This window comes from Urocampus carinirostris, chromosome 10 (assembly GCF_059441175.1).
Source record: "Urocampus carinirostris isolate Australia breed hairy pipefish chromosome 10, RoL_Ucar_1.0, whole genome shotgun sequence".
Lineage (NCBI taxonomy): Eukaryota > Metazoa > Chordata > Actinopteri > Syngnathiformes > Syngnathidae > Urocampus > Urocampus carinirostris.
The window spans coordinates 5435465-5679257 of record NC_142358.1 but is presented as its reverse complement, the minus strand read 5'-3'; the positions used below and the strand labels follow the sequence as shown (position 1 = coordinate 5679257).

The window sequence follows — 243793 nt, the reverse complement described above, 5'->3', positions numbered from 1 at the left end:
CAGCAGTAACATCGATGAGGCACCAGAATCTATTGTTAAAAGGAGATCATTGAGAAAGTAAGGTCCAGTATGTATAGGGCACATTTTTACCTAGAGTTTACATTCAAGAGACCCTTTTTTGGCCGGACATCGCTAAGGAATTTTTTGAATGGAAGTTCATTAAATAATCCGTCTTCACAGTTCAGACACTTTTTGATGAAAGCCCAAACACCAGCAAACCACCCAGGGAAATTGAAATGATCTGCATTTATATAGCGCTTTTCAAGTCAATGAAGACTTCCCAAAGTGCTTTACAATGTGCTTCACATTTACCAATAGCGGCCATGCAGCCATGTAAGGCGCTAACTTGGTTATTGGGGGCATTAGGGGTTCAGTGTCTTACCCAAGGACACTTTGACATGTAACACGGATTTGAACCTGCAATCTCTTGATCCCCAGACGAGCGCTCTACCTCCTGAGTTAATACCGCCCCTATTGCCAACACACTTGGACTTCTCCGCATGCCATAGGAAGGTATAAACAGTATTCCATAACATCCACCCGATTGCAACAAAATATAGCCTTCAGTGAAGTAGCCCGCCTTGAAACGTTCAGAATTCCTCTCCATTTTTTGACACAGCATGCCGAACAAAACTGGATACAATATCATGATTATATAACATCAGACTAATAACAAAAGTGTATAACTCACTTTTCTGGACCAAATTGAGATTTTTGCTTTCATCAGATTACCATAGAAGGCTGCTTTATTTGACAAGTGGCCAAGTTGGTTAAGCAATCATATTTCAGATAACTAATTAATCGTCCAATATAGTAGCAATATTATTGTTCAAATGATATTTTGACATTACAGAAGATTAAAAAAAAAAACTTTCAAAAGAAAAGTACTTTTATTTGTTGTTTGAAATGTTTTTTTTCACAAAGCATTTTTGTCATCAACATTATTGCGACATAATATTAAAGTTAAATGGGTCATGCCCACAATCAATACAGTAGTGTGATAAAACAAAATGAGTATTTTAAAAATATAAATTGACAGTACGGAGGTTACTTGTAATTTAAGACAATTTTATAAACTATGATACTTTTATTTGTTGCTTGGAATGTTCTCTTTACACAGAATTTATGTCGTCCACATGATGGCGATCGTATTTTGAATATTATAATTTGACACTTGGTGCTGGTGCATCCCTTAACCAAGTGATTTTCTACCAATCACATTAGTGTGCCGTGAGAGATCGTCAGGTGTGCTGTGAGAAATTATCTAATGTCACTTTTTCAAATTTAAAATTTTATAAAACATTTATGAATAATTTTCTGCAAATATTATGTCATTCATGTCATTGTCAAGTGCCTGTGCTGTAAAAACTGGGGGCATTATACATTGTATTGTAATTAAACATACTGTTCAGTGTCATTTTATAACATTTTTAGTTAGTGGTGTGCCACAAAATATTTCCAATGTAAAAAACATGCCCTGGCTGAAAAATAGGTTAAAAAACACTGCCTTATCCACAAGAGTAGTAGGGGCACCATTTCCTGTGGTGTGTTTTGGGCATGTATGGCCTGTCCAACAAACGTTTCCACCTAGTCTTAAACTGGGGACCGTTATCGTGTTAGGCAAACGTGCAAACCACTAAACTACAGAAAATAGGAACAGAAGTTATCTGTAATGAAACAATTTTATAAAATATAATAATTTTATATGTTAAACATATTTGAGAATATAAATGGTGTTTAGGGCAGTACGGCGGCGCAGTTTCTGCGGTCTAGGGTTCAAATCCAGCCACCGGACTTCCTGTGCGGAGTATGCATGTTCTCCTCGTGCTTGCGTGGGTTTCCTCCGGGCGCTCGGGTTTCCTCCCACATTCCAAAAACATGCATGTTATGTTAATTGGCCGGTACAAATTGTCCCTAGATGTGAATGAGCGATCGAATTGTTTGTCCCTGTGTGCCCTGCGACTGGCTGGCAACCAGTTCAGGGTGTCCCCTGCCCACTGCCCGAAGATAGCTGGGATGGGCTCCAGCACCCCCGCTACCGTACTGAGGATAAGCAGTGCAGATGATGGATGGAAATGGGGTTTAAATGTACAATCAATAATTTGTTAAACAAATGATGAAAGGTGTCCACGTTGCAGGTTTTGACTTTCGCGGGACCCTTTGGAACGCAACCTAACGCGAAAAACGAGGGATTTAATTTATTGCTTTACAATTTGTGGTCATGAACCACCACCAGGAGTCTCACGACCACTGTGATTCAACAGATGATTCCCCCCTCGAAGCCCCCCCTAGCACCCGGAAGTAAGAATCAGAGCAGCCTAAAAGTTATTTTTTTCTCTCCTTACAGGTTTTTCTTTGGATGTTTTCTGTCGGAGGGCAAGCATGGGACTCCCCACGCTGGAGTTCAGTGACTCGTTCCTGGACGGTCCAGATTTCCGAGAACGCCTCAAGTGTCACGAAATCGAATTGGAGAGGACCAACAAGTTCATTAAGGAGCTCATCAAGGATGGAAACACACTCATAGGAGCACTCAGAAGTGAGTCACAACCACAAATAATTGTTGAAAATACAAACTTGGACGATTTGACGTGACCAATTGTGTTGTGGTTTGTGTTGCGTTTATTTATCCTCGTAATTTTCAAAGACAGGATTTATGAAGGGTTTAAATTCACGATAAAACACGCAGACTCGTTTGTTTGGCTGTCTCGTGGGTTACAAGATGTGACTTGTCTCACTGAGCACTTGCACAAAGGCCTGCGAAAGACTATGACACGCTTTGATTTCCTTCCCAAACAAACAATTTGGCTCAAAAGTGGTCTTTGAATTGTGTCCTCTCCTCAATAGATAAATGGAAGTTAGTATCCCAGTTTTGGGATTTAATCTGTTCCTGGTTGGAGGCTGAGTTCTGAGAAATGTTTTCCTGTAAAAAACAATGGTAAACTCATTAATCCGTTCAGACTCACATGGGTACCACTTTTGCGAAGAAAACGTATATCTAACCAGCAATGTAGTCCTAAACATGGAGAAGTACATAATACTAATATATATAAATGTTTTTTCTCCGTTAAAACGGGTTGGTATTCAACCATTTCCTGCCTTTTCTCTGTTCATCTTTTGTTCAGTTACCTGTCAACCTGTACGGTTTTGCCGTGAAGTACGTTTATTATGCATAATCAGACGTGTACGACCTACAAGAAAATATGTACGGAAAAACGCAAATTTGTCAATTTATGGGTACCATCCGGTATACACCGACTATCACGAAATGGCAAATCAATCAAGTCAAACGAGTTCGCCGCGAAAGCCTCTATCTCGGTATCGTTTTTTTCCGTTGCAAACGAAGCGAGCGGTTTGATTTAGTGAAAGGAAGTCCGTCTCTTTTTAGAGAACCGGCTTTTTCAGCTCAACTCATTAAAGCACACAATTACAGTTAAAACATAGAAGAAAATACATTGAAAATTTAAAATGTGTATTTTATAAATAACAATATATATGATATAACGAAACACATGTACAATATAACATGTTAAACTACATAAATAAACACGTTAAAAAAATATGGTGTAAGATTATTTTGTAAGGGAAAATACGACAGTTTGTAAGGGCGTGGAGCCTTGGAGGTTGACAGGTATGAGTTAGAGCTGGTTTGGAATATTGGAATATTATGTAGTATCCAGATGTATGTTACCTGTGACCATCTCATCTCATCTCATTAGCTGCACCGCTTATCCTCAGTAGGGTCGCGGGGGTGCTGGAGCCCATCCCAGCAATCATCGGGCAATAGGCAGGGGACACCCTGAACTGGTTGCCAGCCAATCACAGGGCATACCTGTGTCCAAAGCCTTTTAAATTAAAATCACTTGGTATTCCATCATCCTGCATTTTCTCCTTTATTTTCTTGAAACCAGTTGGTATTCAACAATATCCTGTGCTTTCTGTTTCATGTTTTGTTCAGTTAGAGCTTGTTGGTTTTGGAGCATGATGTAATTTTTTTGTCTGTCCACTTATTTTCGTGTTTTGGTTCAGTTCAAACCAGTTGGTATCACGCCCTATCTTGCGTTTCCGTTTTCATGTTTTGTTCAGTTTGAGCTTGCTGGTTTTGGAGCAAAATGTAATTTTTTTGGGTCTGTCCACTTTTTTCGTGTTTTGTTCAGTTCAAACCTGTGGGTAATATGCCTTATATTTCATATTCTCCTTTCATGCTTTTTCAGTTAGAGCTTGTCCCTTTGATTTTTTTTTTGTGGTTGGAGAAAAGGCCAAAACAAAATAAACGCACAAGCATGACCACCAACCTAGGGTTCTTTTCCTTTCGTTTTTTTTTTTTCAGTTATAGCTAATTACTGTGCCCGATTGTATTACAAAGTTTCATAGTCATGTCACTGTCGTTGTTATGTCTACAAGTGGTACTCATTTTTATGTTGTTTTCCTTTCATGCTTTGATTCCATTCGAACTTTTTTGTTCTATCCTTGCGTATGTTCCCTTCCTTTCGCGTTTTGTTCAATTAAAACCATTCTATATTCCAATACACCCTGCTTTTTACCTTTTCATGTTTTGTTCAGTTAAAGCTGGTTGGTGTTGGAATATTATGTAGTTGTTCTCACTATGCATAAGTTCCCTGCGTCTACTACTTTAGAGTTTTTTTTTGTTTTTTTTTTAAATTAAAACAGTCGGTATTCAACCGTATCTTACATTTTCTCCTTGCATGTTTTGCTGAGTTAGAGCTGGTTGCTATTGGAGCATTATGTCACTGTTCAAATCATGTCTCTGTTCCCTTTGTTCATCCCTTTTGTGTTTTGTTCCATTAAAACCAGTTGGTATTCCACCATATCTCGTGTTTTTTCCTTTTTCATGTTTTGTTCAGTTCAAGCTAGTTGGTATTGGTCGCATTAGTTATGTCTTATTAAATTGTTGCGGTTTGAGAAAAAAAGCCAAAATGAGATGAAATACACTCGCAACTGTCCTCATTTGTTGAAAAACTCGTCTTTTGCAGTTTAATTAATATCTGAACTAAATTGATATACCTTGGAGTTTTTTGCCTTGACCCTTAAAGTGAGTCAACAAAGAAACCCTAACATTCTTCCTTTATTGCTGCTTGTCTTTGTCCAAAATGGCGTCAAATTCCTCCAGTCATCTGATAACAGCCACTTCCTGTTGTCTCGTCCAAGCTGCACTTTTTTTTCTTTTTTGTGCAAATGGCCCCAAGTTGGACTTAACAGACACAATTTAGAAGGCGGTGAAAGTGCGCTGCTCGAAATGAAGGAAAGGTAGCAGTTAATCATCGACAGACTTTTACCTAAGTGCTGCAGACGCCGTTTTCAGAACTTGATTTAATTCTCCATCAAAAATGTTTTTTGTTATTGTATGATTTGCATAATGGCAGCACGGCGGCGTAGTAGTTGGCGCATGTGCGGCACAGTTCTGAGGTCATGAGATCGAACCTCCTGTGTGGAGTTTGCATGTTCTTCCCGTGCTTACGTGGGTTTCCTCCGGGCACTCCGGTTTCCTCCCACATTTCAAAAACATGCATGTCAGGTGAATTGGCTGGTCTAAATGTTCCTAGGTGTGAATGAGCGAGCGAATTGACTGTCCCTGTGTGCCCTGCGACTGGCTGGCAACCAGTTCAGGGTGTCCTCTGCCCAATGCCAGAAGATAGCTGGGATGGGCTCCAGCACCCCTGTGACCCTACTGAGGATAAGTGGTGCAGATAATGAATGAATGATTGTATGATTTGCATAATTGAGGCCTTGAAGACAAAATGGTGCTGCTGGTTTTCTTAGCAAACATGGTGCCTAATTAGAATGACACATGTAACATTATCTTAGCTCATTGGTCGAAAAACTTCATCACATTTTAAGGATATTTTCCTTTTTTTCCTCTTTTTAAATAACCTTTTAATTGATTTTTATCGTTTCTCTTTTTAAAATTTGACTTGTATATTCCATTCATTATCTGCACCGCTTATCCTCAGTGGGGTCGCGGGGGTGCTGGAGCCCATCCCAGCTATCTTCAGGCAGTGGGCAGGGGACACTCTGAACTGGTTGCCAGACAGTCGCAGGGCATAAAGAGACATACAACTCACTCGCTCATCCACACCTAAAGACATTTTTGGACGAAATGTCTTTAGGTGAAAGAAAAATCCAGAAATCACAATGTGTGATTTTTTTAAACAATTTATTTGTGTGATACAGAATTCTGATCAAGAATTCAGACCCTGAAAGACCTGTTAGTCCACCCATTAGAAGTCCACCTGCACTCCATGTATCATCCTGAATCAGATGCACCTGTTTGAGGTCGTTGCTGCATAGATACACTTGTCCACTATATACAATCAGTTAGACTTTCACTTGTAACATGGCGAAGACCAAAGGGCTGTCCGAGGAAACCAGAGACAAAATTGTACTCCTCCACAAGGCTGGAAAGGGCTACGGAGCAATTGCCAAGCAGCTTAGTAAAAAAAGGTCCACCGTTGGAGCAATCATTAGAAAATGGAAGAAGCTAAACATGTCAATCTCAATCGGAGTTTAGCCCCATGCAAGATATCACCTCGTGGGGTCTCAATTTTTCTAAGAAAGGTGAGGAATCAGCCAGCAACTACACGACAGGAGTTGGTTCAATGACCTGAAAAGAGCTGGGACCACCCTTTCCAAGGTTACTGTAGCTAATTACACTATGACGTCATGGTTTGGTTCCCCTGCTGTGTATTGTGAGATCTTGGGGAACAACCTCCTTCCCTCAGTCAGAGCATTGAAGATGGGTCATGGCTGGGTCTTCCAACACAACAATGACCTAAAGCACACAACCAGGAAAACCAAAGAACTGCTACGTAAGAAGTGTATCAAGGTTCTAGCATGGCTCAGCCAGTCTTCAGACCGGAACCCTATCGAAAATCTTTGGAGGGAGATCAAACTTTCTGTTTCTCAGCGTCAGCCCAGGAACTTGACTGATCTAGAAGATCTGTGTGGAGGAGTGGTCCAAGATCCCTCTTGCAGTGTGTGCAAACGAAGACGTTTGACCTCTGTCATAGCAAACAAAGGCTACTGTACCAAATATTTAAAATTCATTTTGTCAGGTGTTCAAATACTTATTTGCAGCTATATCACACAAATAAATCTTAAAAAAAAAATCATGCATTGTGATTTCTAGATTTTTCTTTTTAGTTTATCTCTCACTCGGTGGTTTTGCACCTACCATGAAAATTTCAGACCCCTCCATGGTTTCTAAGTGGGAGAAATGGCAAAATAGCAGGGTGTTCAAACACTTTATTTTCTTGACTGAATATTATATCCATATATAACGAATTGTTTTTTTGCAACTGTAATCATTTATAGGTAAATACAATTTTTGTTTAATCATTTATCTTACTTTTAAAGCTTAAAAAAACCCAAGTTATAAAGATTTAAAATACAAATTTGAAAATTAAGACAACAATTCAAAACACACACAAATGTACCATTATATAAAATAAATATAAAAGATGATAGGATTTTCTTCAATAAAGATTGATATATTTATTTGTATCATGTAAAAAAATCACTCTAAATCTACCAACCTAAATTTCCAAATTGGAGTGTAATAACTGAACAATACAATTATTTAGTCAGCACGGCGGATGAGTGGTTAGCACATCCTGAGGTCATGAGATCAAACCTTCCTGTGTTGAGTTTGCATGTTCTCCCCGTGCTCGCGTGGGTTTCCTCTGTCCACTCTGGTTTCCTCCCAAATTCCAAAAACAAAGGTTTATTGTCTGGTTTATATTGTGTGAATGAGTGAGTGAGTTGTCTGTCTCTGTGTGCCCTGCGACTGGCTGGCAACCAGTTCGTGGTGTCCTTACTGACCTTACTCAGGATAAGCGGTGCAGATGATGGATTGATGGATTGATTCAATTTTTTATATGAAAATTTTCAATATTCGCGAGAGCAAGGCACTGCTTATAGTTTTTTTTAATTAAAACAATAATAAGAAAAATCGCCATCTCTTAATACTTTCCTCTACGGCTTTGCATATAAGACTTTCTGGTGAAGATGCTAGCTGAGGTCGAACGTGTTTTTAGTTCTCATCAAGTTGCGATCCTTCAGAGCTGTCAAGCAATGTTGGGCTTATTTTCCGCGTCAGAGAAAGAACGTTATTGATTTGGGATGACACTTGTGTCAAGATCTTTGAGGCTGCTAGTTATCCGCCCACAAATCTTCCCCTAAAACGGAAAAGAATAGGCTAATAAGAAAAGTTGGCGGTGTCAAGAAGTATTTTGAAGACGTTAATGATCTTGGATAATGAAGAAACAGTATAACCCTGAAATACTTGAGACGTTTTCACTAAATGGTGTGGAATAAGATATTTTTTCAGCTTGATCCCCACTATACGATGTCAACAACAAATGATTTTCTGTTGTTTGTGCGTATGTCAAGTTAAATCTCTAAGATGCTTGTCTGCTGTCTGCAACGTCATATAAAATGCTGGTATGCTATTGGTTTGTATCATGGCATCATGGAAATACAGATATGCTATTGGCCGAACTACCTCCTACCTTCCCTTTCACTTAATTCATTTCAGAATCTTGTGAGCATAGTATAGACTTACTATTGTCATTTTTGTACCAAATTAATTCCTCGCTCATCATGGTTAATCAGGACCAGAATAACCCGAAGATAGCGTATTCAGCATGTTTCGCCTTGCAGTGCCTCTAGGTATTACATTGTTTGAAAACGACCACACAGTTGTTTCGTTGAAAAAAATATTCAAATGTCCTCTTGTCCTGGAAGCAGCTGCTCGCACAGTCAACTTTCCTTTTTTTATTTACAGTCTCCATGTGGGGAATGGGGTTGGCCAAAATTCTCATAGAAGCCAAACAGCAAGTTGGCCAAAGGGCCACAGTCATCATCCGGTTAAATGATGAATTTTGTTTTGTACAAATTAATTTTATTCTCTGGTGAACATTACTGGCAGGTCACATATGATCATTTTATGACAGAGGCCAGTAAAAATTTGATCACGGGCCGTAACTAGCCCCGGGGCCGGACTTTGGACATAGCTTCAGTAAACCATGGAAACTGAGCTTGCAGTTATTAAAAAATACGAAGAAGGCATACAAATGGGGACCTTTGCTAAACCTTATGGCCCTAATCAAAGATCGGGGCCATTATAAAAAAACGAGGAAGCGAATAAAGCAAAAACCTTTTCTCAGGGCATGACAATCCTCACAAGTGTAGGTATAAAATTCAGTTTTAATTTTAATCCGCTGTATTCTCCTCTTTTATTCATCTACCCTCTACTCCACTGTACCAGTTTAAGTTATGTCACATTAAAGGTCAGTTAAATTTTGCTTTAAATTTTATTTATTTACAATGTTTTTTCGATCATATGCACGAATGTTACATACAAGTTGGTCTTAGTTTATACTATTTTGTCATTTTAATGTTTTTTATACGGTGTTCAGAGGGTTTGGAGCTAATTACCATAGGTTTCTATAACCCGCTATGTGGCAAATTCACTTTGCAATCCACTCTTCAGAACAGATTAATGTTGTATTCTGAGGGGTCTACTGAATTTCTCTTTTTGATGGACCTAAGTGTGGTCTGGTTTAGTTTGCACATTATTCTGTTGTGTAACAGGGGTGAATCAAGTCCATTTGTGAGCTTGGCACAAAGGTTGTAGTTCCGCTTTAGACCAGAGGTGGCAGTCACGAGTAAAAGACTGCCAACCCCCTGCAATGCAAGTTTGAGCTCCAACCTTAAATCTGTGGTTTATACCCGAAACAAATTCTTTCTAACATTGAAGTTTAAAACTGTAAGACTGGGCTGGAGACGGTCTTCTTCGTAGGTGCAGCTGTTTCTCTTGCAGCTGTAATGAATGGCAGTCCAAAGCACGGTGAACTTATTGTGTCACAGATAATTGATTCCAGCTGCAAGGGACATCCATCTGCATCCAGCCCAGCTACTTGAAATTCACACCTACTCTCCATAACTGCCACCGACTCGGATTAATTCCCTCTCTGTGGCCGTGCTAATTGAATACACTAATTACGCCTTTGCGGGGCCAGAGTGTGCAGCCAATTCCAAAAGTGAGGCATCTTTGCATGTCAGGTCAGTTTGTCAGAAGTTTTTTGGATACGTTAAATTGAATTGTCATTGGTATCACCGTTGAGAAACATTGTATGCAACAAGATTTAGAGATGGCATTCCAGGATCAGCATGTAATAAACACGTAAAGACGTTCAGGTTAAATAGGCAACAATTTTAACAATATAGTGCTTAGAGCAGGGGTCTCCCACATGTTTAAACCTGAGAGCTACTTTGTGTTTCGAATAAGCGCATAGGGCACCCAGTTTGACATGTATTTCTAAAAATAACTTATCATGTTACTAATATGTTATTACCAAGTTACTTATTGGAAGTAGGGTTAAATAGACTCAGTCAACCACAAAAAAGTCACTCAACTAGAAAATCACAATGACCCAGCACTGGCGAGCTGTTTTCAGAACAGGTCCGCGGGCACTTCAGCTGTTCTCAGGGGGCACCATGTTGGAAATCCCAGAGATTGGCCTAAGTTATAATAATTGTGCAGTTAAAAAGAACGGTGCATTGTAACATTAGTGCTTTAACATTTAGCAGCAAGAAAGATTTCCAAATAAGTCGCAAGGTATATATTTTCTCAGTATTGTGCAATAATATTTAGCAGCAACAACAAAGTCGCAAGATATATGTCTTCAGTTTGGGTTGGTGATGGCCTTAAAGAATATAACTGTCTCCGAGATGGTTTATCCTTGTTTTAAGGGACCTGTAGCGCCTACCAGAAGGCAACAGTTCAAAGAGGTTGTGGCCGGGTTGGGAAGAAGTCCTTTACGATGTTGATGGGTCTGATGAATTATCCCAAGCTGGCAATGTCCTTACGATTGGGCAAAGAGAAGCCAATGATCTTCTGGACTGGTGCTGATTACTCTCTACATGTTTTTCCTGTCCGCTGCTGTAGTCACAGCATACTACACAATGACGCCGTGTGGCCAAATATTCTCGACTGTGGCTTTGTAGAAAGCCATCCGGGATTTATGTCTGGAAACATTTCAGACGCACTTTTGTGTGGTTAAATAAGTTGTTTGTTTTCTTGATATCATTTACAGTTTATTGTTACTTTTGAATCATGTTGCAACAAACATCACATTTCAAAATGAACAAATCGTCTGAAAAGAAAACGGGATGGCAGGTTAGATCCAGAGGCTTCTAAGAGACCCGTCCCCATAATAACTAGACAATTTTTTAATCAATAAATAATCATAACTTCTATCATTATAACCAATCATTTGTTAGTCCATTTAGAAAGGATCACATCGTTTGAACCAAAGTATATATATTACAGTTTCTGAGGGGTGTTTTCCTCATCCTTCTCTTCTTTAACTTTTAACAACAATACAATGTATAAAACTTGAGACGAATAGGCAATTTCTTGTGTAAATTTTGAATTGGGATTGCATGTGAACCAACAGAATGAGTTAAAAGGTCATGACAAGACCAATATTATCTATAACAGGGGCAAAACAGAAGATTTGGTACTTAAATAAATACAATATTTACTAATTACAATATTTACTAAGTACTGCACAATTGTGAAACATTTTCTCCTACAAATGAAGTCCTCAATTTATACATCCGAGTTGAACTATAGGGAGGGTTATACGCTACATTTCCTTTTTGGTACTGTCAAAGCCATTGTCCAGTTGCTGGAGTTCCCTTTAATCTTCAAGAAACAAATGTCAAGCGGATGCAATTTGTTCCTCTACCGTGGGAATCATCAATGACAACAGAAAAAGACTGCTTATTGTGTCTGTGTTGATCAAACCTCCGGTTCTCGGCTAATCATTGGAAGAAAGCAAATATACTAAACAATGACTAAGATACATTTGGTCAAATTTCCTGCGGCACATTGGACAAGGTCTCATGGCACACTATTGTGCCCCGGCACACTGGTTGAAAAACACTGACTAGACGAGTTGTAAAAGGCACGAATCGCGTCAAGTGTTGGTGGTGCCAAATATCCCAAGCTAATGGTTTTAAGTGTGCGCTTAGCTTTAATACTCCAAACTATCCGCCTTAGTTTAAGTCAAGTTAAGTCAAGTCACATATACAGTATTTATATAGCCCTTAATCACAAAATGTCTCAAAGAACTGTACAGGTTACAATTACACCTTACCCTGATCTTAAACCAACATGCGGACAGTAGAAAAACTCTAAAACCTCAACATGAGCGAAAAAAGATAACTTAAGTGGTAATCAAGTGGTAATCCCCCTTCCAGGATGATCAGGGTGCAATATATTTAGCATATTTATATTTTTATTTATATTAATTAATTAATTATCAATTTTTTATTTTAATTATTTAATTTTTATAATTTTAATTTTAATAATTTAATAATTTAATTTTAATTATTGATTTTAATTAATAATTAATTTTAATATTTGAGTAATTAATTAATTAATATTTATATTTAGCATTTGGTAACAATACACAATACACAAAACATAGTGAACACGGAGAAAAAAATAGGTAAGATGTACAAATTTGTCCAGAAAGTGCTTGACAACAATGACGCTTCTAGCATATAAACTTGTCCAAAAAGTCCATTACAGCCTCCCATCTCTGCCCGGTGGTCAATGCAGATGTTGACATGCCTCAGGTCATAAATGTAAATGTAAATTATATAGCACCTTTCAAGTCCCAAAGCGCTTCACAATTACCCATTCACACACACTCACACACTGATAGCAGGGTCAACCATGCAAGGCAACTACCTGCTCATCGGGGGCATTAGGGATTCTACCTCCTGAGCTACTGCTGCCCAGATCGGGGTTAAAGAATGGCACCCTGCTAGCCCAATGAAAAACGCTAAGTGTTAGCAGAAGTCACACCAGTGCCAACTGGGCTTACTTTTTTATGTCAAAATGCAGATTATTCTGGAGATTTGTGATTGGAAAAATATTAAGAAACAATAATTAGCTATGAATTAGATGATTGATTAACTGTCAGGAAAATGATTCATAATCTGTATCTCCATTGTCAACCTAAACATGCATCGAATATATTCTATTCAAAGCAATCGAACTTCGATTAAAGAATTTCACTTTTCCAGTGTAATAGTAAAATGTAATGAAAATGTAGCAAAGGCTAACGTCACCACAGTACCATCTGCTGTTGAAATTCTAAGCGTTAACTTCAATCTGTCAACATAAATCTGTTCCACAACAGGCAGACATTTTGTCTCGTATAATTTCACCTGATGTGTGTCGGTGCCTGCTCAGCATTTCTCAGTGATAACACCGACAAACGTCAGACGCTTCTCGCGATAATATTATGTCGCTCTGTACACAACGTTTTCACCATTTTGTATAGATCAGCCGTGCGGAGCGGTTATTAAAATAATAATAGGGATGCGTTATCAGTCAGCTTTTGGAGCTCTGGGACGTGATGTGAGGACAGAATGACGCTGGGGAGGACCGGCTACAGGAAATGTCGCGTAAACATGCTAGCTTGTGTAACTGTCCTGTGCTGTTTTCCTTTGCCTTGTATTTGGCCTGTGCTCACTCTGTTTGATTGCGGGAGGGGTGTATGGATAATTTGTGCCATGTTGCAAACTTGTTGTTATTTTTGTTTTTATTCTTATATTAGCAGGCTGCTAGTTCATGCAAAACAGCAGCTCAATTCCTGCAAATGCTGCAATTTTGTGTCCAATAGACCCTGGATAAAAAAGATAAGAGAACGGTAAGAAATAAAAAAAATAGCTGGAGACCATTAGTCAAGTCAAGTCAAGTCATGTTTATTTGTACAACCCTTTGTATTTTATCATTTTCCATTCATCCAGGCGAGTGAGGGGGTCTGGTGATGAGGGATTTTACTTGTGTGTCATTTATTCGAAGATGAAGTCGTGAAAATTAGAAAAGGACTGTTTCAAACACAGTCAAAATGCCAACCCAAACTCCCAAAAAGATGAAGAAAAAGACTATTCGAATTTGAATCTGGCATACCTTACCTATATCCACCCACTAACTCCACACCAAAGTTCAATAACATTTATAAAATTGTCAGGTTTAATTTGAAGATTTATTTTCTCTTTTCTAATGCAGTAAATATCTAATTGGTTTAATTATGTGAGTTAAAAACACTGCAGACATATTAGTGAAGCTGGAAATGTTTAATTCATCCTGCTGCAATGTGGAGAATGAAATCAGTCCACATGGCCCTGGGAAAACTTAGCTTGTCTTTTGGTCTCCGGCCCCCCCGTTGCGCATCTGAGGAGCTGGCGCAACAACACGTAGTGAAAAGATTCTTACCTGAAAAGAAAGCGTCCCTGTTTCTTTTTTAATCAAGGTAGTACAATGCCCCCCATGGTTTCTTCCCGCACTCCTGTTAAGCCGAGGGCAGCATAATAGAAGGAGGCGATCCCCTTTGGAAATGGTCTTCGCCCCCAATCAGCTGTGATGAAATGTTGTTCGGGAGTACAATGTGGCGGAGGGCAGGGCACCTCTGTTATTTGCGGGATGCTTTTGTGATTGTGTTTGCGATTGAAGATGGAGACTGACAGTAGAGTCTGTATGGGAATGAAGAATAACACTTTGAATTCTTTTTTGGATGTGGAGATAAAAGAATACAATGATTAACGACATAGATCCCTCAGTTTTCGCTATTAATGGGGACCAGAACCACCCGCGAAAAGTAAAAATCCACCAAGTAGCGTCACACCTTCATTAAAATCCTTCAGAGGTTAAACATACCTCAGGATAACATTATTACCGACTGAGAGTATACGACTCTTCCAAATAATAATTAAAGATCTATGAATAATAACACACAACACAAAATTGCCGTTGAATGAATGGTTTTATTGTCATTTTACAAAAGTAAAACGAAATTAGAGGGCTTCTTTTTTCAGCGTAAGAAAGCAATTTAGAGAGTGACTAGCTAGAAGCACGCCAGAATCAGATTTTTTCATATTGAACTAAAATATATTAAAACCATCTCGAATGTAGCGGTTTCACACGAGTTGTTGCTCCAGGTCATCTGTTTCATGGCTACTGGACATGGCGCTGGAAAATGACATGGTCCACAGCGGTCGCTTAGTAGAGTTGTTAGCTCCTCCCTGACCCTGCCCTAATCACTTTCGGAACCCGATGACGATCCAAGGAGCACCTGGCGGTGGTCACTACTTCGTTGTGCTATTTTAACTTTTCTCATAGTCCGATTTAATTGAGGAATTTATATTCAATGTTCTTTCCAATTTGTTTTGGTGGCCCTATTGACTTGAGCGCCTGCCCGGCTGGTTGACTGACAGCATACACCAGCCCATCACAGTGGCGCAAGCAGACAGTCACGCCCAACCCATACTGGCTGGCAACCATTTGAGGGTGTCCTCTGCCCACTGCCCGAAGATAGCTGGGATAAGCAGTGCAGATAATGGATAGATTGATATCTCCACAATAATACCATAAGGTCATACCTCACTTTTTGGGCCAAATTTCAAAGGGTAGGTAGAATATGAATTACAAAGAAAAATACTCTGGTTGCTGAAGACATTGATTAAAAACAGTTGGATATTGCTTTCTAATTCATATTTTACCAACACAAATAACATTCTACTCGTACATTTCAAGTCTCACCGTTTTTTTTTTTATCCTAGCGTCAGCCATTTTGAGAATTCTGTCCAGTAATGATGACATCACAAACACTCGACTGTGATCAATCGACAGCAAGTATGTGCCGACGTAAAATAGGTATGATATTTTTGGCTTGAAATTGGAATTCAGTTAGTCGGATAATGTATAACACTATTTTAGTGCAATAGATTCCAAAGTCCTTCTGGGACTAGATTAGCGTGACATGTTAGCATTAAATCTATCTTTCGCACCCCCTCTTTTGTAGAGTACTCCCTCGCCTCTTGAAAAAGGATTCCGAGTCAGGGTTGGACTTGTTCGCACAGGCGTGCCGTCGCCACAGAGACGGCGGTCCCCCGGGGCCGTCTGGCATGTCCTAGCGAACCGATGTGTTGGCGTTGTCCGAGTAGCATCTCTTTTGTGATTAATCCCGCGTGCAAGGACGCCCCGTGGCTAATAACGTACTGGCCCCGGCACCCCCCGCTGAGCCGGAGGATCATTTCAGCACAAAATCATCTCACGCTGGGCTGGATCAAATGCTTGTCGAGTGTAATAAAATTAGATGCGGCTATTTTAAGATCTTGAACGTTCTTCTAATACGTGCAAAATGTTTTGTTTTGCCGGCCTCGCTCGGCGACAGCGCTTTCATTTCATTACTCCTTTCATATTGTGATGTAGACTTTTTCTAGCTCGTGCTGTCCTCTTATTTAATTATTATTTTTCATATCGCTTTTTTTGTAAAAAGATATATTCTTCTGCATGTCTGTTTGAGTCTCTGAAGTGAGAAATTCGGTTATGAAAATAAAAGCCTGAGAGGTGAAAAGCTCATTCAAAGGTTTTATTTACAGAGCATTCTGTGCACAAATGAGTCGCAGACAATAACAGTAGACAATTTACGAAAGTAAAAAGAATACAGGCTGGAGATCTGGGCGGATCTTTCAAATGTTTTATTTACAGAATGTTTATGGCACAAATGAGTTACAGACAAGAGCTGTTGACAGTTCACAATTTCAAAGAGACTCCTTCCAAAGTTTTTTTTACAGAATATTCTGGACATTAATCACTCACAAACTATGGCTATACACAAGAGTGCTGAGAGGAAAATGGCTTACAATTTTTAACTGGGTGGTCCATAAGCCTAAGCTAAAACTAAACGTAAAGGGACAATACGTATTATATAATTATGTATTATACAAGATGTCGCTGTATGTTGCAACTGAAAACTACAAAGTACAGGGAAATATACAAACTATGGAGACCCAAAGTGACCAAACCACACCATTTTACTTCTCATTTTTCTGCCTTGCCTTTTAAGGTTTTTGGGTAGAAGCAAGTTGGTTCGCATCTGTTAGCTCTCGTTAGTTAAGGCTTGTGCTACGTCGAATAAATGCTAATTTATCGATCGACTAGTGTTTGGATGATAGCCCGTTTATTTTAACTTTTTTTCTTTCAAATCAATAGAACTGCACAATTTATGAAAAAAGCCTTATTTTTCAGACCAGCATTGCAATTTCGACGCGATTATTTTATTTTAAGATAAAAGTGCATTTCCTGTGCTAGATTTCTTTTTTGTAAATATTTTTGCAATCATGGTGAGCAATGTTTGCCATTGAGTTTTGTGAGACCCCGGCGGGTGGACAGTCTAGTCCAGGGGTCTCCAACATACTCCAGGGGAGCCAATTGCAGTCCGCGGGGTGACATTTGACGCCCACAAAGTAATATGAAAGTTTAAAGGGGCAGTTGTATTATTTGGTGCCGCCTATTGGTAGAAAACAATCTTTCATTAAAAAAAAATATTGATTTAAAAACAATCCAAAACACACAACCGATGATATAAACGCGCAATACTCGTTGCTTGAGAAATTTGCTTTTACTTTACATAACACGAGCTATTTGTCAGACATCTTGCTGCTAAGGGTAACTAAAAACCTCAAAATCGCAAGGCAAGAAAATGGCAGGGCAAATTGTGCATTTTGGTCACTTAAGTCTCTATAGTTTTTAGTCTTCCTTGCACTCATTTTTGGTTGCACTACACGAGACAGCATTGATTGGTCAAATAATACGCATTGTCCTTTTAATGTAAGTAAAGCCCATGCAAATTACGGATATATTTATATTCACTTAAAACAGGCTGGTTACGCCCATGGGTAAAAGTTCACTGTAGATTGAAAAATAACACTATGGGGATTAGATCATTCAACCACTCCTAAGACACCCCCGGGGAACATTGGAGCACAGCGGCGAGACAACCATGTTAATCATCCAATAAATGACACATTAACATGTTAATTAACCAATCAACCAATTACCCAAAAAAGCGAGCAAGAGTACAGGAAAAAGCTAGCAAGCATTGTATAGGCCTGTTCTAGTTGGCCAAACACTACATCAATCCAATAACAAAAAAAACCAAAATGTCTTACGATTACACAAAGTCTCATCGCGATATCGATTAGATTTCAGTTAATGGTGCAGCCCTACAAACCATTATTGTTTTGTTTAAATGAAGCAAGTTTTTTTCTACCATTAAGAGGTTCCAAATATAACGCAATGTCCCAAATGACTGCAAACGTGTCTTAGTCTTAATAAGTTACAACAAGTGCAGGAATAAATTTTTCCGTATCATGCTCCCATCAAAATTCACTCTTCTCTCAAGTGAAATTTGTCGATATGAAATAACTGAAAACCAATTATTCTGTTCCCGGCCTCCCAAAATTATTCAGTTTATGCTTGTGAAACAAATGCAAATCTCAAACAAGCTAATGTTGACTCGAGCATCTGAAAATTCTCGTAACCTGGAATTTCTCTCAAATGTCGGGCAAGATTTCTGTTTGAAAGACATCTCGTATCTCAAATATCTCGAGGCGCTTGTATGTAGAGGTATGACTGTATTGATGAAATACAACTAAAGTTACATAATTACGACTAATAATAAATACATTTTAAAAGACTAGAAACAGGAAGAGGTTATAAATAAAGAAGTTATACAATCATGGCTCAAAATACGATGTGACAGATGTCAATATTACAACAGCTCCCACACCAGCCACAGAGCCTCCTTGCCACATAAAATCAAAGTGTAGGTCAGAAAATTCCCTTTTCTGTCAGGGCCGATGAAGACAAGCTATCTGGGGAGCTGTGACATCTCTACTTGGCAGGGGCCCCTCTGAGTGGCCGCTTTGTTTGGGGCTTTTATCCCTTATTTCCCCGCTGTCTTGTAGAGTGGAAGCTAATAGGGTCTCTGGTGTTTGTCGCCAGTTGTCAGCGAGCCCTCTTCCCCTTTGTTTACTTTTTTGTCAGCTTGCTGAAAAATATATGTAAATAGAAGAAAGGACATGAAACATAGAAAGGGAGATATGGAAACCCTTGCCAACCAATGCACTTAACAGAATAACAGAAATAGCTAGGAAGCCTGATAAAGAGGAATTGAAAAACTCTGACTGGGCAAGCAGGCTAGCCACCACCGCTGATAATAACATTGCTAATGCTAAAACCAATCCCATGTTACCTGCAACCAGTATACCCTCTAAGCTGCGCGCGTGCGCAATTGCGCACTGCTCGCACATTCTCAGCGCACAAGAATAAGGCCTCAAAATTACTAATTAAGAAGCGACTTAAGTCAAAGTTACAGTGCATGAAGGTAAAAATACACGGGTTCCCCTGACGTTGTGTCCTAAATGCGGTATTTTGAAGTCGAGTCCAAGTAGAACGAAGTTGAGTAAAGTTAGTAGAGAACCGGCTTCTTCGGCTCGGCTTCTTTAATCCCAACATGACCAAATATTATGTAAAATTATGCACAAAATGACTTAAAGAAATGGGGGATAGAACAAAAAAGAAAAAAATACCAAAATGTCAAAGTAGTGAAAAGCTGAGAAAAAAAAGAAACAAAAGGAAGAGAAAAAAAGAAGAAAACATTTTTTTAAAAGCCAGAAAAAAAAGAAAGAAATGTAGGAAAAAAGTAAATAGAGAACAAAAAGAAAAAAGTAACAGCTCGGAAAAAATAAACACAATGAGATTTTTTTAAAGGAATTTACAAAAAAGTAGAAAAAAAACATGGAAAAAAGAAGAAAAAGTTTGTGTTGCATTCAAATAATTTCCAACTATATCAATGAATCTTGTTGCCAACATTGTACTTCCACTAAAAAATGTGATTAAGTACAGTTCTGTATCATACAACCGACTAAATAAGCCCCCAAAAATGTTAATATTATGCGACAAAATATATCAGGAAATAAAAAGAAATGGATATCTTGTGAAAGAATTGTAAGAACAAACGATGTTTGTAGGCTGTACAACCTTTGCAATAGTACATGAGTCAATTCATTCAAAAGTGAAAAACAATTTTGCATTGCCGGAAACTCAGCAAAATGTCAAGTTTTGGACATGTTTGATAATTAATTATATTGCCACACTTGGGATTATGGTTGCTCACTGTTGTCTTAAGCGTTGCTCACCGACTTTGTGTGAACGCTCACACCCGTGGAAAATTTGAGGGAACATTGCCTGCAACTGCCAATCCTTTGCTCTACCTTCTTTTCTTGAATCCTAGATTTGTTTGAAACATGATGACAAACTAAATTTCTCTTTACAGCATTTTTATATTACGCTATCAAATGGTAAATAGTCTAGATTCATATAGCGCTTTTCAAGTTACTGAACACCCCCCAAAATTCTTTACAATGTGCTTCACACTAACCCATTTACACACACAAAAGCTTTTATATTAAAAAAAGGGTGGGGCGACTACTTGAGCTGATTTGATGTTTTAGTTTTGTTTTTATTGTGGTCAACTTGTCATTCCTTAAATATTTGTTAATACAGAGAAATAACAAAGCATATTGATGTTGTTCACTGCCAAAGTTTAGTTTGATGAAAATTGAGTAGGATTAGTAAAATACTATTTTCAAAGAAAATATAGTTGTGTAGGCAGATATTTCTCCTTTTAAATATGAATTACTTCTTGGTGAAAAATAATCCTTAAAATAGGCTAATGTATTAGAACATTGAATGGAAAGTAACTACATTTCCTTTTTTATTTGTGCGCAACTTGAAATGTAGCAATGTACTGTAGGTTTAGAAACTCATGCTAGCCAAAGTGCTTAACAGAACTAGCTAGCTAGCCTGGTGAAAGAGCCATTGAAAAGCCCTGACTAGGCCATCAGGCTAAACCAAACCACTTCTTAGTTGACACTACGTTTTGGATAAATCCTGTTAAGAATTGTTAGTTCTTGGATGCCGAAGTATAATTATTCAGATTCAGATTCAGATTTACTTTATTGTCATTCGTGTACACGTTTATACAGAACGAAACGTCGATACATCTGACCCGCACAGTTTCCTTGAGCGTCAGCCGGGATAGATGAGATTAACCATGTCTTCGTCAGAATTTTAGCGCAGCAGTTCGTCATCTCGCGGTTCGATGTTACTTCCAGTTGTAAATGGTCCAGTTTATTGTCCAGAGAGCGAACGTTGGAGAGGAAAATGAATGGGAGGGGCGTTTTGAAGGGTTTAGCCTTTAGCCTAGCGGTTAGCCCGGCCCGACAACCTCGCTTCCTCCTCCGGTCACGCCGCTCTCTTGCCACTCTGCTTCGCTGCTTTGTAGGCCGCTGGGTCTTGTTGACATAGCAGACCGTGGCTAATAAACACTCCCGAGTGGTCGTAGCACCGAGCGCTTGATGTCTGGATGATCGCATATCCAGCAAAAAAAAACTGCGATCGTATATTCATCTGCAGTTTGAGTTGACTTTGTGCGCCGTCAAAACTGAGTCGAAGACTTGGTTTCATGGCCGAAGTGTAAAAAACTGTAGCGAGCCGATGTAGCCGCAGCCGAACAGGGGCGCCGCCATCTTTATTGCTTTTATGTGAAAAAAAAACCTTCCGAATTAGTTTCTGTTTTTGGCCCTTAAGGGTTTATCATTGTAATTGCTTTCCAATTTTGTCCATATTGAATAAAAGTACTAAACATAGCTAGCTGGTTAAAGTTACACAACGGCTTTTTCACAGGGATAACAGGCTATCTCTGACCGCTGCTGCTAATGTTGCTAATGCTTAAACCAAACTCGGGTTCTCTTCAGATGCTAATCCTTTCATTTTTTTCCCCTTTATTTGAATACTTGTTCAAAATATTCTTAAAAAAAAAAAAAAAAAAAAAATCCTCGTCTTACCATTTGTGTAGCACATTTGTGTAGCACAAAACAACTACATTTCCTTTTTTTTTTTTTTTTTTATACAAACTTTTTAGAATGTATTTCGAGCCAAAGTGCAAAATATTGTAGCTAGTTAGCCTGGCAAATGACACATGGAGAAGGCCTGACAGGGTGAGCAGCCTAACTCGGACACCTGCTGCTAACATTGCTAATGCTAAATCCAACCAAGACCACTTCTTAGTTAACATGGCGTTTTAGATTAATCATTTTAGAACCGGTATAATATCATTGCTGTCATGTGAAAAAAAAATAACTGCAGTAATGTTTTTCTACATATATCAATATTGAATGAAAGTGTGAAACAGATCTAGCCAGCCAACACGGCGAAAGGGCAATTTAGCAGCCCTGACTTGGCCGGAAAAACGCTTCTGCTAACGTTGTTTAAAACCAACAAGTTATCTTCAAATGTCAACCTTAGCTTTCAATTAAGCCCCCACTTCCCACCCCCTCCCCAAGCTAATTCTTTGTTTGAAGCATTGTAGCATACCAAATACCCCTTAATAGCATTTAGTACATTAGCAGGATTACTACATTTCCTGTTTATTTTTTTTCTTAATACGACTTTTTAGAACATAACACTCAGGAATGTATATATTTAAACGCATGCTAGAAAAAATGAACAAGCTAGTTATTTTTCATGCTAACCAGACCCTTTAATTAAAGTACAACAAACTTGCTTTTATGTATTTGCATTTTGAATCTTTCAAAAGTTTTACCTCTTCCTTTAGCAGAGTGTTGTCTGACTTGGTTTTTGTTCTCAAGAACTTTATCATTAAATCACAATGTGTTTCTAGGAATAGTTTTCATTCAAGCATTTTTTGTTTCGTCCCCAAATTTTTGTTGAGGTGCATCCTCAAATATATTTTTCCTTGTTTTTTACTTTTTTGTATTATTCTATTAATTGTGCTCTACCAGAAACAAGGCAAGCAACACACAACCTGTGACCTTGTGGCTTTTTTTTTCGGGAGAGTTACGGCTGTCTAAATGTCAAAGATCATTCATTATTGATGGCCCCGCTAACCACCGGGGAGATATTGATCCTCAAATCTGCAGCTGCACAGACAAAAGCCGAAGCGTAATACATCTCCTGGCAACGTAGCACTTCGGGCGGCCTCTGCAGCATTTACAAGCGCTCCCCGTTCGATATGATGTAGATGGCTTTCCGCCTTGCCTGAGCGTGATGTTGCGGTGCGTGAATCAAAATACGAAGCAATCAAATTTTGGTGCGTTTCACAAGGTGAAACCGAAAACACAAAGACACAGAGTGTTTTTGATCAAATCTTTTCTGGTTAACAAATAATAATGGTGTTTACCTTGCAGGTTGCGGAACAAAAGTCTGTGTCATGTTCCGCTCTTTCTGTACTATCATGTTCTGTGATTTTTGTGTTTTCTGTGGAATTTTGTTCTCCTGTGATCAACGGTTAGGCATATTTTCTGGGTTGTTTTCTTTTCATGATTTGTTCAATTAACTAAGCTAATGTTCAAAAATATCCTGCTCTGTCCTATTTTCGTGTTTTGTTCAGATATCAAAATTAGTGTTTGGTCTGTCTTTTCTAATTTATTGGTGATATTGGGAGACACTCAAAATAAGGAAAGAAGACGATAAGGGATTTTAAACTTGCAAAGAGAACAGGAAAGGACTTAAACCTTTTATAAGGAATTTCAACCTTTTCTGAAAGTCCTCAAATGAGTTCTTTCTTTGTATTAAATCTTCCGAGTTACAAAAACAAACCACCCTGAAAGGTGTTAGAAATCGAAGAACAGCAACATGTTTGGTCGATAGTGACAATGATGCAAACAGTGCGTAATAGTCAACATCGAACAACAGTCAGGTATGATGGTCGATATAACAAACTGGCATGCTATGCAGTCTCCTTTACAGGTGTCCAATAAAAACACTAATCGTATAAATTTGTGTTTCAACATAATCTGCTGCGTCTTTTTTTTTCTTTCTTGTTCATTTAGAGTTGGTTGTTCAAAATATTCTGCATTGTCTTCCGTTCATGTTTTGTTTTATTACAATCAAGTCAGTGCCCCAACATGTCCTAGATTGCCTTTTTTCTCTTTCATTTGGAGTTTTTGTTCCCAAATATCTGGCATTGTCCTACCATTTTGTTGTTGGAGTAAATATAGTGTCCCAATGTATCCTGCATTATCTCTTTCTTGTTTTGTTCGTTCAGAGTTAGTTATTGTTGAAAATATTTGGCATTGTCAACTGTTCATGTTTTATTCAGTTAGAGTTGGGTAAGTGTGCTAACACCCTCTTTCTTGTTCTTTTTTGGTTAATTAGTGTTCCAAAATATCCTGCATTGACCTTCCGTTCCAGTTTTGTTCAGTTAGTATCCTAACATATCCTTTGTTGTTTTCTTACTTGTTTTAGTGCAGTTAGTGTTTAATACATGTTCAAACTTGTCCTGTGATGGCCTCTTTCATGTTTTGTTTCAGTAATAACTGGTTATTACTGAGATTTTATCAGTTTTTGTACCATTAAAAGTTATCTTGCATCCCTAAAAAATATGTTTAACATGGGAAAAAAATCATCAAAAAAATAAAGGATTATTTCATTACTTTCATAATTTTGTAAGGAAAACAGTCATAATTAGTCTTAGCTACATCAATCTGTCACTTTTTAGCACATTTTTAAAAGTGTGAACTTCTGACACATCTTCGCACATCCGCTCCTTTATCACAAAAATATGTTCCAGCAAGCAAGAGATAATTGTCACCGTCTGCAACCAATTTTTCCGCTGTCACTTACGAATGAAGGCTGTGAATAAACAATCAGAGAGAGTTGACAGTTTCCTTTGACAAGTGTCTAATGTCGTGGAACAAACTTCACAGCAAGCCGAGATCAAATGCAAAATTTTAAGGGAACAAAATCATGACAGTTGTCAGTCATATTCGATGGGAAACAATTACAGTACACCCATGAATACAACTTGAATCCATACTAAGGTGGGGGTTGTAAAGTGAGGATGCCATATATGGGGGGATAGGAACCTATGATAATTGGTTAATGCGTTCCAAACTTTCGCTACCCCAAATGAACACAATTAAATAAAATTAAAAAATGGTATATATCAGTAACATATAGGTTTATGATTAGATACCAGAATACTTTTTCACAAAGGAAATATGACGTGTGTGACGTGACTTGAGCTCGTCCTACTGAGTAGAAGGTGGATGCAGGAGGGAGTAGACGGCAATGACGGATTAAAAAAGAAAAACAGATTTTAAACTTCTGCTTGCGAGGATTTTCAATCTTTTGTAAGGTTGTTTTGCTTAAGTGCCTACTTTTTAAAATGATAGTCTTAGTCGTCCATCAATTAGAGACATGCAACTTAGTCAGTGTAGCCATTCATATGCTTGTTCATACTTATTAATAATCTCATGATTTGTTTCCATGGTTATCATGTGGGGCAGCACGGCGGCGCAGTGGTTAGCACGTGTGCGGCACAGTTCTGAGGTCATGAGATCGAACCTCCTGTGTGAAGTTTGCATGCTCTCCACGTACTTGTGTGGGTTTCCTCCCATATTCCAAAAAAAATGCATGTTAGGTTAATTGGCCGGTCCAAATTGTCTTTAGGTGTGAATGAGCGAGCGAGTCGTCTGTCCCTGTGTGCCCTGCGACTGGCAACCGGTTCAGGGTGTCCCCTGACCACCGCCAGAAGATGACTAGGATGGGCTCCCGCACCCCCGCGACTCTATTGAGAATAAGCAGTGCAGATGATGGATGTATGGATGATTATCATGTGTTAGCTTCTCCCTTTAGCATCACTGCAAGTCTTAGGGCTCATAGCTACTAAATGTTGTACAAAAATAGATTGTATTGCCGACTCGCACTGCATACAAGATTCTAAACTGAATGAAGAAAGAGAAAGGCATTGTAGAAGGTAGCTCAACCAATAGCATATTGGCATTTTAAAAATGCCTTGACAAGAACCAACAGCAGGCCAACATTTTATGACACCGACAAATAGCAGACAGTTATCTTTGAAACGTAACTTATTATACACACAAACACTGCAAATTTTGAATTTAGCAAGTTTTTGGCATGCAAAATAGTTTGTTGTTGATGTTGGATAGTGGGAAAAATGCCAAAACGAGGGGTTGGGTAATTTTTTTTTATCTTATTGCATGTTGTAACGTGAAAACATCGTAAAGCGGGTCACCATATCCAGGGTCTACTGTATATGTAAACGAGATCGAGATTCATTTTATATACATATCATCTAATACGGATATTTTTATTACTTTCTCTGTCCTGGTCCAGATCTTTCTGTCGCCGTCCAGAAGTTCTCCCAGTCGCTACAGGAATTCCAGTTTGAGTGCCTCGGCGATGCTGAAACCGATGACGAGGTGAACATTGGTGGGTTGTTTTGTCTTGTCTTTCCTTGTAAATTTAAAGATCGGAACATTGAAAGAAAATGACATTGGGAGCTTTACAAGGGATGATGACCATTAAGGATGCACAATATTTTTTTGTCTATAAATAAAATATTGTTTCTGGAGACCTATACCGATAACTGACAGACACATGCAAAATCAAAGAGTTTGTCTTTATTTTTAACAATTACAACTCCACGGGTTTGGTAAACAAGTCTCCAAAAAGTAGTGTTGGAGCGACTCATTCTATTGATCAATACTTAAAGTGTTTGTAATAGCTATTATAAGGTATTGCTCTCAGCAATAGCCGTCTGGGGATAATGGATCGTGGTCAAAACACTGCAGTTCATTTTAGACTGGGCCACAATGGCATGCTTTAACGGTCAGAACTGAAAAAAAGTTATCTGCTGACCCCTGCCCACAGCAACAGTCAACTGGGGGCAATGGGTTGTGGGATCAGGAGTGCTATTCGTATTAGACGTGAAGAATAGGAAAAACAACTGCCATACGTGATACAAACATTTGCTTTCTCGGCCCTTATGCTCAGCAATAGTCTACTGGGGATATTAGATCACGGGCAACATGTTGCAGTTTATAGGAGGCTATGGCTACAATGTCACACTTCAGTGGCTGCAAACAGTGCTCTTTTGTCACTTGGCTTCAGCAAAAGTTGAATGGGGATATTGGATCAAGGCCTGAACTGCATGCTTCGTCGCAAAAGTACCTACTGACGGCCTATGCTAGCAGCCATATGGGATTTCGAATAATGGATCGGGGGCAAACGAGTGCAGTTACTTTTAAGTGGAAAAAATGGCAAAAAAGAGCTGGTCCAACCAAAGTACACTTTACTCGCAGCACCATGCAATTGCGGATAATGGATCGCGGCAACACGAGTGCAGTTCACTTTTTGGTAACGGCATTCAAGAGCCATGAGGCCTGACAACAATGTGCTAGGAGCAATAGGCTTTCAGAAATAGTGGATCGTGTAATCTTTTCCAAACCCCACTGCAGTGACACCAAGAAATAGGAGGCGGCAAGTAGCAAAAAGATTACAGTATTTGCTTCCGATCGTCCTTCCTTCGCAGATGGAAAAAGATTCCGCCGACCCGCAGAGCCAAGACGTCAAAACGGATGATAATGGATTACGCTATAAAGCCCGGAAAAAAAAGAAAAAAAAATCCCCGGAATGACAGCTTTTTTGCACAGATGCTTTCATTTTCCTGCTGGGGCTCGACGGTTCAGATCTTCATTAATCTCTGACACTGGTCAGACAATTAGTGGCCTTGATCTCCAACTGAGAAAGACGATCAATCACATCAATTATACATGTGAAAAAGACGATCTGCAGAATTGAGCAGGCCGCAAAACAATTCACGTTAATTATAGGCATTAAAAGAAAATCATTGATGTCATACAAATTTTCCCATGTTCAGACAATTATTGCCAATTCATCACGCAAGTGCGACAAGCGTTGGGAGGTCCTGTGCAACTAGAGTGATTCTGCAATAAAATTATATCCAAAAAATATATAATAATGGATTTTAAATAAGGATGTAAAGATTTCTTTTTTTTTTTCTTTTAAAACATTAAAAAATAATGAGTGAAAATAAGCAAATATAGTTTAGAAAAAGATAAATGTAAAAATAATAGGATCTTGGTGTTTTTATTTTTTAAATTTTATTTTAAAGTATGGATATGAACATAAATATAATAATGGTAAATTAAATGAAAATAAACAAAAGTATATTTAGAAATCCGTCTTTTTTATTTCTTATTTTGAAATCATTGTTTATTAAAAAAATAATGAATAAACACAATCAAATCAATTTGAGAAAAATATATGCTCTGTATATTTAAATATAAATGAAAACAAATATTATAGAATGAATAAATAAAAATTGATAAATACAAAAATGTGTTTAATTATAAGGATGAATTAATTTCATTTCATTATTATTTTATTGTTCATTTAAAAATAAACAAAAACATAAATAATTAATTTTTTACATTTTTATTCCATTGTTTGTATGGAAGGGCAGCACGGCAGCGCAGTGGTTAAAGCGTGTGCGGCACAGTTCTGAGATCATGATATCGAACCTTCCTGGGTGGAGTTTGCATGTTCTCCCCGTGCTTGCGTGCATTTCCTCCGGGCACTCTGGTTTTCTCCCACATTCCAAAAACATGCATGTCAGGTTAACTGGCCGGTCCAAATTGTCTCTAGGTGTGAATGAGCGAGTGAGTTGGCTGTCTCGGTGTGCCCTGTGATTGGCTGGCAACCAGTTCAGTTTTTCAGCAGGACAACGACCCAAAGCACACAGCCAAGATCTCAAATGATTGGCTTCAGAACCACTCCATGAATGTCCTGGAGTAGCCCAGCCAGAGTCCAGACTTGAATCCGATCGAGAGATCTGAAAATGGCTGTGAAACGTCTCCCATCCAACCTGATTGAGCTTGAGACTTATTGCAAAGAAGGATGGGCAAAACTGCCTACAGATCGGTGTGCTAAACTTGTGGGATCATATTCAAAAAGACTAGAGGGTGTATTTGCTGCCAAAGGTGGATCAACAAAGTATAAAGCAAAGGCTGTGAATACTTATGTAAATGTGATTTCTTAGTTTTCTATTTTTAATAAATTCAAAAAAAGTTAAAAAAAACTTTTTCACATTGTCATAATGGAGTATTTTGTGTAGAATTTTGAGATAAGAGATTAAATTAATACAATTTGGAATGAGGCTGTAACATAACAAAATGTGGAAAAAGTGAAGCGCTGTGAATACTTTCCGGATGCACTGTATATATACACATATATATATGGTATATAAAAGCTTTTTACTTTTCTGTTTGTTGTAAACAATTATGTTATAAAATGTTATATGTATATAATAGCTTTCCATTTTTGTCTTCATTTGTTAAAAACATTTTATAAAATGGAAACATGAAAAAAATAAGTGTATAAAATGAATTAAATGCGAAGAATGAGGATGTTGACTTTATTTGCATTTTTTAAATTATAAAACTAAAACAATTGTAAATAAATGAAAAAACTGAAAACAATTGATTAAACAAAATTGAAAGTATGTATAGATATATATATTTTTTATTTTATTTTATTCTTGTGTATTATTTCAAAAAATGAGGATGAAATATAGGTACTTAGCAGTAAATTAGTTGTCTTTACATGTATATAAATATAGATGAATCAGTGCAAAGTACTTGTTTAATTTTTCTTTTTAGCCATATTGTTTTCAGACAGCTGTTCCAAAGTGAAGTCTGTTCTAAATTGTGCAGACGTACGCAAGGAATAACACCGGCAGCCTGCAATAACGTTTGAACTCCGCCTGGCTGCCGCCAGACAGCCAAAACAAAGGCCGTGATTACTTTTTGCAACAGCCCTTGGAAATCAATCAAGTCATCAACGAGGATGAGGCAGACACAGGCGCCGCCTCTCTTTGATGGTCCTTACATCCAAGGCGTCACACTGGAAGTCCTCGTGACCTTCCATCGATCCTTTCCATGACATTCACGTTCCCTAACAAATCGATAACAACAAAAGAGTGATACCGTAACACATTTTTTAGGTGGGAATGTGAAAAGTTGGTGCCCTTTTCCTGTGAAGTCAAAACCAGAACTTTACGTTGCGAGGCTATCTCTACATCTCCATCAACCCGCTAACCTGTAATCTGTTTGATATTATCCACTCATTCTGTGGGAAAAGTTATAATTTGATTAACGTTTGGGTATAAATTCCTGAGTCGTTTTCTTTCACGTTTTCTTTCACGTTTGTTCAGCACTGCTTCTCAGTTCTCTTTTGTCACTTGAGGGCCTGGTACATTTGAAATGAATGAAATGAAATGAAATGATCTGCATTTATATAGCGCTTTTTGTGTCTACTCTTCATACTCAATGCCTATACTCTGTGCTTAATGCATTTGTGGAGGCTAAATGTAAACAAAATACTCTGCCACTGAGAACGCCACTGCCCCCGAGTGTAGTGGAGGTTCAATTGCACTTTATTCTGGGAAAGTTAAAAAGACAAAAGTTCCCCGAAATCAAACTCGCTCGCGCTCCGCTTGATGGAGCCTCGCACCACTTTTTGAGTTGTCCCAAAATATTCTGCGTTGTCATACTGTCATGTTTTGTTTAGTTAGACCTAACTTGCGTCCCGATAAGTCATGCTTTTTATGTTCTCTCTAAATCACAAACACGCACGCTTGATTGACAAACTAATGTTATGAAACGAGCTAGTATAATAGTCTCCACCTGAACCTGTTCCCTGAAACAAATAAACTACACTTTTTACGCTATCTCTTAATCACACATACACTTTTCTGCCAAGGTGCAGACTAAAATATCAGTCTTATCAATGGCTTGATTCTGGTCTGCAGCGTGTAAAACCCGGAAAGCTATTGTTTCAGTGGCTTCGCCCCCGGTTGCTTCTCCAATTAGAAGGTGCGGGGTAGGTAGAGATGAGGAGGGGAGGTGATAAAGCGTTAGATACTGGCTCTGCTTCAAAGCAAAGCTCCCTCCTGCTACTCTAACCCAGTTTAAAAAATATTGAACCATTCGAATAAATAAAAGTGCAGATACCGATATGAGTCAAATTCCCAAATATCGGTTACAATCATGGTCTACCTCTAGTTAGTTATTGTAGCCTTTCATGTTTTTTTCATGTTAGAGCTTGTGGGTGTGTGACCATCATGAAGTTGTTCTATCCACCTGCAAGCTGGTTCCCTCAGTGACTTTCTTCCACGCTTTTGTTCAGCCAGAATAAGGTGGTATTGCAACATATACGGCATTTTCTTACTTTTATGTTTTGTTTGTTTATATCTAAAACAGAAGTGTTCCCACACTTTTTACCTCGTCAGCTCTGTTGAAATGTCTATGCACTTTTTATTTTAACTTTATTTAGGTGATGTTGGTTGTATTGACGTTCTTATTCATTTATTGTAATAAATAACATCTGGGAGCTATTTAAGTTTCCATGAACTGTACCTTTAAATGATTTACTGATATCCTTCTTGTATCTATTGCACGGTGAAAGATTAGTCATGTTAGTTGTGTAAAAATTCAAATTTACTGTAAAAAAATAGTTTGAGTCAGCTACTTGAGTTTTTATGTACCTAGTTATGTTATGCTATGTCAGTTGTGTTGTAATTCTAATTTGCTTACTGTAAAAGGTTTCAAACCTCTGTTAGTTGTGTTTGAATTCCTAAGTATTTTGTTTTTTTTTTGTATTATCGAGGATTTTTTCCCCATTTTTTTTAGCTTTTACAGCAAATGAATATTGGCTCCAAATATATGTTTTCTGCCTCCTCTTGGTACTAATAATCTGTATCTGTATCGGCTCTGAAAAACCCATATCGGTTGACTTACGGACAGGAGCGCATCGTTAAAATCAGATAAACGTGATGCAATCAACTGTCTTAACTCAATTTCAAGTATTTCGCCACTTTTTTTTTTTTTATTGCCCATCTTCGGACATCTGCGCCATTTTATTGCGTTCTGAATTACGCTGCAGCAAAAGCTCATAGGCTTCACTTCCATAAAGTTTTTAAGGCTCGGACGCTCACGGCTAGCATCTGATGGTTAATGACTCCGCCGCCGCCTGGTCGACGTCTTTTTCTTTGAGTAACGTTGGCAAACTCCCGATGACGTCTGCGGTAAAACTTTCTTCTTTCTGTGATTTCAGCCCAATCCTTTAAAGAGTTCTCCAAGCTGCTCAACACTGTGGAGGAGGAAAGACGGCGCTTGGTAAGAATATGAAATACTGACTGAATTGAGAAAAATACCGTAAACCCCCCGGATACAACATTGATTTGTTCTGAAGTGTCGACTGCAAGTTTATATTGTCATATGGCAGGAGAAGTAAACTTTTGGTAATTAACTCATTCTTACCAACCCCCCATACCACAGATAAAAACATTAAAATTGCTTGTAGGTACAAAACAAAAGTATCAAAACGGTTTCTTTTAAGTCCTATATATACTGTATGTGATATAAGAGTATATGATTAAATAAAGTTATAAATAAATATAAATGTAAAATATAAATGAATTTGTATTCTCCTCTAGTGTGACTTGAGCTGGTATAGTGTAGTTGGTGAGTGGATGCAAAGGGGGAGGAGACGGTTGATTCAAATTAAAACTAATTTCAAAGCCTTACGAGGTTTGTCATGACCTTGGAATACGCCGCTGCTTTAGTCACACAAAGAATTTGTTGTTGAGTTTTTATCGTGAGGAAAAATGTTGTGACGATGGGCCGAAAAAACATTTTATTGCACATCTTAATATAAAAGCATTGTAAGGCAGGGATGCCTTATCCCAAATATCTACTGCCATACCTCCATATCAATTTGTATGAAATATAACTAACACTCGACTGGGGATAATACATCACAACCACAACCATGTGTTTCAGTAGTAATAGCTGCAGGGCCTGCCAAAGGTGCACTGTGCAGGGGTCTGCTCACAACAGTATGAGATCGGGAATAATGAAATGCGGCTGTACAAGTGTAGTCAACTTTTTGGTGAACAGAATGTCAAAAAATTCCGCCAGACTTGACAAAACTGCGCTCTTCTGGTCCCCACCCACAGCAATACGAGATTGGGGATAATTGATCGCAGCCACACGACTTCATTTTAATTTCTGATGAATAGAATGTCAAAAAGGGAGCTTCCGGGCTTGACAAAAATGCACTCATCCAGCAATTTTTGACTGGGGATAATGGACTATTTTTCAACCCCCCTATGCATTAGGGTCCAAAGCGTGAATTAGCAAAGGTTTAAAATACTGATGCCAAGTAAGAATACCATTTTCTAGGTTTAATAGGTAATTAGATATCTATATCCTTTAAAAGATAGGTCAAAATATGTCAACAAAACAAACAGTAAAATAATTCCAACCATATAAATGGCTGATTCTATTGGGTGGATAGTATAAAAACAACAATTTTATAGCTATTTTTCCTGGCTGAATTATTTTGACATGGTCAATAAATAGTTTATAGGGACCCGGTAATTGGCTTGCAAGCGTCGGGGGATGGTGAGGGGGCTCTGATTTGGGCCCAAAATCGAAAAACGGACGCCCTCAAATCCCCCAAACCACCCTCTTGGTTTACCAGCCATCACTCCTGCCACCTTGAAGCGGATTGAGTCATCATAAATAATTGAAGGCGCGTTTCATTTCATTTTATTTATTTATTTATTTTGGGGCGGGGGTTGTCTGTTGCGGGGCCCCATAAATACAATGCCGGCACGGGAAAGGCGTGCTATTAACTGATCCCATTCCGGCCCGAGTGATTTAAACGTCCATTAGGCGAGAGGTCAGAGCCGCTTATGAAGCAGTTGTAAATTCCAAACAAGACGAGCCAGCTTTTATGGAATCTACCGTTAGATTAGCCGCTCGCTGCCAATAATTTTCTACCTCGAGGAAATGTAATTCGCACTGTCGATTGCCTGGCAAATTTCAAGCCGTCGTTAAATTGTGCTGGGGCCGAAATTCGAATGCAACAAGTAATAGGCAGGATTTATACAGTTGCTTGAAATACTTAAAAATGCTTGAATATTAATGTTGTGTTTGTAAGGATTAAAAAGTGTGACGTGCTTGTAAATGTTTGAAACTGTTGCCATGTTTTTACAACAAGTGTGCTTAAAAATGACGCAGACACTGCTCTCTGGCTTCGCTTTGCCATTCTTCTTCCCTGTGATTAACTGCAGCTAGCATTAGTTTGTATGGAATTGACCTATGAAGCGCCATTGCCTCCTGCGGGTCGTGCTAAAGAGGACAGGTGCGTGATACAGCTGATAAATGTGTATTGGTACAAGGACTTGCTATCAACTATGGACATTTATTATGGGCCTTGCAAAAAATTAACGTAGCGTTTCCCCTTGGTAAATGTAATGAGGAGAACCTCCTGCAACTGCAAATGAAAGCTACATTTTTCTGTCATTTTACTTAAGACCTATTTGGGGAAGAAATATTGACAAATGTGTTCAGATCCAAAAATATATATTCCCTATTCACATAATTTTTAAAAATAAAATGATAAATGCGCACACTATATTAAAATTAGCAGATACATTTGTGGATCTGGAAAATACATTATTAACAACAGACTTCTTCTATTAATGGTACTGGATAAATTGTAAAATTGGCTTTGAGAGTCCTTAGAAAGTGCTTAAAATTATCCATAAATAAGTGTACGAACCCTTAATAGGTTAATCGACAATTACTAGAATTCATTGCCTGATATTTGTTCATTTTATCAAGTCAATCTTTTTACTACGGTTTTGATTAAACATTTTCCAAATCCTCAGAATTGAATATTATCCACTGTAAATATTGGCAAAAATGTATTAAGTTTTCTTCAATGTTAGTAAATAGATTACATTTGTGTCCATATGAAATCAAACACCTCACTGATGTTGAAAGTAGTGAAGGCAGCCAAATAATCTCGACCAATCATAGTTAATCGCGTAAAGAAAAAAGTCCCAATTTTTGGATGATCTTTTTGTTGATTCATAAATCAAACACTTCATTGATGTTAAAAGTAGTGATCCAAACTATTAATAAACTTAATACCGAATATCTAAAAAAAACAAATCCCTTTTTTTCTTTGTCCAATCATTTATTACATTTCAAAACCGTTAACATGAATAGTTGTGGTGATTGACATTACAAAAGTATGGTTATAACTTGACTTACATTATACAGTGGGACCTCGCTACTTTGCGGTTCCACGTTCGCGGGTCCAGAGCTTCGCGGGTCTAACAAATAATAATAATAAAATGAAATAATAAAAACAAAAAATTATTTATTTATTTTTTTTTATTTTTTTTAAGCATTTTTGAAGGGGCGTCGCTACTTCGTGGTTCCACGTTCGTGGGTTCAGAGCTTCGCAGGTCTAAAAAATAATAACCCTACTGAAGATAAGCGGTGCAGCTAATGAGATGAGATGAGATATATATATTATTTATTTTCATTTTTCCTACGCATTTTTGAAGGGGCCTCGCTACTTCGCGGATTTTCACTTTTCGCGGGTGGTTTCGAGAGATTACTGTACAATGTATATATCTTTTGCACTGGAAGAAACATATATATATATATATATATATATATATATATATATATATATATATATAAAACAGCAGTCAGTAACCACCAGGCAACAGACTGGTAACCAGTTGTGAAAGAAACCGGGCAAAGAAAGAAAAAAATAGCCTTAGTTTTCCCTTAAAATGCCTTAGTTTTTGCTTGTACCAAATTCTTCTGTGTATGTGCACGTTATTATTTTCTAGCAGAAAACAAAATCAAAGGCAGAAAGAAGATCAAAGTTTGGGTATGTGCTGCACCGAGGATTTACAGGAGTATGTCACCGTAATTGAGCAATGATTGGTCAGTCGTCAAATCTCGCTGATCTCATATGCACAACATTGGATGCAGCTGGAATTGAACCCAGTCACTGTGATGAGCCAAATTGAACAACGTTTTTTTGGCTGAACTCCCGTAACACGCCATTCCAATGTAGTGTAAACACGCACAATATTCTTAGTCTGACTGTGTTTTCCAAATGCTTTGTTTAGGTTAGTCCTTTTATTTTATTTTTGTTTACCCACTTGCATGCATGCATTCAGATTGCTTGATATTTTTTAGTTGCAAATGAATGTGTGATTTGGAAAAAATGTAATCAGAAAATTAAATAAAACTAATAATCGTTTTTCTAATATATTTTTTATTTACGTAAAATCTGTCTCAATTTTTACAGTTAATCCTTTCCATTACCAGATTCAGTAAGTATTAATTATTGGTATATTTATATTGCGGGCAGCACGGCGGCGCAGTGGTTAGCGCGTGTGCGGCACAGTTCTGAGGTCATGGGAACCTCCTGCGTGGGTTCAAATCCAGCTCCCGGCCTTACTGTGCGGAGTTTGTATGTTCTCCCCGTGCTTGCGTGGGTTTCCTCCGGGCACTCCGGTTTCGCACATTCCAAAGACATGCATTTCAGGTGAATTGGCCGGTCCAAATTGTCCCTAGGTGTGACTGAGCGAGTGAGTTGTCTGTCCCCGTGTGCCCTGCGATTGGCGGGCAACCAGTTCAGGGTGTCCCCTGCCCACTGCCCGATGATTGCTGGGATGGGCTCCAGCACCCCCGCGACCCTACTGAGGATAAGCGGTGCAGCTGATGAGATGAGATGAGATATTTATATTGCGAAAAGCACTTTGGGACGTTTGGGACGTTTCCATTTGATTTTCTCACCCATGGCGACAATACCACTGTTGTATACATTATACAAAGTGGATGTAACAGTTGCATCCATCAATATATAGTGCAAGCCTATGCTTTTGGCAAGCCTCATACAGGTAAAACTTGTAAAGAGGGGACACAGTAATGAGGCAAAAAAGCACTATACTTTGTTGTCTTTGGTGAGTGACTTAAATGATCTAATCCGTTATTTTAAAGTCAAACGTTAAATTCGTTTACAACATCCATTTTTGGATTGACAACGATTACACTTGTCCTGTAATTGTAATACGAGTAAATGCAATGTATACAAGGGTTGTCCCTAAATTTTGAGGTATGTAAACAATTCGTTCAGATTGCTTCAGGAATCCAATATTTTCTTTACCATCGGATTACTGTGCTTGCATGTAAACGTAGTCACATAAATATGTGTGTATATATATATATATATATATATATATATATATATTTTTTTTTTTTTTCCTATTTTAATAATGCAGCAAGTTATCAGAGCCAGTGAGACATTCAAAGGTGGACGTGTGGGTGGAAGCTTGGTCTTTGTAGTTTCTGTTCTGTCTTTTTTTTTTTTATTCCAGCAAAAAGAAATTCAGGTTGGCCCCAGCCCTGCTGCTCCCCTTCTACATCTGGACTCAAAAAGTGGCCTAAAAATAATCAAGAAAGACACTGATAAGGTTCCTCTCTGAAAGCCAAACATCTGACAGTGGATAGGGAAGAAAACCTCCGTTTTTTCTTTCTTTTTTGAGGAGCCTGTTTTTCTTCCTTCCCCATTTGGGGGAAATTCGGATTGACTTGTTCCACAAGTCCAATTTTCTCTGACTGCGTCAGTCGTGCACGACGTCGTTTATTGTCCACCAGTTGGCTGTGAGTTGGAGCTTAAAATTGAGAACGGTGTCTGAAATGCATGGTTTTTTTCAAAGACTTTTCTGAGTTACTGGAAAATTTGTTCATGGCAGAGCATAAAGTGTGGGGGGCTTCAATTTTGCAGAGGTTGCTGTTGTCAAGTCACTGAAAATGGCAAAAACCTATTAACAGTAGGGATGCTTGATAACTATCAGATTGAGTTTTCGAACCAAAATTGGAGGAATATGACGTCATCGTTTCCGACCCGTTTGCAAAAAAAGTCGATAAATAATCACCTGATCCCGCCCCATAGTATTCAATAAGAAACATTAAAAACATGTATGATCTCTCTCTCTATAGAATATAATTACATTTTTATAGAAGCATTAGCCCAACTTGGTCGTGCCTCTTTCATGATAAAAACACCCGACTTGATGCCACACTAAAATATTCAAACACCGAAATACTTGTTAGAAAAATTCAACGCATTTATGTTCCATATTAGAATATGTTTACATTGTTTTATAAAAGTAGTCGCACAACTTCGTCGTGTCTCCTCTTTATCTCTTTGTTGAAAGACCAGATTGACACCTGTTGTAATATGCAATCAGCCAATACTACTTGAAAGACACATTCTACACAATTATGTTCCTCATTCGAATATATTTGGATACTTTATAGAAGTAGTACTACAACTTGGCCGTGTCTCCTCTCTACCTCTTATTGGAAAGACCCGACTTGACGCCAAATCATAATATTCAGTCAAAACGACATGTAGAAAAATTTGGCGCATTGATCATGCTCATTAGAATGTATTCCGATTTTGTTTTTTATAGAAGGAGTTGCATAAGTCAGTCGTGTCTCCTCTCTACCTCTTTGTAGAAAAAATAGGGCGCAATGCCATAATATCTAATCAGCCGACAGTATTTGTTGGTGAGAGTCGAAGTACGTATGTTCCTCATTAGAATACATAGATGTTCTATTGACTTGCAGTAATAACACAATTTTGGTCTTGTCGCCACTCTACCAATTTGTTGAAAGACCAGACTGGAGGCCACGCCATAATATTCAATCAGCCACCACAACTTGTAAGAGATTTTAAGCATTCGTCTTCATTAGAAGACTTTTTTTTTCTTTAGAAATAGTAGCATGACTTGGTCGTGCCTCCTCTCTTTTTCTTTGTAGAAATACCTGACTTGATGCCACACTTTAATATTTCATATTATATTAATTGACACGACTTTAGAGACATATTCAAAGGACCTCTTAATAGAAAGATCCGACTTGAAGCCACAGTATAATATTTAAGGTTACACTTGACAGCTGTGATTTTCCTTGTATGCGTCAGCATTTGCATATTTATTTTAATTTATCATAGCTACTATTGTGTGCAGCTAGGATCATGCCACTTGAAAAGAACAATTTATATATATGTTTAAGCCAAGCCATATGTGTGCCATTTACTTGCACTTGTGTAGTGTTTACAGGTGCCAAGTTTTTCCATACTAAACATAATGAACCTTTTGCAAAATCTCCATGACAGTTTTATGTTGTTCGTAACAATATCTGTCGTTACAGCTATTAATGACAAACACATTAAGTATTGATCGATTGATTGATAAAGTAGCCCTCGTGCCTCCAACTACTTTTTGGAGACATATTCATCGAATCTGTAAAATGGTATTGTAATTGTAAACCAAATGAAATACACACATAAGAATAATTGGGGTTTGATGTGTTTATATTTTTGGGGTAAGTTTAGTCTCATGATTACCGATGTGATGCACCTGTGCCCGCTCCTTTGGCGCCAACTGCGTCGGACTCTGATTGGCTCCCTGTCACTATCCAAACCCACGTCTGTCTGTCACCTGTTGTCAGTCCGTCTGCGAAGTTTACTGTAGGCAAGCTTTTTTCGACCCTGACTCACTCCTGTTTTTGCTCCCGTCTGTTCCCCGGCTTCAACCCGTTTTTTGATCCTAACCACGTCTACTCTCCTCTCCGGGCTTTCGACTTGTTGCTGCTCCCGACCACGTTTTTTGCTCTCCTGTCGGCTACTGACCCGCTTTTTCCTTTCCCGACACCCCCATCGTTCGCCACGGAAGTCCCACTTGAGCGTTCAGAGCGACCTGCTTCCCGCGACCAGCGATCACTGGATCGTGGGTGCAATCCTTTCCTTTCTTCGCAATAAAACTGAGAGAAACTTAACGCAAGTTGGTTCTATCTCTGTTCTGGTCTTGACATTTAGCTTGCTATTAAAAACAAAGTTAGTGGTATCAGTCTACAGAACTATTTTCTGGGGTAGGAAAAAACAGTCATAGTGCAGCTGTAATATTTAAACATACATTCATTCCATTCTGCCTTTGCACCCTGCAATGTGGTCAATAGGAATTTGTGTTTGTTCCTACCCTAGAAAAAGACAATAGGAAATAATGACTTATAAACGCAAACCAATTTGGCAAACCCTCTCCAGGCGGAACCAGACTTTGTGTTTTCGTTGTTTTCTTTTTAAAAACAACTTGAGCAAGTCGATTTGGCTGCATTACGTTCTCCTATTCATTTATTTATCGTTGTACAAAAGGTCTTCTCCTCTCAGTAATAAGTGCCAGGTTTTAATTCACATTGTAATTCACGTCTTCTCCTGCTGCTTTTTCAAATGAACAACAAAAGGCTCGAGATCCCTTAAGTGCTGTTTGGTTGTGCAGCCTCCCATTTATTTCCCAGGTCGGTGCTTTTCTTGAGCTTTACATTTCCGTCAACGGCCTTTAAACACATTTTCCAATCGACCGCAAAGTCAAACGTTTGTGCCGTGACTCGGTAGTGGGCAGGAATGTGTCCGATGACCCTGAAAAGATGGCGACGAATAAAGGTGACCGTTGTATTCGGCAGACTCGGGGCCAGAGAGTGTTTGATTAACGTTGGGAAACTATTTGGCGTCTTAGATAAAAACTTGTGGGACTATACGTGGCCAGATGAGAATATCAGGACTCAATGTAATCATTACGAATGCACCGAAACAAAATTGGGGGCCAAAAAATGTAAATGAACAAAGAGAGAGCGAGAGAGAGAGAGAGGGATTTGTAGAGCGAAATAGTTAGAAAGAGAGAAATCTAAAAAAAAGAGTTCCAGAGAAGGATAAAGCTGGAGAGCAAGCGCGCTAGAGAGAAAGCAAAAAAAAGAGATGGGAACGGGGGGTCCAAGTGAGATTATATAATATACCTATTCTTATTTAAAAAAATCTCTTTTAAATTTGATCATGTCATTGTTTTCTATTTGTGAATTCAAATTCAGCCAGGTTAAAAAAAACAAGTTTAAGCATTTATTAATAATGTATAAACAACAGAAACTGGGTGAATGAATCTTATCAAAAACGAGGGCTGGCTTAGCTTTAAATGTTTTGTAACCCCAATACTATTTGATGCACTTTAATTTCCAACAATTATTTTTTTAACACCTACCAATGTTTCAAGGGGAAAAAGGTCAACCTGAGACAATCTGGCTTTATATGTGAAGAAGTGACAAGGCCTCGCTATGAATACTTCATGAACAAGGAGTAGTATCACCAAAAATTTAAAGTACTCCAGTGCAGTGTCGTTTTTGCGGGGTACAACGCGATAGATATTGCTTTGCTTCCCTGGCTTTCTTGCTGACGGTGCGAGTGCCAAAGCGAGCTGTTTTTATGGCTTTAATATGACAATATTGTCACGTTTATAGCGTCGCTGCAGTGTTTAAAGCAGCATTTATCATGCTTTTTCAACTGCACACCAACCGGAAATATCCCTACATAACGTTGTACATCAGTCACATTTAAAACTGTTTTTGTTTTCTATGTAAATGTATTTCAAACAATAAATGAAATCCCCGGATAAGGTAGACCCCGGAAATGCAGCGACCCCGCCTGACAAGGTATTCGGTTTATGGTGTGGAATAAGATATTTTTGGGGGGCCCATCTTTATGGCATTTTTTACTTTCCCCGCTATAAGACGGCAACAATAAACAATATCACACGCCCAAAAATGTATAACATTGCGTGACGGGAGTTATGTCTCTAATCTACCTGTTTGCAATTATTTGAGGCTTGGTGAAATGCTGGTCTGCTATTGGTTTGCATAATGACATCACAAAAAAGCAAATATGCTACTGTATTGGCTGAACTTCCTCCCACAATGTCTTTCTCTTTTTGTTTGGTTTAGAATCTCGTCTGCGTTGTTAAAGCATTACAATGCTGTATTTTTGTACCCTGCTCTTTCTTTTTTTTACCTCCGTCTCTTTTTTTCCAAAATCTCTCTAGCTCTTTCTCTTTCTAGCTCTCTAGCATTGTCTTTCTTTAGCTTTTTCTCTCTCACTCTCATTCTGGATTTCTCTCTCATTTTCTCTCTCTAGCTTTTAATTTCTCTATCTCTTTCTCTTTCACTCTCTCTGTAGGTGTTTCTATCTCACTGTCTCTCGCTTTTTCTCTCTCAAAGTCTCTCCCTACCCTTTTCTCTCTCACTGTCTTGTTCTCTTTCTCTTACTCTAACTCTTTTCTTACTCTCTCGCTTTGATCAGCTCTCTCTCTTTTCAGCTTGCTCTATTAAGTTTCCTCTCTCTAGCACTTCCCTTTCTCTCCCTATTCTACCCCCCCTGCCCCTTCTCTCTCTTTAACAACCCTTTAACATCCCTTGGAACTATTTGCCCAATTCTGCAGCCTTCGGAGCATGCCTATTATAAATGCTGATTCTTGTTTTCCGAGATTCTACTGCACCTACTGATAACTTGTTTGGCATGTAACAATAAAAAACATACTAAAACCTGAGATATTCGGATTAGTCGCATTGCACTGCTATTATTTTAAACAGCACTGTAAGCCGATGAACTTGATTTCGAAGCCCTTACTTTTTGGGCCGAAGTAAACCCGACGCCTAGCTTTGGCGCAGTGAATACTTTGGTGCCGGAGTGCGCGCTTTGGGTTTAATTAGGGCTGAGTCCCTCAACTCAAATGTGCACTTCCAAGTGCAGCGCCAAAATGAACACTTAGGTGCGAAAGTTTTCATTTCAGCAAAGTGCAGCGAAATGAAACTGAAAGAAATGGCACCAAAAGGAAAATCATATTCAGAAAATTACAAGATGCAAATAGTGAAGAATTTGTCCAAAAACCCGAAAAAAAAAGTTTATCTTGTAAGCAGAAAGGACGTCTGACAAGAGCCACAAAGAGGGGAAAAGAGGAAGCGGCGCATCTTCTACCGTGACACCAAGGATGAATATGTATTTAGATTTCATGATTTGGAGTAAAACTGATAGTTTGGTAAGCATGTTTTTAATGCAAGTTATGAATAATGTAACTTTAGTGCTGGACAGCACCACCGAGGTGTGTTACTTAAATAAAAGTACTGTTACTTCAGAAAAATAAAACCCAAGTACAAGTAAAAAACAGTCATTCAAACCATTACTTGAATAAAGTAAGTGCACGCCGTGCAAATCGTCCATGAAGGGAAAAAAAATGGCGGGATAGAAGCCTGGCCCAAGATTTTACCTCTAATATCTCTATATATATATATATATGGGCAGCGCAGTGGTTAGTGCGTGTGCGTCACAGTTCCGAGGTCATGAGATCAAACCTCCTGTGTAGAGTTTGCATGTTCTCCCCGTGCTTGCGTGGGTTTCCTCCGGGTACTCCAGTTTCCTCCCACATTCCAAAAACATGCCGGTCCAAATTGTCCCTAGGTGTGAATGAGCGAGTGGGTTGTCTGTCTCTGTGTCCAGCGACTGGCTGGCAACCCGTTCAGGGTGTCCCCTGCCCATTGCCCGAGGATGGCTGGGATGGGCTCCAGCACCCCAGCGACCCTACTTAGCATAAGCGGTGCAGATAACGGATGGATGGATGGATATATATATATATATATATATATATATATAAACTACCGTTAAAAATCTTCGTGATGCCAAAATTTTCCTTTTTTTGATTGATTGAATTAGTTGCAAAATATACAGAAAGTATAGTTAAGACATTGAAAAGGTTAGAAACACTTGTTTTTCTTTGAAAAAAAAAATCTCCAAAATTTGCTCCTGTCAATGAATTTTCAAAGCAACCTTTAAACATTTAAACGGTAATGTATATACAGTATATTTTAAATTCCAGTTCACGTACACCTTAACCGCTTGGGTTTTAGGCCCACGCTTCCTGTGGTGTGTCTTTTGGAAATCGAGCCTGGCAGCGCCCATCCCTCTCAAACTTGTTTTTTTTTGGGTATAATGTATATGTCATAATTTAATCAAAATAACTAATAACATCATAAAAACAACATTCTATTAAGCAATAATCCATAAAATAATACATTGAGCTATTATTACAATATCGTAGACAATTCATTACCTTGTTACCTTATCTCACACCAAAAATAAAAGAAAAGAAATCAAACTAGAAGTGAAGTGAAGTGAATCTTCGTGAAATTTTGTGACAGAATCTCTCTTGCCGAACTTGAGCAGCCTTGCCTCAGGTGCCGCTAGCACAATTGCTCAATATTTAGCCGCGCAATCGTATCTTGCGTTTCCACTGCCGAATCCAATCTACTTGCCTTGTTTTTTTTAATAAAGGTCATTTGGCACCCTAGGCATCAAACCTTGCATTCGATTCCGTCGGAGTGGTGAGGGCAGAATTTTTATTAGCCACTTGTTTAGCCGGCGAGGACTTAGCATTACTTTAACGAGCAAGGCTAATTTCTAGGGAGCGTGGCGTCTGTTGTTGTGATTATAAGGGCTACCGTTAGCATTTTTTGTTTTGTTTTTCTAATGGCGTGCTGCCGGCAACTGTTAGCGATACTCGAGACGAAGCGAAATTGCGCCGACATTAGCATGTAGCTCTGCTTGTCGTTGAGAATAATAAATGGAAAAGTGCTGGCGGTTTATGCTTCCACAAAAATTTTTAATACTTCAGATACAAATTAGATACCTTTTTCCGGTAAAAAATAAATGATTTGATTACTATCCCAATAGGTCTGTCCTTCCTTCCTTCCTTCCTTCCTCCCTATTGCATTTTCTCTTTCCTTAAACATTTTTAAAATTTGGCTTCGTCTGTTCCCTTTACCCTCTTTCCTTGTCTGACACGCTCCCTTTCTGTCCGACCTTCTTAATTTTTTTCCCATTTGTTCTTCCTTTAATCCTAGGTTTTGCTCTTCCTTACTTCCATCTTTTCCTCCTTCCTTCCTTTTTAATCGTCCTATCTCTCTGTCCAAATTTTAACATTTTTTTATCATGACCTTTATCGGTTCTATTTTTGATTCTTCTTTTCTATGTGTTTCATTCCCTTCCTTAACTTGAACCTAGTTCCCTGCCTCCCTTTCCTCCTTTGTTTGATTCCCAATTTTCTTGTCCTAGAAGAGCATATTATCATGCATCCTCACAATTTTTGTACTCTTTGTTTCACTCCCTCAGTTCAATTTTGAGTTGCTTATTGACCCATCAACCCTTACTGCCTGGCTTTCAATCTTTTATCTCCTTTCCTTAGCCATCCACTTGCAACACTTCCTTTTCTACCCATCTTTATGACATCCCTTCTTCCTTCCCTTCTCCAGCATCCCATGACACCAGAGAGTCGTTACTTTTTCGAATCGAAACTGAGTGGGAATATTTCGCTCCGCGTTATAGGATATTGACTTAGTTTGTCCCTGCTCGATGTTGTTTTGTCACCTCATGACTTGTAAACATTGCATTGGCTCTCCAGACTGACTGCTTTCAGCAACGGCACAAGCTTAAAACAGATCAATAACAGACGCTTGCACCTCGTTATTGATAATGAGTCAAAAAGTGAATTTGGGTGGAACTGTATGCGGTGTGCAATGAAATTTCCGTTTTAATCTTGTACGGTAGACCTCGGGTATACGACATGAATCCATTCTGGGGTGGTGATCGCAAGGTAAAATTGTCGCATGGCGGGAGATATAAACCTATGATCATTAGATAATGTATTCCGTACCCACAGATAGCAGGGGTTGGCGGAGCGCATTTTTGCCGGGAGGCTCTTGTTTGATGTTCTGTCCACCAGATAATAAACTGCACTCGTGCGGCTATGATTCATTATTCCTGAGAGCAGGGGCTGGCAGAGCGTTTTTTTTTTCTACTTAAGGTCACTAAGCGTCCCGTTGTGGCTCTCCTAAAGTGAACTGAACTGTTTTGGTTAGATCCGTTATCCATAGTCGACTGTTGCTTAGAGCAAATTTGTGTCATGCGTGGCAACTCTTTTTATCATTCTTTCCGCCTCAAATAAACAGCGACCTGTGCGGCCATGATCCGTTATCCCCTTTTGACTATTGCTGCGAGCTAAAGCTTTTTTGTGGTGGAGAGCTCAGAAAATAGCAACTCGAGATCTATTTTTTTTTGGTTGTTTTGTCTTTGCAAATTATCCATTTTGTTCCTATGGTGTTACACACTACGGCAAAAATAAAGCCCCTGAAGTTAGTCCCATGGTCATGTTAAAATTGGCATTGAAAAAAGTTGTTTTGGGCATGAAAAACAAGAATCAATTCTTGATGATTGCAAGCTTCGTATCCATGGTTAGCATGTTTTTACTTTTCTCTTTAGCATCACTGCAAGCCTAATGAATACTTGCAAAGTCTTTCTGAAACACTACGTATTATGAAGTGAATGTACAGAAATAAATTGTGGGAGGTAGTTCAACCCATAGCTTATCGGCATCTTGATGATGCCATGATGCAAACCAATCACAAATTAGCATGTTTTTCTGACTTCCCCCAAAAGCAAACAGGCATCTTAGAGATTTGACTTTACATTCACACACATACAGCAATTTTTGAACTTTGTTCATTTAGAGCACTCGAAAAATGTGTTACTGATGTCAATTGCTGGGAAAAATTCCATAACGAGAGGCTGAAAAAACGTTGTTACGTGGAAAAAAAACTAAAATAGGGACACAGTAATCTGGTGGTCAACTCTATTTTTTGGTTTATTGGAACATATGTCAACTATGAAGATTTCATAATCGAGACAGGACAATATTTCCAAACGTGAGTGGATCCCAACAGAACTGTTTATAAGAAGAATTCCATTTTGTAATGGGCGTTTTTCCTACACATCATTCCTAAAGCTCTCAGTGAAGCTTTTGAAGACTAAACGCAACACTTATAGCTCCTTTTGTGCACTCTGCGGTGTTGAATGCGCTGTTGGTGGTCTGAGAAAAAAACCTGTTTAAGTGGGAGCGCGGTGGGATTTATCCGCACCTTCTGTAATGAAAATTCTTCGCCGCTGCATCCTTTGGAGCGTCGCAGATTTAATCCTGTAGAGGGAGGCGGTTTTTGAAAGCACCCCAGCACACTGCCGACTTATGTTCCAACTTGAATAAGGTTGGCTGGCATTCAGTCAAAATATTTAAATGGAATCAATTGGCATTTTTTGTTTGTTTTTTGGGTGATGACTTGACTTATTTTATACAATATTTTAAAGATTAAAACTGGGGTCCTTTAGAAAACGTGTTAAACAATGCACTGCAGTAGGAGTCAAAAAATTGCATAATTGGATTTGAAACACTTTCACTTAATGGAAAAAAAACAACTAAAACTAACTATCTATCTATCTGTCTACCCTGGTCATATCCCTCAAGCAGAGTGACCGACTGCAAGACACACATACAAAAACAAAGAAAATTAAAAAAATAATAATAATAAAAAAGGGAAAAATTAGCAAAAAACACTTTTTGGGACCATGGCCAGCCCAAACAAGTTAAGCACCTCAGCACCCAAGTTGATAATGCTTTTGTACCTCCAGATGAAACGGGACACAAGAAAGCAGGGTGACACAACACACTCTTCTGTTCACCAGCAGGGCCCGACACCTTTACTGGTTTACCTCTGCCACATCATACAGGTGCCCTGCCCATCCCTTAGAACACGTCTAAACATCCCACTATCCTTTTACAACAGCTCTCCACTCATTCCTATCACCAACAAGAGCTCTAGCTTTCACTAGATTTAGACCTCTTTTCTGCAGTGCACTCATAATACCATCCATCCACATAAATTGCGGCCTTGGTCTCCTTCCATTTACTTCTGCTCTGTAGAACTAATTACTCCGGCTTAATTTATTCTGAGTCAAAGATGATTATCTCTTAGATGCATCGTGTTGATGAGCACTGCCATATAAAGCAATCCAATGATAAAAACTCGTGTTTCTGGCAAAAAACTTGATAGACTTGGGCTGGATAAATTCGATTAAAAATATGACAATTGGATTCAAACTCCTTCAATTAAAAAAAAATCTGCGGAAATAAGCGTTTTGTATGAGTTCTATCCTAAACCAGGCTTAACCTACTCTTATTTAAATATATTTTGATTTTTTTTAGGAGCATCTGTTTTGAGTACTTACTTGTTAATAATTTATTAAAATGTATTTTTTAAAAATTAAAACAGAAACACACACACAAAGCTGCAGATACTTCTGCTTGAATTCAGCCCAACAAAGGTAAAAAAAAGAAAGATAAAATAGTATATATATATATATATATATATATATATATATATATATATATATGTAACCGCGGTGTACCCGTCCCACCAAAGATCCACATTCACACTGGACTGGATGATGAGATTTTTATTACAGTTGCTGCAAATGAATGAGTAACACACAACACGTGGTTAGCTCCTCTGCTGGCTTTCAACACGTTAGCAGCGCGCTGTAGACTGCCCAATACATTTTCTTTACAGTTGAGATACAATACAAGTTCAGAAAATCAACCATGACAATTATTTTTACATTAATTTTAACAAGATACTTTTAACAAGAGATTGTATAGTGGTTTTTTTTTACGTTTACAATGAATTCAACATATTTTTCTTTAATCTGAATTTTAACTGACATCATCCTTTTTATATAAATGAGAAAATAGAAATAATAACAATAACGAGTATAAAAACGGGTATTAGTATTATAATTTACCTGCAAATGAACGAGTCACACACAACACGTGGTTAGCTCCTCTGCTGGCTTTCAACACTATAAGGGGTAATTAGCATTTTAGCACAACATGCAACGTCCGGCAAAACTAACATAAATGGCGACAGAACAAAACGAAAATAACTCCAAACAGCTTGACAACCTCAATCACATTACTGTGCATGTTGAGAGATTTGTCAGCTGTGGTTTTAATGTTTAAAATTAACTTTTTGCGGAGCACCAAAATATCGTGCCTTACCGTTAGCAGCGCGCTGTAGACTGCCAACGGCATCCGCCTTCCGGTCACAAGATCAAAAGCCAAACCAAACTTTACCCCATACCAGCAGGTGGCACTGTGGGACTCATTATTGCAGGACACTTACACAAAAACTATACAACATATTCCAGCAGGAATTTCAACAAAACAAAAGTTATTATTACACCCGTTACATATATATATATATATATATATATATATATATATATATATATATATATATATATATATATATATATATATATAGATAGATAAATACGACAAAAAATAAGTTATTTAAATATAAATTGTGAAAAAAATGCATGATAATTGCAAAAGCAAGGGCTGGCACGGTGCTTTTTTCCAATTTGGTGCACCAAAACGTGCCATTGTCTCATCTCATCTCTCATTAGCCGTACCGCTTATCCTCAGTAGGGTCGCGGGGGGCTGGAGCCCATCCCAGCAATCATCGGGCAGTGGGCAGGGGACACCCTGAACTGGTTGCCAGCCAATCGCAGGGCACATAGGGACAGACAACTCATTCGCTCATTCACACCTAGGGACAATTTGGACCGGCCAATTCACCTGAAATGCATGTCTTTGGAATGTGGGAGGAAACCGGAGTGCCCGGAGGAAACCCACGCAAGCACGGGGAGAACATACAAACTCCGCACAGAAAGTCTGGAGCTGGATTTGAACCCACGACAGGTTCCCATGACATGAACTGTGCCTCACAAGGGCTAACCACTGCGCTGCCGTGCCATTGTGGCCCCCCTAAAATAAGTTAAACTGTTTTAGCTGGGATTTTTTATCTGTAGGCAACTATTGCTCAGAGCTGGGGCCAAGAAAGTAAATTTAAGTGTGGTGGCTCTTTTTTTTACGTTCTTACTGCCTGAAATACACTCCACTGTTTTGGCTGTGATCCATTATCCCTTGTCGTCTATTGCTAAGAAGAGGTGCTGGGAGTTAATATGTTTTTATTTCATGTGTGGCAGCTATTTTTACCGTTTGTTTTGCCTAAAACGTTTTACATTAAACACTAAACACATTAAACACTCAGTGACTTATGTCACTCACCGTACTGTGCTTTTTTGCTGTATGTGGTAGGATACAACTGTGGCATTTTTGCCGTAGCGCTTAGCTTCGAAACCCCTGGGATAATGTGTACCTCACTGCCCATAGGTTCAAGGTTTGAATCCCTGCGTGCTTTATGCAAGATAAACAGAGTACAGTAAACATTCGGTTATCACAGTAGGACTAGAACCTCCTCGCGAAAAGTAAAAATCCACAAAATAGTGGTGTTACTTCAAAAAAGGCCCCAAGAGTTAAACTTACCTCGAGATGACGTCCCAACCGACTGAAAAGTTAGGACTGTATCAAAATAACAACTGTTGATCCACAAATGAAAACACAAACAAAAATTTAAGTCGAATAAATGGTCTTTATTGTCATACAAAATAACAACGCAATTGGAAAGAAAGTGATTTCAGAGAGTGGTTGGCTAGCTAAATTCTAGCATTGGGTATCAATTTGAGCCAGGTCACCGTGACGATTGAATTTGAAACGTCCCTAATGAGGGAGTTTTCCATGAGTTGAAACTCCAGGTCATCCGTTTCATGGGTAATGGCTCTGGCATTACAGGCTCAGCAGGGAGGCTTGAGAGGGTTGTTAACTGGTATTAGCTTCTCTCCTGTGTCTCTTCCTGAACCCGCTGGTGATCACCAATTCTTTGCACTCTTCGGACTTTCATCAGAGTCCGGTTTAAGTGATGATTTTTGCCGCATTTTTTTTTTAATTGGTGGTGGGTAAGCATTGTCTTGTGCACCCCACCCACTGTTCAACTGACAGCATAAACCAGCCAATCGCAGTCGCACACACAGTCACGCGCACCCAACACAACCTGCTCATTGTGATAGCATTTGCAGAACACAATGCAGCATACTTTGATATATATGACAATAAATATAAATCAGTTCAAAATCCACTAAACAGTAAACTAGCGATCACCGAAGTGCAAAGTAGCGAGGGGTCTCTGTATTCGCCTTTAGACTCATCAATTTAAATGACGAGTAACAATCGCAAACATTCGTACGTGAAAGGTAAAGACAAGCAGGCCTTCCTTCATTCACCCTAACTTTTTGGGCTTTAATCCCTGCGGCTTATCAAGCCGTGTATTTAACTGTCACGTCTGTTGGAGTGGAAATGAACAAGCGAGCGCAATTAGACGTCACCGTGGAAAAGCGCCACCAACCACACACGCTGCCACCTCAATGAGACCGACGAGCGCACAAGAGATAAAGCTTAGGAAATGACATTACCGCACCAGGCAGATTACTCCCGGCACACATAGATAACACTGTTATGGGGGGTGTTACAGCCCGGGCACCGTTTCCGACCGCCAAACATCCTCAGACGCCCTGTGATAAAGCATGAACAAGTGCTTTTGTGCTCTTTTTGCCATTTTGTGATATTTTCCGGCATTTCGATTAAGGATGCAATTGATACTGATAACCGCTAACATTGATCATTTTTTTAATGTAAGCTATATTTGGAAAAAGGTAAAAACAGGCTAAATCAAATTATTATCATTTGCTTACAATTACAAAAACATTAGTCAGCTTTTCATTATAGGTGAGAAAACGAAAAGAACGTAAAAAAGAGCTCCCAAGTATGACAAATTTGCTTTCTCAGCAGTAGTCCACTATGGATAAAGGGCAAAACAATATATTTAATTTTAGGTGGATTCCAATGTATGCTTCTGCAACCCAACCTGACCCGAAAAAAGCAACAACACAAAAGCACTTTTTTGTCTCTGCACGCAGCAATATGGAATTGGGCATAATGTATCACTGCCACTTGAATGCAGTTATTTAGGCGGAAATATAGTAACAGCAAAAATGAAAGAACCGCCAGGCCTGAAAAAAGTCCCCTCCCGCATCAATATGTGATCGGGGATAATGGATTGCAACTACACTAGAGCAAGTCCCTTTTTGGTGAAGAGAACGGCAAAAAAGAACTGCCAGACCAGTAAAAAATGCGCTGTGGTGGCCCCCTCTAACTGCAATAAGTGACCGAAGGTGACGGATCACAGCGGCATGTGTGTTGTTCAATTTTGGGGAAAAGAAAAGGGGGAAAAAGCTGTCATGCATGAAACAAAATGCTGAAACAACAGCAAAAGAAGAGCCGACAGGCCAGACAAAAGTGCTCTCTGCTGGTCCCCGCTCACAGCTCTATGTGATCAAGGGTAATGGATCGCAGCCACACAAGTGCAGTTTACTTCTTGGACGACAGAAAAGCAAAACAACAGCCACCAGGGCCGGTGAAAAAGTGCTCTCCTGGCATCTTCTCGCAGCAATATGCAATTGGGGATAACTGATTCCAGTAGCACAAGTGCTGTCTATTTTTTGGTGGCCATAAACTCAGCAGCCAAGAGCGACAAAAATGCACTCTGCCAGCTCATGCTTGCAGAAATATGCATGTGGGATAATGGATTGCAGATTATGTTTAAACATCTTGGGCCACAAAGGAGGGATTAGAGTACTTCTATTGAAAATCAAAATATATTCTAATAAGGAACATAAATACTTCGAACCTTTCTATCAAGTAGTGTCAGCTGAATATCACAGCGTAGCATCAAGTGGCCGATTATTTGTAATTTTTAATATACAAGCATGGAGAGGTAAAGTAATGAAAAAAGCGCCATCCTTATCTCCAGTTGTGCACATGCATTGCAAGTTACGCTAATAAGTGCTAGGCGGATATTCCGGCAAGAATGTAAAGAAAACAACAATTTGTCACAGAAAGCCCGTAGTGTGCACATTTAATAGCAACACACATTTTAATGAGCATTGCAGTGACAAAAAAAAATACTGTAACTCGTTGGCTCAAATGTTAATCACCGGAAAGCAAATGAAGCAGCCTGAATGTCATGAAATATTTTCTTTCTGCTTTTTGGGAATTGTAATTGGAGGCAAGGACCTTAAGCTTACTGTACATGGAAGAAAAAAAAATCATCTTTTGCATAATACAGTCTGTAGTTAGGTCAAATTTTAGGTCAAAGCAAGTTTGTTTATGTCATATGTGCCTTGGTTAAAAAAATTGTGTTAGACGGGCTCACAACTTCTGAAGTAATGGTGTGTTTTTTACGGGAAAGCAATAGAAAAACTTTGGGAGAGAAGTGGCAGTTAATCAGGGATGTGGTGGTTATTTGCATATTAGGTTGAATTTTATCAATAAGAAACAGTTGGACATTGATATTCAGTAGATCCCCGGGATACGATAAATTATCATATAGTGGGGGATAAAAACCTTTGGCATTTAGCTAATGAACTACCGGAACCTCAAATAAAACAATTTAATTAAAAATTAGAGTTTAAAAAGTTTTACTCATGTTTAATCTATGAGCATCTGATTAAATCCTGTTACTAAATATACATGTTTGGGAAAAATAACATTTTATTCACTCTTGGTGTGACGAGACTTGAGATGGTGCAGTAGAGTAGCGGATGGATGCAGAAGGGGGAAAAATATGAAAACTGATTTCAAAACTTCCACCTCCGAGAATACTTTCTAGTATTAATTGCCTCATTATTTTTATTTATCATAGTCCAGATTGTCGAGGAAAACATAAATAATTAATAATGAAAGTATTACTTTACTTATTTTACTATACTTTTAAAACTCTTTCTGTGTTAAACCATAGGAAGAGACCATCTAAAATACCAAAAAGAGAAAAATATTAAAAATGACTTTATTTAGAATGAATAATATTTCATTATTTAAAAAACAACCAAAATTTTATTTTTTTCTTTTAATTATTTTATTCAAATAAAGAATAAAAAACATATTAAAATTTTAGAAATTATTGTTTTTCCCCTAGTGAAGAACCCATTTTATTTTGAAGTGAAAATTTGTTCAGGATCATTTAATGTTTTCTGTGGGCCAATTCGTTGTTTTTGTTTGTTTGTTTTACTGTTCTTCAGTTTGCATAACAGATAGTTCCAATAAACATATCTTGGGTAAAAAAAACATTACTTGAAATAGGCATAACATAATTGTTTGCCTGTTTTTTCTGCAGCATGGGAAACAAGGCAACCAGTTTCCATGGTTATCAAAGTTTTTCTCCCTTTAGCATGACTACAAGTCTAACTAAAAAAATTAACGTTTATTACACGCGACTCTGAACTGAACAAATAGTTATTGCGGGAGGGAGTTTCACCAAAATTTGTATGATGCCGTGAAACAGACCAGCATTTAATATGACATTGCAGAGTTTATGGGTGCAGAAAATAATTCGTTATTGATGTCGTATAGTGGTGAAAACGCCATAAAGAGGTGCTGCCAACTGTCTAATTCCACACCATGAAGTGCAAATGTCTTAAAGGGATATGATATTTTTGCCGTGCAAGGAAAGCAGTTGTTTATTTAGGTTTTGACCTCACAGTAGCTGCAGTTTCACTAACACTTACTTGCACATATCTGCTATTCTAAATATGCTAAATGCTAAATTCTACTTGTAATTGAGCTTTGCTCTCTTCCTCCTCGTCTGATTTTGGATAAATGACTTCCTGTGGGATTCGGCCTCTTAAAAAACATGCTTCTGTAACATTCACCACAGAACATCCGGATCCAAATTACATTTTCCCGCATTGCTTCGAACGGCACTTAAGTGGCCGGGTGCAATTTTTCCGAGGACATCCCCGCAAGGTGTGCCCCAGGGGTTCGTCTCGGTCCCGTTCCTCTTTTGCATGTATATGAATGTGACCTACCTGCCAGACGTCCCGGGGTTAGCTAGCAGACGCATGCAGATGAAAGGATGATTTATACATACTGCAAAAGGTCTGCCAAGGACATTTGTAGCCCTTTTCGCCTGCCGCAATTGGAAAGTGCATTTGTGGTGATTATAGTAAAGAATGGCACAATCAACAAGGACCAAAGCTCCTCCCGGAGTGTTTGTGTGGGCCCCAACAGATGTTTGGGGTGTTAAAACTGTGCTCTGATTAATGAGGCGAAACAAAGAAAAGTCTGAATTTAGTCATGTAGCATATCAGCAGAACTTTAGCTACTGAAAATTACTTTTGAAATTATATCATTTATATTTTCACACTGTTTCCCTAAAAAAAGTATTTTTTTGTTATTCTGTCTCATAACCACCCATATAAAGTGAATTTCTGCTAAGTAAGAACCATTCATTGATTTGCATTCAGGGATCAGAATGGAGATTTTCATTTTCAGCTGAAATAGCCAGGGCCCAAGGGCCGCAGGCCCCGGCCAGGTCCAGGGCGGAGCCCGTTGGGGGGCTCAGGGGGGCGAAGCCAACAGCATTTATCTTATTTGCTATGTGAAAATTGCACTAGAATGAATTAAATCCAACAAAACAGAAACCATGTATTATATATATATATATATATATATATATATATATATATATAAATTAAAAAAATAATAACATATTGATTGAAGCATTTGTAATATTGAACATGATCATGATGATACAAAATAATTTATTTTAGTCATGTTTATAACAAATTTTGAATTTTGTTTATCCTGTTCTAAATATTGTATAAACACAAAAGATAAAATCATTTCATAAATAAATAGATTTATAAATACCTCAGATTGGGATTTTCTGTCACACAGGGGAACCAGTGGTTGACTGCTGCTAGTATTTGAAGTGGAAGGATTTGGAACGGCCAATAATGTTGAACCGGTAATGTTACTGTTAGTTTCACTGCCGATTTTAAATGCGGATCCGAGTGCATAATTTGATCGCCGGCAAGCTATTTTTGCTTTGTGCTTGTTCATTTTAGCATGATCGATCAGTGCCACACAACCTCGCGTACCATAATTGATCAGATTGACACAGTATAGACACTTTGCTTTCCCTGGAACGTCACACTTTGCGATGAACTGGCTCAAAGTTTCTGTAACTTCCTCGATCTTTGCGCCGATTTTAACGTTTACTGTGACAGTCTTCTCCAGCCATGACCACTTAAATTTATTCTCGATTCCTTTATCAATCTCGGAGACAAAAGCCTCGTCTTCTTTTCTTAGTATTTTCATTATTACTTTTTCAAACACTCATTTCACCGTTTGAAAAGACCGGAAGGAGCGCCATGTTTGAGAAAGCCAATGCTCTGAACAAAAGCTCCGCTGATTGGTTATCAGCGAACCTATCGACCAATGGTCTAAATCAGGGGTCGGGAACCTTTTTGACTCAAAGAGCCATAAAAGCAAAAAATATTAATTTTATTTTGGGAAAGAGCCACACCATATATTATGAGACAAATTTACTAAATTGCTAAACCGGCGCCCCAGACAAAAGCTTAACAAGCTTATTTTTGATGATTTGATAAAAATTATGAAAAGAGAATAATGAATGATCTAATGATCTGCATTTATATAGCGCTTTTCAAGTCAATGACTTCCCAAAGCGCTTTACAGTGTGCTTCACATTTCCCAATAGCGGTCGTGATCTGTGCAGCCATGTAAGGCGCTAACCTGCTTATTGGGGGTAATTGGGGGTTCAATGTCTTACCCAAGGACACTTCGACATGTAACACGGACAAGCCGGGATTCGAACTGGGATCCCTTAATCCTAAAACGATCGCTCTACCTCCTGAGCTACTGCCAGAGCCCCTGTCCCAAATTCAACAAACAGACCACTTTAAACTTGTCTCTTTCTTGCAATTACTCAAGATCGGTTAAACTCCTTTTGACCTTTTTTTCATACATATTGGTTTCAAAACCAGATGCAAGCATTTATTTTGTAAAAAAGTCACAACATTCTGAGAATAGGGAGCCTTATGTGCTTACCTTTGGCGAGAGATGGCAGGGAATGCTTGTACTTTTTGCATAGCTCCACCCATCCCTCCCACTCACCCAATCAAATGACTAAGTTCTCTTCCGGTGTTTTGGCGTATTTACAGTTCTGTGGATTCATCATAAAGTATCTGAACACTGAACACAGATTATATAGTGAACTTTTAAATAAAGGATTCTTTAGCGTTGTACAGCCAAAACGAGTTTTTTTCCCCCTTTTTTTGTGTGACACCTTGACTGTAAATTGTAGTGAAAAACGTGCCCTATATATACTGCGAAGTGTTGCCTTTGAATTTAGCTTTGGTTTGGCTTTACGTGTACCTGGTTAGGATAGACATCTCCGGTTTTGAACAAGATGGAGAAATTTTGCATGCAATCAAATTGGTCTCTGAGCCACAGATACTCATAAAAAGAGCCATATATGGCTCGCGAGCCATAGGTTCCCGACCCCTGGTCTAAATGCTAAGTAGGGGTGATGAAACAGTCACGTATCATACCTCCCCCCCCCCCAAAATATTTTCTCATCGAATTTAGACGATTTACGGGAATGACCTTTGGTGTTCAAAAACAGCAGAAATCCGCGGATCTGCGGAAAATTCTGATCCCTGTGCATTTCAATTGTGCCTTGTGTTCTGCATTGCAATTGGCTAAACAATCCTCGCTTATGTTCATGTTGATGATTACAATTATTGTTTGAGAGTAAGGTAGTTATTTGTAAAAACAAAAATGAAAATGTTTATTCATTACTTTTAAATGTGGAACACATGCCTGAACAAGGTTATATATATATATATATATATATATATATATATTTGCATTGTAAATTTAAATTTAACGCGTGAAAATATATTAACGTAACCATTAGAATTCCGACCTGGGCACGCCCCCGGGTGTCAGGCCGCGCTGCTCCAACAAAGGAGGAAGATTCACTTCAGTTTCCTGAGGCTAATGTGGCGTAGCATGCTAGCGATGGAAAAAAGTAAAGAAACACTTTTAGGCGGACAGTTTTGCTTTAAAACATTGGCCGATGGGAGTTTGACAAGGCAAAAGTGATATGTATGCTTTGCAAAGCTGAAATGAATTACCATCGGAGCACTTCTTCCCTGATGTATCACTCGAAAGCTAAGCACGCCGGTGCGGTGGTACAGTCAGACAGCAGACCTCGATAAACAAACTTAGATCAGTTTGGTGGAAGAGATCGGTGTTCTACAATGTTTACATAAGGAACTTGACTATTTTGTTCATGGAAGATAAGTCTTTGACACCACAAGCTTTATGCACTTTTCCTTTACTTGGTATGCATTTTTTGTTAAAATATTTACGACAGCTATACAGGAAATTTACAGTTCAACAGTGTTGACATAAAGTACTTGAATATATTTGTTATGAAAGCTATCTTTGGCATTACATTCTGTATGAACGTTTAATGTACTTGGTGTAGGCCTATACCATGTGACATAATAAATGTAATCTTATTTTTCTATGCATATTTTCTTTATTTTTACTGCCATTTGTAAAATCTGAATTGAATACATTAATCGCGATTAATTTATTTCAAAACTGAGATTGGTCACTTAATTTATTTTAATCGATTCCCAGCCTTAATATATATAAATATATATATTTGCGCGTGTGCGGCACAGTTCTGAGGTCATCTTCCTGTGTGGAGTTTGCATGTTCTCCCAATGCTTGCGTTGGTTTTCCTCCGGGCACTCCGGTTTCCTCACACATTCCAAAAACATGCATGTCAGGTTAATTGGCCGATCCAAATTATCCCCAGGTGTGAATGAGCAAGTAAGTTGTCTGTCTCTGTGTGCCCTGCGACTGGCTGGCAAACCCGTTCAGGGTGTCCCCTGCCCTCTGCCCAGGGATTGGGATGGGCTCCAGCACCCCCGCGACCCTACTGAGGATAAGTGGTGCTGATAATGGATGGATGGATGGATGGATGATTGGAACATAATCTGTTAACTTGTGTGCATTATTTACATAATTATTTTCCCTGCTCCCAGGTTTTTTTTTAATTTTGCTTAGCACTTTGTGACCTGTAAAACAGAGATAGATAATGCACGCAAACTGCTTACTCGCTAAAAAAGACTTGTATTAATTAAAATCTCCATGAAATTTCCACCATAGTCTCTATCCCCATTGCGAAAATTCCACAGTTGTATATACTGTGTAATGAAAGTCACAGGTGTATAAATCCATTTACTGTGTAAGTCTATGTTTATGGCTAGCCACATATGAGGAAATAAAAGTACTCCAAGTTACTATTTGTTGCTTATTTTACTAAAACGGTTTCTTCATTTAACTGAATATAAAATAATACTCACCATGCCCCGGACATCTTTTATATGTTGCATTTCTGGCTTAACTGTTTTGGTACATTTTAGACATAATTTAAACCAAAATTAGACGTCTAAAATTGTCTAATATCTTCCAAATTTAGAATATAATAGAATTGACTTTATTGTCATGGATATCAACATTGTGAAACATTGTATGCAAGGAGATTAGACTCTGCAATCCAGGGTGAAATCCAGGCAGACTTAGAAAAGCAAAAAAATACAAGATAATCAGGTTGAATGGCAGACAAATATGTAAAACTTAAGTGCTTGGAGTTATAATAATAGTGTAATATAACCACCACAGTGTAATATAACAATAGTGTAATAAGAAAAAAGCAATAACTAATAAGCAGCAGTGATTTAAAATATATATATATATATATATATATATAATTCTCAAAGTATATTTTTTTAGTTATGTGCAATAATATATATCTTTTTAAAGTTTCATTTTTGTGCAACGGTATGCATTTTTTTTACAGTTTAATTTAGAAACAACAAAAGATATGTTTTCACAGTTTTGTGCTTTTGTTTAGGATGGTGAGGGCTCTGGGGAAGAAACGGTTTCCAAGCCTGTTTGTCCTTGTTTTAAGTTGCGCCTACCTGGGGCAACTGTTCTAAAATGTCATGGCCGGGTGGGAATTGTCTTTTAAAATGTTAGAGGCTCTACTATGGTATTGCAAGCCGGCAATGTCTTCTAGACTGGGCAGAGAATAGCTAATGATCTTTTTGGCTTTGATTACTCTACTCTCCTAAAAAGTTGTCTTTTCAACGCTCGAAAAGGAAGATTTTTCAACTCTTACTTTTCAAGTTAATAAAGACTTGGCATCTTATTAACGTTGTTTCAACGTCTATTTAACACATTTTCGCCAGGTAAAATAAAGGAACAAATGTATCTAACCGTGAAATAAGATATTTAATTCTTTTTCATTTATCATTTACAGTAATTTACATTGTAAAACCTTTACTCATACTTTGAAATGTTGATTCAAAAACACCATTAGATTTCCCTTTGTAATCATTATTTTTTTGTTTTGTCAGGTGTGCACTAAAACAACAATGAACTTATAAAGGAAAAAAAAGGGAAAAAAAACGAGAGGCGCCTTCTCTCACCTCACTCCCCTGCCGCCTTGAATTATTTTATTTTCTTGCGTGTTCTAACAGCACAGAATAACACCTTCCATCAACCTGTTTCGTCACTCCCCTTCCCCCCCACCACAGACCCCCAAACCCCTTAAAAGCTAGGAGCTAGGCTTTTTCTAGAAACCTTAACAACACCTTCAACTGGCGCACTCAACCGAGCAGCCAACACGGCTCGTAATTGGTGCAATTTATCTTCGGCTTATCTGTTTCCGAGCCCAACGAGTCGCCCAAGCTCTTTTCGATCTGGTTGTGTGGAGGTAAAAATACATTCAAAATAAAAGCTCATGTTGGAGAATAAATTCTTTAAACCAGCATTGGGACAGCACAAAAATAATACATTTGCTGGAATTGTCATATGGCAGGGTAATTAGCTAATGTTTTCCAAATCCCCCATATATATATATATATATATATATATATATATATATATATTTATACAGTTTATTCTGTATATACTTATTTTTACTGTATTATATACAATGTATGTATATATATATACATATATATATATATTTATACAGTTTATTCTGTATATACTTATTTTTACTGTATTATATACAATGTATGTATATATATACATATATATATATATATATATATATATATATATATATATATCATCTCATCTCATTAGCTGCACCGCTTATCCGCAGTAGGGTCGCGAGGGTGCTGGAGCCAATCCCAGCCATCTTCGGGGATTGGGCATGGGACAACCTGAACTGGTTGCCAGCCAGTCACAGAGACAAGTCACTCAATTATTCACACCTAGGGACAGACAATTAACCTGACATGCATGTTTTTGGAATGTGGGAGGAAACAGGCGTGCCCAGAGGAAACCCACGCTAACATACTAACTCCACACAGAAAGGTTCGATCCCATGACGTCAGAATTGTACCGCGTACTCGCTAACCACTCATCTGCCTCAGCAGTAGTATTTTAATTAAAAAAATATATATTTTTAAAAATGTTCACTCTCATTTGATACCTTAATTTACAAATCATAGCAGCATTATCTTTCTTGTGACCCAATTGTTTTAAATCTAACCCTAATCCGATCTTAAAACCATGTTTTGAAACCTCTATTCCCGTCTCGAAATGGTAATTTTAAACCCTAACCTGGCCAAAGAACCTCCACTGAACAATATAGGATTCGTACGGGTGCTTGAAATCCTTGAAAATACTTGAATTCTAATGTTGTTTTTTTCAAAGTTTATAAGTGTTTGCATTTTGGCTGAAGTGCTTATAAATGCTTGAAATTGTTGCCTTGTTTCCCTGCAGTCTTACTAATGAGACCATGCATTGAAAAAAAAAAAATCAATTCTTCTTAAATAGGACACCGAACAGCCTGCTTTGATGCCTTCACTAATTACCGCAGCTCAGGAGGTATAGTGCTCGTTTTGGGATCAAGAGGTCGCAGGTTCATTTCCCGGCCACTCTGCATTATGTCCAGGTGTCTTTGGGCAAGACACTGAATGCCCTTGATAAGCAGGTAGTTGCCTTGCATGGGTGAATGGGTTGTAAAGCGCTTTGGGAGGTCTTCATTGACTTGAAAAGTGCTATATAAATGCAGACCATTTACATTTCACATCCATTATATATTTCTTCTTTCCCTCGTTACTAATTGCAGCTTGCATTATTTTGTATGGCGGTGTCATGTGAAGTGGCATGGCCCCAAATGTGTCACGTCCAAAAGGACCCAAGAAGAGACCAAAATTCCGGGGAAATTGGAGAAATTAGAAAATTGACTTTGAAAGTGCTTAAAAAGAGCTTCATTTTGGCCATGAAAAAGATTTACGAAACTTGACTATCTTTTCCTATACCTTGATACTACTACCAAAACCTTAGTTTTTGATAAGTCGTGACTTAATAATCTAATTTTACCGGCCACGTTGGCTAACGTGTAAGACAACATCAAGCATTTTAATCAGGTTTTTGTTTTCCGTTCGAAAAAGGAGCCTGACATTTTTCTGCTTTGATTCTAAAACAGATTCAGAACGCGGATGACGTCTTGATCACACCGTTGGAAAAGTTTCGAAAGGAGCAGATCGGCGCTGCCAAGGTAAGCGAAAGCATATTAGCCAAGATGCTGGTTGACAGAATCTTGCTAATGAACCTCGCGAATGTCATTTGCACAATGAGTGTCATTTGCACAATGCGGAAACACGGAAACCCGACATCATGTCAACAATGATAGGTTACTGTGAGTGTTTTATGGTATTTTGTTGTTTTGTTTTTGCAACCTCTCTCTTTTACTTTCAATGGTTATACACACTAAGATGTAAACAAAGCTCTGAAGATAGCCACTAAGTCATTTTGGCTTAGAAATAGAATTAAAAAAAGGATTGCTGGCCTAAAACTCAATTATGAATTATTGATGATTGCATCTCTCCTTTCAATAGTTATCATGTTTTTGCTTCTCCTTTTAGCATCACTGCAAGCATAATAAATACAGTATTGTTTATCCAACCTGTATAGTATTTAGTAAGCACACCCTAGTCATAACCAAATGAAGACAAAGGCAGGGCAGTAGATAGTTCAGACAATATCATATCTGCATTTTAATGATGCCGTGACTCAAAGTCCCTACTATTGAGTAGACCAGCTATTTCTATGACGTTGAGCAATAGCAGGCCGGCAACTTAGCGACATATCATATGCACTAATACCTCAAAATGTTGGTGTTCAGAATAATTTGTTTTTGTTGTTGTATAGTGGGAGAAACGTTGTCGAAAGCGGCTATATTTTTCAAAACTTTAAAGTGAAATCGTTGTAACGTGGAGCCACCGTATCGTGAGCGTCTACTGTATAAGCATCTTCCATGCAAACGTTCTATAGTGTTGCCCCCTTTGATGTTTTTGTTTATTTAGAAATACTTCCACAACTACGTAAGGTGAGGGCGCTGTATCCCAGGGGTCTACTATATAAGCATTTTTTATGCACTCGTTCTGCAGTTCTACCCCCTTCAATTTATTTTATCTGTTGAGACATACTTCCAAATCAAAAGGTGTAAACACCATAAGGTGAGGGCGTGCATCCCGGGGGTCTACTGTTTAAATATTTGTCAAGCAATCGATCAGCACTTGTACTTCCTTCTATTTTTATATCCATTAAGAAATACTTCAACATTGGAAGGTGAAAAAGTCGTATGGTGGCGGTACTGTAGCCCTGGGGTCTACTGTATATATAATTTTTCACGCACTCAATCTGCAGTGCTACCCACTTCAATTTGTATATGTATAAATAAATACTTTCAAATCATAAGGTGAAAACATCATAAGGTAGGGGTGATGTATCCTGGGGGTCTACCTTTATAAGCATTTTTACACACTCGATGTGCATTATACCCCCCTTCAATTTTTGTATCCATTTATGAACACTTGCATACTGTGGGTGAAGACATTGTAAATTGGGGGTGCTGTATCCTGAGGTGTAATGTATAACCATTTTTTACCACTCGATCTGCAGGACTACCACCTTTCAATTTTTTTATCTATTTATAAATACTTAAGCCGAGCCTGTCATACAGCTGCCCCACAGTCCTGCAAACCAGCATCTTTTTTAATAGACTTTGCTAATCTTATTGTACTAAGCTGACAGTATCTAATTTTAAGTATTGGCCATTTTTTTCTAATCAGATTATCGTAATCCGGTTACATGCTCCACAGCCAAGTGGACACACTGAGGTTGATAAGAGCGAAGATGGCGACCGATGGGCATCTGCCGGCACATGTTTCTTTTTTTGCTTTTATCCCCGGAGCCGTCAAATCAAAGCTTGGCGGCTTGTTTGCTAGCGTTCCCACATCGTTCCGTTTGCTAACGTTCCCACGGCGTCCCGCCGCGTCTCCTGAGCTCACTTCAGCCTCTAGGTGTCCTCACGCCGTCTTTGAGTCTGTCTTGGATCTCGCCTTGGACGGTTTTTCATCATTCGGTGCAGAGATGTGGTTTTCATTATTTACTTCATGGCCCTTTGGTATTGAAGTTTAAAACCCGAAGGTTGTCTAGAACATAGGGCTGCAACTAATGATTATTTTCACAATCGATGGATTGGTTGATCATTTTTTTCCATTGATTGATGAATTGAATTTTTAAAACATTTTAATCTCCAAGTCTTTTGGGGATTTTTTTTTAAATAGTGCACAAAACAACAGAATATTCACAAATATAAAACAATTTGAAAACCTGAATGTTTGTCAATTAACTTGACAATAAACAAAAATACATACAAATATATGCTATACACCTGTAAATATGTAAAATACTCTTTTCCTACCACTTTATCCAAAGATAATATAATATTTGAACTTATCATACAAAACAAAAAAGAAAGAGCAAAACATTTAATTTTATGTGTAGCAAATCTTTTATCCACAAAAAATGTATCAAAACTAAAAACCCACTTTTCAAAATTTTGTCAACAGGTTTGTTTTTTGTGTTAGAATTTTTGAATATGATAAACATTTCGAATATGAAAATGATATGCATTATTGCCCACCATCCTTCTCCTTGAGTAGAGTTAAATATGTCATCATTATTATTCATATTTTCATTTTATATATTTTATGTACTTCATTTCAGATTTTTTTCTCTGTACTTCGGCAACATATTCCCCATTCCTGTATTGCTGCAAGTGGGCACCACTTTTCTCAAGAGGCATGCCGTTCTGACCCGCCTAAAATTAAATGCATGGTTATAGAGGGAATCCATTATTGCCATTCGAGTATTGCTGAAAGCGGGGGCCAAGAGAGCAAATTTGTGTCATGTCGAAAATGATGATTACCCATTGGATCCGTTATCCCCACTATGACTAACAAGGCTTGCAGTAATGCTAAAGAGAGCAGCTAATACAGGATAACCATAGATACGAAGCTCCCAGTGATCAAGAAATACGAAGAAGGCACATGCCTGCAGGAATATTAATAATCGGGACTATTATCAAAAATAAGAAGCTGATCAAAGCAAGTTAATTTTCGAAGACCCAAAAAGTGGAAGTTTTAAAATCCGTTTCATTTTTAATCCCCTTGCTCTTCCCCCTTTGCATCCACCCACTACTTTAAGTTACGTCACATAAAAGGTAAATAAAATTGAATGTGATGTATTTTTTAATTATCCAGCCACACACCTGTATATTACATATAAGTAGTACTTACCATATACTACTTTGTCATGTTATTATTTATTGCTGGTTCGGAAGGCATTAGCTAATCAGCATACGCCATACGACAATTTCACCTTACAATCCCCACCTGTGTGGAGTGGAGTAATAATAATAATGAAAGTCTCTGATAGTGGTGGTGCCATATAAAAAATAAAGTATAATTATCACATTTCAAACCTAACATGGAAAAAGCTAAGTGTCGCGTACATCCCTGGAGACTCAAACCAGCCAAGAACTTTATGATCTTTTAAATAGCAGCGGTCATGTATCAGGAGTGTGTTTTTCGTCGTGTATATTCATTTTTTCACACACGGACCGTCACGGTCACCCTGTTGACGCAATCCACCGACCGGAACATAGCAATGCGGGGGGGTTCCCTCTCCTTTAGCAGGAGCTAAAAATGCTCGCCACTGGTTGAAAGCCTGAAAGAAGACAAAGGCAATTTAATGCTGAAAAAAAAGTGAGGGAACTGTTAAACTGTTTCATGCAGTTTTACACAGTTACATCTTAGGCTGCGTGAAAAAAAGTCCCTGTAAATGAAAATACAAATAAAATGACACAAAGAATTCAATAGAAAGCTGACCAAAAGAATTTTCTAACAATATATGTTGTATGAGTCCCTAATAGTCTAATGACGATAATACTATTAATATTTTCTTTGTACAATTTGCATAAATACGTATTAGCCACCTGTTCTTTCCTGTCTCTGAATGGCGGCCATTTGGAGACTCATTGTCGAGTAAAGATGAGGTTAAGTGTACATGGCTCTGCATTAAAAAGCTGCTGAGCTGTGATTGGCTGTTGGGCAACTTGACGTTATTTGGAGTGGACAGCTATTATCAAAATGGCCACCCCCTGATATGGATAAAAACAGGTGGATTTTGCTTTGTTTCACAGAAGGTACATCTATCTAGATCTATATATCGAAGCTCTGCCCCCCTAGTGGGAGTTGGCTAATCAGGTCACTCCACATACTGCACAGACAACTTTTTTCAAAATTATTCAACCCATTACGCTTATTTACTCTCAAACCCCACATATCTGATCCATAAATCACTGTTGGTACCACCACTCATCGATTTGCATCCGTTCACAGAAATCTACATTTTAACCATTCGTTCAGCACACCAATTGCCCTGCCCCCTTCACTTACCCTCATCTTCACCCCCAACCCCCAAAACCACCACCTGTTGTCAAATACAAATCTAAATACCTAAAACCATATCTACCTACTGCAACTTCACACCACTCAACAAAATGCACCTACTTTGCCACCTTACTATGAAAACCAGCTTGTTTCAAATAAATCAATATCCTTTAAGATTTTACAGATGATACAGGATTAAGGCAAATTAAATGAAAAAGTATTACTGTTAAAGATTAACTCTTCCAAATCGGAACAAGTAATTAAAATCATGTGGATGATTTGATAATGCTCACCACCTGAAACACAGCATACATACATCAAGTTGGTCATCCAGCTCCTGCCAAACACGTTGAAGCATATCATGGGTACAGTCTCTAGCAGAAAACTGTTTTTCTTTCTTTTTATGTATAAATTATCTGCTCGTGAGTTTGTCCATACGTTTATAATAACAATTATTAATTACAAAAGGATATCATTTTTTAACTCCCTGTATATTCTAATGTGGTGCAAGGCAAATGCCTGGAGAAACAATTTTTTAAAATAAAGAGATAAAAAACAAGAATACGAGTCCAGTACATTTCCAAGTTGTTCATGGAACAAAATAAACTCATTCACTGCCTTTGACTGTAATAGACGTCAATGATTAATTTTAACCGACCTGGCTGTGAATGGCTTAACCTAGGCATATCAAACCTAGTTTGGCTCTGGGGCCGGATCCAGATTTTCTATTCTCAGGCGGGCCGGAACAAGAAAAGAATGTCAACGTAACATTTTTAGCTTACCGCAGTTTTTCAGTACAGTGAAACCTCGGTTCTCGACCATAATCCGTTCCAGAACCCTGTTCGAAAACCGATTTGTTCGATCACCGAAATCATTTTTCCCACTAAAAATAATGAAAATCGTTTTAATCCGTTCCAACACCCTGAATGTTTACATTGAATGTTTAACAGAAACATAAAGCTAACCCAGGCTAATCGTACGTTTGCGTTATTGTAATCTTCCGTAAGAAAGATTACGCTAACATGAACGTGTAAAAATAAAAAAATCAGGTCGTTTACAAGTCATTTAGCACCCGGGTCTCCAAAACAAGTGGTGAGGGGTTCATTGGAAAGGTGGCTGCGTTCCAACACCCTGAATGTTGGGCTCTGTTCCAACACCTTGAATGTTTACCTTAAATGTTTAACGGAAATATAAAGCTAACCCAGGCTAATCATACGTTCGCGTTATCGTAATCTTCCGTACGAAAGATTACGCTAACATGAACGTGTAAACATTTTTTAAAAAGGATAAAGAAAAGAATGATGCATAGGATTTCTATGCTTTGTGGTGGTCAGCAGAAGGCGCAGGCAAGATCAGACAATCGCACACCTCCTTCATATTTTGCTTTTATTTCTTTCTTAAATGCAATAGTTGTACGCACTACTTTTCTTTTTTCACCTGTAGCAACTTTTCTGCTTGTACTGACTTTCTTCGGAGGCATAATTAGGGGCTAAAACACTTCGTACACCTATATTAAAAGCAAAAGAAAAACGAAGCACGTCCGCACGCAATAACAGTTGGTCACGAAAAGAGCGATCTACACCCGTACGCCGCTCAGCATTGCACCCTAGCGTACGCACTCACGCAATACCGGCGTTCGGACTCCGATTTGTTCGAACTACGAGGCGTTCGAAAACCGAGGTTCCACTGTATTATGCTTTACCATTCAGCCCACTTTAGTAGCCTACCCTACATATTGTAATCATGGATGAGAAGGAATCTTTTCTAAGCATACTACATTCATTCACAAACATTGGGAAAAAATATTTTCATGATTGCCATTGAATGTTTTTATTTAAATATTTGAGTGAATGCAGTGTTACACCTGAACCAACCCACCACGCTATACAAACTCAAGTGAGAGCTACGAAATATAATGTTTACCTGCGTTTTAATACCAGTTTGAAATGAATCAAAAAGAAACACAAGATAAACGTTTTTGCAGTTCATGTACTACATCAGATCAAACTACTAGGCTGGGCCTTCAAAAGTTGAGAGTATATCCTTTACTGCCCTCTAGCGGCCAGAGGGAGCACTTGGTTTCCATGTATTTATTGAATCATAACTTTTGATAGGAGTTACCTTTTTTACATACTTGTATGTTTCTCATATGTGACTTCAGCAATCTGAGGTAATAACAAATCAATTTACTGTACATGGGTTTTTTTTGTACATATATGTTTTAAAGCCGTCGTTTAACGGCAGGCATGCGTTTTTTTTTCGGAGCGGCTCGTGCCGATACCAACTGAACAGATGCATCCGATCATGACCTGGAGAAGGATCGCCAAATAAGGCGCTAACTGGAAATGGGGCCAAGCAGAGGTTGGGCGGACGCAAAACGGAACACTTGTGATCGCCTCCTTTTATCTCGCTCCAGCACGGCCTCATGTTTGAAGATAAGGAACGGAGAAAGCCATTAAGAGGAAGTGGACTGAGTACGCTCTATAAACATGTGAGATAAAACACTGAAAAGTAAAGAGGGAGTTAGGAGAAGGGAGATAACTACAAAGATTTAAATCAATTCATGTAACAAAATGTAAGTTGACTGGAAATGAAAAATAGAACTTGTTAGTGCTTGAGTGATATTCTTAAAATTATCGCGATCATCGACTGCACATTAGCAAGGGTAATGATGCGTTTCCTTTACTTATTTTTCTTTAGAATCGAAAGCTTTGTTTCCATAGTGATCATCTTCCTGCTTCTCCCTTTAGCATCACTGCAAGCCTTGGGACTCTGTATTGTTAATTCGCAAAGTATTTACAAAGCACATGGGAGTCTGAACTGAACAAATAGAAATGCATTGTGGGAGGTAGATCAGCAAATAGGATATCCATAGTTTCACGATACTGTGACATCGACCAATAGCAGACAGGGAACTCAGAGACGTAGCTTGTCAATCGCACAAATGCAAAAGCATTTGGTGTTAATGTCATATGGTGGGGAAAATGCTGTGTAAACATCATAATGTTAGAGTAAGCAATATAGCAAAAATATTACAAATTTTTCCAAAATAAATCATGACCTCTATTTTAGCAAAATTGTTTCCTTCCTAAACATTCTTCCGTATTTTCTGAAAAATGAGGCTCACCCCCAAAAAAAGTGTTTTGTGATAGTAGATATTATCCGTACTGGACTACAAAAACGCTTGGAATTAAAACTACAAAAAGATCTAGACTTACATGAAGAATAATAAGTTAAGATGAAAATAAATTAACATGACATCTGGTTTCACCACTAAAATTAATTTTAGCAACATAAATTAACATAACAACACAAAAGCGCACTAAAAGACCAGTTTGTTTCTAGAAGGCAGAAGTTACCGTGTGTACCATCATTTAGTAACAATATAAACAAGAATACGTCGTTTTGTACAAAACTTTACCATAAACTTATGTTTTTATTCAACTACGGTCTGCACTACAAGGCACACTGGATTATAAGGCGCACCCCCTAAAAATAATCTTTTGTCTATTTTCAATACATAAGGCGCACCTGACCATAAGACGCTACTGCAGGAACGTCAGCAAAACGGTCAGATAGGTCAGTCTAACTTGATTAACCCCAACATTCCGACGCACTGTTAATAAGCAAATACGTGTCTCAGACACGTACAGACATGATTCTGTAGGATGTCACCAGTCACTGAAATACGTAATGACACATATCATTGGAAAGCTTAAACTCTTGGTATTTTATATGCTGACCATTTAAAACTATATTAATCACAGAAACATCACGATCAGTCTGAAACAAGATACCCGAAAACTATAAAGATGGGGGAGCGTACCATAGACGTCATCTTGCAGCCATCACATTCGCTCATAATATGTAACCATGGTCTCCTTACATCCATGAGTTTAGTGAATCCAACCGTGTAAAATATTTACTTACAGATGCTGCCCGACCTACAAACGAATTAGGTGCCGGACGATCGTTCGTAAGTTGAATTTGTTTGTAAGTTTCTTCAGTTCTATATTTTGTATGTTTATGGTTTATGTAAGTATGTTGAGGCTTGTATAAGTAACCTGTATTGTTTTGTACTAAAAAATAAACTTTTAATGAAATAATATGCTCTATAAAGTTAAATAAAGTTAGTTTTTACTTACTTTTGGGACTTGCGCTTAAAGAGGTCCTCCTCTGTGGTAAAAAGTGGCCAAAAAATAGCATTCATCATTCATTTTCTCAAATGCATCAAGCGTTCTCATTACACTTTCGTTTCAAAAGAAACTGCTCGCCTCTTCCTTAGACTTTACACCAACCATATTGAATGGATGCACGAGATATTAAACAATAAAAACATCAAAGTTCTTAGCGCGCCAGCGATAAAGTACACGTTGTTATGATTACACATGAACTAGGAAGTAGAAGCCAGATTTCTTCTTCGGTGTGGATACTGGGTGACCTCTCACAGCGCCACGCGGCAGGAAGAACCACTACAGTACTGTCCTCTACTCGAATAAAGGTGCACACAATACAAAATCTCACTGCGATGTCCAGATATTTTTTGACCTCTCGAAAAAAATGATCGTATCTACCGTTTTGCGTTAAGTCGAATGTTCATAAGTAGGGGAGCGTCTGTATCCAAAACACTCGATCATGCCGACAAATAAAACATTTTTAAAAATCAGCCCAAGAACATCTCATTGCTCGTTGCTAGCCGTCTGTTTAGCCCCATAATTCCCGTTAAAAATGGATGGACTAGTACAATTATTTTCTCTAGGGCGTAGACAGACCTAACTTGTGATTGACATCTTTTTCAGCCAATTGCAGGCTTTTTTTTTACCCCACTTTAGCCTTTACGAGCCTGTAAATGCTAAAAAGGACCTGCGTCCTTTACCTCCATATAACTTCAGCCAATAGTGACCGATTCAAACGATGTTTGACACAATGGCTAGAGACAAAACCAGGTTGTTTCAAATAGATCAATATCCTTTAAGATTTTACAGATGGTACAGGATTAAGGCAAATTAAATGAAAAAGTATTACTGTTAGAATAGAAGAATAGAATTTACTTTTATTGTCATTCTATGTAACCATGCACACAGAACGAAATGTTGATACACCTGACCCGTACAGTTAAACTGTAGCGAGCCGATGCAGCCGCAGCCAAACAGGGCGCAACCATTCTAGTCATTAGGTGACCAAACCCCCCAATTCCAACCCTTAATGCCGAGCGCCAAGCAGGGAGGCAATGAGTACCAATGTTGTATGACTTGGCCGAGGCTTGAACCAGCGACCTCCCAGTCTCGGAGCGGGCGCCTTACCATCTAGGCTACCGAGCTGTTAAAGATTAACTCTTCCAAATCCAAACGAGTATATATATATATATATATATATATATATATCGTATCGTAAATTACTGTAAATTCCGGACTATAAGCCGTTACTTTTTTCCCAAACGTTCAACCCTGCGGCTTATTCAATGATGCGGCCAATTTATGTAATTTTTCTAACAGCCGCCAGCGGCGCTCGAGTTCAAGGCACATGACGCAGCTTACAAGCTAAACGCAATCGAGCAGTCCGATAAAGAAGGAAACAGAGCTACTGCACGCAAACTTTACCTTGCAAGCGTGTTGCTAGTGTGTTTTTGAATAAGGGAGCGTGGGACGAAGTCTATATGACAAAGTCTCTTTCCCATACCAAAGGAGGTCAACTTTGATGATGTCAGTTATAGGGAGGAAGATGAGAACGGTTTACCGTGATTTCTATATGTAAGTTATGTTTATTTTAGCAGACCCGTTAGCTGTAAAGTACACGTTGTTATGAATACATAATAACCACCACTGGTAGGAGTTCACATTGCTTTTGGTTTCTTTCTTTATAAACACTTGGAATTGCACAAGCCCATCAGAGCGTCTTTCGCAGTGACAGTGAAAAAAATATCATAATTGCGTGTTGTTAGTAGCGTTTTGCTACCCTTCACAGGCACGGTTTGGGATGAAATTTATAATATTATTATTAAAGCTTTGAAAAGTCTCTCGGTGTACCGTCTTTCTTTGTAAATATGTGTAACCATGTATAATATGTATTTGCTACTGTATATTTTTGTAATGTATTTATTTGTATTTATTTTGGATACTTATTCTGATATGTCTTGCACTGACCAATTAAGAAGGGGCGTAACAGACGCGGGGGATGACGGGAAGTCGGACCGGTATAGGTGAGTGTTTGTGGACACAGCAGACAATAGTGGATATATATTTTTCCCATCCTTACCTTTGGAAATATACACTTTTTTCCTTGGATTACTTTTAACGGGACCCGGACTCTGCAGGTCTGCATCAAATTTTAACTACCGGTATCATTTTCCGTTATTTTGCTGGCTGTGGTTTTTAAACTGTGTACTTTGATTTTTGCAATCGGGAGATGGAATAAGAGCTTGCTCTGTCCACTCCACGCATCGGCCCGGTATTGCAGTACCTCCGGGAACGGTGCATTCGCACTGATCGCTGCTTGGCTCTGAGGCAAGGACCTTGACTCAGCCTCTTGGCTGAGAGCAAGTGTCTCGGCCCCTTGGCTTTGTAGCGTATTATGATTTGACCGATAACGGATAATGGATAATTGATAAAGAATATAGAACAATAAACCTTACAAAATTCCCCCCAGTTAATCTCGCGGGACTCAAAGTAGTGTTCGGGTTAATTTTATGAATGTGATACATGTTTTAATGTGGGCGCATGCGGCTTATATAAAGGTGCGGCTTGTGTATGTACAAAAGCGATTATACTCTCAAAATGTGCTGGGTGCGGCTTATAATCAGGTGCGCTCTATAGTCCGGAATTTATGGTATATAAGACCAGGGAGACTTATATGTAAAATTTCTAACACATTATTATATCATTGAGTTTAGAAAATTTATTACCGGTACTGTATATGTTATTTTCACAATAAACCACAAGACGTTGCTCCAGGCCTGTGTTGATCATTTCAACCTTGCCCTGTTGTGGAATGAAATTTTTTTAACCATAAGAAGGAAGCAGTTTATCGTCCTAAATTGGTGGAGTTGTTTACCGATAAAAGTGATACAGAGAATAATTATTTCTTTGGATTCAGTGATTTACAGTAAGGCTGATATTATGGTAAGCATGTTTTTTATGCCAGAATTATATGTCACATCGTTATATATAATTAACAGGCATGTCAATCATGTAACGTTCGTTTACCGTACAAACTTATTCAGCATGTTGTTCTTTTTCATTTTAAATTGCCTTTCAAGAAGACATGTGTGTATTTGGTGTTGGGTTTTATCAAATAAGTTTCCCATCAAAAACGCAACTTGTACTCAGAGTGCGACTTATACATGTTTTTTCCTTCTGTATTTTGCCTTTTTTGACTTGAAGTCTGGAAAATACGGTAAATAATAGTATGTCACCATCTAGTGGTCAACCTTTGAATTACCCAAAAAGTAGAGCAACTAATGAATATTTTAGCGCTCTGGAAACATTGCCACCATTTAGATCGTGTTGGTTACACAGATCTTGCTGTTATATTTCTTGATAGCTTCCTGTAATGAGCTCTCTGAGCCCTTCTTCACTTTCATATCAACATCCCAACTGTTTGAAGAATTGATGTCTGCTTTCTTTTTGAAATGTTACACCGCCCGTCGTTTCGATATTTCTTTATTTGCCGTAAAGGCATAAAGTCACACACGCGAACGTCGGACCTCCTATCGTGTGCGTGTGTTGCCATGGTGACTGGAGGCGAGAGTAGTATCAGCCGTGTGGCTCATTAGAGCTTCTGTCAAGGAAAGACTGCGCTGAAATGCACCAATCCTAACAGGCATTCTTTTCGCTACCTTGTTTCCTGTGAATTTACTGTAAATGCTCACTAGACAAAATATTAGGACAGCTGCGTGGTTCACTTTTCAAAATACCAAATTTTTTCATGTAAAACGAGCATTTGTTTTTTTAACTAAAAAATAACTTAAAGTTTGGGTGCCTGTTTTACACAAGAGCTTATGGTAGTATAGTACCATATTTGTGCAATGATTTATCAGTCAAAAATATCGCTGAGAGCATTATGGACCGTGGACAGAGACAGAAAAGGCAGGACTCCCACTGACGGTGTTAAAGACAGACCAGAAAATTCCAGGGATAAAATTCAATGCGAATGGAGGAGGCGAGACCAACTGGGACGATGTGACAAGGAAAGTTAAGCAAAAACTTGGTTTTTGGACACTAAGAAAACTGACAATAGAGGGGGAGGTCCTAATCATCAAAGCGATCACCCTCCCATTGCTTTTATCAATCAGTTTAGTTTTTATGCCCAAAAGAAACGTGCTTTTACAACTGACCGAGCCATCTTTCACTTTATCTGCGGCTCAAAGTGGGAAAGGATAAAAAGAGATACAATGAAAAAGAAAAAGGGGGGAAAGGGGTGCCTGACCTCCAGCTCTTCCTGGGGAGCAAATATGCCTCCCTCCACTTCCAAAACGCTATGAGCCAACCCAACAATCTGAAAAGTCAAGCGATGACCCGGTTCTGGATGGGCTCGTACTTGCAGAAGCTAAAGCTTGTACCAAACAATCATTTGATACCAGTGTCCTTTAACTTGCCACCAACACATCTCTTTATTCGCGACTTTTTAAAGAAATTTGATTTAGAAACACAAGAATATCACACTTTACAAAACCACAGGGCCCTTATTGCTATTGTGCAGGAGCGAGCAACAGTGAGTCCTGTGCGGGGGCCTGCGTTTGGCGAGCCTACAACGGTTTGGAGCAATGTGAATCATCTTGCCCTCCCATACAGACTACGGGACCTGTCATGGATGGTGGCTCATGAGGTTCTCTCAGTAAGAGCCGTAATGCACCACCGAGGAATGTCAGCGATTTCGACCTGCCCTCGACCTGGCTGTAGCGCCAGGAGTCGGTGAGGTTCCTTTTTTGTGAGTGCAGCGCTGCCGAGGACCTGGGGGCAATGGCCGGCCACCTAGGAAAATTCCCGGACTTGCCAGCAGGGGAGGTCCCTGACGCACTGTACATGCTTTACGGAGTGAGTCGGTCAAAAAGATCCCAGAACGACTTTGTCAAGGACTGGCTCACTCTCGCTGCCATCAAAGACACCATCTGGACCTCCAGAAACCTGCTGGTAAGGAGGTGCAGGCAGATCCCCCCCCGTGGCTGTGCTCCGAATGGCTGCAGATACCATACAATCTGCGAGCGGCAAGCCTAGGACGCAGCCATAAAGAAGAATCGCCTGCACCCGCCCGGAGGAGGGAACCAGAGCTCCACTGTGGGGGTCCCGGCAGCAACGGCCTGGTTATTTGGGTGGTTATGGAAGGTAGAAGCATGAAGGTAGAGGACCAATCTGAGCGTCCCGGGCAGAGGAGTGGAGGATGCTGTTTGGGAGGGTGGGATGGAATCCCACTTGAGAAGACAGAGCTATGCCCTTGCACAATAGTATTGCCCTTTACACAATGGTTAACTGCTGTTAAAAGTGTCGATAAAAATTGTTCAAACCTCATATTGTTAGAATATGATATAATGAAATTGTGTGTTTAATTGCTGTTAAAAATGTCGGAAAAAATTGTTAAGACATTATATTGTCAGATATAACGAAATTGTGAATATGCTTAATTGCTGTTAAAATTGTTGAGAAAAATTGTTTGAACCTCACATTGTTTATTTGCTGTTAATAGTGTCAATAAAATTGTTCAAACCAAAAAATTTACGAATGATTGGGGGCAACGGTAATCAAACCCAGGTTGCAGCGGTGAGAGTGCCTGAATTCTAACCGCTATACCAAAAGTGATGTAGATGGCATATGAAAAAGCATTTCTAATTTTATCAACTGTATTTCACGATGTATAAGGTACACCTGATTATAAGGCACACTATAGAATTTCTGGCCAATTTATAGTTTTTGGACGTGCCTTCTATTCCTTAAACTATGGTAATTTCCATCCAGCCTTAATTTATGTACCGTATTTTCCGGAGTATTTTTTCGTCAGCACAGAACTTTTTTATCCGCTGTACCAGAGAGGAAAATGTTAGAGAAAGGAGAAAAAGTTTCCTCCAAGATATATTTGAGCTGGACTTCAGCTCTGCGTTCCACACAATTGTCCCGGAGATCCTGGTGAGGAAACTTTTTCAACTGGGGTTCTCCTCGTCCATCTAGAGCTGGATTATGCACTTCCTCTCCTGCCACCTGCAGGTTGTGAAACTTGGCCGCCACCTTTCTTCCACCCTGACGCTGAGCACTAGATCCCCGCAAGAATGTGGGGTGAGCCCTCTTTTGTTCACCCTGTATACCTCTGACTCTTCACGAACCCACCCCACACAATTGTGAAGTTCACTGACGACACGTCTCTGATGGGGATGAGAAGGCATGCAGGAAGGAGGATGAGACGCTGACGACGTGGTGTTCGAAAAATAAACTAATACTCAATACCACAAAATCCAATGAAGTCATACTTGACTTCAGGAGGACATGCACAAACCCAGCCCCACTCCTCATAAATGGAGACTGGTAAGGAAAGTCCGCTCCTTCAAACTCCTAGTCATGCTCATCTCCGACGACCTCTCCTGGTCTGCCAACACTAGGGCTGTAGTGGGAAAGGCCGAAGCAGTGACTTCACATCCTGAGAGTCCTCAGAAGGAATTACCTGAAACAGACATTGCTGGTGTCCTTTTACAAAGTCTCAGTGAAAACCATTCTGGCATGTGGCATCACCGTGCATAGCAGCAGGCAAAACAAACATACAGAGAGTAATCAACAGAGTCTAAAGGATCATTGGCTACTCTCTGCCCGGTCTAAGAGACATTGCCGGCTTGTGATACCGTCGCAGAGCCATTAACATTATAAAAGATAATTTCGACCCCGGCACCCCATCTTTCTGACCTCTTTCCCTTTGTTAGTCACTACAGGTCCCTCAAACCTAGGACGAAAAGGCTCAGAAGAGACAGATTCTTCCCCAAGGCCATCACAACCCTAAACAAACGCATAAACTGTTAAAAAAAACATATCTTTCTCAATTTGTGGTTTCTCTTCTTTTTGTTGTTGCCAAATGAAATTGTCAAGTCAAGTCAAGTCAAATTTATTTATATAGCCCTTAATCACAAAAATGTCTCAAAGGACTGCACAGGATTACAGTTACAAAATTACACAATTACCTGATCTTAAACTAGCAAACCAGCATGCGGGCAAGGAAAAACTCAAAAACCTCAGTAAATTGTGAAAAAATATATAGTATTGCACGAAACTGTGAAAAACCTATATGCTGTTATATAATTTGTGAATTATATTTTTGTTTTTTAATTGCTGCTGCCCAATGTTTTTGCACTTATTTTCTTTGAAGTATTTTTACAATGTTATTATGATTCTTCATTGCATTATTATTATAACTTTTGCCAGTTTTTCTAAGTACTTTGTTGTTAATAGTCCTTTTATTCGCCTAATCATCATGATAGTCGTCTATCTTTTTTTCTTTTCAAAGTCTCTATATTACGTTTTACCCTGGAGTGCCATGTCTAATCTCATAACATACAATGTGTCACAACGTTGATTTCAAAGACAATACGGACAATTCTAAAAAATAAATGCAAAAAAGCACAAAGAGGTAAACAACTCTTTGGTGTTTCTGATAATGATTTGGTCTCCGAAAGACACTTAATCAATACATTATTAATTTTATGTTGGTAATCTGTTGGTAATCGTAGGTTATGTTGTCAATAAATTATTCTAATAATACCCACATACAGTGCATCCGGAAAGTATTTACAGCGCTTCACTTTTTCCACATTTTGTTATGTTACAGCCTCATTCCAAATTGTATTAATTTAATCTCTTATCTCAAAATTCTACACAAAATACTCCATTATGACAATGTGAAAACGTTTTTTTTAACTTTTTTTTTAATCTATTAAAAATAGAAAACTAAGGAATCACATTTACATAAGTATTCACAGCCTTTGCCATAAAGCTCAAAATTGAGCTCAGGTGCATCTTTTTTCCACTGATCATCCTTGAGATCTTTCTACAGCTTAATTGGAGTCCACCTGCAGTAAATTCAGTTGATTGGACATGATTTGGAAAGGCACACACCTGTCTATATAAGGTCCCACAGTTGAGTGTGCATGTCAGAGCACAAACACCAAGCATGAAGTCAAAAGAACTGTCTGTAGACCTGCGAGACAGGATTGTCTTGAGGCACAAATCAGGGGAATGATACAGAAAAATGTCTGCTGCTTTGAAGGTCCCAATGAGCAAAGTGGCCTCCATTATTCGTAAATGGAAGACATTTGGAACCACCAGGACTCTTCCTAGAGCTGGCCGGCCTTCTAAACTGAGCGATCGGGGAAGAAGGGCCTTAGTCAGGGAGGTGACCAAGAACCCGTTGGTCACTCTGTCAGAGCTCCAGCGTTCCTCTGTGGAGAGAGGAGAGCCTTCCAGAAGGACAACCATCTCTGCAGCAATCCACCAATCAGGCCTGTATGGTAGAGTGGCCAGACGAAAGCCACTCCTTAGTAAAAGGAACATGGAAGCCCGTCTGGAATTTGCCAAAAAGCACCTGAATGACTCTCAGACCATGAGAAACAAAATTCTCTGGTCTGATGAGACAAAGATTGAACTCTTAGGTGTGAATGCCAGGCGCCATGTTTGGAGGAAACCAGGCACCGCTCATCACCAGGCCAATACCATCCCTACAGTGAAGCATGGTGGTGGCAGCATCATGCTGTGGGGATGTTTTTCAGCAGCAGGAACTGGAAGACTAGTCAGGATAGAAGGAAAAATGAATGCAGCAATATATAGAGATATCCTGGATGAAAACCTGCTCCAGAGCGCTTTTCACCTCAGGCTGGGGCGAAGGTTAATTTTTCAGCAGGACAACGACTCAAAGCACACAGCCAAGATCTCAAAAGATTGGCTTCTGAACCACTCCGTGAATGTCCTGGAGTGGCCCAGCCAGAGTCCAGACTTGAATCCGATCGAACATCTCTGGAGAGATCTGAAAAGGGCTGTGCACAAACGTCTCCCATCCAACCTGATTGAGCTTGAGACTTATTGCAAAGAAGAATGGGCAAAACTGCCTAAAGATAGGTGTGCTAAACTTGTGGGATAATATTCAAAAAGACTTGAGGCTGTATTCGCTGCCAAAGGTGGATCAAAAAAGTATTAAGCAAAGGCCGTAAATACTTATGTAAATGTGATTTCTTAGTTTTCTATTTTTAATAAATTCAAAAAAAGTAAAAAAAAAAAAAATCACATTGTCATAATGGAGTATTTTGTGTAGAATTTTGAGTTAAGAGATTAAATTAATACAATTTGGAATGAGGCTGTCAAGTCAAGTCAAGTCATTTTTATTTGTATAGCCCTAAATCACGAAGAGTCTCAAAGGGCTTCACAGATTATTACACTATATTACACAGACTATTTTTCAGCTGAGAGTAGGTTATTCATATGCTATGGAGTAGAGGTGAGCTTTAAGTTTAGATTTAAACATTTCCACTGAGGTTGCAGATCGGATCTCAGGGGGAAGAGCATTCCACAGCACCGGTGCCCGGATGGAGAACGCTTCTTTGCTCTTGGGATCACCAGAAGACCGGTACTCTCAGATCGTAGGCTTCGGACCGGACATAGGGGCAAATCAGATCTGAAAGATAAGAGGGAGCAAGTCCATGTATGATTTTATATAATACTAAGAGAACCTTGAAATCACATCTATGGCTAACTGGGAGCCAATGCAGGTTAGCCAAAATCTGTGTTATGTGATCGTACTTTTTTGTCCTAGTTAAAAGCCTAGCTGCGGCATTTTGTACCAGCTGAAGAGACTTGATTCAAGACTTCGGGAGACCAGAGAGTAGTGCATTACAGTAATCAAGACGGGAGGTAACAGATGCATGAATTATAATTTCCGCATCAGACTGACACAGTATCGAACAGATTTTAGCAATGTTACGAAGATGGAAGAAAGTGGTTCTAGTAATTTTCTTTACATGCATTTCAAAGGATAGATCAGGGTCAAATATGACACCTAAATGTTTAACTGAGTCACTTTGTGTGGTAGGATCTGAACCACGAGAGGACGGTTCCTGAGAGACCAATCCATTTTTCCAACCGTTCTAGTAGGAAATTGTGGTGCACTGTGTCAAAAGCAGCACTAAGATCCAGCAGCAGCAAAAGTGATGAAGCGCCAGAATCCATTGCCAGTAGGAGATCATTTGTTACCTTGATCAGAGCTGTCTCAGTAGAGTGGTTAGCCCTGAATCCTGATTGCATGGATTCAAAAAGGTTGTTCTCGGATATGGAAACATTCAGCTGCTGTGGCACTACTTTTTCAAGTACTTTAGAGAGGAAAGGTAGGTTTGACACAGGTCTATAATTACTTAAGATTTCTGGATCAAGGTTGGGTCGTTTCAGTGTGGGTTTAATAACGGCGGACTTAAAAGCTGCTGGAACTACACCTGAGGAGTGTGATATGTTTATAATATTTAGAACTGAAGGTCCAAGGACGCCAAAAATACTTTTAATAAGTGAACCTGGGAGCGGGTTGAACTGGCAAGTTGTCGGTTCGGCCGCATTCACCACCTGTTTGAGATCATCAAGTGACAGTTCACTAAAACCGGACAATTTCCCGGGACAGCCACCCTGTCGTGCATCTGTAGATTTCAGCCCTTTAATTTGTGTGGTATTAATAATTTCTTTAGCAATTTCTTCCTGTATGCATTGAATCTTCTTAGTAAAGAAGACCATTAAGTCATGAGCAGAGTGCGTCGAACTATCTGCGATAGTCTGTTGCCTTGTAAGCGATGCTACAGTGTCAAAAAGGGCTTTGGGATTGTTCTTTTCAGACGCAATCACCTTCGAAAGGTAGGCTGATTTTGCAGAGGCAAGGGCCGCTTTATACTTAAACAAGCTGTCACACCAGGTTTGATGGAAAACCTCAAGCTTGGTAGCGCGCCATTTTCTTTCCAATTTCCTGCATTCTTGTTTAAGGGTTCTAGTTTCATCAGTAAACCAAGGCGTGCATCTTTTAGGACGTGATTTTAGCTTTATGGGCGCTATTGAATCCAGGACACTAGTCAGGGTGGTATTGAACTCATTCATGAGTGAGTTAATCGAGCCATTGTATGCTCCAGGAAGGAGTTCAAAGAGCTCAGAAACTGTGCCAGTGCTTATATTGCGTCCGCTAAATCCTTCATCTTTTTTAACACTACATTTAGCTAGCACCTCAAATGTAACTAAATAATGATCCGAGATAACGGTAGTACACGGTAACACCATAATGTTTGAGGTTAAAACTCCTCGAGTCAGAATCAAGTCTAGCGTGTTCCCGTCTTTATGGGTTGGCAAATCAACCAGTTGATTAAAACCAAATGCATCAATTAGAGACCTAAACGCAATAGTAAGTGAACTGAGTGGGGAGTTCATATGAATGTTAAAGTCCCCCATAATTATAATTTTGTCTGCATAGGTTACTAGTTCAGACAAAAGTTCAGCAAATTCGTCTAAGAAAGTTGTGTATGGCCCAGGTGCGCGATAGATAGTTATTACATAAATTGACAAGAGAGGACCGCACCACAAGAGCCTCAAACGCCTTGTAATTATTAGAGGTACGAGGATTAAATTTGAACGATTTTTCAGAAATGAGCGCGACACCGCCACCCTTTTTCAACGTGCGTGCTACATGGCTACTCACGTAGTGAGGGGGTGAAGCATAATTTAGCGCTAAATACTTATCCGGGCGTAACCAAGTTTCACAAAGACCCATACAGTTAAGTTTATAATCACGAATAATGTTATCAACAAGTAAAGCTTTAGGAGCAAGCGATCTAATATTTAAAAGACCAAATTTTAGCTTTGCTGAATCATTTGACTTAGCTGAAGTCTTTGTAGTCTTTGTAGAGATCTTCAAAAGATGCCGCCGCTGTGGCTGTTCGTGTGCGCTGAGTGTAAAGCTTCGGTTGTCCGGCGAGGAATGAATGGTGGAATTAGTTACATCCTCGCGTCCTCCTTGCTCCTTAGATTTCGCACACTTCACACATCTACCTGCACGGCAACCACGCTTCTGTTTTCTCTCCTTACGGCGCCGTTGTCGTCGTTTATGAGGAGGAATAGCTGTCCACAAGGATGCCGGATCTCTTTGAAGTTCGCTCGGTATATCATAGGCGGTATAAAAAGTGCCCGAAAAGTCGAAATTTAGACGCCCACCCAACCGAATAAGTTCGTCCCTACTGTAAGTATTTTTGGCCACACATGTGTCCAAAAGTGAAAGCAAAAAAGACAAGAGAACGGCAATAAATAGAAGATTAGCTGGAGAGGAACTAGCCGCATGCATGCATCCATGCGCCGCCATGTTGAATCAAAATGTGGAAAATGTGAAGCGCTGTGAATACTTTCCGGATGCACTGTATATTCAACATTTACCACCTACAAAGCTTAGATTGAGCTGAAAAAAGTGAGACCAATTTTAGTTTTTAATTAAAAAAAATTAGGGGTGCACGTTGTACACTAGTGCGGATTTTACACGAAAAAATACATTGTGACAGAAAAAAAAATACTATTCATGGTTTATCCTGGTACTTAGACACCTTTTATTAAGTTGCTATTCATAATAAATCAATAATCCTCATATTCGTCCATAATAAAGCAATGATATTGTAATTAAATCTTCCTAAATATGAAAGTAATACACCAAGAAATGTTTTTTTTTTCTGAAAAAAAAATTCTTCTTAAAAAGCATGTTTTCTTTGGGGTAAACTAATTTAATGTTTTCAAATTATTGTATCGATTTTTTGTCAATGCATTTAATGTAATTAATGTGTAAGTACCGTGATATTAATTTACCAGTAAGACTTTGAATTGAGCATATAGTTTGCATTTACTTTTATTGCCTTGGTTTTTTTCTGTATATCTAATCCTTCTAATCTTTGTGTGAATTAATCAGAGACAGAACACATATTTTTAATGACTTAAACTCATGACTCAAATGTATTTGCAATGCTAGTTTATATTTTATAGCATAATAGATATTGTGTTCTTAATCTTTACTAACCTATCCTAAACTTTATTAAACAGTTTTTTTTTCATTCATTTCATTTTCAGTGCTAGAAACTCTATATTAAAATTGTCATAAATTTATGTTTAACCCTAAAGGCATGGTCACACAGCCTTTCATGGGCGTATTGCAGCTGAATCACGGCCAGAAGTTTCTGCCCGTGAAGCAGACGCGGTGGAAAATGTGCAAAATTGGCTAAACCCGCTGTTTACCCGTGGTATGCCCGCGAAACAGACGCCGGCGACTGTTCCGCGTCCTTATCGCGGGTAACCGCGGCTACATTGCATTTGACTGTGCTTACACGCGGTACACACGCTAATGCACGTGATAACACTGCGATACAGGCTCAGAACAAATGTGCTATGACCGTGCTCCACCCGCGATTATCGCTAAAATTTCGCGTCCTACCCGCGTGTAACCATGTCTTGGCTGCGGCCGTAGCACGTTCGTACCGCGTCTTTACCTCATGTGTACCACGTGTGCCGCCCGCGGTTACCCGTGGTCTAAAGTTTTGAGCAGCGCAAAAGTTTTGAGCAGCGCAAAACTTTTTCGCGCGGCCATCCGCGTGTGAATTTCTTACCGCGTGTAAAGCACGGCTGTATCTCGTCTGTATCGCGATCTCAAAGCGTTCAACAGCGTCTGCTTCACGGGCAGAAATTTCTGGCCGTGATTCAGCCTCGATGCGCCCGTGAAAGGCTGTGTGACCATGCCTTAAGGCGAAAAGGAAGGATATAGAAATACCCCTGTTATATACATGTTTAGATTTTCAGTACAGATATTCACAAAAAAGCCTCAGATGTATGTGTTCATTCATTTGGGAAATTTCCATTTTATTTTCTGCCTCTGAAAGAAAATCACGCAGTTTTATCCATCGACATATAGTGCAAGTCTATGCTTTTGGCAGGCCACAAACCAGCACAACTTGTAGACAGGACGCAGCAATAGAGCACACCTTCTGTCACTTGGTAAGTGACTTAAAAAAAGTTAACTTAAGTATATGGTTCACTGCTCTGTGACTGGCTAGAAACCGGTTCAGGGTGTCCCCTGCCCACTGCCCGAAGATAGCTTGGATGGGCTCCAGCACCCCCGAGACCGTACTAAGGATAAGCGGTGCAGACAATGGATGAATGGATTAATGGTTTATTTTTACTAGAGATGTTACTTTCTGTCAGAACCCGAACCGATGACCCAATCGCGTGATGTTCTCACACAAGCTTTTTATTTCATGGGAAAAGGGGAGTCGTGCATGTTAGGAAGCCGGTCATGCGTGGAAGGACAGGACGCCAGAGACCGACGATATCGATAACGAATCAGGGTAACGAAAACCAAAACTGGAGAAACTAACCAACAGGACAAGAATAGACAGAAAACAAAACTGGAACCCAAAATTAAACAGTACAAAAATAAACTGGAACAATACCGGACTGCAGATATCACGGGGAAACAGGACAGAACCCACATCTTGTGGGGCAGAAGTTTGTTGACGGGCTGCCACTGAAGCAAGAGAGTGCTGGGCCTTATATACACAGAAAGTCAATCTGTAAAAGAACAGCAGCTGCGCCACACAGGCGGGGCCAATTGGGCACCATGGTAACCATGACACTTTCGCCATATAAAGTTTCACTTCCTTGCATCAGTATTTGTGTATACATTTTTATTCCTTATAGCTACTAATGAGTATGGCTATAATAATGCAACTTCATAAGAAGCCAAAGTTTACGATTGATGTATTTTCAGAAAATGAACAAACACACTTATTACATTGTTTTGCACTTTCTGCAATAGCTGTGCGTCAGTTTATGGGGCTCATGAGTTTTAGTTTTCTTGACTAAGGCATGTGTAACTATTAAAAAAAACTGGAAAGATATGGCATCAGGGAAGTGGCTTTGCAATGGATTCAAAGTTATTTGACGGGGAGGAAGCAATATGTAAAAATGGGAGAGTTTTCATCTGAATATTTGGACATCTGTTGTGGAGTACCACAGGGTTTTATCCTGGGACCAAAGCTATTTAATTTATATATTAACAATATTTTTAATGTTTCAAAACTATTGAAAATAGTAATATTTGCAGACGACACTAACATTTTCTATTCAAATGATAACTATATTGATTTGGTAACCTGTATTAATCGTGAACTAATTAACCTAAAAGTATGGATGGATATAAATAAATTATCTTTAAATCTAAATAAAACCAAAGTAATATTCTTTGGTAATCGTAAGGCAAATCAAGATTTAGAAGTAAAAATGGATGGTGTCTCAATAGACATTGTATCAGAAATTAAGTTTTTAGGGGTCATAATAGACAATAAATTAAGTTGGAAAACACACATCAGACACATACAAACTAAGGTATCTAAAAGCATTTCAATAATTAATAAAACCAAATTTCTTATAAATTATAATGCATTGTATTTATTATATTGTTCTCTCGTTCTGCCATATTTAACATATTGTGCAGAAGTCTGGGGCAATAATTACAAAAGTTCACTAAAGCCGCTTTTTATCCTTCAAAAACGTGCAATAAGAACCATACACAGGGTAGGATATCGGGATCATACCAATATTTTATACATGCAGTCCAAATTATTGAAATTGGATGATTTAATACAATTTTTCACTTCACAACTGTTATTTAAGGTCAACAAAAACATAGTGCCAGAAAACATACAAAAATTATTCACTCGGAAAGAGGGAAAATATAACTTGAGGGGCTGTAGTGAATTCAAAATCCCAAAGGTGAGAACCACCAGGAAAAGTATGTGTGTGTCTGTGTGTGGAGTCAGACTTTGGAATAATTTGCAAAATGAGATCAAACAATGTCCAACTATCCATGTGTTCAAATTTAAATACAAAAAAGCATTACTGGCGAAATACAGGGATGAAGAAAATGGGATATGAGGGAAATTGGAAATACTGCATTTCAAACTATGGTTAACTTGTTGTTATTGTTGCTATTATTACATCAGAACTGTTATAAGTATTGTGTTTATTTTTATTGTTATTATCACTGGTGCCGCAGTGACATTATGCGCATTATGATGTTGAGGGATGGGTATTGCGAAGATTAGTGTATAAAATATGTGATTATTGTAACTATTATAATTATTGATATCTGACCTATGTAATAAGTATATCCATGTGATTTTGTTGTATTGGACACAACAGGAGCTATCTATAAAATGTATTTAATAGGGAAGATAAAGGGGTAGGAAAAATAAGCATCTGCTTCTGACTACCCCTTTTCGAACATGTTATGTGACATTATTTTGTTGTTGACTCATTGTTTTTGTCCTGTTTTTATTTTTATGTTCGAAATAAAAGTTTTCATTCATTCATTCATTCATTCATTCATTCATTCATTGGAGTACGTAAATAATGTAAAATCATGAGCACATGCAATATATTGTTCTCATAACTAGATTGTTTAATTATACTTATCACTGACATAGTAAAAACATGTTTAATTAATTAATAAAGTTGAGCTTTAGTCCCTCCAATACCCTCTTTTTTTATGCTGTTTTATGTTATTGTGGCTGTGAACAAAATAAAGACACACATTAAAATCAATTGGATTGGATTGGATTTGTGTTTTTACTGTTTTAGATACATGATTCAGTAAAATAACAACAATTTATTGGTTGTCACTATCAGTGTCCAAGAGCAGGATTTTGTTTCGTCAGTATCCCTAAAGAAAAAATTATTCATGTATCCCTAGTTAGCGAAGTCTATTAGCATTGGAATCGTCCCATTCAGCATCCGAGTTAGCAGCAATTCCAGTGAAGCCCTGCTAGCTACCCACGTTTAAATGATTCAACATAATAATTTATTTATTTATAACTCCAGCTCGCAAACCCTCAGGAAACTCCTCGATTTTTTTTTTGTTTGCCTACTCTCTACTCACGTATGAAAACATTCGGCATCATCTGCATGTCCGTTGATATTCGCTGATAACGTATTTTTGGCCTGCGGCTCTTGAATCAGATCTAGTTAATGCACATTTTCCACGAAAGATGCTTAGAAAATACACAACGTGCATTCCGACATCGGAATATTATTTTCCTGCGTGTGATTTATTCATGAGGGACTACAAAGCCATCAGATGAGGAAATCTCCCAGGTGGACTGGAAAAGCCGAGAGTGTACGTTTGCGCTTTGTTTCCGTTCTTTTTCCCGAGCATCTGATTACTCTCGTGCACTCTGGAGCATTTCAGGTCAAAGATTACTTCTCCTGGGCTTTAAACGTTGGTGCAACACATCTAATTCATCAATAACAGCTCAGTGCGCCGTGTTTCTTATAAACGAGGCCAAAGTGTCAAATAGGTTTATATACACTTGCTCAGAGGGATATCCTTTTTATTCAATTAGTTTATTGTGGTCAAAGTTTAAATGGAGACTTAGGGCTTTTTCGAATAAGTTGGCGCTCAAGATGATCTAGACAAATACAATTTTCAAGCGTGCATCTTCTACTTTAACTCTACAATTAGTAGCATATTTTTCTTACCTGGAATAGACTTCTTCTCAGCTAAAAATTATCTTCTACACTGAAAACTAGCATAGTCTCCCTCAAATCTGATGACTATTACCTATTTTGACACTGAAAACGGGCATGTTCTCCCCTGACAAAAACTTGTGGCATCTTCTTAACCGAAAAAAAAATCTTCTTTTCTTCTGAAAAGTAACTTTTTCTTCTCGACTGAAACACCACAAAGCAGCGGCATCTTTCTGCACCACAAACTAGCTTCTTCTATGCTGAAAACTAAAAATTGTGGCTTATTCCAAAAACTAGCATAGTCCTCTCCCGGGCTAAAAACCAATTTCCTTAGTCTTCTAAGCTGAAAGCTAGCTTCTTCACCTACATCAAAAACTATTGGTTTTCTTTTAGTCTTAAAGCTGCCATCTTTTTTTGAGAAAAAAACAAATTGCATCTTCTATGCTGAAAACTTGCACAGTCTGTTGCTACACTGAAAACTATCTTCTAATTCTACACCGAAAACAAGCATGTTCTTCCACACCAAAAACTAATAAAATCTTCTTCACCGAAACTAGAATTATTTCCTTTTCTGAAAACTAGTGTCTTCTTCTACACCAGAAATCTAGAATAGTCTTCTCCTACGCTTAAAATTTCTGTCTTCTTCCATGAAAAAAACGTGTGGCATCGTCTACGATACAGAACACTAGCATAGTCTTCTTCTGCGCTTAAAAACGAGCTTCTTCTCATTAACTAAAAGTTACCATGTTCTTCCACGACATACACTAGTGGCATCTTTTTCTTCATATATATATATATATATATATATATATATATATATATACTGGACTGTCTCAGAAAATTAGAATATTGTGATAAAGTTCTTTATTTTCTGTAATGCAATTAAAAAAACTAAAATGTCATACATTCTGGATTCATTACACATCAACTGAACTATTTCAAGCCTTTTATTATTTGAATATTGCTGATTTTGGCTTACAGCTGAAAAAAACTCAAAAATCCTATCTCAAAATATTAGAATACTTCCTCAGACCAAGTAAAAAAATAATTTTATAACAGCAAAACTAAATCAAACATTTGAAAATGTCCATTGATGCACTCAGTACTTGGTTGGGAATCCTTTTGCACGGATTACTGCATCAATCCGGCGTGGCATGGAGGCAATCAGCCTGTGGCATTGCTGAGGTGTTATTGATGCCCAGGATGCTTCGATAGCGGCCTTCAGCTCATTTGCATTTGTAGGTCTGGTGTCTTTCATCTCCTTCTTAACTATACCCCACAAATTCTCGATGGGGTTCAGGTCAGGGGAATTAGCAGGCCAATCAAGGACAGTGATGCCATGGTCAGTGCACCAGTTACTGGTGGTTTTGGCACTGTGGGCAGGTGCCAGATCATGCTGGAAAATGAAATCCTCATCTCCATAGAGCTTTTCAGCAGATGGAAGCATGTAGTGCTCTAAAATTTCTTGGTACACAGTTGCATTTACTCTGGACTTGATGAAACACAGTGGACCAACACCAGCAGCTGACATGGCTCCCCAAACCATTGCTGACTGTGGGAACTTCACACTGGATTTCAAGCAACTTGGATTTTGCTCCTCTCCAGCCTTTCTTCAGACTCTGGCGCCTTGACTCCCAAATGAAATTCAAAACTTGCTTTCGTCTGAAAAGAGGACTTTGGACCACTCTGCAACTGTCCAGTGCTTCTTCTCCATAGCCCAAGTCAGACGCTTCTTCCGTTGTCTTGAGTTCAGAAGCTATTGTAGCCCATTTCCCGGACACGTCTGTGAACTGTGGCTTTTGATACCTGGACTCCAGCTTCAGCCCACTGTCTTTGAAGCTCCCCCAAATTCTGGAAGCGGCTCTTCTTCACAATTTTGTTAAGGCGGCGGTCATCTCTCTTGGTTGTGCAGCGTTTCCGGCCACATTTTTCCCTTCCAACAGACTTTTTGTGGATATGCTTTGAAACTGCACTCTGTGAACAGCCTGCTCTTTGAGAATTTTCCTTTTGTGTCTTACCCTCCTGATGGAGGGTATCAATGATGGTCCTATGGACAGCAGTCTTCCCCATACTTGTGATTTAGTTTACTGAACCAAGCTGAGTGTTTTTAAGGCTCAGGAAACCCTCGCAAGGTGTTTCGAGTTAATTAGATGATTCAGGTGATTAGTTGAATAGCCTACTTGTATACTTTTTCATGATATTCTAATATTTTGAGATAGGATTTTTGAGTTTTCTTAAGCTGTAAGCCAAATTCAGCAATATTCAAATAATAAAAGGCTTGAAATAGTTCAGTTGATGTGTAATGAATCCAGAATGTATGACATTTTTGTTTTTTTAATTGCATTACAGAAAATAAAGAACTTTATCACAATATTCTAATTTTCTGAGACAGTCCAGTATATATATAGGGGTTTTCATTTCATAACCAGGAAAATGCAAATGCAGATCATTTAACCAACGTGTCAATTATTATTTGAATTGGTCACTATTGGCCCAAGTTATTCAGAGGTTTAGAAGTCCTTTTTAGAATTTACAGGGCCGTACAGGCTAAAGAAGGGTAAAACAAAGCCTGCAATTGGCCCAACAAGATGTAAATCACAAGTAAGGTTGTTCTACGGACTAGAGAAAATAATTTCATGAAGCTAAGAAGACAACCAGCAACAAGAGACGTCTATCAATGCAGAAATGTTTTTGGGCGGATTTATTTTATTTTTTGGCATTATTGTGTATTTTGGAGTACGTAAATATTTCACACTGTTGGATTCACTACACTCACGCATGTAATGGGACCATGGTTGTGTATTATCATCGAGTCTTTGGTGAGCTATAGTTTTCGAATATCTTGTCTCAGACTGATCGTAATGCTTCTGTGATGAGAATATTTTTAATTGATCATCATATCTTGAATCCCAAGAGTTTAAGCCTTCCAATGATATGTGGCATGACATATTTTAGTGACATCTTACAGACACCATGTCTGTATGTGTCTTAGACACTTACTTGCTTCTCAACGGCCGGGCTGTTTGACTGACTTATCTGACTGTTTTGTTGACTTTCCTACTGTAGCGCCTCATAGTCCGGTGCACTTTATGCATGCAAATTTATGACAAAAGACTATTTTTGAGGGGTGCGCCTTATAATGCAGAAAATAAGGTACTTAACAGAGTAAGTAGTTGCAAAACTAAATGAATTATTTGACAAAGTAAAAGTACTTTTATACTTAATTAGTTTGTCAACAGAACATAAATATTTGAAAACTTAACTAGTTACTTGACGGGGTAAAACTACTTCAATACTAACAGAATACAAGCATTTTAATACTTAACAGATTACTTGATTGAGTAAAAGTACTTTAATAATGAATGAGTTGTTTAACATAATAAAATTAGTGAAATGCTTAAGAACAGACTTGATTTGACGGAATTGTCATGATTACTGATTCGGGTCACCTGCGGCTGCCCCGGTGGCGCCAACAGCCCTGGTCGCTGATTGGCTCCTTGCCACTTTTTAAAACCCCCAACTCCCTGTTTCGGGCGTCCGATCATTGCGAACCTTCAGCTCCCGCTAAGGCAAGCCTTCCGAACCTGACTCCCTGTTTTTGACTCCCGTACGATTCCCGTTTTTCGACCCGTTTATGAACCTAACTACGCCTGTTCTGCCCGACGCCTGCCTACGACCTCTATTACGAACTTGACATCACCTCTGATCTCCAGCCCTGGTCAAACGACTTGCCATTCCCGCCTGTCTTCTTCCGACACGGAAGTGTCACTCCCACCTTGCTCGCTCCCGCTCTCCGTCAGTCCTCGGATCAAGCGATCCTTACTCTCACTCTCTTTCAATAAAACTAAGAAACTAACGCAATTGGGTTCCCGTCTCCGTTCCTGGTCCCTGACAGAAATATAAGTTCTTGAATACTTGATGAATCACTTGACAGAGTAAAAACACTTTAATACCTTACAGGTTACATGAAAGAATACAAGTATTTCAATACTTCACAAATTACTTGACGGAGAAAAAGTATTTCAATACTTAATGACATGACAAGGTAAAAGTACTTCAATGCATAACCAATTACTTTACAGAGTAAAATTACTAAACGGGTTACATGAAAGAATAGAAATAAGTATCGGAATTTCAATAACAAATTACTCGACAGACGAAAGGTACATCACCACTTAATCAGTTACTTAACATAATCAAAGTATTTTAATTCTTAGCACATAACTTGACAGAATAAAAGCACTTTCAATACTTAATGACTGACTTGACAAAGTAAAATTACTTCAATACTTAGTTACGCAACATAAACAATGTATTTCAATACTTTTCGAATTACTTAACAGTGGAAAATTATTTCAAAAACAAGTTATTCAAAACAGTAAAAGAAATTCAATACTTATGTATATACTTGAGTAAAAGTACCTCAGTACTTAATGAGTTCCTTGACAGTACTTCAAAACTCAATGCATTACTTTCTACCATTTTTCAACTTGTCGAAAATCGCTGAGCAGGCATGCGCTGGTCCGAATTCCAAATGTTACATGTTAGGAATTAAAGTGCATTTACTGTGTCTGGTACTTCAGTATTTGACCACTTTAAGAATAGATCAATGAATATATTTAATGAGGGGAGCGGGCGCAGACAAAACTCAATTTCTTATTTTATTGATATTCCTGTCGTGAGCGTGACTGTGTTTTCTTTGTCACCAGTATGCCTGATTCAAAAATAATCTCACCTCAACAACACTTTCCCAACCGAAGCATTTTTTTCCCCATGGAGAAAAAGTTCTTGTGGGAAATGTATATTCTGTCACATTACACTTAATCGTATTTATTTTTTTGGACTTTTGCTCATCTCTCTCGACAACAGCGCCGCCTTTATCCCGGCAGAAAAAAAAATCAATGGCGGCAGCTACAGTGGAAATGAGAAGCCACGTGAAATTATCTATTGATTTTCTCTTTTTAACGTCTCTTTTCTTTCTCTCTAGCGATGAGATTGTTTTGCGGGGAGTTTTAAGTCGCTGAGGTGGAACGCCGTTGTGGGTCCGGTCAACGGGGGATTTTGGGGGCATGGGAATGAAAACAAATGGGAGGGCTCTGGTTTCAAGACCCTCTCCCCATCCTTTCCTTTCCCTGTTTCTGTTAAAGTGGCTCATACGTCATTAAGAGTCACTTCTAAATTTATTTTGCCATGTTTGGGAGGGATTACTGTAAACCCTCCCCTACACTCCGTAATCATTCACTCTTTCGCCGTTGTGGAATTTTTATGTCGTGGCCCAAGAAGTTCATGAAGGAGTCAAGTGAAATATATGTGTATATATATATATACATATATATATATATATATATATATATATATATTTTACACATACATAAAACAAGGTAAAAGTAAGGTAAAACCTCAATACTCAATACTTAGAGATGGATGAATTTAATCGTCTTTATTGTAATTGATAACACCGTAGTGAACACTGTATGCAACGGGATTAGACATGGCTCTCCAGGGGAAGCATGTAATAAAGACTTTAAAAGAAAAAAAGAGAAAACACTAAAGCACAGGTGCAAACATGACCGCTAAGGGATTGAATCCGGCCCACGAGACAACACTCAGAGAAGCGCAAGAGAAAAACAAGCTTCAGGTTGAAATATGTCAACTTGATATTGCCAAAGCCAGGTGCCTCTCACTAAAACACTGTACTTGTATTTATTTTTCTCTCTCTCTCTGTCTCTCTTTCTTTCTTTTCCACCCCTTTTCTCCCACCCTGCCTCTGTCTCTTTCACTCTCTGTCTCTCTTTTTCCCTTCTTTTGTTGCTCTTTGTCTTTTTCTCTCTCTGTGTCTTTTAACCTCTTTTGCCCTAACTACCTTTTTTCCTTTTCTGTCTTTTATCTTTCTCTCTTCATACCCTTTGCGCTTTATTTTCTCTTTTCTCTCCTTCTGTCTTTGTATTTCTCTTTGGATTTATTTCTTCCTCTCCCTTTCTTTTACCCCTCTCTCACGACTTTTTATCTTTTGTTTCTCACACTCTCTCCCTCTCTCCCTTTTTCTTTCTTTGTCCCGCCCTCTCTCCTTTTCCCTCCCTCTTTCTTTTATTTCTTTATCTCTCTTTTTCTTTCTCTTTAATCTACTAGTCCGGCCCCCGACAGAATGTTTGGTCTTTCGTGTGGCCCCCGAGTTAAAATGAGTTTGACGCCCCTGCACTAAAGACTGAGACTACAAAAGGTAGAAAAGTTACAAGGGTAAAAGTACTTCAATACTTAACAAGTTAACAGATACATACCGTGCCGTTAAGTATTTTCCCCCTTCCTGATTACTATTTTTTTTTTGCATATTTATCCCTCATTAAGGTTTCAGATCATGAAACCAATTTTAATATGACACAGAGAAACTCTAAGGAAAATCAAGATTTGATTTTGAAATGTTGTTTCCATTTACCAAAGCACAATACAAATTTAGGCCTATGTGGCCCATTGGAAAAAGTAATTGCTTGTAATTTTTCCAAGGCTGTAGGGTTCCAGCGAACCACTGTCAGAGCCATAATCTACAAATAGAGAAAAATGGGAACAGTGGCAAACCTTCCCAGGATTGGTCCATCAATTAAGATTACTCCAAAAGTGCCACCACAGCTCATCCAGGAGGTTTCAAGAGAACCTCGAAAACATCTAAAAAAACTGCAGGCTTTGCTAGCCTCAGTTAAGGTCATGACTCCACTATGAAAGGGGAAAGACACTGGCCAGAAATGGCATCCATCGGATAGTTCCCGATAACCACTGCTGTCACAAAATAACACAAAGTTGTCTCACATGTGCCATAAAGCATCTTTGGAGAAGCATTCTGGCGATTGATGAGTAAAAAATGGAACTTTTTGGATGGTGTGCAGCCCGTTACATTTGCCGTAAAAATGGCAAAGCATTTGACAAATATTAATGATGCCAACAGTAAAGCATGGTGGTAGCAGTGTGAGGGTCTAGGGCTGCTTTGCTGCCTCGGGACCAGGAAGGTGGTGATCTATGGTTGAAGTATTAATGAATTCAGGTGTTTACTAAAATATTCTGAAGGAGAACGTATGGCCATAAGTTCTTGCCCTCAAACACAAGTGCTCTTGGGTCATACAGCAGGACAATGATCCGAAACACACCAGCGAGCCCAACTATGAATGGCTAAAAAAAATGTTCTGGAATGGCCAAGTCAAAGTTTAAATCCATTTCAGATGCTGGGGTGTGGCCTCAAACAGGTAGTTCATGCTAGAAAACTCAGTATAGCAGATTTGAAAAACGTTTTCCCAAAAAAGTGAGCCAACATTCCTCCACAGCGTTGTGAAAGACTCATTCCTCAATTATCGTAGTTTAATTTCTGTTATTGCTGCCCAGGGCTTTTAGGTTCAGGGGAAAATTGCTTTTACACATATTGCCAGATAGGTTATGATTTTTTTGTGTGTGTCTTAATGAATGGAATCAACATTTCAAAACTGCATTTTGTATTTTCTTGGGTTGTCCCTTTGTGATATTAAACTTGGTTTGATGACCTGAAATATTTGTGAGCGATGAATATGTAAAAAACAGAGTCAATGACGTCTGCTATTGCCGGTTTTTGACAATCCGTCCGAAATCTGCAAGGCGGACGTAGCGTTAGCCCGACTAGTCAAGTCAAGTCATGTTTATTTGTATAGCCCTTAATCACAAGGAGTCTCAAATGGCTGCACAGACCATAGATTATTCCAAACTACAGACTATTATTACACCATCCCCTGATCTAAAACCTACATGAGGGCAAGGAAAAATTCATAAACCTCAACATGAGGAAAGTGAAGAAACCTTGAGAATGGAACGCACATGAGGTAATGCCACTTCCAGGATGACCAGGCTGCAATGGATGTTGTAATAACAATACATTTTCGACTTAACTAGAGGCAATTTTTGTAACTGGAGGCAATATTTTCCCGTTCAGGTACTTCATAACCTGAAACTTTTGTCCGTAGAGACAATTGTAAGTGGAGGTTCCACTGTACTTCACAATTTACTTAACAGAGTAAAAGTTATTCAATACATAACAAGTTACTTGACAAAGTAAAAGTACTTAAACCCTTAACGTGTTACTTTACAGGGTAAAAGTTATTCACTACTTGATAAGTTAGTCACGGGGTAAAATTAATTCAATACTAAACAATTTACTTAACATAATATAAAATTATTTAAATACTTGGATAATTACTTAACAATGTATAATTACGTCAATACTTAATTATTTTTTTTTTTATTATTTTAAGTAATAAGTTGAAAATTACTTGACAGCTTTTTTTTTCCAGTTATATGTGTATGTATATAAACATAACTGTGTATTTGTTTTTGTATTTTTGTTTTTTCTTCTGGTCTTTTTTCCTTTAATGGCTCCGGTTTGACTTCACGTATCAAGTGTAAATGTGGTTTGACTGCCTCCTAGTGGCAGCTTCCTTTTACAAAAAAGAAAAACGCATCATTTAAGCTCTTCTTTTTTGTAACTGTTCCTGTTTATTTCAGGACGGCAAGAAGAAATTCGATAAAGAGACCGAAAAATATTACTCTACACTTGAAAGGCACCTCAACCTGTCGTCTAAAAAGAAAGAAGCTTATCTCCAGGAGGTAAAATCCAAACTAAAAAAAAAACGATGCAGCTTTGCCATTTCGAGACGAGTAAAGCTCAAATTTCTGACTGGACTTTTTTTTTTTTTTTCTTGTGCTCAGGCCGACACGCACATTGATAAAGAGAGGCAACTCTTTTACGATGCGTCCCTTGAGTATGTCTTCAAAATACAAGAAGTGCAAGAAAAGAAGAAGTTTGAGTTTGTGGAGCCGGTGGGTTCAAAGTTTTGATTTTGCCATACAAGTTACTTGAAAGAGTAGAAGCAGTTAAATACCTCATGAGTTGCTTACCAAGGTACAAAATAATTCAATACTTTACATGGTACAAGAGTGTAGGAACTTTAAGACTTAAAGAATTACTTGACACAGTAAAAGTCATTCAAAAGGAATATATTCTTAATGAATATATTCTTAATAACTTATTTGATTGAGTAAAATTACCTCAATAGGTAATGAGATATTTGTCAGAATAAAATTGTTTCAATACTTAACAAGGTACATAATGAGTTACTTGACAGGGTAGTTTTACTTCAATCCTTAACTTGTTACTTTACAGGGTAAAAGTTATTCAATACTTAAAAACCCCGTTGGGTGATTTATTATCAAATTTCTTAAATGAGTAAGCACTTCAATACTAAATAATTGACTGAGTAAAAGTTCTTCAATACTTAACAAGTTACTTGATAAAATCACTCAATACTCAACAACTTGACACAGTGAAAGTACTTGAATACTTAACGTATTACTTAGAATAAATGTTATTCAAAAATTGATGGGATACTTTAGAGGGTCCCACTACAGGCTAACAAATGTTTCCAAACGGTCTCCAACCGGGAACCTTTCGCATGTCAGGCGAATGTGCTGCACTACGAAAAGGGCATATTTACTCAACTAATTAATTAATAGTAATAATTCGATTAAAAGTAATTCAATATTTTTGGACAGAGTAAAAGTACTTGAATAATTACGAGTTACTTTACAGAGTAATAACACCTCCTTATTTTTTAGCTTCTTAACATGGTAGTAGTACTTTATTACTTAGGGAGTTACTTCACAGAGTAAAAGTATTTAATACTTAATGAGTTACTAGGCACAGAAATATTATTTCAATATTTAACCAGTTAACAGGGTAAAAGTACCTAACAAATTACTAAACAGAGTAACATTAATTCAATACGTATAGAGTTACACAAAGCAGTATAAGTAATTTAATTCTTTATGATGACTACAATAACTTAATTAATCAACGAGTCACTTGACAGAATATAGTACTTCAATACTTAGAGTTACTTAACTGGGTACAAGTGTTTCCATACTAACCAGTTACCTCACAGGATTAAAGTACATTTATACTTATCAAGTTTTTAACATAGTCAAAGTACCTCAATACATAACAAGTGACTTGACAGGGTAAGTGGACTTCAATAATTAATGAGTTGCTTAACAGAATATAAGTACTTAACTACTTACTGAGTTATTTAAAACATTATACTATAATTCAAAACTTTATAAGTCACCTGAGGTAGTGTATAATAACTTGATTAATCAACGAGTTGCTTAGCAGAATACCAGTACTGAAATACTTAAAGAGTTACTTAACTGTATTTCAATATTCAAACAGTTACATAACAGGCTAAAAATGCATTAATACTTAACAAGTTTATTAACAGAGGGAAAGTACCTCAATACTGAACGAGTTAGTTGAGTAAGGTATTTCAACATTAAACGAATTGTGATTTCAATTTATTGTCTAATTTCTCAATGTCTACTCTCATAATTATCAGAGCGCACACTTCACCACAAAATGAAGTGATTTTTCGAAAAGATACGAGTGCTACAATCCGTGCTGGAACAACAACTACTACTCAACCCTGGAGGGGTTTGGAGCAAGAGGGTCACTGGAAAGTGAAGCTCACCGTTAACTTTTTGTGTTACCCATCCACAGCTGCTGGCCTTCCTGCAGGGCTTGTTTACGTTCTACCATGAAGGATACGAGTTGGCTCACGAGTTCGAGCCCTACAAGCAGCAGCTCCAGTTCAACCTGCAGAACGTAAGTGCCTACCCGCATCCTCGCATTTCTCCGCTGCCGCTTGTAAATGAGATGCTGGCTGCAATTTTTTCTGACCTTATGAGTTAAAGATTTCCCTGGCGTCTTAATAAAAGTACCGATGCTTGTTTTTTGAGAGGACAAGAAAAAAAATTCCCTAGAGTCTTAAGTAAAGCCATATTTTTATTTAAGATAGTATATAATATATATTTCCTTCATAAATCACATTACCCACTAAGTTTGGATTGATTGAGATTGTGTTATTTCCCCACTGGTTATCATATACATGTAACCATATATACATATATATGGTAACCAGTAAGTTAATAACAGCTTTGATAAACAATTGTCAAAAAAATAATGGCGCTTATCTTGGTCCTGTCTCCTTGACAACCAAAATGCTTTTCATTTTATTTTTGTCATGTAATCAGATTTTTTACCAGTCTCTTGATTTTGGACTTCGGGAGACCGGAGAGTAGTGCATTACAGTAATTAATGAATTATAATCTCCGCAACGGACTGAGACAGATGGAAAAAAGCTTTTCTGGTAATATTCATAACGTGTGTTTGAAAGGACAGATTGGTGTCAAATGTGACACCTAAATTTTTGACTGAGTCACTCTGGGTGATATTACATTTTTCAATGTTCAGAGCAGTTTTTAAGAACAAGTCACGGCATTTAGATGGACCAATAACTAACATTTCGGTCTTCTCAGAGTAGAGGCGCAAGAAGTTGAGTGAGATCTATTCTTTTATCTCAGTGAGGCAGGCCTCCAAATTTCCACAATTTAGTGTGGCAGAATTCTCCATCGGAAGATATAGTTTAGTGCAGGGGTCGGGAACCTTTTGGACTCAAAGAGCCATAAAAGCAAAAAATATTAATTTTATTTTGGGAAAGAGCCACACCATATATTATGAGACAAATTTACTAAATTGCTAAACCCGCGCCCCAGACAAAAGCTTAGTCTTCAGCACATTTATTTTTGATGATTTGATAAAAATTATGAAAAGAGAATAATGCCAGAGCCCCTGTCCCAAAATCAACAAACATACCACTTTAAACTTGTCTCTTTCTTGCAATTACTCAAGATCGGTTAAACTCATTTTGACCCTTTTTTTTCATGTATTTAATATTGTTTTGGCTTTGCGTGTACCTGAGTAGAATAGATTTCTCAAGTTTTGAACAGGATGGAGAACTTTTGCACGCAAATTTGTCTCTGAGCCACAGATACTCATAGAAAGAGCCATATATGGCTCGCGAGCCATAGGTTCCCGACCCCTGGTTTAGTGTCATCTGCGTAGCAATGGAAATTGATATTATACTTGCGAATTATATCCCCCAATGGAAGCATGTACAGTGATTTGCCAAACTATTTGCCCCCCTTGAACTTTGTGACCTTTTGCCACATTTCAGACTACAAACACAAAGATATAAAACTGTAATTTCTTGTGAAGCATCAACAATAAGTGGGACACAATCATAAAGTGGAACACACTTTATTGGATATTCTAAACTTCTTTAACAAATAAGAAACGAAAAAGTGGGTGTGCAAAAATATTCATCCCCATTGAGTTAATACTTTATAGCGCCACCTTTTGCTGTGATTACAGTCGCTTGGGGTATGTGTTAAAGTCAATCATTATTATGACTTTTTCGTGGCCATATTTGCACAGATAAAATACATGTATATAGTTTAATTCTACATGATGGTGGGAGCAAAAAACTCACGCTCCTTCTTGGCTGAGGTCCCGGACAGAGAGAGAGCGGGAGTGTTTATTAATGACAGAGGAATCAGTACAGAGCCAGAACACGACTTCAAAATAAAAGAATACAAGATTGATAAAAGTACAAGAGATATAATTACACTCATTGTTGAAACGTTACTTTATGTGTGTGTTTGTATGAGAAACATTGTTTTTATATTTAGTAATATAAAAACAAGCTAATTACCTTGAGACAGAAAATCAAGAGATTTACATTGAAAACCTGACAGTATGTCTCTATCAGTTTTGCACAACGAGAAACTGATATTTCTTCCCATTTCTCCTTGCAAAACAGCTCAAGCTCAACGTCTTGCAAACATACCGTCTTGCATTGTTGCCAAAAAGTTCGATTTTGGTCTCATCTGACCAGAGCACCTTCTTCCACATGTTTTTTGTGTCTCCCAGGTGGCTTGTGGCAAACTTTAAACAACACTTTTTACAAAATGGCTTCCTTCTTGCCACTCTTCCATAAAGGCCAGAATTGTGCAGTATACGACTGATTGTTGTCCTCTGGACAGATTCTCCCACCTCAGCTGTAGCCCTCTGCAGTTCATCCAGAGTGACCTTGGGCCTCTTGGCTGCATCTCTGATAATTTTTCTCCGTGTATGAGCTAAAAGTTTAGGGGGACGGCCCGATCTTGGTAGATTTGCAGTGGTCTGATACTCCTTCCATTTAATAGTATGGCTTGCACAGTGCTCCTTGGGATGTTTAAAGCTTGAGAAATCTGTTCATATCCAAATCCAGGTTTAAACTTCTCCACAACAGTATCTCGACCTGCCTGGTGTGTTCCTCATTCTTCTGAGACTATCACAGTGCAGGTGCATTTATACAGAGACCTGATTCCAGACAGCTGGATTCCATTTATCATTGTTAGTTATTTAGATCAACATTGAATGGTTCAGAGATCCTCACTGAACTTCTGGACAGAGTTTGCTGCACTGAAAGTAAAGGAGCTGAATAATTTTGCATACCCACTTTTTCGTTTTTTTGTTTGTTAAAAAAGTTTAAAATATCTAATAAAGTGTGTTCCACGTCAATATTGTGTCCTACTTATTGTTGATTCTTCACAAGAAATTACAGTTTTATATCTTTCTGTTTGAAGTCTGTAATGTGGCAAACGGTCACAAAGTTCAAGGGGGCTGAATAGTTTCGCAAGCCACTGTAAGAGACCAAATTTTAATTGTGCTGAACCTTTGAACTTAGCTGAAGTCTTTGTAGAAATCGCCACAAGATGTCGCCGTTCGGCCGTGTTGAGTCTCAGGCGTCGGTTGACAGGTGAGATCGATGAAAAAATATTGGTGGAATTAGGCACAATTCCATCATCATCGTGTCCTTCTCTGCCATTTCCAAAATCAGCTTTGCAGTCCCGCCGATGTAACTCCCTTAGCTTAGCACCATGGCCCGAGCGACCTCCCCGCTTTTGTTTGCGATCTCTACGCCGTCTCCGCCGCTTCGTAACTTGGTTGGCCACCCACGAACATGCCGCAACCCTTTGAATTTCTTGCGGGTTATCAAAGGTGGCATAAAAAGTGCCAAAAAAGTCGTAATTTAGATTAAGACCCACATACCCACAGAATTTCCTCGCGACTATAGGTATTTTTGGCCAAGCATGTGTCCAGAAAAGATAGCAAAATAGACAAGAGATCTGCAAAAAATAGAAAATTAGCTCAAGAGCTGTGAGCCGGTGCGTCCATGCGCGCCGCCGTCATCGTCCAGAAACCTACATTTGTTTTGTTCCAATTAAAAACATTGGAGAATGTAGCAGTTATTGAACTCCACAATCCAAGCCATTCTATTGTAAATTACTGAGTGTGGATGCATTTGTATTGATGGCATTTGCACCACTAAATATCATTGGTGTTTCATTTTGGGCAATGGTTATACAAAAGATTATTTTGCTTTTCCCATTTAGATAATTTGAAGTATGAAGAAATGTGTTTGCTATGAGATGACGTTGGTGTTTCATTTTGGTCAAAGCTGACAAAAACTGTAAATCTTTTCTTTATAACAAATGTGGTATCACTGTCACGTGAAAAAAGGTATCTTAATTTTTTTATTTTGTTTGCTTTTACGAAATGTTTACATGTTAATGGAGTCACATTGTCCAAAACACTTGCTAAAAATGGATTCATTTTAAGGACAACTCCCAAAATATATTTATTATCTAGCCCCAAAAACATAAACATTGTTTAAAGGTTAAAATTGCTATTTTATTTTCACAATAGTGACAATATACAAGGTATTCCAAGATGTTTGACCCCATTGTGTAGGCCAATAATTATGACATTTTTCGTTGGACCTCAAATGTTCACACCTTGTGTAGAAACATTTCAAGTTTTCTTGTGTAACATTTGGCGTTTGGCAACTTGTCGTTGGCTGCAATGATGCCTTAAGCCAGAAGATGGCGTCAGCAAATTTCAGACAGCACATTCAAGCTCTATCGAGTAATTCATGAGATATGGGCATTTAGAGTGAGTTCAACCATTTTGGAACACTGGAAAATGTAATTTATTGTATTGATAAATTGTAGGAATGTATCAAGCACTGTTTACTGGACTATTGAATTTAAAAAATGCTTATCCTACTTAAACATCCATAAAAAAATGTTAAAGCAGTTATTGTATTTTCACTCATGGATTCAACACTTCAAAATCAACTGTTCACCTGAGCAAGCGTTTTTCAAAAGTCAATTTTTCCATAAAATGTCCCCTTTGATATATTCTGCCCTTAATTAAACAAAATAAGAGAAAGGTTAAGAGTCAAAGAACAGCGAGTTGCTTTCTACAGCAGTAGTAGCTCGGCTTCTGGAAATGAGCCTGACGCAGCATCCGTGGCGTTGACATTTCACACTGGCTGTGAATGCCCCGTCGGGCTTGGGGGGTTGAAGTGGAGGAACGATAACTCTGCAAGGCTGCATCAGCACCACTGCTCCACACTATGACACAATGCAGTCGGTGGCGCTGAGCGAGTTCTACAAATACTCTTTTCGCTTGTATGATGAACCTCCTTCACGTTCATTTGAATTGTGTTTTTAAGTGTATCATTTTGAGTCTTTAAATTCTCACACAAAAACAAGTTTAGGCTTATCCTAAAACCGTACCGGTGCTAATAGAAATGCATTTTGCGACTAATAATAGTTGTATACAATTTTTCGCCATGTGGAAATCAATGACAATAAATGCGGGGCGGTAATTCACCAAAATGATTGTGCAAACCGCCTCAAACTCTTTTAATTTTTTTTTTTTTTTGCGATTAGGGGTTTATCCAATAAAATAAAATTACACCGATGCTTATGCGTCGCTAATACCTTCTGAACCCCTGGTACACCAGATAAAAACACAAAAATAACAAATGTATTAAACTGCCTGTGTGTAACATACGTGTTTAGAAATAACTATACATCTAATGGAAATGAAATTGTATTTACGTTTGATTTGACTTAACCTAGTACAGTAGTGTTGTTGGGTTGATGCGGAGGGGAGAAGAGACGGCGGCTTAAAATAAAAACCGATTCGAATACTTCCACTCGTGAGGATTGTGTTGCCCGGAGAAGTCTATGCCTCCTTATTTATAACAATAGTCTTGATCATTGATTGGTTACTTCCATGCAACTTAGCGAGGGTAGACATTTGTGTGTCTTCTCCGTATTTATTAATATTTCTTTGTATTTCTTGATGATCACAAACTATGCTTTCATAGTTATCGGGTTTTTGCTTCTTTCTTAGTATCACTGCAAGCCTTGGAATATATAGTGAATAAATACACGACAAAAATGCAGAATTATATCACACACAACTTTTTGATCTGCATCAATGGAAATGCATCATGGGAAGTAGTTTACCCAAAAGCATATCAGATTTTTTTATGATGCGCAAACCAATACCAAACTAACATTTTTTTATGAAAGACATTTCAGAGACGTAACCTATAATACGTACAAACTCCGCAAAATTTGAGTTTTGATGTGCCCACACAATAATTTGCAATTGATGTTGTATAGTGAGGAAAATGACCTAAAGATGGGCTGAAAAAAACCGTCATACTTCACTGAAAGTGGAAAATGTCATAGGGTGGGGTTGCCGTATCTTGGGGTCCTTGTGTATTTTTTCTGTTCTAATTCGTCCAGAAATATATATCTACATTTAAAATTACATTAACTTTTACTTCAGTCACAGTAATGTTCTCCATGGCAGACGCGCAACAACTTTCTAAGCACCAAGCAGGAAGTGGAAAAACTGATGCAGAGGATCCGATCTGCTGACCAAGACTACAAAGCTCCGGGACGCTGGAGCATGGAGGGGTTCCTCTACGTGCAGGAGAAACGTGAGTTTTTACATCATAACAGTCAGTCAAAGAGAGCAAATTGTTTTATAACAGAATATTCCGGGCACAAATAAGTTATACAGAGCTGATTGTAAATCTATGACAAAAGTAAACTTGAATGGTGTGCCACTGTTGAATAAAGCCGTGTCCTTATGATGATAGCCTCAACATTCTTGGAGAAATCTTAGTCAAGCCGCTAAACGTTTGCCTGAGAAAATCAGTAGTATACTATTTTGTTTAACAGGGATGGGAGTTTGAGTTTGCTTGATGATATCTTCCACCTATGCCCTGGCACTCAGCAATGGGCTTGTTAACGCACCTCATTTATGATTTATTTCCCTTGAAGTGTTAGAGACCTTATCCCCCGAATGTTTAGAAATAACTGAAATAATGAAAAAGTTATAAATAAAGGAATTAGACAATCATGAATAATTGTAGGAGGTAACATATCTCAAAATAAACTATTTATACTGTTTTTTCCTGAAATGACAGCAGCTTAGCTAACCAGGAAATGTAAGATAATGTGTGTTATAATTTATTTTGGTTGGAAATGTGTGAAGATGATTTTGTTGTTGTGTTTTAGGTCCCCTGGGCTGCACATGGGCGAGACATTACTGCACGTATGAAAAAAGCAGCAAAACTTTAACCATGAGAAATACCGACAAGTCGGCTAATAAACAGGTACACTAAATTATAGGGACGCACAATAATTATTGGGCCAATAACCGCCACACATTTGGTCACAGTTACAGCTTAGACAATGCTACTTGAGAGAAATGAGTGATATATTTGTTTCTTGGCCAATGAATTTAAGTATTGGAGGCACTTGTAGAATGTTTAGAAGTATTGGTCTAGTTTGTTAGGGAAAACGTAATAAAAACAGTAATAATATAATTTAAATAATATAAAACTGACACCCTCTCTTGTTATTTTTTACCCAGATAAAGGATTAAAATGAGCAAAATGATCTCAGAGGTTTTTATTAATTTTACTTGGAACTGAATAGAAATAATCAGTTCAAAGATAATCCTTAAAATTTCCAAAGGAAAACTGCTAATTGCTCAAGATTTATGTTTTCATTTTTTTTTTTTTTCTTATTCATTCACATATTTATTTGTTTCTTTATTGAATTTTTAGAAGAACTTAATTTATAGTATACAATTGTCTTTAGCTTATTCGACTTAGCTACGTGTTTTTTATGTACCGGTGATTATTTTAATGTTTGTACAGTACTACAATCGTTTTATTGCCACTAGATGGCACTAGTCTCTTATGTTTTGGTGTTCTAGAACTGTTTGGTTTTGTTCTTTTAGCTAATTATTAAATTTCAATATAACCGATTTTTTTTGTGTTTCTTTACCAGATACTTCTCCTTTTTTAAAATGCATTTGTTTTTGCATTCCTTTTTTTTCAGAACGGTTTGGTGCCAAACCAGCCCGAGATGTTTAAACTGAAGTCCTGCATCCGGAGGAAGACGGACTCCATTGACAAGCGCTTCTGCTTCGACGTGGAGGTGGTGGAAAGGTCTGTGATAGGGCAGGAAAAAAATGAAAATCCTTCTAACTTCTTTTCTGAAGACATAACTCCGAATATGTGGTTCCGATTTACTCGATTAACTGGTCGTGTCCCAGCAGAGACTAGAGTTAACATCCTCCAAGGTTTCCATGTTTTCATCTTTCTTTGAGTCTGGCATGAATCCCCCTTACCTTTTCTTTTAAACAATAATCCTTGACAATATTGGTAATTCTCTTGCCACTAGATGGCAATAAGTGTTTCGTGTATTGGTCTTTCAGAAATATCTGTTGGACACACAGCAGCATTACTATTATCCTGAATGTGGATGCAGTTTTCTTAAGGTCATTTTTAGCCACAAGAGGGCAATACTATTTCATGATTTAGTGTTTCAGAACGGTTAGGTGCCGAACCAAGGAAGTTCCCGGTGTGAGTTGTGGCCCACAACAGAGCTATTATTGTCCTGACTCCCGATTGTGGATGGATTTGTATTAAGATCATTTTTTTGCCAATAAATGACAATAGTACTTCATGTTTTGGTGGTGACAGTTTGGTGATGAAGCTGCCAAATTACGAGTCTGAGATGTGGCCTTCTGCAGCTCCCTGGATTTTGTAGATCTGAGTTTATCCTCTTTACCAAACGGTTTTGTTGATTGTGACTGTTGCTTTCCTTGCCCTAGACAAATAAACATGATTTTACCTTGACCTGACTTGACTTGACCACACGTTAGGGCATTGAAGTGCCAGTTTGTGTTTTAGTGTATCAGATTGAACTCTTCCGACTGCAATTTTTATTTTTATTTTTTTTTAGTAAAAACTCAATAATGCATCTTTCTTAACTTAACTTTATTTATAAAGCCCTTTAAAACTGAAGACAAAGTGATCTACACATATAAAACATAGGTGACAAAAAAAACTTAAATAACCGTGAAATCGTGAAGACACTTAAAAAGTATAAAAAAAAATAATCAAATAATAAAAAAGGAACAAAGTCTCGTGTTGAGTCAAAAGCCCCCCCAAAAAATTAAGGCTAGTTTTAAAAATGTCTGATGTGCAAGGGCAATCTCTTCCAAAGTTTGGAAGCAGTAACAGAAAAGGATGTGTCCCCTCTAAGCTTCCTCTTAGACCTCGGTACCTCCAGCAGCAGCTGATCGGCTGACAGGAGGCACCAAGCAGGAACATGACAGTGAAAAGGTCACTGAGGTAAGCAGGGGCAAAGCAAATTAAACATTTAGGAACAAATAAAATAATCTTAAAATGAACTCTGTAATGCATGGGCAGCCAGTGAAGCCAGAACCAGTGTAATATGCTCTACTTCGGTGTGCCGGTTAAAAGTCTAGCAGCAGCGTTTTAATACAGTGCATTGCAGTGGTCCAGCCGAGATGTGATTATGGCATGAATCACAATCTCACAAATATTTTTGGAAAGAAGTGAGGGATTACTCTAACCTGGTTGTTTTAAACCTGTTCCCAGCTTGTTTTTCCTGTCCTTTTTTTCTGTCCTGATGTCGAGGTAGAAACTGCGTCTGCCGCGGAACTCTTTTCAGGCCGCTTCGGTTGTACTATAAAGTCCGGTACGTGAGTTGCATGTGCATTGTGTTTGCGTGTAACCATTAACTTATGATTTGCATATCTTTTCTCTGCAACTATGTGCATGTGCTTTTGTTCTACAGCATTTTGGTGTACTTGTTAAAATCAAATATTTCAATAAGTGCAGTTTTATTATGATTATTATTTAGTCTTTATTTTAATTTTTATTTCATGTGTATTTCATTTTATTTGGGATTTCATTGTTTTCAGGCTAATACTGATTTCAACACTGTTTATAATCAGACATACAAAAAAACAAGGATTCATAATATGTATAAATAATAATAATTATTATTATTATGTCATTATTATATGACATTATTATATATTGCATTTATTACATTCTTATAAAAATATTTTTGATTGTTTTTATTGATTATTGTATTATTTATTTTATTTTTATTGAAGCTAACAAGTCAATCTTACAAGCATAAAATCACCTTTTTGAAAGTCTTATTTTTTATTAGTTTATCATTTTATCATCCTTATCATATGATACTATCATATTGTTTTTTTTATATTTTTTATTTTTATTGTATCAATTCACTACAGTTGTCGTCTTGAACTGTTATATTAATTAAATCTATATATTATTTTATTTTATTTTTTCTTATTATTTACTTCAGATGAGAAAAAGTGGTGTAATGTTGCAGAAAAACATTTTAAAAAGTGGATGACATTTTATTTAAAAGGTAATTAAATCTTACTGATATTACTTTTAAAATTCTACTATTAAATATCATTAAAATAATGTAGTTCTCTTATTTAATTATTTTGAATTTGACTCACCTATGAATCAATTAATCACCGTGCTTTTTTTAATAACAAAAAAAAAACGGCGATGCATGGCGGGTGTGCGCTGGTGAATAGGTTTTGCAGCTTTGAATCAAGAGTGGGAATGGGAAGCACTGGCAAGCTCCATTTGCTCACATTTCAACATCCATTCGTGACCATGACGTCATACTTAATTTTATTTTCTTATTTTTTTTTCATGCAGGCATGGCATCATGACGCTGCAGGCGCTGTCTGAGTCCAACAGGAGGTTGTGGCTAGAGGCCATGGATGGAAAAGAACCGGTAGGGGGATTCCATTGTTATCTTAACATTATTTTTTCTCATATTTTTATTTTATTTAACGTGTTTATCTTGGAGGGCCACGAATTATTTCGTTGAAAACAATCTTCACTTGGTCGTTATAATTGACAATGAAAGCAATTTAAATTATATCATGGTCCACTGGCACTCTCTTGTGTTTCTTTTGTAAATGACAGCTTGCTTGCCTCGTAGTTATTCAATTTCTAAACGTTACAATTTTAAAGCTCATTAAATGACCCCGTGAGTTGTAAATGCTGTGTAAAAAATACATGGAAATATCTAAATAGATAATTGAGGATTAAATTGTTATGGGATTTTGCATTCGTTTTCCATCCGTTTTCAAATTTTTCTGTATTTGTATTCTGCAAAATTTAAATAAAATAATAAGGTTTCTTGTTCCAATAGCAAATCATTTTGCTCATTTTTTTTATCCAATTTTTAAATCATTTTGCAAATGCCTTTTTCCCTCTTCTTTTACCAAATTTTTATTTTGTTTTTCTAAAAGTTTTTCTTAATCTTAAAAGAGGAACAATATTCTGGAATGTAAAATGAATATTCTCATATTTTTAATAAGTAAAGATAACACTTACAATGAATCATAAGAAAAAACAAATTCAAACTGAGCAAAATTATCTTTAAGTTAAGCAATTTTGCTCGTTTTACATTATTTTTCTTTTTTTTACTCCATACGTACCTAAAGTAAAATAATAAAAGATCATCTGATTTGTTCTCATGTTTTCTTGAACTAAAATAGTTGTTTTCAAAATATATGTGAAATCTTAAAAGGAAATCATGTTTTTACATTTGTAATGACTTAAAATATTTCACTAAAATAAATTATAAAATGAGGAAAATAATCTGAAATTGAAAAAAATGTTCTCATATTAATAATACACGTAAAACAATACCGTAAAAAAATTTAACAGAACAATTTACTAGTTGAGCAAAAATGTGATTGAAAAGTTTGTTATTTTTGCATTTTGAATTACATTTCTCCCAATTTTTACATTGGACATTTCATTATAATGAATGAATCCCATTTGTATATTTATAATTGTATAAAATATTTAAAGTGAAATACGTTTTAAATGTCAGTTGTTTTGTATAGCCCTTATTCACAAAAATTCTAAAGGGACTGGATCATTACAAAAAAGTCTGTTTATTCATTTTTTTAATTACTAACACATATAAGGTTAATTAATTAATAACTATTAGAATGAGAAATAAAATAGTTATTAGCAACTTACAAGAATGGGTAACTCAATTGTATGCAAAAGAAAATAGTACAATAAATCTAAGCATTCAGTAGGCGGCGTTCAAATAAATAATCAAACCCTTTTTTTAACGATAGGTCCCACTACTAATTTTACATTAGTTTCTTTGCTTTTCCTTCTTGTCTAGATTTACAACCTGCCTGCAATCCTGAGCAAGAAAGAAGAGAGTAAGTGTGACTTTAAATCCTTCCCATGGCTCGCACTGCTAATTTATTCAGTGTCCGTATTCAAAGTGTTTTATGTAAATAAATCAAGCGTGGTATACTTTCCCAGCTTTTCTTAACGAGGCCGGATTCAACTTTGTGAGGAAGTGTATTGAGCTGGTGGAGAGCAGAGGTCAGTCGAGTTGAGTGGAGTCGTGATCGATATGGAATCATTTTTCCTGACTTTGACCGTCTTGCAGGTTTAAATACGATGGGGCTGTACCGGATCGGAGGCGTGAACTCCAAAGTGCAAAGGCTGATGTCCACCGCTTTTTGTAAGTAGAAACGGGAAGCCGTCTTTATACAGTCGCAACATCAAGTCGTGCTGTACGTAAGTCAAGTCAAGTCATGTTTATTTGTATAGCCCTAATCACAAAGAGTCTCAAAGGGCTGCACAGATCAAAGACTATTGCAAACTACAGACTATTATGACACCATCCCCTCATCTAAAACCTACATGAGGGCAAATAATACACATATTGTCAACATAAAATATAGGTTATTCATATGTGATAGAATAGAAGTGTGTTTTAAGCTTAGATTTAAACATTTCCACCGAGGTTGCAGATCGAATCTCAGAGGGATGAACTTTCCACAACATCTGGGCCCGAATGGAGAATGCTCTCGAACCCGCGGATCTCTTCTTGGCTCTTGGGATCACTAGTAGACCAGCGTTTTCAGAGCGAAGGCTCCGGACCGGAACATAGATTTTGTATAACACCAACAGAACCTTAAAATCACATGTTAAGCTAACAGGGAGCCAATGCAAGTTAGCTGAAATCGGGGTGATGTGATCAAACTTAAAAGCCTCACTGCAGCATTTTGTACGTGAGTGTGTGTATACGTATATATATATGTATGTGTGTGTGTGTGTGTGTGTGTGTGTGTGTGCGTGTGTGTGTATATGTATATACTGTATATGTATGTGTGTCTGTGTGTGCATGTGTGTGTACGTATATATACATACGTGTGTGTGTGTGTGTGTGTGTGTGTGTGTGTGTGTGTGTGTGTGTGTGTGTGTATATATGGATGTGTGTGTGTATACGTAAATATACGTATGTGTGTGTACGTATAAATACGTCTGTGTGTGTGTGTGTGTGTGCGTGTACCTATATATACATGTGTGTGTGTGTGTTTGTGTGTGCGTGCTTGTGTTTGTGTGCTTGTGTGTGTGTGTTTGTGTGTGTGTGTGTGTGTACGCGTACATGTGTGTGTGTGTGTGTGTTTGTGTGTGTGTGTGTTTGTGTGTGTGTGTGTGTGTGTGTGTGTGTGTGTGTGTGTGTGTATATATATATATATATACGTACAGTGAAGAAAATAAGTTTTTTAACACCTAGCTTATTTGCTAATCCCACTTAGAAATCATGGAGTGGTCTGAAATTTTCATCTTTGGTGCATGCCCACTGTGAGAGAGAATAACTAAAAAGAAAAATCCATAAATCACAATGCATTTTTTTAACGATTTATTTGTGTGATACAGCTGCAAATACGTATTTGAACACTTGTGTATCATCTAGAATTCTCCATGTGTCATCCTGAATCAGATGCACCTGTATGAGGTCGTGAGCTGCGTAAAGACACCTGTCCTCTATGCAATCAGTTAGACTTTCACTTGTAACATGGCAAAGAGCTGTCCAAAAACACCAGAGACAAAATTTTACACCTCCACAAGGCGGGAAAGGGCTACGGAGCTATTGCCAAGCAGCTTGGTGAAAAAAGGTCCACTGTTGGAGCAATCATTAGAAAATGGAACAAGCTAAACATGGCAGACAATCTCAATCGGAGTGGAGCCCCATGCAAGATATCACCCGTGGGGTCTCAATCATTCTAAGAAAGATGAGGAATCAGCCCGGAACTACACGACAGGAGTTGGTCAATGACCTGAAAAGAGCTGGGACCAAGGTTCCAAGGTTACTGTAGGTAATACACTAAGACATCATGATTTGAAATCATGCATGGCACAAAAGATTCCCCTGCATAAACCAGCGCATGCCGTCTTGAGTTTGCATATGACCATTTGGATGATACAGAGGAGTCATAGAAGAAAGTTTCGTTGTCAAATGAGGCCAAAATAGAACTTTTTGGTCATAATTCCACTATGCGTGTTTGGAGGAAGAAGGCTGAAGAGTACAATCCGAAGAACAACATCCCTACTGTGAAGCATGGGGGTGGTAGAAACATTCTTTGGGGATGTTTTTCTGCACATGGTACGGAACGAGTGCACTGCATTAAAGAGAGGATGAATGGGGCCATGTATTGCAAGATTTTGGGGAACCAACACAACAACAACCCAAAGCACGCAGCCAGTAAAACCAAGGAGTGGCTCTGAAGGAAGCATATCAAGGTTTTAGCATGGCCCAGCCAGTCTCCAGACCTGAACCCAATCAAAAATCTTTGGAGTGAGCTCAAACTCTGTGTTTCTCAGCGACAGCCCAGAAACCTGACTGAAGCTTTGTGAGGAGAAGTGGGCTAAGATCCCTCCTGCAGTATATGCAAACCCGGTAAAAGACTACAGGAAACGTTTGACATCTGTAATAGCAAACAAAGGCTAATGTACCAAATATTAACATGATTTTTCTCAGGTGTTCATATACTTATTTGCAGCTATATCACACAAATAAATCGTTAAGAAATCATGCATTGTGATTGCTCGATTTTTCATTTTAGTTTATCCCTCTCACAGTGGACATGCACCTACGATGAAAATTTCAGACCCCTCCATGATTTCTAAGTGAGACGAATAGCAAAATAGCAGGGTGTTCAAATACTTATTTTCTCCACTGAATATATTTATTTTCATATCTATATCTATATACATAGAGAGAGAGAGGGAGAGAGAGAGAGATTTGCATGTATGTGTTCTATTGTATTATTCCAAAAGTCCATAAGGTATAGGTAATCAATTTATCTAAATTGACTTAGTTTTTGTGGACACTCTTTTTGAGGACCTTAATTCCATACATATTTTTGGTCTACTTACAATATTTTGGAGGATCTATTTAATTCTTCAGTTGTCATTACCAGAGGCATGACATCCTGTAAATTTTATTTTCGGAAGCTTCCAAGGCCCCCCCAGACCTGGAACTGGATCCTGAGACGTGGGACAATAAGACCATCACCAGCGGCCTGAAGAATTTCCTCCGGTCAGCCCCGTCCCCCTTCCCCTCCCATCTCTTTTGCATTTGCAAATAAATGACAAACATTGTTTTTCTTTTAAATTAATTTTCAGATGTCTCTCTGAGCCGCTAATGACCTTTAAGTTGCATAAAGAATTCATCATGGCTGCCAGTAAGTTCAAGAAAGCGGCAATCCAGCAACACAAATGTTAAATTGATGACATTTTCACTCATGGAGCCAGTGCCTTATCATAAAATTACGTCGTCTTTTAAAGCTCTAGTGTGTATTACAGTATATAGTGAGCCCTATTTGTGTAAAATACTTTATTTGGCTGCTACTGTTATTGTTAGCTGCCCCTGTTTCATCCTTCAGTGTCAGTCTCCTTTCACAACTCGTTATGCAACTGAACATTGCCAATTTCCGTGATTCCGGCATCCATCACATTTTTTTCCACTATTTTCTTCTCCAATCACTCTTGATAGTCACTGAATTCTTTTTGCTTTATTATTGTATTGTTCTCAGCTCAGGGATGCTGCTGGAAATGTGAATTTCCCTTCGGGGATGAATAAAGTATCTATCTATCTATCTATCTATCTATCTATCTATCTATCTATCTATCTATCTATCTATCTATCTATCTATCTATCTATCTATCTATCTATCTATCTATCTATCTATCTATCTATCTATCTATCTATCTATCTATCTATCCAAACTGCATGTTATGGCTCGCCACTAGATGCTATTGATATTGTTAGCTGCTCCTGCTTTGTCCTTCAGTGTCACTCGCTTCCTCAAGCTAGTAATGCATTAAAAGCATTGCTCTGACCAACTCTAGCTAATTGGTCTTTTCAGCCGCTCTGTATGTATCCAGCTGGCTGGGTCTTTTGTTGTTGCTCGCGCAGATTTACACCAACTTTCATGTCGTGTCGCTCGGTGGAATTCATCCTTGCTTACGCAAGAAAATACAGAAGTTTGGTTAGGTGGTGTCCTTTAAGCTTTTTTAGTGTGTCTTCTTCTAGTGCGCACACTCAAGCTCCATTTTAAGATATTGTGACTTCTATCTTAATGTTAGGAGTATTTTTTTTCCTTCCCAGAATCAGATGACCAAAACTACAGAGTGTGCGCCGTTCATTCTTTGGTCCACAAGCTCCCTGAGCGAAACAAACAGATGCTGGAGATGCTCATCACACACCTCGTCACGTATGATGCTGACCTCTTTTATTGATAAATCCAGCTAGTTTTCAGTATAGAAGTAAATTTTCAGCCTATAAAAATGATGGCACTCTGTTTATGTAGAAGCTAGTTTTCTTCATAGAATTAAATTTGCAGTTTAGAAAAAGGATGATGCTAGTTTTTGATGTTAAAACTAATTTTCTATATAGAGAAAGACAATTTTGTGCTTAGAAAAAAAAGTTGATGTAGAAGCAAATTATTTATACAAAAGGAGTTCATTTTCAAGTTTAATAAATGTTTACGCTAGTTTTTGACTAAGAAGCAAGTCTTTGACTAAGAAGCTAGTTTTCTACATTGAAGAAGTCAATTTTCAGCTTGTAAAAAGATTGTGCCAATTTTACACTTTGAATGTATCGCCAGCTTCACAGGGTTCCCCCAAGGTCTTAAAATTGAAAAGTTCTTAAATTTGATATCTGCAAATGAAGGCATTAAAAAGGTTTTATATTTTTAATCCTTAAATTTAACTCTTTAATGTCTTAATTTTCCATTGTCTTATCCGTCTGTAATAATGTATGATAAGTAAACTAACAAAATTTAACGTTGTGTCGATCGCTGACTGATAAATGCAATGTGTCAATCGGGAAATATAGATCTCCCCCTTTTTGGAAATGCAGCATTACGTTGAAGTGGGGAAAGTTTAAGTTTAAACCATTGTGATTGAATGATTAAAAGTAGAATTGGGTTGAGGCTGTAACTGAGAATGAATAGGAGAGGTCACCCAGCTAATGCCCTAACCAACCCTCGCGTGGGCACGGCCGCCTCAGTCTCTACCTTAGTCCAGGCCTCAACTTAACGTCCCCATCGTGAGCAGGTGGGTGGCATCGAGCGCCCAGTCCTGCCATAACTCGGCGCCTGCCTCCTGCATCTGTGTGCCAGGATCGATGCGAGACTGGTCTCAAATTTCACTAGATGTGGTCTTGTGTCAAAAAAGTTTCAAAAAGTCTTACATTTGAATGGAAAAATCTTGGGGAAACCCTGGCTTTAGCACAGAAAACAACATAGAATAATAATCAGATGCAAAATATTTTCCAGTTATTAAGTAATAATACTAAGTTGTTTCTGGCTACTTACTTTTAGCGTGTCCAAGCAAAGTCAGTCAAACATGATGACGGTATCCAACCTGGGCGTCATTTTTGGGCCCACGCTAATGCGTTCGCAAGAGGAGACGGTGGCGGCTATGATGAACATCAAGTTCCAGAATATCGTTATGGAAATTCTTATTGAGAATTTCAACAAAGTAAGACCAAAAAAAAATGGAAAACTACAGTACACCCTGGGATATGGCATGGCTTTCTGAGGTGGGGATCGGGTAGTGAAATTGGTGTACAGAGGCGGATGAAAACCGATGGTAATGTGTTCCAAACCCTTTGGTACTCCAGATAGACGCATTAAAATAAGAATGTTATATTATATGTACTCCTTATGTCTATAATGCGTGTCGAGGATTCAACGTTATAAACGAATATACCGTATTTTCCGGCCTTTAAGGCGCACCTAAAAAAACAAATTAGCCAGAGATTTGAAAGCACGCTTTATAATCCAATGCAATTTATATACAGGAAAATATGGGAAAAAATTGAAACGCAGAGTTACTCCATATGGTAACTGCTCTGCCAAATAACTTATTGTTGATGTTGTATTGTTTGGAAAGAAATCACGTCAAGCGGGGCAGAAAAAAACAGTATAAGGTGGGGGCGCTGTATCCCAGGGGTCTACTGTATTTCACAAAGACTCAGTTTAAATAATTGCACAATCTGCAGATCTTCCAGAACCCTCCAGACCCCAACGTGGTGCAGCCTCCCAGCCGACCTGGTTCCCGAAGAAGCAGAGCCGTCTGTTTGTCCAATGGTCCTCGAAAGCATCGCGGCCTTTACAAGCCCGCCCTCTGCCTGGCTGATGCGGAAAGTGAGTACTAATATTTGTTTGTTTTGGCCCATAGTGATCAATTATATTTGCTCCACCCCCCCAAAAATGTAATAATCCTGCACATCACTGTTATTTTTTAGATTTTATTTCTCATATATTTAGTTATTTTTAATATATTTATTATTATTAGGTATTATCTCTCTTTTTTGCTTATTTTAATAGGTAACAAATCACAGGTGAAAAATATTTTCTACAAATTGATCATTTCATTTTTCAGCATGTATTACATTATTTAATGTGTTATTAAATAGTGAAGGTAAGAGAAAGACTGTTTCAAACACAGTCCAAATGCCAAGCCAAACACCCAAAATCAGAATTTTTTTTTACCGCATCTAAGAATTTCACATAGTTTTGACATGCAACAAAATGAGCTGCAATGATTATTTCAGCCAGTAGATGGTGTCAGCAAGTAGAATATTTTGAACCTGCACACACCAGTTTTAATGATTTTAGTTCTTCTTATTAAGTGATAATAAATCTTACAGACACAACGCAACACCCACTTACTCTCTGCGAAACAGACTATGTATAATAAAAACAAACATAATTGGTGTAAGCAATTTGTATTATGTTTTATTTTCTAAATAAATTATTTCAGCAGTTTCTTAGTTCTTTCCCCATTGCAGTATATTTTGTGTTTGAAATTATAAGAAAGTGTAAAATATAGGTAAACCATAAAAGTTGACAGGTATGAAGTCATGAGCATGCGTCATACTTCCTTGGAGATATCAGCCATCCTTAATTGAAAGAGTCTGATTTTAAGGAAAACTGTGTTTGCCCCCTCCTGGTCCCTGCACAGGCGATGGGGGCAGCAGCAGTCTGGCTAGCACGCCAACAGGCAGCACAGATTCGCTGTCCTCGCATTCCTCAGAACACGAAGGCGCCACCCTTCCAGACATCCCTGCATCAGACAAATCCGAGGACACCCTGGTATCTGGCCCAGCCCCCATGAAGGCCCCCCGCCCAACTCGGCTACCTCACGATCTCACGGGTGTGACCCCGCTTAAGTCGCTGAATTCCAACGAAGGTAAAAATATTCAATGTTTAGGTTGTTTTTGCCTAAAGTTTATTATTTAGTGCCTTCGGGTGTTAAAAACTGAATTAAACAAAAAAACAATATTCATTTGAATAAAAAACAGGAATACAAGAATTACAATATCCATCCATCCATCCATCATCTGCACCGCTTATCCTCAGTAGGGTCGCGGGGGTACTGGAGCCCATCCCAGCTATCTTCGGGCAGTGGGCAGGGAACACCCTGAACTGGTTGCCAGCCAGTCGCAGGGCACACTATGACAGACAAATTACCTGCTCATTCACACCCAGGGATAATTTGGAGCGGCCAATTAACCTGGCATGCAAGTTTTTGGATTGTGAGAGGAAACCGGAATGCCCGGAGGAAACCCACGCAAGCACGGGGAGAACATGCAAACTCCACACAGGAAGGTTCGATCTCATGACCTCAGAACTGTGCCGCTCACATGCTAACCAATGCGCCGCTGTGCTGCCCTGAATTCCACTATCAATATGCGTTTTTCGAAATACTTATAGGCTGAGAAATGTGTTTTTATTTGAAATAACATGAGTCTAAACTAGAGGGAGCTGACAAGAGGTACCCCAGAAAGCCCCAAAATTTATTTCCCTTTTTATTGTATTGTATTGTGCCTTTTCTCTTTTTTTCCTCTCTTCTTTCCTTTTTTTATTTACTTTTATTTCCCTATTTCTTTTCTCTTGTACTTTTCTTTCTTTTTTTATGTTATACTTTTTAATTTTTTTCTGTCTTCTCCCATTCTTTTCCTTTTTTATTCCTTTTTTTCTTGTCTTCATTTTTTTTCTTTTTTTTCTTTTTCCTTCCTTTTTTCTTTCTTTTTGAACATAAATGTGAAGAAATTTGGTGTAGTTTTGTCACTTCGAGTCTCTTAAATATAAAAAAAGGCTACATTAAATAATGTGGCTGGAATAACTCGTCGTCATAGTTGAATAATCTGATAAAGATTTACAGCACTCTTCAAGTTAATTACTAATAATAATAATAATAATTGTAATTGAATTCTTAAAAATGTAAATGAAAAACCTAATTTGTCTTCAAGAGATCGCAGTTCGAATCCCGGCTCCTCTGTGTTACATGTCGAAGTGTCCTTGGGTAAGACACTGAACCCCTAATGCCCCCAATAAGCAGGTTAGTGCCTTACATGGCTGCACGGCCGCTATTGGGAAATGTGAAGCACGCTTTAAAGCGCTTTGGGAAGTCTCGACATGAAAAGCGCTATATAAATGTAGATCTTTTCATTTTTGGGGCAGCAGTAGCTCAGGAGTTAGAGAGCTCGTCTTGGGATCAAGAGATCGCAGGTTCGATTCCCGGCTCCTCAGTGTTTCATGTCGAAGTGTCCTTGGGTAAGACACTGAACCCCTAATACCCCAAATAAGCAGGTTAGCGCCTTACATCGCTGCACGGCCGCTATTGGGAAATGTGAAGCACACTGTAAAACGCTTTGGGAAGTCTTGACTTGAAAAGTGCTATATAAATGCAGATCATTTCATTTCATTTACATGACAACTAATTTTACTTTTATATGCCACTGGGTAACTACTGATTGGGTGAGTATCAGTATCAGGTTTGAATCGGTATTAGTCTGAAAAAAGTAATACTGCATATTAATAGGACTCAGTGCAGCTATCGATACTTGTATCACCCAAGGACCTTTGCATTAGGAAGAGTTCAATCCTTGGTCTGAAAAAAATGAAATTGTTTTCTACGGTGAACAATAAATAAAATTGGCTCGTCATTTATACTGTATATATTTTCCACTCTGTTTTGCAACAAGGCCAAAAGATTTACTCCAAGTCAGTCCAAAATCTCTCCACACTGGACCTCATTGATCACCTGAAGCCAGGCAACAACCCTCAACTTCCTCCTAAGCTGCTGATCCGGCGACGAGGCGCCGCCTGGGCCGGCGAAGGATACCAGAGACCCAACTCTGTGTGAGTACTCCGTTTGAAAAAAATAATCACCAGATATTACAGTAGTTCAAGGGATACAAGATAATTATCAGGCTGATCGTTGTCGGGGCGATAACGGCCGGATCTCACGTTACAGTTGTCGGACCAATACAAAAATGTATACAGTATATAATACACGATGACCCATCACTGGTCATCTATTGTCAGAACCTGTCTGCAAGCTACTCTGTTGTTCCTAAGTCATTCAGGGCCATCATGTATCACGTTTTCAGAAGCGTTGACCTTGAGTGCCTTTTTAATTTTAACTATTCTAACGGCTCTGATGTTGCTGATCCAGTGTCAAGTCTCTGAAAACTATTTCAGTATGATAAATCACCACTAGATGGCAGGAGTGGCTTTGATCAGATCTCTGTAAACACAATTTGTGCCTTGTTTTGTTTCCGGTGTTCACTGGTGTTGCAGTGTATCAGCGGTCCGTATGCCATGTACTTGCAGTGTTTTCAGAAAAAACGAAGATATAAGTCCTGACAGTTTAACAAATAAAAGCATTATTCTTTCTAAAAAAAGATGACAAAGTCCCCTGTCACTGATAGGCATAACTGTCAACCTCCACGGCTCCATGCCCGTACAAACTGTCGTATTTTCCCGTACAAAATACAAAATAATCGTACACCATATTTTTTTTTAATGATGCATGATGGGAAATCCCCAGGCGGCAGACGCATCCGCACAGTAGCATCAAACCGCTCGCTTCGTTTGCAACGAAAAAAAAAAAAACGATACAGAGATAGAGGCTTCTGCGGCGAACTCCTTTGACTTGATTGATTTTCCGTTTCGTGATAGTCGGTGTATACCGGATGGTAGCTATCATTGACAAATTTGCGTTTTTCCGTACAGATTTCCTTGTACGTCGTACTCATATTAAAATGCATACAAAATATACTTTGTACAGCAAAACCGTACAGGTTGACAGGTATGGATAGGGCAGAGAGGGAAGACGTTTTGCGCACGGCCGCCATGGCCATGAAAACCCGAATCGGGTGCTGAAAAGTGCTTTTCAAAGTTCAGGCATCCTTCATGCATAAGTTCAGTGTTCTTGCAATGCTAGCAAAGTGCCCTTGAGTTTATGGAAAGCATTTTTTTTTTCATATCAGAGGCATCACAAATATAAACTAAAAAATCATCTAAGGGAAAGTTCTGCTTGAAATGTATTATTTTACAAAAATATGTTTTTGTGACGTATTCTTGGAAACGAGTATTTTCACGAAACTATGCCGTTTTCAACTGTTGTTTACTACACAATGGTAAAAGCTAGAAACACATTTTTTTACAATTGAAGGTGAGGGTTCAGGTCTTTCTTTTGATGCGTCCTATGCCTATATATATAGAGGTAAAAAGAATTATAGCCCTTCAAAAATGAGTCAAAATGGAAAATATTGTCTGGCACTGGCATTCAAGAGAAATGTCTAGCACTGAATGAGTTTATGAGCTACCTTGGTGCCCCCTGATTTAGAAAGTAAAGAAACAAAAATAAATTTCATATAATTAGTTTTTCACCTGACAAAGATGATATGGAAAAACAGAAAAGTCTCCTCTGCCATCAAGTGCTCAATGGTGTCATTACAACTCAAAATATAGCAGTACTCTGTGCATGACACAGAGTAGTATAGACATAATTAAGAACCGGGGAAGGTTTTTCGAGGGAATTGCAAAAATGTAAATTAAAATGTTTTTACAAGCCATATAGGATTTTAGGCGGCAGGCTTGAATTGCTGTAAAAGTCGAATCGGTCCATTTTTTACAGTAAATAAAATCTGCTGGGAAATGAGAAAAAGTAACAAATTGTGTCGCGATTAAGACACACAGCTGTCGACATTGCACAGGGGTCAATATGAATTAAATTGGCATAAACATATACGCAGGAGTGTGAGAAAAACATTTTAAAAACAAAACTCAATGTACTGCACTGAGTAAAATTCAGAAGCCTGTACAATCACAACAGACTGTACATTTGCTGTGGCCTGGTACTGATCTTAAGATCTCCCATCCCTTGTGCACACAGCGAAGTGTTAGAGAGGAGACAAAGTTTTGCTACTTCTATTACGTTTAAATAAATTATTATACATGCCAACACTAGTTACTAAGTAAGAAGGGGTACACAATAATTACTGGGCTGATAATTATCGGAATGATAACAGCATGATATGACGTCAAGGGAAAAATATACTTGATAAATAGTCACCTTCATTTTTTTTCTTTGCCTTTTATCCTGATGGTCTTTCATCTTTTGTTTTTTTAAGAGACAGTGTGTAATATTTAGTGCCTTCCTAGTGGTACCAAATACTTTTATTCACTAAAAAATATATATATCTGAATAGTAGGCACAAATATATCATGCTAATGTACATTTTTAGAAAAAGAATCATAAGTTAAGAAATCCGTATTTCTTTTACACAGTGGAATCGATACTTAAGTCGCGTCCATGTTTTTCAGGCATTCAGCCGCCATGCTTTGTGTGGTCTGCGGCACTGGTCTTTGCTCGCACCAGACAACTCATCAACCATCTACTTGTCAGATATTACACACAGGGGTTATAGTCTTTTTTACACGGCGTGCGTGCCTAATCTCATTGCATACAATGTTAACTACGTTGTTATCAATGACAATAAAGAAAATTCAATTCAGTTGATTAAGATTAACAGTGCGGACTCAATTGTCCTAATCACTGCACAATTTGTTACTTTTTTGTACTATACATTTCCCCATTAAAATGTAAGAAATGGTCGTGAATTACTTTGTCCTTGTGGCTTAAAATCAGCTTAAAATCCAGTACGGCTCGTACAAAAACAAAGTTGAATTTCTTCCTTAAATGTGTGCCTGCCACTTTTCAACTGGTTCTCTTTTAGGCTGGAATTTATGATAATTAAAATGACCTATGTTAATTTTCCAAATCCAACATTTGATTCCTTAAAGCAGACTAATGACATCTTGTACTCCCATTTTGTCATCCTCCACCCTGTTTTTTTTTCTTCTGCAACAATTTGTTCATGCACACTCACGAGTAGGAGGAGGAGCAGAGTCTGCCTGCCGCTAGGTCACAACAACCTCAAGAATTAAAAGCAGCTCTCCCACCACATAAATTGTCTCGGCAACGGCAGCAAAAGAGAAAATGTGGCGTTAAGAAAATACTCGGGTTTCATTTAAGATATTTTGTGTCACATGTTGTCATGTCCTTAATGTTTTTAAACTTTCCTGAAAGTGAGTCTTGGACAAATATATGTTGAATTATGAAGTGTTTTAGGTGGTCCCGAGGCAGCCATTTTGTCTTTGTTTTGATGACCGGAAAATTCCAGACTTCTGAAGTCAATGTACTGCACTTGAGAGCCTCACACTCATTTGCCAAATTGTGAGACAACACATTTTTAGATCTTACGGGTCATTTTCATATGAGCTACTTCCTCACCAACAAGCTGAAGTCGCACCAGCCAAAATATACATAGTTAAGAAAAAAAACATATATAACTCGCACCTAAAGTATAGGTTGCATTTTTGGATAAATTTATTGGATGCAATTCAACATCAAGGTATTCAGATAACTCTAGCATAAAGAACATGCTTCACTCCAAAACACTAAATCCAATGACATTTTCATCCACAGTGTCATGGTGGACCATGTTTTTTTAACCAGTGTGCAGCGGCACTCTAGTGTGCTGTAAGACCTTGTCAAGTGCTCTGCTGGAAATTCTCCAATTTTATCTTTTGCCAAAAAGAACGCCATTGTTCAGTATCTGCTTTTTTCCTGTGATCAGCCAAGTACAAAATTATATATAATATAATTATAATTATTAACTTATTTAGTTTAATGAAGCTAATTAAGATTGTACTGAAAAAGAATATAATACATCAAATAAAGTAATAATCTAGCTCATGATTTTGCAAATTGTAGTAAAAAAATATTTTGTTCCGCTGCGTGATAATTTTTGCTCAGTTTGATTATCATTTTTCTTCTTTCGTTTAAAAAAAAGAAGATGAAAATTGAATTGAAGACAAAAGACTGTCAGAATAGGCAAAAATATTTACAACCTAGTGCTTAGAGACAGTTCAAATATAGTTAAATCTCAAATTGCAGCAATTATCAGCCAAAATAAATAACCTTTATCCCTTTTGAACAAGATGAAAATATTTACTTTGGCGAAATGACACCTTATCTTGTGAACTTTCGTGTTCCGAAAGAAAAGGGCGTCATTTTTCAGAGCAACACGGCAAAGTTGACACAGGCCTAGTCCGCCTTCTTGTGGTTAAGTGTTAAGTATAATGTGAAATGATATACCTTGCATTCACGTTTTTAAAATCTTACAGATAAATCTGAACGGGGTAAGAGTCACAACCCTGGCCAAACTATGAAAAAAACTGTGACTTATATCCCAGAAAATACTGTAGAATTTCTTTTTTCTGAGTTTTGTTTTTTAATGGCATCGAAAACCATTACCTCAACTTTGAGATCACACTGGCACATGTGGGGTCAAGTGCAGACAATAATGGTACCTGGCATTCAACAAAGAAAAGAAAAAATGATTTCATAACGACTCGCGAAGGAAGGAATCACCTTGATTCATGTCGTTCTGCTTTTTACTGGCAAGCCAAACAATCGGGAAAGCTTTCAGACGGAGGTCAAAACAAGGTCAAGGAGATGCTCGACTTTCCCAAGTCATTCCCAAATGAGGTCACGGCATAATCTGAGGAAAATGATCCAATTTTGTTTGCTAAAATGGACCCAAAATGTCTGTAACTACAAATGATGTCATAATTCCTCTCCCCCGCCCCCGGGGGGTGAGATAAACATCTTTCTCTTAATCGTTCTGCTTCGTCTTTTTTCACATAACAGGGTGGCAGCCAGAACGCAGCTTTTTGAAAACTCCGCAGTCCAGCAGGCCAACGCGCTTGGGAGGTAAACTAAATGTTAATTCAAAGCCTCAGTGTGTATTAGAGCAACCCCTAGTGATGCATGTATAGTACAAATATCTATATAAAACGTTATTGATTCAAATAATATGCAAAAACACATGTACAATATGATTTTAGGTTTGGATATTTTTAATGATATCACACAACTAGAAGAAGTTTGGTCTGGTGGCTATTTTTCTTCTACAGAAGCCCAAATGACCATTTCGTAAAGTTAGCTTGTCCCGAATTTAGCACTCATTCAGTGCCAGACATTTCTCTCAAATGGGTAGTGCTGGTGCCAGGCAATTTTTACCATTGTGACTCATTTTAAGGCCTACAGATAATTTAGCTCCATAGCTATATAGGCATTGGACACATCAAAAGGAAGATTGAACCCTCATCTTTTATTAGAAAATAAAGTATGCTTTTAGCTTTTACTACTGTGTAGGAAACAACAGTTGAATATTGCTAAGTTTCTTGAAAATACTCATTTCGAAGAAAACCTCTGAGAAAATCATCTTTTGATGAAAGGATGCATTTCAAGCAGAGGTTTAACTTTGGTTCTTTTTTTATATAGGCAAGAATTGTTGAAAAGAGCTGATCAAGGCCAGTCTGGCCTCTCGTGGGGATATACCATACTGAAATCGTTCCAGGAGCCTTGATACTGAGAGGAGGACTGCGCCAAAGCCTTCAAAATAGTTAAAAAAAATAAAATTTATTTTTTCATTTTGGCCTTTAGGACAATACTTGAGAAAACGTATTTATAGGTTATGGCTCTGTCCTTTGTTGTTACTCGTGGGGATTAGCATACAAGAAAAAATTTAATTGGGCCTTTGACTTTTGTGAAGTGTTATCCTTCGAGTTTCTGTAGTGTGACTTCTTCAAATCGATTTGTTCCATTCTAAGCTACAACAACCTCTAGTGATGAAATATTACACATGTTTACGTTAATAGCATTACTATTTTCCCATTAGCCCAAACTTTTGGTCCCATCTCCTAGCATATTTAGGTATTACACTAAGCAATTGGAAAAGCAAATTGTGTTTTGTAGTGTTGCCAAGGTAGTATACACGTTTGCATGACGGCCAAAATTTAAATTAAAGTGAAAATAAGCATTAAAAAGGAGATTATATATCCACTTGTACAATAAATTGTTATTAACATGGCGACCCAAAAAATATCTTGCGATGAATAGCACAGAGAAACTCGAAAAATGTACAAAATGTTTTTCCATAATGTGCTTCTGACAGGGATGCCCAAGCCATCTACTCATGCCAGGCTGAACACAGCCATGAACTCAGCTTCCCCCAGGGAGCGCACTTCTCAAATGGTGAGCGCTACCGAATGCTCGTTTTTCTTCTACAAAAAAAACAAGTGTTATCCAACTTTCAGTGACTGTTCTCTATAGAACACAAGCGTTGTCTAAACTGTACACTATTTGTATTATTTTCTTCCACAAAGAAATGTAGCGCAGGTAATAAGTGTGTTGTCTTTTTTTCTATGCTAAAATTTGGCATTGTCTTTTTTTGTCCCAAGACTATAATCTTGTCTTCATAATAATAGTAATAATTAGAATACAATTCAAAGCACTTTTCAGCACACGCAGTAATAATAGTAATAATACATTCTATTTTTAAGTGCTTTTCAGGACACCCAAAACCCCCGAAAACCAGCATTGGCTTTTTTATGCTGAATATGTGTTGTGTTTTTTTACACCCAAAATGTCCACGATTTTCTGCACCAAATTCAAAAAATGTCGTCTTATACGCAAAAAAATGCTACTGTCCTCTTTTCCTCTTATGAAAAATAGCATAGTGTTTTTCTATGCTGAATAACTCTTGTTGTCTTTTCATACCCAGAATGATTATCTTTTTTTTTTTTTTCTACGTCGAAAATTGCCGTCGTTTTCTTCTGCCCTGAAAATTAGCATAGTGTTTTTCTGCACTGAAAGGTAGCGTACCATTTTTCCACGCTGAAAATTTCTTTTTCTTTTTTACACTCAAAATTAATTTTTTTCTGCACCAAATACTCGCATCATCAAACTTTCTGCACTGAAAAGTAGTGTTTTTATATGCTGACATTTTCTGTTAAGTTTGTTTATTCAATGATATAGTTTTACCATATTGTAAGAAACAATACAATACACGTGTATGTATGTGTGTATATATATATATATATATATATATATATATATATATATATATATATACATACATACACTCCTCTACTTACAACCATTCGACTTACGCAAAACGGTAGATACGAAAAAAAATTCAGGATGTCGAATAATATCCAGACATTGCTTTTGTTTAGATTTTGTATTGTGTGCACCTTTCTCTGAGTAGAGGACATTACTGTAGTGATTCTTTCCACCACATGGTGTGACTTATACTCTGGAGATCATAGTCCGGAAAATACGGTACTCAAGTAATCAAGTACCCATGTTCATTGTTCTAACTTCATGACGTGTTTTGTGTTAGTTTGAACGTATTTTTCTGGGTCTTTGCCAGCTTTCAACGTGATCTTTGCGAAAACACGAGCGTTTTATTGGCTTTCCGTGCTAGGCCCGCTTGGCCCGCCAGCAGCATGGAGGCAGGTCACAGTAACCTAGTGATGGAGGGGATGGAGGCGGGGCCCGGTAACCCCCCCGTTGAGCCTGCAGCCAGATACAAAAAAAAAAAACGGCGCTCGCTATTTAGCAGAAGGCTTTTTATGGCCAAGCTGCAGCACTTCATCATTTTAAGAGCAGCTCTGATCAAGCTGCAAAACGTTTGCTTATTTATGCTTGACTTCTTACTGGTACCAGGAAACACGACTAATGGATCGGGAAAGGTCCAGTTAATTTTCTCAAGGTTCCAGTAAATTTCCGTGGGGAGTTTGTAAAACAGTCTGTGTCATAAACTTATGGTGGGATTTATTTCGGGAATAGTGACTTGGCTTTGGGAGTTGTTTGTGATTCTGTGTGCCTTTAATTTTTACATTAAATAAAGTTGCCTCCTTAACCAATCGGAGAGGGAATGATTTAAATCACTTGTTTTCAGATCCAATCTGATACAAGTGCTAGTATAATTAAGTGCTTATGATATGATATAGTTTATACATAATTGTGCAGAAGCAGCTCGGGAGGTAGAGCACTTGTCTTGGAACCAAGACAATACACTGAACCCGGTAATGACCTCAATAAGCAAGTAGATGCTTTGCATGGCTGACTCAGCTATTGGTGTGTGAGTGTGTGAATGGGTAAGTGTCAATTACATTGTAAAGCGCTGTGGGATGTATTTAGTGAGTGGTTAAAAGATCTATAAAAATGCAGTTCCTTTTACCATAATACACTATATAATACATATATTATATATTACCGAACAGAATATACTATATACCGTATTTTCACACCCATAAGGCACACATAAAAGTTTCATATTTTATTTAAAATGTAGGGTGCGCCCTATTGGGCAGTGCGCCCTGTCTCTCATGCAGAACAGCGGACGGAGACCAACTCGCTGGCCTTTGGTTAGGCTGCTCGCTCCCGAGAATCGGAGGTCAAGCCTTTCAGTAAAATCAGTGTTAGCGGAAGTGCTCATGGGGGCTAGCACCGTAGCGTACCTAGCAATTTAAAAGTTATTGTGCTACCGGAGGCTGAAGAGAGTTGTCCACCCGAATATGAATTAAATCCAAAACCTCACTTTCCCTCCATTGAATGGTTTCCATGTTTTTGTCCACCGTGGTGTGTTGATTTCTACGCTACGTGGAAAAACATTAAAACGTGACAGCCGTGAGAAAATTCAAAAATAAAGAATCGAAGGTTTCTAAGTCGGATAAGGTTCAAGAATGAACTCATGAACTCAATCTTTATCCACGTTTTTAACTTTATGATCAATACTTAAATTATCCATCCATCCATTATCTGCACCGCTTATCCTCAATAGGGTCGCGGGAGTGCTGGAGCCCATCCCAGCCATCTTCGGGCAGTGAGCAGGGGACACCCTGAACTGAAACAGACAACTCACTCGTTCATTCACACCTAGGGTCAATTTGGACAAGCCAATTAACCTGACATGCATTTTTTTGGAATGTGGGAGTAAACCAAAGTGCCCGGAGGAAACACACGCAAGCATGGTGAGAACATGCAAACTCCACACAGGAAGGTTCGATCTCATGACCACAGAACTGCACTAAATACTGTGCCGTCGTCCTGCCAATACTTGAATTAATCACAACCAAACTCAGTTTTGCTACTGCTGCTTTTTTAAATACGCACACTTGTATGCTTGTCTGCGTGATTGTAAGGCCGTCACGTGGCACTCCCGCCCAATGAGCTGGTGCGTCGTATGAGTCGATAAATTAAGAAAAATAACCAGCTATGGAAAACTTGCCTTTTAACGCGGTGCTTATGGGCATGAAACTATGGTCATCCAAAATAATAAATTAGTTACACAGTTATCTAGTGTTCTCATTATTTAAATTAATATTGGTTGTACGGAATTAAAAACAAAAAAATGTCTCTGTAAAAAAACTTGAGGCAAAAATAACTCCAATTGGCACGGAATTTTTCTAATCTGCTTTTTTGTATAAACCTGTTTTTTTCAGGGGCTTTAGGGGTTTAAACAATATTTTTGGGCTTATTCAACTCATTCAGTGCCAAAGATTTATTAGTATGTCATTTACAACAAACATATAATTTTAAAAGGTTTGAGGTTTATTTATGTATTTTTCAAATTCCAAAGTAACTGAGCTTAAAGGTGGTGTATGTAACTTTATAAATATCTTACTTCCTGATGCCATTTTCTGGCTGAAATCATCATTGCAGCTCCATTTTTTTGTGCTTTCAAGTATGTGAAATTCTTGGACGCGTGCAAATAAACTCTTCCCTTTTCATCTTTTTTGGGAGGTTGGGTTGGCATATAGACTGTATTGTTCCTTTTCTTACTTTCATCATTTTCATCTTACATTTAAAGAAAACAATGACCATGTGCATGATATCTCTGCCACCAAACACCCTCCTTCCCTTCAGTGTCATGCGCCTTTTGTCCGGAACACAGATGATAAAATTAAGATAAAAGCTGATTGACTCAGTGAATAACATAAATAATAAGGCTATTTGAACTCTTTTGGGATTTGTTAACACATACAATAACATCCAATAACTTTTTAGGCACACCTCAAATTACGCACCCCACTTTTAAGGACGTCTTTTCACATAATTTCCAGAACACACAACTTGAAATAACAAACCCAAATTAGGACCAAATTTGACTTATCTGCTCCCTGGATGGATTCAACATATCTTTGATCCATTATCCATCCATTATCTGCACCGCTTATCCTCAGAGGGATCGCGGGGGTGCTGTAACCCATCCCAGCTATCTTTGGGCAGTGGGCAGGGGACACCCTGAACTGGTTGCCAGCCAATCGCATGGCACACAGGGACAGACAATTCGCTCGCTCATTCACACATAGGGACAATTTGGACCGTCCAATGAACCTGACATGCATGTTTTTGGGATGTGGGGGGAAACCGGAGTGCCCAGAAGAAACCCACGCAAGCACGGGGAGAACATGCAAATTCCACACAGGAGGTTCGATCTCATGACCTCAGAACTGTGCCACACACGCGCTAATCACTGCATCGCCATGCTGCCCATCTTTTAGTTTAGTTTTTTATTTAATTTTTACTATTATTATTATTTAGGCTCAAATCTTTTTTTATCATTGTTTTACCTTCTTGTTTTCAGAGAGGGATTCTTCTTCATGGGGCACTTGGAAACGATGCAAAAGGGTTTACTCCAAATGTTTTTTTTGATAATTTCAAATTTTCAAAATCCTTGATGACTAGTACTACATGTTATATGTAACTTCTTTCAAAGAACACTGTGACCCACAATTTTTTTACTTCTTTTTCTGGCAGTGTACCCGTCAGTGGAACCAGGATGGCTGCAAGCGACGTACCAGGGGAAAACTGGTTTGATCCCCGAAAACTATGTTGTGTACCTTTAATTGTTTTCCCTCCATGGTATCCATGGAAACACAATACTGGTAAATGTAACAGCTATATATAGTTACAAATATTCGTCCTTTTTCCTTAAGAGTGAAACAAAACCTGCCCTAAATGTGTTTTGAATAAGACGCAGACACCATTTGTCTTCTTTAGACACATTATTACGAGCTCAAATGTCAGACGAGAACAACTTGTCTGGTTTTATTTCCCCTAAAATGTCTTCCACAATGTTTGATAGAAGTTCTTTTTTTATTATTATAAAAAAGATTGGCAGAAGAAGCAGGCCCTTTATAATGGCAAATGTAGGCAAAGTTTACCGCCAGGCTCTGCCCACAATGACAAAAACTCAAATTACTGGAAATTTAACTCCGCCCATTTTTTCCAGGTGTGTGAAGTTCAAATTTGATTGTTGTAGAAACCAAAATATCTGTTTATCTTTGGGTCCTTCACAAGCTCCTGAGGCTGATTAACTTAGACAATTTAATGTTCTTATGTGAAATTATTACCAAGAGCAGATTCGTTTAATAAATTCCACGAGAAGCATAAATAAAACCATATTGTAATTAGGGACGCACAGTAATTATCGGGTCGAGTTATTGAACCAATAACAGCCCGAATATGACTTCACAGTAATCAGTATACTTAAAAATGTATAGTTATATAAGTAGTTATATATCAGTGTTTGAAATAACGTCTGCCTGGACGCCCGGGGCGTGCATCTTTTACGTCGGGCGTACAACTTACACAACAATGTCTGCCCGGGTGGGCGACAACTTTTCTTTTTTTTTCATATCAAACGTTTGCCTTAATCCAATTTCGAAATCTTCCTTCAGTTTGGAAATTTCGGAATTTCGGTTCGTTTAGCAATTTGCATACTCTGCAGCCGATCAGAAGCCTGCGTCGAATAACTTCCGCACTTTCCCAAGCGTTATAAGGTCATTTGCATATCATTTTCCAGAGTAGACACACAGAGAACACAAGAAAATGGATAAGTGGTTAGGAATCAAGCCAAAACCTCAGCCCCAGAAGAAATATTCAAAAGAAGCTAACAAAATTGACGCTCCAAAACGTAAACGTACATTAAAAGCATCGTGGAAAGTGGAGTTCACGTGGCTTGTAGTAGACGTCGCAACGCAAACATTGCATGGATGAAGATGAGTAAATACTGGTACATACTGATGGCAGATGGAAAACAGCAATGTTATATACATGCAATGAATGTTTTAAGTAGATTTATAATAAACTTAATTTTAAAGTGTTGTTTTGTTATATATTCTGATTATCAATCCTTAATACTTTGCAATAATCTCTTTCGGGTTTATTTTTGCGATTAGTCGTCTTATTATGTTTCAAGTTGTGAAAAATGGGACATGCAACTTTATGGCTGACAAGTCAGAAAAGTGGCCTGCCCTGGTGTCCGGTAACTGTTTGTCATGAGTTTAAGACACTGTATATATGTATATATAGTTATATATGTATATGTGGTTATATATGTATATGTAGTCATATATCGGGTATCGGTCTCCAGAAGCAGGGTTTTATCCTTTTTTCTGTAGGAAAAAATCTATACCGTTCATCCCAAATTGTAACAATACTTTAATATAAGATTGTAATATTATAATATTAATAATGTACCGGCATATTTTTATTATAAATACCGTTACCATCTGAGGCTTTGCAGTCATTTTAAGGTTTTGAGAAGCAAAAACCTTAAAAGTGAAATTATACTGTAACTTATGTCCTACTAAAACTGTATTTAGGGAATGTCAGGTGGCCTTAGTTACTCTTGACTGATGTGGGAAGAACGATGAGAAAAACGGATTAAGCTAAGAGTCGCCAGGTCAAGATATCTCAACCATGTCCTGTATTGTGTATTATTTCCACATGAAGCAGGGTGGGGTCTGTTTCCTCTGCCAACAACAACCATCTGCACATGGTATTTACACCTTTATAAATAAACACCACGATTAATGAAGGCTGCATCGGAGTTTTTGTTCCCACGCGTTTTATAATGTCTTGTCGCTAAGCTAGAAAATCGTACAGTATTTTTATTGTTTAGGTCAGTGTCTCATAAATTTTTTGGGAGCCATGGCACTTTTTTTTTTAATCAAGGAAATCTTGTGGCACACCGTCCATCAAATTTTAAGAAAATAATTACTGCCAATGAAATGAGCAAAAGGTATCTGACAGTGAAACCCAAAATGTTCTACTTGGTTCTAACTTTTTTTTTTTTTTTTTTGTAAAATAGAAAATAAAATTTAGGAAATCTTCCATATCGGAAAAAATATGTGCTACATTTTTTTTTATGGTAAACAGATTCATCTGAAAAAATAATTTATTGGATATATTACCCTGCACTACTTTATAGCAAACATCCATCCATCCATCCATTATCTGCACCGCTTATCCTCAGTAGGGTCGTGGGGGTGCCGGAGCCCATCCCATCTTCGGGCAGTAGGCAGGGGACACCCTGAACTGGTTGCCGGCCAGTCGCAGGGCACACAGAGACAGACAACTCACTCGCTCATTCACACCCAGGGACAATTTGGACCGGCCAATTAACCTTACATGCATGTTTTTGGAATGTGGGAGGAAACCGGAGTGCCGGCAGGAAACCCACGCAAGCACGGGGAGAACATGCAAAAAGGTTCGATCTCATGACCACAGAACTGTGCCGCACACGCACTAACCACTGCGCCGCCGTACTTCCCTATAACAAACAATAACTATATATAAAAGAAAAAAATCTACTGCCACCTACTGATACAGATGAGTGTAAGTTATTCAGCTGATCACTGAAAGGAAGCAAAAACACTCAATTACGGCATGATTTATATCAAAGATAATTGCAAAAAATTCCTGTTGCACTCAAGACAAGGTCTCACGGCACACTAGGGTGCCCTGGCACTCTGGTTAAAAAACACTGGTTTAGGTACACGTTTTACTCATATTTTAGGCATTCATGGTTATTTGGTACATGTTTTATTTATATTTTAGGTATTCTGGAATGTTTAAAAATAAACAGCATTACTTGGTATGGGAAAAAATGTTTTGGTACTCAACCGATTTGGTGGTTTCCTGAAGCATAAAAAAAAGAATATAATGTATGAAACAGGATTTATGGTGTTGATTCTGCCATAATTCAAGCACAATCACATCTTTACTTGTTTGCAGATTTATTGATTGATAGTTACAATTGATCCCAAGCAGTTATAGAGTAAAATGCCAGGAAGTGGGGTCGCGTTTGGGGGCTCACTTTTTCCTTGAAGGAGACAAAAAAGACTGAAGATATGCAAATAGATGTGATTTCCTCACTTGGGGTGAAAGAGGAGCGGCCTGACCATTCCTGCCAGGACTTTGGGGAGCTGCGAGGCGATCACTTCCGTCATCATCTCGGGGAACTCCACCTTCATTGCGTCCGCCTGGATGAAAGTGCTCAGGCAGAACAGGTTCACCTTTTTCACAATCTGTCCGGGCGGAAAATGTTACTTAATATCACTTGGTAGTGTTTCCTCTCTACATCTTCATATGTGCACAAGACATTGGAGGACATAATCATTCAATTCTACTTATTAATAAAATAGTAAACATGTATGTTCATCATTAGAATATAATTTGATTTTCTGCATAAGCGATAGCACAACTTGGTTGTTTCTACTCTTTACCTCCTTAGTGAAAGACCCGATTTGATGCTACACTATAATATTCAATTGGCGTACACAACTTGTTAGAAGGGTTCTGAGCCTTTTTTCCTCATTATAATAGATTTTGATTTTTAATGGAATGGAAGCACAACTTGGTTGTGTCTCCTCTACATTGGAGATCTCGGCCATAATCATTCATCTACTTATTGGAGAGATTATACATACTTATATTCCTCATTAGAATATAACTTGGATTTTTTTATAGAAGTATTTGCACACCTTGTTCGTGTCTCCTCTCTAACTCTACTTAATGTACATGAGGCATTTACTGCCATAATCAGTCAAAACTACTTATTAGAATGATTACAAGCATTTTTGTTCCTCATTAAAATAGATTTTTTTTTTTTTAAGTAGTAGCACAACTTGGTTTTGTCTCCTCTCTACCTCTTCATATTTTGCGCAAGACACTGGAGAGCTCCGCCATAGTTAGTCAACCCTAATTAATATAAAGATTATATGCATTTATGTTCCTCTTTAAAATACATTTTGATATTCTATAGAAGTAGTAGCACAGCTCGGTTGTGTCCCTGCTCTCTAACTGGCACTTAAGAGCACTGCCATAATCCGTCAACACTATCTATTAAAAAAAAAAAAATTCTAAGCATTTTGTTCCTCATTAGAATAACTAGCGCAGAAGAAATTCTGCTTCCTTAGTGACCTAGCATTGTAATACTACAACATCCTCATAAGACTTATTAAAACATATTTTTGTAAACACTGGTCTGTTGGATGATTTAATCTGGTGTGCCATACATTTCTCAGTATGTCAAAAAGGAGTGAGTCCCTACATCATTTATATTGAAATTTATGATTTTTTTAAATAAATGCAAATCAAATCCTTCTTCTGGTCACCAGAAGGTGATAAAGTTAAAACTTATATAAACTCTATGTTGGCAAAATTATTCAAATTAAAACAAGCATTAAGGTAAATAAAATTCCCAAGCGGGAGAGCACTGTCGGGTAGCCCATTCCGGCCAGGACCTCGGCAGCACTGACTTCTCCCGTGTGTGAAGCTAACTTTATTCACACTGGAAACAGAAAAATACATCGGAAATGCGACTTCAAAATAAAAGAGTACAAGACTGATAAACGTACAAGAGATGCAATTAGACTGATTATTGAAACGTTACTTCATGTGTGTGTGTGTGTGAAACATTGTTTTTATATTTAGGAATATAAAAACAAGTTATATTCACACAGGTAATTCTGAGAAATATTACAACCAAAACGACCAACCTATCAGAAGGCAGTAAAGAATATTCTCTCCGCTTTAGTAGGCCCAGCCTAGTCGTTTTTTCTGATGTAGTCCTATCTTATTACACTGCATTCACTACTACAACCCCTAGCAGAAAGTATGGAATCATCAATCTTGAACAAGTAGTTTCACTCTGACATTTTATTCTGTAGGGATAAAAAGCATGAAAAAAAATAATATAGTGTTTAAAAAGTGCAACTCCTTGGTATTCAGAAACACTAAAATAATTGAATTTTTAAAAAACTTTGTGGCGGTCAGTAAATGCTACCTTTATAGACCAAGCACAGGGAAAAAGTATGGAATCAGTCTGTTCTGAGGATGAATATATAGAATCGTGAAAAACAAAGAAATGACAATCAAAACATATCACTATTATTTAGTTTCACCACCTTTGGATTTTATTACAGCTTGCAGTCTCTGGGGTATGGACTTTATGAGTGAAAAACAGTATTTGTCATCATTCTGGTGCCAACTCTCTTGATTGCAGTTGCCAGATCATCTTTGCATGTCAGAGCCTTGCTGCGGACAATTTTTTTCAATTTTCATCACAGGTTTTCAATTGGGTTGAGATCTGGGCTATTTGCATGCCATTAAATTGACTGGATGCCTCCTTCTCCAAGGAATGCTTTCACAGTTTTTGCTCCGTGGAGTGATGCATTGTCATCTTGGAAAACGAGTTCATCATTCCCAAACATTTTTTCAATTGAAGGAATAGGAAAGCTGTCCAAAGTGTCAATGTAAACTTGTGAATGTATTGCAGATTTGACTACAGCCATCTCCCCAGTGCCTTTGCCTCACATACAGCGCCATATCATTAAGGACTGTGGGGAATTTTGGTGTTTTCTTTAGGTGGTTCTCTTTGTAAATCTCACTGGAACGGCACCAAACAAAAGTTCCAGCATCATCACCTTGTCCAATGCAGATATCTGACTCATCACTGAAGATAACCTTCATCCAGTCATGATTGCCTCTCCTTAGCCCATTGTAGTCTTGTTCTTTTGTGTTTAAGCGACAATAATGGTTTCCTTTTAGCTTTCCTATATGGAAATCTAATTTCCTTCAGGGAATTTTGCTCAGTTTCTTTCCCCTACATTAACTCAAACTTCCTCCCATTTCCTCTTCAGTTGTCTTGTGCATTTTCTGTTTTCAAGACGCTTGGTCTTTAATTGTTTGTCTTGACGCCTACATGTCTTCCTTGACCGACCAATACGTTAGACTTTACCAACCTTCCCATGCTGTTTGTACTTGGTCCAAATCTTTGATACAACTGACTGTGAACAGCTCACATCTTTGGCAACTTAACAAGTAGAGGTACCTTCTTCAAGAAGTTTGACCATCCTGTCTTTGCTCTCAAGGGACATCTCTGTTTGTTTCTTGCCAAATCACTGATAACTGCACTGTTTTTAACTGCTGACTATCGTGTAGACTTTATCTAAGCCAGGTGCCTAATTAAGGAAAGGAAATGAACTGGTTGGGTCCTTATTCCACATTTTTTTCCTCAGAATTGAGTGATTCCATATTTGTTTCCCTGCACTTTCTCTATAAAAGTAACATTTACTGACCATTGCAATGTTTTTTCTTCATTCCTTTCAGTGTTTCTGAATGCCAATCTGTTGCACTTGGAAATTACCCTACAATTGTTTCATGTTTTGATCTGAGTTTTTTTTTCTACAGAATAAAATGTCTGAATGAGGGCTTGCCCAAGACTGGTGATTCCATACTTTTTTTGCCAGGGGTTGTTGAGCTGTTATTTTGTGTGTATTTTTATTTACTTAAAACAAGTACAAAAATTAAGAGAAAAATTATGTATATTTTTTATAGCTCCCTCTTGAGTTTTTATTGTGTGGTGTGTTGGTTCAGGTGTAAAACTGCATTCACTCAACTGTTAAAGCAGTTACCGCATTCAATGCCAAACATGACAATCATTTTTTTCCATATTGTTTGTGATTAAATGTGTAATGCTTCGATAAAATTCCTTGTCTCCTATGATTATGAAATGTAGGTTAGGCTACTAGAGTAGGCTGAGGGATAATATTGAAAAACTGCGGTTAACTAAAGGTTTGATCAATTTTACATTCTTTTACTGATCCGGCCCACCTGAGAACAGAAAGTCTGGATGCAGCACCAAAACTAAACTGAGTTTGACATCACTGATATAAGTGGTTAGAAATGTTTCTTTTGTTTTTTTCTATATTTGTGTCTTACAGGCTTAATATCATACATGTACATTACACACAAGTAGTACTTACTATATACTATTTTAAAGTTTTTATCTGGGGTGCCAGGGGTTCAGATGGCTTAACCTCTTGCCATAGATTTGTATCCCCTGCTATACGGAAATATGACTTTACAATCCCCCACCCTTAACAGGATCCATGCCGTATCCTGTTTGTCCATTTGATTTTTCTTTTTAGATGTTATTTTGTGTCTGTACCTCGTGCATGGCATCCATGAGCTTAGTGAGGTGGTAAAAGCGTTGTGAACTGGCTACCACGCCTCTCTCCTTGCCGTGGATAGCCTTGGTCAGCTCGCGGATGTAATTCTGTCGCATCTCCTCGAAAGCCCCCTGGCTTTTCAAACCCTCCAGAGGCACTGGGGGGGCAACACAAGGGCACATTTTCCCACCTTTGAGAGAGTTCAAGCATGTTTTTCTTTCAACCGGACAAGAAGGTTGTTGTCACATGTACCCTGCCTAAATTCTATTCCTGGCCCATTTTCTATGGTCTCATCGGGTTTGAAAAACAAAAATGAAAATGACTTTTACAAGCATGTAATTTTGACTCCATAAAAGAAGTTTTAGGAGCAGTCATTCAAGATTATGTCACTACATTTGAGAACATACGGTCAGTGGTTTCGATATCAATAAGTAAATGAGCAGATGATCTTTAATTTCAAAATGTGATTTTAATAAATATTTTAAAGGATGAATAACAATCATGATTTGGAGTCATTTTGAATATATACGGTAGTATTTATGATGAATTCCATTTTTGTTTTGTTTTCAAGGAAATGTCATTTTTGTTAAGTATTGTCTGATGAGGTTATTACAACGTTTACTGTCCAGAATTGACATCCCTTGTACACGCGGTGGAGGTATGTGGGGTTTATTTGTTGATATTTCAAAGTTTTTGTTGTTTAAGACACAGATTGCTTTGGAATGGCACTCATTAATTTCTTACATTCAGATTTGAGATGATTCAAGTCCAATTTAATTTCAAAATATTCATAACTTAATATCCCGTCATTATAGTCCATCAGATGTGATAATGACCATATGTTACCTATTTAATACCTATTTATTTATCTATCTATCTACCTTGGTCATATCCCTCAAGAGGGGTGACCGACAGCAAGACAAACACATACAATATGAAAATAACAGGGGAAAAAAATAGCAAAAAAAACACACATAAAAAATGTTTGGACCATGGCCAACCCAATTGCCCAAACACCCAAACAAGTTAGTCAAGTCAAGTCATTTTTATTTGTATAGCCCTTAATCACAATTAGTCTCTAAGGGCTTCACAAGTTATTACATATACGAAGTTTAGGTTACCCGTATGCTATAGAGTAGAAGTGAGTTTTAAGCCTAGATTTAAACATTTCCACCGAGGTTGCAGATCGGATCTCAGGGGGAAGAGCATTCCACAAGGCACCTCGGCACCTAAGTTGGTCATGTTTTCGGCCCTCCAGATGAAATGTGACACCAGAAAGCGGCCATATCACTCGGGTCAGGGTGACACAACACACTCTTTTGTTCAACAGCAGGGCCCGACAGCTTTCACTGGTTTACCCCTGCCGCATCATACGGGTGCCCAGCCGATCCTTAAGAACGCGTCCACAATCCCACTATCATTTCACAACACCTCTCCACTCCTTTCTATCACCAACAAGAGCTCTAGCTTCCATTATATTTAGACCTCTTTCCTGCAGTGCACTCATAACACCATCCATCCACGTCAATCGCGGCCTTCCTCTTGGTCTCCCTCCATTGACTTCTGCTCTGTAGATCCTCTTTAACATTCGCTCCTCATCCATCCTCTCCATGTGTCCAAACCAACCGAGTACTCTCTTATCAACACGCTTGCTCAGTTCCATGACTACTCCAGTTCTGTCTCTCACAATTTAATTTCTCAATCTATCCAATCTTGTCACTCCTAACATAGTCCTCAAACACTTCATCTCAAAAACATTCGATTTCCTTTTTAAATCTGCGTTCAGGTTCCACGTCTCTGCACCATACAACACAGTCGGCACAATCACACTCTCATACAGTCCCTTCTTAACATCCATACTCATATTCTTGTTGTTCATCACTCTCCTCAGGGCACCCAAAACCTTGCTTCCTTGATTCACTCTGTGCAATACCTCACATTCCATTCCACCAACTGCAGCCACATCACAACCCAAGTACATAAAGCTTTCAACTTCTTCCAGCACCTGTCCATGCAACCTGATTTCTAACGTCACTCCACTCCATCACGTCAACCTGTTTTTATACCAATACTCGAAAAAAAATCATACGTAATACATAGCTGTTATTCAGACCTCAATTGGGTGTGGTGGATAGTTGTGCACATCAAGTAATTTCCTATATAGCAGAATTTGTTTTTGAAAAATTTGTTTTGGAAAATTGTTAGTATTCCAGTATTTAGATCGTATTTAAGAGGATAATCAAGTCTTTTAAATATATAGTTTATGTATAGTATACCCATTTCATTTTAAGGGTTCCATCAAAGCAGTCGAAATCTAATGCTTTCAAGCCACCTTCTACTATTTCTTTGACCTTGTGACTCCTTTCTTGTAATTCAGTTTCATTTTCCAAACAAAGTTCAAGTACTTTTGGTTTATTTGATTATCGGCATGGAATAGTCTAACAACAAATTTCACAATTTTTAAGAGAACATAAGGTGCTTTAGAAATACAGAGAAAAGGTAAATAAATACATAAATAAAGTAAAGATAAAAATTGACATGTTGGATTCAATGCAAGGGTGAGATTCTTGAGTATATTATACACTCGCCGGCCACTTTATTAACTACAACTGTCCAACTACTAGTAACACTTCATTTCTAAACAACCAATCGTATGGCGGCCACTCAGTGCATTTAGGCATGTAGGCATGATCAAGACAATCTCCTGAAGTTTAAACCGAGCATCAGTATGGGGAAGAAAGGTCATTTGAGTGATTTTGAACGTGGCATGGTTGTTGGTGCCAGAAGAGCTGGTTTGAATATCTCAGTAACTGATCTACTGGGATTTTCACACACATAATCTTTTCTAGGGTTTACAGAGAATGGTCTGACAAAGAATAAATATCTAACAAGTGGCAGTTCTGTGGGTGGAAATGCCTTGTTGATGCTAGAGGTCAAAGAATAATGGCCAGACTGGTTCGAGCAGATAGAAAGGCAACAGTGATTCAAATAACCACCGTGACAACTAAGGTAGACAGAAGAGGATCTCTGAATGCACAGTACGTCAAACTTTGAAGCAGATGGGCTACGGCAGCAGAAGACCACGCCGGGTGCCACTCCTTTCAGCTAAGAACAGGAAACTGAGGCTACAATTTGCACAAGCTCATCAAAATTGGACAATAGAAGATTGGAAAAATGTTGCTGATCTGATGAATCTCGATTTCTGCTGCAACATTCACATGGTAGGATCACAATTTGGTGTCAACATCATGAACGCTTGGAGCCATCTTGCCTTGTATCAATGGTTCAGGCTGGTGGAGGAGGTGTAATATTGTAGAGAATATTTTCTTGGCACTCTTTGGGCCCCTTGGTACCAATTGAGCATCCGTGCAACGCCACATCCTACCTGAGTATTGTTTCTGACCATGTCCATCCCTTTATGACCACAATGTACCCAACTTCTGATGGCTACTTTCAGCAGGATAATGCCCCATGTCATAAAACTTCAATAATCTCAGATTGGTTTCTTGAACATGACAATGAGTTCCATGTACTCAAATGGCCTACACAGTCACCAGATCTCAATCAAATAGAGCATCTTTGGGATGTGGTGGAACAGGAAATTCGCATCATGGATGTGCAGCTGTGCCAACTGTGTTGGCATCACACAGTTATGTCAATATGGACCAATCTCTTAGGAATGTTTCCAGCACCTTGCCACGAAGAATTGAGTCAGTTCTGAAGGCAAAGGAGGGTCCAACCCGTTACTAGCATGGTGTACCTAATAAAGTGACCGGTGAGTGTACTGTATATCCCTTGGACGCTGGCAGTGTTTATCAAACTCAAAGATTCAACCCAAAATAAAATTCACAAAATTTCAAAAATAAGGTTTACACTGTTTGTATTTGCAATGTTAAATTAAAATAATTATTAAAAAGAATTTGGCCCGTGTCATTCGATGACATAATCGTAGCTACCGAGTTAAAACATTTAGTCATGACGCCAGAGTTGAGGGAGTCACCCGTCCTCCCTCGCTTATCTGATTTCTCGTAAATGTATCCTAAGCGCTAAGCTAGCTTGCGCTCAGAAGTTTATGCCAAGGTTGGCAAGCTGGCACGGACTGTTCTAATAGGGCCATTGGCAAAAAGATGAAAATGAAACAATCCATGCCAGGAAAATTGCACAAAAATTATTTTAAAAAAGGGTCGAGTTAACTTGCGACGTGTTGAGGCTGGCAAGCTACCTTGGACTGTGGAAATATGGTCATCGGCGAATCAATGAGAATGAGACACGGCACACCACGAAAATGGCAAAAGATTGATGAAATAGTGCTAAGCTTGTACAGTATGTGACGTGCTGAGGCTGGGAACTTGGCACAAACTTCTAATATGGTAATCAGCAAATCGAATAGAATGAGACATGATTTGCTAGGAAAATACCACAACATCGAGAGAAATGTATGCTCAGTGCTAAGCTTGTGACATGCCGAGGCTGACAAGCTGGCACTGTTTAAATATGGTCAATGGCAAATAGGTGAGTATGAGACAGGCCAAGCCAAGAAAATAGCAAAACACCTAGCAAAACATGCTAAGCCTGCTTGCGACATGCTGGATTTGTCAAGCTATGATAGTTTAAATATGATCATCGGCGAATGGATGAGAATCAGACACACCACTCTAATGGCCACTTAACTTCCCTAGCTAACTCCTGCATTTCATGGTTGCAAAATGCTGTGATTCAGGGCCCCATTCTTGCTAACTGCTATCGCTATTATAAGCTTTGTCTGTTTTGTCCTTCAGTATCACTTGCCTTACAAAGCTGCTCATCCAAGGGGCCGAGTTCCGTGATTTAAGCATATTTCACTGGCATTTTGAGAATGATATCTTCCACATTTTCCACTATTTTCTTCCCTAGCCACACATGTTGTTGACTTCAGGTTCCCGACGCTTGACTAATTCAATCATTTACTGGCCTTTTTAGTTGCTTCCCCCATCAGCTGCCAAAGGTAGCCCCTTAGTGCAAGCCTGACCAACTTCAGCTATTCACTCTTTTCAGACGCTTCGGGTTGTATACAGCTTGGTTTTTATTGTTGCTGGTGGGGATTAACAGCAGCTTTCATTCCCTGAAATGTGTTCTTTATCACAAGAAAATATGGAATTAGACTCTGGATTTTATGAAATTGTATCCTTTGGGCTTCTGTAGTTCTTCATCTTCCAATACACGTGCTTCATCTTCATTCTAAGCTACAACAAACTATATTGGAGAATTATTACACACTGTAACTTTAAAACAATATTTGTAATCTTGAAAGAAGGTTCTTGAATAATCTATCGAGGGCTAGAGAAAATATTTTTTCTTATTTAAAGGATAATTTTTGTATTTTATCACAGGAACAAGATGGGTATATTATAAGTACATACCTTAGTATATTGTAATATTATCTGGCAATAGAATTTATGTTTTGCAGTGTATCAAATGTCCTTTTTCTTAATAGACATGTTTGTTTCCGTTTCTAAGTACCCGTGTTGAGTAAGATGATGGCCTTCATGCACAGGAACTCCTCGCGGGTCACTTGAAGGTTGGCGAACTCCTGCGGGATGAACTGGATTGCCACGCACAGGTCATAGATAGGAGATCTTCTCATTTGTTCCCTGGGGAAGTTAAAACAAATATATATACAGTAATACCTCAATGAAAACAATTAAAATATCATGAATCACCATGACAACCTGTAAATTCCTCACTACAAGCAGCTTATTTATTGCTACATTTTAAATACCGCAGATTTAAATATAGTTGGAAAATTCATCCCTAAAAACGGGGAGCTGCTCTTTTACACAACGCATGCACTCTAAAAACACCACATTAATGTCTGGAAACACGACGCCTTTGAGAAAAACGTTTAGTCCATGTAAAACGGGAGATGGCATTAGCTCAGGAGGTAGAACACTCGTCAGGGGATCAAGAGATGGCAGGTTCGAACCCTGGCTCCTCCGTGTTACATGTCGAAGTGTCCTTGGGTAAGACACTGAACCCCTAATGCCCCCAATAAGCAGGTTGGCGCCTTGCATGGCTGCATGGCCGCTATTGGTGTGTGAGTGTGTGTGAATGGGTAAATATGAAGCACATTGTGAAGCGCTTTGGGAAGTCTTCATTGACTTGAAAAGCGCTAAATAAATGCAGATCATTACATTTCATTTACTTTATTCAATATTAACAATGTACTGGCGATATTTTAACATTTTTACTCATAAATCAAGTCGTCAATTCATACATCTGAATTAAACAACAGTGGAAGTTATAATGTCATCGTCAGGTCGTTGAAGTTTCCTTTAATCCTCAAGGAATGATAACAAGTAACTGCAGTTTGGTCCATTAGCGTGGCAACCACCAATCACAACAACACTACAATACATGTCTGTGTTGCAATCAGGCATTATTTCTCACAGTATGGTTGCCCGGGGGCTTACATTTTATGCATGTTTTTATCACTGCAGCAATAAATATGTATTTGTCTTTGTAATCGCCATCTTGAATAGTCACATGATCTCAAACTACGTGACATAAACAACTCAAACCAAAAACTCAGATGTGCGGCAACCTTGAAATTTAAGAAATGGACACGTACGAGTTCTTTAAATCTGGTTCGGCTCATAAAAAGGCAAAATTTAGTTTTGTTTTCAAATTTGCGCATTGAGCTTTTAATACGCTGAGTTTTGTAGTCCATAATTTACGCTATCTTGAATTATCATACTTATAATATTGTTTATTTTTCATGAACTCATTAGCCAGTCAGGCATGAGCAGTAAAACACAGAGGTCAAAATACATGTATTTATCTTTTGGTGTATTAATACTCACAAGCTTAGAATGAGGTCAGGTGCAAAATACAAATATTCCCTGGTGACATTCTGAAAGGAGCGCCAGCCCAGAGAAAAGACCATCAGGTTCATCCAAGAGTACTGGATGAGAGTCATCTGGTCGCTTATGTGAAGATTGCGAAATCCTGGATAAAAAAGTAGGAGAAATGCCACTTCAAAGTTTAATGATCGGTCATGAAAAATTGCACTTTTGTTTTAAGTTCACCTCAACCCAAAACTTAAATTACTTCTATGAATTGATGCTAGTTTCAAATTAGCCTGTTCCAGGACTTTCCTACTGACTCGTAGTTGTATCACTGTCAGTTTTTAAAAGTATGTCTGTGTAATCTGGTTTTGTGTTTTGCTTGGATTTCCTGATAGAGGTTCTTTTTTCCCATTTCTGCAATTAAATGTTTCTAAAACAAAATAATGATTATGTTTCAATTAACTGCACAGCCCTGATTGCTTTTGCACATTTCTGCAGTGTGTAAAACCAATTAGTCGTTTTCTGGCCTCCATGGCAACAGCAGGCCTTTACCTGGGAATGACTTGGACCACTTGACAAAAATGATTCATTTAAAGAGATTACAAAATAACATTTTTTTTCAATTAGGCACAGAACATATAATGTGCCTCCCCACAATGATTCAGATATGTTCCATAATTTTCCACGTGCCCAGGATTTTGAGAAATTAATTCTCAAAGTTGACAGTTTGACCTCATATCCCCTAGAGCTGTGATGTCACCGGAAGACAACAAGGACTTAAAACAATGGCGGGTCCCGTTTAAAATTCAGACGGCGATTTGCTTAAAACACTCTTCTATTCTAATGTTGACAATACCTGTGTATTATTTGTTATTGCGAAACCCATTACAGCTTGGTCATCTTGGAAGGGGGATAACCTCATGTGCGGTCCCTTCTCAAGGTTTCTTCATATTTCTCATGTTGAGGTTAGGGTTAGGGTTAGGGTTAGGGTTAGAGTTTTTCCTTGCCCTCATGTAGGTTTTAGATCAGGGGATGGTGTAATAATAGTCTGTGGTTTGGAATAATTTGTGGTCTGTGCAGCCCTTTGAGACTCTTTGTGATTAAGGACTATACAAATAAACATGACTTGACTTGACTTGGAGGTGCACTGCTCATTTTTGCTTGGAGTAATTGTAACTATGTTTACCGTGTCGCTGGGGGACTTTTGACTGTTTTGTCCAAGTTGTGTGCTTTGATCATCAAAAGCTGCGTGGGGTAAGTTTACCTGCCGTTCTTTACAGTTGTGCGTTCCTAATTTGCCAACGCCTCTCTTTAGGTATGTGATTGTAACTTTTTCTTTTGTATTTATCACTGCGTGTCTAGCAATTAATATATTATTGTCCAGATAGCTCCCCTGTTAGCATGCGGGCTCTCCAAGGTTTCCAGGTTAGCCCTGCTAGCAGTCAGCTAGCTGACAAGCCTGCCATGCTAATTAATTTTTTACCAGCTGCGTTCGTGTTTGTTGCCGTAATTGTTTTTTTAGTCGGTGGCTTTCAGTTATCCTGACCGTTTACTAAATGTTTTTGTTTAGCCAGCCTCCCGATTTTTTTAACGACCGCCTCTGTTAGCCATCTTTTACAGCGAGCTAGCCTGCCGTGTCCCAGCTGGTTTAGCCCTGTTAGCTCTCTGTGTGTTAATTTTGTCAGTTCGCCCCATTTTGGCTGCTACCCATTTGTTGTACCATTGCTGCACCCACCTGTGACACAACGTCTCGGCAATCTGCACAAAACTACCATATCTTTGCTTAAAACACTCAAAACTTTTTTCACTAGTTAACATGTGAAGCAATAGGGTGACTGGCTTGCTAGGGCACTGGTGTTCTTCGCATTACGTCAGAGCTCAAGAAGTCAAAATGCATTATATCGGAAAATAATTGGAATATACCAATGACGATATTATGCAAATTACATGAACTATTATCTCAAATGTTGTGTGTTTTAGAATTTTGGTATCCCTTTAAGCCTTTTTCTCCTGCCGACCAAAATGACCTGCTAGCTAAGCAAAAATATATACTGTATACAGTATAAACATTTTTAGAACTTTTTTTTAAATTTAATATATGTAAAATCCCCCCAAAAATTAAACTGAAGAAAAACTTAAACATTTTTAGAGAAGGGGCCAAATAATAAAAATATATTATAAAATAATAAAGACAAAAATACAAATATTTTACATTAAATATCAAAATTGAAAAAATTCATACAGCACATGCCGCTATCCGTCAATCCAAATATCTGGCTCATCTATGAAGAGCAGGACGATGCTTTACACCGAAAAACAACGGTGACCAGATGCTGAAGGGTTTGTATCTGAGTCGGATCAAAAAGCTTACCCTGCTAATGGTAACCATGCAAACCAGTACTATCTGTTCAATCTGGGGGAGCAAACCCTCTACTCAAAAAAACGGCCTGGAAACAAATGGGCGCCGCCAAGCTGTACTTGCCCAAGACACTTCACAGGAAGTGGTGCCCCTACAACCCAGGAGGTTGAGGGATCTGAACTGTGATAATATTTATTTAAATATTATTGATTCTTTTGTAAAATCTGAATTATAATATTTTTTGTTGGCTTTTCTGTCTGCAGTGTCTCACACCAATGGACTGTTTCTCATCCCCACGGCAACATAAGACCAATAAAGTTTACCTGGCAACGATTTTGACCATTTGACGATCCAAAGCAGCTGCTTCTCACAAAGCTTGTTGAGGCTGTTGAGCAAGGCATGCGGGATGTCGGCCTGTGTGCTGTCATAGCCCGAAAACACATCCTCGGGTTCGATGTTTTCCAAGATGGCGGCCATCTGCTGGGAAAACTGGATCTCCTGAATGCTCTGCATGCCTGCCACAGCGCCACCTATAGCCTGCCCGTCACCCGACACCGATAAGTGGGAGGGGAACATGACGGAAGGCGCCAAGCCAAGAGCTTTAAGGGCTCCAAAGCGCTTCAGCTTTCTGCCTGAGGGGCGGGGAAAAAGGTTTGATCAGAAATCAACTTCAGCCCAAAATTTAACAGCGTAGTAAAAATATATATATATATATATATATATATACTCATGTTTTCCAGACATTGGTTTGGCCTTCGTTTTATTTTTTCCAACTTAAGAAAAAGTAAGAGACCACTCTTGAAAAGTCAAGTTTATCTATCTATCTATCTACCTCGGCCATATTCCTCAAGAGGGGTGACCGACAGCAAGACAAACACATACAATAACAAAGAAAAGAAAAGGGGGAAAAAAAAGCAAAAAAACACACACAACATTTTTGGACCATGGCCAACCCAATTGCCCAAACACCCAAACAAGTTATGCACCTCGGCACCTAAGTTGGTCATGCTTTCGTCCCTCCAGATGAAACGGGACACAAGAAAGCGGCCATGTCACTCGGGTCAGGGTGACACAACACACTCTTCTGTTCAACAGCAGGGCCCGACAGCTTTCACTGGTTTACCCCTGCCGCATCATACGGGTGCCCAGCCCATCCTTAAGAACGCGTCCACAATCCCACTATCCTATTACAACACCTCTCCACTCCTTCCTATCACCAACAAGAGCTCTAGCTTCTATTATATTTAGACCTCTTTCGTGCAGTGCACTCATAACACCATCCATCCACGTCAATCGCGGCCTTCCTCTTGGTGTCCTTCCATTTACCTCTGCTCTGTAGATCCTCTTCAACATTCGCGGCCTTCCTCTTGGTCTCCTTCCATTTACTTCTGCTCTGTAGATCGTCTTCAACATTCGCTCCACATCCATCCTCTCCATGTGTCCAAACCAACCGAGAACTCTCTTATCAACACGCTTGCTCAGTTCCACGACTACTCCAGTTCTGTCTCTCACAATTTCATTTCTCAATCTATCCAATCTTGTCACTCCTAACATACTCCTCAAACACTTCATCTCAAAAACATTCAATTTTCTTGTTAAACCTGCATTCAGGCTCCAAGTCTCTGCACCATACAACACAGTTGGCACAATCACACTCTCATACAGTCCCCTCTTAACATCCATACTCATACTCTTGTTACTCATCACACTCCTCAAAGCACCAAAAACCTTGCTTCCTTGATTCACTCTGTGCAATACCTCGAACTCCATTCCACCAACTGCAGCCACATCACAACCCAAGTACCCAAAGCGTTCGACTTCTTCCAGCACCTGTCCATGCAACCTTATTTCTAACGTCATGCCCACTCCATCACGTGAACATTTCATCACCTTACTCTTCCCAACATTGAGACATAACTTACACCTATCACATACTCTTCCAAACTCTGTTACCAACCTTCTCAATGTTTCCTCAGAATCAGCCACAAGCGCTGTGTCAAAAGTCAAGTCAATAATAAAAAAAAAACTGCATACTTTTTAAAAGTGACAAAAATCACCACAAGAGGTTGATGTAGATTGAAATAGTGCTGAAGCCTGTGCATTAGAAGATGACGCCTCATGTAAACCTTAAATAAATCATTTAGCAAAATTCAAAAGCTGTTTTCTATATTTTCTTGCATTACCAAGGATGAATTTCAGCCAGAGGCAGGACATGAAAGCGAGTGTTAATCCCAGCAACAACAACAAAAAACCGTGAGCTGGATACACTTGAGGCGGCTGAAAAGAGCTGATAGCTAAAGTTGGTCAGAGCTTGTGTAAACGGATAACTTCAGCAGCTAATAGGAGAAGCTACTCAAAAGACTTAAAATTGCAAGACTGACGCTTAAGGACGGAGCAAGCTGTACATGGAGCAGCTAACAATAGTGGTTAGCGTGCAAGTCAGCCTTTAGCCAAGTGGCTAAGCATAAGCAAACAATGAGAAAAAAAGCCAAGGATGCCTGAATCACAGAACTCATTTGTTTGCATGACTTTGGAAGGCAAGAGACACTGAAAGATGAAGCATGAGCAGCTATTAACAACAAGCTAGAGAAGAAAAAAGTGGGAAAAAGATTAGATGTCTGAATCACTGATTTCAATGACGTTTGCCTGCATGGCCAGCTTTGGGAGGCAAGTGACACTGAAAAAAAAGTGGCAAACAGCGAGCTGTAGTCTGCAGCCAGGCAAATAATGAATGGTTAAAGAAGGTAACAGTGTCAGATGCCTAAATCACAAAACTCTTTGACTTGAGCTTGCATGACGAGTTGTGGAAGGCACGTTACACCGAAAGATAATGCAGTAATGGCTAACCATAACAATTGTGGAAAGTCATAGCCTGCAGCCAAGTGGCTCACATGAGTGGCTAGAGATGGATATAGTGGGGGCGGGAAGACAAATATACATCCATCCATCCATTATCTGCGCCGCTTATCCTCAGTAGGCTCGCCGGGGTGGTGGAGCCCATCCCAGCCATCTTCGGGCAGTGGGCAGGGGACACCCTGAACTGGTAGTCAGCCAGTTGCAGGGCACGCATAGACAGACAACTCACTCGCTCATTCACACTTAGGGACAATTTTGACCGGACAATTAACCCTTCATGGGGGAATGTAGGAGGAAACCGCAGTGCCTGAAGGAAACCCACGCAGGCACGAGGAGAACATGGAAACTCCACATGGGGAGGCTGCGGTCGCTGGACTTGAACCCTGAGCCTGTGGGGCTGCAAAATAACCACCCATCCGCCGTACCGCCCAGAATATACCCCGATCATATAGTTTTCTTGCATGGCCAGCTTTGTAAGGCGTCTGACACATAAAGGACAAAGCAGGAGTGGATATCAATAACAATACAAGCCAAAGCCTTCAGCCGAGTAACCTAACATACGAGGCTAGGGAAGCAAGCAGTTGGGAAAAAGGGAATCACGGAACTCTGTGTTGTTTACTTGCATGAGCAGCTTTAGAAGGCGAGTGACACTAAAGCAGCTAATAATAACAATAGTGGCAAGCCCAGAGCCTGTGTCCAACGTGAGGGGCTAGAGAAGGATACAGTAGGACAAAAATCCACCAGCTGCTTAGAGTTTGCATCATAAGCTTTGAAAGGCGAGTGACACTGAAAAAAAAAAGAAGCAGACCAGCTTTCGACGGAGCTGCTGACAAAAACAACACTGGTGAGTGATAGCCTGTAGCCAAATGTCATGAGCGCCTGGATAAGGAAACAGTTGGAAAAAAATATCTAAATTTAGTGACGTTAGATTGCATTACAAGTTGTGGACAGCAACTAAAGTTGAAAGATGAAGCAGGATAAGCTAGACATAACAATACCATTTGTCTAAAGTGAGTGGTTAGAGAAAGAAACAGTGGAAAAATAAGGATGTAGATGCCTGGATCAAAGAACTCTCTAACATCCGCTTGCATGAGCAGGTTTGGAATGCGAGTGACATTGAAAGACGGAGCACCATGGCAATAGCTGTGTCTAATGTGACTGGCTAGAAAAGAAAACAGTGAAAAAAAGAACCATGCCTTTTCAAAATGTTTTGTAAACATTTGTATGAACTGAACGTTACCTCCGAGCATCATCCCCGCTTGATAGCACTTCCTTAGTCGACACGCCGGGCAGTTTTTCCTGCGGATCTTATCCACGATGCAATCATTGCGTCCGGCGCACAGATAGCTGTGATGACCTCCAGCAAACACAACAAACAAAATTATTTTAATTGGAAACGGGAGCGTGCCGAGGACGAAAAACGAAAAAAAAATGCTTCGAACGGCTCCTGAGTGTTCCGAGGAGAGCCGTGAAGGAGAAAAAAAGGGAGATAACGGCGAGGACGCGGTGACACGGCCGTGGTGAGACACGGCGCCTCTCGCGTATCCGTTGTTGAGTGATAACGACTTTGACTAATCCCGAAAAATGCAGACCAAGACGCCAAATGAGACTCACCAAAGAAGGTTAATAAAGGATAATGTTTGGTCTAAACTCCCCTCCCCTTATTTTTTGTTTTTACATTTTGTCCACATGCTGTACTTGCCCCCTTACTTACTGTGTTTTTTGCATATTGATCACTCTCAAAGGTTTCAGATCATCAAACCAATTTGAATATCACTCGGAAACAACCCCAAGAAATACAAAATGCAGTTTTGAAATGAGGATTCTATTTATTAAGATACAAATCAAAACCGATATGAAAAATTGCCTTCCCCCTACTGTGATAATGCTAACTTAGTATTGCTAGCGGAACTCTTTTTTTTTTAAGTCATCCCCCTATCATTCCAAAAATGTAATTGTGTGATTTTATTGACCCTTTCATGCTCAAGGCTCAATTCATTTTTATTTTTCTCTTCGTCATTGACCTACTGAGTTAGCTAATAAACTACCCATTCATCTAAGGCGTGTTATTGCTCTTTAATGTGGTATGGTTGTATCCCATAACCAGTAGGGTCGTAGAGGCATTATTTCTTGTGGTGTGTCTTGGGCAAGTACAGCCTGGGGGCACCCATTCCTCTCAAGGCCAACAAATGTTTCCACCTGTCACGATCAGGGGACGGTAAACCTTCAGAGATTATAAAAGTTTATTTACAGTAAAACAAAAAAAAAGTTAAGTAATCACACTTTACGAGTTATGCTATAAATGTAGCACATAAAGCTAACGTCTGCTTCTTTCCAGCGCCTATGCTAACTCAGTATTGCTAGCAGTGCTATTTTTTCAGATGGTCGATGTCTGTCAGAAAATAACATTCTAAAAAAGTAATGGTGTGATATTTTCTTTTTTACCTTCGCTCCCTTGAGTCTCAATTCATTTTGACTTTTCTCTTTGTCAATGACCAATTGAGTTGGCTCATTGGCTAGCTGTTTGGCTATAGTGTGTCATTGCTCTAGCATAAATTGTCCTGAATATTGAAAGTTTTTTTGAGGTAAGAAAACTTTTGAATACCACCTATTGGGTGTGTAATCTAACATAAAAAAATATTTAATTTTTCACAAAATGTATCATAATCATTGTATGCTTTTTATGCTTTTAAAAGTTTCTTTACAACCCTAACCCTAAAACTAGCTTAGCATTGCTAACATTTCTGTTTTGTTTAAAAAGTCGATAGCTGTGCGAATAAAAACATATTCTCAACAAAATATTTCTCTTTGACTTTAATTGAACTTTGCTTAATCCTATCAAAACGTGTTGTAATAATCACTCTGTATGAGTAATGCTATCAATATAGTAAGTCTCAAATTTTCAATGGCTGTGAGATTGATATGGTTTCCAAATATTAAATTTGTGTTATTTTAATTGACCCTTGATTAATTCTATCAAAAAGTGTTAATAATCACTCTATATGAGCCGTGCAATTATGTAGCAAGAATGGCTAACGTCTGCTCCTTTACATTGCAAATAGCTTAGTATTGCAAGCAGTGTTATCTTTTAAGATAACCAGTGGCTGTGAGTTAGCTAATTAGCAAAATATTTAGCTAAAGTATGTTGTTCTTCTAAACGAAGGCCTAGATATTAAAGTTATCTCATCTCATCTCATTAGCCGTACCGCTTATCCTCAGTAGGGTCGCGGGGGGCTGGAGCCCATCCCAGCAATCATCGGGCAGTGGGCAGGGGACACCCTGAACTGGTTGCCAGCCAATCGCAGGGCACACAGGGACAGACAACTCATTCGCTCATTCACACCTAGGGACAATTTGGACCGGCCAATTCACCTGAAATGCATGTCTTTGGAATGTGGGAGGAAACCGGAGTGCCCGGAGGAAACCCACGCAAGCACGGGGAGAACATACAAACTCCGCACAGAAAGTCTGGAGCTGGATTTGAACCCACGACAGGTTCCCATGACATGAACTGTGCCGCACAAGCGCTAACCACTGCGCCGCCGTGCTGCCTATTAAAGTTATTTTTACAGTTAAAAAAAAGAGAAACTCTTTTTTGATGTGCAATTGTTAAGAATAAAATAACGGTATTTCTTTCAAAAAAGTGTTTACTTTATTTTGCTCTTGCTATCAATATAGCAAGCGGAGCTCAGCTAGTATTTCCAGCAGTGCTATTTTTTTAAATGGTCCCAGGCTGAGGAATACTTTTTTCAAAAACATTTTTGTGTGATTTTAAATTGACCATTGCATCATCCTATCAAAAAGTATTAAACAGTGACTCTATATAAGCCATGCTATTATTTTGATTGTAGCCAACATCTGCTTTTCTACAGTGCTATGCTAGTTTAGCAGGATTGGGTAGGGTTACTTTAACTGGATTACTTTCAATTACCTTTGGACTACTCCAATACCAAATATGCTAATAAAAGACAAAAGAAACTAAATATGAATACAATTATGACTCACAACACGTGGTAAGCTTTGTCTCCTGGCTTTGATCTCTGTGATCTCCGGCAAAACTAACATAAAATGCGACAGAAACAAAATGAAAATATATCCAAACAGCTTGCCAACATCATTTTTGCCGTTCCATGTATTCCGTTACTCCCCAAGCCTGCACAAAATTTAGTAATTTTATTCATATTTAGTTTCTTTTGTCTTTTATTAGCATAGATAGATAGATAGATAGATACTTTATTCATCCCCGCAGGGAAATTCACATATTTGGTATTGGAGTACGTGCGTGTTTACATATGTTTTTGTGCGTGCGTGTTTACATATGATTTTGTACATGCATTTTTACGTCCAATTTTGTCCATGCATTTTTATGTACGATTTTGTGCATGAGTTTTTACGTACAATTTTGTGCATACGTTTTTACGTACATTTATGTGAGTGTACGTACGTTTTTGTGAGTGCACAATTACATACTATTTTGTGCATCCATTTTTACGTACGATTTTGTGCATGCGTTTTTACATACGTCTTAGAGGTTGCATGTTCACGTACGTTTTTGTGGTTGTGTGTTTACGTATGTTTTTGTGCGTGTTTACATACGATTTTCTGCATGCATTTTTTACGTACGTCTTTGAGCGTGAGTGTTTACGTAAGTATTTGTGCTTGCGTGTTTATGTACGTCTTTGTGCATTTGTTTATGTTATGTTGTTATGCTGATTGTTATTCTATTGTATTGTTTACTGTTTGTTTTTATTGCACTTCAAGCGTAGGATAAATCTATTGCTGTTGAGCTGTAATAAATATTACAAGGTTCTATAAAAAACTACCTGTCTGATCTCTACTCAACTGACTCGAATACTGCTCAGAAAATTTCAAATTCTTTGACCAACACCACCTTTTTTTTTTAGAAGTAATGGAAGTTTTCCTGGTGACTAGTTACTTTGACTACATAATTCAGTTACTAACTCTTTTACTAACAGTTTTGGAAGTTTGTGAGTAACTACTAATTACTTTTTCAATTAACGCACCCAACACTGTTGCATATTATTGCTAGTGGTGCTGTTTTTTTTAGAGGACAGTGAGTTATATATTTAGCTGTCTATTTAGCTAAAGTGTGTAATTTCTCCTACATATGTCGGTTGGTTGGATCCCTTAACCACTAGGTTTGGGCAAGTGCAGCCTGATGGCACCCATCCCTCACCAGGCCAACACATGCTTGCACTTGGTCTCGAACCGGGGACCTTTAGCGCGTTAGCGGAATGTGCTAACCACTGCACTACAGAAAGAGAAAATGTCGGTGTCCTCACCTTCGACTGCTCTCTTGAAAAAAACTTTGCAGCTTCCGCAGGTTAGAACTCCGTAATGGCATCCGGAAGCCTCGTCTCCGCAGATCACACAGGACCTCTGGGGAGGCAGGCTGTAAAAATCACAAAAACAAAATTTACTAAAACTCCAAAATTACAAAAAATATTTTGTGTTTTAGGAAATATTTTTTGGCTTTTTTAAAAGTAATGAATATCTAATTTAACTTAACCATTTGAATATCTTTTAATTGTAATCCATGAGTACAGAAGGACGCCGTCACAAAGTTAGTGTTTATTATTAATATCATTGTTATTATAGTAATTTGACCTTTACATATTTTTCTCCTACCAGCAAGTGTAAACATTGGGGATACACTCAACTTTTAAAAGGTATAACGTTATATAATGTGATGTAATTTTGGTAATTCTTCCTATCATATAATTTTATATCTTATTTTGTTGGAATAAGAAAATTTAATATTTGAATTGAGAAAAATTGTGCAACTTTTTTTTCCAATGAGGAAATTACTTTTACAATGTCATTTTAATTGACAGGTTTTTTTACTCTTTAAAATAACTGAGAAATGAAAAACATTTTTTAAGAAAAAATAATAAAAATACTTAATAATTATTTGTTGTTTCCGTATAAGGTAAATGTGTGATTCTAGTTTTTTTCCAAAGGTTAGATTATTGTGAATAAATCATGAAAAAATATTTTAAATGATTCTTATTTCAATAAATATTACTATTTAACTAAAAAGGGTAGAAAATAATATAGAAAAAAAATAATGAAAATTAGCATAATTATGTGCCAGCTCCCTGACTACATGCATTCTTAAAATAAATTGTAAAATAGGAGATTTTTTGGGGGAAAAACTATTCAAACAAGTAAAGTAATCTGCCGCTTGCCGTTTTGCCATGTCAAATTTTTTTATTTTATGATTTTAAGTACTTTTAATTCTAGACAAAAACAAGTTGAAAGTATTTTTTTTAAATTATAATAATTAAGGTATAACCTAAAATTCCCTAAAACGCATCCTAGATAATCATGCTTGTTTTAGTATATATATATGTATATCTCATCTCATCTCATTAGCTACACCGCTTATCCTCAGTAGGGTCGCGGGGGTGCTGGGGCCCATCCCAGCAATCATCGGGCAGGGGACACCCTAAACTGGTTGCCAGCCAATCGCAGGGCACACGGGGACAGACAGCTCGCTCGCTCATTCACACCTAGGGACAATATGGACCGTCCAATCCACCTGAAATGCATGTTTTTTGAATGTGGGAGGAAACCGGAGAGCCCGGAGGAAACCCTCGCAAGCGCACGGGGAGAACATACAAACTCCGCACAGGAAGTCTGGAGCTGGATTTGAACCCACGCAGGAGGATTCCAAACATGAACTGTGCCGCACATGCGATAACCACTGCGCCGCCGTGCTGCCCATATATGTGTATATATATATATATATATATATATATATAAAACAATGCAAATAAGATAAAATATAATCAATAAAAGACCAAAAAATTGGCAAAATATTTTGCCAGTAGAATCATAATTAATATAAAATTAATATTAGACCATTATTGTCATTAAAGTTGTGTTTGGAGCTAATAATTTAATGATAACGATTCCCCCTTTTTTTCTTTTTATGTACCTAATACGAGGCCGTAACTCATATGATAATATAATTTTTTTGGGTACTGTGACATAATTTTCGTGCGACCACAAAGAACAAAATTGACGTCGCTGGGATGTATAAAACTTGAAGGATTTTGGTATATTAAAGCGAATAAATAAAATAAATATTGATCGAATTGTTATGTTTGGGGTATTGTGAACATGCGTTAGTGAAGATAACATTTTGGGTTAACCCTTTTGATTGTGAATGTAACCCAACGAATGCGATGAGAAACGACGACCTTATAATTTCACTTGGCCAGTGTTGGAACTAACGTGTTACAGAGGAACTTTTCTCAGTAACAAGTACTGTAGCCCTTCATTAATACGATTTTGTAGATCGAATGTTTATTATGACACGGTGCATTACTAAGGTACTTTAAAAAAGCCAATGCAAAGTTTTTAGGTAAAAAAGCATGAATGCTTTATTCACGATGTCACATCCAACCCTCCAGCCACCAAAATGACTTAAACAGGTTGGGCGTGTTTATAGCTCCATTAAAAGTTTAATAGGATACAGTAATAGTGGCGCCATCTCAAAAACAGAGTACGAGAACAAATATACTCCCTACAAGTGTATAACTTCACCTAAGCTGAATTTACAACACTAAAATAAGATACTGAAATCGGGGGTCAGTCTATTGCGCATATTTGGTTGTGTGTCACTAGTAGAGAATGGTAGACAGTGCGGGGGAGGGGGTGTTGCCCGTACAAAAAACAACAAATCAATGGTAAATGAATTGGGCAAACGTGAGCACAAGATTTACAGTAAAAGTGTGCTGAATTTTGTTCCATTTTTGTAAAATTATATTGCAATACACCATGACTGTAAAAAAGAGAAGACAGTACCTAAAAATAGAGTAGAAGACATTCGAGTGGTTTGAAGCCCAACGACAAAATGTATATGGGGTGTCTTGGGTAAATGTTTTGTTTGCAACCCCCCCCCAAACCACAGAAGCCAAGAAATATAAACACTTCTTTCCTTTACAGGTTTGTTTTTTGTAGTTACTTTCAGAGTAACTTTTTGGTATCAGTAATTGGTGGGTATCTGAATTACTTTTCAAATTAAGTAACCAGTGACTGTAACTCATACCTGTCAACCCCCATGGCTCCATGCCCTAACAAACTTTCGTATTTTCCCTTACAAAATACAAAATAATCTTACACCATATTTTTTTCCAAACGTGTTTATTTATGTAGTTTAACATGGTATATCGTACATGTGTTTCGTTATATCATATATATTGTTAATTAACATTTTGTTGTGAGATACTGAGTTGCTCGACATGAATGAAGTTTATTATAAAAAAAAAAACAAGTAGCTTGGACGTTCACTGTAGAAGGAAAAAATACATGCAAACATAATTAAGTAAAATAATACATTTTCTTATTCAAATTATGAATTCATTTTCTGCATTAAACTATTATTGGTAATATACTGATTAAAGGGATAACCACAAACCGGTCTTTTTTCATTTTCTCCTTTTATACTTCCTTTTTTTCTTAACTTCTTTATACAACATAATAATTCGTAATATAATGCATCAAAGCAAGTGAGCCGTTTGAGAGACGGCTCTCTTTAATGAGTTGAGCCGAAAAAGCCGGTTCTCTAAAAAGAGACGGACTTCCTTTCACTACATCAAACCGCTCGCTTCGTTTGCAACGAAAAAAAACGATACCGAGATAGAGGCTTCTGCTGCGAACTCGTTTGACTTGATTGATTTGCCATTTCGTATTAGTCGTGTATACCGGATGGTAGCCATAACTGACAAATTTGCGTTTTTGCGTACAGATTTTCTTGTACGTCGTACACGTCTTAAAATGCATAATAAACGTACTTTGTACGGCAAAAACGTACAGGTTGACAGGTATGGTAACTAATTACTGTTTTTCAGTAACAACACGACAGTGTTGGAAGAAAGAGATTCCAATTTACCCGGCGAATGCGTTAAAAGGCGTCTGGTTCCTCTGGACCACAGCCTGGCTGTGCATCCCGCTGTACCCAAACGGATCTGCCGTTTGGCACCAGAACTGCGCCTCAGCAGGCCCCACAGCGGGCACCTGCCAGCGGGCCACCTCGCTCTTGTACGCGGCCACGTGAGCCGGCGAGGGCGCACTGGAGTCAGCCCTGGCCCGCTGAACCTGCTGGTCCGTGTGCTCCAGGAAGTTCGGCGAGGCCTCCTGCGCCGGCCGCGGGCCCACCGGGACGAAGCGCGCACACTCAGGCTCCCCGAAGCCGGCCTGAGGGCAGGCGTCCAGTGCGTCGTAGGGCGCAGCCATGATAACGGAGGTGTCCTGTTCGTCTTTGATGAACTTGGATGAGTTTTCCCACTTTAAAAAGTCTCCCCCACGATCGAAAGGACTTTGATCGTGCGGTTCCTCGCGCGACAGGTTGTCGCAGTCCCTGAAGACCAAACCTTCGCCTTGGCTGGTTTGTGCACCGGCGACGGGTGCGTAACTGTCGTCGTTCTCCACGTTGAAGTCCATCATGTCCCCGACGGATTCGAGCATCGTGCCGTGGACTTTCTCCATCGCAGTGTGCGTAAAAAGTCCGTTAAGGCGCGGAGAGTACCGTGCACCTAAGAGCGGGACGCGGAATGAGGAAGAAACAGTGGCGGTTCCTTTGGACGCCCCCTCCCTTTCCCTTGTCTCCTGGTTCGTCCAGCCCTCCCCTTTCCCATCCAGGTTTTATTGGCAATCGTCTTTGAAAATTATGTCTCATGTGTTAAAGTGTTAAAATAATACTGCAAAAATGTGGCCCAAAATTACTTTGCCAGCTTTAGGTATTATATACTGGACTGTCTCAGAAAATTAGAATATTGTGATAAAGTTCTTTATTTTCTGTAATGCAATTAAAAAAACAAAAATGTCATACATTCTGGATTCATTACACATCAACTGAACTATTTCAAGCCTTTTATTATTTGAATATTGCTGAATTTGGCTTACAGCTTAAGAAAACTCAAAAATCATATCTCAAAATATTAGAATATCATGAAAAAGTATACAAGTAGGCTATTCAACTAATCACCTGAATCATCTAATTAACTCGAAACACCTTGCGAGGGTTTCCTGAGCCTTAAAAACACTCAGCTTGGTTCAGTAAACTAAATCACTGCTGATCTGACTGCTGTCCAGAGGACCATCATTGATACCCTCCATCAGGAGGGTAAGACACAAAAAGAAATTTCTCAAAGAGCGGGCTGTTCACAGAGTGCAGTTTCAAAGCATATCCACAAAAAGTCTGTTGGAAGGGAAAAATGTGGCCGGAAACGCTGCACAACCAAGAGAGATGACCGCAGCCTTAACAAAGTTGTGAAGAAGAGCCGCTTCCAGAATTTGAGGGAGCTTCAAAGACAGTGGGCTGAAGCTGGAGTCCAGGTATCAAAAGCCACAGTTCACAGACGTGTCCGGGAAATGGGCTACAATAGCCGTATTCCCATGGTCAAGCCACTTCTGAACTCAAGACAACGGAAGAAGCGTCTGACTTGGGCTATGGAGAAGAAGCACTGGACAGTTGCAGAGTGGTCCAAAGTCCTCTTTTCATACGAAAGCAAGTTTTGCATTTCATTTGGAAGTCAAGGCGCCAGAGTCTGGAGAAAGGCTGGAGAAGAGCAAATTCCAAGTTGCTTGAAATCCAGTGTGAAGTTCCCACAGTCAGCAATGGTTTGGGGAGCCTTGTCAGCTGCTGGTGTTGGTCCACTGTGTTTCATCAAGTCCAGAGTAAATGCAACTGTGTACCAAGAGATTTTAGAGCACTACATGCTTCCATCTGCTGAAAAGCTCTATGGAGATGAGTATTTCATTTTCCAGCATGATCTGGCACCTGCCCACAGTGCCAAAACCACCAGTAACTGGTGCACTGACCATGGCATCACTGTCCTTGATTGGCCTACTAATTCCCCTGACCTGAACCCCATCGAGAATTTGTGGGGTATAGTTAAGAAGAAGATGAAAGACACCAGACCTACAAATGCAAATGAGCTGAAGGCCGCTATCGAAGCATACTGGGCATCAATAACACCTCAGCAATGCCACAGGCTGATTGCCTCCATGCCACGCCGGATTGATGCAGTAATCCGTGCAAAAGGATTCCCAACCAAGTACTGAGTGCATCAATGGACATTTTTAAATGTTTGATTTAGTTTTGCTGTTATAAAATTATTTTTTTTACTTGGTCTGAGGAAGTATTCTAATATTTTGAGATAGGATTTTTGAGTTTTTTTCAGCTGTAAGCCAAAATCAGCAATATTCAAATAATAAAAGGCTTGAAATAGTTCAGTTCATGTGTAATGAATCCAGAATGTATGACATTTTTGTTTTTTTAATTGCATTACAGAAAATAAAGAACTTTATCACAATATTCTAATTTTCTGAGACAGTCCAGTATATATATATATATATATATATATATATATATATATATATATATATATATATATATATATATATATTTATATATATATATATATATATATATAAATATGTTTTTATTTTACTCGGGAAAAAAGGCATATTTGTTTGCATGTAACCATATTTGTTTCATTTGTTGACTATAATAAAATGTATTAATATGTGTTAACAAGCAAATGTCCCGTTGTTGCAGGGCATTCTACTTGTGATTGTTATGAGCGTGGTTTATTGAAATGTGTGCATAAGAAACGATTGAATCAATCAAAGTGTTCCTTTAGAAGATTGGATTTGGATCCTTGGAGTGGTTGGGAGCTGCAGTACCCAAATTGGACGCCAGGGGGGGGGGCGTTAGAGGCCCTACAAAAGCAGATGTTTATCAATTCTATTGGTATTTTTGGGAGATACCTTGATACCCAAGCTTCTTAAATACACTCGCGTAAGTGTAAAATACAACAGTGTACATTGTCACCAAAATCAGTTCAGCCGTTTCGGAGCCTATTATTCACATACAAACACACACACACACACACGCACACACACACACACACATTAAGTTTGGATTTAGATTGATTTTTTTGTTTTTTTGGACAAAAAAAAGTTAATAGGAACTGCCAAATAATAAGTCTAGTAAAACACAAAGAAAATTGTGAAAAATAATACTATTAAAATAAAAATCACAGCAAAATTGGTTATTCACACCAGGAAGTGGGATGATCTGCTGAGCGTTCTGCACTTGACTTGCATTGTGCACAAACACCATTCACATTAGCCAAACCTTTATTAAGAAAACATATATTAAGAAAAAACTCTGATTTCAAATGGACAAATAAAGGGTTTATATATTTGGGGGTGACTATTACACCACATTCCACCACATGCCCTTAAGCCTTATCAGAAGGGCAGAAACAATTAGAATGAACATATTACCAAGACTATTATTTCTGTTTCAGCCTCTTCCTTTTCTGATTCCGGAATCCACATTTAAAGTGTTAAATCAATTGATATCAAAACTCCTTTGGCAAAATAAGAAACCTAGAATAAATGCAAAACCATTCTAGCTTCCAAAGAAAAAGGGGGCCTGGACCTACCCAATATTAGATATCATTATTGGGCAGTTCAAATTAAAGCTCTTATTCTGTGGATTAATAGAGACAAAGATACAATATGGATGGACATGGAGCAGCGGTCTTGTCCAACTGTGCCTGTAGAATCGTTACCATTCATATCAGTAGTGATGCGGAAGACGTTAAAACTCCAGAATGAATGGATTAAGGGAACTATTCAAACATGGTCAACGATACAAAAAACAATATATCAAGGTCTGTGAATAGGGCTACAAAAACAGCGAAAAACACAGATTTTAAACCTGGAGTTATGGATGTAGGATTTGAAAAATGGGCCCAAAAAGGATGAATGTTTATTACCCAAGTGTTCGAAGGACAGGCATTGAAATTGTTTGAACAACTCCAACAAGAATTTGACCTTTCCTAGAAATTATTTTTACCAATATTTGCAACTAAGGCATTACCTCTAGAAACATGAATGGGGGAAAATATGTGAGGAGCCAACTAAAGTTGAGGAATTATTGATATCATACTCAAAAGGACAATTAATAAAGGGGGTTATCTCAAAGTTGTATGAAGCTCTGCAAATGGATCTCAGTAATAATGAGATGGTGGTTAAGGAAAAATGGGAACAAGAAGCTTATGTAATGATAAAAGATGACGAATGAGAGAAAACTTTGAAAGAGGGACAAAAAATAACCAGCAGTCTGACATAGAGGGATTTTGAATAGAAAGTAAAAATGTGATACTTCTATACACCCTCTATTACTTCAAAATATAAAAATACATCCAATTTATGTTGGCATAACTGTGGGAGGGTTGGAGATTTCACACATTTTTTCTGGGATTGCCCTTTGATATTGAATTTCTGGAGAAGTATTCAGTCAGAGATAATATTAAGTATTGGTTGGGAGTTGCGTTTGGACCCAGTGACCTATGTATTGGAATTTTGCCAGATGAATTATTGACTGGTCAACATAAATATGTACTAAGGGTTATGCTTCTGGTAGCAAAGAAAATAATCACAGCTTCCTGGCTGAAACCAACGCCAACTGACATAAAACAATGGAGAGACAAATTAAAGCAAATGTACATTATGGAAAAAAAAATCACCGCAAGACTTCTACTGAAACTAGATCAATTCTGGAAAAGGTGGGAGCTTATCACACAATTTTTACTTGATGTCTCAACACCTCACCTTTTATTTTATTTATTTTATTAACATTTATAAAGGAATGGATGTCACTCAACTTCTTGCGCCTTAACTCTGATTCTATATAGATTCTAAATGCTGTGACTTGTCCTCAAAAACAGCTCTGAACATTGACAAATGTAATATCACCCAGAGTGAATCAGTCAAAAATTTTGGTGGCATATTTGACCCCGATCTGTCCTTTCAAACACACGTTAAGAATATCACTAGAACAGCTTTTTTCCATCTTCGCAATACTGCTAAAATTCGCCCTATGCTGTCTCAGTCCGATGCGGAGATTATAATTAATGCGTTTGTTACCTCCCGTCCCGATTACTGTAATGCTCTACTCTCTGGTCTCCTGAAGTCCAAAATCAAGAGCCATCAGCTAGTACAAAATCCTGCAGCGAGGCTTTTAACTAAGAAAAGAAAGTTTGATCACATTACCCCGATTTTAGCTAACTTGCATTGTCTCCCTGTTAGCTTAAGATGTGATTTTAAGGTTCTGTTGGTAGTATACAAAATCATGCATGGACCTGCTCCCTCATATCTTTCAGTTTTAATTTCGCCCTATGTAGCCTTCGCTCTGAAAATGCTGGTCTACTAGTGATCCCAAGAGCCAAAAAGAGATCCGCAGGTTCGAGAGCGTTCTTTATTCGGGCCCCGGTGCTGTGGAATGCTCTTCCCCCTGTGATGTGATCTGCAACCTCAGTGGAAATGTTCAAATCTAAGCTTAAAACACACTTCTATTCTATAGCATATGAATAACCTATATTTTATCTTGACAATATCCGGGATGGTGTCATAATAGTCTGTAATAATAGTTTGCAATAGTCTTTGTAGCGAGTCTGTGCAGCCCTTTGAGACTCTTTGTGATTAAGGGCTATACAAATAAACATGACTTGACTTGACTTTGTTATTTATGGGAATGTCAATTGTATATATTTTTTCTTCGTGTTGCTGTATGTGTCAGGAAACGGACCGGGAAGCAGGAAGTCGGAACTCATATGCGTAAACGATCTGTCACTTTAATTAGGAAATAAAAGTTGTCCAACACACAAACGGACCAAAGACAAAACAAAACAGGTTTAAAGGCAATCAAAATTACAAACTAGGTATGACTCAGATCAAACAGGCATGAACAGGTCTTCAACAAGGTAAAGCAATGGTCTGGCAGTGGGCAGTCCCAAAAGGAGCGTTTAAGTACTCCACAAGCAATCAGTTCAATGCGTCTCAGCCGATAGAACCCCCCCTTCAAGGGACAGCTCAAAAGGAAACAAATACCTCGCCCCCCAGAATGGGTCGACGCTCCGATGAGGGCAACCCCACTCCTTCTTCCGAAAACGCAGGAATGGGGAGAGGCAGGAGCGGAAGGCGGACGAGTCGGACCGGCGGTCGTCGGAGTCGGACCGGCGGTCGTCGGAGTCGGGCCGGCGGTCGTCGGAGTCGGACCGGCGATCTTCGGAGTGGTGATCGTCGGAGTCGGACCGGCGATCGACAAAGTCGGACTGGCAAGCACCGGAGTCGGACTGGCAAGCAGGGGAGTCGGACAGGGAAGCAGGGGAGTCGGACAGTCAAGCAGGGGAGTCGGACAGGCAAGCAGGGGGGTCAGACAGGCAAGCAGAGGAGTCAGACAGGCAAGTGGAGCAGTCAGAGAGGCAAGCAGGGGGGTCGGACAGGCAAGCAGGGGAGTCGGACAGGCAAGTAGGGGAGTCAGACAGGCAAGCAGGGGAGTCAGACAGGCAAGCAGGGGAGTCAGACAGGCAAGCAGGGGAGTCAGACAGGCAAGCAGGAGAGTCAGACAGGCAAGCAGGAGAGTCAGAAAGGCAAGCAGGAGAGTCAGACCGACAGATGGGTACGGAAGGTCGGCCGACAGGCACGGCGTTGAGGCCGACAGGCGCGGCGTTGAGGCTGACAGGAACCTCGGACAGCTCGGCGCCAAATCTTCCCGGGAACCCCATTTGAGGCACAGCAATGGCCCGACCGGCGGGGCCGTGGCTGAGTGGGCAGGGAAGGTGATGTCGCAGCCAGAGAAGGAGCCGCGGAAGGCTGGGCCGTTGCTGATAGGAGCTCATTCAGCAGACGAGACAGGGACTCAGTCCGCTGAGCTAATTGCTCCATCTGGCGTTGCATGCGTTTGGCTTGCTCGGCCTGCAGCTGAAGGGCGGCGACCTCACTGGGCGATCCCCAAACGGCGTCCTCCAGCTTTCCCCAAATTGTGTTGGGATCGTTCGCTGAGTTCACATCGTTTGGCCAGACCATTCTGTCAGGAAACAGACTGGGAAGCAGGAAGTCAGAACTCATATGCGTAGACGATCCGTCACTTTAATTAGGAAATAAAAGTTGTCCAACACACAAACGGACCAAAGACAAAACAAAACAGGTTTAAAGGCAATCAAAGTTACAAACTAGGTATTACTCAGATCAAACAGGCATGAACAGGTCTTCAAAAAGGTAAAGCAATGGTCTGGCAACGGGCAGTCCCAAAAGGAACGTTTAAGTACTCCACAAGCAATCAGTTCAATGCGTCTCAGCCTGTGTCAAGGGGCGGGGCCAGATGGGCGCCATGACAACCGTGCAGGACATGACAGTATGATGGGTGACCCAATCCTCTGTCAAATTGTGTGTGAGAAATAAAAAGCTTAAAAAAAAGAAAAACACTTCTGATTTTCTTTTTCAGTTCTTTTTTCTAATTTTAGTTTTTTTTTTCGTATGAGTTGTTTATATTGCAATAACTTGCTGGCAATGGAGCAATACATCACATTCACTGTGTTTTTAGTGAGGAATTTGCATTTGAAAAATGACCAAAATCTCCCGAAAAGTCCAGCGTATATTATTTTCTGGTAGATATTTCTAAACAAGTTCAAGTGTCACTGTTGCGGTTGTTGGTGATGCACAAGGAGGCCTTGGCCCAATCTCCTGCGTCATTACCATGCCGTTATCAATGTTGTGCCGTTTTTTTTTCTTTTCTATTCGTGTGGCCTACATTTCGACTGTAGGATAACACCACCATGTTTCTATCAGCCTTATGTGTTGATTACAAAAACATTGGCTTAGTACAGGCTGTGTGAACTATGGTTTGTGGGCCATAAATGACCATCAGGCATTTTAATCTGGCCCACTAAAGAAAACGTACCACCCTTTAAAAGATGTTGCTGTTTTGGTACCAGTCTCTAGTTTCCCCTTTATGACCATAAAAGTATATTTTCAGAAAGCAGACAGACCTACAATTTTTTTCACAACTTAACGAGCAGTTTCCTTTAATGGCAGATACAGTTGAGTGTCATCTGTATTTCAATAGCAACTAATATTATACTTTTGAATAATATCACCTAATAGAAGCATATAAATCATGAAAAAGAGGGGACCGGGTACTGAGCCCTGAAGAACACCACTGGTAACATGAGTTTTCCTCCTGCTGTGGTTTTTGAGTTTTTCTTTGCCCTTATGTAGGTTTTAGATCAGGGGATGTTATAATGGTGGTCTGTGCAGCTCTTTGAGACTTTTTGTGGTTAAGGGCTATACAGATAAAATTGAATCAACATTGCGTACATTCAGATAATGTAACTGTCATTTAAAATATCTCATCTCATCTCTCATCTCATCAGCCACACCGCTTATCCTCAGTAGGGTCGCGGGGGTGCTGGAGCCCATCCCAGCAATCATCGGGCAGTGGGCAGGGGACACCCTGAACTGGTTGCCAGCCAATCGCAGGGCACACGGGGACAGACAACTAGCTCGCTCATTTACACCTAGGGACAATTTTGGACCGGCCAATTCACCTGAAATGCATGTTTTTGGAATGTGGGAGGAAACCGGAGTGCCCGGAGGAAACCCACGCAAGCACGGGGAGAACATACAAACTCCGCACAGGAAGTCTGGAGCTGGATTTGAACCCACGCAGGGGGTTCCCATGACATGAACTGTGCCGCACATGCGCTAACCACTGCCCCGCCGTGCTGCATTTAAAATATCATTATTTTAAAATAGCATTTTTAATAGGCAATTTTATGCATTTATTGTAATGTTTATCAAATGTGATTCAAACAAAACTACTTATATTTACAAAGCATTGGATCTAAAAAAATAAAAATAAAAATAAACATTTACGCATTTCAAGAGGATATTTACATTTATACAGGTTGCTGAAAAATGGGGAATCTTTTTTTCCTCATGCATTGCCAAGGTATCAAGTGAAGACTCAAAATAGGCAGATACCAACAAAATAAAAACATTTTTTTTTTTCCAAGCCTAACTTGTTCAACCCAATGCAACCTTGGACTCAAATAGTTCGCCGCCCCGGTCAGCTCAAGTTAGCAGCGTCCACTTGTGTAAGCAGAACTAATACAAGAACAAACATATATTAAAATATATGAATGTGTAGTAATAAGGCTGTAAAATGATTATTCTTTAATCAATTGGCAGAATATGACTGAAAATCAATAGTAGTTAATAATAGTAGTTTGGTATCACGCACATCCTTTAAAGCTCAGTGGAGCAGTGAGGGAAAATAACTTTTTGTTTGCACCAGAATCACTGATTTTCTCTCTCTCTCTCTCTCTCTCTCTCTCTCTCTCTCTCTCTCTCTCTCTCTCTCTCTCTCTCTCTCTCTCTCTCTCTCTCTCTCTCTCTCTCTCTCTCTCTATGTATATGTAGGGCAGCACGGCGGCGCAATGGTTAGCGCATGTGCTGCACAGTTCATGTCTTGGGAACCTCCTGCGTGGGTTCAAATCCAGCTCCAGACTTCCTGTGCGGAGTTTGTATGTTCTCCCCATGCTTGCGCGGGTTTCCTCCGGGCACTCCGGTTTCCTCCCACATTCCAAAAACATGCATGTCAGGTGAATTGGCCGGTCCAAATTGTCCCTAGGTGTGAATGAGCGAGCGAGTTGTCTGTCCCTGTGTGCCCTGCAATTGGCTGGCAACCAGTTCAGGGTGTCCCCTGCCCACTGCCCGATGATTGCTGGGATGGGCTCCAGCACCCCCGCGACCCTACTGAGAATAAGCGGTGTGGCTGATGAGATGAGATATATATATGTATATCAAAAGTAGATAACGCTTTTTTACCCAAATCCTCAATGGAAAGAAAATACAGAACTGTAATCTGGGAGAAAAAACGTGGAGGCCTTGCAGCGAAAGAATGAGAGCTCAGCAGCACCACTATGTGGTTGATTTTCATATTGTCACAACGTGGGGGCAAAGATTAAGGATGATAAAAGTGGACAAAGAGTTTCAGTTTTTATTCTTTATGCTTTTTTATAAATAGTCGTTTGATGCACAAATAAATCTTCACTATTTATGGAACACAGCATTGGCTTAACCAGCCCGTTTTGAGGGGGGATTCAAGTACCCCCAAATTCAACCCAACCACCTGCAAAACTTGATTGCATTTCAAAACTCTCTTTTCCTTAAAAAAGGACATGATAGGCTTGAATATGGTGAAAAACACTGGATAAAAATAAAACAAAGTAAAAAGTCAAACACTGCGACTGGCTGGCAACCAGTTGAGGGTGCCCCCTGCCCAAAGATGGCTGGGATGGGCTCCAGCATCCCCGCGACCCTACTGAGGACAAGCGGTGCAGATAAATGGATGGATGGAAAAAGTCAGACAAAAACAAATGCAAGCAACGCAGCGTCGGAAATACTCCACTGCCTTGAAATGGCTCTTTCCATTTGATTCCTAGCACCGAACCTGCGTTCTTATCTTCTTTGTAAAAAAAAACAGCTTGTGCTTGAGAATACGGAGGTTGATTCTTTATTCATAATTCTATGATTTATTAGTTATTTAGATTATTTAAAATGGTTAAAGATTACAATATTTTTGTATGTGTTAGCTGGGGAAAAGAAAGAGATGAGACACTCTGGGTGCTCAGCACCCACAAAGCACCAATGTTAGAGAAATGAACATTGGAAAGTAATAATTTGCTGTACAAATATTGTGTTGGATAGTTCACAAAACAGACAACTTTAATCAATGTCTTCACGTTGATAGATATAATTATTGTAACAGCAATTGAGCACACTTAGCTCTTACAAATTTTGTAAAAACAATACCAAAAAAAACATTGGCAACTACACATCAGGGGTTTTCTTTGTTTGCAATAAATTATACCATTAGTGACTTGTAATCAGAGGGTCAAAATATTAGGAACAGAAGGGGTTATTTTACACAGTATAATCTATATTTACCAGACTATAAGGTGCACCTAAAAATCAGAAATTTGCCAGAACTTTGAAAGTGCGCATTATAAACCGAAAAATACGGTAAACAAAATAAGCAATGCATAATTACAATGAAACACAATTACATACGGTAACCATTCAAGAATTTTTTCTTATTTGAAGTGAAATATTCAAATTCTATGATATTTGTTTATTTTCTGCTGTATATTTCCATTCTCCGCTTTTAAAGTAGTTTTAATTTCATGTGTCTTGACTGCCCATTTTGCACATCTGGTTAGCTACTCTTCTTGCACTATCGGCACTATGGTAAAATACTATACGTAGCCAAAATACAATACAACTTTATTTATATCTGTACATTCAAGGAAACTGTGGGGGTCAGATGCATCGACATTTCGTTCTGTATACACGTGTACTAGAATGACAATAAAGTAGATCTGAATCTGAATCTGAATCTGAATCTGAATCTTATAGTCCAGTATGCCTTCTATGTGACAACTGTTTAATAAAAGACCGTTTTAAGGCTCTTAAAAGTCATAAATCAAGAGCGACAAATGAAAAATGTGGTGCCCATATTTGGGATTTTCTAGGATATCTGATTTATAACTGTTATGACGTTTTTGTGGTTGTACGAGCTAATTTTAAGCTTATCTCTAATAATAACATAGTAATAACATGGCAATTTGTTATTACAGGTAGTACATATAAAAACCCGAGGCACTTTAAACTGATCAGTAACAAAAAGTAACTCTCAGCTTCAAAATGGTTTGTGACCATTGCCATGAATTACACAATAAAAACTGGCCTATGTACATCCGATTGAACTACTCTAAGTGTTTTTCAACCTTTTTTGAACAAGGCAAACTCTTTATTTACTAAAGAATCTCATTTGAAAATGTTTGAAAATTAATCCATGTTGTTGGGTTTTTTTCAGCTCTAATTATCATATTGCTTAAATTGACAGTATATTTTTTTTAATTATATTTTGTGGTTACCATGGCTCAGGTTATACAGGTTATTATTTATTTTGGTGTTGTAATTTTGCTGTTATTTTGGATTTTTTTTCCAGAATCAACAAAAATCATAACAAAAATAAAACTGAACAAAGTATGAGACAGAGGATTTCTTTTTACTACTATCTATATGATTCCTTTGCTTTTTTAATATAAAATAATAAAGTAAAATAATTTAGCAAAATCTCATTCAAGGTCTTTAAATATTTTGATGTATTATTGTTATTTTTTTGTTCAAACTTAAACATTTGATTAAAAAAGGGCTGGAAGGCCCTTAGAGCAGGTTGGACATGGGGGAAAATATGTGTGGACTTATTTGCAGGCTTCTCGCCCAGTTTTCCTTGCAAGTTCAAAATCCATTGATGTCTTCTCCTTATTTTGAGTGTTTACTAAAGTTAAAACTTATCATTTTTATTTCTGAATAAATACAGTTTCAAATATATTTCCCTGTACCGCCTCATGAGAATATGATTAGATTATAAAAGAAATGAAAAAAATAGCAATCTGCTACCACTTACTGATAATAAATGTTACAGTTACTCGGCTGATGCCTGGAAGAAATCAAAGATACTGAACAATGGTATCTTTTTTTTAAGATAAAATTGGGCAATTTCTCACAGCACACTAGTGTGCCCTGGCACACTAGTCGAAAAACACTGCTCTACCTAATACAAACTAGTGAGACTCGGGTTGTCCTTGTGTGACTTCTGTAAGCTTCTTGACGAGCTCGGTGAGCGTTCTCACTTCCCGTTTCCCCGTTCCCAACAACTCGAAACGGAGGCTGGCTATGTCCCGCTTGATCTCGTTGAGTTCGCCTGCAGGACACGATGTTTGCCAATCGAGATGTCGAGAACATGGCGTGCAAGTGGATAATTTTTTTTATGTGTGCTGCAATCACCTTCTTTCACCTCGTGGTTTTCTTTGTCCCGCTGCGCTTTCAGGATGTGTCTCTTGACAAGGCGGTTCACGATCTTCTGCAAATTGGAAACAGAAGCAGCTTGTTTCAAGACGACAAGATGATTCCTAACAAGATGTCACAATGTTCAAGGTAAGCGTTGGAAATTAACGAATGAGTCATTTGAAATCGGGCATAAGAAACACATAAACTCAGGCTCAACAACCTTTTTGAAGCTGAGAGCTCTATTTTTGTAGCACAAAAAAGCTACGAGTTTGATATGCACCGTGAATATAACAACATATCAGTCTTTAACTTTATTGTTACTATGTTATTACTATGTGATTAGTATTAATAGTTGTGTTAACCACTAATACATCCTGCCAGTTACAAATTAATTAAAATCGCAATGACCAGTCCTTGCTTTTCTGTCCTGTGGTGAGAAGGTTGGTAACGGACTTTGAAAGAGTATTTGATAGGCGTAAGTTATGTGTGAATGTTAGGAAGAGTAAGGTGATGAAGTGTGGCATGGCGTTAGAAATAAGTTTGCATGGACAGGCGTTGGAAGAAGTTGAAAGCTTTAGGTACTTGGGTTGTCATGTGGCTGCAGTTGGTGGAATGGAGTGCGAGGTATTACACAGAGTGAATCAAGGAAGTAAGGTTTTGGGTGCTCTGACGAGAGTGATGAGCAGCAAGAGTATGAGTATGGATGTTAAGAGGGGACTGAATGAGAGTGTGATTGTGCCGACTGTGTTGTATGGTGTAGAGACATGGAGCCTGACTGCAGATTTAAGAAGAGTTTAATGTTTTTGAGATGAAGTGTTTGAGGAGTATGTTAGGAGAGACAAGATTGGATAGATTGAGAAATGAAATTGTGAGAGACAGAACCGGAGTAGTCATGGAACTGAGCAAGCGTGTTGATAAAAGAGTACTCGGTTGGTTTGGACACATGGAGAGGATGGATGAGGAGCAAATGTTAAAGAGGATCTACAGAGCAGAAGCCAATGGAAGGAGACCAAGAGGAAGGCCGCGATTGACGTGGATGGATGGTGTTATGAGTGCACTGGCGGAAAGAGGTCTAAATCTAGTGAAAGCTAGAGCTATTGTTGGTGACAGGAATGACTGGAGAGATGTTTGGGCGCATTCTAAGGGATGGGCAGGGCACCTGTATGATGCAGCAGGGGTAAACCAGTGAAAGCTGTCGGGCCCTGCTGTTGAACAAAAGAGTGTTGTGTGTAGGCAGGCAGGCAGGCAGGCAGGCTGGCAGGCAGGTAGGTAGGTAGGTAGGTAGGTAGGTAGGTAGGTAGGTAGGTAGGTAGTTAGGTAGGTAGGTAGGTAGGTAGGTAGGTAGGTAGGTAGGTAATGACCAGTCACCGAGTTTTACACATGACAGTGGCGGTCTGTAAAAACATCAATGTCTCCCCTGCCATCTTGTGGTCAATGGTAATATTACAACTTAAAACTATACAGCAGGATGCAAAAATATGGACATGATTTACAGAATTTCTTCATTGACAACTTCTTATCTATATTGTTTTTGGGTAATAAGGTGTGAGAATGGTAAGAATGTATATTTTTCTAGCTAGCTAGCTAAGTAAAATTTATTCATTTATACAGTCATAATATACAGATTTTCCTGTTATTTCAGATTGTTTTTCATTTTGTTGTCTGAAGTGGCCTTGAATGTCATCATATCAGTACTTGTTAGCACAACTTATTACTGGTCAGCTATTTTCAGAACTGTTCCCCGGGCTATTTGGGTGTTCTTAGACAATGAATGATTAAAAATAATTTTAGAAATTTTTCTCATGACAGCAACAATATGCAAACACATCAAAGTCTCCCCTGCCATCTAGTGGTTGATGGTCATTTTACAACATAAAACTATGCAGCGGGGATGCAATAAATGGACATGATTGAAGTATTTTTTTCATTTCTAATTTCTGATTTATGATGTTTTTGGGAATGAAGTGGAAAAACGTGTAGAATGTATGGTATAAACTCTTCATTAAGTGAGCCATAATTATACAGCTTCTCCATTTCAGTTTTTTTAATTTTATAGCCAGAAGTGGACAAAAATGTCATCATATAAATTCTTGTTAAAATGATGATTATGTTCCTTTATTTTTATTTTTAATCTTAGATTTTTTTTAATTAAATACTATTACCGTTAACCTATTGAACCATGGTATATTACTGTAAATTATCTTGCTTCATCAAATAGTACTTTTTGACATGTAATAATAATAAATAATAAAGTGTATTCTACTCTGTTCTACTCTAGTACCAGGTTTGAACAAAGGCTTGGTCCTTGTTTTAATTGTGTTTGATTTTGTGGCCACAAGTGGCCTTGAATGTCATCATATTAGCACCGGTTCTGATATAGGCTTGTTGTTCTGTGGAAATGTACATTCTATCTTTAAGTTTCAGTTTGGATTCAGCCTCTGGACCACCATTTTAATATAGCAACAATGATAAGCCATTTTGCCGGCACATTTGTTAATCTCTACAAGCATTGTCTGTAGCTCATTAATAATGCCCTGAATATTCTGTCAATAAAGATTTTGAAAGAACTGTTCATCCTTTTTTAGGCTTTATTTTGACAACCTACCTTCTTGCTACCTGGCATCAAACAAAGGGACACAAAAACAGAGGAATATAAGTTGTTTTCTCAATAGTACAAACGAAATTATAAAGGGTTCTGATGATCGGTAGGGTTACTGGTTTAGGACGCAAGTTGTGTAGTTGGTAATCAAAGGTTAGCAAGATGATAGATTGTTCACCTGATAACGTGTTGGACAGGCTGATGCTTCCATTTGAGAGTCTTCTTGTTGACTTAACTGAAGGTCCAAAACAAGTGGAAAAAAACGTAAAACTGAGAAAAAAAATTACTTGAGTTGATAGAAACTTTGATTCACATTTTCAGATCTACCTTGTTTCGTTCCATTTCATCATCCTGTATTCTTTCTTGATCTTTTCCTTGAACTGCCTGCCAGAAACGTTTCTTGAGGCCCAACAAGAGTGAAGAGACCGGGCCAAGATTTGGGAGCAGGTTGAAAGGGATCGGTAGTGAAACGCTCCGTTCGAAGTGTGAGAACCATAATTTAGCTCGGGCAAACTTCCACTCCACATCAGCATCACCCTGATCAAGATAAAAAAACTCAGTTTTAGCTGGTGAAGCCCAATTATTGGGGTCAATCCCCTGGACCAAACAATTTCAGTGATATACCGCAGACCACAAGGATATGACAATAGGCCATTTTGAGGTGGCGATTACAAAGTGAAATAGATAGAAATTTATGGATATTGGTGAACATCTTCCAAACCCCGAATTAAAACATTAAAATACAAAATGGTATATTGTAAGTATAACAAATTTTTATATATGTGCATATGATTAAATAACATTGGAAATTAAAATAAATTTCAAGTAAAAATTATATTTAATTTACATTTGGTTTGATTGAAGAGTGAACAGTCCATGATGGGGGTGAGAGGGGTCCCTAATGGTGTCTTGGCTCGGGATAGGCAGCGCTTCTGGCCATTGTCCTGAATGGAGGGGAGAGAAGTCCCGATGATTTTCCCTGCTTTCCTCATCACCCTCCTCACACTACCCCAGTCGGAGGCACTGCATCCTCCACACCACACAGAGATACAGCTAGTCAGGATGCTCTCTATGGTGCCCCTGTAGAATGTGATGAGGGTGGGTAGGGGCAGGTGGGCTCTCGTCATCCTCCGCAGGAAGTACAGGCGCTGCTGTGCCCTCTTCACCAGTGATGCAGTGTTCACGGACCAGGTGAGTTTGTCTGTGATGTGCACCCCTAGGAACTTGGTGCTGCTGACAACCTCCACAGCCTTGTTGTTGATGAGAAGTGGGGCATGGTTGGGCTGGTTTTTCCTGAAGTCGATAATGACCTCTTTAGTTTTGTCAACACTCAGGACCAGGCTGTTGACTCTGCACCAGCCCACCAACTGCTCCACCTCCTCTCTGTAGGCCAGGTCGTTGTCGTCCCTGATGAGGCCCACCACTGTTGTGTCGTCAGCAAACTTCACGGTGTGGTTTGTGGCTGACCTAGGGACGCAGTCGTGTGTCATCAGGGTGAACAGCAGGGGGCTAAGGACACAGCCTTGGGGGGAGCCCGTGCTGAGGGTGATGACATCTGAGATGTTCTGATCAAGCCGCACTGACTGGGGTTTGTCAGAGAGGAAGTCCAGCAGCCAGTTCCGCAGCGGGGTGTTGAAGCCCAGGAGTTTGAGTTTGTCTACCAGGTGTTGTGGGATGATGGTGTTGAATGCTGAACTGAAGTCCAGGAACAGCATCCGCACATGGGTGTTCTTCTCCTCTAGGTTTGTCAGGCTCAGGTGAAGAGCAGAGGAGATGGCATCCCCGGTGGAGCGGTTTGTCCGGTAGGCAAACTGAAAGGGGTCGAGTGAGGAGGGGAGACTGGAGGTGATGTGCTCTTTAACCAGTCTCTCAAAGCACTTCATTATGATAGGAGTCAGTGCAACGGGCCGGTAGTCGTTCAATGATGAGATCTGGGGATTTTGAGGTTTTCCGATCAAGTAACAGGTGGATGCAGAAGTGGAAGAAGAATGCATTTTGAAAATAAAACAGATTTTACATCTTGCACCTGCACAAATGGTCATGCCCATCAAAGATTTCCTTGCTTTAATGAGCTGCTTATTCTTAATTATAGTCCCGATTGCCGATTGGTTACAGCAATGCGACTTAGTGAGGGTAGTGCCTTTTCCGTTTTGCAATCTTTGTTTTGATCGTTAACATGTTTTTTCTTCTCCCTTTAGCATCAACACAAGCCTTGAATCCATAGCAAATTAATAAGGTACAAAAACAGTATTGTATCCCACTAATTTGGGAACTAGAAGATGCTGAATTGAGCAAAAAGAGAGAATGGTAGCATTGTGAAAGAAGGTTTAGCCAATTGCATATCAGCGTCTTTAATAACGTCGACCAATAGCGGGCAAGTATCTTAAAGATGTACAAGGCCCATAACTGGCACAGTTAAACGTGCAAACACCGTTAAGTTTGAATTTTGTATGTTTTTTGGCTCATAAAATCCATTGTTGACGTCATAAAATGGAGAAAATTCTTTGAAACATCCTAAGACAGGATTGACGCATCCCAAAAGTCTACTGTATACATCTTTTTTGAATACTGAAGGAAAGCAGAGAATCTGACGGCAACAGAACATACCTCAATCTCCTGAAAGGAGCTATTGAACATGGCAATGAGCATGTTGAGCAAGACAATCACCATGATGACGTTGTAGACACCGTACAGGACATAGCCGATGTTCTCAATGAATTTGTGATCGATGTCAATCACCACCGACTTTACTTCCGAAAGACCAAAAATGGCCCAGAAGAGTGTTTTGAAACTTTCTTCCAGCCTGAGGTAGGAAAAGGTTGAGTCAATGGCAATTCATAACTTGAATGATTGCGGTCTGGGGACCCATAAGACCAAAAAACAACAACCCCTTCCATATATGTGAACTCAAGTGTTTTAAAAAGGTTTGAAAAAAATAAACGGTCCATATTGTTTTGCAAGGTATCAACCAAAAGTCAAACTAGAGCCGTGTAAAAGCAGTTCGAACCACAACTCACGTGGTAAAAGCCTCGTTGTGTTTGGCCCCCAGGTAGTACGAGTACAGGTTAAACATGCCCACCATGAAGGCCACAAACACGGTGATAAAAATCACCAGGAACTTGAAGATGTCCTTTACCGTCCTGCCCAGCGAGATTTGCAAAGGACCGAAGCTCTCGTTGGCGGGCAAGACGTAGGAGATGCGGCAGAAGCTCAGCACCACCGCAATGGCGTACAGGCCCTCGTAAATGAGCTGTGGATCTGACGGGAGCCACTTGACCCGAGCTGGAATCAAAGAGTAGAACAGAAAGTGAAGCCTGTAGTCTCTAGTCTCTTCTTTAGCGAAGCGTCAATAAAGTTGCTGTTTATTTACATGTGCAGTAAACCAAAGTAAATACAACATGAACCCAGTCTGAGGTGTGGATTGCAAAGAAAATAAACAAATAGCGAAAGCGGATTAAAAATGAAATTAATTTTAAAACTACCATTTGCAAAGATTGTCACGTCCTTAGAAGATGTTCTTACTTTCATCGCTTCCTTAATTTCAACAACAATTCTGATTGTCCACTGATCACGACCATGCAAATTAACAAGGGTAATGATTTGTGTGCCATATTTGTGTTTCTAAATAACTGTAAGCTTCACGTTCTAGTATTGTCATGTTTTTTTCTTCTCCCTTTAGCATGTGCAAGCCTCGGGGCCCATAACAATTAAACATAGTACATTAAGTGCTGCTTTATACTGCTGACCCGCTAAGGGTTTATGAAGCTCTCACGATTCTGAACTGAATGAAGGAACAGAAAAGCACTGTGGGAGGGAGTTCAGCCAATAGCATACCAGCATTTTAATGATGCCGTGATGGAAATTATTAGCAGACAAACATTTTATATGACGTCAATGAATAGCAGACAGGCATCTTAGTGACATAACTCGACATACACACAAACATTGTAGATGTCGTATAGTGAGGAAAATGCTGTAAAAATGCAGAAGGAAGGGGTCCCCGTATCTCAAGAGAGTACACATATATTGAACAGCTTGCCAAATGTACGTAACATGTGTAAATTCTCTTGCAATTTCAAGTTTCTCTAAAACCCATAATGTAATTATAAGTACCGGTACATGGATTTTGCCTATCATGGGTTATTTTCGGAACATATCCTTAGAGATAAACAACATTTCAATGTATTATCAGTAATTTACGATGGATAATAATAAGAAGACTGTTACCCTATGACGTACCGAGCTGAAAGTATTGAATTTCCGATGGCAGAGATGTGCTGGACAGGTTAGCATGGTGCTCGTCCACGTAGCACTGAGCAGCATATACATGCCAGAACGCCATCAGCCGTGCGATGAACGAGCTAGAGAAAATTGCCAAAATATTGAAGTCCAGAAGGTTCCAGGGTTCAGAGATGTACTCTCCAATGTCCTGGGACCAAATGTGATTGCATTCTTCCCAGATTTTTCCTGTTGAAAAAAAGATCAGTCCGTTTAATTTCTGGAGGTATCTAGGTCGAAGGTTGGTAGTACGACTAACCTAGCACCCAAGACATGATGAGAATCTCCATCCAGGTAAAGGACGTGGTCTTCATGCGGAAAAGTTGTGAAGGTCCATCTTGAGTGGTCATGTTAGGCATCAGCGGTGTACCGTTAAAACGATCAGCTGCATTGAGGACCAAGAGGCATAGGAATACCACAAAGGAGGCAGCGTGGGCCACAAATTTCAGGAAAGGGCCACACATAAGCTTTCCTAGCTGTAGAATTGCAAAGAAGCAAGAAATAGATTATTTTGTTCAGAACACAGGAAATAGTGTGTATTTTGAGTCCATTTTTGGAAAACAGAGGAAGTTTGGGTCTGAAGAATAAAACTATTTTCTTCCTCAGCATGTTCATTCATATCCGGGTGTAAGACGATAGCTTGGTCAAAATAAAGGAGCACACCTCCATACAAGCCTCCCCACCTGACCAATCATTCCTAACATTGATATTGCCTGTACCCAACAACCTCTGGTCATCCCCATTGTTATGGTCACAGCAGGTGTTAATTTGTTCATATTTAATGTTTGGAGATTTTGTTGGTTCATGAATTTATACCTGGGCTGAGTTATTAGGAATCCTTTTCGAGCATGCCCGCCTTTTTTTCCTGCTTCCCTTCATATAGGTCGACCAAAGGATTGCAACAAATACAAATAATTGATATTCTAAGATGAAGAAGCCTTTCATGAAAACACAATGAATTTCCCAATGACTAACCTTGCTGGAAGGTGCAATCCAGGACACGAGAGCAAGAACAGGTAGACTAAATGTGACTCCCAACACCAAGAGAATCTTTACTGCCATAGTCTGCATGCGTAGTCCAGAAATGTTCTGATACCAGATGGACCGCAGCTGTTGCTGGCAATTGGGATGGGCAACAAACTGACCAAGATGCACAGACAAAATGCTCACTACCAAGGTTAAAGCATATATAAAGACAGTGTTTGGTCAATTTACCTTCTTAACTTCATACTTGATAGCAAGCTTTAACCTGTCTAGGTTTTGTGCACTTGCGAGTGGGTTGCCGTGTAAGATGGCTTCCACTTCCTCTATGTTCTGGCACAAATCCAGTAGGCCCACCATAAAGTCTTTGCATTGCATTGACAGTTTATTGTAGTCTTTCTGGTGCAAACAGATATAAGACAGAGGTTAGGTTTTCAGACTTCTGAGGACCTTCTAACTTCAACATAACACATGGACAAGATTTTAAAACTGTGTGGGATTTAGCCGGTTAATTTAATAGATGCAAGAGTTTGTGCTAGGGAAAGATGTAAATGGTGAAAAATATTTAAGAATTACTGATATTGACGCAGCTCGAATTGGCTAACCTGGGCTCTCCTGTGGCGTGGTGGATCAGATCATATGATGCAGAGGGGGTAAACGAGTGAATGCTGTGGGGCCTCTCTGCTGATGGGTTGCATGGCACCCTAATTTACACCTTGTTCTACTGTGGGCTTAATGTTTGGTGACAGGTTGGTAGGAGCAAAGTGGAATGAATGTTTGGTGAATTTGAGTGTGTTCTTGACTCGAGCCAACTCCTACTACGGAGATATAGATTTGGTATATGGATAGATGGGGATTTAGGACCCTGTCATTTACTGCTCCTTACCAAAAATGACTTGGTATGGGTACTATTTTGGATGAGGTCAAATTCTTGTAGAGTCTAGGAGTCATTCAAAGACTTGAGAGCAATCAGATAAATGATTGGTTCACCGACTAACTTTAAAAAATTAACTAACCAACCTTGAACTCCATCTCAGTACTAGCTAAGACCGCCAACTCGTGGCTCAGTTCCAGCGCTGCCACCATGGGATCTTCATTGGACAGCGACAGGTAGGCCGGACTGGCAAGACCTCTGTAAGCGTCAATTCGGGACTGCGAGTGTCTGAAGGAGTCATTCTCCTGCTGCTGGCTGCATTCACAGCACCGGCAGTAGTAGTTGTGAGGTCGCTGGATACGAGCCCCCTTGGCGAGAAGCAAGTGCACAATCTCATAGTTATGACATTGGGAAGCCAGGATGATGGGCGTGATGTCATTGGAGAAGAGGCTGCCGTTCTCGTCGTAAGCAAAGAGGTCTCGGTGTATGTCCACCTGACTGGGGCTGGACGTCAACGTTTGAACATCTGTAAATGCCTGGTGATTCAAGATAGCCTCCACGATGCGCACATAACCTTTACGGATGCCTAGAAGCAAGCCATCCCCTATCCTGGCCAGCTCTTTCCTCTCCAGGAGCAACTTGGTAATCTCCAAATGCTCGTTGGCTACTGCCAGTTGTAAAGCATTCTGACCGGTGAAATCAAAGCTGTTGATATTTATGTCAGGTACCACGTCCAGCAAGCGCCTCACCTCGGGGACGTTGCCGCATATGACAGCCTCTAAGAAAGCTCCCTCAGACAGTGAAAGGGTGGAGTTGGAATAGACCTTAAAGAGGGGGGTGGCCTCCCATGTGGTTGATTCCGAGATCTCGGCTTTTATCTGTCTTAGATCTGGAGACTTTTGCATGGATTTGTTTTTCCACTTTTGCTTGGCGCTCGAAGGAACCAAGTATCCAGACTTTGAGTACCTTCGCCACATGAGGATGACTGTTGTTTCTCAATCTGAGGAGCAGATTTGTAGATAGTCATTCATTTACTGTAATTCTACTCACCCGTCAAAATAACCGGGTTATCGTCACTTTGAGTTTCCGTAGTTTGTATTCTTTCTTAAGGTTTGTATCACTTGTTTTCAGTTGCACTACATAATGCAGTGACATTTATTTTGATAGAAAAAGGCGGGGCATCCTGTAAAATGCTTTGACTTTATTAAATGATGTTAATCCTTCTGTACTCCCGTTAAACATTTGTTAATTATCAGATAGTTGGCGTTTGACAGTTCAACATCCTTGATGTCTATTTTCTTAACTGTGTTCTCCAGGACGGGTGAAGTTATTTGGTCCATTCATTTTTTAGTTGAAGAAATAGTCAAATAACTTCAATTGACTATAAACTTTGGGAGAAACCAAAAGTCAAGGTTTCAAACTGCATTTAAAGAGCTGGGTGGGGTTGTCCACATCTACAGAAATCGTCTTGAAGCTCAAGGTTACAGGTCATAAATCCCACAGAGTATGTCAGAGAAGTGACAACACCTCTGCTGAGTGGAGTTATTACTCTCTCCTCATGACGAACGCCACCCATAGACTCATCATCTGCTGTCCTTGACACCTTTGAGCTCAGCCTTGGAGGAAGCCAAGGGCTACGTACTGTAACTTTACATACTGCACTCCTTTAAGATCACCATATGGTGCTTGTTGAAAAATTGAGTAAATCTGTTTTTCTGGTCACTAATTTAATTTGCCTGATGCACCCACTCGTGGCACGCGGTAATTGGTGCAGTGGACGAGGGAATGAGACTCTCTCCATCATTCATTTGCTGGAAAGATTTAGCTGCATGACCTGAAGTGCACAGGTCAAATAATTCCGAGCAGCTGAAAACAAAGATGGTTGTTTATAAAAGTATAGAGTTACCTATTTGCTTAACAACTGAGGTTTGCTGTCAAGTACAGCAATTAAAGTACAGAATTCACATGGAAATTTATGAAATGGAATCAAAAGTGATACAACCAAATGAGCAAGCCAGGACGGCCCGGTGATATAACAGTTATTTTTTCCATTGAGAACAACCTATCTGACTCTGTAGTTATTGTACATTTTTGCTGTTTTCAATAGAGCAACACATCCTCAAAACATGCAGAACACCAATCATATAACTTTATGAAGCAGACAAAATGATTATGTTCCCACTCACCTCAATAAAATGTTTCCAACACTTTGCTCTATTTTAGTATTTAAAATATGTTTAAATAAATGAATCCTGTTCCTGCATCCTCCCATCCGACTGTCCGCCTGCTCCAGTGACCAAGAGGTTGTGATCACACTTTCGTGTGAGGTCACATTGTGCAGCCTCTGTGCTACTTGTGAGCATATAATCAAATAAAAGCACTCTTTTGCATCAACTGATACTGTATATGTCTAAGAATAACACCCTCAAATCACACTATAAAAATAAATATGGATAAGGATGCATCAATGTATATATAATTGTATCTTATATTCTTGTTAAAGTCTTGTTTGATCTTAATATGATTGATTGTGCATAATCTGATTCCTAGTACTCATTTTTAACTTTCAATGTCAAACATGTAATCTTATATAATAGTAGAAAGAATAAACATCAATGAAATAATAAAAAAATAAATCACCATTTCACCAGATGATGGCAGTAGTCCTTTGGCCGCCTTCCCCTTGGCTTTCTGTGAGAGTTTTAGCCCACCCCATCTGAAAAACTGAGATAAAAGAATCAAACAGTTCATACTGTTTGAAGGGGATTAGTATAAAGTTAAATGCATCCAGCCCTAGCCCTTTACTTACCATTACCTAATAAACATTAGTATGTAATCATATACAAATATATATCCATAACTATTTATTTATTATTCAATATATGATATGTTTAGCTCCAATAATGTACAACATGTTCAGAGACAGTTTCTACCCTTGAGCTATCACCACCCTATAACAAACCAACAAAACTGCAAAGAATCTTGACAATATATAGAAAAATGTATATTCTTAATTTATTATTCTACTTACTTTTGTACATTGTTGCTAATAATCCTTTTGCACTATTACTAGTCTATTACCCATCCATCCTCATATTATTTAAATAATTAAAAAACATTTTTTTAAATATTCTAAATATTTTATTAGATGCTTAACCTACAGTGCCACATCTAATGTTCGTTTTAATCAATGGGAATACAGACGTATTCTATTCTATTCTATTCTATTCTATTCTCATCTAATCTCAACTCATCTCATCTCATCAGCTGCACCGCATATCCTCAGTAGGGTCGCGGGGGTGCTGGAGCCCATCCCAGCAATCATCGGGCAGTGGGCAGTGGGCAGGGGACATCCTAAACTGGTTGCCAGCCAATAGCAGGGCATCTATTCTCATCATCTCATCAGCTGCACCACTTATCCTCAGTAGGGTCGCGGGCGTGCTGAAGCCCATCCCAGCAATCATCGGGCAGTGGGCAGGGGACACCCTGAACTGGTTGCCAGCCAATTGCAGGGCACACGGGGACAGACAACTCACTCGCTCAGTCACACCTAGGGACAATTTGGACCGGCCAATTCACCTGAAATACATGTCTTTGGAATGTGGGAGGAAACCGGAGTGCCCTGAGGAAAACCCACGCAGGAGGTTCCCACGACCTCAACTGTGCCGCACACGCGCTAACCACTGTGCCGCCGTGCTGCCCCTATTCTATTCTATTCTATTCTATTCTATTCTATTCTATTCTATTCTATTCTATTCTATTCTATTCTATTCTATTCTATTCTATTCTATTCTATAATGCAGTTCCTTATGTAACTAAATTTGAATCAGGCATGAATGTTTTCCTTTACAAAGAGTATATAATGAACACAAATGAACCAGATTATACGTCACCTACTCTAATAATAAGTATTACATTTTAGCATAGGTCCGAACGTGTATCATCGCTTCTGATTTCCTACTTTGTAGCTTTAGCAGCCTCTGCTGGCCGATTTAAGAACTCGCACAGCAACCGTTGCCAAGAGAGTGCGTCCTCAGTTTTAGATGGCTGCTCTGTTCACAAACAGACAGGTGAGCACGGACTTTATAACCTTAATTTTTTCAACATAAGTCAACATAAATGTTATTCCAAAACATGGACATTTTATTAAAAAGTGACACACCTTTAAATGGGAATTGAAAAATAATTCTCCGTCTACCTATTAGCAAAAAAAGCTATACGTGACGTACTACCCCGCCACCATTTCATAAATACTGGCGACTATAATTTTCTTTTAAACACAATAAAAGTGTTAATGGAGATTATTCGACGTTACTGTGACGTCATAAACGTGGCAACGAAGAAGGTGTATATGGAAAAACCTGCCCAGCATGTCGTATTTTCGTTTTTCTCTGAAAGTACAAACATGCGACGTCATTTCAATAGTGGATAATGAATTAAGAAGATAGAACAATAACCCTTAAAAAATCCCCCATTTCAACTATTACAAGCTAATATGCGGGCGGCTAGCTTACATGCTGTGTGACTTTTTTTGTGTGGCGGCAGCTTTTTAATTTCTTTATTCTTTAATTTTCTTCTCCTACACCAGAGATGAGTGATGTCGAGTCTCCAGCAGGAGAGAGCTGTTTTACTTGAGGAGCAAAAGTCGAATCGAGAGCGAGCTCGCAGATGTGTGCAGGAGACTAACAGAAGACGGAGGTATTTATGTAATACAACATCCATCAATCCATTATCTGAACCGCTTATTCTTAGTAGGGTCGCGGGGGTTCTGGAGCCCATCCGAGCTATCTTCGGGCGGTGGACAGAGGACACCGTGAACTGGCTGCATGCATAAAAGAACAAATTAAAACATAAATAAATAAAAGCTTTCCCTCTCACCAAAAAATATTAGAAAATAAATTAAAAAGACGCCATGAGTCCATCCAAAAGACGTTTTAATTTGGTTGAAAGGTAATTGTTAAAAAGACGTTTCTTCAAAACGTCTTTATTGTCATGGATTAAAACGTAGTGTACACATACCTGTCAACTGAAGACAATTACTCCTCTTATCAATTATTGCAATTCTCACCTATTTACTCGCAGTCGGACAGACTATGTAGAAGAGCCTTGTCCAAAGTCCGGCATAGGGGCCAGTAACGGCCCATGATCAAATTTTTATTGGGCCGGGCCTCAGTCATAAAATTATTCATATGTGTCTCACCAGTAATGTTGGCGACATAAATTTATTCCAAAAAATGTTTGTTTTTAAAATCACCATTTCACCAGATAATGGCAGTAGCCCTTTTGGCCACAATGCCTTTGGCCTTCTGTGATAATTTTAGTCCACCTCTTTTATAAAAAAAAAAAAGCAAAGCAGATTGTGAGGGCCGCCGTTTCCTGGACAAGTATTTTCTCACCGAAATCCGAAGACAAGTCACTTGCTCATTCACAACTAGGGATAATTTCGACTGTCCAATTAACCTGAAATGCATGTTTTTTGGATGTGAGAGGAAAAACCCACGCAAGCTAAAGGAGAATATGCAAACTCCGCACAGGACAGCTGTTAGCTGGATTTGAACCCATGACCCCAGAATCAGGATCTGATAAAAACATTAAATTGTTCTCAAATATGTATGTGTATATATATATATATATATATATATATATATATATATATATATATATATATATATATATATATATATATATATATATATATATATATATATATATATATATATATACATACACACCGTAAATTACGGACTATAGAGCACACCTGATTATAAGCCGCACCTACCACATTTTAAGAGGAAAACCGATTTTGTACTTACACAAGCCGCACCTGTATATAAGCCGTATGCGCCCACATTAAAAAATGTGACACAAACACAAATTTAACCCAAACCCGACTTTAAGTCCCGCGATTGAAACTGAATGTCCTTCATTAAAGTACACAGTCATAAAATCACAGCCATCAAAATGAACTGAAAATGATACCATTACTTGAGGTTTGATGCGGACCTGCAAAGTCCGGGTCCTGTTGAAAGTAATCCAAGGAAAAAAGTATATATTTCCAAAGGTAAGGGTGGGAAAAATATATATCCACTCTTGTCCGCCGTGTCCACAAACACGTCTCACCTTTATTCCACTTCCGGTCAGCCCCCGTTTGATTCGCCCCTTCTTTTTGATTCGCCCGTGCAAAACATATCAGAATAAGTGTCTAAAATAAATACATTACAAAAATATACAGTTGCAAATACATATTATACATGGTTACACATATTTACAAAGAAAGACGGTACACAGAGAGTTTTCAAAGCTTTAATAATAATAATATAACTTTCATCCCAAATGGTGCCTTTGACAGGGGAGGTAATGGTAGCAACACGCAAGCAACACGCTCACAACACAGTAAACGGGTCTGTTAAAAAAACATACTGTACTTGTAAAAATCACGGTAAACCGTCCTCATCTTCCTCCTCAGAACTGAAGCCATCAAAGTCGTCTTCCTCAGTGTCGGAAAGAAACTTTGTCATATAGACGTCGTCACAAGCTCCCGCAGCCTCACTCGCGCTGTCACTGTCGCTTGAACTCTAATCCACTCCTGATTCTGTGCCCTACTCTCCGTCACGCAGCAGACCGGCTTTTCGGAACCCGTTGGTGATGGTGGATTTTTTGATCTGCCTTTCTTTTTGCATTTTGCATGATGAGGGTATGTTAACGCTAATTTAATTTGTGCACATGCCAAGAAGTTGCAGTCTTCTTTGGCGCATATATTCCACCGGTCTAAATCTTACCTTTTGTACTCGAGCGCCGCTGGCGGCCGTTAGAAAAATTACATAAATTGGCCGCATCACTGAATAAGCCGCAGGGTTGAACGTTTGGGGAAAAAAGTAGCGAAAAAAGAAACTTCATTCATAATTTGCATGGGCTGCACTAACATTTTTCTTTTTAACAGTTTTCCCAAGAAAAAAAATAAATTCCACCCCAAACAAACCCAAAGACTGACAGGCAAAAAAGCAGTTTGTCGTGTGGAAAAAAAAGAAAAAACTACACTTAACAAAAAAGGGCTCCACTTAGATTAAAAGGACATGTGTAATATTTGACTATTAGATGTAGAATGGATGACGAACGCCTTCACAAGGATCTCCTCTATAGCGAATTCATCAGGCTCTAGACCAGTTGGCCGCGCAATGTTGCGTTTCAAGGATGTGTACTAAAGGGACATGAAAGCAGCTGAGATCGACCCCACTCATAGGAAGCTGCTGCTGCTGACCGCAGCACCTAAAGATACGGCGTCAGAACTGGCATGCGGAGATTACAGGAGAAGAGGGACCAGCATTGGCAGGAGAAAAGGCAAATGCTAAGAGAGAGAGCAACCTATGCACCTGCACAACTGAGTGCCTTTATTCAAGAATCGGACTATTCAGTCACACATGACATTGCCCCATATCAAACTGACATGATGACTCCTGGCGCAATCCATTGTCTCTCTAGAGATAAATAAGGCTGAAGATGTAGTGCAACTGAAAGCGAATGTTACAAAGCTCAGGGAAAAATACAAACTACTGAAAGTCAAAGCGACAAAACATGGACATGTGTTTTTCTTATTATTTGAATCCACAGTGTTTTATTGAAATCCCTGAGTTGGTGTGATTGATTTGCTATATATTCTATATATAACACACTGGGGCATTATTAAACTGTCAGGGAGAGACATGAAAGTCAACAAAAAGAAGCGCTACAAAATGATCAAATGACATCGCGTAATTCTCTGTTTCATTTTTATCTCTGAGTCAGAGATTTGAGGGAGAAACAAAAGCTGTGGATCCTGCAGGAGGAACAACGGCGGGAAGAAGTCCTGCAGCAGCGCCGACAGAAAATCCAGAATGTCACAGAGCAGTTCCAGAGGGCTTACATGCCCCCGTCTCAGAGGCCTGTCCCGTGTGACAGATTCACTTTGGCCAAAGAATATGCTAACCTGGACGATGCACTTGATCAAATCCGGGGCCCCAGGCTGCCATCTAACATCACCAGGTATAACTGCTGAGATGGGATCAGTTTAGCAGATAATGTACTGGGTTGCCCCACATTTGATTCATGCTGATTTTTAAATTATTACTTTTCATCGTGACATGAAAGTCTTTCAAGCAAACTTGGGCTACACTACTACTTAGGTTCACGGAAACAAAAGTATTATTTTTTAGATAATAAATTTAAATATGAAAAATTGGTGTGTGGCGTATAGGGTCGAAATGGCTAAACTAATTTTCGTAAATATTTACAAAGTATTTTACCGCTCTGGGAGTGTTTTTAGCTTTGTTTTGCGTCAAGGCGCCCTCAATAAATACCTACAAAATAGATAAACCCCTGCTTTCATATGCAAGTGGCTCTGGAGCTGTATTTGGTAATACTGCTCTTTGGCACTTCCTAGTGGCTCCATTGCGCTTTCAACAAACCAGGCCCCCAACAACCTCGCTCAAGTAGAATGCCATGCAACGCCAAGCCCGGCACTGCCGGGCGATAATGGTTGTGCAATATAAAACAATAGCATACAGTAAAACACAATGTAATTCATTACAATAGCTTTCTGATATAATGAAGTAATACATAATATAAGATGATATCATTTTATATAGAATATTACAATATAATATAACACATCACATAGTAAAACAATACCATAATTTCTTTATCTATCTATCTACCTTGGTCATAACCCTCAAGAGGGGTGACCGACAGCAAGTCTATAATTTTTACAAAAAAAAATTATATGAAACCATGCAACACAATACAATGTACTACATAACAATATATTTTCAAAATAAAAATTGATACACTCTTATAACGTTACAATACGATACAGATTTAAACAAAATAATTCAACAATCATTTAACAATCAATTATTGTAAAATAATGGTTCACCTCACTGTAAAATATTTCTTGAGAAATACTGTGAGAATTAATTTTAAAATGAACAAAGATTTCAAATAATTGCTCTCATTTTAAAATATTTTTAGCAAAAGAAAAAGAAAACAATACTTAATTGCAATTGCTTAAGACTTTTTTGCCGTGATGTTTCTTTCAAGATTTGTTTTTATGAAGTTAAAACTGAGGAGGTCTGGGGGTTGTCCATTAATATAAAAAAGGCTAATTAAGTATTTACAGATATATGCATGTGCAGAAAGTGAGTCCCATTGTTTGCCAAAGGAACACAAAACATGATCTAGGTCATGGCTGAGTTGAATTTGTTTTTTTATTATTATTCTTTTTATATCAGCAGCTGTACTTAATAGAAATAATTGAAAATTGGACATGCATCCATAAACACAGATTACTGTTTTCTAGTCAAAACAGCAGCACCCCTGCTTCCAGACCTGCCGCTGCATTGCCGGAACCCTACTTGCGTCCCACCCTAGTTGTGGTGCAGCCCTGTGCAGGTCAACAGGTGCAGAGTCCTGGAATCAGGAGTTGGCAAAAACATTCGAAGAAGCAGGAGAAGCAACCCGACCACAGCGGACAGGTACCTTGCTGAATTTCATTGTTGGTCTTGTTATTGCAAGTCGTAGTAAGTGAATTAATGGTGTTCTCTACTGGCATGAAGAAGCATTACAGCCTTTTTTAAGCCCTTAGAGACTAATTGTGATTAAGGGCTATACAAATAAAAATGACTTGACTTGACTTGACTTTCTTTTCGCTTAAAACCAGGGGTCCTTAACCTTTTTGAAGCTGGGAGCTACTATGTTGTTACCGATAACCACGAAGGGCTACCAATTTGATATGCCTGACTAAAATAGCAACTTAAGTTATTACTCTGGTTTTACTATGTTATGACTGTTTAATGACAAAAAATATTACGATAAAACTTTTGTTGTCAGTCGGTATAGATAAGTATCACGATAATTATCACGTCTGTTTTTCCTTTCACATTTTAAGTTTAATTGTTTGGCCCTAAATGAAGGTTGATAAAATCCAATGCTGCTTATACCAATATTTAATGTCGAAACAGATACGCATGTGACAAACTTAAACAGCATTTTCATAAATATGAAGAACATTAAACAATTGACTACCTTCTCAGAGGGGGAACTGGTTGCAGTTAGTGCCATGCTAGCTGGCTCACTTGTGGAAGGTTTTTTCATGTGGCCTGGTGCTTTAACGTCCGCTAGCACTTGTTTGTGGCTGAATTATTTTTTCTTCAGCGTATTCTAGAAGGCAGTTTGGTGGGAAAAGTTTGTCGTGTTACTAAAAGAATGACTATAAAATGACTGTTGCAATTATACAGTAGACTGGGGGTAATGAAATGACAATATAGATAGATAGATAGATAGATAGATAGATAGATAGATAGATAGATAGATAGATAGATAGATAGATAGATAGATAGATAGATAGATAGATAGATAGATAGATAGATAGATAGATAGATAGATAGATAGATAGATAGATAGATAGATGGATGGATGGATGGATGGATGGATGGATGGATGGATGGATGGATGGATGGATGGATGGATGGATGGATGGATGGATGGATGGATGGATGGATGGATGGATGGATGGATGGATGGATGGATAGATAGATAGATAGATAGATAGATAGATAGATAGATAGATAGATAGATAGATAGATAGATAGATAGATAGATAGATAGATAGATAGATAGATAGATTATACATATTAAGAAAGTTGATGGTCGGTAAAGTTTGCAGTGCATATCGCCGCTCTTTTTTATCATACTCTAAGTAGCCAAAACACCTCCAAACAAGTGAAGATGAGGGGCCTATCCTGACTACAACTCTTTCAGCATGTTTTGAATGGGTCTCCTAGGTGTCCTTCCTCTAATTATCTCTCATTGTGACTGGGTTGTAGTATTTTCGCTTTCATTTGAGCCGCCCTCCCGCTATTCCTGCTGAGTGAATGTATGGTCCTCGTACCTTCTTCATCTCCAGATTGTTGGTCTCAAACTTGCGTGTTTATTTTATTAGCGCCCCAGTTTTCTCTGTGGTTGGGTGGTAAATACAGATTAAATTATTTTTAAACAGTTATACATTTATTGTGGCAAAAATTATATGCCAATGATTATCGTTATCATTTTATTGCCCAGGCCTAATTAAAATAAGCTCTGTCAAGCACTAAAACATCTGTCTCATATAAGAGCACTGAATACTTCTTATATATTAAGGCTATTTTTAAAAATAATTTTGGAAGAACTGATCATGCACTCAAAGACACTGATCAGGTCAATGAATTATCATGCTCGGTAGAAATTTCCCAGAAAATCACAATGACCAATCACTGGTGAGCTATTTTCAGAACTAGTGTGGGGCTACTCAAGTGTTCTTAGGGGGACCATATTGTTGACCCCCTGGTCTACATGATCTTTTTTGCCCTATTTTTGCTGAAGTATCACATTTGAGAACGTAATCATGAGTCGTTTTTTTTACTCTTGGCCTGACGATTTTGCCAATTTTTTTTAACCCAATGAAATGAAAATGAAATGATCTGCATTTTATATAGCGCTTTTCAAGTAAATGACTTCTCAAAGCGCTTTACAATGTGCTCCACATTTCCCAATAACGGCCTTGCAGCCATTTAAGGCGCTAACCTGCTTATTGGGGGTATTTGGGGTTCAGTGTCTTACCCAAGGACACTTCGACATGTAACACGGACGAGCCAGGATTCGAACTGGGATCCCTTGATCCCAAGACCCAATGCAAAAATTGGAGTTTAAAAAAACAGTACAAGGGGATAAATAATATTTTAAAATACATAAAAATGAGAAAAACTCATTAAGTGAGCACAGTGATCTTCCAGTGGAACAAATACAAATTGAATTTTCACGTTTTTCCCATTTCAGGATGACAATGTGTCCCGTTGCTCCAAGTCGGAAAGTCTGTCCAGTCAGGACAGTCTGGAGAACGAGGAACAGACCAAAAGCACCGTCCTGCACTACTCTGAAAAACCAGCCCCAGACCTCAAATGCCCCAACGATTTGCGTCCCTTGTTGCCCGTGCCCGGTCCTACCATGGTGGCGGTAAAGCCGCACATCCACAGGCTGCCTGCCGATCTCAACTACAACTTTCCCACCCAAAAGGAAACCTGCGCCTCTGTCAATAACCTCAACAAATTATCCGCTGACATAAGCCTGTGGAAACACATGAACACGGGAAGCTCCAAGTGCCACCTGAGTCAAGAGTCCAAGGTCAGGAAAAAAAACACACCTTTTGGCAAAATTTGCCAATGTGACGTAAAAAAGGGTGACCTGTGTGAATTGTGTATATCCGAGGAGAAAATGTTTAGAGGAGGGATGTATCGTGAGATTTCGCAGAGAGTTAATCGGGCATTTGAGGCGGTGCCTTTGAAATAATATCAGTGTAGTTTACGCGGGCGGGAGTAGTTGCCTGTTGGGCAGTGTGACTGTTATGTTTAAAGCGAAGATTAACACCCGTGGAATATACAGTAAAGAACTAATCAAACCAATCTCCGTTTATAGCCAATCAGGGTGTAGAATGGTCATCTGCAGCCCTTAGGTCACGTTACCTAGATTACATATTAAACAATCGCAAAGGATTCTATTTGATTGTGCCAACACACTTTATTTATTTATTTGGCAAGTTTGTATTTTAAATCTCTTGGCTCACAGATCGCCAAGACAACGTTGCAATAGGTACGTTGGCAGCGGAATTGCACGAAAGTGAAAGAAAAAATCCACACTAACTGTTTAAACAGAGTTTAACCTAATCTGGCCGGCGCATTTTGACTTAACCTATTGCATGTTTGCAGAGCCAGGATAAAAATGTGTGGCGCGGCCTTGTCAAGCCTGCTGTAGATATTTGGGATAAATGTACGCACATGGCATCTTCAAAAATACGATCGACCTCAGTGGAATCATTTGTGCCTGAGACGTGGGAGGCGCGTGTTTAATTCCCAGTCAATGCAATAAATAAAGTTTTTTGTCTATTCACCCTAAGTTTTCTCTTCAAGGTATGTTATTGCTAGTTTATCCTGAAGTGCCACCTCTAATCTCATTGTAAACAATGTTCGCTATGTTGAAATCAATATCAAAGATGATGCTAACTGTAGTTCCTTTTTGTTTTTTGTTTTTTTATTCCTGACAAAGAATACTTTAACAAATGGATGGCTCTTGGACCTATATCGACAATATTGCACTTGTCAAATACTTTATTGATACCCTTTTTGCAAGTTTTAGTGTCCCCTTTTAGAATCTTGAAAACTGCAATAATATTCATATTCCTCAAAACTCTGAGGGTCATTGGTTGAGCATTCTTAATAGGCATAGCAATAAAACAGCCTGAAGACAATTAATGTTACTAAATGAATGGCTAATGAATGGAATTATAGTCAACCGAGGTTAATGAAATGACAATATAGCCTACATGTAAAATTTTAATACCGGATAATTGGAATAATGCAACATATCAAGAAAGTTCATGGAAAGGCTATAAAAAGCCATTGATTTTTCACACGATAGACAGTAGAATGACCAGATATATCTCCAGGGATAATCTTAGCCTGGTAGTTAGCCTGGTCCGGGAGCAGGCTAGCTGTAGCGAATAAGTCCCCAGAGTAACCTAGCCGAACTTAATTTAACTTTCTTTCATGTAACCGACATGAGGATAAATTCCGCCAAAATAACAAACATATCCAGGTTCATTTTATGGTTTCATGCAAAATCCCCAAGGTCTATGTGTGTATCCTGCAGATTACTGAAAAACAGTGTCGGTAGACAAGGCTCAATATTTTTCTGGGGTGTACCAGAAAATATTTCCTCCACACCTTTCTCCCCTTTTTAACACCTGACTAATTTTTATGCCTGCAAGGTGTCATCATCCCCAGCCCGCAAAGTCCAGTTCACAAAAGGGATCCTGAAAACTGGTGAGACCCTCTCCCAATCTCCGCAAGCTCCCGCCAACACTGTCAATCCGGTTCACTTGTCAGTGTGCGACAGCATTGAAGTGGCTAAGGCCAGGTCCAAAGCCGCTGAGAACAGAAATGTCTCGAAAAAACTACGCTGGTTGGACGAGGAACTGGGAGAACCTGAAAGGACCCGGCCCAAGGTTGGCCACCCCCAGACTTGGGTCGACGTCGGGGTTCAAGTCAGCGCCGACGTGGGACAGCCACACGTCACTCAGCCAAGTGCAGTTCTACATTCCTCAACTTTCATCCCTCAATCCCCGGTCCCGGTGGCCAGGATACGCGGGGAATCAATATTACAGGTACCGTATTTTCACGACTAAAAGGCGCACCTAAAAGCCTTTATTTTTTTCTAAAGCTGCCCATGCGCCTTATATATGGATTATATTGAGTCGCAAGGTCTCGCAACTAAGGCAAGCAACCGCCAACTAGATTTTCCCCCGTAGGTGAAGTATTCAACAGTGTATGTGGGATATATACTGTATATATATATATATATATATATATGTATATACATATATAGCGAGCCGATGCAGCCGCAGCCAAACAGGGCGCAGCCATTTTGTCATTAGGTGACCAAACCCCTCAATTTCAATCCTTAATGCCGAGCGCCAAGCAGGGAGGCAATGAGTACCAATGTTGTAAGTATGACCCGGCTGAGGCTTGAACCAGCGACCTCCCAGTCTCGGAGCTGGCGCCCTACCATCTAGGCTACCGAGCTGGTATATATATACATATATATACAGTGGAACCTCGGTTCTCGACCATAATCCATCCAGAACCTTGTTCGAAAACCGATTTGTTCGATCACCGAAAAAAAATTTCCCATTAAAAATAATGTAAATTGTTTTAATCCGTTCCAATACCCTGAATGTTTACCTTGAATGTTAAACGTAAACATAAAGCTTACCCAGGCTAATCGTACCTCCGCGTTATCGTAATCTTCCGTACGAAAGATTACGCTAACAAAAAAAAAATCAGGTCGTTAACAAGTCAATTTACGGGTCTCCACAACAAGTGGTGAGCGGTTCATTGGAAAGGGGGCTCCGTTCCAACACCCTGAAAGTTGGGCTCCGTTCCAACACCCTGAATGTTTACCTGAATGTTTAATGTAAGCATAATGCTAACCCAGGCTAATCGTACGTTCGCGTTATCGTAATCTTCCGTACGAAAGATTACGCTAACATGAACGTGTAAAAATAAAAAAAAGGATAAAGAAAATAATTATGAATAGGATTTCTTACCTTTGTGGTGGTCAGCAGAAGGCGCAGGTGGACGGTGGGGTATTCCCTAGCAAGATCAGACACTCCACCTCCTTCATATTTTGCTATTATTTCTTTCTTAAATGCAATAGTTGTACGCACTACTTTTCTTTTTTCACCTGTAGCAACTTTGCTGCTTGCACTGACTTTCTTTGGAGGCATAATTAGGGGCTAAAACACTTCGTACACCTATATTAAAAGCGAAAGCAAAACGAAGCACGTCCGCACGCGATAACAGTTGGTCAAGAAGAGAGCGATCTACACCCGTACGCCGCTCAGCATCGCACCCTAGCGTACCCACTCACACATTACCGGCGTTCGAACTCAAGAATATCTCCAAATTTTTGGTCGGACTCCGACTTGTTCGAATTGAGAGGCGTTCGAAAACCGAGGTTCCACTGTGTGTGTGTGTGTGTATACATATATAGACTGTCTCAGAAAATTAGAATATTGTGATAAAGTTCTTTATTTTCTGTAATGCAATTAAAAAAACAAAAATGTCATACATTCTTGATTCATTACACATCAACTGAACTATTTCAAGCCTTTTATTATTTGAATATTGCTGATTTTGGCTTACAGCTGAAAAAAACTCAAAAATCCTATCTCAAAATATTAGAATACTTCCTCAGACCAAATTAAAAAATAATTTTATAACAGCAAAACTAAATCAAACATTTGAAAATGTCCATTGATGCACTCAGTACTTGGTTGGATTACTGCATCAATCCGGCGTGGCATGGAGGCAATCAGCCTGTGGCATTGCTGAGGTGTTATTGATGCCCAGGATGCTTCGATAGCGGCCTTCAGCTCATTTGCATTTGCAGGTCTGGTGTCTTTCATCTTCTTCTTAACTATACCCCACAAATTCTCAATGGGGTTCAGGTCAGGGGAATTAGCAGGCCAATCAAGGACAGTGATGCCATGGTCAGTGCACCAGTTACTGGTGGTTTTGGCACTGTGGGCAGGTGCCAGATCATGCTGGAAAATGAAATCCTCATCTCCATAGAGCTTTTCAGCAGATGGAAGCATGTAGTGCTCTAAAATCTCTTGGTACACAGTTGCATTTACTCTGGACTTGATGAAACACAGTGGACCAACACCAGCAGCTGACATGGCTCCCCAAACCATTGCTGATTGTGGGAACTTCACACTGGATTTCAAGCAACTTGGATTTTGCTCCTCTCCAGCCTTTCTCCAGACTCTGGCGCCTTGACTTCCAAATGAAATGCAAAACTTGCTTTCGTCTGAAAAGAGGACTTTGGACCACTCTGCAACTGTCCAGAGCTTCTTCTCCATAGCCCAAGTCAGACGCTTCTTCCGTTGTCTTGAGTTCAGAAGTGGCTTGACCATGGGAATACGGCTATTGTAGCCCATTTCCCGGACACGTCTGTGAACTGTGGCTTTTGATACCTGGACTCCAGCTTCAGCCCACTGTCTTTGAAGCTCCCCCAAATTCTGGAAGCGGCTCTTCTTCACAATTTTGTTAAGGCTGCGGTCATCTCTCTTGGTTGTGCAGCGTTTCCGGCCACATTTTTCCCTTCCAACAGACTTTTTGTGGATATGCTTTGAAACTGCACTCTGTGAACAGCCTGCTCTTTGAGAAATTTCTTTTTGTGTCTTACCCTCCTGATGGAGGGTATCAATGATGGTCCTCTGGACAGCAGACAGATCAGCAGTCTTCCCCATACTTGTGATTTAGTTTACTGAACCAAGCTGAGTGTTTTTAAGGCTCAGGAAACCCTCGCAAGGTGTTTCGAGTTAATTAGATGATTCAGGTGATTAGTTGAATAGCCTACTTGTATACTTTTTCATGATATTCTAATATTTTGAGATAGGATTTTTGAGTTTTCTTAAGCTGTAAGCCAAATTCAGCAATATTCAAGTAATAAAAGGCTTGAAATAGTTCAGTTGATGTGTAATGAATCCAGAATGTATGACATTTTTGTTTTTTTAATTGCATTACAGAAAATAAAGAACTTTATCACAATATTCTAATTTTCTGAGACAGTCCAGTATATATATATATATATATATATATATATATATATATATATATATATATATATATATATATATATATATATACAGTATACATATATATACATCGGTAACATTTCCTGACCAATGTGTCGATCATCATTTGAATCGGTCACTATTGGCTAAAGTTATTCGGAGGTAAAGAAGGTAGGTCCTTTTTAGCATTTACAGGCTCGCATATGCCAAAGTGGGGCAAAACTAAGCCTGCAATTGGCTGAAAAAGATGAACGTGAATCACATGTTACATTGCTCGGCGGCATGGAGAAAACATTTTTCACTAGTCTGTATTTGTAAACAGGAATTATGGGGATAAACATACAGCTAGCAACAAGCAACGTCAATCGATGCAGATGCTTCTCAGCTGATTTTTTTATCTTATTTGCATTATTGTGTATTTTGGAGTGTGTTAATATTTTACACAGTTGGATTTACTACACTCACGGATGCAAGAAGACCATGGTTGCATATTATTATTGAACGTGATTGCTGCAAGATGACTTAGATGAGCTACTCCGGCTTTATATTTTCCCAGTAACTTCAGACTGAGTTTCAGACTGAGCTTGATGTTTCTGTGATGAGTCTATTTTTCAATTCAATTCAATTCAAAGTGTTTATTGTCATTTGCACAGTAAAGAACCACGTTTTCCTGCACAATTATATTCTTACTTTGCTGTTCACACAGTTGCCAGTGAAAATAAAATAGAAACTTAAGAAATATTTGCCATTTCTTGAATCCCAAGAGTTTTACCTTCCTATTGTCACAGACCAGAAACGGACACAGGACCCAATAGCGCTCGTTTTCTCAGTTTTTATTAATAAAGAGGGAGAGCAGGGCTTGTTTCCACGATCCAATGGTTGACGGACAAGCAGAGCAGGAGATGCGAAAGTGACACTTCCGTGTCTAGAGAGGAGGGTCGAAGACAGACGGGAATTACAAGTCGTTAGCCGGGACTGGAGAGCAAGGGTGGTGTCAAGTTCGGAAACGAGGTCAGCAACAGGAGGCAGGCAGGTAACGGGGCAAAACAGATTGGATAACAGGCAGGCAGAACGGGGCAGAGTCAGGTCCGGAAACAGGTTGGCAACGAGGATCAGGCAGAGAAAAACAGGGCAGGAACAGAGTCTGATGTAAGAGCTTACCGAGCTGGGAGCAACGGTTCGCATAACAATCTGTTAGGGATCTCTTGGAAGTCCGGGGTTTAAAAGGTGTACATCAGCCAATCAACTGGCCCGGGCTGTTGGCGCCAATTAAGCAGTCGCAGGTGCTCTGAATCGGCAATCATGACACCTATTGATATGTGGAATGACGCATCTGAGTGATTGGTGACATCATCCAGACACCGGGTCTGTTCGTGTCTGAGACACATATTTGCTTCTTTGCGAGCCATCGGAATGTTAAGAGGTTAATAAGTTTGACTGAACTATCTGACTTTTTTGTTGACGTTCCCACTGTAGCGCCTTATAGTCCGCTGCGCCTAATGTATGGAAAATATAGGACAAAAAACTATTTTTAGGGGGTTCGCCATATAACCCGGTGCGCCTTATAGTCGTGAAAATACGGTAATTCTAAACCCTTAAACATGTAAAATGTGAGTAGATAGTTCATGGTTTTTGCATATAATACATATTACTGTAATCCCTCGCTTTTTGTGGGGGTTGGGTTCCAAAAAGTTCTGCGTTAGTCAAAACCTGCAAAGGAGAAACATTCATTTATTTCTTTGGTATTCTTTTATACATTAAAACCAAAGAACACACCCAATTTACACACTCAAGCATTTGTTTAACAAAAACATTTTTTCAAAAATAACTTCTGTAATATCAAATTATAATTTCAAAAATAATCTTTGGATTTGTTTACGTGTTTTTACTCAACATGATACTTTGTCGCCGCATCATAAGGACGTCATGGAAAACTGCATTTACTTTCCTTAGGCCATAGGTAGCAAACCAAGATATTGAAAACGCCAAATTGGACTAAAAAAGAGTATGTCTGGAGCAGCAAAACAATAAAAAAACCTGTTATAGGCCTTATTTAGGAAGGAAACACATACTGTGTCTATCTATATTCCTGTCACAAGGTGTCAGACACTCAAATGCGGGACACAAGGGGTCTGGTCTAACCCTACTTGGGTGGACGTTAATTTAATCAGCAACAACAAATTAATTTACTGGTGAGAAGGGGGTGTGGGATTGGGATAGCAAAGGAGAAGAGCTTGGAGTGAAACCAGAGAGGGGATCTTGGGGTGAAGAAAAACTCTTAAAGTGAAGATTTGGGACTACCTTTAAGAAAGATGGCTTGGGTGGACAATCGTGGCACAAGGAGGGAGGTGATGGTGTGGCGGATCTTGGAGTGGTGAAACTGAAACGTGGAGGGAATTGAAGGAGGAGGTCGTGGGGCACGAATGCTTCTCGTTTTGGTGAGCGAAAGGCTTAAGGAATCAAAACAGTTAAGCAAAGGGAGGTGAGAGCCCTGGATATTATAGCAGAGGTGGCAAATTGTCTCACTAAAAACACATGTGAAGAGGAAAAGTAAAGCGGATTGGAAAATGGGGTAAAGCTGCCATCTTTTCAGGAAAAGAGGGCCGTCAGGCACCAAACCATGACAATTCCTTGGAAAACGTTAAGAATGTATCAAATTAGTGTTCTTACGGAAGCCATTTTTTCTAATATAAACCTTTTTGTAAAAGGACTAAAGGGCCTCATGCGGCTTCAAAGTAAATCTAGCATGTACAAAGTCCATCTCCTTCTGTCACGGTCGCCTTGGTGACCAGTCTGCCCCGCCCCCTGGGCAACAGCTGAAAGCAGTTCCACTAATGGTGGGTCTGTATTTAAGGCTGCATGGTGGGCTCTGCGGTTGCGGGTTCATTACTACTCATTATTCACAATCCCGGTCTGTTATGCATTGTCCTGTTTTAGTCTGTTATGCCTTGTCCTGTTGAGTTCGTGCCGGAGGAACTCTGTATTGTTCTGTTTTGCCTCGGAGTATTGGGCGACTTTTATTTTATTAAATAAAACCTATGGATCGTCAACGCATTTGAGTTCTCCCTTCATGCCTCCTGCCTCCGTTCTGGTCCGGTCACCTTCCACGCCACCACGTCCCGTGACAGAATGAACCCGCCAACAATTGAACTCGGCGAACGATCCCAGCGCGACTTGGGGAGAGCTGGAGTGCGCAGTTTGGCAGGCGCCTACTGAGTTGGCCTTCCCTGCCCGTTCGAACCACGGCCCCGCCCGTCGTGGCCCTTGCTGTGCCTCGAATGGGGTCCCAGGAAGAATTGACGCCTGCCTGCCCGACTCCCGTGCCGATTGCCTGCTATTCCCTCTCCCCTGCGTGCAAGTCCGACTCCGACTCCGCTGCCCGTCGGGCCAACTCCGACTTCGCTGCCCGTCGGGCCGACTCCGATTCCCAAGCCTGCCTGTTCGACTCCCAAGCCTGCCTGTTCGACTCCCAAGCCTGCCTGTTCGACTCCCAAACCTGCCTGTTCGACTCCCAAGCCTGCCTGTTCGACTCCCATGCCTGCCTGTTCGACTCCCATGCCTCCCTGTTCGACTCCCATGCCTGCCTTGAGTCTCCCTGTACTGATTTTGTTCAGTCTTTCCTGTCCTGTCTTGTCTGTTCTGAATCTGTTCCCCCTGAGTCTGACTCTTCTGAATCTGATCCCCCCCTGAGTCTGACTCTTCTGAATCTGATCCCCCCCTGAGTCTGACTCTTCTGAAACTGAACCCCCTGAGTCTGACTCTTCTGAAACTGAACCCCCTGAGTCCGACTCTTCTGCATCTGAACACCCTCATTGCGACTCTTCTGCATCGGCCTGACCTGAGTGCGACTCTTCTGTAGAGGCCTGTCCTGTTTACCTGCTCTGGTTTTGCCTGTTCTGATTTTGCCTGTCCTGTTTACCTGTTCTGATTCTGCCCTGATTTTGCCTGTCCTGTTCTCGTCGGTTCTGCCTGTCTGTTATCCCCTGTCCAGCTTGCTCGCCGGACCCCCCCCCTGCCGAGCGCCTATTCCGATCCGCCCGACGCAGATGGCGCCTGCCTCTCCCCGTTCCTGCGTGTTCGGAGGAGGGAGCGGGGTTGCCCCAATCGTGAGCGTCGAACCATTCCGGGGCGTGAGGTTGTAATTTTTTCTTTTTTGGGACCTCGGGAGCTGTCCCTTAAGAGGGGGGCTCTGTCACGGTCGCCTTGGTGACCAGTCTGCCCCGCCCCCTGGGCAACAGCTGAAAGCAGTTCCACTAATGGTGGGTCTGTATTTAAGGCTGCATGGTGGGCTCTGCGGTTGCGGGTTCATTACTACTCATTATTCACAATCCCGGTCTGTTATGCATTGTCCTGTTTTAGTCTGTTATGCCTTGTCCTGTTGAGTTCGTGCCGGAGGAACTCTGTATTGTTCTGTTTTGCCTCGGAGTATTGGGCGACTTTTATTTTATTAAATAAAACCTATGGATCGTCAACGCATTTGAGTTCTCCCTTCATGCCTCCTGCCTCCGTTCTGGTCCGGTCACCTTCCACGCCACCACGTCCCGTGACACCTTCTTCTTGTTGCTTTGGTCGCTACAGAGCATTTTGTTGACATGATGGCTTTTAGAGAAACTCGAAATTGAAAAAGATTTTCACATACATAATTCAGCTTCATCAAGCTTTGTACCTGTGCAACTCAGACCACAATGTCATGTTTTGTGTCTGCACAGGTGGACACAGGCAGAAAAGGGGAGGAGAGACTGTTTAGTCCATCAGAATACAGAACACAATACGCAATGAAAATCTGCGAAGTAGCGAAATCGCATTAATAAACCTCAATACATCAAGGGATTACTAAATATTTCGTAGGTACATTCCAATTAATTTCTGAGAAAGATGGTCCCTGCTTTGCGCTCGGCATTAAGGGTTGGAATTAGGGGGTTTGGTCACTGATTACCCCAGGTACTGCAACACATTGGTTGGGTAGAACTATCGTCACATCATTTACCCATGCACAGTCGTTGGCAGCCGACCCCCTGGTAAGATGGAATAGGCGAGGAAAAATATTTTGCAAATGTATGCATTTTGAAGACTAGCTGTCCTGTCTGACATCCTGAGGTGTGACGTAATTAGATAACATCAGCATGTTTGCAAGCCACTTGTCAGAATATTTAACGTATTAATTTTTCAAATAGGTTACGGTTGTTTCAAGCAAAGTTTTGGTAGTTTTTGTGGAGAATGCCTAGGTGTTGTGTCACAGGTGAATGCAGTAATAGTTGGTCTTTTTTTGCTGGCCAAAAAATGAAAATGTTGCAAGAAATTAGACAACATTTGTGAATTTAGTGCGTGTGTGAAAAGGCTCCTAAAATCGTCTTCCTGTCCTCGGCACATTTCGAGTTGCAGTTCAATAGGGAATAAACAATACATCTAGGCAAGATGTATGTGATACATTCAGTGCATCTATATTTTACAACAGTAAATAAAATATTTTCGTCGGTCTTTATTGTTGTTTATTGTTGAATGTCAAGTTCGCCCTCGTCCTCGTCATTCGCCTTAACCCATGGTTCGAATTGATGCTGCTCTATATCCAATTATCATGCTCTATAACTGTTTTTTTTCTTTAAATGTCTGTCAGGCAATTTTTTTTGTTTTGATCGTCCATAAAATCGGTGTCAGAAAAACTTGGTTCTTTACAATCGTTGTCTGTTTAGGAACTGGCCTCACATATTCTGTTAATAGGATTTGCCATTTTGAAAGTTTTTTGTTCCTTTATTGACGTCACAGCTCTAGCGGAAAGAAGCCAGATCGGTCAACTTTGAGAGTGTTTTGAAACATGTGCATAATTGTGGGGAGGAACACTAAATGTTCGGTTTATAACTAATGAAATGTTTCTAATTGGAAATACTTTTTAAGAATGGGGTGCCTACCAAGGGCTCCTATGTCGGGGAGCACAAGTTGGTGCCGCCACCTCCAGAGGACACGCAGCGACTTATGACGGGCGATGGCGCCGTCGTCAACCAGCTCGGTCGACCCACGCCTCAGAATGGTTGGAAAAGCTCGCCTGCTCTTGGTCACTTGTCCTCGACGGGGGGCGGCAGAGGGCACAGAGTGGCCTCAAGGGAGAAAATGCTGGAGCGAACCCCCACAGACGAGGACATCTATCAGTTGTGCCAGGATGTCCGCAATGCCTTCTTTAGCACTGCGGGGCAACCACCGGACCCTTCATTAGGTATGCATGGAAAGTTTTATAAAATCCATTGCCAAAAGCTTCGTAAACAACTTCTGTTATTTTTATTTATGTATATATTTTTAAATTCAATAAATACCTAAAGTAATAAACACCTTTGTTTTGTTCAAAAACTTATCTCATTGTTGCAATGATTTTTGAGAATGATTTATAAAATTAATTTTGCAAATACGATTTTTAGTCATGAAAGTTATGACTGTAATAGAGGTAAGCTTAAGTGACCTGATATATGGATATATGGATCAGGTCAGGCCTAAAATGTCAATTATTACGTTTGGTTTCAGGCTGAACTCTGCGTTCAAGACCCCTGCTCTAGACTGTAGTCATAACAACATCAAAAACCTGACTTACATCTTCAGGAGTAAACTCAATGTATCTGATAATAATACATTTAAATGTATTAAAAAACATATCAATTTTTAAATGTTTTAAATGATAATACTTTCAGGGAAAACTGCTCAATTTAAAGTTTTAACTATCCGTTTGAAGAATATGATGAAAAAAATCCAAACACAAAAAAATGCACACTTAAAGTGTATTAAAAATGACATTTACATGATTTGAGTGTACTGACGCTAACCTACTTCATTCAAGTTACGAAGAACAGTACATACAAACTTTTTTTGGGGGAATGTCGAAAAATACCCGGACATTGCTGTAAGTTAGGTTATGCATTGTGTGCACCTTTAACCGAGTAGAGGACAGTGCTGTAGTGCTTCTTTCCGACGCGTGGCGCTGTGAGAGGTCACCCAGCATCCACCCCAAAGAAGAAATCCGTCTTCTACTTCCTGGTTTGTGTGTATACACACTGCACTGTATCTCTAGCACGCTAAGAACTTCAACGTTTTTATTGTTTAATATCTCGTGCATTCATTCAATATGGTTGGTGTAAGGTGAAAGGGAGAGGCGAGCCGTTTCTTTTGAAACAAAGGTGGCTTCAGAAAGCTTGATGCGTTTGAGAAAATGGTTGGATTGCTTTTTTTTCCGTCCGATTTTAACCACGCACGAGAAAGTCGCCTAAATCTTCCAAAAGTTAGTTAAACTTAACTTTTATTATCTTTATAGTCAAGTCATGTCATGTTTATTTGTGAAACCCTTAATCACAAGAAGTCTCAAAGGGCTTCACAGACCACAGAATGTCAACGCCTAATGTGTAGCTTTCTTTTTCAGTACTATGCTTTATCATTCAACCTTCTTTGTAACGTTATATAGAGCATATTATTTTATTAAACGTTTATTTTTCCAAACAATACAGGTTACTTATACAAGCCTTAAACTTACTCATATAAACCTTAAACATACATTCCGTACAAAATATAGCACTGGAGCAACTTACGAACAAATTCAACCTACGACTGATCGTCCGGAACGTATCTCAGCGTCTGTATACAATGCAGTACACAATTTTTACTGAAAAAACATTTGTATGCTGTTGGGGACCGCAAAGCGACACTGGGGACAAGAGTGGCAACATTTCTTATTAGTAGGATTTTTTTTAAACTTTTTGTTCAGCGGGCTGGATTTAAGAGCTCACAGTCTTTAGTTTTATCAACCCTGCTCTATGTCAATTGACCTCCTTCGAATTAACCCACTTATATAGTTTCCCTTTTTTCATGGTGCAATTATTTAAATTTTCTTAGACAAAGACAGGGCCCCCCGATGCCAGACTGGTGGATGGGTCGTAAACAAACTTGGTGTGGATCAGAACCGACGACCTTCTGGCTCAACCAATAAAAAACCTCCAGAATTCTGCAAGGTAAGAGGTTTTTAGATGTATTTGGTGGAATTTCAAACTGAAAATGGATCAATGCAAAACAACACACGTCAATCTTACAGATTGGCTGTCTACTTGCTGCGAATCCAGTAGTACTGTCAAACAAAGGCTTCTACCCAGATTACCCCAAAAAAGGTTGGTAAACAGCTAAGTTGTCACACACCCTAATGGGAAGTCACGACAGTAAATGAATACGTTTACATGCAGACAATAACCCGATTGGAAATGGAATATTATATCTGGAGCTACCCAAATGAATCGTTTTCATGTCATGGCGTTAGTGAGTGTTTCGAATATAAGGGCGAAGGACTCAAATTTTGTTTCCACATTGAACTTTGTACATTAGATAAAGGATGAATCCATTCATGTAACCAAAATCAACCAATTGACATGTTTGTTTTCTCCATTGCTGCATCCTGTGTGTTTACAAGATGTACTTGTGCAGGCCAAAAACATAAACTCTCACTATATATGGATGGATACAGCTGTGACATTTTCGCCATGTGGGCAGAAAATAAAATATAAATGTCCTAATACACATGAGGCTTTTTTAGAAAGTAAGCCGAGGTTTGCATGTATGATTCGTCTCGGTACTACGAGTCCGACAGTGTTTTGGTGCATAAAAATACCCCGGATGGCGAGACTAATTGTGCTCTGCAATCTGATTGGCTAAATTATATCTATTCTGTTCACTAGCTGATGATGAAAACTATTATTACAGTACAATAAAGTAACTGTAAAAAAATGTTTATACAATACTTTTATTTGTTGAACAAATGGCTTTTGTTTTTTGGTTTTAATGTATAATAGAGTATTTAATCTTATAGGTTTCTACTTCACTGATTTAGCTCAGTAGACATTCTTTTTGGAGTATAATCATCGCTATTAACGAGGGTTTACTGTATATGGCTCCTACTTTGTGTATTCATAAACGGTTGTAATGGAACCGATTACTACAAATATCAAGGAAATACTGTATTTTAAAGCACAATCGGATTTCTTAAATGCATACATACTTGCACAAGAATGGGAAAATGAAAGGACTAACCTTACCATTGCAATTGGAATACTCGTTGTCCGACTAAGACTGTAATTGGATTGTTTTGCGCATTTGCAGGGCTTTACATAATCAAAATACTGAAAATATTAATTCAGATTATATCCTGCTTGTAAATGCACCCATTGTTTGTGTCCCAGGTGTCAAATCATCTAACCATCGCCGTCCGACCGACATGTATGCCCCCCCAGAGGAACATAAAACGCAGAAGACAACTTCTCAGCCGCTTCAGCTGATGTACCAGCACCGATACCAGCGCCGGCACCCGGCACCCACCTCCATCTCTATGGAGGAGCAGAAAATCTTTCAGTCCCTGGACCGGCTTAACTGCCAGTTGTACCGTAAAGGGGGTGCGCACTGACCAGAATTTGGACTCGGGTTGACCATCCCAGTCTTGATGACGGCTGAAGCGCCTTATTTGGCGTTCAGCTTGCTGGTGAACTCTACCATGTGCCTTGGGAACGTGAAGAACGAGTTGATTAATGAGGCCTATTAAAGACTAATTTCAGAACTGACAATGGAAGTTTAGCCACCTGAGTAGCAATAATGATCATCGCAATTAAATTTTTTGTTTGGAGGACCTTAGTGTCTATTAACACCATGAAATAAGTGACGTGAGGAAGGAGGAGCGACCAGCAAGGCATGAATATTGACAATCCTTTTTTTCAAATGCCAACTTAAGTCTAAAGAAATTTCCCTGACATTTCTAAAAAAAACATTTTGGCCATCCTATTAAATTAATATTTAAACTTCTACAGATGTCTAACAATGTTGCTGCATTTGTTAAAGACAAAAGACCAAGGTTACTGTTTTAACTGAGTAAAATTCTTTGGAGCTCTCTGTGTAAATCTTTTTATCTTATACAGTAGCTACCTCTGAAAACCTTTGATGTGCTACACACAAGTAACCTGGAAAATTTGAAAATTTCTGTCCCTTAGCTTTGCAATGGAATGCAAATCTAGTCTGGACTTCCTTGGGTGAAACCAGTACAGCTATCGCCCCACTATAGTGGCACAGAAAAATACCCAAAGACCATGGAAAATAATCAATTATATATCTGAGTAGTATGTATTTGCATATCTATCGAGACAAAGACAGAGTCATGCTGTTGTTAAAGTAGCGTAAAATCAATAGTAATGTCTTCCCCAAAAGTAACCAGAATTGCTTGTCTTGCTATTTTATGCATAGAAATAGCGCACGTATTGAGCACTCATTTATACTCATACATGTCGTAGAACAGCAATAGTCTACCGGGGTGAATGGACTGCAGCAGCACAGGTGCTGTTCATTTCAGGCCATTGGCGTAATGTATCGCAGAATAGTTTTTCAACACGCGATGGACTGAGGCCGTGAAATACGAAGTAGTATACGTAAAAATTTGTGTCTATTTTTAGAACCTATTGTTTTGTCAAGTTTAATTTTTATCGGGACAATTTTGACTCAATTCTGAATGCAGCACTGTACTATCGATAGCACTTAAGTAACATATTTTTGTGCTAAAAGCATGGACACCTTTTAAGAATAAAAAGAACACATGTACTTATTATATATTTATGCAGATGTCCTGCCCAGCATAGTTGTAGCAAACTGACAGCACTGTTTTGGTGAGTACTCTGATTCTATCAAAAAAAATTGTTTTGCATGATAACTGCTAGTATAGCTAATCCAAGTCTTAAATCATCTTTCCTAAAACAGGAACACGGGGGCTGGGGGATTGTGTTGTTGAGCTTTGCTAGCCACCCAACATGTCTTGTTCTGCCTTTTTATCAACCTGCTTGGACTTGCACCCAAAACAAAGTAGAGGAAGCCCACCTTAAGTGTCGTTAGGTCCTCTCCACATCCATGACAACTTTTTTTGTAACTCGACATTTTGAATTGCATGCTATAAAACCTTTATGTACACTTTCTGGAAAGTGATACATAAAATAACTTTTTTTCTGGATGGGAGATGGTGAGCTTTCGTGACATTTACGCCCTAGCTGGGACAACACCCAGGAAAGACAAAAAAAGGTAAAAAGTCTCCACTGGCTTGCAAGTTGCAGCTTGTGCCTTTTGTCAGAATCCATTTCCAGACTTCTGTATAAACTTGTGTTATAAAGAAGGGAAGCTTAACTTGTTAAAAACAGATTTAGGCGCAATCTGGTGTACATTCTTAGTTGCCCAATTTTGTTCTCTTCACTGGTAATCATTTTTATTTTAGCCAATACTGGCCCAGTTTCTATTATATATTGACCACTAGTGGTAAAAAGTACCTCATTTATTTAAAATAGAGCTTCTCAATTATTTTCTGTCGCGCCCCCCTTGGAAGAAGAAATCCTATCTTCACGTTACAATTGTATTTTCTAAATGTTATGTATGTTCTAAGACAGTGTTTTTCAACCTTTCTTGAGCCACGGCATGTTTTATACATTGGAAAAATTTTGCGGCACACCATGAACCAAAAATGTTATAAAATGACAATGAACAGTATGTTTAATTACAATATGATTTATAATAATAATAATAATTTCCTTTGTATTGTCATTCTTTGTAACAATGTACACAGAACGAAATGTCGATACACCTGACCCGTTGTAGCGAGCCGATGCAGCCGCAGCCAACAGAGGGCCCTGTTTTTACATCACAGACACTTGACAATGAAATAATATTTGCAGAAAATGATTCATGAATGTTTTATAGAATGTAAAATTTTTAAAAAGTGGCATTGGATAATTTCTCATGGCACACCCGACGATCTCTTACGGCACACTAGTGTGTTGCGGCACAGTGGGTGAAAATCACTGTTCTAAGATATTTTTGTACAATTTATTACTTCAATCTCGTTAAAACAAAACTATTACATTATAAAATGTAGTTTGGATAATGTATAATGGTAAATAATGCATAATTCAACACAAGAGTTGAATATGGCTCTATTACGTTGAAATACTGTCACGAACCAGGAACGGAGACGAGACCCAAATGTGTTCGTTTTACTCAGCTTTATTTAGAATGAGGAAAGGGCTTGCACCCACAATCCAGTGATCGTCGGTCACGGGTAGCAGATCGCTAGGAACGCGAAAGTGACACTTCCTTGTCGAGCGAAGGCAAAGTCGAGAGCGAGGAAAAAAACAGGTCGATGGCCAGGACGGAGGACCAAAAACGTAAACGGGTTCAGAAAAAGGTCGGCAATGGGAATCAGACGGAGAACAGGGCAGGATAGAGTCAGGAGTCACAAAAGTTTGCCTAGCGTGTAGCGCAGGTTCACAGACGATCCGACAAATGTTGACAGGAAAGCGGGGGTTTAAAAAAGAGGAATCATCGTCCGCGGCTGTTGACGCCAACGGAGCAGACTCAGGTGCCCCGCATCAGTAATCATCACAAATACCTTTATAGCTTACCTTGGGAGTTAAGATGCTAGAACGAGTCAAAGCAGGTTAAGCTTGAACTTCATCCTGCTGAAAAGCTTTCACCTGGAGTTACAACTTGTTAAATCAAATACTGTAGTTAAGTTATATAATTTCTATATTTTATAATTTTAAATAATATAATAATTAGCTCAATAGTTAAATGTCATCACTTTCTGACCAGATGATGAAATGGGACTTCTTCACCTTTTTATGAAAAAAATAAGCTGATGAAGAGTTAACGGCCTACTACTTTTATTGGTATCATTATTACTCTTACATTGCAGCCTGGTCATCTTGTGAAGGGGATTACCTCATGTGTGCCCCCTCCTTAAGGTGTCTTCATTTACCCCATGTTGAGGTTTTTGAGTTTTTCCTTGCCCTCATGTATGTTTCAGATGAGGCGGTGGCGTAATGGAAGCCTGTGCAGCCGTTTGAGAATTTTTTTGAATAAGGGTTATACAAAAAACATGACTTGAATTGACTTAACTCAGGGACCATTTTTTTTATGTTTGAAAATGGAAAAACATGGTGTAAGGGAAATACATTTTTAATATTGTTTCTGTAGAAGGACAAAAATGACATGGATGTTCTTAATGTTTTCCAAATCTGTAAACATGTTGCCTGTATTGTATGAATCACCTTTTTGTTTTGAATCAAAAATTGGCTTTTTAAATTTTGGGGCCTTTAAAGAGATTTGCTTCTTTTTCCAGTTCCGGTACAGCTCTTGCCAACCCTGTGTATAAATAAAGTTCGTTTTGTCCTTCAGTGTCACTTGCCTTCCACAGCTAAGTTCAATGATTTAGGGTCCTGACGCCTAAAAAATTCTGGCTCACGTTTCCAATCTTTCACCGGCTTTTCTAGTAGCTTCTCTAACTAGCTGCTTAAGAAAGACACATATACCAGCTCTGACCAACTCCAGCTATTGTTATTGTCAGCTGCTCCTGTTTTGTCTTTCAATGTAACTCTCCCTCCACAGCTGGTCATGCAAGCAAATATTATAAACATCTTTCCCTTTTTCCCACTGGTCCCCTTTCTAGCCACACATGTTGCTGAGTTCCGTGATTCAGGCTACAAACATTTGACACATTATATATTTTACTATATCTTTTATCTACAGAGCAGAAGTAAATGGAATAAGACCAAGAGGAAGGCCTCGATTGATGTGAATGGTGTTATGAGTGCACTGCAGGAAAGAGGTCTGAATATAGTGGAAGCTAGAGCTCTTGTTGATGATAGGAATGAGTGGAGAAGTGTTGTGAAAGGATTGTGGGACGTTTGGACCCGTTCTAAGGGATGGGCACCTGTATGATGCAGCAGGGGTAAACCAGTGAAAGCTGTCGGGCCCTGTTGTTTAACAGAAAAGTGTGTTATGTCACCCTGACCCGAGTTACATGCCCGCTTTCTTGTGTCCCGTTTCATCTGGAGGGGCGAAAGCATGACGAACTTGGGTGCCGAGGTAGTTAACTTGGGTGGGTGTTTGGGTATTTGGGTTGGCCATGGTCCAAAAAAAATTGTGTGCGTTTTTTACTACTTTTTCCCTTTTTTATTTTCTTTATTTTTGTATGTGTTTTTCTTGCTGTCGGTCACCCCTCTCGAGGGATATGACCAGGGTAGATAGTTAGACAGATCTTTTACTGGCCTTTTAAGTAGCTTCTTCCGCTAGCTGTTTAAGTTAGCCAGATACAGCTCCGATCAACTTCATGTCATTCCTCTTTACAGCCGCATCGTGTGTATCCAGCTTGCTTTATCTCATGTTGTTACTGAAAGGATTTATAGCAACTTTCATGTTCTGTCGCTGGCTGAAATTCTTCCTTGCAAGATAATATGGAAGTAGGATTTCGAATTGTGACAAATGGTATCTTCGGCCTTCTGTGGGGGTCATCCTTCAGCTCTATTCTAAGCCACAACGACCTCTAGTGGTGAATCATTACACACTGTCCTAAATCATCTGTGTCATAGTTTAAAGATTCCTTTCTCCTCGCCCCACCCCTCAAATCCCTCTTTGCACTCAAGCACGACACATAATGGCACTATTTTCCCTCCCCCGCTTAATTTTTACAGTCTTTCATGAAAAGTAGAGCCATGCAGTTCCCACAATTGTCATGCTAATGAGCCCCCTCTTCCATTGAGAAATCATTTTGTCAAGATCCAGTGTCTGCCGACGAGCAGGCTCTGTTTCCCATACATCTTGCTGAATGAATGATTATGACAGAGCCCTTATTAAAACAGCCCCAACAATGTAAAGCAGATTAAGGGCTTGGGCCACCGATCACATGCTCATTTTTTTTCTTTTTTTCCGTACGTGTTGTAAAAGGACATATTCATTGTTACCAAAGTTCTCAATTCGTACTTTGTAAAACAACGCAGGGGAGTGAAAAAATGACATCTGTATTATTATTATTATTTGTTCTTAATGCTGGTTCAAACGTCCCAATTTGGCACAAATGATAACTGACCGTTTTTACTAAAACGCAAAGAATCACATTAAAGGGACAGCGTGCGGGGTTGGGAGCGGACCACCCACTTGCAGGGGGTCTCATGTTTACTCCACATCTTTCCAGGCGTCTGTCCACTCCCCCATTTCGTCCTCAATCTCTTCTCAGGTTTTCACGTGTACTCAAGCTGCGCTACTGTCCATTTTTGAGGCACCTGTTACACTGCTTGGTGCGATAAATTTATGGGTTGGAGCTTGCTCTTCCCCCTGAGATCCGATCTGCAACCTCAGTGGAAATGTTTAAATCTAAACTTAAAACTCACTTCTACTCCATAGCATATGAATAACCTACTCTTCTCGTCGGCTGAAAAATGGTCTGTGTAATATAGTGTAATAATCTGTGAAGCCCTTTGAGACTCTTCGTGATTTAGGGCTATACAAATAAAGATGACTTGACTTGACTTGACTTGTTTCAACACTAAACTGAAAATGGGTGCCCCTAGTATTTTATGTTATTACTTATGTAAAACGAAAAATGTGCACCCATTTTCTATATTTTTAGTAGTTCGAATTGATTCCAGATAATTTTATCTTATTCAGTAGACCCTAGGATACAGTGACCCCGCCTTACAACATTTTCATTTTAAGGTCTTGAATAAGATGTTTTTTGCCGCATGGCGTCATGAAGATGCTGATAGTCTTTTGGCTGAACGTCCTCCCACCATGCCTTTTCAATCAGTCAGTTCAAAATCTCGCAACTGTGATAAAAAACTATTTTTTGTACTGAGTTCTCACTATGGGTCCTGAGAATTGCAGTAATGCTAAAGGGAGAAGCAAAAATTTGATAACCATGGAAATGCAGCTTGCGATAATAAATAAAACAAAAACAATAAAAAATACTAAAAATTAGCCAAATTATAATTTTTTAACAATTTTACTTTTGTAGCATGTTTTTTGTACATTTTTTTCTTTCAAGGTTGGATTATTTGGGTCATTGTTTTCTAAAATTATTTTACAATAAATTGTAAATTAAAATAATAACATCAAATTAATAAATCCTAATCCAATGGATATTAATCCAACAGATATTCATTTTGCACGATTGAGAAAGTTTTTTCTAAAAATAAACACAAATGATTTATAAAATATATATTTCTCAAATAAATTTGAAATAAAGTAATCTAAAAATATCAAATGAGTAGATTTGTCAACAAACCACAACCCCAACAACCTCGCCCAAGTAGAATGGCCGGCAACATCAAACAGCTCGTACATTATGAATGGAAAAATAATAATAATAATAATTGTATTATCTGCTTTTTCAGAATGAAGCAGACCTGACACAGGTCCCCGTCTGCCCATTTGTGTGCGTTTGGTGCAGCAAATGGACCACACGTCGGTCTTGATCAGCCTGCAGGTGGTCCTTCCAGGTGGCTCGTCCGGGTAAGAGACCTCACAACTCTTTGAAAATAATGATGTTATTCCTTTTTGGTGGTCCAAAACATTGACCAAATTAGCCATATGAACACTGAAGTAGCTCTGGATCCGTTTTCTTCATTCAATAAGAACCTGACATTACAAATAGATAGTATTTTCAAGTTTATAAGGCACATCTGATTATAAGGCGCACTTTTGAATTTCTGACAAATTTGGGGGTTTTAAAGGACGCCTTGTGGTCAGGAAAATACGGTAATCACCAAATATTGGAAATAATGAGTTAATTGCAAAAAGGAAAATTGAAAAAAATCTAATTGGGAGTTTTCAAATTTAACTTTAAGAATCATTTTATTAGTACAAAGGACACACATGTAAATGAAATATTGTCAATACAATATGTTAATGGTCAGGAGATTTCTTACGCTTGAACAATGAAACCCTAACTTAAATATTTTTAATTTGCTGATATATTTTCTTGTCATGAAAACAAAAAAAAATGTTTTAAAAATGCAATTTCAAAGTAACGATCAATATTTTTGGGTGGAATTTTTATCGTTGGTAAACGGAACATTTACATTACAGAAAATGACAACAAAAAACAAATTTCTAAATATATTTTTCTACCTCAAATATGTATTTTATTTATTCAACAACGTATATTATTATTTTTAAGCACTATATTAGTTTATTTAGATTTATTGAATTGTCTATATTGTTATTGATATAAACGTTGTGAAACATATGTGCCTATTTATATATATGTACCACTAGGAGGTGCAAAAAACACACTGTCCCTTTAAAGTTGTCCCGTCTCCGTCGGAGGCTAGCCCCGCCTCCTGGAGCACCCGTCCCATGAGTCAGAAACTTTCATGTCCTGCCCTAAGTTTACACTCGACTGGGGCGAAACTTTTTCCTTTTTTTTCTTCTCCCTCCTTCTTCCAAAAGTGAGCGGCGGAGATTTGTTTGTCCTGCCAGCAAGCAGCGAGCGAGCGGGCTCGCTTTGGGCCCAAACTCCCAAACTTTTCGGATTCCTCGGCTGGCTGGTGTAAGGGGTTTGGGTGTGTGTCGACATTTTGTTCCCAAAAAGTTTTCTTTTTGAGGATTGGGACGACGGGAAATGTTTGAAGAAATGTACTTTGTTTTTTCCTGGAGAATGCCGGAAAGGAACAACCGCAAAACGTCGACTTAGTGCGGCTAACAACTTTTTCCTCGCCGGGGGGGAAAGTTTAGGATGAGCCGGGAGAACCTTTACTGAACAGCGTTGACATTTTGTATTTTTTACACTCCTTATAGTGTTTTAATCCAAGGAAAAACACTTGCAAGATCGTCTTTTTCTTTTCCTGGAGGATTTTTTTCGAGGTGGGGGGGACTTTTTCGGGACAATGGATCCGAGCCAGCACAACCCTCCAGCGGGACACCAAATCGTCCACGTCCGGGGCGATTCGGAAACCGACCTGGAGGCTCTCTTTAATGCCGTGATGAACCCCAAAAACACAATCGTACCCCCCTCTTTGCCTATGAGGATGAGGAAGCTGCCTGATTCCTTTTTCAAGCCCCCCGAGCCCAAATCTCACTCCAGACAAGTAAGTAACACCCCCCCCTTTCGAATCTCGGTTCCGATACAGACAGAAGGCCCGTTCTGTGAATTTCTTTCACCCCCTTTTTAAATTTTCATTTTCCAAATCACACTAACAAATCGAAATTAATTAAATAATTTGCTCAGGTGTTGTAGAACTCCCCCCCCCATATTTTCCAGACTTTACTTGTCAGATTTTGAGTTTACGACGTCATTGTTTTTTCCCCACATCTTTATTATTGTATATTTATGTTTTGCGAAATTCGATTTACAGGCCGCCAATCCATTTTTTTGATTTATTTTGTGTCTTTTTTTTTTTTTTCCCCTCCCCCCACCCTCAACTACCCTTAACTTGTTGCTCCCCGTTGGAAGTTTGCCGGCTTGTGCGCATGCGTCAGCAGACTCCCCACAGCCCCCCCTGCTTCTCCTGCACCCCCTTCCTTTCCATTACCTTGATGTTCCTGCCTGTCATTTTGTTTTTGGGGAAAAAATATATATTTTTTTGAAAACAGATTAAATGTTGGAAAAAAACGTTTTTTTAAATACAAAAAAATACACGAATTGCTCCTCTATTATTATTTTGCTCAGAAAGATTTTAAAGGACATAGTTTAGGGGTATTAACACACTGCAAAATGATAATATATATATTTTTTTTAATGAATAGTAGTTTTATCCCCCGCGACCCTACTGAGGATAAGCGGTGCAGCTAATGAGATGAGACGAGTAGTTTTGTTTCGTTTAATAATGTTGTTTTTATGGGTTGTTGTGTTAACCATGTATTTGTTTATTCTTAATATACTTGTACAAACACTTTTGCAGAGTATTGCTACAAGAATTATTATTCAAAGTAAATATTTTAAAATAAACATTTCATTATTGTAGCTATCAAAGAAAAAGTGTTTAAATAGGTCTGAGTGTGAGTTTTATCTTATACATATAATTATTTACTATAGATACATATTTTCTTTTTTTTAGAAACCTATTTCATTTTTTTGTGTTTCAAGTCAGGCAAACACTCAACATACATACGTACATTACGGTAAGAAACATTTGTTGACATAAAATATTGAAAAATAACTTAAAAAAACACGTTTTAAATATACACTTTTTAACTCTCATGTTGAGCTCCTTTTATGGACCATCTTTGTACTTTTCTTTATACAGCTTTCATGGAAAAGTGAATAAAAACAACATGTCATTTTTTTTTCTACTGTTCGGACTGAACTAGGAAAGGTCTCACAACATTTTAAGTAAATATCATTTAGGGATTTTTTTTTCTGGGAATTTAACAACACAGTCGCGGGTCAACAGGATGATCAAACAATTATAGTAAAAAAGTTAAAACGATGAGAATATACGTTTTACTTATTGATGTGTATTATATAATTCGTTTATCTATATCATATTAATTTCTTTTTTGCAGTTGAAATCCTGCAAACATTTGTACACAAAGGTGTGATTCATTTGTTTAAAATGTTTTGATGTATTTTTGATTACATAAAATATTGAAAAAATTGTGAAAAATGTATGTGGATTTGCTAAATAAAAAGATACACGCTAATTGTTATATTTCCTTTGTTATATATTCTTCTCTCCACATTGTATGTATGTGTATATATAATATAAAATATGGTTTAGGGGGGGGGGGGGGGGGGTTTTAAGGGTTATTTAGCTTGTTCATAAATCATTATCCATTATCCGTTATCGGTCAGTTCATAATACGCTACAAAGCCTAGGAGCCGGGACACTTACTCTCAGCCAAAAGGCCAAGCTAAGGTCCTAGCCCTAAAGCCTTGCCGCGATCATTGCGAATGCACCGTTCCCGGAGGTACTGCAATACCGGGCCGTTGCGTGGAGTGGACAGAGCAAGCTCCTATATTCTTCTCTCCACATTGTATGTATGTGTATATATAATATAAAATATGGTTGGTTGGATCCATTAACCTCTAGAGTCGTATGGGGCACCATTTTCTGTGGTGTGTCTTGTCAAGTATAGCCTGGTGGTGCCCATTCCTCTCCAGGTCAACAAATGTTTCCCTCCGGTCTTTAATGTGCTAACACTATAAAATTGTTGTTTTATCAGTCCATACGTGTGTTATTGCTTCATTTATACACACCAGAGGGGCGGCCATTTCGTTAGTAACGGTCCATTGAATATGACGTCAATGTTGGTCATGTGACGACCAATTACAGTCCCCCGAATCCTGAAGGAGAGCTGTGTTAGGGCCTTAATGTGATGTCATGTGGAAAGTAAAAATATTGCCATCCCATCTGGTGCCCTTACCAGGCGGTAGTAGCTCAGGAGTTAAAGCGCTCGTTTTGGGATCAAGAGGTCGCAGGTTTGATTCTCAGCTCCTCCGTGTTATATGTATATATATGTGTCAAGACACTGAATCCCAAAGGCCCTAATAAGCAAGTTAGTTGCCTTGCATGGCTGATGCTGCTATCGATGTGTGAATGGGTAAGTGTGAAGCACATTGTAAAGCGCTTTTGGGAGGTCTTCATTGACCTATATAAAAAGCGCTATATAAATGCAGACCATTTGCATTTTATTATATTTTATTTTTTCCAACAAATTCAGTAATACTCTAAATGTGGTGTTTGGATTGGAGCAGGGGACGTAAATCTTTTTGTAGTGCAGCTTCTTCTCTGTAAATACTGTTTTTTTTTACAATGTTAAAATCCTGTTATTACATGGTTGTTTTTATGTGTGGGGCTAAAATAGGCTCAGTCAACCACAATATCAGCCTCATCTAAAATTGGCACCGGGCATTAAATATATAATTCATAGTCTTATTGCGGAATGATATGCAGTATTCAGAGTTCGTAAGAACTGCTCATATATGTAAAGACATTGATCATGCGCATTATTCTCATGCTGGTTAGTAAACAGATAGTATCATTACAAAACACCACATTGGAGAACTCTGCTCTAATCAGATTTCAATCTTCAACAATCTCTAAAAATGTGCGCCGAGTTGAGAGTGAGCAAATCTGTGATGCAATATTGACAAACACAAATTTAAAATGTTTTTCTTTTTAATTATGTTAATCAACAAAATGCAACAAAAAGAATGACATTTTGCACCCAAAAATAATGCATAAGCTTAAATAAACGGCCCCATCTTTTTAGATAATATTTTTGAACCATAAAAATTATTTACATTTGAATGAAACAAGCAGGATTATCTGTGACCGCAGAATTTAATAGTGATCATTTTAGTTTTAGTAGAAAAAATATCAAATACTTAAATCTTTTTTTAATTAAATACATTCAAAATGAGATAATTGATTAAAGGTAGACATAAAGAAACATAGGTCCTCTCTTTATAAGTCTTTATAAGTATTAGAAATGTTTTCTTAGAGTGCATAGTTTGGCAAGATAATATAAAAGATAATATAAAAATAACTTAATGACAAAACATTTTCTGTTCAACATTTTTCCGTATTTTTTACTGTTAATTTTATTTTATTATATTTTCATATAATTTACAACTACACTTTTGCAGTGTATTTCTCCTGAAAATAATAGACAAGTAATTATATTTTGAAAGATTATTACACTTTTGTTTTTTCCATTTCTTAACTTTTGTAGTGTTATCTGATTTTCATTATATTGGCAAGGTGATGTTGAAGTGGGTTGAGGACATTCATTATATATATATAATATATATATATATATATATATCAGCTTGTTGATGCGGTATTGTTACACTTTTATTTAATTGAATACAGTATTTTTTGATTTTTTTTATCTTTTGGAATAGGGTTCTTTGTACATTTTTACAACCTAACCACTAAGGCAAATTCTATTACAGTAGGCAGCCGGATTGCGGCAGGAATTCTTTCAATGTTGGGGATCGCAAGAAGAAATGGTCTTATAACGGGAGATAGAAACCAATGGAGATTAGCTTGTGCGTTCCAAATCTCCAGTACCCTAGGTTAAAACATTAAAATTGTATATACGTATAAAACTATAGCAACCTAATAGTGTATAGTAAGTACTACATATATTTACATGGTCAAAAAACAAAATAAAGTATTAATGTAAAGGAAGATTAGGTTTTATTCTCCCTTTTGTGACAGAACTTGAGGTAGTAAAATGGATTTAGCGGGTTGATGCAGAGGGGCAGGAGTTGGCGGAATAAAACAATGCTTTTTTTTTTTTTTTTTTTTTTCCAAAATTCCAGTCGCTTGGATAGTCCATGTTGCTGTAATCGCCTCCTCATTCCTAACAATTGTATCAAACGTCGATTGGTTACGGCCATATTCCTGAGCAGGGTAATGTGTGTTCCTTAGTCCAAAAATAATGCATTATCCATCGTTTTTCGTGTGGATTGCGTACCAAAAAGGACCTGCGATCGTCGAAACCTGTGAAGTAGAAAGATTTTTATATTTATTTATGAAATACTCCAATATACATTGAAACAAAAAAAAACTTTCACAAATAAATAAAACTACTGTGTTTTATATTTTTTTTATCATAAATAACTGTACTGTCAAATTTTAATTTAAAAAATAATCTGGTTTATTTTTGCTGTATTGATTCAGGACATTACTTCGGATGATATTCTTTCGTCTTCATGTGGATATTATTGGGAAAACGAAGACGTGGCGTAAAAGTGCGTTTACCTAAAGCATGTCGAGAAGTCCAACATTGTTGGTGATCGAAATCTGCCTTTTAGCCCTAGCCTCAGGTGCTTTTGTTGCTCCAACGTTATTGATGCACAGGAAGAAAAGGGGCGGGGTGACTGTTAAGTCAATCAAAATGCAGAATCCAATGCTCGATGAAAATCTGCTAAGAAGCAAATCTGCGATAAGTTAACCGCGGCACAGCGAGGGATTACTTTAAATTTTGTGTGTGACCATATGGGGCGCTTCTATGTTCAAATGACTGTGATAGAATAAAACAAAGTCTTTTTGTTTCCAGGCGAGCACGGATGCAGGCTCCGGTGGCACACTTACCCCGCACCACGTGCGTGCTCACTCCTCGCCTGCCTCCTTGCAAATGGGCGCCGTCTCCGGGGCCTCCTTGTCCGGCATGCCCCCGGCTGCCACATCCCCCCAGCACCTGCGACAGTCTTCCTATGAGATCCCCGACGATATGCCGCTGCCCCCTGGCTGGGAAATGGCCAAGACCGCCTCGGGACAGCGATACTTCCTCAAGTAAGACCCTCAACTTGCTTCTCAACCCAGAAAATATTCATATATTCCAGGCTGCAAGCTGCTACATTTTTCTTACATTTTAACTGCTGCGGCCTGAATTTAATTATTTTTTTCGTGAGGAGGATGGTCGCAAGGGTGTCAGCAGCTACTTCGGTTTTGTGCCCAGCCTTTCCCACAGATCTCCCTAGCTGCAATGCCTGTCGGGGCCCCATGTCGGCTCGGCCGGTGCATAGCAGCTGGCTCACAACTCATGCGGACCAGGAAAAAAAAATCCTCACATGTAATATCTTTCTGTGTAAATACGTCGAGCATACAAATACGCCTACACCGGGTAAAGTTTGGAAACATTTCTTCAAGAGAAATATGTGTTTTTGCCAACATTATGAGCAAAACTGAAGGTTTTGCATTAGGTACTTTATCCAATATTGACAACATACTCTCAATATTTCATCTTTTGCACCCACATATCTACCTGTCAATTCATACATCGGAATCGAAAAGCAGTGGAAGTTATTTATAAAAAACGCTACTATTCTCTCTCCGTATCATCGGCGTTAATGTCAGGTCCCTGGAGTCTCTTTTAATCCCCAAAGAATGATGATAAGCGAATACAAGATGCAGCCCTCCTTGTTTTTGTTTTTTTTTGCGCAGTATTCAATATTTGATGTGCTCAGTTTTGAAATCCTCCATTTTGAATGATCACATTATTGGAAAACACGTGACCTAGGCAAATTAGGGGAGGAGCTATCGGCTCAGCGTCTTTAAATCTGGTGCGACTCGTTTGAAGATGGAATTGAGATTTGCCCTTAAATTTGCGCATACAGCTTTTAATCAGGTGTGCTTTGTGATCCAGAATTTACGGTACACTTGTCTTTATTGTCATTAATCAAGGCGTAGTAAACAGTGTTTACGACGAGATTAGTGGAGCACTCCAGGTGTTATGATACAATCAACAGGTTATGTAATTTTTTTTTTTTTTTTTTTATTGTCAATGTCATTTATAATTTATGTACTCATGACAATCATATTGACTATTAATTGCCTGGAAGCTAAAAAAGAGACGGGTAATTGGTTTAATGTATTTGTTGGAGTGCTGCTCCCTGCGTATGCAAAAATGCCCTTGATGTTATATAAACTTTGCAAATTGTTTTTTTTTTGTAGAATACATAGCAGACATAACTGTCCAATTTCATATGCACTAGACACCGGAGATACAGAGTTACAGACTTAATGACATTTGCACAATAAATAAATCAGTAAATGTTTCTACTTTGTGGTTTACCTATCTTGTTGCCTTTTATGGCACACAACTCCCAGGGAAATTGAGGGATTACTGTATATAATAATAATATTTTCCACATTTTGTTTGGCAGCCCAGAATATTAATCCTGAGGCCGGCAGGCTGTAGTATGCCACTTCTGGACTAGTGCTAAGTGCATCCTACTACTGTACATGATGCTGACACTCTGGTGCAAGCCTTTTGCGGTACACAATGGCGGACAGTCCTGCCAGACGCCGTCAATTGCAGGTTATTACATTTAGCTAGCGAACAGGATGTGCCGTATGTAGCGTTCCTCAGGTTTCGTCAGGGAGACAAAAGCTCCACTGTAGTGGACTCAGCAGACAACTTTGCTAGCACCATCTGCTAACCTGTGACTCTGGACAGTAGAGACCACTTATCGTCCCAAAAGTAGCAAATTATATCAAGCTTCAAGCTAATAAAAATCGTAAATGTATCGTTGAAGAATTTGACCTCGTTAAAATCTACGATGCGTCATAGGGGGTGACCATTTTTCGTCCTGTGATAGTTTGAGAATGATGACACAGTCCCTCAGAGCTCAAGAAATGACCAATCACGGCACAGCTGTCGACTGGATTTGGTCATATGACGTTTAAAAACTGAGCTATATTTTGGTAGTGAATTTGTTGTCGATCAACAACATGTTGCAAAATGAGTGCCTCTTTCCATGGATGAAACATGCATTTTGCCGCTATTGATTTGAAGTAAAAGGGAATTATAAAGGCATTTAAAGACAAAAGGTTATTACAGAGTTAGTACAGAGACAAATGATCCACGCAAACTCTAGCCTTCTCACTAAAAAGCCTCACGTGTGTTGGTTGATTTCTCCGGGACATTCCCTTTTATTTTCTGCCCCCACGGCGAACATGCCACTGTTGTATCCATCCATATATAGTGTAAGTTTGCGCTTCTGGTGTGGCACGTACAACAAGGACAATAGAGCAAACACGCATGGTAATTTGTTGTTTTTGGTATGTCACATAATTGAAATCCTCTTATTTATTGTTGTTTAATTCTAAAACGTCTCACGTGTATTTTAGCTTCCAATGTATGCTTTCTGGTTTAAATTGCTATGATATAATGAAACAGTATCTCAGCACATTAACTTCAGTGTTTCACATAGCATTGGAGGATTATAATAGGCCACCAGGATTTAATTGGTTCATAAAGTTGTATTTTAAAAAAAAATTTTTTTAGATATACCCTATTTAATGGTATATAACGCTCACTTATGCATAGCGTGCACCCCTAATGTTTAATTAGAAATCGGTATGTCTCACTTTTTCTCCGCTCCATTTTCCTGTTGGATGTAACAGGAGTCGAACCCAGGTCACAGTGGTGAAAAGGCTGAATTCTAACCAATGAACCACTAATGGTATAGATGACATACGAAAAGGTAGTCAATTTGCAGTTTTTCCTTAAAAATGCATCAGACTGATGTGTTTTGAATTTAAAACATACAAAATATTGTTTCGGGGGACCATGTCCCCGGACCTTCCAAGACTGTCCACCCATCAGGGTCTCACTAAATTCAATGGGACATGTTGAACTCCAATATTATTATTGGTATCAGTTCCAAAGAAAAAAAACATACAGATTTTCGTTAGATACTGACTGTGAAACAGGGGGGCTGTACATCGGACACCGTGGTTAGCAGCACAGGATCTCCGCAGGGGACCGTTCTCTCTCCGTTCCTATTCATTCTATATACATCGGACTTTAAGTACAACTCTGAGTCCTGCCATGTGCAAAAGTTTGCCGATGACACTGCGATCGTGGGATGTATCAGAAACGGGCAGGAGGAGGAGTACAGGAAATTGATTCAGGACTTTGTCCGATGGAGCGACGCAAACCACCTGCACCTAAACACCACCAAGACCAGAGAGATGGTGGTGGACTTCAGGAGAACCAGAACTCACCCGGTTCCTGTAACCATCAAGGGAGAATGTGTAGAATTTGTCCAGACCTACAAATACCTGGGTGTGCAGCTGGACAACAAACTGGACTGGACTGCCAACACAGAAGCTCTATGTAGGAAAGGGCAAAGCCGACTTTACTTCCTCAGAAGGCTGGCCTCTTTCAACATCTGCAAAAAGCTCCTGAAAATATTCTATGAGACAGTAGTGGCAAGCGCCCTCTTCTATGCGGCAGCGTGTTGGGGAGGCAGCGTCAAGAAGAAGGATGCCTCTCGTCTCAATAAACTGGCTAGGAAAGCGAGCTCTGTTGTGGGCAAAGAGCTGGACAGCCTAACAACAGCAGCTGAGAGACAGGCACTGAAAAAGCTGAGGTCAATCATGGACAATCCATCGCATCCGCTTCACAGCATTATCTCCGGACAGAAGAGCAGTTTCAGTGACAGACTGCTGTCACTGTCTTGTACTACGGACAGACTGAAGAGATCTTTTCTTCCTCATGCCATGAGGCTCTTTAACTCCACCCGGCAGAGTAAAGGCCCACATTAAACCACACCACCTACATTGGATCTTACTGCATTATGTGTTCTGTGTAGCACTATTTAGTTAATCTATATAACATGCTAAAGTGGGCATTTGCACGCCACACTGGGTATTTGTATATTGTTTTCTTTTGGCTTTATTATTGTATTGTTCTCAGCTCAGGGATGCTGCTGGAAATGTGAATTTCCCTTAGGGGATGAATAAAGTATCTATCTATCTATCTATCTATCTAATCTTGAAAACACTACTTTTTTCTTGTTGTACATCAATCTTTTTAAGATGGTTCCAAAAACCTTTAATCGTAACTCGAAAAGGCGTCAGGTTTGAACGCAAGTGACCTACCGCTTCGCTGTTGATGACATAATCGTTCTGGAACAGCTCACGTTGACGCCGGAGGTCGGCCCTTCTCCAGTCTCTGGTGCAACAAATTTAACATAAAAGTGACTGCCCAAACACAACTCATTGCGATTTCTCATTGCGAAGATGAAAACAAGATTTTGCTGCCAAATGTTGAAACTGTTCACATCTGGGATCCATCTGCAGTGTTTCAAAAGAGTCTGAGTGCGTGTTTAAGATTGCGGGGGCGTCGGGATTGGAGACTACCAGGATCGCTGATAATAATTTAATTTGGTGGGATAAATGAAGGCTTGAGTTGTGTTCAAATCACTTGCGTGTACAGTAATTACAGCTTTTTTGCTGGCCTGCTTAGATCAATGGTGTGTACTTTTTTTCTTATGTTAGTTGGAAGAATGGAACATAGCACAAACATGTAATCAAAAATGTTATACAACAGTAAAAAAAAAAACGGAATTGCAGAATTAAAAAAAAAAAAAATACGGGATTAAAAGTTGCCGTTATACAGTAGACCAGGCATGTCCAAAGTCCAGCCCGGAGGCCTGTTACGGCCCATGATCAAATTTTACTGGCCCGTAGCTTATGTCATAACATTGATAACATGTGCCTTGTCAGTAATGTTGAGTGAAGTTTAAAATAAATTTAAAACATGCTGACTCCAATTAGCAAATTGGAAACAAACACTGTGAAAAGGTAAAGCAACTGGAAGCTGTTTTAATGGCAATGCAGCGCTTTTTCACGAGACACTGCGAGTCAAATGAAAATACGACAAAGGCGAGCTACGAGGTCGCGACGCTGATCACCAAGCACTGCAAACCTCTCACAGAATGTGAAATCATTAGAGACTGTTCAAAGAATGCCAGGCTGAATAATCGGCCCTCACACATTTTCAGCTTACCAAATGTGGTTTGGACACCCCTGCAGTAGACCACGGGCTACTACATTGTTCCGTTCTGAGATGGGGTTCGTGACCTGACATTTCATTTGGCAGGGGATATAAAGTGTGAAAACATAATCAGGCAGGGACATCGTAACCCGAAAATGTACTTCATTACAATATCACATTATTATTTCCTCCTTAGTATATCTGTGAGTGAACTCATACTCCTATGACTGATTACTCAAATAATCGATGCAATAGTTAGAAGGATAAATGATAAACTCACTGGTAAGTCTTCAAAGTAGAAACCCAACTTAGTTTTTGGCTTGCAAACCCCCCCAAGACGTCAGACAAGTGAAAGAAAATCACACATCACAGTGCCGACATCCGATCTGGAGCACAGAAGGCCTTGGGCTGCTGGAAAAGACACTCCCCTATTTATAAACAGGCCGCCTCTGACACCAAAGTGTTGAGCCCCGGCAGCGAAGCCCGCACGGGGAATATGTGGCGGCGAGGGGTTTTGGGGGTGGGGGTGTCAGTCGTATACGGTGGACAAACGACACGTCGGCTCACGTTTCGCTCATTTGTCTCCAGCCGCCGCATCAATCCGAGCAGGACTAGGAATTCCCGACCAGTTGTTTTTGAGTATTTTGTAGGACTACGGCTTGGTGGCTGATTGGCTTTGCAGTCATTTTAACCCTACGGATGTCAATGAAGAGTTGCCAGGGGTTGGAGGAAAAGGGTCAGTTACTGACCGGCTTCTGTGTCAGTTAAATGCAGGGCTGTGATTTTTCCGCTAATTGGCGGAATTCCGCTTTTTTTTATCTCCAAAAATAAAATTTTAAAATTTCCGATTTTTTAAGTGGTAAAAAATCCGATTTCGTCTCTACAGCATTCCATTTTAGTGTTTCCGTAACTGATTGGTTGAAGTCTCCGTGTTGACCAATAAACGCGCTTGTTATAAAGGCATAGGAGTATGCCATTGTTCATTTCTAACACGTTTTTGCCGGGTGTTTAAAGAAAGATGTCCGTGATCGAACGCAAAGATGCTCTGCGAGTTAAAGAAATTGATAAGATCGTAAAAAACAAGTTTCGATGGGACTGGTTAGAGAAGGAATTATCTACAAATGTTGGAAAGAAGACTGTGACGAATTTGTTCAGTGACTTTATTCGGAAGATCGATCGTGCCGGGAAAGCGCTTTGCATTTGGTGCCATGATACCATTGACTATGGTGGGAGAGGTTTCAAAGCTCTTGAAAGTCACGCAAAGAGCAAAAAACACGTGAAAGAACTCCAGTCAAGAACAACAAATTATTCCATCGCTGGAAGTTTCGGTGCCCAAACGAAAACTCCAAAACTTTACGGCCTCCATCCCTTATTGACATCACAATCGGAAGCGGTAATAGAGAGACGTGATCCACCCCAACAACCTGTACCAGTTGCTGATAGAGTCGTGAATTTTGAGGTAGGTGGCAAACTTTTCAAATTTATTTGACAGTTTTCCCCTTTTTTTCGAAAATATTATAACGTAATAAAAATGGCCATAAATATTTAACAATTACAATAATAGATTTTCATGTGTACATTACACCAACACTTTACTGTAGGGCCTATAATTATTGTATTTTCATTTATCAAATATTCGGATACGCTGCTATTAAAAAATAAATTATAACATTTAAAATATGATTTAGGAAATTTAAAAATATTATTAAGCCTATAAGTAATCAAAATTATTGTCAGTATTTATATTTTTTAAATTAAGTACTTGTATGATATTCTACCATGAACCCCAAAGCATGCAGAATGGACATAGCCACATACAGTTCTATCCAGACTGTGAAATATGCCCTAAGAGCAAGAAAGACCACCTCTGTCAGCCATTTTGGAAGGAAAGACATTCTGATGGATCCTGTGCAGTCCAAACTGCCTAAATCTGAGGACATCCTCCAAAAGGTAAAGGGAGGAGAAGGATGCACAAGCAGCTATGTTGTCTGCAAAACGAACAGAACTTGCTGTGAAACAGGACACCCAAATGAGCAAGGCTGCCTCAAGAAGAACCATCAAAGCTGCACAGAAGCAGGCTAGAAAGACCCATTCCAAAGCAATGAAGTCTGGGAGGAAGTAGTGTTTGTGTCATGTGAATGGATTGTGCTCAAGAATGAACACTTGTATATTTCTGTAAATATGTTGAATGTTTTAATGAGTAGAAAATAGAAAACAATATTTGTGATATTAAGTGATGTTAAAATTCATCTAGAATGTGACAGAAAATATAAATTTCAGAACTTTGAATTAATTTCATGTTTCTGCATGGCCAGTGATTTAGTAGTTCATTGTGTATGCACATGACTCCGACAGATAACATCTGCTATAACAAAGACATTTGTGGTATGTTCTAATATGAGTTACTTTTCATTTGGTCATGATACAATTATTTGTTCATGAAATTTGAACTCTTTATGTGTTAACTTAGTAATCACATTAGTTAGATATGATGATATTCTCAGTGATAGTTTTTAAAAGCAAAGGCAGTCCAATGTTTTTTAATGTGACTGATTTTGAGTTGAATTGAACTGTAATTTTATATGGGATAGTTCAATATACATTGAAAATTTATGCTGTTGTTTTGTCTATTCCTTTGTCATCTGAGTGCATTGAAAGTACATAAAAACACGCCCTACTTGTCCCCCCACCAGGGCACTGCCCTGGACCTAGCTGGGTGCCCGCAGCCCCCAGAACCCCGGCTAATTTTCAGATAATTTCACTTTGGTCAAATCACATCCCTGTAAATGGCAAGTTTGAGCTGAAAAGCTAGGAATGGTAGTTTTTCTTTTGTCTTGGGACTCAAACATGTCAGACTCATGAGGACATCCCTGAAAAGCAAGAAGATCCCCCAAAAATGTATTATTGCTTTGATTACCTTTTATTTCTATTTGGAGGTTATTTTATCCAAAATAATAATCTGTTGTTTAAAGGTGGTGTCTGTAACTTCAAATTATTTAACTAGCTGACACCATCTTCTGGCTGAAATCATCATTGCAGCCTAAGTTAAGTTCCTTTTGTTGCACGTGCAAGTAAAATGAAATTATTTGTGCTCAAATAAACTTCCTGTTTCATCTTTTTTGGAGTTTGGGTTGGCTTTTAAACTGTATTTGAATCAGTCATTTTCCTACTTTTACCATTATCATCCTAAAATAAATAAAAATTGCGAAATCACTCCAATTTTACAAGGCAGATTAAAAATTAAATTAATTCCAAACATTTCACTTGCGACAATTGTCATGCCCATAGATGATATCCCTGGTTTAATTGCCTTCTTACTTTTGAAAATACTCCTGATTGTTGATTGGTTATGGCCATGCAACTTTCAAGGGTAGTGATGTGTGTCCCTTTTTGTATTTTTAGATAATCGAAAGCTTCGTTTCCATGGTTATTATGTTGTTGTTTCTCTCATTTTTATCACAAGTCTTGGGACTCATAGCTAAAATTATACAGTATTGTATCACTCTAACTTGTTAAGTCTGTGTAATCTAATAATGATAAGAATAACGGTTTTCATGTTTTTGCTTCTTCTTTTAGTATCACTATAAGCCATGTGAACCATAGTGAATAAATAGATTTATATCCATAACTCAAAATCTTTATGAAGCCCACACATTTCTTAATTGAACAAAGAGAAAGGTATTGTGGGAGGGAATTCAGCCAACACCATATTAGCATCTTCATGATCCCGTGGTGCAAACCAATTATAGACCAGGATTTTTTGTATTACCTCAACCAATAGTAGACAGGCATCTTAGTGGAAGTCACTTGTCATTGGCACAAACGCAGCAAAGTTTACATTTTTGGGCATGCAAAATAATTTATTGCTGATGTCGTACAGTTGGTAAAATTCCGTAAAGAGGGGTAAAAAAACATCTTATTCCACATCTTAAAGTTAAAACGTCGCACTGTATCCCGTTTGTCTACTGTACTGAAATAAGTCATTGAGTATGTGAGATAATTTTGAGATTAAGACACTCCATTTAACTTTTTATTTTCACATTGACTCATATTTTGTAATTAAAAAGGACAGCTGGAGTTTACCCACATAACCACAGCAATCATTGGTAGCAAGGAGCAATTATGATGTTGACGCAGTTGCGCAATTGTTGCACGAGAAAGAAGAACACTTCCAATTTAAGGAGTGCTCCAACGTCAAAGTCTGTTGACCTTTCCTCCTCTTTATTCTAGCACTTTGCTGTGGCCTTTGATTTACAACATCAGGGAGGTTTGGTCACCTTGCTTCGTCGCTAGCTGGCTTGGGGGCCAGGGGTTGGAGGAAAAGGGTCTTCTGGGGGGCAGGGTCCAGGTCATAAACTAATGAAGGTTTCTAATTTAGACACACCAGCAAACTAGAAGGGGTAATCACTGTTTCCGGATGCTTATTAAATGCAGCTTTAAATGAGCTTTTAGTCCGTGGGAAGTCAGCCCTAAGCTGGGAGTGGGAGCCTTTGTAAGGGAGGGGGGTAGGAGTGCTTATTGTGCAGCCTCAGGGGCAGGTAGCGCCTTGCGTTTTTAGGTACTTTTCTTTTTCCCCAATCGGATTTTGAACATTTTATAGAGGGTGACCTTTCCCATGTCCATTTGTTGTTGTTTTTTTCTTTTTAAACTACACATACAATACAAATATTTTGTTCCATTCAATTATTTGTCCACCAACAATTAAAACGTTTGCTGTGTTTGATTTATTTACTGTATTTATTTGTTTATAACGCATCTTTCTTTTAAAATAGTAAATGGACTGCATTTATATATCATTTTACCTGTCGCTTCCGTAGTGTGTCTCCCTTGAATGCACACGCTACAGTGACCTCCAGTGGTGTAATATTATATACTGTTACTTTAAGGTATCACAAAATATTTACACGATAACCATTTTTTTATGTTTATTTCAGTATGTTAACAAGCACTCGGACTTCTTTGAATCCAAACCCTGCTCAGTGCACCCCAAGCTCGTAATTGGATTTTAGCCGGCGGCCATCGTGACCCCGCGGCTGCACAAATGGCGCCCGGGAAGTCGCGGCCGTGGGCTTGTGTGAAGAGATCATTTGGAGCAACTTTGTGTTTGACAAACTTTTGCTTTACTGACCACACACACACACACAGACAAGACCCTTCCTGTTCCAGCAGGGTGGCTGTCAGCTCAGCACACAAATGGGACTGTGAGAAAGTGGAGCTCGCTGTTTACCAAAGTCCTGATGTAACACCTCTGTCCCAGACATCAATGCCCCCACTGTCAGTTGAGGGCATCTCTGGCTTGGGAAGCAAATCTCTTCAGGTGGGATCGAGGTTTGCATTTTCCAAAAGAGCTGGGTCGATACCATCAAAAAGATTTTCAACACTTCAATATTTAAGTTGTGTTCTGAGTTCATTCAAAAAACGTTTGAGTTCAGCAGTTCCAAACTTCTGTCTTTAACAATAGACCGAAGAGGGTCACTTTTATTTTTTTAATTTTTTTTTGCTTAACAAATTCTTTTTACAGTAGACCCAGGGATACAATTTTTTTTTGTTTCGAGGTGGGTATTCCAAAAGGAATTTTCTGTATAGCGTGGGATAGAACTTATGTTCATTTGCCCCGAACCTTCAGTACCCTAGATTGAAATAACTACCCGCAGTACCTAACTTTTGTGTAATAGACATGCATATGATTGAATAGGCAGCATGGCGGAGCAGTGGTTAGCGCGTGTGCGGCACAGGTCTGATGTCATGAGATCGAACCTTCCTGTGTGGAGTTTACATATTCTCCCCGTGCTTGCGTGGGTTTCCTCCGGGCACTCCAGTTTCCTCCCACATTCCAAAACCATGAATGTCAGGTTAATTGGCTGGTCAAAATTGTCCCTAGGTGTGAATGAGCGAGTGGGTTGTCTGTCTCTGTGTGCCCTGCGACTGGCTGGCAACCAGTTCAGGGTGTCCCCTGCCCGCTGCCCGGAAATAGCTGGGATGGGCTCTAGCACCCCCGCGACCCTACTGAGGATAAGCGGTTCAGATAATGGGATTTTTAAATCGATATACATATAAAGCAAAAAAATGGTTATACCTTTTGAAGTACTGTAACGTTACCGTGGATTTAGTGGGTGGATTCAAAGGAGGGAAGAGGGAGCGTAATCAGATTAAAACTGATAATGAAACATACTCTGGCAATGATCAAGAGTTCATTACTTTAATTGTCTCCTTGTTTCTAATAATAGTTCAGATCGTCAATTCGTTACAGCCATGCAACTTAGCGAGGGTAGTGATTTGTATGCTCTCTACGAATTTTCTATAATTAAGTTTTCAATGTCATCATGTTTTTGTTCCTTTGGTATCACAGCAAGCCTTACAATTACTTTTACTGATAATAACAGTATTTTATTTAAATGAAAAAATGCACAATAACGCCATATTTTCTGCTACAAAAGAAAATGTTAATTGTTAGCATTATTTTTCTCATTTTACTTGAAAATATTGTTAAATAGTGTAAAGCACTTATTTTCTGCAAAAGGGGTTATTGTTTTTTCTTTTATGAATTACAATTTTAATATGATGCAGAAAATTAATTGAAGAACTAAAACAGTTTTTACTTGGATTTGAAACCATATTTGCTAGTGTGCGTCTAACTTGAGTTTTTTTTTATGCTAAAATACTACGAATACAAGATTAATCATGTGTAAGCTGATTCAGATTAGCCGCCAGATAAAATGTCGGCATTGTGCTATTTGCGTCTACTCAAAGGACGACTTGTTGTTGATAAAGTGATTGTGGAGGATGAAGTGAAGTCATGATTCCTCATCCTCACCCACGGGCACTCACGACCTATTCGCTTTGTCTCTTTTTCCACGCACCGTTTTCAGTTCAGTTATTATTAAAACGAACTGTTAAGATGTTTATTTGAGTTGTTATTGCAGCCATGTGCGGCTCACAAGTCTTGGGGCGAGACCCAATCGGGACTCTTGACATGTCCTTGACGGTCGTCCCACTTATCAAGGTGGCTTTTATTGTGCGGGTGTTATTTATAATGTGTTTTTTTTGGGGAGCGGGGCGAGGGGGGTACATAATCATAAGCGTACAAAACAATGGCTGGGTCACTGAGTTTCTTTCCATGGAAAAGGAACTTTATAATCTTATCCAGCTGATCCCAGTTTCCGGTCAGAAAGCTGAAAGAATAAATTACCGTATTTTCCGCGTTATAGGGCGCACCCCCAAAAAATAGTTTTTGGTCCTATATCTTCCATAGATAAGGCGCACCGGATTATAAGGCGCTGCAATGGGAACGTCGACAAAACAGTCAGATGATTCAGTCAAACTGATTACCCCCTTAACATTCCCAAAGCTTGCAAAGAAGCAAATACGTGTAGTAGACACGTGCGGATGCGGTGTCCGTGCGATGTCACTCAAATGCATCATTTCAAATATCATTCGGAAGGTTAAAGTCTTGGGATTCAAGAAATGCCAACCATTCCTTAGTTTCTATTTTCTTTTTCGCTCGCAACTTTACTGTGCATATGACAATAAACACTTGGAATTGAGTTTAATTCACTCAACTCATCACAGCAACATCAAGATCGCTCTAAAACAAGATACCGGGAAAATATAAAGCCGCATAGCTCACCTAAGTTCTCACGTTCAATAATGATACGCAATCATGGTCTTCTTACAACCGTGAGTGTAGTAAATCCAGGAGAGTAAAATGTTTACAAATACAGACTAATGAAACATGTTTCTTTATGGCGTAGTTTAGCAAGCTTGCTATTCAGTCATCTTTTTCGGCCAATTGCAGGGTTTGTTTTGGTCCTCTAGCCTATCCGAGGCTCCGAATAACTTCAGTCAATAGCGATCGATTTAACGGATGATTGACACATCTTAATCGGCCAATTGCAGGGTTTGTTTTGGCCCTCTAGCCAATCCGAGGCTCTGAATAACTTCAGCCAATAGCGATCGATTTAACGGATGATTGACACATCTTTTTCGGCCAATTGCAGGGTTTGTTTTGGCCCTCTAGCCAATCCGAGGCTCCGAATAACTTCAGCCAATAGCGATCGATTTGACTGATGATTGACACATCTTTTTCGGCCAATTGCAGGGTTTGTTTCGGCACTCTAGCCTATCCGAGGCTCCGAATAACTTTAGCCAATAGCGATCGATTCAAATGATGATTGACACATTGGTTAGCCAATGAAACGCCGGTATATAAATCCCAGCATACACCGCGGACTACTCCACGTTCGGGGGAAAATCGAGTCGGCGGCTGTTGCGTAAGTTGCGAGACCTTGCGATTTAATATTGAGCCATATATAAGGCGCACTGTATTATAAGGCGCATGGTCAGCTTTTGAAAAAAATTAAGACTTTTAGGTGCGCCTTAAAGTGCCGAAAATACGGTAGTCCTAGTGAAGACCCATAAATATGAAATTAATTCAATTTTGAAGTGAAATTGCATTATGGCGGGTGCTAGAAACATTAAAATACCAAAGTAGTATACAGTAAGCTTTACTTCTATGTGGAGTATAAGTTTATATGATGAAATTACATTATAAATAAATATACATGTAAAAATGAAATGTCATCTACCTTGGGTGTGATGTGACCTGAGCTGGTACAGTGAACCATATGGGTGGATGCAGAAGGGTAGAAGACAGCAGATAAAAAAAAACTGATTTTAAAACTTCCACTTGCGAGAATTGTACTGCCGTTTGAAGACTTCTTTGCTTTAATGGTCTCCCAATTTCTTATAATTGTCCCTATTGGATATGGCAGTGGTGGACAGACTATGGCTATTTCATCCATCCTGCCAAAGGAAAATGTTCCGAAAATAATGATAATTTGTATAAAATAGTTAAAAAGTAATTCTAATAAAAAATGTTTATTCGGCGCCACTCTTGTACCCGGTGTCCCCAACGTTCAAATAGCTGGCCACATTTTTATTTACATGCTAATCAATCATATATTTTATTTCTCAAGGTATTCATCAAATTTATAAAAAGAATTCTACGCTTGCTGTTTTGCATTTTGATGCATATGATCACTTTTAAATACTTTTCTCTAATTCTAAGCTTTTCAAAACCAATTTGATGAAATGGTTTATCTATAGACAAAAATGTACTCGTAAACGTCTGTATGTTTATTTGTTCAGAAATGCTTATCGTCACAGCTATTCCAAAAAGACTTTTCTACATTTTTGCCAAAAATAGAAATAGGCTCACGTTACCTCTTTCCCTGTTACATTGCCGAAGTTTCAGATTCGGGACTATATCTGTAAAAACCAAACAAATCTGTTTTTCTTTTTTCATTTTACCCATCCTGGCCCTTTTGCCCAATCTATTGACTTAATGCGACTGGCCGCTCAAAAAGTCTGCCCACCAATGGGTTATGGCCCTATTCTTTAATGAGGTTAATGATTTGTGTGCAATCCTTGTATTCTTTGACAAGCCTTATTTTCATGGTTATCATGCATCCATCCATCATTTGCGCCGCTTATCCACAGAAGGGTTTCGAGGTGCTGGAGCCCATCCCGGCCGTCTTAGGGAAGTGGGCAGGAGAAACCTTGAACTGGTTGCCAGCCAGTCACAGGGCACACATAGACAGACAAACTCACTTGCTCATTCACACCTAGGAAAAATTTGGACTGGCCAATTAACCTGACATGCATGTTTTTGAAATGCTGGAGGAAACCGGAGTGCCCAGAGGAAAGCCACGCAAGCACGGGGAGAACATACAAACTTTGCACAGGAAGGGTGGTAGCTAGATTTGATTCCATGACCTCAGAACAGTGCTGCGGACGCGCTAACCACTCAGTCGCCGTGCCGCCCGTTTTTGTATATATTTTTGTATATATTTTTGCTTCTCTCTTTAGCATATTTGCAAGTCTTGGGACCCATAGCTACACCAAATAAAGTTTGTTACAAGATATTCTTAACTGGACAAAGACAGAGAAATAGCGCGCTGAGAAAAGGCATTTATCTAATAGCTTATCGGCAAGTTGTGTTGCAAACCAATAGCAAACAAGCATTTTATATGATGTCGATCAATAGTAGAAAGGCATCTTAGAAACGTATCTGGTCAGGCACATGAACGCTGCAAAGCTTATACTTTTTTTTACTTTGTTTCTGGGCACGCAGAATAATATGTTATTGATGTCGTATATCAGGAAAATGTGGTAATGAGGGCCCAAAAAACGTTTACTACTCATGGTAAAGTGAAAACACCGTAAGGCATGGATCGAACCTATTTTGTTATGTCTTAAACTTGGATAGTTGTTTGCATTCCGTGTCGGAAATAAAGAATCCTGATGTAGAAGGGGTAGTGCGATTTGAGAAATTACCCCTCAGTAGCTTGCCCCAGGGTACAGTCTAAGAAGACTGTTGAAGCCAGTGCCCCAGGGTTGCACCAAGGGGGGGCGCATGTAATCAGGCTCCTAAGATGAGCACGATCACCTCGGCTCTGGTCTGAACGGGGTATGCCTGCTTGCCTTTCTATCAGCAGGACATCATGAAGAGAGATTATTGGGGCAACCTCTGTGACCCCATTGTGGCTTTAAGTTTCCCTTTGAAGAGGCGTTTGTTTCGACAAGACGCAGTTAAAGACTGCGGGTGTGTGGCTTTAGCGCTAATGATTCTCCCAACTTGAAATGGGTATTTGCAAGCCTAATGGGTCATTTCTTCAAGGTGCAAGTTAATCACATGTCATAAACACATCATGTTTAAGAAAACAATTGCCATTCGAAGACTTCAACTTTTTAATCAACAACTGCTAGTCAAGCTCATGTTCATAGCATATTTTGCTTGTTCTTGCAACATGAAATTTGCGATTAAAGTCAAGCTAAAGTAGTTAAGGAAATTATTTTCATCATGACCAAGAAAGCTGACAGCAAAGACTTTAGAGCATATCAAAATTCAGTAGACCCCGGGATACTACATGAATTTGTTTTGAGGTGGGAAATGCAAAGTGAAATTGTCATAGGAATGGTGATGAAAACCTGGTAACTAGCTAATTCCGTCCGAACGCCCGGTACCCCAAATAAAAATGTTAAAATAACAAGGTAGTACATAGGAAGTACTACTTATTTGTAATATTCACTCATATGATTACTTGCATTATAAATACATATACATATAAAATAAAAAAAGTAATTTACCTAGGCAGCATTGCGGCTGAGTAGTTAGCGCATCCGCGGCACAGTTCTGAGGTCTTGAGATCGAACCTTCCTGTGTGGGGTTTGCATGTTCTCCCTGTGCTTGCGTGGGTTTCCTCTGGGCACTCCGGTTTCCTCCCACAATCCAAAAACATGCATGTCAGGATAATTGGCTGGTCCAAATTTTCCCAGATGTGAATGAGCGAGTAAATTGGCTGTCTTTGTGTGCCCTGCGACTGGCTGGCAACCAGTTCAGGGGGTCCCCTGCTCACTGCCCAAAGATAGCTGGGATGGGCTCCAGCACCCCCGTGACCCTGCTAAGGATGAGCGGTGCAGATAATGGATGGATAATAGATAAAGTGGGGAAATTGATGTAAAGAGGGACATGCTAAATTGAAAACATTGTATGACAGGGGTGCCGTATTCCAAGGTCTAATGTGTCAAAATTACATTCAACTTGACTCAACCTAGCTAAAAGCCAATGACACAAACAGCTGATATTCAGGTCAAAGTTGTTGCGCTAGACGGTGTCGTGTCTTAGCGTTTAATGGTTTGCTGTAGGAGGTTGCCGACACCCAACCACAGCCGGGTAAAGACAACAGCTAGCAGTTGCGGCCGATGTTTTAATTTAAAGATCAGCAGCAATGCCTGGCAGCAACTGGAAGGCCAACCCCCACCTCAACAGTTGCCGTCCAGTTTTTTTTGTTTCGTCCACAGGAAGTAGGGTCTGGTTCAGACCATATCGAACTGGCGAAACAGATTATCCTTTAGTTTTACAGCCTGGTGATGAATTACCAGCGGCTTGTAACTCATTGACCCCCTTTGTGAGTTAGTAACTGTTCTCAACGCTGATAGTGATAAAATGTTGTTGATGTTTTCTAACTACTTTGATCTTTTTTCTCTGGTAACTATTTCAACAGAAGGTTCAATATGCTGCCTAAAAAGTACTTAATAAAAGGTAGATTTTATTTGTGTAGAAAAACTAAAGGCAGAGCTGGAAAACTTCACCATAACCAATCTAATCTCAATCTATTTCCAGGATAATTGAAATAACACTTTTTGCTTGAAAAATACATTTGGTAGATTTCTTTTTTTCCATTCAAACAATAATAAATTAAATATCGATGGATTTAAAAAAAAAAAAATTACTCTTCAAATAACCACTTGACAAACTAGTTGGACGATTGAGATAATGAACATAAGCAAATGTCAGAAATGATATTCTAAGAAGGTACGGGTTTGAATAAAAATGTCCAAAAAATGTACATCAATTGTATGTATACAATACAAAATATAAGAAAAAATAAAACAATTATTTTCCCAAAGAAAAAAGTTAAAAATATTGGTCGATGAGAAAATTAATTCTTATAGTTATAATAATGATCAGAAATAATAATGTTTTAAAATATTTTTTATAAAATACAAGAAAAAAAGATTCATTCATAATAAAGTAGAATAACTTCATTGCCTTATTTATTGCATGTATCGCGGTACAGGGGAAGTAATTTCATTTGTGCTGTATGTTGGGCATATAGTATATTTGAAAGTTGAAAAAATAAATCTATTTTTAGATATATTCTCAAAAATAATCAAAATATTCTAAAATGAAATGAATAACCCCTAATTGTGCAAAATTATCTGCCATTGGTACAAGACGGTCGAATTATTAAAAAATATATACATATTCATCAAATGTAACCAATTTACTGTATTGCCTCAATTTTCGTGGTCTATCCCTTGCATTACTACCCATAATAAGTAAGTTTCTTCAAAAGAGGAACTATATTTTTCTATTTGAACTGTAGCGCAAAAACACACACAGTTTCTCTCATCCGGAATATTTTTATGCTACAAAGTACTGTGGTACTTGTATTACAGAGACGAATAATACACTGAAACTACTTCTTACTTGCTAAAAAAAGCCTGTGTATTAGTTGATTTTTCTAGGACATTTGTTTTATTTCCTGCTTCTCATCAAAACTTCTCTTGGATGCATTTCTTCTTTTCACCTCCCCTTTATAATAAATGCCAGTTTCCATAGTGGGAAAGGGAGGTCATGCAAGTGAACCACAGCAACTCAGATGACCAATCGCTTTCCGAAGGGTAGCTTCCGCGGCTATTTTTTTTTCTCCCTTTTCTTCGTTGAATGTTGTATCTTGGCGCTCCCTGTGACCCCTCTTTATCAAGCGGGCCCCTCCGATCTGAGCAGTTCCAGCTACTTTGCGCTGATTTTGAGTGTGTGTGTGTGTGTGTGTTTGTGTGCGTGAGGGCCACGAGAGAGAAGGGAGGGAGGGGTTAGGTCGGGGATTTGGCAGTTCCTTTGATCAGTAAAGCATAAACAAGAGGGGGGCTTGAAAACTGGTTGTATTGTGCGGTGGAGGCTGGTTGGGGCTAAAGTAGGAGTGCTGAGTCAGGACCTTTTGCTTACATCCCCCACCCCCAACCCCGTACTTTGGGGCTGGGAATTCTGATCAGCAGGTCAGGACTAAGGCAGAGGTTAAAGGGAAACCCAATAGTCAAACTTGAACTGACATTTTAGCAAGGCAGGAAGCTGAATAATCTGGTTGATACATTAGTTTAGCCGTTGATTTGAATTTACCATATTTTCCGCACTGTAAGGCCTACTTGATTATGAGGCATACACCCCAAACATAGTCTTTTGTCATATGTTTTTCAGATATTAGGTTCACTGGGCTATAAGGCACATAGAACTAAAACTACAGTAAGAGCTACCGTATTCATTTGTGTATAACTGTTGCACATTTTATACATTTACATCATATATTAGTGCAATGATTCATCAGTCAAAAAGTGTCACTGGCCAAAATTGCAAAACACTATGCAACAGTAATTAAACCTGGGTTGCAGCGGTCACAGTGCCGAAACCTAACCAATAGAAACCACTCTTTGGTGTATCTTATAATAAATCTGACTTTGCGTTTATTTCTAACTTTCTGGGGGCCTTTATATTTTCCCCATTCGCTAACATTTGTCTCCGGCACACTGACTAAAACTAGTGCGATAATGCGATATGGGTTAATGCCTTTTCGTATATTATCTATGACACTGGCAGTGTAGTAGTTACAGCGCTCTCAACACTGCGACCGGGGTTACAGTTCTGTAGCATACACAGTTTTGCGATTTTGGTCAGCTAAGTTTTCGAATAAATACTGTATGCATTTCCAAATTTATCTAAAGTATTTACCGGTCTATAAGGCGCACTTTCAAATTTGTGGCCAATTTGGACTGTTTTTGATGGTGCACCTTGGTGTGCATAATAGTCCAAAATCTACGTTAATTAAAGTTCAAATAATATGAGGCTAGATAGGCATTATTTATAAAGTAGAGCTCGTTGAATGGCCGTAAATTGTTAGCATATAATGCAATTAAAAATGATGCATTGACATTAGAAGCAATATAGTGCAAAAGTAAGAATTAAGAAATGAAATACGCAAATACCTTTACTATACAAAGGCAAGATATTTTTGTTAAGCTTAAATTTTATTTTATCTTGATATAATCGCTTATTCAATTTTCCAGATACTAATATGGGGTGCTACTTTAGCATTAAGTCTTACTGTTTTATTCTTTAGAGATATTGTTGTCTTATCATGGATTAATTATTCCTGAGCTATTTTGTGTGAAGGGTTAACAAATGGCTAAAACACAAATTTTAGCTGTGAATTTGCAAGATCAACACTATTAATCTTCTTTATTGTGTTCTTTGCCTGCTCTGTAATCTAAATGTAGCATTTTGATTACATTTGTTAAAACCAAAACAAATACACCAGAAAAAGGCCCATTTTATTAGTCTCCTGGGGTGGCCATTTCCAGATTATCGTGAAAATGACATCACATTTTTTCAAGCTCAATTACAGCTGTCTTTCAGAAAACAGGTAAACATAGATTGTTTTTTCCAATAACAACTTTGTCATCTTTGGTGGACAGTATTTCACAATTATGGCCACTCTCTGGTGTATATATAAACAATATAAACACATGGTCACCAACATTGTGCCCTTAACGTCACCTGAGTAGCCTGCAATCCGGTTCTGATAATTGCTCTCGGGTGATTTTGATTTTCTTGGAAATTAGATTTCTATTTGGAATTGTTTTAGTGGTTGGCGGAGTTCCTCTTAGCTTTAGCAATCTTTGACATAATCATTGTCTTTAAAAAAATGTTTCATTCTTCCTGATTTTTTTGTTTAAATTACCCCATTTCATGTGTAAATCACTCAGTTGTTGGTTTGTTAGTTAGCAAGCCACGTTGTAAACATGCGAGTTGCGGCCTTCATGTAAACAAACTGCCACTTGTTTTGTTTGAGCGAGAGGCCGTCCCGACAAAACATGTGAATGGTGCGGGGGTTTAGGTCGTAGCTCAGTCTGCGCTTTTGTCGAGCAGGTGAAAGCTTTGTAAATGTGGCGCCAGATTGTTAAAGCCCCTGACACTCCACAGTGTCCGAGGGGGCTTCCAGGAAAAGGGGGCATGGGGTTGGGACCCCCTGCGTTGAGCCCTGGGACTGACCCTCCCTCAATAGCGAGGGTCCCGCTCGGTAGAGGAGGGCTTCCTGTATTAGCTTTCCATCTTAATCAAGCAACAAGTACCAACAAAGCACTAATTATCAATGCCTTCACAGAATGCGACACAATAACCCACCCCGGCCCCACACGACACCCACTGCAATCCTCCCTACAGCCCCCCCGGCTCCACCCCGGGCTGCCAGGCGAAGAGGAGCCGTAAAATTGAGGCAGCAGCATTGTTCCGCCCTTGGCTTGTTGCTTTCAAAGCTTTCAGGCTGTCGCCTCACCTGAGGCTGCTGACGTGAAATGGAAATCTCAATTTAAAACAATGAGAACGTTGATAATCTGATTGGAATATCGCCAGTATTCCAATAATGTGAAGCCTTGTAAACACACACAATAATCCGATTAAGGTCCGACTGCGGGTACTCTGATTGCAATAATTGGGTTAGTCTTTTTATTTTACTTTCATAGATTGCTTGTTCACAAGCAGTTTTCACCGTGCAGGATATTTATACTGCAGCGCAGTGTGGGACGTGTAGTACAGACAAGAAAAAACACTCAAACTCTGGATATGTAAAAAGAAGAAAATTTAGACTATATAAAAAAATATCAAAGCAACACAAACTCTTATAGTCTTTCCAATAGAAAATTGCAAGACCCTGGTGGGTGGACATTCTAGGGGGTCCTGCTCCCTCAGAAGAAAACGTTGTACTTTTGAATTTCAAACGCACAGATGTAGTGCATTTTTAGAGCGTAACCAAGACGCTAGATATATAATGAATGTGTACCCTTGTAAACTATTGAACCATAAATACATGTGTTACAAAAGGCAATGTCACAGCAAACAAGACACACTCACAAAGCATGGTGAACAAGACAGGAGTTTAATGAAAACATTTTTTGCTCGTCATCTCTTTAAACTAAAAATAACTAGTGTTATTCCGATGCAGATGCTGTACTATTTTTAGCTGTCGTATCGGAGAGTAAACGGACCCAAATCACTGATATAAATTTCAAATTTTAATTAAATCTAATACTCATATTGGTGATTTAGTAAATTTAGGCCCATTAAATGTAAGTACTGCTGCTTTTGTGACATTAGCAGAGACACAATGCTGATTCTTTTTCTGATGGTTTACAGGAGGTTAACGTAACAAGCATCTGATGAGCTACATTTATGGCTAGCAAAGCGTTTTCCTGCTCTCAGTGAGTTTTTCTAATTGCTTGGAATAGCAGTGCAACGTTAAAACGAATTCTGTTGAACTTGTCGGCGGTTTTGGGGCAGGGTTTCTTCGTGTAATGCTAGCGCTGAACCTTTTTTTCTGGTTGCAGAGAGTTGAAAAGTGTTCAGCTAGGGGAAAATGTGACTTTTGTCAATGTCACATTTTACCCAGCCATCTAGTCACAGTGCAGGCGGGGTAGGAGAAACACTCCAAATACATAGCATAAATTCGCACCATGGCGTTTGCGATCATTTACTTTTTACAGTGAGGAATCAAAAAGTTATTTTGTTTAACATCAAATGTGTATAAATTAAAAATTATGACTATTTTTTTTATTAATAGTTTATGGGGGACCAAATAAACCCTGGCGGCCTGCCAGAATCTCCCTATTTTTGGTAAACTTGTATCATCTAAAAAACACACATTTCAATATCAAAATTACGTTCCCTTATAAAAAAATCGTTTTGTGCATTTTTGCACTTTTTATTCATGGAAAGAAACAAAAAAGGACAAAATTCATTTTAGAATAGCAATGTAAGTGTATTCCACGTCAAGTTTTAAGGAAGCTCTACCATGTGTTGATTACTGTTGCTGACAAATCCTATTCGACTATAAAGGCTTCATTCTCGTCAGACCACTCACCTCTTTCTGTCAGTGTTTCCACACTGCCCATTTTGCAGAGAACTAAAGTCATGTTTTTGTAAGCCTGTTATGGACACTGGCTCTATCATTGTTTAGTTTAAAGCTCTGCAACTGACTCATCAGTTCCTGCCTCTGCTCCTTCACATTAGGCCCACCTATGCTTTCAAGCTTCCCCCAAACTTATTGTCTTTATCTTTCTTTGTCTCATTGCAGCCACATTGATCAGACCACCACTTGGCAGGACCCCCGCAAGGCCCTGCTCCAGATGAACCAGGCTCCCCCGCCCAGTACAGTGCCGGTCCAGCAGCAGAACCTGATGAACCCGGCCAGCGGTTTGTTTGCCCACCTCCTATTTTTAGTTTACAGTAGAGTCCCAGGGAACATTATTTCATTTGGATGTTGGGATTGTGAGGTGAAATTTTCTTCTTGCAGGAGAAGGAAACCTATTGTAATTTTCTAATACCTTCGGAACCCTTGGTACCTCATGTAAAAACAATACAGACGCTCCCCTACTTACGACCATTTGACTTACGAAAAACGGCAGACACATTTTTTTGGGATGTTGAAAAATATCCTGACATTGCTGGAAGTTAGATTTTGTATTGTGTTCACCTTTTCCGTGTAGAGGACAGCACTGTAGTGCTTCTTTCAGCTGTGTGGTGCTGTGAATGGTCACCCAGCATCCTCCCCGAAGAAGAAATCCGGCTTCTACTTCCTAGTTTGTGTGTAATCATACCACGTGTACTGTAGTTCTAGCGCGCTAAGAACTTTGACATTTTTCTTGTTTTATATCTCGTGCATCCATTCAATTTGGTTGGTCTACAGTGTAAAGACGAGGCGAGACGTT

General features: G+C 38.9%; 5 protein-coding genes and 1 pseudogene across 12 annotated transcripts in view; 4 read left to right on the top strand and 2 right to left on the bottom strand.

The window, feature by feature from the left end:
- Nucleotides 1-469: 469 nt before the first annotated feature.
- On the top strand, nucleotides 470-132219 carry arhgap42b (Rho GTPase activating protein 42b). Of its 2 annotated transcripts, XM_088345562.1 has the most exons (26): nucleotides 470-513; nucleotides 2348-2536; nucleotides 26111-26206; nucleotides 31913-31974; nucleotides 61798-61869; nucleotides 96157-96258; nucleotides 96361-96471; nucleotides 98204-98308; nucleotides 104264-104393; nucleotides 104977-105074; nucleotides 105808-105917; nucleotides 107422-107478; nucleotides 108492-108570; nucleotides 109990-110029; nucleotides 110136-110198; nucleotides 110266-110340; nucleotides 113124-113208; nucleotides 113295-113353; nucleotides 114280-114385; nucleotides 115496-115655; nucleotides 116179-116323; nucleotides 117144-117371; nucleotides 119170-119326; nucleotides 124191-124253; nucleotides 125500-125579; nucleotides 130155-132219. In XM_088345562.1, exons 2-26 carry the CDS (start codon nucleotides 2383-2385, stop codon nucleotides 130241-130243), a joined length of 2526 nt encoding a protein of 841 aa, XP_088201688.1. In that variant the 5' UTR covers nucleotides 470-513; nucleotides 2348-2382; the 3' UTR covers nucleotides 130244-132219. The 2 variants fall into 2 exon arrangements, with proteins under 2 accessions (XP_088201688.1, XP_088201689.1); XM_088345563.1 differs by lacking the exons at nucleotides 470-513; nucleotides 107422-107478 and having other exon boundaries at nucleotides 2298-2536.
- LOC148357560 (U2 spliceosomal RNA) lies at nucleotides 72467-72593 on the top strand (annotated as a pseudogene).
- A 1173-nt stretch (nucleotides 132220-133392) lies between the features above and the next one.
- Nucleotides 133393-159270, bottom strand: pgr (progesterone receptor). The gene is made up of 8 exons (XM_088344988.1): nucleotides 158598-159270; nucleotides 154981-155090; nucleotides 150918-151034; nucleotides 147145-147453; nucleotides 144478-144622; nucleotides 143138-143268; nucleotides 137638-137795; nucleotides 133393-133711 (listed from the first exon to the last, which is right to left on the bottom strand). The coding sequence occupies exons 1-8, from the start codon at nucleotides 159191-159193 to the stop codon at nucleotides 133556-133558; spliced, it is 1722 nt and encodes a 573-aa protein (XP_088201114.1). The 5' UTR covers nucleotides 159194-159270; the 3' UTR covers nucleotides 133393-133555.
- A 9907-nt stretch (nucleotides 159271-169177) lies between these two features.
- On the bottom strand, nucleotides 169178-184371 carry LOC148357557 (short transient receptor potential channel 6-like). Its single transcript, XM_088345115.1, has 14 exons — nucleotides 184319-184371; nucleotides 184118-184208; nucleotides 182797-182880; nucleotides 180303-181156; nucleotides 179517-179681; nucleotides 179277-179441; nucleotides 178561-178777; nucleotides 178263-178490; nucleotides 177041-177305; nucleotides 176631-176826; nucleotides 174351-174560; nucleotides 174202-174258; nucleotides 171422-171497; nucleotides 169178-171338 (listed from the first exon to the last, which is right to left on the bottom strand). The coding sequence occupies exons 4-14, from the start codon at nucleotides 181131-181133 to the stop codon at nucleotides 171199-171201; spliced, it is 2550 nt and encodes an 849-aa protein (XP_088201241.1). The 5' UTR covers nucleotides 181134-181156; nucleotides 182797-182880; nucleotides 184118-184208; nucleotides 184319-184371; the 3' UTR covers nucleotides 169178-171198.
- Nucleotides 184134-210573, top strand: cep126 (centrosomal protein 126). Of its 6 annotated transcripts, none has more exons than XM_088345118.1 (10): nucleotides 184134-184226; nucleotides 184745-184854; nucleotides 187939-188175; nucleotides 189488-189662; nucleotides 192001-192345; nucleotides 193985-194380; nucleotides 203249-203564; nucleotides 205223-205338; nucleotides 205419-205491; nucleotides 206554-210573. In XM_088345118.1, exons 2-10 carry the CDS (start codon nucleotides 184754-184756, stop codon nucleotides 206772-206774), a joined length of 1980 nt encoding a protein of 659 aa, XP_088201244.1. In that variant the 5' UTR covers nucleotides 184134-184226; nucleotides 184745-184753; the 3' UTR covers nucleotides 206775-210573. The 6 variants fall into 6 exon arrangements, with proteins under 6 accessions (XP_088201244.1, XP_088201245.1, XP_088201246.1 ...); XM_088345119.1 differs by lacking the exon at nucleotides 184134-184226 and adding an exon at nucleotides 184483-184501; XM_088345120.1 differs by lacking the exon at nucleotides 184134-184226 and having other exon boundaries at nucleotides 184521-184854; nucleotides 193985-194039; nucleotides 194103-194380.
- Nucleotides 210574-214514: 3941 nt separating this feature from the next.
- The window catches only part of yap1 (Yes1 associated transcriptional regulator), a 58168-nt gene continuing 28889 nt past the window's right edge, over nucleotides 214515-243793 (top strand). Inside the window, exons 1-3 of one of the 2 annotated variants that reach the window (XM_088346520.1) lie at nucleotides 214515-215256; nucleotides 220181-220416; nucleotides 243160-243278. In XM_088346520.1, the coding sequence (XP_088202646.1) occupies nucleotides 215056-215256; nucleotides 220181-220416; nucleotides 243160-243278 (556 nt within the window). In that variant the 5' untranslated portion in view covers nucleotides 214515-215055. The remainder of the gene's footprint in view (nucleotides 215257-220180; nucleotides 220417-243159; nucleotides 243279-243793) is intronic. The other variant, XM_088346518.1, reaches the window with a different exon arrangement.

Coding starts and splice junctions, on each gene's coding strand:
- arhgap42b (XM_088345562.1), top strand. CDS start 2,383: ATGGGACTCCCCACGCTGGAGTTCAGTGACTCGTTCCTGGACGGTCCA. Junction 26,207..31,912: donor CGATGACGAGGTGAACATTG/GTGGGTTGTTTT, acceptor CTGTGATTTCAG/CCCAATCCTTTAAAGAGTTC. Junction 107,479..108,491: donor CGGTTGTACTATAAAGTCCG/GTACGTGAGTTG, acceptor TTTTTCATGCAG/GCATGGCATCATGACGCTGC.
- pgr (XM_088344988.1), bottom strand. CDS start 159,193: ATGGAGAAAGTCCACGGCACGATGCTCGAATCCGTCGGGGACATGATG. Junction 151,035..154,980: donor TTTCAAGAGAGCAGTCGAAG/GTGAGGACACCG, acceptor TGTTTGCTGGAG/GTCATCACAGCTATCTGTGC. Junction 143,269..144,477: donor CCTGACCTCATTCTAAGCTT/GTGAGTATTAAT, acceptor TAACTTCCCCAG/GGAACAAATGAGAAGATCTC.
- LOC148357557 (XM_088345115.1), bottom strand. CDS start 181,133: ATGTGGCGAAGGTACTCAAAGTCTGGATACTTGGTTCCTTCGAGCGCC. Junction 179,442..179,516: donor TCAAGTATGAAGTTAAGAAG/GTAAATTGACCA, acceptor CATCTTGGTCAG/TTTGTTGCCCATCCCAATTG. Junction 174,259..174,350: donor ATGAAATGGAACGAAACAAG/GTAGATCTGAAA, acceptor TTGGACCTTCAG/TTAAGTCAACAAGAAGACTC.
- cep126 (XM_088345118.1), top strand. CDS start 184,754: ATGTCGAGTCTCCAGCAGGAGAGAGCTGTTTTACTTGAGGAGCAAAAG. Junction 189,663..192,000: donor AACCCGACCACAGCGGACAG/GTACCTTGCTGA, acceptor TTCCCATTTCAG/GATGACAATGTGTCCCGTTG. Junction 203,565..205,222: donor ACCACCGGACCCTTCATTAG/GTATGCATGGAA, acceptor AAATTTTCTTAG/ACAAAGACAGGGCCCCCCGA.